This window comes from Cervus canadensis, chromosome 4 (genome assembly GCF_019320065.1).
Source record: "Cervus canadensis isolate Bull #8, Minnesota chromosome 4, ASM1932006v1, whole genome shotgun sequence".
Classification (NCBI taxonomy): Eukaryota; Metazoa; Chordata; class Mammalia; order Artiodactyla; family Cervidae; genus Cervus; species Cervus canadensis.
The window spans coordinates 70,183,764-70,472,121 of NC_057389.1; the positions used below are offsets into that span (position 1 = coordinate 70,183,764).

Sequence of the window (288,358 nt, forward strand, 5' to 3'; positions counted from 1 at the left end):
CCAGAAAAACATCTGCTTCTGCTTTATTGACTATGCCAAAGCCTTTGACTGTGTGGATCACAACAAACTATGGAAAATTCTTAAAGAGATGGGAATACCAGAACACCTGATTTGTCTCCTGAGAAATCTATGTGCAGGTCAGGAAGCAACAGTTAGAACTGGACATGGAACAACAGACTGGTTCCAAATTGGGAAAGGAGTATGTCAAGACTGCATATTGTCACCCTGGTTATTTAACTTATATGCAGAGTACATCATGCAAAATGCCAGGCTGGAAGAAGCACAAACTGGAATCAAGATTGCTGGGAGAAATGTCAATAACCTCAGATATGCAGATGACACCACTCTTACAGCAGAAAGTGAAGAAGAACTCAACAGTCTCTGATGAAAGTGAAAGAAGAGAGTGAAAAAGTTGGCTTAAAACTCAACATTTAGAAAACTAAGATCATGGCATCCAGTCCCATCACTTCATGACAAATAGATGGGGAAATAATGGAAACAGTGAGACACCTTATTTTTTTGGGCTCCAAAATCACTGCAGATGGTGACTGGAGCCATGAAATTAGAAGACGCTTGTTTCTTGGAAGAAAAGCTATGACCAACCTAGACAGCATATTCGAAAGCAGAGACATCACTTTGTCATCAAAGGTCCGTCTAGTTAAAGCTATGGTTTTTCCAGTAGTCATGTATGGATGTGAGAGTTGGACTACAAAGAAAGCTGAGTGCCAAAGAATTGATGCCTTTGAACTTTGATGTTGGAAAAGGCTCTTGAGAGTCTCTTGGACTGCAAGAAGATCAACTAGTCCATCCTAAAGAAAATCAGTCCTGAATATTCATTGGAAGAACTGATGCTGAAGCTGAAACTCCAGTACTTTGGCCACCTGATGCAAAGAACTGACTCTTTGGAAAAGACCCTGATGCTGGGAAAGATTGTAGGTGGGAGGAGAAGTGAACCACAGAGGATGAGATGGTTGGATGGCATCACCGACTCGGTGGACATGAGTTTGAGTAAGCTCCGGGAGTTGGCGATGGACAGGGAGGCCTGGTGTGCTGCAGTCCATGAGGTCACAAAGAGTCGGACAGGACTGAGTGACTGAACTGAACTGAGCTGTGTACCCAGGCCAGGAGGGCGGGAAGGGCAGCCTTCCCCGTGAGGCACCCAGGGAGAGCTCTTGTAATTAATTACCCATGGTCAGGCCTGAAAAGTCACATGTAGGTTTTTTTGTTTTTGTGTTTTTCAACCAGGAGCTGGACTCCTCATCATTGTGCGGGTGAATCAACTCTAAGCACTGATGTCAGTCAGATCCCGGGGTCAGAACCCACCCAGTATAGCAGTCCCATCAAACAGCATAGAGTGGGAGAAGAGGGTTAGCTCAGATAAAATCAGGGACTGTTGCAAAAAAAGGTGAAAGAGAAGCGAGGCAGGTTAACTCAGAGTCATCACACTACCCATGTTCAAGTCTCTCCCTTCTTAGAAAAAGCAAAGCAAAACCTGTTATAGAAAAGTCTCTCTTTGATCCTGTCTATTGACCCCTCCCCTTTTCCCCAGAACTGAGCTTCTAGAAATAATATTCAACATTCACGGAGTCCATTTCCCAGTCACTTATTTACTCATTTCTCAACTCACTGCTGTCTGAAATCAGCTCTGCCTTCCCCCTACTCAACCAAAATCCCCAAGGATGGCACTGTGGTTACAGTCCATGGACCTTTAAATCTTTTATTTCGGTATTTGACCCTATTGGCTCTGTTCTGCTTTTTGAACCACCTCTACTCTTGTTTCTTTCCTCTCCTTTCTCTCAACTGTTATTTCCCAGTCTCTCTTGTGGTCTTCTTATTATTCTTTCATCACAGAGTTTCTGTCTTCAGCCCACTTGTACACTGCTTGTTATATTCAGTCATTCTCCATCTCTCAGCAGGACCAAGGTTAGGAGTCCTAGGTCCTGAATTAGCACGTGGGATCCAAATCCTGGCTCGACCCACAGCTTGCTGTATCACTGTGGGAAAACCACTCAGACTCTCATTGTGAGTTTCCTTATCTGAGAGTGGACCTGCCAACAGGGTTGTCGTCGGATTTAATGAAACAATGCTCACAAAGCATTCAAAACAATGCTGGGCACACAGTAAGTGTAGCTTGATAAATGGTGGCTATCATTGTGTACTCAGAACATCTACCCTGCCCCATGCTCACATCAATCATGGTACTTCTTCCTTTGTAGTGTCTTTTTTTAGACCTCACATTCATTACATCAGTCTGTAACTTCCTTATCAGGGGGACTGTGTTTTTTTGTTATTTATTTATTTTATTTTTGGTATGTGGGACTTCATTTCCCCAGCCAGGGATCATACCTGTGCCCCCTGCATTGGAAACAAAGAGTCTCAACCACTGGACCACTAGGGAAGTCAGTTCAGTTCAATTTAGTCGCTCAGTTGTGTCCAAGTCTTTGTGACCCTATGGACTGCAGCACAGTCTTCCCTGTCCATCACTAACTCCCGGAATTTGCTCAAACTCTTGTCCATTGAGTCGGTGATGCCATCCAACAATCTCATCCTCTGTCATCCCCTTGTCCTGCCTTCAATCTTTTCCAGCATCAGGGTCTTTTCCAGTGAGTCGTTCTTTGCATCAGGTGGCCAAAATGTTGGAGTTTCAGCTTCGGCACCTGTTCTTCTAATGAATATTCAGGACTGATTTTCTTTAGGATTGACTTTTAGGTTTGATCTCCTTGCAGTCCAAGGGACTCTCAAGAGTCTTCTCCAACACCCAGTTCAAAAGCATCAATTCTTCGGTGCTCAACTTTCTTTATAGTCCAACTCTCATATCCATACATGACTACTGGAAAAGCCATAGCTTTGACTAGACAGACCTTTATTGGCAAAGTAATGTCTCTGCTTTTGAATATGCTGTCTAGGTTGGTCATAACTTTTCTTCCAAGAAACAAACGTCTTTTAATTTCATGGCTGCAGTCACCATCTGCAGTGATTTTGGAGCCCCCCAAAATAAAGTGTCTCACTGTTTCTATTATTTCCCCATCTATTTGCCATGAAGTGATGGGACAAGATGCCATGATCTTCGCTTTTTGAACACTGAGCTTTAAGTCAGCTTTTTCAGTCTCCTCTTTCACTTTCATCAAGAACCTCTTTAGTTCTTCTTTGCTTTCTGCCATGAGGGTGGTATCATCTGCATATCTGAGGTTATTGATATTTCTCCCAACAATCTTGATTCCAGCTTGTGCTTCATCCAGCCCATCATTTCACATGATGTAATCTGCATAGGGAAGGCGGGACTGTACTTTTTGGACACCAGAGCCTTAGCATAGAGCTTAGCACAAAGAAGATGCTGCATAAGTGCACATTGGATGAAGGTGATAGACATCATGGATTATGTATTAAGGGGAATATGAAAGTAAATTTGGCATGGTTAGGAAAGGTCTTCCAGATTTCCTAGATAGTAACATAAATTCTTTTCATTAAAATGCTTGGCTATCATTTTAATTTTTTCAGTCCCACCTGACAAATATCCCAAACCCTTGTTCAAATAAAATTCAAGAATCTATCAGACAAAAACTTTTCCTTTCCTTTGTCTTCCCATCATCATAATCACCACTACCATCATCATCACCATCAGTATTGTCTTCAAGTGCCTGATGCAACCACTGAGTAATAATCTTGAAAATTTGTCCAATAAGAATCTGTGCTGCAACTTAGGTTCCCTGGGAAGTAGAATCTGAGCTTCAGTTGGCATGCAGAAAGTGAAAGTTAGTTAAGTTGCTCAGTTGTGTCCAACTCCTTGCAACCCTGTGGACTGTAGCCCACCAGGCTCCTCCGTCCATGGGATTCTCCAGGCAAGAATACTGAGTGGGTTGCCATTTCCTTCTCCAGGGGATTTTCCCAACCCAGGGATCGAAGCCAGGCCTCCCACATTGCAGGCAGATGCTTTAACCTCTGAGCCACCAGGGAAGCCCCAATTGGCATGTGGGAAGTTGGTTAAGAAAGGCTCTTGAGTTCAGCACCTGGAAAGGGGTGGGAAGAAAGCAAGACTAGCTGGAGGGAGAGGAAGGACCGTGATACAGACAGATGAAGCTCTCAGCGGGCCCCAGGGAGCTCTGGAGCGGAAATGGTGCTCTGACCTTGTCCCCGTTTGACCTCAGGGAGACACAGAGGTGTCCCGGAGCTGGCTCCTGCCGGGGTCCAGCCTCGGCAAGATCCAGGGGGCACCCTCAGGATGAAGGGCATCGTCGAGAGAGAGAGAGAAGACACGTGAGACCAGCCTTGATAGGGCCAAGTCTGAGAGGGGGAGAGAGAGAGAAAGAGAGAGAGAGAGAGAGAGAGAGTGACCAGACGGGGGGTGCAGAGTCTGGCAGAGTCTGGCAATGCTTTATTTTTTACCATAGCTTTTATACCCTAAGTTAGTACATTTCTAAGGGGAAGATAGTTTAACATTACATCAGCTTGTTCTTCACGAAACCAGGGTGTTTTCTGCATACTTCTTTGTTTATGAGGGTCTGGTACATTATCTTCTGGCCTTGGGGCCTATTGACATTTTATGACCTAGGTGAATGCAAAGCTGTTTTCCGTAATCTATTCTTAAATGAACACAAAGGTCAGTCCTTTTGCAGAAGTTATCAGTTAAATTTATCTAAAAGGTTTACCACACAAAGACTCTGCAGCTCCGGTGAGGCAGCCCCTGTTTAGCATTCCTGGTTAAAATGAACAATTCTGAGCTCTTATTTTTCTAAATCTTTAAATATAACCACTTTTAGAATAATATTTTTATGTTCTCTAATAGGGCTTCCTCACCTCCCGAAGGGCTCTGTGCCTATTAGGGCCTTTTGTGTGATCAGGTTCTTTATGCTGTTTATGATTAAGGTGTTGTGAGCAGTCATGTGCATTAGTATGCTGCCAAGCAGGCTAGAATGCCGGCAAAGGGGTCTAAATTGAAACACTCCTTTCATCCTGGATAATCTTATAGGATACCACCGTCCAGGGGACATATTGATTAAAGTTCTAGGTTGATTCTGTTTGGAGAGAGATCAGGGAAGGCCTTCTACCTGTGTCACAGAAATTAGGGAGTAGTCTAATATAGCAAGCATCAGAAAGACCGAGATCATCTTTAAGGTGAGCGCCGGGGCAGCTTTTCGAAATCCCTGAAGTCCTGACCTGCCTTGCTTGTCAGGTCTCCTCCTCATGACCTTGTCATGGGTGGGATCTCATGTGCTGGCTCCCGGCAGGCTCCTACTAGCTCCAGAGAGGAGACATTGCAGGTGTGCATTCATTGACAAGCCTTTGGTTTGAAATGGGCCGTGGTAGGAGCATTTACTTTATGGAAATTGGAGACGGGCTGCCCTGAGAAGTGGATGTGACCTTGAGCTGGGTGGGGCTCTTTAGGAGAGGAGATCTCCAGAGAAGGCTGACAGCTTAGAGCGATAGCAACCTTCCCAGCAGCTGAGGGGATACAGCCCACCTTCCTGGGGAAGGAAATGGGCTCCACAGCACACCACCCCTAACAATCCCCGTGCTCTAGTGATGCAGCTCTGAGAAAGCACAAGGAGATGATGTGTTTCTAAGTTTTATATGTGTCCTTTTGACAGCAGTGTTTCCTTTATAGTTCAAAAAGTTGCAAATAGATAATAGGTTTTTTAAAAATAAATTTCTTCTAAAAGAGTTTTAGAAAACAGAAAAATTGCAAGGACATTACAAAGAGTTCCCATGTACCCCACACCCAATTTCCCTGGTTATTAACATCTTAGGTTAATATAGCATATTTATTACAGTTAATGAAGCAATACTGATACATTAATATCAACTAAAATCCACACTTTATCCAGATTGCTAAGGAGAAACTACTTAATTCTAGATATAGAACTGAGAATGGACAGGTGTGTGGTTGGAACAATGAGGAAACTGGGTAAAGAGTCAGAAAAACTGCTTGTTGTTACATGTGACCCTAACCAGGCAGGTTGGGTCCTCTCTGGCTATTTGGCTTGTTAGAAGCTTTGCTTTGTCTTAATAATACTATGCTGACTGTTCTGGGCGATGGTAACTATGCTGTCTGGTCAATTTACTAATCTAAGCAAACAGTACAGAGAAAGCTTTTAAAATCTTCTGTAAATAGTAGGTAGTTACACTGGAGATATGTACAATTGCATTCTTTTCAATTCAAGTAGTAGTCATCATTTATTTTGGACCTTTCCTTGAGTACAAAAAAACTTAAGTAAATTTTGATAGTAATTAATAAATTAATACTACTTACAAATTACCATGAGAATGGTGTTAATACTTGGGTCACTCAAAGAACTTTTATTTATATGTGACCTCTTTTAGTAATATATTAAAAAATAATCTGAATGCATAGCAAATTCACTTTGTTTTCATTATATTTTGAATAATGACTTTCTTGTTTTTATATTAATTAGAAATTCACGCAGTACAAAGTAGAAGGTAAAAAATTATAGAAAATCTTACCAACCAGAAATAAAACTGTAAACATTAGCCAAACCAAATTCCAGTAACCTCTAGATGGATATTTTTCTAGATCTCAGTCTATATGCAGTCTTTGAAAGTTAAATATGGCTATATAGAAATAGCTTTATCAAAGTGGATAAGGAAGGAAAAGAAATGGAAGAAATTGCTCTTTTAAAAAAGTTGTTTCTTTAACAAAGCTATGTGTATTCCTAAAATAGTCCTCTCAGGCAGAGGTCACAAACTCAAGTGGCTTTAGAAGCAGTGGCAATATGATTTGTGAAGCAAGCAATGGATATTAAATTGCTAGTATTGTTTTCAACATAAAAATCTCTCTGATTATATTGCCTGTGTCATCACTGAGTAGGTCAAAGAAAATGAAGGAGCAAAATATTTTCATAGTCAATTAACCATATTCAGATGACAGTTCTCTAGGTTGTTACCCTTTCAAAGATTAAAAAAAGATTAAGAAGTTATAGTTAATTTATTTTTTAAGTGATATATTTCACTTAAGATAGAATTGATTGATACCATGCCATGAAAATTAAGAAATCTATACTCCTAAAATTTTATTTCACTTATCATGTGCATTATATAAATTAGTTCTCTTAGCTATATATTAATTTTACATTTTCAAACATTAAAATATTTAGATTTAATTTTGTAAACATAATTCCCATTTTAACTCTTACTTCTAAATGGATTTAATGTTCACTACATGTTGTCGCATACTCATTCCTGTGTTCTTTATTTTGTTAATCTTTAGATTGGCTTGTTTTTTAACTATCTGTTTTCCCAAAAGAACTCTGAGAATCACAAATACAATCATATTTGAGAATATCTGACTTTTGCTTTAACAATTGAATAGCATCATGGCTGAACATAATACGCCCTTCTCAAAACTTCATAGATGTTGCTGTGGAGCAGTCTGAGACTTGTTGATTTCTTTTCTCTTGTGATTTACTTTTTTCACCTAGATTACTGAAGAACGTCTCCTTTATACTTGGAGTGTGATTATTTCACCAGAATTCCGCCCCCCTCCCAGTATTATCATTCTATAGCAGGTTCTTCCTGATAACAATTTTACTCTTTCATCAAAGTGAAGAGTCAGTTTCCCCCACATGATAGGGAAATTGTCTTCTAGTGTATATCTGTTGTGACTGTTTCACACAAGAAAGACTCCCCAACCCAGTTCTCATTTGCTGTTGAGATGGATGGTATCATACACACACTCTAAGAAGATATGAAAAGGTTTATTACTCACATCATGTGGCTTTCTGGGGTGAGCAGGACAGGCTCCCAACAGGTCCAGCAATGTCTGGAGGGAGCAGGGAAAGTGGCTGGCTTGGAGTTTTATTGTGTTTGGGATGGGGACGCAGGAGGACAGTTCTCCCACACAGCTGGGGTCTTGCATGGTTTGAATGTCCTGCCAGAGCCAAAGGAGGGAGCGATGGGCCATCTTCATCAGTTTGCCCAGATGTGGGTCAGAAGGGAAGAGGGCTTGAAAGCTGTCAGTGGTCACATAAAAAATGGAGGCAGACTTGTCAGACTCTTGTTACAGTGATGGGATGTGTCTTTGTGTCTGTTTTTATTTGTTGTTTTTCAGTTGCTAAGTCGTGTCCAACTCTTTGCAACCCCATGAACCGAAACACAGGGGGCTTTCCTGTCCCCCATTATCTCCCAGAGCTTGCTCAACCTCATGTCCATTGAGTGGGTGATGCCATCCTACCGTCTTCTCCTTTGTCGCCGCTTCTCCTATTGTCCTCAGTCTTGCTTTAGGGACACAGTTATTCTCAGGCTGACTTTTCTTTGCTCTCAGCATCGACTTTGTGTTTCTCCTTTGCATTTGCTATGAACAGCCCTTCCTTTCTGTCAATAATTCAATTTGCAATTGTGCCTACTCTGTGAAGGTTTCTTATTTACATATTAGGAAATGATGCACTTTTAGTCCTCAATTTCTTTCTTTGCTTTTGCAATGCATTTTACATCTAATTGTGTTGTTTCATCAAGTTTGTCTTTTAGCTCTTGTTCCACTGAATTTATTTTCGTATTAAATTCTATCTTGAGCAATCACATGGCAGATGGCATTTTCTTCTATTTGATTATATCTTATTCTAGACTGAACTTTTCATCTGTTTCTTGTATGCTATATATTTCTGTTTCTTTCTGCCTTATTTTTGTACTTTCCCCTCCCCCAGGGGCACCAGAAGACTAGTTCCTGGATGTTCCTCCATCCCTCATAGCACCCTGCATCTGCCTTCACGGGTGTTCCATGAGTCCCCTTGGCTGACAATTTACACAGCCCCCCAACCTTCCCCTCCTCCCCAAGTTGGAGGTTATTAGGAGAGTTCTCCTGGCTTGTAAATGTCTTCTTTCCCTAGCACTGTTCCAGCAGTTTGGGGATCACCTCTAGGATGCAAGTTAGGCAATACAGACACTCTTTCTTGTCTTGGCAGACCTTTCTTTCATGTCTGTTATTAAATTCTGCCTGGTGTTTCCCTGTTTGCTTGCTGTTGCTGGGTGGATTTTTTCCCCCTGCTGCCTATTTGTGGGTTTACTGTTTTTACTTCCTTTACTAGTCACTGAATAAAGGGGAGTCTGCAGTTGTCCCTTGTGGACGTGTCTATATGGGAAGCACCATCTAATTCTTTTCAAACTGTGCTCACTGGTGAAAATTACTGAAGAAACCACTCAATGGTTCACACATCCTATGTGTAAATATCAATCCTGTGAATGGCACAGGTCTCTGAGAGGTTGAGAAGAGGAAACTAGGTGCAAATGAAAATGGAGGGGTGATAATTTCAGATGATTTTCAACTTTAAGCTTGAGAATAGATTAGAAAGGGGAACTGTTCGTATATCACAATATATTTTTGTTACTTTTTAAAAAAAGTTTTCCTCCGATTCCCTTCCCTAGTCTCCAGTTAAGGGTGGGTGAATATAAATACTGTTTGTGTGAACAAATGTGGCCTGCACCCTTGATGCTATTCCTTATTTTTTAACAAATTTAATTAAATTAGTTAATTTATTTATGGCTGCAGTAGGTCCTTGTTGCTGTGTGTGGGCTTTCTCTAGTTGCAATGAGCGGGGGCTACGCTTCACTGCAGTGCACAGCCTTCTCATTGTGGTGATTTCTCTTGTTGCAGAGCGTGGGCTGTAGGTGCGCTAACTCAGTATTTGTGGCATGTGGCCTCAGTACTTGTGGTATACGGGCTTAGTTGCTCTGCAGCAAGTGAAATCTTCCCAGACCAGGAATCAAACCCCGTCCCCTGCATTGGTTGGTGGAGTGCTACCTACTCTACCACCAGCGAAGTCTGATACTATTCCTTCTTTTCTTTTTTGCTTTCCCCTAAGCTTCTTGCTTCCTTCCACACCACAGCCTGGTATGCAAATACTCAGGGAATAGTTTACATTTATGCTTTCTTGATTCCTGACATATCTTACATTAAACAGGAACAGTCACATAACCAACTCATAAATTAGAATATGTGACTTTAAAACTTCATTCCCCTGAGAATCTGGGGAGAAAATGTGGAAACATTACATGTTTACCATCTAGAAGGCTGTTTGTCCCTTATACCCCAACTGATTCACTTACACTTATGAGGCAAGTGCTGAAAACAGAGCTAAAAATAGGGCTAGAAAGTGTGATTGAGGCTGGTGTGGAAATGGGGAGGTGACAGGAAGGAGGAAAACTGGGCCAATGGCTGCTGCAAGTGACTGTTCCAAGAGCTGAATGTGGCTTTTGTGTTTGCTCATCATCTGGGGATGGCGCATGGGTGGCAGGCAGTTCTTGTCCCCTGCCCCGATGTGACTCTAAACAACCTTTGATAGTTACCTGAGAAACTCAAGGTGAGTTGTAGGATTACAGGCTTTCACACTGTTAAGGACCCGGGTCAGATCCTTAGCTAACCCATTGCCAGAAAAATCTGAGGTTGTAACAAAATGCCTGTACCCCTCAATTTGATAATATATATCAAGAGCTTGGTTAAACGGTCATCTCAGCTAGTCTGGACTCCTTGGGCTCAGGTGCTGTTCTAACACTTGAGTAGGTGTTACCCTTCCTCCAAAGATAATTGTTCACCTTTCTGGCTGGAATGGTTTTGGGGTGGATTCCTTGATGTACTCAGGGTTTACCTAAGTGTTGGAGAAGACTTCTGGGGAAAAAAGGCCCATATTTTGGCTCTACTTCATTGAATGACGAAGATATAGGTCATGCCTAGTGGGCAGACTGCCCACTCCAGTATTCTTGCCTGGAGAATCCCAGGGACGGGGGAGCCTGGTGGGCTGCGTCTATGGGGTCGCACAGAGTCGGACACGACTGAAGTGACTTGGCAGCAGCCGCAGTGGGCAGACTGAGATTACATTGCAAGACACTGCCATGGGGCCGTTGAGAAGGAAATCATCAAAAAGGAGGGGCTCCAGGGTCTTCCCTGGCTGTCCAGTGGTTAAGACTTTGCACTTCCAGTGCGGGGGTGAGGGTTTGATCCCTGGTTATGGAAGTAAGATCCCACATGCTCTGCAGCACGGCCAGAAAAAGTGGGGGGCTCCAAATGGGACAAAGGTCACACCTAGTTCTCAGAACACAGGGCAGTGGTGTAACCAACCTCACTCCAACCTGTGTTCTGATATTTTGGTAAAACAGCTAGGCATATGTGAATTGAAAAAGCTGCATCAATTAAGAGCTGAAGCACTCAGGGCCCAAGCCAATTCTTGTGTTGAGAGTCCACTCGGGAGTAAAACTGTCTTCTAGCTATATACCTCCATGGATACACTCAGCCCTCTGTGTCCCAGGCTTCAGGCTGTTGCTGACTTTCTCAATAATGTGACCCATGGGAGTGCTGAATTACTCCTGTGATCTTAAAGCCCCTGCCACTTGCTTCCAGCCGTGTAGGGCAGGGACTGGGGAGACCTCCAAGGTGGGTGTGGGCAGGGATTGGGCTGTGGGCTCTAGGACAGTTCCTACCCAACTTGTCAAAGCTCTGGATTTTCCAGTGACTGACTAGAGGCTCCAGGTGACCTACCTCAGGAGTTCAAGGGTGGCGTGAGCCATTGGACAAATTTGGACCAAAATAAGATGGCAGATTGTAAAGAGTTTGCAGACAAAAATCTCCTCTCCACTGTTATCTCTTGGCTGTTGCAAGATACAGTACCTTGAAATAGTTTCTCTCAGAAATAAACTAGGTTTTGAAGCTGTAATAAGCTGGATAACATGCCACCTTGTATTTGCTTCCCTCCTTCCTTCCTCTACCCTTGTTCCTGAAAGTGGAAGTGGCTCAGTTGTGTCTGACTCTTTGCAACTCGATGGACTCTACAGTCCATGGAACTCTCCAGGCCAGAGTGCTAGAGTGGGTACCTGTTCCCTTCTCCAGGGGATCTTCCTAACCCAGGGATCAAACCCAGGTCTCCTGCAATGCAGGCAGATTCTTTACCATCTGAGCCACAAGGGAAGCCCAAGAATACTGAAGTGGGTAGCCTATCTCTTTTCCAGCGGATCTTCCCAACCCAGGAATCAAACCGGGGTCTCCTGCATTGCAGGTGGATTCTTTGCCAATTGAGCTATGAGGGAAGCCCCTATGATGGAAAGGACACTTGTTCCTACTTCCCTACAATTACAGCCCCCAAGGAAACGCTAGCATGTAACTCAGGCTGTTACATGCTGAGTTATAATACAAAATATAGTTTTATACTTTATAAAACAATATATAGAATATAAAACAAAATATACTTTGTTCTATAAATATATTTTACTTATATTAGAATAATATAAAAACAAAGGTGAATTTGGCAGGAGATTGCAATAGAGTCAAGAGTATGGAAGAAGCTTTGGGGCTCTGGGCAGGTTTAGTAGACATAATAGATCAGGGGCAGCAGATCTAGGCTCTGGATCCATTCTAAAGGTGGGTTGACAAGTTTGGGGGTTAGGAGTAAAGTGTGATTTATGGTATGCCTTTGCTACCTTACAAGTACAGGGGGCCATATGTAAAGAAAGGGGGGCTATTAACTACAACTGGCAAAGAAATAAGAAAAATAAAGAGGAACTTCTGTTGCTGTTGGAAGCAGTATGGGAACCTGCTGCAGTGGCAGTAATGTAGCCTCTGGTGAGACCACCAGAGGGTGAACGCGCCTTAGGCGAAAGGGAACCATTTGGCTGACCGACTGGCACAGCAAGCAGCCGCCCGAGACAATATAACAACCAAACTTACGGTAACACCTGTGGTGTCCAGCCTACTAACTGCCCAAGCAGTCCCAGTCTATGACAAGGAGGAAACCACTTGGGCACAAACTGAGCAAGGAGCACTGTGGGAGGACAGATGGTGGGAATTCTCAGATGGGAGACTCTTCGTCCCCTCTAGGTTGGCATTTCAACTGGTTGCAGATTCCCATCAATCCACCCATTTAGGAAAAACAAAGACTTGTGAGATTTTTAGCGCTCTATTTTGTCATACCACGTCTAACAGCCTTGTGTATAGATGCAAGCCACCGATGCATAACCTGGGCCAAGAATAACCCAGCCCCAAAGGAGAGAGCACCAACTGGAATACAATTAAAGGGCACCACTCCATTTGAACATCTAGAAGTGGACTTCACTGAGGTAAAGCCATGCTGAGGATACAAATATTTGCTGGTGATGATATGTACTTTTACGGGATGGGTAGAAGCTTACCCTACCAAGACTGAAAAAGCAAAGGAAGTGGCCCGATTCTTGCTGAGAGACATTATTCCTAGGTTTGGGTTCCCTCTGAGTATAGGATCAGATAATGGGCCCGCATTTGTGGCTGAATTACTCCAACTGGTCTGCAAAGCAGTAAATATTAAATGGAAACTACATATAGCTTATAGGCCACAGAGCTTAGGAATGGTTGAGAGAATGAACTGGACCATCAAGGTGACTTTGGCAAAATAGGTGCAAGAAACTGGCGCCCCCTGGATGGACGTGCTGCCATTGTGTTAATGAGGATCAGAATGACCCTCCCCCGTCACACAGGTATTCTCCCTATGAGATAATGTCTGGGAGGCCTCCCCCACTTATTGGGGAACTAAAGGGAAATTTGTTACAAAAAGGAGGGGTGGAGGTGTGGTGGCAACTGTAACAGTTGGGGAAGGTAATCTATGATATCACCCCTTATGTTCAAGAAAGAATTCCCTTTTCTTTAGGTACTACTATACACCCATACTCACCAGGAGATTTAGTATGGGTAAAGGATTGGAAATGGCAGACGTTATCTCCCACCTGGAAAGGGCCATACACTATTGTACTAACCACTCCCACTGCAGTTAAAGTTGCAGGTGTCACTCCCTGGATTTACCACACTCAGCTCAAGACAGCAGCGGAGGAAAAAGGACACTGGACCACCCATACTAACCCAGAGGAACCACTGAAGACCCGACTCATCTTCTGTTGACGACTACAGATCCAGGATGGAACCACTACAAATGATTCTGCTGTTCCTGATTGGCATGACGACCCTACCTGGACTGCAAACTCAGGATAATGTGTTCCTGTCCTGGGCCCACTCATATGCGAACTTCCATAACACTTCTAACTGTTGGGTTTGTGGGGCCATGCCTTTGTCAGTGATGGATGGACTTCCTTGGTGGGTTTCTCCCCTCTGTTCCTTTTTGAGACAACAACAAGAAACGTTTCTTTCTTCGGTAACTCACAACCTGTCACTTCTTTCTTGGTGTAAACTGGACTCTAATCTGATTGATCAAGGTCATGGGGCGACATCTGAAGTAAATGCAAGCTTAACAGAAGTAACAAAAGCCTACACTTAAAAAATAAAAAAGATAAGAAATCTATGGCCAGTAAAAAGGGCCAATTCACCAGGTACTTTGAACAATTTTACCAGATATGAAATGAATATTTTTGGATGACTTCAGAAAAAGGCCAGACTATTGTCCCTGCCCCATCTGTTGGGAGCAAAGTGAACAGAATATTGGATTTGGTGACCATCCCATAGATCCAAAATAATTAAAGTATGTGGGATACTTGTCCCCAGAGCAATGTGAACAAATATTAGAGGTCACCTATCACCCAGATTTACCAGCTCGCTGGCCTGGCTCAGACTGGAGGAACAACCCTGGGATCTGATGGGTGGCCCCTAAAGGTACCCAATGGCTGTGTGGATCGAATTTATGGCCTTGGCTTCCAGTTGGTTGGGTCGGCCACTGCACTTTAGGATTTGCCTTTGCTCATGGACGTATTAAGCCATGCTTACAACAGGCCCCAGTAAATTTGCCTTATTTACCTGTGCGGTGGGCAAGGTCTGTGTTTCAATGGTATGATTACATAGCTGCCTTGTTTGTACCATCTATAGGAACAACAGATATTAAGATTAAAGTAGAAGCTCTAACTTCATGAAACACACAAAGGCAATCCAAGGCAAAGGCAATCACGCAAAGGCAATCCAAGCTTTAAATGAAGAACAAATATGAATGAGAAAGGCAGTGATTCAAAATCGGATGGCTTTAGACATGCTTAAAGCTGCCCAAGGAGGGACTTGTGCTATAATTAAAGTTGAATGTTGTGTATATATTCCTGATTTATCTGGCAAAGTATCAGCCACTGTAGATGACATGTAAAACCAGGTAAAAGCTATGTCTAATGATAATCCTTCTTTTTGGACATTGGTATTTTCTTGGATCAAAGGTGATTGGTGGAAAAATCTTTTTGTAATTATTTTGTTAATCATTATATTAATTTTTGGGCCTTGTATTCTCCAGTGTATAACTCAATGCGTAACCTCCAGACTGATAGCTCTGCTGCAGTTACACAGTCCCCGTGTACCATACACACCCATGACTGATGCCCATCATTAAAGATAAGAGAAGCATCAGGAGGGGGGAATGTTGGGGCCAGTGTGGGAGAAGCAAGAGAGACTCCATCATGAAGCCTGTCATCCATCTTAAAGACAAGATGTGAAATGGGCATGAACTTTGCCCCAAGAGTGAGAAACAGTTGCTAATGAAAAGGCCTCCTGGAGACATCCCTCCCTACAGATGACAAATAGATTGTAACTGAGCTCAGGCTGCCCCTGTTAGATTAACCAAGGAGACATCCCACCCTTGATGTATAATCATTGTTTCCCCCCTTTAACCTTAATTGTTTGTTCTCCTAGCACCTATTTGTTGTAAAACTCAGTCATATACAACAGAGGTTGCTAACATGTAACCTGTCACAAAGCAGGGGGTATAAAACTAGGCCTCTCAGAAACATCAGGGTCCTTGTTGGGAACTGATTCCCCTTGGACCCTCTGGCATAATAAACTGTACTCTACTGCCTTGAGTGTCCTCTGAGGTGAATCCACAACAGTCTAGGCTCTGGATCCATTCTAAAGATGGGTTGACAACTTTGGGAGTTAGGAATGAAGTGTGGTTATGGAATTACGCTTCAAGAGGTACATATCCTGTTCTCTAGCATTTGGCAACAGGAAGACAACTAAAAGGACTTGTCCATGTAGTTTCGGATGTGTATGCCTATACTCCAGAGATTGGGCTTCTCTGGTGGCGCAGACGGTGAAGAATCTGTCTGCAATGTGGGAGACCTGGATTCAATCCCTGGGTCGGGAAGATCCCCTGGAGAAGGGAATGGCAATCCACTCCAGTATTCTTGCCTGGAGAATTCCATGGACAGAGGAGCCTGGTGGGTTATAGCCCATGGGGTCACAAAGAGTCAGACATGACTAAGCGACTAACACACACGCACTCCAGAGATTACAGAAATATTTTGGCTGAGAGTCTCATTTAGGGGGTGGAATTATTCACCGCATTAAGACTATATAGGAAAAAGTAGTGATAAGAAGTGATCACTCCTATCAGTGAATATGAAGAAAAATAATGAGAGACCTTTCTGTATCCACTGGACACTATTTTGCTAAACCTTGGAAGTCTGTGCTTTGTTTTATGAGGGAAAGTAGAGTGATTCTTGTTTAGAAGGAATTCATAGGGCCTGGACTCCATCTCAGGCCTGTCCGTGCTGATCGTGCTAGGCCGCCTCTCCAATGGACTCTGAACTCTGTGCTTAGCGCCTGTGGGAATGACAATGGAAGGATAAGACCCCCTCTGGGCAGGGGAATCTTGAAGATCACATCCAGGTTAAGAGAAAGCAGACACTAATCACCCCTGCCTCCGGACAGTATCTATCAGAATGTAACCATAGGCTTATCGGTTATTAACTGGTTGGAATATAACCTCGGGTTTATTGATTATTAACTGTTTGAACACATAACACGTGAATGATGGGGTTGTTGTGATTGTATTTACCCTTCCTTTGTAAGCCTCAAGGGATTTGGGCTGGTGGGTTTGGACATGTACACATGGGGTATAAAAGATTTTCACAAATGCTGGTGGGGGTCCTTGGCTAAGAGGAGACTCTGCCTTGGGCCTGCTTGTGTAATAAACTGCACTCCACTATCTGCATTGTCCTTCTGAGTGAGTTTGTTTCCCGGAAAGCATGGCTATAACACTTGCACATACAAATCAGGCTGTTTAATTCTCACCACAGCCCAGGGGGGCAAACGTTATTCTCACCTCTATTTTGCAGATCAAGAAGAGGAAACTTGGTGCAGTAAACCTTTGTTCCAGGTTACATGAATTCAGGGCTCAGATGAGGTTGGACTTGTGATCTCCAAAGAAGAATTAGCTTCAGGACCAGGGGCCAGGCTTGATCACTCAAGAGCTTTTGTGTAGCAGAGTTTTATTAAAGTATGAAAGGGAGAAAGCTTCTGACATAGACCTCAGAAGGGGGATGGAAAGTGCCCCCCTCCCTAGTTATATATACTTTTTAAATTGGTTATTACAATAAATCCAAAGAATGTCTCAAGGTTGTAAAGATCTTACTAGACCAACTCCCATAAATTACATGTTAAGATTACAGGATTAGCCAGAAGGTTTTTAGGAAACATGCCCTCAAGCAGGATACATTGTTGTTATATAATCCTTAGTGCAGAGTTTAAACTGAGTTGTTTGTTATGTAAGCATCAGCCCTGGGCTTAAAGAAAAAAAACGTTTTATGTGGCTAAGAGTAAGGAATGTAGAGGAAAAAAAAGATGTTTGTCTTTTCCTCCTCCTTGAGTATTCCAGACCCCTATCTCCCCCTCGGAAACCCCGGACTTATCAGCCTGCCCAAGAATTGACTCTCAAAACCACCCTGATGCTCCTTGGCTGAAAATCCCAGCTATAGTTTTGATGGGAACTGAGGAGGAGATAAACTTCACCTCTTCCTCCTAGAGATTCAAAATAGTTTTAGTTGTTAGCAGCTCTATTTCAGGCAATGAATCGAACGGATCATTCAAGGGAATGAGGGAAATGATTCAAAAGTTGCGGGAACTGGAACTTTATTAAAATGGTGTCGGGTAAGGTAATCTATGTTTGTATCACAGACCTATAATTTATGTAGATTCACATGCACTTTTTTTTTTTCCAGATACTGCATGAATTGGGAAGTGTGTGGAGTGTTGTGGAACCAAATGTATTTGTATGTGTTCAACACGCTGTATAATTGACTCAATTATCCATGTGGGGATTATTCACTTTTAATTTGCAATCTGGCTTCTCCTTTCAGTTAGGATGTTTCAGGGCTGCTCTAGGAATGCCAACTAATTTAAATAATTTAAGTAAAACATAATTAGGTACGAAAATTAAATTCAATCTTTTCTAAGCTCCTGAAGATTCTGCAGCTGAAATGTAACTCTAATTCATTCACTGTCTTTTCATTCTCCAATGCCATTTTACTACAGTGAATTTTACTGCTTTCCATAGGTTATTGCAATAGTTCCCTATCTGGCTTTCTTGCTTACCACTTCCCTGTCCAACAACCATTCTGTTGACAGTAATTTTCAACAAACAAACAAACGCAGCTCTCATCACAAAACTTTCTTTGCTTGAAAACACTTAATGGCTCCCCATTTCTCATCAAATTGAATGTACATGCCACAACCTAACATTTAAGGCTTCTTCACGCCACCTGCCCCAGGAAGCTTTCCTGATCATACCTCGGGGATGTCTGATCATTCTTCCCACCTCTGAATCCTCATAATGCACTCGGTATTTTCCTGTAAGGGAGACTAAGGTATTCCTGAAGTCATGCTGTCTTTCTACTCTCCTGTGAGTTCTTTTTACCTTATTAAAAAATTATTTTTACTGCAGTTCAGTTGCTTTACGATGTTACTTTCTGCTGTAGAGCAAAGTGAACCAGCTATGTGTAGACATGGGTCACCTATTCGCCACGGCAGAGCGTTGAGTAGTGTTCCCTGTGCTCTGCAGCAGGTTCTCGCTTGTTCTCTCCTTTTTTACATAGTGGTGTATATATGTCTATCTCAGTCCTCTAATTCGTCCCAACCCCCACCCCCTTTCCTCTCTTGGTGTCCATACATTTGTTCTCTACAGCTGTGTCTCCATATCTGCTTTGCAGATAGGTTCATCTATACCATTTTTCTAGATTCCACATATATGCCTTAATATTACTCAAAGTCTTGATAGCTTATGGTGAACAGTGTCAGATTCATGATCTCCAAAGAAGATTTAGCTTCGGGACCAGGGACCAGGCTTGATCACTCAAGAGCTTTTGTGTAGCAGAGTTTTATTAAAGTATGAAAGGGACAGAGAAAGCTCTTGAGTGACTGAATGCAGTCCCCAAAAGGGGAGCCTTGTCAGGGGTTTATGCCGACCTGCCAATGCCAAAAGACACCCAACCTCCCTGCGAGGGGAGCGGCCAGAAATGGAAGAAGTGGGTGGACCGAAATTTCCTTTTTTGGTCACCTTTTCCTGGTCTCTTTGGCCATTTCGTAATTTCGTGGGGAAATAGAACTACTAACCTCATCTGTCAGATCATAGACTTTCAAGGGACTTGTGATCCATGCTGTTACTATGCACTTTTACTTAGACTCCATGTATGGAAGCGCCTAGCCTTGCTAGGAGCCAAAAGTTACAAGAGCACTTCTGGGAGCGAGGCGGAGCTCTAGCTCCAGGAACATCTCTCAGGCTAGAGGTCACTCTCTTGGCTGCCTGCCTCAAGGGCCAGCGACCTGAAAGTGAGACTTTGTCATGGCTGTGCCTCCGATCTTTGTGGACAAAAGCCCTGCTGGTGACCATGAGGTTTTTGAGGACACAGATTGGGAATTGCAGAGTCTGGTCAGATTGGAAGTGCAATGGGTTTCTTCCTTTGGTAGCATTAGCTCTTAGTGGGCCAGAGGAGGCTCTCTGGTGGCTTCTGTCTCAACTCCTTAGATATTCTTTCTGTGGAATCTGTGGAAATGAACTGGAAGGATTGGCCCTAATAGCTTGAGGACAAAAATCACTTTTTCCTTGCTGGCTGACCCTTTTGGTAGCACAGGTACTGGTGTGGCGACACTCAGAGGAGACATCGTGGTTGTTGTTCATTCCTTTATGACTCACTGCTTCTACTGCGGTCAGGACTGTGCACAGGCACATGTAAGACGGAAGCTTCCCCTAGGAGTCCCTTGGAGAGTATTCTGGGAAAGCTACTCTGCTCTACTGGGTCACATCAGAAGAATGCACATCAAACAAAATTTTTGGTGGTAAGGAACTAAATCAGTTTGGGATTCCATCAGGTCTACCCTTGGTGCATCTCCACCCCACCTCAGTGGTAGAACCGGGAGGGATGAATCCGGCACCTGCGTTGGTAAGCGGCACACTAAGCCCGACAAGGGAAGGAAATCTTCGGTGGAAAGTCTGTCTACACCGCCATCTAGACCAGGGAGGAATGCCTCTGGTGGAAAGAAGCCACGGCTGTGGATGCCGCTTTTTTTCTCTCTTACAGATTGGAGCCAGCAGTTCCAGAACCACTCTTTTAAAATTTATTTTTAAAAACTGGGACAAGTTTGATCCCCAGAGTTTAAAAACACACGTCTGATCTTCTTCTGTGATAATGAATGGCCACAATATCCTTTGGAAGATGGGGATCGTTGACCTGTTAAAGGGTTTCAATTAAAATGCTGTTTTACAATTAGATTGGTTCTGTAGAAAACAAGAGAAATGGGTAGAAGTGACATATATGTTTCTCTTTCTCTCTCTGTCAGACATGCCAAGCTTATGTCCTAAGAGTACAGATTTGGGTGTGAAACCTTCAGCTCCCTCCTCTTCTCTTACTTTGACCCTGGATCTGGGGCTCCCAGCTGAACAGGCTGAGAATCAGGACACCCTTCTAGGATGGGTTGCCTCAGTCTTGGTAGAAATTCAAACAGTACCAATTGTGGTCAAAACTATCTAGAAGATCCAACAAGTACATAGAAGCCTTTACAGGACTAACTTTATGGGCTTACTTGGTGATACATGTCTTGGGACAGATGCTGACTCCTGAGCAAGAGCTTGAGTTTTGGGGGAGGCTACTGCTTTTGGAAGTAAATGGCTTGCATGTGAGACAAGGGGAAAGAGGGAACATGAAATAGCCCTCCTTCTGCAGTTCATTTCAGTCACTTAGTCATGTCCAACTCTTTGTGACCCCATGGACTGCAGCATGCCAGGCTTCCCTGTCCATCATCAACTCCAGCAGTTTACTCAAACTCCTGTCCATTAAGTCAGTGATGCCATCCAACCATCTCATCCTCTGTCATCCCCTTGTCCTCCCACCTTCAATCTTGCCCAGCATCAGGGTCTTTTCCAGTGAGTCAGCTCTTCAGATCAGGGGGCCAAGGTATTGGAGTTTCAGCTTCAGCATCAGTCCTTCCAACGAATATTCAGGACTGATTTCCTTTAGGATTGACTGGTTTGATCTCCTTGCAGTCCAAAGGACTCTCAAGAGTCTTCTCCAGCACCACAGTTCAAAAGCATCAATTCTTCGGTGCTCAGTTTTCTTTATAGTTTGGCTCTCACATCCATGCATGACTACTGGAAAAACCATAACTTTGACTAGATGGACAAAGTAATATCTCTGCTTTTGAATATGCTGTTTAGGTTGGTCATAGCTTTTCTTCCAAGGAGCAAGCGTCTTTTACTTTCATGGCTGCAGTCACCATCTGCAGTGATTTTGGAGCCCAAGAAAATAAAGTCTGTCACTGTTTCCATTGTTTCACCAACTATTTGCCATGAAGTGATGGGATCCAATGCTATGATCTTAGTTTTCTGAATGTTGAATTTTAAGCCAACTTTCCCCCTCTCCTCTTTCATTTTCATCAAGAGGCTCTTTAGTTCTTCTTCACTTTCTGTCATAAGTATATCATCTGCATATCTGAGGTTGTTGATATTTCTCCCAGCAATCTTGATTCCAGCTTGTGCTTCATCCAGCCCTGCATTTCACATGATGTACTCTGCATATAAGTTAAATAAAAAGGGTGACAATATGCAGCCTTGACGTACTCCTTTTCTTATTTGGAACCATTCTGTTTTTCCATGTCCAGTTCTAACTGTTGCTTCCTGACCTGCATACAGGTTTCTCAAGAGGCAGGTCAGGTGGTCTGGTATTCCCATCTCTTTCAGAATTCCCCACAGTTAATTGTATCCACACAGTTGAAGGCTTTGGTGTCGTCAATAAAGCAGAAATAGATGTTTTTCTGGAACTCTCTTGCTTTTTCCATGATCCAGCAGATGTTGGCAATTTGATCTCTGGTTCCTCTGCCTTTTCTTTTCTTTTTTTTTTAAATATATATTTATTTGACTGCATGAAGTCTTAGTTACAGCACATGGGATCTTGTTCCCTGACCCGGGTTTGAACCTGGGCCCCCTGCATTGGGAGCACAGAGTCTTAGCCACTGAACCATCAGGGAAGTCCCCCCTCTGCCTTTTCTAAAACCAGCTTGGACATCTGGAAGTTCACAGTTCATGTATTGCTGATGCCTGGCTTGGAGAATTTTGAGCATTACTTTACTAGCGTGTGAGATGAGTGCAATTGTGCGGTAGTTTGAGCATTCTTTGGGATTGCCTTTCTTACGGATTGGAACGAAAACTGACCTTTTCCGGTCCTTTGGCCACTGCTGAGTTTTCCAAATTTGCTGGTGTATTAAGCGCAGCACTTTCACAGCATCATCTTTCAGGATTTGAAATAGCTGAATGAATAAAGGTACTAAGAGCACAGGTTCCCCTAGGGCACTGCAGAGCGCCAGGGGACAGGAAGAGCTGGTGGCACTGGTCACACGCTGGAGCTGCCCTGGGCTCCTTCGGAGAGCATTCCACCACTTGCCCAGCTGTGGCGCAGGCCAGACACTGCAGGGGTGCTTAAACTTTTCCTCCTCACCCCTCAAAAATTATTTGTGTATGTACGCACTGCTAAATATATGTTCACACACACACACACACACATTACCTATATTAATACCTAAAAATATTCACACTCCATATCCAGGTATGTGTATATATAAAATAGGTAAATATAAACCTGCTGGTGCTGCTGCTAAGTTGCTTCAGTTGTGTCGGACTCTCTGCGACCCCATAGATGGCAGACCACCAGGCTCCCCAGTCCCTGGGATTCTCCAGGCAAGAACACTGAGTGGGTTGCCATTTCCTTCTCCAATGCATGAAAGTGAAAAGTGAAAGTGAAGTCGCTCAGTCGTGTCCGACTCTTAGCGACCCCATGGACTGCACCCTACCAGGCTCCTCCGTCCATGGGATTTTCCAGGCAAGATTACTGGAGTGGGGTGCCATTGCCTTCTCCGAAATATATACCTATAAGTAAATTAAAATGTGTACAGCCTTAACTCGGAACTGCGGGAGTGGCGCGGAGTATGACGGCTGGGAACGCCCCTTCGCCGCTCCAGGACTGCAGGAGCGGAGCGGCGCGGCCCTGGCGAGGCTTGGCCCTTCCGGGTTGCCGTCCGCCGCCGCCTCCGCCATTGGTTGGGCTCCAGGCATCTGACTCGGGCGGCGGGGCTAGTAGGGAGCTTCAAGGATGGCGGCGTCCGCGGCGCTGATCCTGCGGGAGAGCCCCAGGTAGCCCCGGCTGGGCGCGGGGGGACAGCGGTCACCGGGGTGGCGCGGGCAGGGCCGGCCCGAGGATGCTGCTGCTGTCTGTCGCGGGGGCGCCGGGCGGGCGGAGTCGCTGCGCGGGCCCGCGGGAATGCGGGACCGCGGGCCCCTGGGCGCCTCCGCCTGCACCGTGGTTCACTTGCGTGGGCTTTCTATGAGTCCGACAGCTGAAGTCAGTGCGTCGGTGTCTGGTCACTGTCACTGTTCCCTGAGCCTGGTATCGCTGGTACCCAAGCCGTCCTGGGGTAGTTCTGAAATCACGTGAAGAGGTGTTCCCTTTCCTTTTTCAATACTTTTCATACTTTCTGATTATGAGAGAGACTCCCATTTGTCCTGAGTGGTCATTAGTACTTAACACGTGTCATTACAGCTTTTCAGTCAAGATCGAATAGGCCCCAGGCCAGGAGTTTTTTGGCTGGTAACAGCATCTGACCAGAATTTGGTAACATTGCTTTTGTTTTCACTTTATTTACCTTTTGTCCATTTATATATTTAGTTCATATCTATTCATGGTAGGTAAGGTTGGCGGTCTATAGTGGTGATATAAAGTTCTGTTTTAAAATAAAATTTGGCAAAAATGATTCCATTTAATGAAAGATAAATAATAGTGCACGTAGTGTGTGGATGCAGAAAAGTGCAGAAGTATCACTGAGTCTGGAGAATAACTTCTTTGTGCATAGTGTTAGTTGCTCAGTCGTGTCCGACTCTTTGCACCCCATGGACTGTAGCCCGCCAGCCTCCTCTGTCCATGGAATTCTCCAGGCAAGAATACTGGAGTGGGTTGCCATTCCCTTCTCTTGGGATCTTCCCAACCGATGGATCGAACCTGAGTCTCCTGCATTGCGGGCAGATTCTTTACGGTCTGAGCCACCAGGGAAGCCCATCTCGGGCCTAGAAGGGACAAGAATCTTTTTGAAGAGAGTTGTCATTTTGAAGTTTTTCCTTCTTTGATTGCTTTCTGACAGCCAATTTCTTTTCTAACACCAGTGTCCTGGGTAACACACCACATCAGTAAACCATATCCAGCGCGGTGCAGTAGAATTGTTCTTATCACATAATTTAAAGTTGGTTAGTTTAAACAGGGTTTTAAAACAAGTGTGCACTTCAGTATCAGTATCGGTTTAATGGCTCAGTCGTGTCCGACTCTGCGACCCCATGAGCCGCAGCACGCCAGGGCTCCCTGTCCATCACCAACTCCTGGAGTCCACCCAAACCCACGTCCATTGAGTCGGTGATGCCTTCCAACCATATTATCCTTTGGCGTCCCCTTCTCCTCCTGCCCTCAATCTTTCCCAGCTTCAGGGTCTTTTCCAATCAGTCAGCTCTTTGCATCAGGTGGCCAAAGTATTGGAGCTTCAGCTTCAGCATCAGTCCTTCCAGTGAACACCCAGGACTGATCTCCTTTAGGATGGACTGGTTGGATCTCCTTGCAGTCCAAGGGACTCTCAAGAGTCTTCTCCAACACCATTGTATGTTCATGTTTTTTAAAATTCCATTATCTGCAATGCATCAGTCTTTTTATATGTTTTTGGTGTAGCTGCCACTTCCCTCCCCGGACTCTTTTCAGAGTTCTGTTTTGAGTTACATGGATACATAAACTCCCACTCCTAAGTTGATACTGTTCCCCACAGAGTGCAAACTTTCCCAAGTAGTTTGCCAGGCCCAGAAGAAAGAGAAAATTTGCCAAATAGAGCTTTTCAACAGAGGTACTTTTGGGGTATCTTTTGGAAATGTCCTGTCTTCTTTGCTGGCCATCATGTGTTTTTCTTTATTTCACTCAGACTTACCTTTATAGCAATCAGTTGTTGAAATGAAAATTTACAATCAACCATACTTAGAGCAATGACAGTACCACTTGGGGAAAACACATTTTAAAACTTTGTTTTATGAATTTCTTTAGCATGAAAAAAGCAGTGTCCCTGATAAATGAAATAGATATAGGAAGATTTCCACGACTGCTCACCCGAATTCTTCAAAAACTTCACCTGAAGGTTTGTATGTTTGTAATTCTATCGCTTATAATTTGTTCTTATGATTCTACTGCAAATCCAGGTTTCCACTTGAATAACTTTTTGCAAGGTATTGTTCTCCAGCAATACTGGGGAACACTGAGTCTCCAGAAAATTTGATGAATATCCTATGGTCAAAAGTTTGGGAAGTTCTGTTTTCATTCAAAATAATGTGTGGTGTTTTTTTTTTTTTATATTATGGAACTTATCAGAGTATATTTTATGGTAGCGTTAATAGTAAATGTTTAAGGGTGACTATTGTCTGCAGAATTTTCCATGTGTATTTTTTTTCCATATGTATTTGACCATGGAATTGTTTTATCATGGTATTTATTTTGGGATTAAGATTCTGTGGAACATGCTTTGGGAAAATTCTGATATTATGATTTCATTCTTCCTCTTAAAAATATTTCTGTAGTCTTGCTGTCAACCGGTATATAATCTTTCTCTTCCACTTTTATTTCAAGGGTGTGGTTATCTTGAAAGTATTGATAATTAGTAATTCACTATTTGGTCACCAGTATTAGTTAATTTCTTTATCAGGTTCTGGAAGAATTATGAAAATCAGACATAAGAAATACTTGATTCAAAAAAAAAAAAAAGAAATACTTGATTCATTACAAGAAACTAGTGTAATCCAAATAAATCTTTGAAATATAACTATTCACTCAGAGAAATAAAACCTGTAGCCTCTGGAGTTTGGTGTATTTGGAACATCACAATGAAACTTATACCTACATATACCTAAGTTTATTGGCAATGGAGAAGAAAAAAGTTAAAGACTATTGATGTGTCCTTTTTTTTAATTAAAATATAGTTAATCTACAATGTTATATTTCAAGTGTAAGGCAAAGTTGTTGATGTATACATGTATTCTTTTTCAGATTATTTTTCATTATAGGTTATTATAAGATGTTGAATATAGTTCTTTGTGCTATGCAGTAGGTCCTTGTTGTTTATCTGTTTTATATGTAGTAGTATGTGTATGTTAATCCCCAAATCTTAATTTATCTCCCTCCACATCCCCATTTGATAACTGTAAATTTTTTTTCTATGTTTTGGTATATTTTTCTTTTTTTTTTTTTTTGGGCAGAAAATAGTAGTTTTATGTTATTTAGCATTTATAGAATACTTACAGGTGTCTCCTTACCTAAGCTCTACAGCACTATAAGGGAGTCTGTTTGGTACAATATTCTCTATTCATACATTATACCCAGATGTAAAAGCAGAGCAGAAAGAAAACAGGTTTAACCTTAGTCAGACCTGATTTCCATGGAGGATGATCCACTTCTACGATCAGTGTGAGTTTAGAGTGAGGGGCACCAGACGACAACCAATGCCCCTTCTTACTCTGAGGACTCCCCATGGCCTGAACAGCAAAGTAAGACCCGGCTTCTTCCTACCTATTCTCAGTTCTTCTACTCAGAGGGATTCAAGTGAGCAGACAAAAATACTGAGGTCTTTATTTTCAACTCCTAATACAGCAAACACTTTACATAATAAAAGTTCACTACATCTGAACTCAGAACCCCTCCATGTAACCCCTAACTTCAGTGGCTAATTCTCTGCGTCACTCACTGTGACTTCAAGAATTTCCTGCACAGTGTTTCTGATGCAGTCTCCAAGGTGTTGAAAAACCATGTACATTTTAATCAAGATCTTTCCTCTTGAAAGGCTGAGGATACACATCCCCATTTGATAACTGTAAATTTTTTTTCTATGTTTTGGTATATTTTTCCTTAAAACTGTTTCAGAAACATAGGACTTCCTTATAGCTCAAATAGTAAAGAATCTGCCTGCAATGCAGGAGACCAGGGTTCGATCCCTGCGTTGGGAAGATCCTCTGGAGAGGGTTATGGCAATCTACTCCAGTATTCTTGCCTGGAGAATCCCATGGATAGAGGAGCCTGGCGGGCCACAGTCTGTGGGGTCGCAAAGAGTTGGACATGATTGAGCAACCAACACACAGTGTAATCCGATATCCTTTGTTTACAAAAGTCTAGAATGGGTGCCATACATTTCAGAAAGATTGCTTTTAAAACTTTAAAAGTTATTTGATAGATTGACTTGTGGGTGCTACCATATTTCCCCATTATGATAGAGAGGTCTTGTTATATTAACATAAAGGACAATCACAGGTGTAAACCCCAGCACATAGAAATGTGTGAGGATTTTGTTGTTGTTATTGTGTTTAGGGTGCTGCTGCTGTTTAATGCCCTGGGAAGTTAAATGTATTAATAATGTGCAGCACAGTCCTGTACAAAGGATTGACCCCATCTCTGAACAAAAAAAAGAAAAAGCATAGCTTATCTCTGAAAAAGCATTTATTTTGTACTTAATATAAGCTGGAGGACTTCTTACAACTTAAGTTTATCAGGTTAAAATTATATATGTACACTAAATTATGACGTATGCAGACTACTAGTATCATATGTTTTTCCTCGGTGATGGTGTGTGTGTATGCCTGTGTTTGAAAATCAGAGCTTGAATTTTGGACCAAAGGCCTCTCTTCTCTCTAAAGCCATGCTGAGTTGAAAATGAAAGTGAAAGTCACTCAGTCATGTCTGACTCTTTGAGACTTCATGGAATTCTCCAGGTCAGAATACTGGAGTGGGTAGCCGTCCCTTCTCCAGGAGATCTTCGCAACCCAGGGATCGAACCCGGGTTTCCTGCATTGCAGGCAGATTCTTTACCAGCTGAACCACCAGGGAAGCAATTGCCTTTATAATTAGTTCAATAATATTCTGCCTTCATAGAGTAGAAATTCTCTGTAACTTTCTGAGGAATGTGACCTGATTTTAACTATATGTGGAACTGAGATTAGTTCACTCATTATGCATGTTAAGAAAATGAATTCTTCAAAAAAAAAAGAAAAAGAAATGTTGAAAGAATGTATTGTTTGATTTGCTCTTTTTGTGCCTTTGAAGTTCAAAATAGAGTGCTTAAGTTGTTTTAATAACATAAACTATTTCACAAATAGTTTATGAGTGTTTGTTTTAAGACATCTAAACAGTGTGAATGAACTGAAATGCCCCCTTGATTAACTGTTGCTTCTTTCTCCACCTTGGTTCTTTGCTGTGTTAGTTATCTATTGCTGAATTGCAAATTTCCCCCAAATTTAGCAGCTTAAAACAACAATAATCATTTATTGTCTCTCACACCTCCTCTAAGTAAAGAATTTAGCAGTGGCTTGGCCGGGTGGCTCTGACTTGGGGTTCTCATGACATTGCTACCAGCTTCTGGTGGAGGCAGTTGTGACCTGAAGTGCTGACTGGGCTTGGAGGATTTCCTTCTAACATGGCTAGCTGGTGGCAGCTGTGGCTCCTTGTCACGTGGGCCTGTGCTCCTGACACGGGTGGAGGTTGGCTTCTTCTGGAATGAGTGGTCCAGGAGAGGACGGTGCTGTCCTTTTTATGCCCTAACCTTGAATATCACATAACTTCATTTTCACTATATTCTTCTTCTTAAAAGTAAGTCGGTCTGACTCATATTCAAGGAAGAGGAACTTAGGCTCCCATCTTTTGAATGGAGGCGTGTTAAAGAATCTGCAGACGTGAGAAAACCATCACACCTCCCTCGAAGCTATCTTTGTTGTCGATTTGATTTTTATCTTTCCATGCCTTTTTTCAAGTATTAATAAATACAGATGTGCCCACGTATGTGCATGCATATACACATAGAACTGTTTGGTTTGTAAATAAATGTTTTCATAAGTGGCATTGTACTGTGTGTATTGACCTACTGTTTACCTTTTCCTCTTATCACTTTTACCAGAAATCTTTCCTTGTCAGTGCATATAGTGCTTATTCTTTTAAAGTATTGGTTTTCCTTTTTACCTGTATATGTCTATATATGTTTATGTGTGCTGTGCTTAGTCGCTCAGTTGTGTCCAAGTCTTTGCAACCCCACCAACTGTAGCCCACCAGGCTCCTCTGTTCATGGGATTCTCCAAACAAGAATACTTGAGTGGGTTGCCATTCCCTTCTCCAGAGAATCTTCCCAACCCAGGGATCAAACCCAATTCTCTTGCATTGCAAGCAGATTCTTTACCGTGTAAACTACAGGGAAGTTCTATGTTCTGTGTTTATGGGGTATGCTTTTTAAATATATAGAAAAATTAACATCCACTTTCCATTAAAAATTTAAGTTTCTTAGACCCTTGATCTCTGATTTTATAAACCTGGGCCTTAAATTTTTCTCCCATTGAAAGGATAAAAATGAATATATCTCTTTAACTTTTTCAGTGCCCAGATATGTGTGGGTTACTTTTGGTATAGAGGAAGAAGTTAACCGGCTGCTGTTTGGAAGCAAATGCCATGACTTACATTTAATATTTATCTGCCCAGGGTTGTTGTCAGATCAAGATATTGAATATGTGTTTGGAACTTTGTTTTGTAGCTGTATTCTGCATTTGTTGTTCTGTTCACATATTGATGCTGGGAGGGATTGGGGGCGGGAGGAGAAGGGGACGACAGAGGATGAGATGGCTGGATGGCATTGCCGACTCGATGGATATGAGTTTGGGTGAACTCCGGGAGTTGGTGATGGACAGGGAGGCCTAGCGTGCTGTGATTCATGGAGTCGCAAAGAGTTGGACATGACTGAGCAACTGAACTGAACTGAACTGAACCTTATTTTAAGGGTGCATGTCTCATGTACTAGTGGTTGGGGGGAGATAAATGTTCCCTTGCTCCCCTTCACTCCAAACCACTTTATTAATATAATGCTCCTGAAGATCTTGAGAATGTCCCTTTTTTGCCCTCTTTTTAAAAAATCTCCCTTTCTTGTACATCTGAGGACACTGAAGTTTATTTTTCCGTGTGCCCAGTCACTATCTTTATTTTGTCAAAAACAACTCATTTGGTGTATGTTAAAAGGAATCAGTTCGACACACTTGGAAGTTAGATTGTACATATCCATTGAATTTAATGCAACATGTGGTTCAGTGATTATATGTGAGTAATACTATTATTCTGTTCCTTATATTGATAAAACTCTGGTACTGTAGGTCATTATTTTAAGAAGGTATGTGGTAGTCACAGAAACTCTGGAACTTTAAAATCAAAACATTGGTCTTGAGGTAAGTGACTGACATTTTAGCCAAATTGGGTTCATGCTTTTCTTAATCAGAAAATAGGTAGTAGAGACTGGAGTTCCCCTGACTGACCTCCCCAAACCGAAAATGTGGCAGTTCTGAGCTGCACTTCTAAACTTAGACTTCTAAGCATCACCTCATTGCTGCTTCACTACAAGAATGCGGTTGTAAAATTGTATCTCATCCTAAGCCATCAAGGCTGGGACTCATGATACTTCTGAAACTTCTCCTTGTAGCTACTGGGGAGAGGCAGCAACTGGGAAAGTTGTTTGGTATGTGGGGATAGAGTATTTTTATTTGAAAGCAGTTCTAATAGTGTACATTTTTCATGTGTGAAAAACCGATCTTTGGATCAAGGAGGTTGTACTCCTTGTACATGTTGTACAAGGAGTTGTACGGGTGCAACCATGAGGTTGTACTCAGATGACTCACTTCTATTTTTCACATATTGCTTATGAAAGTAATGCGTGTAATGTGTAAGTTTTGGAAAATGTTAAAATTATCAAAAAGATTTCTTGATTTATGTGTACTCTTATAGTAACCCATACTTTTGCAGAACTTATTAAAATGGAAATTATTGGAATAGTTGTTTGTAAGGTCTTTCTAACTAGAGCATAGTATACCTGAGGGCACGAGCCATCTGTGTAGCACATAGAAAATACTCAGTAAATGTGTTTTGTTGTTCAGTTGCTAAGGCATATCCAGCTCTGCGACCCCATGGACTGCAGCATGCCAGGCTTCCCTGTCCTATTTGTTTGTTTTACTTGCTTGTATTTCTGTGGTAACAGTTGTGATTTCTCTCTTTGATTTCTTATGTTGTTTATTTGGGTCTTCTCTCTGTTCTTCTTGGTGAGCCTGGCCAGAGGTTTGTAAATCTTGTTTACCCTTTCAAAGAACCAACTCTTGGTTTTATTGATTTTTTTTTTTTCTATTTAAAAAAAAATTTCTTATTTATTTTCTCTCTGATCTTTATTAGGTCCTTCCTTCTGCTGACTTTACATTTTGTTCTTCTTTTTCTAATACTTTTAGGTGGTGGTTTAGGTTGTTTATTTGAAAGTTTTCTTGTTTCTTAAAGGCCTGTATCACTGTGAACTTCTATCTAAGAACTGCTTTTGCTGCATCCCGTAATCCATTGACTTTTAACAAAATAATACTAAGGCTCAAACTAGTTGCCACCTCTCTATCTGATGGGAATCTTGGTGCTAGGTAATGGAGGTTGTAGATAAAGGTTCTTAAGGTTAACGGATTTTATCTCTTTAATCCTACCTCTTATAAATGCTGACAGGGGCTTAATGCTGGGTCAGGTCATATATTGGGAGAGGTTTTGGGGTGAGTTCAGGGGAGGAAAGAAAGAGCTAACAGTGGAAAGGAACTCCCAGGTATTTTCTATCTTAAAATGCTATTCTCTTAAGAAGATTTTGCTTGGGCTCTTAGAAAAGTTGCTGGGACCCATTATAATTGGTTAGTATTATTACAGAGAAGGTGCTCTCCCCCACAATGTTTTATTTATTTTTTAAAAGATTTTACTTTATACTGGAGTATAGTTGATTTACAGTGTTACAAGTGAGTGATGAAGGTGAAAGAGGAGAGTGAAAAAGCTGGCTTAAAGCTCAGCATTCAAAAAACTGAGATCATGGCATCCAGCCCCATTACTCCACAGCAAATAGATGGGGAAAAAATGAGAATAGTGACAGACTTTATTTTCGTGGGCTCCAAAATCACTGCAAATGGTGACTGCAGCCATGAAATTAAAAGACTTGCTCCTTGGAAGAAAAGCTATGACCAACCTAGATAGCATATTAAAAAGCAGAGACATCACTTTGCTGACTAAAGTCCATCTGGTCAAAGCTATAGTTATTTCCAGTAGTCCAGTAGTCATGTACGGATGTGAGAGTTGGACCATAAAGAAGGCTGAGCACCAAAGAATTGATGCTTTTAAAGTGTGGTGCTGGAGAAGACTCTTGAGAGTCCTTTGGATAACAAGGAGATCGAAGCAGTCAATCCTAAAGGAAATCAGTCCTGAATATTCCTTGGAAGGGCTGATGCTGAAGCTGAAACTCCAGTACTTTGGCCACCTGATGTGAAGAGCTGACTCATTGGGGAAAACCCTGATGCTGGGAAAGATTGAAGGCAGGAGGAGAATGGGGTGACAGAGGATGAGATGGTTGGATGGCATCATTGATGCAATAGACGTGAGTTTGGGCAAACTCCGGGAGATGGTGAAGGACAGAGAAGCCTGGCATGCTGCAGTCCATGTGGTGGCAGAGTTGACATGACTTAGCCACTGAACAACAGTAAATTCTTAACATTTTAGGGCTTTACTTTGTAGTATTGTGTTTTCTAAATGTCCATTTTTTGTTATTATTTTCCACCTCCTATAAATCATAGAACTTAAGATTTTTTTAAAAAATGAAATTTGTTTGGCAAGATCCAAATAATGAACTGTTATGTGATTTTAAGATATTGAAATTTACAGACACATCAGTTTGTGTTAATGATGGATTTACTTTTTTCTTTCAAGTTCTCATTTTCATATGAATAAATGAATCCTCTGTTGAGTATCTGAATTTTGAATACCTGAATGTATGTTAATAGGTTGCTTTTTGTGTTGTAGGCTGAAAGTAGTTTCAGTGAAGAAGAGGAAGAAAAACTTCAAGTTGCATTTTCTCTAGAGAAACAAGATCTTCACCTAGTTCTTGAAACAATATCATTCATTTTAGAACAGGTATTTTTATTGCCGCAAAACAGCCTAACCATGATTTTTATTTACTACATGTTTGCATTGCTGTGACATCTATGGCATTTTAGCTTATTTTTCTAAAGTGTACAGGTAAAAGCTGTGAATATGTTTTATCAAAAATTTTGATGTGGTAAAAAAGTATTTGAATGTGTGGTTTTTTCTCATGGTATTGCATTCTACAACACAGTCTTAGTGTTGAAGAGCATGAGTAAAGTATTAATATTTGACATTATGAATCAAGACTTCACTGACTTGAGACAGTTGAAAAAGATTTAAATTTATTGTTACTTGGTATAGTAATTTGGAAAAATGCACACATTTTATTTAAGAAATTTAATAATTGATTTTGAGAATTTATTTGACTAGGATGATAAATAAAACATTTAGAAAAGAAATAGTTGTCAAAGGACATTTTGTTATAGTCTTTCTTCCTACTGAGCTGCCCTTCTGCATCCCTTGTTTACATCTAAGTTCAGTTCATTGTTTAAGTTCCCTTCAGATCACGTCTCCTCCCACTGCAGCCTGGACCCGTTATACTCGCAGTCCTCCCCTTATTTGGATTCCTTTTATGCCTGGCTCATCATGGTTGAGCCCATTGTTAAGTCTTTTCATTATTTCATGTATATCAGTTACATCTCCTTCACTAGGTTTTGAATTTGTAGGGGGCTAGGATCACATTTTTGGTGCATTGTAGCACATTGCTAGGCTAAATCTATTAAGAATCTAGAAGTAGATTCTTAATAAATTCCTGTTGTTTGATTAAGTAGAAGAATACTTGTGAAATAAAAATTTAAACAGTACTGCAGCTTTTGGGCATTCTAGTGAACAGATACGGTTGAGGACAAAATGCTAGGCTTTACTACATGCAGACTTACACAGTTTACAGATCATAAAGAAGACTATGTTCTTGTCCTTGGTGAACCTTCCGTAGAAGAAAAGGACAACCAGACAGGACAGAACAGCATGGGGTTTGTGAGAAAATTGTTTCATCAAAATGTAAAAAATAGAACAGGTATCACTGTAAAGAAAGTTTTCAATTTTTTTTAATGTATTTACCTAGGAAGTTGGTAGATGAAGATGGTTTTGAGAAAGTGTTTCTTGGAAAAATTGTGTTAGTTGGGAAACAAAACCACTGTGTACTTATTTGAAATAATTAAGTGAAATAAGGAAATTAAATTTTAATTAGGATACTATTTACATAACTGGAGCAAAGAAGTTGATAAGTAGATTTAATATTACTTAAACCACAGACAAAAATGAAGTTTAGCATGAAAAATTTGGGCCCTTTAATTCTGAATTTTCCACCCTTGGTTGTGTATATTGTTATTTGTAAAATAACAAAAAATTTATGCAGTAGAAATATAAGATTTTTAAAAATTTAAATCATTTGAAGTAATGTATTTAATTATAGCTCAAGGTCTCTGTGTGAACATTAGGGATATATGTGGCTTTTTTGCTCTTTACTAGGCAGTGTATCACAACGTGAAGCCGGCTGCTTTGCAGCAGCAGTTGGAGAACATTCATCTTAGACAAGACAAAGCAGAAGCTTTTGCCAGTGCTTGGTCTTCTATGGGTCAAGAAACAATTGAAAAATTCAGGCAGAGGATTCTTGCTCCCCACAAGGTACAGGCTATATTGCTCAAAGGATATTTTTCAGTAATGTATGGCATAAATTATTATACCTAAAAGTTTTTAAAGTGATAATTTTTGTAAAGAGGTAAATCAGGCAATAGAAAGCATGTATATGATATTCCTATAAAAGTATTTCCATGCATATTTGCTTGCTTTCCATGCATAATTTTAATTGCCAATTTCAAATATGCTTCTGTAACTTTTGAGACCTTTTTTCCTTCCGAGTCCTTGGTCAGAGTTGGTTATTCTGTTAACTGTGTATCTTATGTATAAGACTTACTATAATTTTTAAAGTATTTATTTATTTATTTGACTGTGCCAGGTCTTAGTTGCAGCATGCAAACTGTTAGTTGCAGCATGTGGGATCTAGTTCCCAGACCAGGGATCATACCGGGGCCCCCTTATTTGAGGGCTTAGAGTCTTAGCCTCTGGACCACCAGAGAAGTCCCAGACTTACTATAATTTTTTACTGAATCACATGCTTATTTGTTTTTGTGTGCTGGTATTAGGGCCTAGCAGAATGCCTTGTATGCAGAAAGTGCTCAGCATTTGTTGAATAGCAAATAGTAAGCAAAACGAACTCTTAGGGAAAAATGTAAAATAATAGCAGTATCACAAAGCTCCTTAATAACCTCTGTGTGTGTGTGCGCTAAGCCTCTTCAGTTGTGTCTGACTTTTGTGACCCTATGGACCATAGCCTACCAGCCTCCTCTGTCCATGGGATTCTTCAGGCAAGAATACTGCTGTGCGTTCGTATTCCTCCTCTGGGGATCTTCCTGACCCTGGAATCAAACCAGCATCTCTTAAGTCTCCTGCATTGGCAGGCAGGCTCTTTACCACTAGCACCACCTGGGAAACTCTAAGTTACTCTTAATGGAGATTAAGATGATCATACAGATTTTGCCCCTTTTTCTATTAATACGTTGTTTTACATAATTGATTTTCAGATTTTCAGCCATCTTTGTATTTTGGGGATAAATTTAACTTGGTTTTGGTATATAATCCTGGTTGTGTATTGCTGTATTTGCTTTACTAATATTTTGGTAAAGATCTATCTTCATGCGGGATATTGGTCTGTAGTTTCCCTGTGATGTCTTTTTTGGCATCTGGTTAATACTGACCTCACAAAGTGAGTTCCCCTCTCCTCTTTTGTTTTCTGAAATTATGTGTGAAGGTTTGGTATTAGTTTGCATTTTCACCAACATTATATGAGAGTCCCAGTAGTTCCAAATTCTTGTCGGCATTTGATATCATCAGTTTGTATTAAAGCTATTCAATTAGGTTTGTAATGGTATCTTGTGTTTTTATTTATTTATTTATTTTTTCTTTTTATTTTATTTTCTTTTTTTAATTTTTTTATTAGTTGGAGGCTAATTACTTCACAGGTATCTTGTGTTTTTAATTTATATATCCCTAGTAACAAATTATGACGATGATCTTTTCATGTACTTAACTTGTCATCCGTAGAGCTTCTTTGGTAAAGTGTCTGTTCAGATCTTTTATGTAACTGTATTTCCAGATTATGACAGATAAAGAATCATAGTAATATAAATATAAAGGACAATTATAAGTGTAAATCCCAGCATATCAAAATGCATGGGTTTTGGTTTTGTTCTTGGTTTTTTGGGTGTTACAATTTGTAGAGGGTGTTTGGTTTCTTTCTGTTGAGTTTTGTGAATTTTTAAGTCCTCTGTCAGATATGTAATTTGCAGTTATTTTCTCCTAGTCTATAGCTTTCCTTTTCAGTTTCTAATAGTATCTTTTGCAAAGTAAAAGCTTTAAAGTCTGATGAGGTTTGATTTGTCGCTTTTTTCTTTTATTAACACTGCTTCTGGGTTTGGGTCTGAGTTTGTAGCATGATGCAGTGTCACAAAAATGTTCTCTTTTTTCTTCTAAGTGTTTTGTGTTTTACATTCAAGTCTAATATCCATTTTGAGTTAATTTTTTGTAGGATATGAGGTATAGGTCTAAGTTCTTACATTTTTTCTGATATGAATGTTTCATTTGTTTCAGTGCAATTATTGATAACATTCTTTTGTTGTTGAATTGCCTTAACTCCTTTGTCAAAAATCATTTGACATATTTGTGTGTCTCTTTCTGGACTCTCTTTTTGGTTTCACTGATCTATTTATGTCTGTCATTATGCTGGTATCATGCTGCCATAATTACTATAGCTTTGTTGTAAGTCTTAAAATCAAGTATTGTTAATCTGCTAACTTTATTCCTTTTAATAATTGTTTCAGGTATTCTAGTTTCTTTACCTTTTAGTGAAAACCTTTAAAAAAAATCTGCAAAAAACCCTTTGGAATTTTGATTGAGATTATGTTTAATTTATAGATCACTTTGTAGAGAAATGACTTCTTAACAGTATTGAGTATATCTCCATTGTTGTTAGAGTTGAACACTCTTGACCTTTTTTTTTTCCCCTTTGGAGTTGTTGTAAATGGTACTGATTTAAAAATTCAGGTTTCCATTGTTTATTGCTAGTATATGGAAACACAGTTAATTTTTGTATATTGTTATTGTATTCAAGACCTTGGTAAACTTATTATTTAGTTACAGCAGTTTTTTTGGTTGTTTTCCTTGTGATTTTGTCTACAGTCAGATTGTCCATGAAGAGAGAGTTTTATTTCTTCCTTTCCTGTTTGTCCAGCTTTTGTTTTTCTTCCCTTACTGCCCTGACTAGGACTTCTGGCATGGTGTTGAATAGGATTGGTAACTTTGTACTTTGTTGTGCTCTGTTTGTGGTTTTAGAGAGAAGGCATTCCTCACCATAAGTAAGGCACTAACTGTGGGTTTTTACAAAATGCCCCTGTGTTATTTTCATTCCTTTCCTTTAATTTTTTTGACTTACACATTCAAGAGCTCTCAAGAAGGATGTGAAGCTCCATATCACTGCTTCATTTTTCATCATTTAAATTTCTGCTTTCTCCTATCCTATTTTAAAGGTTTATCCAGATTTTGTTTTCCATTCTTTGTTCCTGAAATTATTTTTAAACATCTTCATTAAAAAAAAAAAAAATCTCCACTTGCCTTTGAATATTTTCCTGTTTTATATTTATTTAATTTTCTTCTGTTTTTCTTTCTTGTATTATATAAGTACAGTATACTTGTATAGTTAAAAGTGTTTTTTTTTTTTCACTTCTTTTTTGTTTATTTTTTGTTTTTATTTTTTACAAAACCTTGTGTCAAGGGCTGACTTTAAATAGATCACAGTGAGGGAGCTGCTGTCCTAGGCATGAAACCCTGACCTAGAAGCAGGTCAGCTACAGATGGTTTAGCACTAAGTTGCCCATGAATGCGTGGTGTGTGATGGGCCAGGGGGTGGCCACCTTTCTGGCCATGCCGTGTGTCCCACGGCAAACGGCCGTCCACACCAGACCCCAGTCCCAACGTGTGGTGTGGCACGGTGTGCCCCGAGGGATGCTGGGTGTGGAGACCGGCTTGCTTAGGGTGACTGAGGCTCCCAGGGTGCAGCCATATCAATTGACGTGGGGTCAGATTCTGACCTAGAAGTGATCAGAATCCTACAGATGGTGGCTTCCCCCTATTGGCTCTTCAGCCAAGCGCATAGGCCAAATGTCCGAACCTGTGGCTCCTCTCCTACAGAGCAGGGTTACCATGGCAACAGCACATCATTAGTAGAGTAAAATTTACCTATCTCATAGCAGTCTAAGCCCAACTCACGTTCCATATTAGTGAGTGAACAATCCAACACTTGGTGAATCCTGCCTCTCAGTGATAGGAAGAGCAGACAAAGAAGGATCAGAAAGTGACGTTGCTGTGAATGCTTAGCCACCACAAGCCAGTTATCCCTGTGTTAGCTTTTCTGACACTTCCTGCTTAAAACCCCAAAGGTCAGAAGGATGTGAAGCTCTGCTTTCAGGGTCTTTATTCATACTGAAAATCAAGATCAAGTGAGCTTTTGCCCCTCTTCACGGGAGGTTTCTGTCCTCCATGAGCTCATCCTAGGACTCTTTTTGACACTTCCAATAGTAAGTCATTGTCTAATACCTTCTGGATGATAGTTGGTTACTCTTTTAAAGAATAATATTTCTTCCCCATGTTATGTTGCATTGCATTAACTTCTGTCTTAAGAAGTGGTTTGATCAGTTGTCATACAAAATATGCAAAAAAAAATAGTTGGAAGAGTGTGATTAATTGTACATTGGTCCCCGAGAATGTAGAAAATTACCTTTTGCCAATACAGAGTATATGAGAGGATAGCTAATATCAATGCATTATTTTAATGCCTTCAGTGCTTAATTAAGATTGTATAATAATAGCAAACATCTCTTGTGTTTATTGTGGGCCAAATATTCTACTCAGCGCTTTGTAGTAATAGCTTGTAAAACTCATTAATAGTTTTAGTTCATATTTAAAATTAAACTGGAACTTAGATTAAATAACTGATCCATGGTCATGCTGCTAAATAAGTGGTAGAGTTGGGATTTGACAAAGTAGTTAACATTTCTAAACCACCGTGCTAGTCTCCCACCTAGATGTTAGCAGCAGAATTTTTCTGTCAGGCATTATGCACAGTGGTTTACATAGTAGGTGTGTGTTTTGTATTTTTGAAAAAGAAATAAAACTTGAAAGTGTGCCTTAACTGTGTTAACCCAAGTGGTCCATGGCGAAGCTGAGATGGTAATCAGATTGGTCCCTCTCTTAATTAAGCCTTGTTCTTCTTATGTCACGGCATCTCTTGCAGCTATAATGTTATCTTTTTTTTTTTTGCCCTGATGGCTATTTAGGGTATGGTGACTAAAATAGCCATGGGTGAAAATAAATCATGTCATTTAAGTTATAACAAAAATATATGGCAGTAGTTACTAGTGGGCAAATGTATTTACAGAGACTGACTGTTGTTTTACAGTGATTTAGAGGTTCTCATGAACTGTCTGTGCCGTGTGTGCCGTGGAACATCTGTGTAAGTAATTATCAATGCAGAGAGAGTCAGAGTCAATTAAATAACAAGCTAAAAAATCAAAAAGAGCTTATTTTTAATTCAATTTTTAAAAATACCTCCTTTCATCTTCTGTTACTTAGATCTAATAAGTGAGAAGCAGATTGAAAATTAATCTGGTAGCTTTTTGTAGGATACGACTGAAAGGATTTTTAAATTTTATCCCATCTCTTTTTTTTTTTTAGTACACTTTATCTTAACCTCTTCAGAGACTGAGATGTTAACACAGCTTATTGGAATTTGTATTCTTCCCTCTTTCACCAGTGTTGATTATGTTAGCAGTGTCCTTCTAACAGGGTTTTCTGTTTGATTTTTGTTACAATGCCTGTGTGGTAACAAATTTATTAGTTATGAATACTCTTTCAGACAGAACTTGAATACTGTGTTTACTTTTAGTCCTAAAATTCTGGTGAGAGTTCATGTATATTCTTAGTATACAAACTGTAACCTATATATCAAATATTTTTAGCACACATCTCTTTTTTTTCTGAGACCTTAAGGAAAATAATTGTGTTGTTTTATGATTTTTAAAAAAATATTTTTGTATTAGAGTTCACCCTGTTCCTCAGTAATAGATTTGATAATGAGAAATATATATAAGGCATATTTTTAGGGAGTTTTTAAAGATATATTTGACAGTTGTATTTGTTTTGAATATTCAAAATGTGTGTAATGTGATTTTCTCCTCCTGTTAATAGTGTTCTTAACTTTACCAATTATATGACAAATTTATTTATAATATTTACTCATCTCATTATATAGTGAAAATTCATCATGTCTTCTCTCATGTTCTTGAGAAACCTGCATTTAAAAATGGATGGATAATGTTCTTAAGATAATAATGTTCCTAAATAGTGTTTAAAAAAATTCTCTTTAAGCCATTGTAGTAAGATTTACTTCACTGTTAAGTATAGCAGCTAATTGTTTGCTTTATTAACTGTTAAATATCTGTTTTTTAAATGTAATATAAGAAATCAGAAATTTCAATTTGACATTTTAAAAATTTGATGCATTCTTTTAGTTTTATTATTTTCTTTAGTATTCTTGTTTCATTTCTTTTTGGAATTATAAGAATGGATAAAGTGTTTTACTATAAAGAGAACAGAAAAAGCATACTTCATAGAGCTAAATCTAAATATATAACTATGAGTGCATATCTGAGTGCTTTTTTCAAGCTCTATGTATTTATTGGCTGCATTGGATCTTAGTTGCAGCACACGGGCTCCGCAGCTGTGGTGCACTGGCTTAGTTCTCTGTGGCATGTGTTATCTTAATTCCCAGACCAGGAATTGAACCTGCATCCAGAATCCACCTGCCACTGCAGGAGATGCAGGAGATGTGGTTCGATCCCTGGGTCAGGAAGATCCCCTGGAGTAGGAAATGGCAACCCACTCCAGTATTCTTGCCTGAAAAAATCCCATGGACAGAGGAGCCTGGTGGGCTGCAGTCATGGGGTCACAAAGAGTCAGACACAGGTGAGTGACTAACACTTAACGTTCGTGTACAAGTCTTTTTGTGGACATATGTTTTCATTTCCCTTGAGTAAATGTCTAGGAATGGGGTGATTGACTCTTTAGCCAAATTTAAGGCTTTCTATTTGAGTTTCAGCCACCCCATGCTGCATGGATTGGGAAAAGTCATAAAAATACAAAAAGGCAAAGAAATGTGAATCTGTCATGTGTGGATCCCTTCCCTTTAACTTCTGCTTACTTTTTAGTCATTCTCTAGTGCCTTCAAGTCTGTTTTTAAACTAGCTTGTTTAGAGGTTGTACTTTTTATTTGCAAGGGAAGTTTATGTCATATAAACTATTTCCTGCCATTATCAGATCAGGAACTCCAGAAGTGCTTCTTTTAAATTGTAAGTCTTATTCTGTCCCTTCTCTGTTCCACATCCACCAGTCTTTCCATGTTGCTTATGATAGAAGTCAAAGTTCTTACAGTTGCTTTTAAGACCCTATGTGATCAGTAAACCCCTCTTCGTCTGCTCTCTTGTTGACCTCCACCTGGCTCACTTTGTATAATTTTATTCTTTTTACCTCAGAAGCTCTTGGGTGTTCATGAGGTAGGCTTCCTTATTTTTTTTCAGCCCTGTGCTCAAGTGTCACATTTATCAGTGAGCCTCCTAGTAATCATCATAGTGAAAAGTGCTTCTATCTTTATGGTAATTTCTTACTTCATTTTTTTTCTATCATACTTATTATTCTTATCTGACCCACTGTGTATTGTACTTACTTATTATTTTTTTTTATTGTCAGTCTCTACTACTAAACTATAAACTCCAGAAGGACAGGAATTTTTGTTTGTTTTGTTCACTACTGTATTTTCACTACTTTAAGTGACCCTTGGGACTTGGTTCTCAAAAATTGGTTGTTGACTGAATAAATGGACAGTATCCCTGCTTTTAAAAATTGTGCTATTTTGAAGTTCTGTGTATAAGGTTTTCTTTTAAAGAGGGATATCAGTGTTTATAGGTGGAGGAAAGAACAGTGAAGAGAGAAGGGTATGGATTATGTTTTGTATTTCCTAGTGCTCTTTTGTGTTTTCATTTTGGTTGTACTTGAAACTTTTTGTGGTTCATTTATTTCATGATTCTTGAGTTTCACTGGAAACTATATTCAGTCATTTACATTTTTTCTCTTTAAAAGTGGGAATGTATATATAATAAGAATTGCTTTAGCTTGGAATGAAAATTCTCCAGGGGAAAAAAAGTGATGTCATTAGCTGTTGCTGCAGCAATCAGTTTAAAGAACTTTAGATCTAAGAGGCCCTTAATCAGTCTAATTTGAAACAGAAATGTGTTCTATGCTTTATAAATAATTGACTAAAACCAGAGCCATTAACAAATTAAATAAAGATTTTACTAATGCCAAAGAACTGGGCTATTAGCAAAATTACTCTTATGTCATAGTATTCAAAGATGTGCACTTGCTAAATAGAATTGATGTACTTTTTCAGAGTGTGCCAATAGTGAGAGCATTAGTTGAATGACATTTCAGTGTCCTCAATCTTGTACTGTTGTGTTCATATATTCATGGTATGCAGAGGTGGAAAACAGGCTGAACGATGATTCATTGATGTTTTCCCTCATCACGTTATAACTTGGATATGATGACCAATTAGGTATTTTGGCCAAGTTTGTGAGTCAAGGAATATAGTTTTAAGTTTCATACCACCCTAGCAGTGATGCTATGTTGACTTCAGTAACTTGGATATGATGACCAGTTAGGTATTTTGGCCAAGTCTGTGAGTCAAGGAATATAGTTTGAAGTTTCATACCACCCTGGCAGTGATGCTATGTTGACTTCGGTAGCATCTAAACTTGAGGATGTAGGTTAGAGAGTATCCCTACGTTGTGATATTTGTAATGAAGCATTTACACCTCTTATGATGTCAATGCTGAACTGCACAGTAGTCATCTCTGAGATCCTGACCTTGTCTTTGTATGCTTACAGATGTTACAGTGTAGAATTCTTTCTCTGGGAGGCAAGGAGTAGTGTGGATTTTTTGAAGCTTATTGCCTCCCCTTCTTGCCAATGACTAAAGGATGGCAAGGAGGTTGAAGATGTTCTCTGAATGCACCTATATAGTCCTCTGTTACAGCTTTTCATATATTTTATCTGTCTATTAAGAAATAATGTTGCATGTCATTGTTCAGTTGTTCAGTCGTGTCTGACTTTTTGTGACCCCATGGACGCCAGGCTTCCCTGTCCTTCTCTATCTCCTGGAGTTTGCTCAGACTCATGTCCATTGAGTCAGTGATGCCATCCAGCCATCTTGTCTTCTGTCGTCCCCTTCTCCCACCTTCAATCTTTCCCGGCATCAGGGTCTTTTCCAGTGAGTCATTTCTTCCCATCAGGTAGCCCAAGTATTGGAGCTTCAGCTTCAGCGTCAGTCCTTCCAGTGAATATTCAGGACTGATTTCCTTTAGGATTGACTGGTTTGATCTCCTTGCAGTAATGAATTATAATTTAAATAGTATAATCTATATCCTTTTAATTGTACTGTTCAGTGAATCTTGATAGAGGTATATCTATGATATCATTGTCATAATCAAAAGGCAGAGCTTTTTCATCATTCTCAAAAGTTACTTCGTGCTCCTTGACAGTTCTTTCTTCCTCTAACCCTGGCCCCAGGAAACCACTGATTTGCTTGATGATGTTTTGTTGGATTTTTAATCCATGGAATCATATACATGTACTTCTCTCTGGCTTTTTCCACTGAGTATGATTTTGAGGTTCATTCTTGTTGTTGAATGTGTTAATAGTTTGTTCTTTTTTTTTTTAAAATTGTGGGTTGGTATTTTTTATTGCAGTGTGGTATTCTATCATATGAATATATCACAATTTGTTATCCATTCACCTGTTGATGGTATTTGTACTGTTTTCAGTTTGGGGTTATTGTGAATAAATCTGTTAATATTCTCAATACATATCTTTTTATGGGCATATATTTTCACTTTGCCTGAGTAATTTCTTAGGGATGGATTGACTGAGTTGTAGGGTCAGTGTGTATTTAGCTGTGAGGAAACTGCTAATGAGTTTTCCAAAGAGGTTATGCTATTTTACATTCCAGCCAGCAATTTTTTCACATCCTGGCCAACACTTGGTATTGCCGTTCTTTAAAATTTTAGCATTTTAATGGGATAAGGAGATTGAATATCTTATAATGTGTTTATTGTGTTTATTGGTTTGTTTTCTTTTGTGAATTATGTATTCCAATCTTTTCCTGTTTTTGTAGAGTTTTTTTGTCTTATTGTGGTAAGGATTCTTTTTATAGTTTGAATACAAGTTCTGTGTCAGGTATATGTATTGTGAATATTTTATTAGTCTGTGGCTTGGCTTTTTCTTAATGGTAACTTTTGAAGAACAGGATTTTTAGTTTTGATGAAGTCCAGTTTATAGTTTTTTTCTCTTATGGTTCATCCTTCTATGGCTCTCTCTGAAATCTTTGCCCGTCCTAAGATCACAAAAGTTTTCTTTTCGTGTTTTCCTCTAGAAGTTTGATGGTTTTAGCACTTGCATTTGGGTCTGTGATCCATTCTGAGTTCATTTTTGTGTGTGGTGCTTGTTAGGTGTTAGTTGCTCAGTCATGTCCGACTTTTGCGACCCCGTGGACTATAGCCCACCAGGCTCCTTTGTCCATGGAATTCTCTAGGCAAGAATACTGGATTGGGTTGCCATTCCCTTCTCCAGGAGATCTTCCCAACCCAGGGATCGAGCCTGGGTCTCCCACATTGCAGGCAGATTATTTTCCATCTGAGCCACCAGGAAGCCCATCTGTTAGGTAGAGGTTGTTTTTTGCTTTGTTTCCTTGCCGATATCTAGTTGTTCCAGCATCATTTACCTTGGTGCTTTCATTATAAGCCATTTTGTGAGTCTTTAAGTCTGTCCTTGGCCTTTGTCTTTATTGCTGTAGCTTTATATTCTTCAAGTTAGGTAATATGATTCCTCCAACTCTTTGAAAAAAATTGGTTTGACTCTTTTAGGTCATTTACATTTCCATTTAAAATTTAGAATCAACTTGTCAGTTTCTATTAAAAAAAAAAAAATTCCTGCTGGAATTTAATTGGATTGCCCTAAATCTGTAGATCACATTTGAAAGAACTGACATCTTAGCAATATTGAATCATTAATTCATGAACATGGTATATCTGTCCATTTATTGATATCTTCTTTAATTTATTCAAGCAATGTTTGTAGTCTTCCAATGACCAGAATTTTCACAAAATTTTTTAAAGTTATGCTATAGACTGAATGTGTCTCTTCAAATTTCATATATTGAAACCTCACCCCCAAAATGATAGTATTAGGAGGTGGGGCTTTTGGGAATTAATTAGTTAATACGGAAGGGACCTAATCAGTGAGATTAGTGCCCTTATAAAGAGAGAACTCCCTTGCCTCCTTCTGTCTCGTGAGGATACAAGAAGTCTGCAGTCTGGAAGAGGGGCCCTCACCCATCCTTGCTGGCACCCTTATTTTAGACTTCCAGTCTCCACAACTGTGGGAAATAAATGTTTGTTATTATTAAGCCATACTGTCTGTGGTATTTTGTTTTAGTGGCCTGAACAGACTAAGGCACTGTGTATTTCCCTGATTTTGGTTGCTACTATAGATAGAATTGCATTTTTGATAATTTCTAGTTGTTTGTTTCTAGTATGTTGAAAACTACTGATGTTTTATATTAGTCATTTGTCATAACTTTCTTAAAATCAGTCATTAGTTTTAGTAGCTTTCTTTGCAGATTACCTAAGATTTCTTATGTATATGTTATGGCAAAGTTGTTTTTGCATATGTTTGTCTTCATCATGTGGCTTGGAACAGAGATTTCAGTTTGATGACTTTTATGTCCCCAGCATCTATGATGGTATAAAGGTCAGGTTCACGCTCTTCTGATTTTTCTCCTTTCTGGCTGCATCTTTTGGCCAGTCATACTCATTACTGTCTTCTCATTTCCACAACCTGTAAATCTTTTGCTGTGCCAGGACTCAGCCGCCGGTCCTCTTCTGTTATTCTTTTGTTCTTGCCTGGCAATCACATTCAGGCTTCTGAGTTTAAAAACTATTTTCTAATAAAACATTTTTTTCTCTAGCCTATTTGATAATTTCATTGGATGTAGAATAGGCATCTCAAACTTAACATTTAAAAAATAAATGTTTTTTATTTACTGGATCGCTCTTTGGATCGTTCCTCTTGAAACTGTTCCTGTAGTTTTCCTGTCTTAGGTAATGGTTAAGGTTTCTTTTTTAATTTGCACAGATCAAAATGATATAATTTTGCCATTATTATTTAAAAATAGATAGAAAACCAGGATAAAAGTATGATTCTACTGAAAAGAAACATAGGTTTCATCAACTTACAACTTAAAGAATTCACATAAAGATGGGAATCTTCTGAAAGTGACAGGCTTTTTGTCAAACTATATGCTTGTTGAGTTAAGGCTGATATCCGATGTAAATAATAGTTAAGAAAACCACATATATAAAATGCTGGAAATTGATTTTTCTTAATGCCAAGGTATTATTTATTTTTAACCATTAGGGGTTAGAATTTTCTTCATTATTTTTTGAATTTTAGATATTCCTTTGGTTAGGACAAAAGGAGGGAAGCACTTCTATTCCTTCTGTTAAATTACTTGGTAATTTAATCCCCACTTAACAATTTCATTGTATTTGCAAATTTGTTCCAAGTTCCAAACAAATAGATTTTTTTTTTTTTTTAATCTGACTTTGTAAATTGGGCATTGTCAGCTTAAAGATGAGGAGTAAAACTTGGCATCTCTTGGAGGGCTTCCTAATGACAGGTTGTTTAAAAATTTCCTGATTTGATTAATGGACTTATTTGAGTGGATTATAAATACCCTTCGGGTTTCTTCTACAACATTTTCTTTTGAAGGAAAAAGGTAAAATTTGAGGTATAAACATCAGTGCCCCTATTGTTCACTGGTTTATATTAATAGAATGTTTCCAATAAAATGTACTTCTAAATTGATCCTGTCATCTTCTGTCCTTTGGCAGACTCTGTAGGTACATATATTGCTGAAGAAAATAAATCTCTTATTGATTGTAATGGAAATACTAGAAACTTCTCTATTTTAGACAAATGTAAAATTAATCTATTATTTTAAAGATTTAATTATATACACATTCATATACACATGCCATTATTGAGGAATCATAAGTATGACCTCTTATACATTCATAAATTGATTTTCCCAGCAGGTATTGCTTTCTTGGTGATACAGGTTTATAATGAGAAATGTGTCTAAAAGCTAACCTTATTAAGCAGATTACATTGAACTGAAAAATGGCCTTCTCCCCTGTATGAAAGATTTAGAAAAAGTTCTTATTTCATGCTTCATTCTATGTGTATAATTTTAGAAAACACAGAATAAACCAACTAGAATTTTTTTTAAGTGGGGAATTTCCTGTAACTAGTCAGTAGATTGTATAGGAAGAAATCACTGAGGTTAAGAGAAGTGGTCAGGAAATTGGGGAATAAGTATTTAGCTAAGCTTTAAAAATAAGTTCATGTTCTTCTTGTATTAAATGTTTAGTCAACTTCCAGGTTTTACATTTCATAAGAGTAAATAATAATGTATAGTTTCTGTAATAAGCCGTATATATATTATATATGGAATTTCTGCTTGTAGTCTTTGCCAGTTATAAAATAAATGGTGGATTATAGCAACAGAATATAGATAGTGCTTTCTCTTTTAGCAGTTAGAGTTCTGTTTTTATGTGTTTTCATGATTGATTATAGTAAACAGTAATTGTTTCATGAGTACACACACACACATAATTCCTAAAACTCATTCAGTATTTCTGAGCAGTATTTTTCCTACTGTAGATAGCCTGAGCTGTTAGAGGTTTAGTGGGTAATGAAATCAATTTGGAGGGTTTTTGAATTAGTATTTTAAGAGTGAAACTTAACAGAATTTATGTATCATTGCTCTGGGTGAAAAATTGTCTGGTGACACTTTTGTATATTTATATCAATTTGCAACATAAAGAAGTATTTCTTACTATGTGATATGATCCAAGCAGAAGCTACTGTTATAGGGAGCCAGGAGTTAAAGTGTGGTGATTAACATTACGTTTTCATTTTCATTTTAAGAGAGTTAATATTATTGTAATTTTGACCGATTTTGCATGTGCTTGGAATTGTGATTTACAAAGCAATTACGAGAAGTTAAGCTTGGAGTTGTTACCTGGATGTTAGAGGGAGAATGAAGTCTTTGTATCTGTTTTGAACTGACATCTTAGTGACATTGTCAGATAATAAGTAATGTAAGTGAGATGCCTAAGAACTATCATTTAAACAGTTTTGGCATGGGTTAGAAAACATTAAAAATATTAGTGGCTCATTCTCCTTGTGTTTTATGTTATGTTGGTGACATTTAAATGTAGAATGTTGATTAAGGTATAAAGACCCTCAGATTTAAATTTGGATGTGAGATATCTAATTATATTTAAATGATTCCTGCTATTTTAATGTACAAATGTTTGATATACACAATACAGAATTTTATTTTAAATAGAAGCAATGTAGTTTAGCTAACTTAAGTAAAAATTCAATCTAGATTTTGTTTCCTATGTAATGAAAATGTTGATGACTTTCATATTTGTTTCTTAGGAGTCTCAGAGGAATAATTAGAGTATATTATAACATCTTCACCTTGGTAAAAGGCTTTTGTTTTATTCATATTTATATCACCAGTGTCTATTACAGACTCAGAAAATAATATATGTTCTAACCAGTTTAAGGAATTCCATCTTTCTTCAACTTGCCTTTGTCTTTTAGGACATTGATGTTTTTCAAGTGTACATTCCTATTATGTCTATTTTTATATTTTCTGTTAGTTTCTTCAGGATCAAATTTAGTTATAATTTCGCTAAAAATTTTTGTGAACGGTACTTGCAGGATATCGTACCTGGAGGCACATCTTGTCTGTTTGCCACTGCTTGGTGATGTTAATTTTGATCTCTTGGTTAAGGTGTTTTGCTTTTTTTTCTACTGCATAATTATTTTTCTTTTGTACCTAAAAAGCAATTGTGGGCAAGAAGCTTTGTGACTATTCATTTCATATCAGACCTTCTCCACTTAAATTTAGTATCCATTGATGATTTTTACTACAGTTTATTTTTGTAACTTTTGATTTTGATATAATTTCCGATTTAGAGAAAAGTGGCAATAGTAACAAGCATAAGGAGCCTCCGTATACTCTTCTCTTCACCAGTTGTTTACTTTTACATATTTTATCTGTAAAATGGGGATAATAAGAGTAGTGCTGGTATTGTTTCCTAGTTTCACTCGGAAGATTTTCTTAGATTTGTTTTTCTTATTGCTCTGTGTAACTGTAAAATATTAAAAAAAATATAATTGTGGCTCTCCTTTATTCCCTCTTCATTTGAGGTTTCTGGATACTGCTCTTTTAATATGAAATTTTATGTATGGGTGTGTGTATGTGCATATGCCTACATATGAGAGGCTTAGCAGCTGAACAACAACTACATTTTTTTTTTTTAAACTTTTTAAGTTACTGTTTCTTGTGGGCATGGGATGAATGTTTTTAAATCACAAAACAGTAGAAAAGGCTCTAAAATATAAGAAAGTCAGTCAACAATGTTTTCAGTTATGATGTTTTTAAAATTACCTTTGCTAGTATTTTTTATTTGCTTCAATTCAATTCAGCATATAGAGTGCCTACTCTGTTTAAAAGATACTATTAAAAATAGGATAGGAAAAATTAGGTAATCAAAATGCCTTATGTTTATAATGCTTTGGAGTTTCCAAAACAGTTTGAATATGCATTTTCTTATTTAATATTGCCAATAACTCAGGAAAAAAGCAGATAATTCAGATAGATTTATTTCCACTTCCTATGAGGAAACTGAGATCTTGAAAGATTGTGACTTAATTATTAGGGCCACCTAGGTAGTGAGTAGTGGCTTAAGTATGAACTAAAGCATAAGCTTTAAGTTCAGTGATCTTAATTGCCCCATTCCACCTCTATGCAGTGACTAAGTATACATTCATTTGTGCAAAGGCCTGACCGTAGTGGGACCATATTTTAATTTATTCACTTAATATTTATCTTTGTCATTTATCTTAAGTGCTTAAAGGATAAGTATAGGATTAGTTAGATCAAAACAGTGTCTTGTAGGTTTATATGAATACCTAGAGGGTGTTTTTCAATTAAGACTGTGTATCAAAATGCTTGGATATATGAGAGTAGTTGTGACATGTGTTTTCCTGTTATGTTGGAGGATCTATTGCTGTAACTGTTGAAAATAATTGTTGTTCAGTCTGCTAGGTTGTATCTGAGTCTTTGTGGACTCCGTGGACTGTTGAAAATAGTAGTGAGCTGGTGTTAGAGACTGTTTTACTATAATTAGTATTAAAAATCAGTACATTACGGATCCTTGCTTCATGTGTACCATTAAATTGATTTTTTTATTTGTGGTATTATGGATTATGTCTCTGCAACATCTTCGCTCTTTTTAGCCATAACCTCTTAAAGGTTCAGTGCCAGGAAGAACAGAACTGTATCTTTATTTTCTCATCACATCCTCTCTCGAATAGATAATACTTTCATTGCTCTCTTTCCAATTTGGCTTTGAGTCATTGCTGTGATTCTAGCTGTTGAACAGTCTTTCAAGTTAGCAGTTAGTATTCCAGTTAAGTAAAAATTGTTTTGAGTCTGCCATTCTTACCAGTGTAGCTGAGGTAGTTTCAGTAAATCAGTTACTAGAGTCGAGTTGTCAGAGGTATATGACAATTGCATGTCACAAAACTTCCCTAAATATTGATAACTTTGGATTTACTGGAAATTAGATTTACAACTTCATACATATAGTTTTGAGGTTGGAAAAATCAGTAATCTGTCATGTTCAGTAAAGCTGCCTTCATGTTGCTTAATATTTTGAAACTTGAACTGCTTTAGCGTCTGCTGTCTTTGCCTTCCTGATTAAATCTTGCTGTTGTGTTAATTAATAAATTCAAAGGAAGTATTCTAATTAGTTTCTGTCATAACTGGGAACCATAGTAGGTTAGAATACTTTGGAAAGCATGATAACACCTGCTCACTAGTAAGTAGATATCAATTCTTTGTCTGGCGCTCTTCCAGTCTCACTAACTGTGTCTAAATGTGTGAACCTCTTACCATCTGGGCACTTCAGTTTTCCACTAAATTAAAAAAAAAAAGTTTTACCTTGTTCTACTTATTGCAAAGAGTTTTGAAAGATAGTGGGAGGTCATTTAGAGTAGTTATCACATATATATGCTATTTACTAGTTACAATTTATAACTATTTAAAAACCATTGGCTTTAAAATACACTGTTTTAAAATAGTAATTTACTGTTTAAAAACCATTGACTCCTTTAGTGTAGTTCATTGCCTCCTCTCAGAACTTTTATTTTTAGAACAGAGTGTATTTAAAGGCCAGTTTTACGCTTGAATTCGACAGGCATGGCATGAGGCCAGTCTAATGAGCCCAAAGGGAGAATGTTCAGAGTGTGCAGGTTGAAGGAGCCCAGGAACGGACTTTCCACAAAGTCCAGGCTACCCATGTTCATTCCTGCTGACTGGAGATTTGCTTAAAGTTGAGTGTTTTCTTCCTTCTGTACCATCTGATTCCAATCTACACTTGTCTTTTGTAGCTCGAGACGGTTGGATGGCAGCTTAACCTTCAGATGGCTCACTCTGCCGAAGCAAAACTAAAATCTCCTCAAGCTGTGCTACAGCTCGGAGTGAGCAATGAAGATTCGAAGGTGAGAAAGAGTATCCCATTGAAATGATGTATTTTGTTTCCTCCGACTTGTACTTTATTGTCGGCAGGGTCTTTGCTCTCTGGATTGAAAATTTAAAAATAATTTAATTAAAATTAGACAAGGATTAACAACATGACAGATCTTTATTTGTACAAGTTTTGATGTCAGATTTACACTTCACTTTTTTTATTTGAGAAACCAGATTCTCTTACAAGGTGGCGTTCTTGCAAGAACATGTTATAACATATTCTTTTGAATTCTGCAATGGGAAAAAATTGGTGGTAGTCATAATAAAATTACAATTTTAATGTTTTAGGTATTTGTGAACATTTCTGGGTGTTTTGTGTTTTAACCTGCATACATATGGCAGAGGGAATATTGTTGTCCAGCCAATGCCTGGAATATGAAGGTGACCTGAGTTGTGTTTGTGTATGTATAGTTTGTTTGTAGGTATGTTTAAATCTCAGCTCTTACGAAATAGAATTTTGGTGATACTGCATGGTGATTTCTTCCTTAGTATTAATTTCAGAAAACTTGAACATGTTATCAGAGGCTAAAGAGTTGCTATGGAATAGTTTTTATTATTATAACATTTAAAGAAATGTATATTTCACATGTCAACCAGAGCTATTTTTTACATATTTTTTTACTATAATTGAGTATCCTTAATAGCGAGAAAAGGGAGTGATCTCTTCCTCAAATAAATGAAAATGTTCATTATAAGACAAGTGAAATAGAGGTGAGAATGAGTGAGGAAGATCTGAAGAAGAAGAGATTATCATGACTGTATGTAATTGGAGAATAATGAAAGAAATATTATTTATTGAAATAATGGTCATTGAAAGGTGTGTATATTATTACTTATTTGTTAGCACTTTCACTGTTTATTGGGTTGCCCAGAACTTTGTATGGATTTTCCCAAATGAACTTTTTGGCCAACCCACTATTATGGATTGTATGTTTCAGTCTTTCATAAGAACTGGCATAAGTGCCTATCTCTAGTACATGTCTACAGAATTTTGAGGCATTTGAGTTGGATTTTAACACACAACACACGCACATACATACATAAAATCTGTTAATTTATTACATTGTTTCCAAAGAGTCATTTCATTTCACACATTTTCACCAGAAAATAACATAAACGTAACAATTAAGTGTTGAATTGACTGGTATATTAAATATGCTCTGCAATTTAGTAGCTGTTTAACCTCGGGCAAGTTACTTAATCCTTATGAATTTCAGTTTCTTCATCTGTAAAATAGGAATAGTATTATCTGCCTCACAGGGCTCTAAGGAAGATCAAATACTCATTGTTTGTGAAGTACATCATGCTCTATAAATGCTGTCCGCTGCCATCTTCATCATCATCACTAAAAATTTTTTGGGGCTAATGAATAAATAAAGCTCTTTGTTTTAAACCAAAACTGTTACCAACTTTATTTCTTAAGGAAATTAACCTTTCCTCTTTTCTTTCAATCTTTCTCCCTCTTATTTCTTGATCGTGTTTTTCATATGTATGCTTAGTGGGCATAGGGAGGTAAAGGATAGCCTGGAAAGTCTTTTATTTTTTTTCCCCCCTGTGAACTAAGGAAAACATTCCTTTAGGTTTAGGGTAATAATCTGGAGCTCACTGGTATGGACTGGACTGCTCCATAAGGGAAAACACACCTATACATTCTCACACACAAGTATATGTTCTCCAGTGTACCTTCACTTTATTTCTCATGACTCTTGTGTGTGAAATCTGAGTAGCTATGTGAAATTTACAGGTTGGAAGGGTACTGTTTTTGACCCCTCTACTGGATATCCTTTAAGCATCATCACGTTGGCAGTGATGAACTTTGGGATGCTTGACTTTGGGTTGCTTGAGTCTTCCCGGCTTCTTTGTTATGTCTTCAAAATGTGTCTGTGTCCGTTATATTTTTAGGCAGTAGGCATGAATGAGTAATGCTTCAAGTAAAAGAGTCATGTTTTTAATTCATATTATTGAGGAAATCCATACCTATGTGAGAGCCAGCTCATTTGAGACAGAGGCTTGATTGAGCACATTTGTATTTTTCTGTTTGCTGCTGTTTTGAAATTTTGAATGGACATTTGATTACCCTTAGGCTAGGTTGTAAAGAAGCCTCCTGCCAATGCAGGAGACCTAAGAGATGCTGGTTTGATCCCTGGGTCAGGAAGATCCCCTGGAGGAGGGCATGGCAACCCACTCCAGTATTCCTGCCTGGAGAATCCCATGGATCCTGGTGGGCTACAGTCCGTAGGTTACAGAGTCGAACACGACTGAAGTGACTTAGCACTCACACGTGCATGACTTGTACGGCTAGAGAACCATTTTCATTAACAGGGACTTGGGAAGAGAACTGCAGCACGCAGGTATACAAGATATTTTCTTTTTGTTTGCAGATTTAAGTGAACCTCTTTGTCTGTATTGCCTGTCTCTCCTGTGGCAGTTTTATGGGTTTGGCCCCTATTCCTTATACTTTGTAAACAGTAGACACGTAATGGGATGTACAGTTATGATCAACCTGGATGGAAACACGCCCTCTCCACGGGATGTGTGCCCCATCCCTGAAGGGCCAGAGAACCACCACACCGCTGTGCCCTTCATGAACTGATGCTGGGAGGCTTTACTTTTTCTCCGTGTTTCTATGATCTGTCATTCTGTTCTTTGTACTCTTGTTATATCTGATTCCTTGATGTTAATTTTTATATAACTCTGGTTATTAAGGACACACACTCCTCTTCCCCCAAACATTTGGTCTCTTCTGAAACGAGAATTTGGAAATTCTAGACAGGTTAGAATATTAGGTTAAAGGAACACGAGTATGGAATGTGTTTTAAAAACCAGATTGGTTAAAGGAAGGGAGAACTTTTATTAAAAGGAAGATTGAAAGTTATCACTGGTTAGTGTATGATGCAGAGTATCGTGAAGGACAAAGTTGTTGTGCTTAAGAAATTGTCATTTTTTTTAAAAACAGGAAACAGGTAAAATTCTTTCATATGTATGCTTTATAGTGTAGTTATTTTGAAAGTACACATTATTAAAATAATTCTGAGAGGATTAGAGTCAGTGCAAATTGTAAGAGAATATTTTGATAGTATTTACTTTTAAGCTGCTAAACTGAAAACTTACTGTAATGTAATTCAGTGTAAAGTGTGGTTTCTAAGAATCTCTCTCTTCTCCTTCCCTCCCAACATACACATGAAAAGGGTAGCCTGCAGTGAAGTTTTAATTGCTATCACTTTAGATAACATTGTTGTACTGACCTCCTTTCTCTTAGAACATTTCTGTCTCAAGGCTTTCCTGTTTTGCTACTAATTTTATCATGGAAACTGGATGATGTTAGCTTTTCTTATAGTACGTTGATATATATTCTAGTCGTTTTCAGTTAATTTTCATAGTGTTTGTCTACTGATTTAGCAAAGTAAGATTATTTTCCTATTCCACACATAGCTCAAAACAAGTTTTCTGAGTTTTTTGGCTTTTCTTTTTTTTTGGTTTATTTCATTAGGGGGCAGTAGAGCTCTTTGCTTACCTAATCTCTGGCACTCAAAATGTTATTTGAAATAACATTCAAAGTAATTTGTGAAGTCAGTAGTTGTGGGAAATGCTAAGTGTTTACATTTCTAATCTGTATATAACAATAGAGTTCTCTTGTTTCCATCAACAAAATTAGTGCCTGTTAATCAGATATGTACAGAACAAATAAATGAAATCATTATGATTTCAATGTTTGCTAATTTATTTGTGATCATTTGCCAAAATGAAATTTATTAAAACGCCTTCCACACTGTTGATTTTTTGGTTACCTTCTGTCACTTGTATTAATTTCTTTATGAGAGAAGAGAATACAATATTCCCAAAGATAGTTGAATGGCTGTGTTAGATTAGAGAATAACTAATTCCAGACTAGTCATAGACAGTTGAAATTTCTTTGTTTATAGAGAATAGCAATTTATACGTAACAGATCTGGTAATTTTGAATGGCATCAACACTTTAACTTTGAATATCCTAAAAACACTAAAATATTTGAATTTTACTGTTAATCTTTCATTTTCCTCATTAAATTTGCTGTTGAGAACAATCATATTTTGTTAATACAGCAATTCTAAATTCTTTTTGTACATCTCTTAAGAAAGAATCCTTGTGTTTCATTCTTTTTTTCTTCTTTATTTTGAAACAGCTGAGATAAAATCTTGACAAGAAAGCTTTCTAGACTTTATCTAACTGTTCAGTTGGTTTGTGCTCACGTTGTAGAAGGTTAATTATGATCTCCAGTGAACTTAGGACTTTTAATACTAATTTTAAAAATTAGAGGTCTTCATTCTTATTTGCAAAATGTATGACAAATTCTATTTAGATTGAGAAAAGGGGGAAAAGCCTTTTTTTAGTGCTTACTCTATGCAGAGATGGGCTTACCTCTTTTAATATTTAAAACATGTCTTCCAGGTATAAATTCTTATTATTATCTGTATTTTATAGATAGATGGAGAAATGGAAACATGTATAATTAATTTATTTTCCTAGATTATTCCTAACTAATAAACAAGGCTTCCCTACTTAGTAACTCAGTCAGTAAAGTATCCGCCTGCAATGCAGGAGACCTGGGTTCAATCCCTGGGTTGGGAAGATCCCCTGGAGAAGGAAATGGCAACCTACTTCAGTATCCTTGCCTGGAAAATTTCTCGGACAGAGGAGCCTGGCGGGCTCTAGTCCATGGGGTCACAAAGAGTTGGACATGACGGAGTGACTAACACACAATAAACAAAGTTGGGATTTGAAGTCAGGCAGTTTTATTTCTGAGTCTTATGCTATACTTATTGCTAGGATACTGTATCATTTTGCTTATTTAATAATTTAACACTTATCCTGTAATATGTGTATATGTTTCAGGGTATTGAGAGCTTTTCTAAAGTGCAATGATTGTTTTATTATTGTTGTTCTTCATAAAAGTATAGTTATGTGGATTCTAAATTTCCTTTGCATTTTCTTATTTGATTAAGTTGGAACAATCATATACTTAAGTCAAAGGAAGACACTAATATATTCCTTTATATAGTAAGTAAGGTTGTATGTTTTGATGTTATCCCAGTCAGTAGAGGCTGTAGTTATTGACAGACCTTATTGTAAGGGCTGTATGACATCATTGATGTTGATGTGTTATGAACAAAGAAATAGGGTATGTCATTAAAAACACATCCTTAGCTCTATATATGACACATTTTTCAGTAAGAGAAAAGCATATGTGGTTCAAATCGTGAGCTCTTTGTATTAGAACTTTAAAGTATTTTGCTTTCCTTAAGGACAGTGTTCATAGTGACTGATTCTGGAGGACCTTCAGATTTTTCTGAGCTGCTTTGATGAGCAGGTCTAAATTTTACAAATGCTGTATTTTTATTAATCTAATATCTGTATAGTGAATATGTTTCAACATATTCTCTTGATAATTTAAGTTCATTTTTCTCTGTTACAGTAGCTATACATATATTTATAATGGATATTTTGGAAAATATAGGAAAAAAGCCAGTTAAAATCATGTATAATTCTAGAACCCACTTCACTTTTCACCCATAGGCTTGTTATGTTTTGCTGTATGACCTTCCAGCTGCTCTTTCTTGTACCTTTGTTATGAGTGATTTTTTTAAAAATAGTGATGTTTGCTTTTGGTTTGGGAGAAAGAATTGAAGTTTTGTTATTACTCCTCAATACTAGATGTGGTATGAGAAGATAATCTCTTTCATCAGTCAGAATTTTTTTCCCTTTTATACAGTATACTATCTTATGATCTGAAAAGTTACTCTGTAAAGTCTTGGGTTTTTTACTCACTGATTCTGATCAGAAATTTATAAAATGAGCTTTGTCTAATGAGCAGGTCTGTGTCAAGATACTAACTTTTATTTGTGTCATTTGGGATGGTTTTATTCAGGGTTCAGAAAAATTTTGAGATTGGTCAGTGGTTTTACTTTTGAAATGAAATGATTGATGAATATTGCTTATCTCTTTAAAAGATTTTTTGGGTCTTTTTTAATTACCTAAGTTATAAATGTTTATTGTGAAAATTTTAGAGATATCGAAAGAAAAACTCAGATTTACCCTGACTATGCAGACATCTTTTATTTCAGTGTTTGTTCAGTAGAACTTTCTTTTGAAAGTCTTCTTTTATTTTATTTTTTGTCTTCTTTGATTTTATATTCTGCTTTTTTCCGCTTAACTCTGTAACAGATCTTTTCCATATTCAAATGAATGAATGAATGAATAAAGCATCTTTGGAATTTACGGTTATTCTTCAGGAGTATAATTACTGGGTGAAGGGTGTAAACAAAAAAAAAGATCTGACTATAGTTAGATAATAGGCTTTTCATAATCATTCTAGGAACATTTTAGTTTGCCTTTGAGGGATTTAAAATCTTCTAGAGAAAGGTATAACATTACTATCTCAAAAATAAGTTCTTTGATAACTAGTTAATAATTATACTTTGGGTAATTTTAGGAGAACAGTGAAAACCCAGGTATTTTTATAATATTATAGAGCCCTCTCATTTATAATTTCTTTATTCTAATAGTGTACACATTAAACAAGCTTTTGTTATATGTGTTCTACATTATTAAAGAACATGTGGAAGCAATCTTATAAAATATTCTAGCAGCTAGCTTAGAGAAAATAAAACAGCCCCTATTTGGTAGACAATTGCACATATACTTTGGAAAAAAAAAGCCTAGTTCTTTGGAATCATATTTACTTATTTAAATATTTCTAAGACTTTGTGGCTGTGGTTTTCTGATTCTTAATTTTGTTTTCTATCCTTTTTCATTATGATGAATTTCTCAATGATAGTATCCTTTAAGTTGTCATGTTTTCTAAATGAGAGCAATACAAAAGTGTCTTTCCTCAATTTAGTGGGTTTTTATTTTTTTATTTTTTGGTTTATTTTTAAGTTTCCTGATTAATATGACTTTCTGAAAGATCATTAGTATTCAAGTATATTGAAGTGTTCACATCATATGTGTATAAAGTCCTTGATATCACAAAATGAACCCCTTTGATGTAGGTGAAGAGTGTGTATGTGTAGGCCTTTATCTGTATTTTAGGCTGCCTCATGGAAAGTGCATATTTATCCATAATAAGACTTTCTAAGCTAGCAAAAATATTGTTTTAGACACTATATATCTTTGAGTGAAAACAAAGTATTAATACAAAGAGTATGATGGTAGTTAGATTAAAAATGTCTTGTAGGAGTAAATCCTTTTTTTAAAAAATACCCCATTCATGCATTTCATAATTTTAAAAAATCTTTTTACTGAAATTCTTTTCAAAAATTTTGTGAAATTCCAAAGTAGGGAGACAAATAGTATCACCCTCACTTGCCTTTCTTAGCTTCTGAACTTCTTTATTTTTTGAAATCCAGTGGCAATTGATAATTGTAGAATTCCTCAAATATAGTATATTTGAGTACCTTTAAATTTTCTTTAAAATATTTTTATGGATTAGAAATAATACTAATGTAAATGAGTGGCTTAAGTATTTTGAAATAAAAGTGTTAACAATGAATTAGACATCTAAACAAATAAAATGCTGGTAAGTTCAGTAAGTTAAATAAGCACACGTCTAAAATATCTCAAATTCAATTCAAGAAACACTTATTAAACACATTTATTATGCATGGGATAGGCCTAGTGGTAAAGAATCTGCCTGCCAATTCAGGAGAAAGCAGGAGACATCGGTTCGATTCCTGGGTTGGAAAGATCCCTGGAGGAGGAAATGGCAACCCGCTCCAGTATTCTTGCCTGGGAAATCCCATGGACACAGGAGCCTGGTGTCTTAGAGTCCATGGTGTCACAAAGAGTTGGACACGACTGAGCGCCAGAACGCATACACACACATGCATGGGATACTTGGCAAGGTATTTTTGATATAGACAGGTTTTACTTTCCATCGTGGGGCTTATGGTCTAAAAGGGAATACATGTTCTAAGCCTGTAAATGTAAGTTTAGTGATTGTTACAAAGAGGAAATACTGAAACTGTGGAAACTGACAGCAAGGAGTTGGAGACTGCACCAGAAAGGGGAGTTTGAGGGGGAGGAAGAGCAGCTGAAAAAGGAGAGAGCCTTAGCTTTTGAGCTTGCTGAGTGTGAGATAGCTGAGAGATTCAGCTAGAGATTTTTGGATGGCAGTTGGTGAGGTAGGGGGCGGGTTATACACCAGAAATTGAGCCTTGGAAATCATTGAGGTTTTGATTATAATTTCAGTTAAGAGATGGAAGAGCTTAGTCGCCTCGGGAAGGAGTATAGAACCTTATGAATTCCCAAGTTTAAAAGGCAAATAGAGCTGGAGGAGCTTTTCACAGTGATTGGGAAAGGAGCAGCCAGCAACTGAAGGGAGAGAGCATTTCCTGGAGGGCGAATTACTTTACATGGTGTAATAGGTAAAAGAGAGAATTAAAGTTACTAATTTAACCCTCACAGCTGGGAATTAGGCACTAATATTTTTCCTAGTTTGTAGATTGAGAACCTAGTCTCAGTGGTTAAATATCTTTCCCTAGATTGGAGACCAGGTTCGATCCCTGAGTTGGGAAGATCGCCTGGTGAAGGGAATGGCTACCCACTCCAGTATCCTTCCCTGAAGAATTCCATGGACAGGGGAGCATGGCAGGCTACAGGCCACAGGGTCACAAAGAGTCGGACACGACTGAACCACTGACTCTTTCAGATTGGATTTTAAAAAGTGATGTAGGCAAGATTTGAACTTAGGTTCTCCTGCCACAATAGCCTGAACTTAAAGTCACCACATGGTAGTTAAAAAAAAAAAATGAATTTAGCGTCATGGGGGTCACTGGTGATCACTGTGTGGGGCAGGAGAAGGAGGTGTTTCAAGATGGAAGGCGGTATTGAATACTATTCAGAGGTCGGGAAAGAGAAGAGCAGACATCTGTGTGACTGTTGGATTTGATTAGATGGACTTCGCTGATAACCTGGACAATTGTAATCTCAGTAACAATTGAGAGGGAAAAGAATCCTGACTGGAATAAATTGAGGAAAGAAAATGAGGTAAGAAAGTGAAAGCAAAATAGAATAGTCAGTCAATGTAGAGGAATGTGGATTCAGTGGCTGAAGATACTAGAGAAGGTTTGTATGCCAGTGCCACATCCATTGGGGAAAAAATTGATGCTGCTGGACAGAGAAAGGTATGAGTTTCTTAAGAAAGGGAGAAGATAAGAGGGCCAGAGCACAAATGAAACCGTTGGACTGTGATGAGAGTAGGAACATACTATTTGTTGTAACAGCAAAAAACACAGAATGGACCAGGTAGGTCGTTTTGGTGGTAGAAGAGAAAGCTGTAACTGACTGCTTCTGTTTTCTGAATGTAGTTATTTGTTCGGGGAGCAGATAGGTCTTCGAGTTTTGAGAACAGAGGAAAAAGTATGAAGTAGTTATTTTGGATATTGGGAAAATGAACACCCTAGTTATTTTAGACTATTTCACTGTTACTGACCAGTGCTCATTGCCCATTTGAGCTTTGTGACCACGAATTTGAAACGAGAACTGTTGAAAGGGTATATATTTTCTTTCATCCATTTTTCGTTGCTCTAGTGCAGATGTGAAGTAGGTAGACATTTAGGTTTAATCAGGGTTTCATCTTTGCCAAGTATATCAGATGAAGAGAGAAAGGGACAAAGGATTGACTTTGCATACAAGGGAGTGATTTTGGTGATGGACCACAGATTCTAAATCAGGTCAGTTGGAAAGTGAGGATATAGTGTCTGTTGGGAGTGGCATGGTGGTGAGTGAGAAACTGACCGATGATAGAACTGGAACCCGTGCCGCACCCTCGTTAGAGTCATTTGTGGTTCAGAGGACCCTCAGACGCCTTAGTTCCAGGATCACTCAGGAGTTTTGTGTTTGAATCTTCAGACCTCTTGACTTGGTCAGGTGTATAGCTTATTCTTTAAAATGGAGAACATAAATGTGAAGGCTGCCGTCTGGTCTCTGAACTTTGTCCCCTGCATCAACTTGGAAACTGAAGTGGTCTAAATACAAGATTTATTCCATATCATAGGAGTTCTTAATGTGTGACTAGTGGCTACTACTTGATCTGTTACTTCTTTGGTTGATGATATACCCAGTCTGGTGGAAAATACTGGAGTAGTTCATAGTGAACCCTCTCTTCCATGATACTATACCTGGAAATCAGTTAAAATGTAAACTTTTTTTTTTTTTACTCTTAGGTAAATATTAACTACATCTTTGATGGCTTTCTGAATTGCTCTTTGAAAGCTAATATTCTGATTTTGGCATGGTATGTAAATTTTAGATTCAAGAAGACAAAGTAAAGATGACTAGATTATTTTCTTATGAGTAATTTGCATTTTTGAATGTTGAATTCAGGCCTAATAATTTTGACAGAAGAGGAACTGGCAAACACTTTCCTGGCCTAGTTTAAATGAGATTTTAAGCATGTTTGGTGTTAGGTATCATATAAAAGCTGAAGTTTATATATCTTGAATATGTTATGCAAATTGTATTTCTTTCAGATTTCTTTCTTTGTATGAGAATTATTTAGGGGAAATTAAACTTTTTTTTTTCCAGTTTTCCATGATTTCTTTTTTTAAAAAATTAATTAATTAATTAATTATTATTATTTTTTATTTATTTATTTTTATTAGTTGGAGGGAAGTTAAACTTTTATGAAGAGGAAGAATCAATTTTCCTGTATAATACATTTCTCAGAACAAATTATTGGGCACTATTGGCTGTTTTTATGGTATTTGGAAAAGTGAAGATTTTTCTAATAAGTTCACATATAAAATTCTTTATATGTTATTACTTTCTGAACTTTTCAACTGTCTTTAATATTTATCTAAAATTACTAATCTTTTGAATAAATCTCATATTTGTATATGAAGTACTTTAAGGATTTAATTAAATCCCCAAATTTTGTATCACCTGACTACTTACTTGGAAATGTTGCCATTTCAAAATGCCTAATGATTGTGAATCTGATTTGGCTATTTTCTTGTTAGTTTTTAACATTAACTCAGCATCATGAGTTCTCTGTTTTAATTCTAGAGCTGGATGGTGTTTTTGAGGATCTGAAGGTAGTTGTTCAGTTAGTGCACGGAAAATAGCCAGTTTCATTCACCACATCATTTAATCGAGAATGGTGTCCATAGGCAGTGGGAACATATAACAACTAGGGCCACAGATGGAATAGGGTTGGTAGAGCACTTATTGTGTCACTTATCTCACCTCCTGCTACTAGCAAAAACAAAGAGAATTAATATAATCTACTTTTTACAAACCTTGATAATTTGCTTGTTTCAGGAAGGTTTTGATCCCCATGTCTAATTAATGAAGTAACATATACACCATTTTTAAAACATCATATTAAGCTTTAAAAAATTTTTTTGTTGATGTTAATCTGGAGTTTATGTAAAATTTACTTATACTCTATAACTGTGCTATTAAAACATCAGTGAAACTCTGTATATTTTTTGTTGTTATTGTTGTCATTAGTTAACCAAAACATATAGCTGACAAATTATACATAATGGGTGAAGATGAAATGTAATAACAAGTAAATGTATAGAAAGAAATTCTTACTTATTAATTTCATCTTTAAAGGGCAATTTTATCCAAACTCATTTTAGGGAATTTTAGTTTTATCTCTTTTTTATTCCTTTGTATTTTGCTAGATTTACATGAGTAATTTATATTGTAGAAAAATCAGAAAATGTAAGAAAATAAAATTCATCTATAATTCTATCTAAAGATAATAATTTTGAATGACATACTTAATTGGCATATAGCTTTCTAAATCTATCAATTATAAATTAGTTTCCCCCCGCCATGAAATATTACATTATAAATATCTTTGTCAATAGATGAATTTTTAAATGGCTGTGGAATATTCTATTTTTTGGTAAATATGGTTTATTTTTTCTAGTAATTATTTAGCAATATATTTGCTTTAAAGCCATGTCTAAGCCAGTTGACAGATACTAATATATTGACTGAAGTGAGGGAAGTAGATCATAGAAATGCTATCCATGTATTAGAGAAGATTTTAGTAGCTGCTGGAGTATTTATATTGCAGGATAAACTGTTTTTTCTAATAATCATGTTTCAACATATAGTTTAAACATATAGTGCCTTTTAAAATTGTCTATGTGTGATTACTAACTGATGATGTTCTCAAATGAAGAGAATTTGCTCCCTCCTTTCCTTTCTTTCAGTCTGAATTTGGCAATAAGGAGTTCATGATCCGAGCCACAGTCAGCTCCCGGTCTTGTTTTTGCTGACTGTATAGAGCTTCTCCATCTTTGGCTGCAAAGAATATAATCAGTCTGATTTTGGTGCCGACCATCTGGTGATGTCCATGTGTAGAGTCTTCTCTTGTGTTGTTGGAAGAGGGTGTTTGCTATGACCAGTGCGTTCTCTTGGCAAAACTCTATTAGCCTTTGCCCTGCTTCATTCTGTACTCCAAGGCCAAATTTGCCTGTTACTCCAGGTGTTTCTTGACTTCCTACTTTTGCATTCTAGTCCCCTATAATGAAAAGGACATCTTTTTTGGGTGTTAGTTCTAGAAGGTCTTATAGGTCTTCATAAAACCATTCAACTTCAGCTTCTTCAGCGTTACTGATCAGGGCATAGATTTGGATTACCATGATATTGAATGATTTGCCTTGGAAATGAACAGGGATCATTCTGTCATTTTTGAGATTGCATCCAAGTACTGCATTTCGGACTCTTGTTGACTGTGATGGCTACTCCATTTCTTCTAAGGGATTCCTGCCCACAGTAGTAGATATAATGGTCATCTGAGTTAAATTCACCCATTCCAGTCCATCTTAGTTTACTGATTCCTAGAATGTTGATGTTCACTCTTGCCATCTCCTGTTTGACCACTTCCAATTTGCCTTGATTCATGGACCTAACATTCCAGGTTCCTATGCAATATTGCTCTTTACAGCATCGAACCCTGCTTCCATCACCAGTCACATCCACAACTGGGTATTGTTTTTGCTTTGGCTCCATCCATTCTTTCTGGAGTTATTTCTCCACTGATCTCCAGTAGCATATTGGGCACCTGCCGACCTGGGGAGTTCATCTTTCAGTGTCCTATTTTTTGCCTTTTCATACTGTTCATGGGGTCCTCAAGGCAAGAATACTGAAGTGGTTTGCCATTCCCTCCTCCAGTGGACCACATTCTGTCAGACCTCTCCACCACGACCCGGCAGTCTTGGGTGGCCCCACACAGCATGGCTTAGTTTCATTGAGTTAGGCAAGACTGTGGTCCGCGTGATCAGATTGGCTAGTTGTCTGTGATTGTAGTTTCAGTCTGTCTGCCCTCTGATCCCTTCTCTCAGGGCCTACCGTCTTACTTGGGTTTCTCTTACTTTGGACTTGGGGGTCTCTTTTCATGGCTGCTCCAGCAAAGCACAGCCGCTGCTCCTTACCTCTGATGCGGGGTAGCTCCTCTCGGCCTCACTTCTGTGCAGTCGCATGAAATTAAAAAGATTCTTACTCCTTGGAAGGAAAGTTATGACCAACCTAGATAGCATATTAAAAAGCAGAGACATTACTTTGCCAACAAAGGTCCGTCTAGTCAAGGCTATGGTTTTTCCAGTGGTCATGTATGGATGTGAGAGTTGGACTATAAAGAAAGCTGAGCACCAAAGAATTGATGCTTTTGAACTGTGGTGTTGGAGAAGACTCATGAGAGTCCCTTGGACTGACAGGAGATCTAACCAGTCCATCCTAAAGGAGATCAGTCCTGGGTGTTCATTAGAAGGACTGATGTTGAAGCTGGAACTCCAATACTTTGACCACCAGATGGGAAGAGCTGACTCATTGGAAAAGACCCTGATGCTGGGAGGGATTGGGGGCAGGAGGAGAAGGGGACAACAGAGGAAGGGATGGTTGGACGGCATCACCGACTCGATGGACATGGGTTTGGGTAGACTCTGGGAGTTTGTGATGGACAGGGAGGCCTGGCGTGTTGTGGTTCATGGGGTCACAAGAGTCAGACATGACTGGGTGACTGAACTGAACTGAACCTCCTTTCTTTCCCCATTCCCCTTTTTTCTTTCTTTCTTTTTTTTTTTTTTATAAACAAGCAAAAGTGCAGTTTCTTTCAGAGTTACTCCATTTTATCTCAAGGAGTTCCAACCTATCCATCTTTAAAGGGCAATTTTATCCAAACTTAAAATACTGCCACTTCTTTGGTAAAGGCAATATAATAAAAGCTCCCAAAATAACCCTTTAATAACTTTCAGCAATAAAACAAATAGAATTATTCATATGCAACTTTATTTATAGAATGAGCAAAGGCTGATGGAATTTTCCAGCAAAAAGAGATCTTAGGTGGATTTGGCAATGGATTCTTAGATATAATACCAAAAGCGCAAATGACAAAATAGGTAAATTGGACTTCATCAGAATTAAAAACTTGTGTGTCAAAGGACATTATGAAGAAAAAGGAAAGGTAACCTAAAGAATGAGATAAAATATTTGCAAATTATATATCTGATAAGGAATTTCTATTTAGAATATGTGAAGAACTCCTAAAACTTACCAACAAAAAGATAAACAACTCAAAGAATGGGTAAAGGACTTGCATAGACATTTCTCCAAAATAGGTATACTGATTGCCAATATGCACATGAAAAGATACTCAACATCATTAGTCACTAGGGATACACAAAACAATGAGATATCACTTGACACCCATTAGGATGGCTTTAACTAAAACAATAAAATAAGTGTTGGTGAGGATATGGAGAAATTAGGACCCTCATATATCACTGGTGGAAATGTAAAGTGGTGCAGCCACTATGGCAAATAGTTTGTTACTTCCTCAGAAATTTAAACATAGAATTATCAAATGACTCAGCAATTTCACTCCTAGATATATACCCAGAAGAAGTGAAAACAAAGACTCAAATAAGTACATCTATATACATGTTTATAGTAGTACATAATAGCAGCCCAAAAGGTGGAAACAACTTAAATATGCCCATCAATGGATGAATGGATAAACAGGTAGTATATACATAAATGGAGTATTATTAGCCATAAAAAGAAATGAAGTTTTGATTCATGCTACAATATATATGTACCTTAAAAATCTTTTTCTTAGGGGAAGAAAAGCCACTGACTTGTATACTTTAAATGGATTAAAATAGTACATTTTAGAGAGAGAAAGGCTGACTAGGAATATTTTAACCCTCCCAGTTTACTGATCAGAAGACTCAGGCCCAGTGAGGTTAAATGATTTATCACTTGATTATTGGCATAGCCAGATAAGACCCTAGTCTGACAGAATGGGGGGAACAGAAGATTTAAAGTGAGATGATTGAGTTTAAATTCTTAGACTGTGGGCAAAAATCAGAGTTCTTCTGCAGTAAATTGCTCAATTTGAACATGTGGTTGGTAATACCTGCCTCTTAAGATTATTGATAGGATTACATGAGGTATCTGTGAAATGCCTATTAGAATGACTGTCACATAGTAGGAACTTAGTGTAATTGAATTTGAATTTGAAGTGCTATAGTTTAATATTGTATAAAGAACATAAGTTATTCTGGAAAATATTTTTAGGAAAAGATTACTTTAGAAGACAGTTGACACTGGCTTGATGGCTTATATAGTATTTTGCTCTTACTTAAAAAATTGTTCAGTGTTACAATATTCTCCTTTGTGACCAGGCTGTTGGAATTGAGATTGAATTATCTGTAGCCATCATTTTTTAACAAATTACTGTTTCTTTTCTTTTAATTAGTAGAAAAGATTCCCAAATGAATAAAGAGGAAGAATGCCACTTCCTTAATTACTAATATTACATTATAGGCTACTTGAACTCCCTGTGGGATTTTTTTTTTTTTTTCACCCACAGTGACCTTTTATAGAGTATGTGCTCTGAAGGAACAAGTCCACAGGGGTAGTATGGCATTGTGCCAATTACAAATGTAATTTTCTATTATATTAAACCATCTTTGCTTTTATATCACTATTCTGAATTATAATACTTTGTATTTACTTTGTAGCTTTTAGCTACAAGGCTCAAAGCTCTACAGAGTCTCAAAGCACTCCAGTGAGGTAGGCATACTATAATCATCCTTTTTAGTTAAGAAAAGGGGAGGATGATATTATTTGTTACTGCTATAATAACAGAAGAAATAGTCTGCTAAAAATGTGTCACTGGTTATAGGATTTGTTGTTCAGTCACTAAGTCGTATCCGGCTCTTTTGCAACCCCATAGAGTGTAGCCTGCCAGGCTCCTCTGTCCGTGAAATTTCCCAGTCAGTACTGGAGTGGGTTGCCATTTCCTTCTCCAGGAGATCTTCCCAACCCAGGGATCTAACCCACTTCTGCATTTTCAGGTGGATTCTTTATCACTGAGCCACCAGGGAAGCAGTTATAGGATAGTCTTACTTTTAAGAAATGAAAAGTTCTTCTGCCTCATGTAAATAATGTTTAGATTTTTATCCACATTTTACTTGTTTGGGTATTTTTTCTACTTTTCAACTGATTGTACTGTATGTTAACCTTCTTTGACTCTAAAGTATAAGAAAATATGAACACTGTAAGCATGTACCTAAAGTAGTTTGATTGAATGATTTACATTTATCAAATATTTTGTTGTAGACAGGGAAGTAATTTATAGATTTATTGACAAATTTATATTTAGATATAGCTTGTAGATTTCTTAGCTTTGAGATGGGTATTGTGTATTCACTTATAAGTTAATTATAGTCACCTCCTTAGATATTTTAGGTTGGCATGCTAATGACTAATACTAATAATAAGACTGCTGCCATTAAGTGTATTTACACTTCTCTTTTATGGTACACATGTCCTTTATGAATTAAGTTCTACCTATAGGACTATTACATAGAATAAGAACAAGTTTAAAAATATGTTTTAAAATGGGATCTAATTAATGGTAATTCCTAAAAAAAAATAAAGATTCCTCATAAGGAAATTTTATTTATTTAAGAAGTACACTCATAAGTTGCTTTGGGTCAGTTCTTATGGATTAGGACCTTTTTGGAGGTTGAGAGGACAACTAATTTCTTCATGATATTATATGAAATTTGCAGGTGGCCAAGATATCTCATTGTCTCTTTTGTAAGTGCTGCCACTTTATATTTTTCTGAATTCTAGATGTTCTAGGTAGATGGAGCTCATCAAAGCTGAGTGTCTTGATGGCTGCAGTGCATAGAGAGTAAGTGCTATGTCTGGTAGTACCACATTTAAACAATTAAGAAGATAATGATAATAGATAACCTTTATTGACTGTTTAATATATGCCAGGTATCCTATGTGCTTTTATACTTTGTCTCATTGGACCCTTGAAATTAATAAACAATAAGTCACGTTTTTTAATTTGCTCAGAAGGACTGAAAATAATGTACAATTTAATAAAGTAGCCACTATGCTTCCACAGTGATTACTTTGCCATCTGTCTTTAGTGAGGTCCATGACTAGTGCCTATTCTCATAGTCATTATGGTTTTATCTTTTTCTTAAACATTTTGTTTTGATAGTCATGAAGCTCTCCTGAGGGTAGGTGATTTACCTCTGTTTGCCAAGTGTGAGGGGTGAGAGAATGACCTTGATACAGGATTGCATTGAGAGTTGTTCCTGTTCTTTTCTGGCAGGGCTGTCTGGGTGAAGTACTCACAGTACTCGGAAATCAGGGCATTGCTGGTAGGAAAATAGAGTCTGTACTGGATTTTTCTAGACTATAACTGCTCAGTTGAAGTCCGAGTAGGTAACAGGTTAGCTAATATATTGATTGACTGCTTCTGCTCTTGGGGCAGTCAAGCAGTGTGTGGGGGACCTGGAGGCCTTAGCCTGTCACCTAACCTCAAGCTGCCTTGTTGGTTAACCATATTGTAGAGTACAGTGAGAAACCTGTATGTGGGTCAAGAAGCAGCCATTAGAACTGGACATGGACCAACTGACTGGTTCAAAATTGGAAGAGGAGTACGATAAGGCTGTATATCATCACCTTGTTTATTTAACATATGTGCAGAGTACATCATGTGAAATGCCGGGCTGGGTGACTAACAACCTGGAATCAAGATTGCTGGGAGAAATAACAGCAATCTCAGATGTTTAGATAATACCACTGTAATGGCAGAAAGTGAAGAGGAACAAAGAAACTCTTGATGAGGATAAAAGAGGAGAGTGAAAAAGCTGGTTTGAAACTCAGCCTTCAAAAAACTAAGATCATGGCATCTGGTCCTGTCACTTCATGGCAAACAGAAGGGGAAAAAGTGGAAGCAGTGACAGTTTATTTTCTTGGGCTCCAAAATCACTTCAGATGGTGACTGCAGCCATGAAATTAAAAGATGCATACTCCTTGGTAGGAAAGCTATGACAAACCTAGACAGTGTATAAAAAACAGAGACATCACTTTGCTGGCAAAGGTCCATATAGTCAAAGCTGTGTTTTTTCCAGTAGTCATTCATGGATGTGAGAGTTGGACCATAAAGAAGGCTGATTGCTGAAGATTTGATGTTTTTGAATTGTGGTGGTAGAGAAGACTCTTGAGAGTCCCTTGGACTGCAAGGAGATCAAACCAGTCAATCCTAAAGGAAATTAACCTTGAATATTCATTGGAAGGACTGTGCTGAAGCTCCAATACTTTGGCCACCTGATGTAAAGGGCCAACTCATTGGAAAAGACCCTGATGCCTAGAAAGATTGAAGGCAAAAAGAGAAGGGGACGACAGGATGAGATGGTTAGTAAGTCTCACTGACTCAATGGACAGGAATTTGAGCCAACTCTGGGAGATAATGGAGGCCAGAGGAGCCTGGGATCACAAGGACTTGGACATGACCTAGCGACTGAACAATAACAACAAGTATAAACAGCATCATTTTTTGTCAGTGCCAGAATGTGAGTTAGGCCTTAGGGAACTATTTCAGAAATGTGAAGCAGTAGAAATTATATAATATTTTATCTTTTTAAAATATCTAATTCTCTCCTATTTAATTGCTGATGAGATGTTGAATTTAGAGCTTGAACCTTATAGTTAGCAGCTTAACGGCAGCCACTTGCACAAAAGTATAAACATTTCCTAACCAGATTGTGTTTACCAATCTGTAGTGTCAGTTGATGGAGGACAAACTTGACCTGTTTACTTGAGAATGCTTTTCACCTCCAATTTTCTTTTTGGGGAAGTTTGGCTTACAAGTAGTTTTAGCTAATTATTGAAACTCTGTGACATAAAATTTCTTTCAGAGAGTTTATAATTAATTTAAGTTACATTAAGCAATTCGTAATTCACGTTGGCCCAAGTCTTTACATTCAAAGAGTGCCTTTATTAACCCACATAGTTTCCCCTAATCCTCATTTCTACAGGTTCTCCTATAAAACTTATTTTTATTTTTTGCATATTAATGTTAAAAAGAGTGATGGATGGTTTCCTCTGTTGTTTTTTTTTCCTTTTACATATGCAGAGTCTTACGGAGAGATGGGTTTTACAGTCTCTAAGGTCAGTGTAGAAGGTGATGATCTCATAGAGATAAGACTCTAATTTGAGGAGGGAGAGGAAATTCCTTAGGAAAGTACCACATAGACTCTCAACATAACATTTCTTAGTAAGTCAGTTCCAGTCATATTATTTTTCTTCAGAGGTTTGTTGGAACTGTTGGCTGTTTCTTTAGTTGGTCATTTAGATTTGGAGTGCATGTTTGTCTTTTAGCCCTAAAATCACCTTAGCACTTATGAGACGTCAGCATCCATTGACTGAGGAAACAGAAGATTCACATTTTCCATCTCACACTCACACTAACTCCAGGACTTACCCTTATTCAAGGAATAGTGGACCTAATTGCTTGCATTTTTAAATTGGTATTCTGTCTCTGTTTGCCAAGTGTATAGTTGAAGTTATATAAGTGAATTGTGGTTAAATTCACATAAATATGTCACTGTGTTGTATTAACTGATAACTTGTGTCTGCTTTGTCCATTTTCTATTTTACTAACTTGTGCATTCAGATTCTTCAGGTTCTCTTGTCCTAGAATTTAAAAGTACTACTGTGTACATTAAAGAAGGCCACCTACCTGTTACCAATCTCTTACTGATTTATAGGCTTAAAGCCTGTTAGAAGAGATAAAAGTTTCTTAAACATAAATTCACTGATATTCTATATTTGTCAAATAAGTTTAGTCTTATAAAAATCTTGTAGGTGAACAAATATTCAGTGTGTCCAAATGAAAAATGGAAGGGATAAGATAGTATAGATGATAGGTACTAACTTTAAAATTGACTAGGAGGCATGTGCTGTATTGACCTGCTACTGCTACTGCTAAGTCACTTCAGTCGTGTCCGACTCTGTGCGACCCCATCCCTGGGATTCTCCAGGCAAGAACACTGGAGTGGGTTGCCATTTCCTTCTCCAATGCATGAAAGTGAAAAGTAAAAGTGAAGTCGCTCAGTCATGTCCGACTCTTCGTGACCCCATGGACTGCAGCCTACCAGGCTCCTCCATCCGTGGGATTTTCCAGGCAAGAGTACTGGAGTGGGGTGCCGTAGCCTTCTCTGCTATATTGACCTAGTTGGTGCCAATTTGAAGAATTCTAGTGTGATTCCCTGTTTTCCTTCAAATTGTATTGAGTTGGGTTCTGTTGCTGCAAGCCAAGTTATTTTAATTGAATTTAGATTCAGGCATGACTGTCTCCCATGGCTTCTGTTCTTGTAGGCTCTACTTATGCTGCTTTGTACAGTAGGGGTTTGCCTTTATTTATATTCATAGTATTAATTTTTCATTTTAGGTCATTAAAACATGTCACATTCATTAGTATCATAATTAGAAAATCAATTATCCTCCTAACTTAAGGACCAAAAGATTTGAGAACAACTGTGGTATTTAATTTCTTATATTTTAAAAGGTCTGACTGAAGATTTTAATTTTAATTTTGTCCCCTTGTTAATATTGTTGTAGGGAGGTTTAGTCTTTGTTACTAAATACACACCTTATTAAATCAGTGTGTGTCCTGGGACAAGACATTTTTCTGGATCCTGGTGATTTCTACCATCCAGCTAAAAACCAACTGTTACATTTGATAGATAATAGAGAATAAGGTGGAGGACTTTGGAGTTGGCATTGACATGTAGTAAAAAGATCACAGACTTTGGGATCACACTGTTTACGTTTTGGGGACTAGTTGAAGAATGTTGGGCAGGATACTCACTTGATTGAAACTTAAGTTCTGGTCTGAAAGTTTGGACAGTAATAGCCACCTCCCAAGGTTTTTCTGGAATTGAATACTGTGTGTGTGTTCAGTCGTGCGCTCCTTTGCGACCCCTGGGACTGTGGCCCGCCAGGCTCCTCTGTCCTTGGGATTTCCCAGGCAAGCATACTGGAGTGGGTAGCCGTTTTCTCCTCTAAGAGATCTTCCCAACCCAGGGATCGAATCTGCCTGTTCTTCGTCTCCGGCTTTGGCAGGTGGATTCTTTACCACTGCACCACCTGGGAACCCCTTAAATATGGTAGGAAGTGTAAAAGCATCTATTACAGTACAGCACATTGATATCTTCATTTCTTAAAGAGATCTTTCCAGTTTAGGGCCGGAGAATCAAAATGCCTAGCTCTTTATAAGGCCTTTATCAGCTGTTTATAAGGCCTTTTTATTGTTGAGTTTTGCCCAAAGTGGAACTAGTTGTGAAAGTAGAAAGCATAAAGAAGATAATTCCTTCTTATCCTTTTTTTTTTTTTTTAGGTACTAAATGTTGGCCTTTTTATTAAACACAGTGTCTTCAAGGAGTTATAGCTAAAAACAATTATGTAAAAAAGTAAAAATGTTAAATATAATTGAGGCAACTAGGCTACGTTCTCTTCTAGATACAGAATGCATTATAAATTATAAGCATACTTCATTTTATTGCATTTCAACTTACTGTACTTTGCAGATACTGTGTTTTTTACAAACTTAGCTTAAGACCAAGGAAAATACTGAAATGTAGCAGTTAAAAGCAGTTATCGGGCTTTGCTGGGGGGTGTAGAGCAACTCTCCCTGTCCTGTCACCCTTGGACACAGATCCTCATCACCAGCCAAGGGAAGGTAGCTTTTCCCAGATCTTTATCCTTCTAAGTCCATAACAAGGGCATACCACATGAAATGCTTAAAGAGGTACTCTACAGAAACTATCAGTGCAATATCCTTCTATTCAATACAATTAAAATATTAAGTACCTCCTGAAATAAGATTGTACTTTAAGTTGTATTTTACCCGTGAAATAAAAAGAATCACACATATATATGAGTCAGCTCCCAGAAGACAGGGACCAGAGCTACCTTGTTCACTACTGTATTCCCCTCACTAATAGGCACCTCTATGTAATGGATACCCAATAAATACGTGTACAATGAATGAGTCAATCTACTCAGTTCCTCTTCAGAGCCTTTACTATTGCTCATCCTAGACAGGCCAACTCTCCCTTCACAACGCCTCTCTAGCACTGTAACAGTGTGGGAGGAGATCACCTACAGGCCAGTACCTATGTTCAGATGCACAAGAACGTGTCTGGCAAAAGTCTGAAGTAGAAGGAGAAGCAGGAAGAGACTTAGTCAGTTTAGACGTGCAAACTGGAGACCCGCTAGGCACACCGTGAGGCTTCTTTTGCCGTGACCTCGAGTGTAATATAGGGGTGTCCCGATCAGAACTTCCTGAGAAGGCACTGAAAAGTTTCACATTTTCTGAGTTCTGGTGGTCAAAGGTAGTCATATTTAAAAACTGTTGCTTTAACCAACTGGCTCTTTCTTCTTCAAATGCCTTTCTCTCCAATCCTAGGCGAATAGCTGCTTCTGTAAAGCTTCGTCTTTCCTTCTCGAAATTCTTTTTCTGCTCTTTAAATAGGGACCATTCTTCTTTGAGGCGTTCCTTTTCTTCCAACAAGTAACAGTCTCGTAGCAGTGAAGTGGTGTCATCATCACATGCAGTAGCGAGCTGCTGCAAAAGTTGCTGCTGAGTTTTAATCATCTCTTTACACTGCTGAATTTCTAACTCGAGTTTTTCAGTTTCTTGTTCATGGTCTTGTCGTGAGATTACATCTTCATCGTTAAAACCTTCTAAGAGTACCTTTGAAACTTGGTTATCAAGTTTTTCTACGTGACTTTTCAAAATTCTCCACTGTTTCCTGATGCTGTTGGTAAGTTGCTCTCTCACAGTCTCACAGGAAAGGTCCCATATACTCTCTCTACTCAGTTCCCCAGCATCCTCTTCAACATCAGAGATAACAGTTCCTGTACTATCATCTGCTCTTTCTCTAGGTTTCTGCTTTTGGGGAGAAAGAAGAGAAATCATTTCCTTTTTCATTTGCTGAAGAACCTTCTTAAGTTCAGCATTTTCCATTAGGATTTGTTTCTGACGATATTCATAATCATTCAAGAGAATTTTATACATTTCATCTTCGTTCCTGGCTTCAGTTTTACCCGTCCTCCAGGAGCCTCTTTTCCCATCAGCTCTCCCCACGTAATTTAAAACTTCCATAGCAATTTTTTTATCCTTCTTGTTCATAACAAGTTGATGTAAACGTTCCTTTAGTTTGTTATATTCACGCTCTTTTCTCTTCATATCATGATTATATTGAGTAGCTCGACTTGCAATGATATTTTGTAATTTCTGCACCTCATCTTTCTCATTTTTCAGTAGCTGATGCAAATTCCTATTCTTGCATTGTAATTGTCTGTCTCTTTCCTGAAGACCAATCATTTCTCTCCTGGAGGTTTCCAGTTGTTCCTTAAGTTTTGCATAGCAGTTCTGTAGATGGTCCATATCGCTTCCCAGTTTCAGATTCTGTGTTTCCACATTTTCCTGAGCTAGAAGGTTCTTCCGCTGAAGTACAAGTAGCTCATTCATGCAATTTAAAACAGCAACTATATTTAATTCTCTCTTTGTCTCTTTACCTTTGGAGTCTTCATATAATGAAGGAAAACCGAAAGTAGTCAATTCCTGATCAAGATATGAGATACTTTGCTCAATATTCTCTTCTGTGCAAAAGGCACTAAAATAACTGTGCACATTTTTTGATAAAGGTATTGAAGAACATAGCACTTGCTGTGAGTATAAACTTGATGGAGACATCTTTGTTTCTGAGGTATATTGAGAGATAGTTTTGCTTTCTGAAGACAGACCTGGATCTGTAACAGTCATCCAATCTCCCATAGCAATCACCAGAGCCAGGATACCTGAGGAACCAATTCAGCAGTGACACATTCACCCCAACTGCTGTCAGTCTTCTATGTAGGCATTTCCTTCACGACCCCCGGCTGTGGCGGGGAAGCACCGCTCGGAGTACTAAACCTGCTCGCGCAGCCCGGAGGCTATCCTTTTTTTTTAAAAAAAAATATTCTTTTTATCTTTGGGGTAAATTTAGGGAGAAAATGTTTAAGGGAAGATTAGGTATATTAGAAGACCTTGCTGAATTTTGTTCTTTGGTGCTGGTGACCTTTTGCTAGCAGTTTGAAAGTGAAAAAGGTTAATAAAGCTGTACAGTAAAACAATCTGACTAAAAATAAAGCTGCATACTTAATAGAAAGCCTGCCCCTCTGCTTAAAACTGGGAGAATATAAGTTTGCATGTTTGATGAATGTAGAACTTTCATAAGAGTTGTGACTTTACCTGTTCAATTTTAAAATAAAAAAGTTCAAAGTGTACAGATTTCCAGGTAAGGGTATAAATTATTATGGGAAAGTGTGTATAAAATAGAAATTAGAAGGTTATGGGCAGCCTAATGTTACATCTATAATGAAGATATAAAAAATTAAGTGAAAATATCTTCCAGTTTTGTATTTTTAACCAGAGAAAAGTTATTTTCTGTGACTACTTTTATTTACAAAAAACAGCCACTGACTTGCTTCTAAAAAAATTTAGATTATTTAAGTCCTGTAAGAATTTCATCTGAAATAGTTTTAGCAGCATGCAGTATCAGTAATCATCGTGTGAAGTCAGCATGTTTGGCTCTTCTAAAACTGGTTTGAAATTTGCTTGTGCAGTTTTACCCAGTTACATTGGTGACCTTGACAGACTACCAGTCACAGCAGTGTTCTGTGAAAGAAGTTTCAGTAAACTGTAGTTAATTTAAAATTACTTATGATTGTCACTTAGTCAAGAGAAATTGTTTAACATGGCATTTCCCTCAATTGAAAATACCATAAGCAAAGAAGTAGATTTTAAAAATATTACTGGTGAATTTGCTTCCATAAAACCAGGAGAGTAGAATTGTAATGTTCTGTGGTTGATATAAATAAAATATTTAAACTTAAAATGTTGTAAATTTCAATTTCTCAATAATGTTCTGCAGAAATACTAACCCTTAAAATATACACTAAAACGTACGACTAGGGAACACATTTTTCTTCTAGCCTCAAGTTCTGGGCACTGATAAGAACTTCACAATACACCCATTTCCCTCAACCCCTGGCCTTCTGCTTTTATTATCATACGTTTTTTAAAATATGTTATAGGCCTTTCACTATACTAATATGTTTGTTAAAACAAATAATTATCTTTTACAGAAATTTAAAGTCCCAAATCGGCTTAAGCTATGGAGATTTTTTCTGGGTGGGCCTGGCCCAATCAGCTGTTCACTTTAAAAGCAGAAAAATTCCTCTGGCTGGTAGCTGAAGAGAAATCAGAAAGATCTGAGGTGTATGAAGTACTCTGTGTGTTGTGGATTTGAGGATGGAGACACTGGTGAGAAAGAATGAAGGCAGCCCCTAGGAGAAGAGAGTGTTTTCTGGTTGATAGCAAGGAAACAGGGAACACAGACCATTAGCTACAAGAGCTAGATTCCACCACCAGCCTGAATGAGTGTGGAAGCTCCTTTCCTGGAGCCTCCAGGTAAAAACCCTACCTGCCTGACACCTGATTATACCCAGTGAGAGGCCAACCAAACCTGTCTCAACTACTGACCTGTGGAACTATGAACTAGTTATTGCATCTTGTTTTAAGCCGCTCAGTTTGTGGTAATTAGTTATACTGCAAAAAAGAAAAACAAATATACTTTATAAGGTCTTTTGTCAGTCTGAACATTTCTATGAGGCTCTGTCTTCGCTGTTTCAGACGTCTTAACATGGCATACAGCCCTACTCTGGATTGGATCTTTACCTGAAAGCCATTTCATTATTTGAGAATGGTTTTGTCACCTGGAGGCGCTTGTAGCTTGGCATAGCTTTACTGTTTAACCCAACAAGTCCTCACTCTTTTGGAGATAATAGTTCATTTTTTTTTCAAAAGATTTATTTTATTGATTTTTGGCTGTGCTGGGTCTTCATTGCTGCACAAGGGCTTGCTCTAGTTGTGGCGAGCTGGGGCTACTCTCTAGTTGTGGTGTGTGGGCTTCTCATTGCGGTGGCTTCTCTTGTTGTGGAGCACAGGTTCTAGGCACATGGGCTTACAGCAGTTGCAGCATGCAGGCTTATTTGCTCCTAAGCATATGCGATCTTCCCGGACCAGGGATCGAACCCATGTCCCCTGCATTGGTAGGCAGAGTCTTAACCACTAGACCACCAGGGAAGCCCTGAAAGTTCATTCTTTAGTTCATCTCTTTCCTCTCATGTGTTATGTGCAACGAGAAGCCCAGTGGCACTTTTAGTCATTGAGTTAATTAGGAACATTTCCCATTTTCGAACAACAGTATTTCTAAACTTCTCTCCAAAACAAAACAAGGAACCTCTTTCTTGCAGCTTCCAATCACATTTTAGTACTTTTAAACCCTCACCAACAACCCCCTCTGGGCCTTTGTTGTTATTGTTGTTGTTTAGCCACTCAATTGTGTCTGACTCTCTTGCAACCCCAGGGACTGTATGTAGCCCACCAGGCTCCTGTGTCCATGGGATTCTCCAGGCAAGAATACTGGAGTGGGTTGCCATTTTCTTCTCCAGGGAATCTTCCTGACCCAGGCATTGAACCTGGGTCTCCTGTGTTGGCAGGTGGATCTTTTACACCTAAGCCATGAAGGAAGTCTTCTTGGCCTTTGAGGTTTCCACTAACGCTGTACTCAGTGCCCTGAAGGCTTTAACTCAATCTCCACCTCAATTCAAGAGCAAACATCTGAAGGCAGAAGTGCGTGACATTTTTATGACCTTGACGCAGAAGTCACATAATCATAATTTCTGTTGTTCTCTATTGGTTGAAGCAGTCACAATGTCTGCCAGGTTCAGCAGGGAGGGGCACTGACCACACTTCTGTACGGGTGAAGTGTTGAGGTCATATTGAAAAAGGCCCTTGTTGGGTGAAAGATACTGTGTTTATATTTGGAGAATTAAATCTACCACAGAGCTCAGTATTTTAGCTTGCATTTTAAAATTGCATTTTATTTGATTTGTAATGGTCTTTCAAAATATAATGCTACCAACCCTGTAGCCCATTTCACAATTAAAGATTTATAGGAAAATCTAAAGTTTTATTTATAATAGTCTTATAGTATATCCAATACTGACATCAGCTAATTGGTACATTCTTTAATTAAAAAATTAAAAATTAAATTTAATTAAAGTTATTTTCTGGAATTCAAGCTGAAATTAGTCAAAGCTATGGTTTTTCCAGTAATCATGTATGGATGTGAGAGTTGAACCATAAAGAAAGCTGAGCTCTGAAGAATTGATACTTTTGAACTGTGGTGTTGGATAAGATTCTTGAGAGCCCCTTGGACTGCAGGGAGATCAAACCAGTCAATCTTAAAGGAAATCAGTCCTGAATATTCATTGGAAGGACTAAGGCTGAAGCTCCAATACTTTGGCCACCTGATGCGAAGAACTGGCTCATTGGAAAAGACCCTGATGCTGGGAAAGACTGAAGGCAGGAGGAGAAGGGGACGACAGAGGATGAGATGGTTGGATGGCATCACTAACTCAATGGACTTGAGTTTGAGCAAGCTCTGGGAGTTGGTGATGGACAGGGAGGCCTGGCGTGCTGCAATCCATGGGGTGACAAAGAGTAGGACAGGACTGAGTGACTGAACTGAACTGAGCTCAAGCTGACTTTTTTCTTGTTTAATGAGTTTAGATTTTTAAAGAAAAGTATTCTCTTAACTGAGTCAATCTGTAACTCTCTTTTATACTTCGTGTTACAGATTTCAAAAACTGTAGCATATGAACTGAACAGATACAAGTTCTGATGTATGATTTTTCAGCTTTTTTTTTTACAGTGGTGCCTATTTCTTTAAGAGAAGGTTCTACGTGTAGCTTATTATTGTTTTGTATTACACATATCTCTTCTCACCAGAGTCCGGCTGGTCGTCAGCTGTGGTACCTACTGAAACCTTGAGGGAAGGTTCTCTCGATCTTTTGCGGCTTCTCTCATCTCTGGGCTTTCCCTGGCCGAAAAAGTCTAGGACTTTGGCTTTCAGCTCTAGTGGGCCTAGGAGGCAATTCTACTCAAACGTTTCTCATCACGGTAAGATTTCACAAGGAACTTCTGAGGAAGAAGTAGATAAATGATGGAGGAATAATATTTAGCAGGAGTTTTTGAATCACTGTTGAACACACATCTTAAAAAAAACTATTACGGAAAGTGAATGGTGCTCCTGATGAGAGACAGTGACAGTTCATCTCATATTAGAGTGCCTGCCAGATTTTACTGATCGTGAAGCAAACACAGGGAATCCGCTTTGCACCTTCAGTCTTAAACAGGCTGACAGAATGAATCAGTGTTGCTTTGATTACATGAATTAAATAAAATCTCTGCAGAGCATGTCACTTAAACAGAATAGTTCTGTCTAACGGGCTTTCGAACCTGGACGTGTTCCTAGTTCTTTGGGTGTCGCAGTCTGTCCTGTGGCCTCGCTGACGCACGTCTTTTATGCATGCTGAATTATGTATGTACAGAAAAGCGCATAAAACACAAATTTACAGTTAATCACAAAGCTGACATCTGTGTAACTACCATCCAGCTCCATTCCAGATATAACTTATTGCCAGCTTTCCAGCAGTTTTCTTGGCCTCTCCTATATAGTTTCCTCTTCTTTCTCCCTCTTTTACGTGGTGTACCTTCTATAATATTGTTTGTTTTTATTGACTGTTTTATTTTGGACATTATTTAAAAGGCGTTACGTTATTTTCTTGTGTTGCTTGCTTCTAAATTATGTTTTTGATATTTATTCTTATTGGTATGTATACAGTTTCATTTTCATTGCTGTATAGCATATTATGATATGAATAGATCACATTTATTCATTACAATTAAAACATTTTAATATTCATTACATTGTTGATAGGCATTTGGGTTGTTGCCAGTTTTTAACTATTATGAGTACTGCTGCTATGAACATTCTGATACATACCTTTTGTTGCATAGGAGCATCTGTTTCTGTTGGTATCTGCCTGGGAGTGGAATTGCTGGGTGTTATATATGCCAAAGTCACACTTAAAATTGGTGTGAGACAACACTTCTTTCTCTAGACATAGTTTGGGTGTGTCAGACTGTGAGACAACTCCTTTAAGACTATAGAAGCCTTTTTATTTAGCTGAGAGGGTCTTGTAGGCCCCTTCATTATTCTCTTAGAGACACTTACAAGGGGTTTTTACATTTTGATTTGACCTGCGGTCCCAGACTATACATTTGAAGAATGTTTTGCCAGCTGAGAGACTGGAGGTGAGAAGCAGTTATTTTTCAACCCAACAAGTCTTGGCCCCACTTTATTCCTTCTAAATTTTGCTTGTAAATTGATCACATTTTTCTTCAGCTCATCTCTTTTTTGCCCTGTTACCTTATCACACACAGCTGGGAACAACCTGCTGACTTTTAACATTTGCCTGGAGATCTGAGACAAATCTAAATGTTTATTAAGTAACTTTTTCATCTTCAGAGTACCATAGGCAACACAATTTTGCCATTTATTTTGTTACTACATAGCATAAGTTTCCATTTTTTCAGCCTCCAGTGAAAATTTTCTTAACCTTTTTCGGCTTTTGCTAAGAGTTTGCTCACCATTTTTTAAGCCTTAGGCCACTGTTTGATTTCAAAAGCAATATTATATACTTTATGTTTAAAATTATGGCTGTACCTCTTTCTGGTACCATCAGTTAGCTATTGCTGCCGAAGGAACCACTCCAAAATAGTGGTTTAAAACTGTACCCACTTATTACTGTTCATGGGTCTGTGTGTCGGCAAGGTAGTTTGAAGCTGGGCTTGCTCGTGTGTCAGCAGTTTGCCGGGGGCAGGCTAGTTTACGACGGCTTTAGTCACTGTGCTGACTCAGGTGACCATGCTTCATGTCTTCCACCACGTGGCAGGTTAGCCTGGGCTTGTTCGCTTGATTCACAGGGAGCATGAAACGGCACAAGCCTTCTTGAAACCCTGGGGCTGAACCAGCACACTGTTATTCTCAACATACTCTATTGGCCAAAGTAAGTCACACGAACAGGCCAAATCTAAGGAGTAGGGAAATAGATTCTAATTATTGATGAGAGATGCTGTAGAGTCACGTCTTAGCAATAATGTCTATAGTAAAGGGTGGAGAATTGGAGTCATTTTTGCAATCTTCCAAAGCATATACCTGTTTAATTTTAAAGTAGTTGTACAGTTTGTACTCACACCAACAATGTGTAAAAGTTGTGTTCTACATGGTCATCAGAACTTAGTAATGCATCTTTGTTACTTGTAGCTATTTTGGTGAGTGCCCAGTGGTATTTTATTGTGGTGTTAATATTTCTTTGCTTGAATTTCTTTTATGGTTTTCTTTTTTTCCCCTTTTATTGGCCATTTGAGTATCTACTTATGTTAAAGGCAAGGGGAGAAGCGCCTCCAAAGGCTGAGTTTATTTCTAGGCTGCTCCTGGATCCTCGACTGTAAATCATTACTTCGTTGTTAGCCCTCCAGTGCCTTCAAGCAAACGTTTGTAAATTTTTGCTTTTAATTACTTTTTTGTAAATTTTCTTAGTGAATCCTCAGTGGGAGGGTTAGTCTGAGTCTCCCATTCCCGGAAGTAGAATGTTTGTATTCCTATGTCTTTGGAGTTTTGACTTTTATGAATCTGGGAGAATTGGGGGTGCAATCTAAAGTTTTAAGGGTTAATGTACATTATGGAAAGGCCTTTTGTAAGTGAAGTATCATTTGCCTTGCAAACAGTGATTTTTTTTTTTTTTCCTGAGGCCTGTCTGATTTGTTGGCAAACAGTTTTGTTGTATTTGACATGTAACAGGTGCTAACGTCTTTTGCAATCTTGTCTCTGGGAATTAGAGGGTCTAGGTCACTATGTTCATTAATTAAGTCCAGGAAATTTTGTTTCTCTTGTGGCTAATCATTTACGTTTGACATGAGTCTGTCTTTTGTGCCTTTAGCTTCCTTGCTTCTACCTTTGTTCTATGTAGCTTATTTTTCATGTGGCAGTCAGAATTTTTAAACGTAATTCAAATTATATTATACCTCTGCTTAGTATAATCTTAAGGGCTTCCCCTATAACTCAAAGACCCAAAGGCCTTAGCATAGTCTGTGAGATCCTATCAGATATAACCCCCTGCATGCTAACTCGCTTCCGTTGTGTCCAACTCTTGGCAACGCTATGGACTGTAGCCCACAGAGAACAGGCTCTTCTGTCCATGGGATTCTCCAGGCAAGAGTACTGGAGTGGGTTGCCATGCCTTCCTCCAGGGGATCTTTCCGACCCGGGGATTGAACCCAGGTCTCCCGCATCGCAGGCGGATTCTTTACTGCTGAGCCACAGGCATAGCCCTCATAACCCCATGCTGCCTGTTTAATTAACTTCATCTGATACCTTTCCTGTCTGTTCCCTCTGCTCTATCCACAGAAGTTGCCTTGTTTTTCCTGGTACACTTCATGGCCTTTGCACTTTCTATTTCCTCTTCTAGAATGCTTCATCCTTTGTTAGCTACATGGATTGCTATTTCCCCTCTGTTTGGTCTCTGCTCAGATATCTTTCTAGAGAGAAGCATTCCCCAAACACTTTACAAATAATGGCAGCATCTCTCCTATCACTCTTTATCCCCCTAACTCACTCTATTTTTCTTTATATAACTGTCATCTCCTAACATAACTATTTATTACTATGTTTATTTTCTGTTTCCCTGTCCTAGAAAGTAAACTCCATGAGAGCAGGGACATGCCTAAAACAATGTCAGCCAGACAGTAAACTTTCAGTTAATCTTACGTATGGATTTAAAAGCAATACAGTTATTTTAAGTAAGCAGTTACTACTAAGAGAGCTTGTTGTATAAACAGCTATTTTGTTGAACAAAATATATCTAATGGTAAATAGAAAATTCAAATTTTATGTTAACAAATCCAACATTTTGACTATTAATAAATGGACTTACAATAGACTCATATGAAAGGTTTAATAAATTTAATACTTAAAATAGTGTTTTCAAAGTCATTGGAGGGTCATTTTCTAACTCTGTGTGCCTATACCTTCCTTCCTCTCTCCTACAAATAACAAATCTCAGAATGAGGTATGGGATATAGGTTATATTTTTATAAGTTGTACAAGTATTTTTTGTGTTCTTTGTTAGACACATCTGTTTGAGTACCACTGGTTTAAAGTCAGACTGTAATCATTGCTGAGTTAGGGACAAATCTATATCATAGGAACAGCAGCTGCCTATTTCCTGAATGTTTAGTGTGTGCCCTTGCTTAAAATGTTTCATCTGATTTACTCTTCCCAGTAACTCTGTGAAATAGATAACGCTTGTTATCTGCATGCTATAAATGAAGAAACTGAGCAGGATCATGTGGCTGCTGAGTCAGCTGAGCTGAGATTTGAACACAGGTCTGACTCCAGTTTAACAAAGTGTTTAATATGTATAACCCTCTCTGATTTAGAGACAAAATTATTTCAGCAATCGATTTTCTATATAAAATGGGAAAAGGTCAGAAATGAGGATATGACATGTAGAAAACATGTTGAAGCTAAGTAAATATTTATATAAATTTCAATTTTCGAAGAAAATCAAGGACCAAATTTTGCATTAGAATAATAAAACTTGAAGATTCTGATCAAATTATAGTCCTTATATTTTGGATGAATACAATTGTATATTTCTGTTAACAAAATGTGTAGTCTTTTTTTTTTTATTGAAGTATAGTTGATTTACAGTATTAGTTTCAGGTGTATAACATAGTCATTCAATATTTTTGCAGACTGTACTCCATTTTAGGTTATTGCAAGATAATGGGTATAATTCCCTGTGTATACAGTATATCCTGGTTGCTTATCTGTTTTACATAAAGTAGTTTGTATCAGTTAATCCCAAACCCCTCATTTGTCCTCCTCACTTTTCCCTCCCCTTTGGTAACCACAGGTTTGTTTTCTGTATCTGTGAGTCAGTTTCCGTTTTGCATATACATTCATTTGTATTATTTTTTTAGGTTCCTTGTATAAGTGATATCATACAGTATTGGTTTTCTCTGTCTGACTCTGTCTGTTTTGTTGTTCAGCCGCCTCGTCATGTATGACTCTTTGCAACTTCTTTTACTGAGCATAATATTCTCTAGGTCTATCCAAATTGCTGCAAATGGTAGTATTTCATTCTTTTTTTATGGCTGAGTAATATTCATAAGATGTATATTCTTAATAAAGTATGAATGTTTGTTCAAAAAGCATTCTGTACCAAGCTTTGTGATAGGTGCTGGGTGGATAGAAATGTACATTCAAGTTTTTTTTCTTTTGGATAGACTCAGGTTTTTCTTTTGGATATAATAGATAAGGCTTGAAAACAATACACTTAATTGGAAGATATGTTAAACACCTAAAATGGTGCCTGACATACTAGAAAGTTACAAATAAGTGATGAATTAGGGAGGTTTATTCATAGTGCTGTCTGACATACCATGTGTGATATGATTTTATATAGATTCATAGGGATGTGTCTGCTGTGGCGTATGTGTTTGAATTAGGCCTTAAAATGTGAGTGAAAAAAGAAATGGATAGTCTGAGTCAGGGGAAGACTATATACAGTGACTAAATTTAGTAAGATGAAAACCTGTGTCTGTTGCCCACAAAGATACTTCATTTACTTCCCTTGTAGCTTAAACAAAAAACCCAACCAGTTAGAAGCCATTTCATTTTCTGTATGAGTAGATTATTTCAATAACATTGTATTATGGCCTTAAAGGGAATCACTGACAAAATCAGGATTTTATATATATATATAAAATTTGAGAAATGTAGATGCCTATTGTAGGTAGAAATGTAGATTGCTTTGAGAAATGTAGATGCCTAACCCAATTGTACCTTATAAAATGTAGTAAAGCAATCAGGATGCTCTTTAATCCTTAAAAGAGAGGATTTGCCTAATATTATTGGTCTAAAAGAATTATTTCATAAAACTTTGAACTTTATTGCCAAGTGATCATTTAGAATTTTCAGGGGTCTAGTGAGTATGCTCCTTTCTTAAGACTTTTAGGATAATTCAGGATGGAATAATGATGGAGCAGGGATTGGAGGCTGTAAAGTACCTAATGTGAATGTATGGCAAAAACCACCACAATATTGTAAAGTAATTAGCCTCCAATTTAAAAAAAAAAAGAGCTAAAATAAAAAGAAATAGAGTATGGAAGAGATTATAGTACTTAGGTTATATGTGTCTCAGATTTATTTTGATTTTTCCTGTTGGTCACTGTTGAAGGACAAACTATGAATTTTTTTAAAATGTAAATTTATTAATAAAATTTAGTTCAAATTCACTTATTTATATTTCACACTTTTCCTAGCATTGAGCTAATCAATTCATTGTATACTGACCCTGAAATGGTAACTTAACATCCTAATATCAGATCCTGCCTCAAAACATGAGAAAGACAAGGTCCTTGCACTCTTTAATTAAGTGTGATAGATAAGGCTGTAAAGACAGGAAAGCTCCTGAAGATGGATGAGTCTCTTAGTAAGTGTGAGGTAATAGATATGTATTCTTTAACCACTCTTTCAATTGCTTCAGATATAAAGATTTTGTTTGAAGGAAAAAACCTAAAGAAGGACCGCTGTCTGTGAAAATACATAATAATACTGCAGATGTTGATCTCTTGACATCAGAAGCTGCTTTAACTTACTTTTAAGCCTCTGAAATTGTCTTTGTCGTCAGAGTCTTGGAACATAAGAACCTTTGAGAAAGCCCATGGCTTTAGTCAAGGAAACATGCATTCTTTTCACTTTGTGCTGAAGTTCGGAAGAGTAAGGAGGGCACTGTTTTAGGTTCTGCTTCACTCCTATGGGAAACAGCTTGCTTTAGTGCATTTGTTCTCACTTGCCAGTTGGAGGACCTGTTCTGTGGTGAAAATATCTGTAAGATTGTCAGCTGTTCTTTTTCAGAAGGCTTGCTTCTTATTTTGAGATTGTCTTTCTTTTCCTTTTTGTTAAATGTTAATATCCTTCTCTTTTATACAGTAATGCTGATGGTAGATAGTAGGACTTAAAATACATATAAATTCTTAGAAAGTAAAATGTTGCTAGCCACATGAGGACCACCAGTGGTGTGTGTGTATGTGTGTGTGTGTATGTTGTTCTGGTTTATGAAATCTGAAAGTCTGGAAAGTGCTAACTTAGTAGAAAGATTGTAGGGTTTGCATTCAGCAAACCTGGTTTAAATTTTTTCTCTGCTATGGTTGTTATCTTTTTTTTTTTATTTCTAAAATGGGATGTGAATACCTATCTCCTATGGTTGTTGTGAGGATTGTCTGAGATAATATAAATGTAAATGTAGTGCCAAGTGTATAATAGGAGCTGAATAAATTTGGTTTCTTCTTTCTTAAGTGGTTGAGGGTAGAGGGAATCTCAGGTAAAGTTACCACTTAAATTGAATGTAAATCCAAGAGGAAAAAATGAAGAAAGGAAAAAGCTTTGGCATTCCACAGTTTGATGAGCCTTTTAGTAAATGGGTATGACGTGGTACCTTGTACATATTTGAAATTTAATAAATATGTATTGATTTTAAATTATTTTAAAATGTTGAATAGGGAAGTTAATAAATGTTTGAGTCATAAAATAAAGGAAAAGAAATCCAATTTTGAGAAAAGTTGAAAGATTTAAAATTTTATTGTTGTAGTAAAGTGAATCAGGCAATGGTCAAAATACTGTGGTGAAGAATCCATCGTTCATATTACTGTACTCAGCCTCTGAATCGTGTCCAACTCTTTGTGACTGTAGCCTGCCAGGCTCCTCTGCCCAGGGAGGCAAGAATACTGAATTCTTTCCAGACAAGAATACTGAAGTGGGGTGGCATTTCCTACTCCAGGGGATCTGCCTGATGCAGGGATCAAACCCACCTCTCTTACGTCTCCTGAAGGAGATGTAATACACCTGGCATGTGTATTGTTTACCACTAGTGCCACCTGGGAAACCCCATTTATATTACACATTTTAGTAAAGTATTAAAAAAATTTCCAATCTCATTATTATACTTATAACAATAACTTATAGTAATTCACATGTGTTCTTTTTTGTTTTACAGTGTTTTCACACATTATACCATTGATGTTTCTAACTATGTATGTACTATGCATGTTAATACTTTATTAAGATTAATAGATGAGAGAAAGCTGAAAGATGATTAAGTGACTAGCATAGTTAGTCATGGTTATAAAGTGATAATCAGAACCAAATCTTAAGATAGCTGATATCATTGTCTTTCATTTTTGTTGCTATTATGACAAAGACAACTTTATGAGGACCCAGTATATTTTAACTATTTTATTTTCTCTTTGCCTTCTATGAAACATTTTAATCCTTATTTTATAAGTTCAGAGTCTGATAAAAAAAAGAATGATTTCCCCAGGGTCACATTAATGACCTTATAACTCTGAAGCAGAGTACATCTAACCACTGAAGTCCCTTTTTGCACTGAATTACAGTGGCATCGGTTGATGTCATGGCAGTTGGATAAAATCAGCCAAAGTAAAATGTTTCTTGGTGTCGACAGTTGAAATAGATGACCTAGATACCCTTTTTCAGGTTTATGAGCAATTGTGTTTTTTGATTGATATATTTTAGAGAACCTTTTCAAATTGCTTTAAACACCTGGAAATTTCTGTGTAAAATAATTTACCTGGACGAAAACATATGCAAAGCAGCTCTCATTTAGTGACCACATATAGATATAAATATGTATATACAGTGTCAACTGTATCTTGTATGTAAGATATATATGTATCTTATGTATATATAGGGTGTATGTTTACAATTTTAATTGAGTGTGAACTGTAAGCTTTGGTAGCTGTTGTCTCTATAATCAGATATCCATATAGGCTGTGATCTAACCTAGTAGGTTTTTGGTAAATCTCTTTGCTCTAAGAAAGAATGTATTTGTTGAAGGTGGAGAGTAACCATGCCCAAGCCCAGCTGGATGGATTATGTATATTCATCATTCTCCATAATTGAACTTGGCTAATTTAGAACTAATTTTGGTTAAAGACTTTAAAGTATGGATATCACAGCAGTATAATGAGCAGCAAAAATGTGCACCTTGATATCTGAAAGGACAGTTTGTATGCTCTCATCAAATCTGTCTGAGATTTAAGAAGCATGCGTCTTTTGGAAGAGATACTAGTACGTGTCCTAATCAGTGTTTAATTATCACATGGAGGACACCTTGTAGGATCTAATTTGGAGCATCTGTTTTAGATGCAGCACCTTGTCTCCAATAGTCATTCATCTCCCCCGGCCCCATACCATGTGTGTGTGTGTGTGATTCATCTCCCCCGGCCCCATACCCCGTACCGTGTGTGTGTGTGTGTGTGTGTGTGTGATTCATCTCCCCCGGCCCCGTACCGTGTGTTTGTGTGTGTGTGTGTGTGTGTGTGTGTGTGATTCATCTCTCCCGGCCCCGTACCGTGTGTGTGTGTGTGTGTGTGTGTGTGTGATTCATCTCCCCCGGCCCCGTACCGTGTGTGTGTGTGTGTGTGTGTGTGTGTGTGTGGTGGTGTGTGTGATCATCTCCCCGGCCTCACGTACGTGTGTGTGTGTGTGTGTGTGTGTGTGATCATCTCCCCCAGCCCGTTTACGGTGTGTGTTGTGTGTGTGTGTGTTGTGTGTGTGTTGTGGATCTCTTCCCCGGCCCGTACCGTGTGTGTGTGTGTGTGATTATCTTCTTCCCGGGCCCCGTACCTGTGGTGTGTGTGTGTGTGTCGCTTGTTGTGTGTGTGTGATTCATCTCCCCCGGCCCGTACCGTGTGTGTGTGTGTGTGTGTGTTGTTGTGATTTATCTTCCCCCGGCCCCGTAACCGTGTGTTTGTGTGGTGTTTGTGTGTGTGTGTGTGTGTGATTCATCTCTCCCGGCCCCGTACCGTGTGTGTGTGTGTGTGTGTGTGTGATTCATCTCCCCCGGCCCCGTACCGTGTGTGTGTGTGTGTGTGATTCATCTCCCCCGGCCCCGTACCCTTTCTGTGTGTGTGTGTGTGTGTGTGTGTGTGTGTGTGTTTGACAAAAATTGAGCAAATCTTGTTGGAGTGAGGGGGCCAGGCATTGATAGTAATTTGGCCTGCTCATGCTGCTGAATTGCTAAATTGTATCCAACTCTTTAAGACCCCATGGACTGTAGCCTGCCAGGCTCCTCTGTCTCTGGGATTTTCCAGGCAGGAATACTGGAGTGGGTTGCCAGTTCCTCCTCCAGGGGCTCTTCCCTACACAGAGATCAATCCTGTGTTTCCTGCTTAGTCACAGTCATGTTCTACTCTGGCCAATTTATACGCCTCCCTTAATTCCTAGAAATCTCTGCCACCATTGGGACTCCTTACCACTTCTTCAGAGGTTCAGATAAGAAAAGAGGAATCTTTTTACTTAAAGAATAAGTTAAAGGGAAATAATTACTTACTTTAGTGAGAAATTTTGAAATGATACAGCAATGAAGATATACACAAATGCTTTTAATGTCAACAGATAGAACATATCTGTTAGAATATCTTATCTATAGAGGTCTGCTTAGATCTTTTTAAAGTATCTTCCTAAGTTTTATTTTTTAAATGTTGTTTTTTCCTTCTTGAAAGCATCTTATAATAAATAAACACACACACTAAACAAAAAACCCTTGAACCAATGTGAGGAGAAGGTCTTAATTATTTTGTGAATAATTTGTAGTTTATGGTTGGGTTTATTTTGTGACATTACATTCTTGAACTAGAGATTACTTTCACCAAATAGTGCTATTTTACTTTTAAAACCTTTTTTTTTTTTTTTTGAGTATAGAATACTTTCTGTGTTTTTTAAGATAGATTAAATGATGTATTTATTTTTATTCAGAAAGTAAATGATGTGCAAAGGAAAAAACCCACCCAGTTTCCATTTGAATGAAATTTACGTATAAGTTTTTGGTTATGTCTTATAGGTGAGTAAATGACTCCTCCCACTGAAGTTACGGGTTTATAGCTACACAAGGGCTGATTGAGATTACTCTATTTTCCCTCACTAATATAAACAAACTGTGGGTTAGTCTGTATTTTAAATTACTGATTAAGTTTTCCTGTACCTCCAAGTAAGTGTGGGTAATAGATAATGGTTTGTACAAAGCTTTGGGTAGATTTGTGATGAAATTTCATTAATTTAGAAAAAGCCCTAATGAGCATACCCATGTTATAAAATCTTCATGTCATGACTACTAATGAAATGAAAACAGTAAGTTAACTAGTACCTGTCTAGCTTTTTAAACTTTGATTATAAAAGCTAACTGTCATTGTTTACAAATGACCACAGATATCTTTATTTCAAGGAAATTTTAGGATGCTTCATTTATTAACTCATAATATATGAAGTAGTTAAAAAAAAAAGGAAAAAAGAACGTTTTTCTGGGCTTTACTGCTTACTAAGAAACTCAGTTTTATAATTTTGTGGGGGGAAAATATATACATTCTTAGAAGGGGTTATGTTGTACAGATCAAATACAACATTTTACATATTCTACAACCACTTAATAAGCTATAACATGCTCTTGGTAAACTAGAATGAACAGGAGTTGCAGTCTGAACGCTGGAATCTATTTATAAAGTTCTTGGAGGCTAGACTGAAGCACTGCCTACAAACTTGGAAATGAAGAAAATACTTTACCCTCTGATAGTTATCTTCTGTGTACACAAAATGAATCATGGCTAAAATATGGAAAGTCACTGATAAAGTCAATATTTATCTTAGTCTGTAGCTTCTAACTTTTTCAGTTTATCAACATATTTAAAGAAGTCTGTGCTCCTTTGAAGCTGATGAAGTGGCCTTGTACTGCTGAAGCTCAGAGAGATTTCTGAGACAAGAACTATAATTGTCAGTGCATGAGGACAGGAAATTTAACTCAGAAAAGTCTGAATAATCTACTTCCATTGTTGAGGGAGTTGCCTGTGGTGAGAAGGATATTTCAGGCCATTAAAGTACCCTGTTCATCAAGCTCCCCAGGTTTTGTTTCTTGGCTCTAAGCACAGTTTTCACTAGGAATACAGTTGACCATGTTATAGTTTTGGTAAATGTTCAGTTCAGTTCAGTTCAGTCTCTCAGACGTGTCCGACTCTTTGCAACCCCATGGACTGCAGCACGCCAGGCCTCCCTGTCCATCACCAACTCCCAGAGTTTACTCAAACTCATGTCCATCAAGTTGGTGATGCCATCCAACCATCTCATCCTCTGTCATCCCCTTCTCCTCCCACCTTGAATCTTTCCCAGCATCAGGATCTTTTCAAATGAGTCAGTTCTTTGCATCATGTGGCCAAAGTATTGGAGCTTCAGCTTCACCATCAGTCCTTCCAGTGAATATTCAGGACTGATTTCCTTTAGGATGGACTGGTTGGATCTCCTTGCAGTCCAAGAAACTCTCAAGAGTCTTCTCCAACACCACAGTTCAAAAGCATCAATTTTTCAGCATTCAGCTTTCTTTATAGTCTAACTGTCACATCTGTACATGACTACTGGAAAAACCATAGCTTTGACTAGACGGACCTTTGTTGGCAAAATAATGTCTTTGCTTTTTAATATGCTGTATAGGTTGGTCATAGCTTTTCTTCCAAGTAGTAAGTGCCTTTTAATTTCATGACTGCAGTCACCATCTGCAGTGATTTTTGGAGCCCAAGAAAATAAAGTCTGTCACTGTTTCCCCATCTATTTGCCATGAAATGCCTCTTATTACTAATTAACTATTCTCATAGGTCCTATGCTTCCCTGGTGGCTCAGAGGTTAAAGCGTCTGCCCTCTATGCGGGAGACCAGGGTTTGATCCCTGGGTTGGGAAGATCCCCTGGAGAAAGAAATGGCAACCCACTCCAGTATTCTTGCCTGGAGACTCCCATGGACGGAGGAGCCTGGTAGGCTACAGTCCACGGGGTTGCAAAGAGTTGGACATGACTGAGCGACTTCACTTTCACTTTCTGTAGGTCTTGCGTACATATATATTAGTTTGCTAAGGCTGCCATTACAAATAGCCCAGACTGGGTGGCTGAAGCCACAGATATTTATTTCTAGTAGTTCTGGAGACTGGGAAGTTCGAGATGAAGGTGCCAGTAAATTTAGTTTCTGGTAAGAATTGGCAAGGAGATCAAACCAGTCAATCCTAAAGGAAATCAATCCTAAATATTCACTGGAAGGACTGATGCTGAAGCTGAAGCTCCAGTACTTTGGCCACTTGATGGGAAGAACTGACTCGTTGGAAAAGTCCCTGATGCTGGAAAAGATTAAAGGCAGGAAGAGAAAGTGGCAATAGAGGATGAGATGGTTGGGTGGCATCATCGACTCGATGGACATGAGTTTGAGCAAGCTCCGGGAGGTGGGGAAGAACAGGGAAGCCTGGTGTACTGAGTTTGTGGGGTCGCAAAGAGTCAAACACGACTTAGTGACTGAACAGCATAACAGAGGGCTCTCCCTGGCTTGTAAACATCTGCTTTCTCACTAGGTCCTTGCATGGACATTTCTCAGTGTGTGTGCTCAGAGAGAGCAAGGTAGCTCTCTGGTGTCTCTTCTTATAAGGACGCTCATTCTTTCAGATTGCTGCCTCACCTTTATGGCCCCATTTAACTTTAATTACTTCTGTAGGGATCCCATCCAACTACAGCCACACTGGGGTAGGGCTTCAGTATGTGAATTCGGGGGGCATAAACATTTAGTCTGTAATGCTTGGTTACCATGTATCCGTCCCAGAGAGATGACCTGCCCTTATGCCTTTTTTTGTTGTTTTGTTTTTAATTAAATTAGGTTTGGGGACTTCCACTGCTAAGAGTGGCATACTTTGGTGGCAAACTTGCTATGCATATCACTTTTTTGCTTTTTGGAAGCTATTCTGCATCACCTGTGTCATACTCACACACTGTATGGCTGGAAAAGCCAGCACATTAAAATATTTCTGCTTCAGGTTTGACTGTAGAATGTGTAGCTCTGTGAACTTGAGTCTGTTTCTCTGTAAAATGGCAGTCATGATTGCTGCACAGAATTGTTATTGGTCATGATTCTTTAAGAGGAAAAATATGTTAAAAACTGTAAAGTAAGATGCAGTGATGAGGTTTTTTGTAAAGACGGGCAGTGTTATTTTATTATTATTTGTAGATGTAAGGACTTGAACCCAGACCTACTAATTCTAAGAGTAGGACTCCATAAGTGGTCAAACATGCCCATTTTCCCAGAAATAATTGTAATTCTCTATGGCCAGTTCTTCTGGGGAAAGTCCCCTTTAATTTTGTTTATACCATCTCATGCAAATAAACCAAAATGCTGTGCTTTGTTTTGTGAATTTTATCTAAATTCAGCTGCTGGTGATTAGTGCTCAAAATAGTAATGATATGTCTAGAGCTTATAGAAGAATAATCCAAGACTGGGAAAAAGCATCTCTTAGCCCAGCCACTTTATATATTGCATTGAGAAGTCTGTAAAATGTTAAGGAAATATCCCATATTGGCTTACTAACTGGCACTTTTACAGAGAGAAATCTGATTTAACTTAATATCTCAGGCTGGATAGAAGTGGGGAGAAAAGTAGAGAAAAGCTTTTGATTATTACAGGAGTAGGAAGCCTATTACTTACACTACCTCAGTGATAGCAAGAGCGAGAGAGGTAGGGAGAGGGAGAGATATTACATGAAGAAAATTTCTATTTCGATGCTAGTTATATTTTGCAGGAATGTTGATGCTGCCTTTTTTTCCTTTCTCTAAACTTGCTACCTTGAATTATAAGGCCTTTTTAGCTTTGGGGTTCTACAGAAGCATAGACTTCCCTCAAATTTGACACATTAGCTCAGACTGACTAATTACCTCATGGTCTGTCCTAGGTAGAAAACATTTAAGTGCTTTTTCTTCAGTCCTGCAGTTTTAGGGTGATGCCTTAGAAAACAGAGCTGAGTTCTCATTTGGAGAAAAGCTTTACTTTGTTGGATGAATAAATAAACTGTATCTCTGCATACTTAGCTTTAAATACTCACTTGCCATAACTTAAAATTAAAATGGGCTTTCCTGGTGGCTCAGCTGGTAAAGAATCCACCTGCAATGTGGGAGACCTGGGTTCGATCCCTGGCTTCAGAAGATCCCTTGGAGAAGGGAGCGGCTATCCACTCCAGTATTCTGGCCTGGAGAATTCCATGGACTGTATGGTCCATGAGGTTGTAAAGAGTTGGGTACAACTGAGCAAACTTCACTTTCATTTTCATAACTTAAAATTCAGAAGAATACACAGTATAATTGAGAAGTATTTGAGTTCCATTTGTTTATACCTGTAAAAAAAAATAGTACCTTAATTTGTGTGAAAGTGACAGTCTCTCAGTCGTGTCTGACTCTTTGCGACGCCATGGACTATGCAGTCCATTCTCGAGGCCAAAATACTGGAGTGGGTAGCCTTTCCCTTCTCCAGGGGATCTTCCCAGCCCAGGGATTGAACCCAGGTCTCCCGCATTGCAGGCAGATTCTTTATCAGCTGAGCCACAAGGGAAACCCAAGAATAATGGAGTGGGTAGCCTATCCCTTCTCCAGGGGATCTTCCCAACCCAGGAATCGAACTGGGGTCTCCTGCATGGCAGGCGGATTCTTTACCTACTGAGCTGTGAGGGAGGCCCGCTTAATTTCTCTGGTTCTTCCATTTCCCTAATATTTAAATGTGATATTTCCCTAATATTTACTATGTGACATGGAGAGCAAGTTAGAAATGAGGAAAATGAGGTGAGAAGCAGACAGCTGCTTAAGTGAAATGGTGGAGTTAAAATTAGAAACCACTTCTTCTTGGATTATCTTCCTTTACTCTTTCCAGTATTGAAAATCAAGTAGGTAAATATTTATTTATTGAGCTCTTATTATGTGATGCTTTCTTAGATCTGTGATTCTAGGTTCTCTTCCACATCCAAGATTCTGTCATTACTTAGTAATACTGAAAATAAAGAAAACGTATTTAAATATTTTTCTAAAGTAGGTGGTTATATCAAATGTTTGAATTACTTATACAATTATTATGAGTATCACATAAAATAAAATAAAATAAAATAAAATGCAGTAAAGTTATATAACATAGTTATATATATGAAGCTATATAAATACAGTAAAATAAAATACAGTGAAGTTTTATAATATACAGTGAACCTGTGTTGTACTACCTGAAGATTTCCCAAAATGTTTATATGTTTGCATATGCACATTTTTTGACTTATGAGTGCATATTTATGATTTCTTAGTTCAGTCGCTCAGTCATGTCTGACTCTTTGTGGCCTAAATGATTTCCTAAATTGGCATGTAAATTTATGATTTTTGAAATTAGCATGTAAAGTTTGCTCCTTGGAAGTAAAGCTATGACAAACCTAGACAGCATATAAAAAAGCAGAGACATCACTTTACTGACAAAGTCCATGTAGTCAAAGCTGTGGTTTTTCCAGTATATGTACGGTTATGAGAGTTGGAAGGCTGAGTGCCGAAGAATTGATGCTTTCAAATTGTGGTGCTGGAGAAGACACTTGAGAATCCCTTGGACAGCACGGAGATAAAACCAGTCAATTCTAAAGGAAATCAACCCTGGGTGTTCACTGGAAGGACTGATGCTGAAGCTGAAGCTGCACTACTCTGGCCACCTGATGGGCAGAACTGACTCATTGGAAAAGACCCTGATGCTGGGAAAGATTAAGGGCAGGAGGAGAAGGGGACGACAGAGGATGAGATAGTTGGATGGCGTCACTGACTCGATGGACATGGGTTTGAGCAAGCTCCGGGAGATGGGGAAGGACAGGGAAGCCTGGCATGCTGCAGTCCATGCGGTTGCAAACAGTCAGATATGACTGAATGACTGAACAACATAATATGGATAGTGGTGCCTTTTTTTGAGTTCCTGTCTCTGAAAATATTGTACCATTCTATTTGCTAAGAAGCACTTGAAATTATGGTACCAGGAAATACAGCCTCTATGGCAGTTTGTTTTCTAGCCTGCTGAAAGTGCTGGGAAGTGTCTCAGTAGTGTCTGACTCCTAGGGACTGTGGCATGCCAGTCTGTGGAATTCTCTAGGCAGAAATACTGGAGCGGATGGCCATTCCCTTCTCCAGGGGATTTCCACAACCCAAGGATCAAACCTGGATCTCCAGCACTGCAGGCAGATCCTTCACCACCTGAGCCACTAGTGTGCTTTCTAGCCTAGATAAGGCTTTTTGTAGTTGGTTCTGCTTTTTCTAGTAACCTTAAGGAGAACTGGTTTGATAATAGGATTTTTAACACAAAGTTTGATGCCCTTTTTCTTAGGAGGGGTCAGTTACAGTTAATTGATGAAAACAGTCACCAGAATGTATTCAGAGAAATATCTCCCATTCCTCAGAGTTCAAAAACTGTAATATTGTATGTCTTAATCCTTCAGTTGCATGGTATTCTATAATGCACCTAGACCAGAGACATAGGGATTTCAGATACTCTATGTTAAAGGGATACAAAGTAACCAAGTTTTAAAATGTAATCTTGTCTCCATGTTTATATGTATAATTTTATAATCCCAGAAACAAAATAACTGAAAGGAACCAATATATAATGAGCAGTATTTTGCTATAGAAGTTCCTAAAAAAGCTGAGCTGCAGTTTGCCTCTCTTTCCACAGAGTTATTTTCTGAAATACTGGTTATAATTAAGCATTAGCAAATACATTATTATGTGCTTCATAAAAAAGAAATTCTCAGATCCTGTTTTATCTTTTGCTTCTTAAATTAATTGAAGAAAACAGAAGAAAAGGAAAGGAAAAATACAAACTTCTTCTCATACCCTGATTTCATGATTTTGAAAATTATGAAATTATTTTAAGGTTTTATTACTTAAAAGGGTATTGCTGTATTTATCTTGCTTGATATAGGAAGAGTCAGAATTAATTAGTCACAGGTATTTATTAAGGATCTACTTATCAAACACAATGCTATGTCTTGTTGAGTTTGCAAAAACATAGGATATATAATTTTTATCCCTGGGAAGTCCATAATCTAGTAAGGAAGATTAAATATAAATAACACCTTTAATATATGATTAAGCATTAAGATAGTAAGACAGGGAATAAAAATATTTTATAATTTAATTCAGCTTCTCATTTTACTGATGAAGAAACAGCAGTCTGGACTAGTTACCTCAAAAATTTGCCCAGAGTCACACTCGAGGGTCCTGTCAGAACCAGGGTTGGAACGCATATTTCCTGACTGTAGCTGAGTGTTTTCTGTTTGGAAACACCTGTGAGCCTATGTGGAGTGGGCTACATTCAAGACATGTGGAAAAAAGTGGGATGCTGAAGGTAATGGATAGGTGGTGGGGTGTTCCCTAAGGCAGAGAACTTAGAAGATTTGGGAAGAATAAAGAGAGCAGCCTAATGAGAGTGGAAGGCACATAGTAACTGTTAGTAACCTGGGGTTGGATTAAGAAGATCCTTGAAAGCCATGTTGTTTTTATGCTGCAGACACTGGAGTCCCTATATAGATTTCTCAAACAGAATGACTTGATAAAAATTGTATTTGGGGAAGATCCTTCTGTGATGGTGAGCATGAAGCGGGCAGAAAGGCAGGGTAGGTTGAGTCATGAGGTTGTGATAGTAGGAATGAAATAGAAAATTCAAGGTCACAAGGCATACCTGGGGGAAAAGCAGTAGATTTTAGTTTAATACAGAGAATGAAGGGAAGAACATAGAAGAATAGTATTTCCATGGACAGAAACAATCACTTGGATGAGGACTAAGATGAATTGGGTTTTTTTTGTGTGTGTGTGTGAAATTAAGTTGTAAAGGACTTTGGAAATCATCTGTGCTGAATTTGAAGATAATATTAGGTTATATAGGTGAATATATTCCTTTGGGAATTAGAAATATAGCAGTAAATTGAAAGGACCAAAGTATAGATTTTTAGAATCTTGTCTGTATGATCATGTTGAAATTGTTAAGATACATGAGCTTACTAAAGAAATAGGAATAGAAATAAACAGTAGAAGATATTTGAAGGGGTGAGGGAGAAGTAAAGTAACTAAAAAGGAGACAGAAAATGTGGAGGGAAAATAGTTAAGAGCACCATAGACTTTGGTCCCACATAGACCTAGGTTGAAGTTCATCCTTTACCATCCTTTATATTGAGTAAGGAATGTTTTTTTATAGACTCAATTTTTTTCTTATGTAAAATGGAATAGTAATAGTACCTACATTTTAAGGTAAGAATTACTATGATCATTAAATAAAGTCAATATTAAGAGCTTAGTTCAGTGCTTGCACTCAGGTATAGTCAGTAAACCTTATAAGGTATAAGGTTTATACCTTATAAAGAATCTTCAAAGAATAAAAGAATGCCACTGGGTCTGAAAAATAAAAAAGAGACTAACAAATAATTCAGCTAAAAGGTGAATTTTGGATAAAGCAGTATAATAGAGTCACAGTACAGTTAAATCTGACTAACATTTCTTTGTAGGTTGTATAGTGGTGAGTCAGCTTCGAAGTATAATTAAGTATATTTTGAGTCAAAGAATAAGGACCATGGAAGCTTTTCTTATTTGTTTGTTTTCTTGATATTAAAAGGATTAATGCTGTGTGCTAATGAAGGCTTACCATAAATGTATTAACCTTTAATCTAAAATATGATTTTAGGTTTTCGTTTGAGTTTTCTATAATTTTTGGACAGTCAGTAATGAAGTTTTTTTTTGTTCTAATTCAGGGTTAATAATCATTTGTACCAATTGGGTACACTTAGAAACTGACAGGTTATCTGTGTACATTTTTCAGTTATATGAATAAATGTTTTTGAGTGGAAGGCTACTTATACTGAGGTTTATAAAAAGTGGTATGGAATATGATTTAAATTTAATAGCAGTGGTGGTGGTTTTGTTGCTAAGTTGTGTCCGAGTGTTGTGACCCCATGGGCTGTAGCCTGCCAGGCTTCTCTGTCCACAGGATTTTCCAGGCAAGAATACTGGAGTGGGTTGCCATTTCCTTCTCCAGGGAATCTTCTTGACCCAGGAATTGAACCCTGGTCTCCACCATTGCAGGTAGATTGTGTACTGACTGAGCTAAGAGAGACGCCCTTAATAGCCATAATATAGCTGAATTTCTAATTGTCAGGGCTCTATTGCTTAGAATGAATTTTTAGCACCAAATTCCACATAGAAGTGAGTGAAATAGGAGAAATGGACCTTTTTTTCCAGTTCCATTTTTATCCTATATTTTCTGGAATATATGGATTTACTTTTTCACAGTAGACTCTAGTGGTTCCTCACATTGTTAATAATATTACCTAAATGAGATTACAACTTGTGACATTTTCTATTAGTAATTCATTCGTAAATGTTTCAGAAATCATGAGCTTTTTATCTTTTTGTGGCATGTAACCATACAGTTTGTTTGAAAAATAAACATAGTAAAAATAAAATAAAAAAGAAATTTTCCTGACTAAAAAACAGTGAGTTTTTAAAAACTATTTTCATAAAGTCAGTCCTTTTGATTTGGGACATTTAGGGGGATTATGTATATTGTAGTATCCTCTTGGCTGACTGCGTTTTTATTCTTGTCATATAAAAGGGAATTCTTTGTTGTTATTTTGAGAAGAAAATGGAGAAATGTTTGTTTAAACATTCTTATTATTCTTGCCATTCATCTATTTTAATCAAAAATTAATTTTATTTCTCAATTTTACTTCTTTGTTACATAAATTGAGATCTTTAGAAATATGGCCTTTTTACAGACCAAGATTGCGTTTTGTATCTTTCATCTTTTGAGATTGTATGAAACAGCAAAATAAAGGGAATTAGAACTAAGCTAGTAATTTGTTACTAATGTGAAAGAAATTAGTAGAAGTCAGAATAGTGTAAACCTATGTAGAGCAACTAACACATACATATGTACAGTGTGTATTACTTCTGAGTCATGAATTTAAAAGGCATAGAGCATTGTTAATCATGAAAATCCACATAAAGAAAGAAGGAAATAATAATAGGAAGTCTGTTCAGTTGAATTCAACAAACATTTTTAGAGAAGTATCATTCTGAAAAAGCACTGTGATCCTGATGCTGCTGACCCAGGAACATACTTTGAGGACCACTGTTACAGATCTTGACAGACCCATTTGAAATTATCCAGATGAGAATGGGAAGGAAGGCTTTTTAACTTAAGAAAGTGATCTTTGACTTCTGGGCATCGGTGGTCTTGTTTACCACAATGGTATTGTGTTATGAACCTGGCCACCATCTCAGTATCTTTTCATCTAAACTTTCTATTCTTTGTTCATTTATTCAGTAAATGTTTACTAAATATCTAATAAGGGCTAGGCATATTTAGAACTGGAGATAAAGAGTGAGACAGACATAGCTCACATACTCTTGCTGTCATGGAGCTTACATTCTCCGGGGGGCCATATATAGATAAATAGGGAGTCAGGCAAATGATTTAGTTGCCAGTTGAAGTATGTCTGTGAAGGGCAGAAACAAGGGGAAGAATTGAGAGTATCAGAGACCAGACTCTGTTAGGTGTGGTGGTCTCTGAAGAGACGACATTGAAGTTGAAACCTCAAAAAAGAGAAGGAACTAGGTTTGCTGATAGGAGTGGGGTATTATTTTAGTAGACACAGTTAAATATTTATAGACCCTAAGGCAAGATGAAAATCTTTATTCTAGGAACTGAAAGTAGACTTAGCCTGCTTGTAAATTTGGGGAAGAGGTAAGGCAGAGAGAGGAGAGAAATTAAGGGCAATCCCTGGCTTTCTGGTTTGTGTAAATGGATGAATGGTGGTCTTGTTTATGGAAATGAGAAGTGTGTGTGTGTGTGTGTGTGTGTGTGTGTAGGGTCAGGGAGAGCTCAGCTGTGTTTTGAAACTTTGGTCAAAGAAGCAGTCAGTTAAGGTAATTAAAATCATTGCTACATTAAAGTCAGATTATGCAGTAAGATTACACAGAAAGGGCTTTCATTATTGCTAGGAAGATTAAGAAATTCCCTAATTTTGGGGGTGTTTAAAGCAATATTGGTACCCACAAAGATTAAAAAGTTTAAAAGTCAAGTGAAAGATTAAAATTCTTAATCAAATGGAGAAAAGGCAGATTGTCCAGAAGGTAAGTGAAAATAATAAAATAATATGTAATCATATAGATTGTTGGTAAGAGAGGCCATTGGCTCTTCAGAGAGTATAGAAAAATAATTACCGTAGATACAGAATATTTAACATGATAGTTGAAATATGAAATGTTAGTATTCATAGAGGATACTAAAGGGACAGTGTCAGAATTGAAAGGAAAAAGCAGTTTCTATGACCTAAAAATCTTAGCAGACTCCTTGATAATAAAATGTAAATGCCTAAAATAGTTTTTAAAATCTGGGTTTAGCTAGCTCAATGCTCTAGAATTTCAGTGACTACTCATTAAAATGAAAGTCAGTCTTGTTTTTATTTTTCATGTGATATTTCCCAGATCTCCAAGGGACCATCGAAGGATTTAAATAATCCATATCCTTATGAAAGTGAATTATAGGCGTCCTTGAATTTAATAAGGGTAAAGACTTTCCAAGTAGTCTTTAAACTCACAAGTTCAGTTTAAACTTGTGCTTTCTTGCAGAAGAAAGCTCTGTTCTGAGAGAACACTGTTTACATTTAAAAGAAATAGACATTGGTGTTTTGTTCACCAGAGTATGTATTCATCATACCTAACCACAATGCCAGAACACATAGTAGACATTTAATCTGTAGTTGAATGAATAAGTGAATGAATGAATATAAATTTTAATTCATTCAGTTTTGGACTTTCTGGAAAGCTGATAATCTACAAAGCAGATCATTTGGTATGTGAGGCGATCTCTCTCCCTTTAGTGTGGTCAAGTATTGTGCAGTAGCAGGGCTATACCTAGGCTTCCCTGGTGGCTCAGATGGTAAAGAATCCTCCTGTAATCCAGGAGACCTGGGTTTGATTCCTGGGCTGGGAAGATCCTCTGGAGGAGAGCATGGCAACTCACCCTAGTAATTCTTGTGTGGAGAATTTCATAGACAGAGGAGCCTGTTGGGTTACAGTCCATAGGGTCGTAAAGTCAGGCAAAACCTAGCGACTAACACTTTCACTTTTGGTGCTGTACCTAAATAGTATTAGTGTTGATCAGAAATGTTGATCAGAAACATCTTTGAGATTGTATTTCCATGCATTACAGAGGAGACTGGTCTTATTTCAAGCCAAATATAAATTCCTTTTAGAATTTGTATAAATTTTAATTATTTTGATCAGTCTCCTATTTACAGCTAATAATCTATAGTTGACTGTGTTGCTCCTACATTCCAAATATGAAAAGATTAAATTCATGATGCTTTTGAGAAGAAATACTATTGGAAATAGTTATATGGATAATGAGATATCCCGAGACCTCATTTTACTTGAATTATTTTTGAAAGTTCAGTAGATGTACCCCTCTAGTCACGTGTAAAAAAATGACAGCTATTCCTACCTGGTCCATAGTTCTACATTAAAAAAAAACCTAGCATGTTAGTTCTTTTGTGTTTACTTCCTAGTTATGTATCCATACTTCCTTTCTTTTGCTTAGTTATATATCTGACTTTTTTTCCCCTGAAGCTCTTGATTAAAATCAACTTTCCTCTGGAATAATTAAAATTAACTTGGGCTCCTTTTTCTCATGATCTTGTTTTTTAGTGATTATTTCTCAAAATTTGTTTCCATGAATTTTGTTAGTTTTATGTAGCCATATTTTCATGGTTGTCATTTCACCTGCAGCCAACCTTTCTGGATTAAATTTTGCTGGTTTACCCTAACCTCTGGGATAGAACCTCATAATCATGTAGATATAGCACAGTACATAAAGAACACTGAAGAAGCAGCATCAACTTTTATTCTAGCGACACTGAAGAGAATCATTATTTACCAAAAGAAAATAGATTGAGCAGAGATCTGTTAGAATGACTATGTTATGTACTATTATTAGTGTTTAAAAGTTAAATGATAGTTCTCAAGGATTGAGCTGCTTTTAATGTTTTTTAATGAGAAAACATTTTATGGGCTTTTAGCCAGGGAAGTTATGTATAAATGGTAATTGAGGAACAGTGTAACATTTATGAACTTGGAGGCAGTGTGAGGTAATGGACTCTGGGGCTTTGGGATCAGGTGCTTTGAGTCCTGACCCTTTCACTTAATAGCTTTGTAACTGTTGGCCAGTTATTTGACCTCTTTGGACCTCAACTTCTTGTTTTGAAAAATGGAAATAATATGATTTGTTTACCAGAATCTTGAGAGAATTAAATGCAAGTATATACATAAAATGCCTAATGAAACTTTTGGCACATACAGATTATTTTGCAAAGACAAATAGATCCTATTGGTAAGTATAGAAAGGGAGATGTGAAAATATTTCTTCATTATTTACTAGAGGTTTATGCTCGTAGATCTCTATACTATCTTAACCTAGTGATCCATAATGACTCCAACAAGTAAGTGTGTTTTAAGAAGTTGTGGAATTTTTACTCTTTTGTTCACTTTGAACAGAAAGTCAATTTGTGCTCTAAGGTCCCTGGCAAAGATGGAGGATGGGCAAGGGGAGTTTAATGGGCCCCTGGTTCCACTTCCACCTGTATTTTTCTGTTTTAACTTTTGTATTTCTGTAGAAGATATTGTTTGAACAAAAGAATCAGTGTTTTTCAAAAAAGTTTGGAAAAACAAGAGCAGACTCAAGCACACCCTTCTTTGACTTCCCTTTCTCTCAGGTGCTACTCTGTTTTCTCCTTCGCCTTGGTAGGGCAAGGAGGGAGGAGGAGTTTCCTAGGCTGTCTTCTTGGTTTAGTTCTCAGCCAACAAACCACCATAGAAGAAGGTTCCTATGCAAAGAGGGCACTTCTGGTGGAAAAGTTCCTAGACCTGCTTAGCTCTGGGACTGGTCTCCACCCATGCAGAGGCACGTGGTGGGCCATCATAAGAAGTTTTCCAACTTTGAAATAACTAAAACAGACATCTTGCCTCTGATTACCTTTCCTAATTGTCCTTATTGAGAACTCTGTTGATGTTTAGTTGCTTAGTCATATCCAACTCTTTGCGACCCCATGGACTGCAGCACACCAGGCTTCCCAGTCGTTCACTGTCTCCCAGAGTTTGCTCAAACTCATGCTCATTGAATTGGTGAAACCCTCCAGCTATCTCATCCTCTGTCGTTCCCTTCCCTTCCTGCCCTCAGTCTTTCTCAGCATCAGGGTCTTTTCCAATGAGTCACTTCCTTGCATCAGGTGGCCAAAATATTGGAGCTTCGGCTTCAACATCAGTCCTTCCAATGAATACTCGGGGTTGATTTCCTTTAGGATTCACTGGTTTGATCTCCTTGCTGTCCAAGAGACTCTCAAGAGTCTTCTCCAGCACCACAGTTCAAAAACCTCAGTTCTTTGGGACTCAGCCTTCTTTATGGTCCAACTCTCACATCCATACATGACTACTGGAAAAACCATAGCTTTGACTATATGGATCTTTGTAGGCAAAGTGATGTCTCTGCTTTTTAATATGATGTCTAGGTTTGTCATAGCTTTTCTTCCAAGGAGGAGGTGTCTTTTAATTTCATGGCTGCAGTCACCATCTGCAGTGATTTTGGAGCCCAAGAAAATGAAGCCTGTCACTGTTTCCATTGTTTCCCCATCTATTTGCCATGAAGTCATGGGACTGGATGCCATGATCTTAGTTTTTTGAATGTTGAGTTTCAAGTCAGTTTTTTCACTCTACTCTTTCATCTTCATCAAGAGGCTCTTTTTTGTTCCTCTTCGCTTTCTGCCATTAGGGTGGTGTCATCTGCATATCTGAGGATACTGATATTTCTCCCTACAATCTTGATTCCAGCTTTTGCTTCATCCAGCCCGGCATTTCACATGATGTACTCTGCATGTAAGTTAAATAAGCAGGGTGACACTACAGAGCCTTGACATACTCCTTTCCCAATTTGAAACTGGTCCATTATCCATGTCTGGTTCTAATTGTTGCTTCTTGTCCTGCATACAGGTTTCTCAGGAGGCAGGTAAGGTGGTCTGGTATTTCCATCTCTTTAAGAATTTTCCATAGTTTGTTGTGATCCTCAGAATAAACGGCTTTAGCATAGTCAAGCCTGCCAGGCTCCTCTTGTCCTTGGGGATTCTCCAGTTAAGGATACTGGAGTAGGTTGCCATGCCCTCCTCCAGGGGCTTTTCCCAACTCGGGGATCAAATCCAGGTCTCCCACATTGCAGGTGGATTCTTTCCCATCTGAGGTACCAGGGAAGAAGCCCCATGAAGCAGAAGTGAATGCTTGAATTGACCTTTACTGTTTTCATTTTCTTCTTTATCTAAGACTCAAATCTATCACTTACTCTCTTTTCAGTGTCCTAGTCTTCCCTGAACCCACCAGCAAGAACTCTGCTTCTGTATAAATCTATCTGACTTTACTCTGCCATCAGGCATTAAGTGTTGTTGGAGAAAATAACACACTGACTAATGATGATGAGTTGCCTAATAATTTCTTGAGCTCTGAGTTCCTTCTCTACCAGTTACTTCCCTCTCCTCCATGTTCTCTCTGTTGGCATCATACCATTAACATTTAAGCGTGTTCAAATGAATCCAGGCATCAAATGGAAGTAATGAATCCATCTGCTATTTGAGATACCACCCTCTTTCTCATATTCTCACAAACTTTTTCAACAAGATGTTTATTTTCGTGGTCTTTAGACCATTCCAATGCTGTTTCTGCTTTGTAAATTTATTTTATCTTCCTGCTTAATAGTGTTTAACAACTTTACTTTATGAGAGTCTCGTATCCCCAGCGTTATATTCATATCATTCTGTTTCCTCTTTTCTTGTTGTATGTGCTTCCTTCACTTCATCAGACACACCTAAATTTTTTCTTGCCTCTCTGGGCTTTTACAGGTTCGTTTCTTCTACCTCCTCCACTTCCCCAAGTCCTTGAGCATACTGTTCAGTTATCAAATGTCATTTCTTAAGAGATTTTCCGTGATCAGACCTGACCTGACGTAGTCCTCCTACTTTATACATTTTCCTTTATAGCCCTTGTCACAACTGTAGTAATTTATTTAATGTCTTTCTTCCTATATCTCTTAATCTTAGCTTCTAGAGAGTAGGTATTTCCTTGGTCATAGAGCCTGATATTTGTAAGGAGCTCTAGAAATATTTGTTGAAGAAATGACTGAATAAGTGAACAACTTTATTTCTCCATAGCTCTGTAGATCAGTATGTCTCTGACCTTATGAAACTTCTTTTTATTGACAGCATAAGTTTTAAGTGGAAGTTCAAAAACTAGTCCCTCTACTAGAGTTATTAAGCAGTGTACTCAGTAGTGCATAATGGCTGCATGGCATATACACTTTTTCTTTATCATCCTCTGCTGCTTTTTGCTTTTTAACAAACTAGAAATATGTAATAATTTCAAACTTCTATATTAGGAAGCTGAGTATTTTGTTACTTATGGCATTTTAAATTAAATCACGTGTTTATTGACTGCAATTTAAGTGTATGCCCATAAATGAAAAGCTAACATATAGATAGAAGGTTTTTATCTATTTAAAAAAATTTTTTTTTCCTAAAAATAAAATATACTTTAAAAGCAGTTAAGAAATGCATATATCCAAAAGAGACGACAGTAATTCTGTTTTCTTCCTGTATTTTAGACTTTTATTAGACTTTTTCAGCCGCTAATACTCTAGTAAATAAAATGTTACAGAACTTTAGTAGTGAAGAACTATTTGACAGGTGAAGGTATAGCTAAAAGTATATAAGATAAATTAATGAATATATAAAGGAATGGATAGCAGTGACGTTGTACTCATTTTGTAAATTTCTCATTTCTACCCTAAATGATAATAGTATGTGCAGTTAAGTACAATTGAATATTGCACATATGTGCAGAGATTGCTTCCATGTATTATGAATTAGTAAATAGTGTCAAGTGAAATTCTGAAGATATTTAGTGTTTAAAAGTAACCATTATATTATTTCCACAGCTACTTTATTGCTGTAAAAAAAAATCGCTATCAACCTGTGTACATATGACTATGACAAAGAAGAGTGACAGAATTTGAACTATCACTGCAAAGTAGATTAAATGACCTCTTAATTATCTCATGTAATGACATTTACGTGTAACTATATTCCTAGCATATTCTAATTCAAACTCAAAATAGAAATGTAGAAATGAATGTAGTTTATTTAACTGAGTTGAGAAAACAAATTGTAGTAATTAAATTCTGTCTTTTTTTTTTTTTTTTTTTTAAACATAGCTTTTCTGTAAGTTAAATTGCTGGCTTCCAAGTACTTTAAAACGACTGTATGTTGTAAGCCAAATTTTCCTCTTAAATATTTCCTTTGTATCTTATACTTTATTTTCTTTAAATTATAGCTCCATGTCTTGGGTAAAATTCTAAGAAGATAATAATGGACTCTTATCCTGTAATGATAAAAAAAAGTAGTGTGGTAATACAGGAGCAAGTGACAGCTTTTCCCTCTTAAGTATATAGATCCATATTCTGGATGGGTTTCTTTATGAGTGAGATACATCTTTCTGTTAGATTACAACAGAATGTTGATTCAGTCAGTTTCCAAGAGCTGTAATGGAAACTAACCTAGATGCACATTGGTACTTAATTTGCAGGAAGTGACTGACTATTTGACCCCCCATTATCCTCATGGTGGAGAAACAAATATTAATAACTTGTCCACGACCTGCCATAATCTACCCCAGAAAGTCAAGTTTTGATTGTCTCTTGCAATAAGTTTGCCCAATGCAGAGATTGAACCGGGTCTCCTACATTGCAAGTGAACTCTTTACCATCTTAGCCAGCAGGGAAGCCCCTTATTAAGCCTATTTGACTTAATTATGTTGTAGAGGCACAATATGTTTGGAGGGGGAGGAGATTGAATTTATTTTCCAGGAATTCTTTCTACTGGCATTGGAGCCAAGAGTTGATTCAGAATAATCAATTTTTGCCTATTTTTTCTTGGCCATGCCATGTGGCATGTGGGATCTTCCCCAACCAGGGATTGAACCCAGGCCCCCTGCATTGGGCCTGTGAAGTCTTAGCCACTGGACTATCATGGAAGTCCAGTTTTTACCCGTTTTCTACCAATAATTATGTGATTGGTGAAATACCTTTGTTGTTGTTTTTAGTGAAGATGATCTACCAATCATATAGCATCATGTTAAAAACATTATTTGCCACATAGTGATTTAAGCCATGCTTTTATGAGAATAATAAATCACATTTATCAAGGGCTTTTTATATGTTAGGGTTTATTCTAAGTGCCTAAAGTCTTAACTTCTACTGTGGAAGCCAAAATGCTACAGATTATCCCTCTCATAGCTCATGATACGGCTAGAGTTATGGCACATGATTTATGCTCAGCTGGTTAGAAAACTCTGCATGAAACTTCACATCTGAAAAAAGCAAAACAAAGAAACGGGACAGTTACAAATGAAGTGCTGGTACCAGCAGTGGGCGTGGTGCCAACGTTGTCGGCAGAGGCTTCCTAAGCCAACTCTTCTTTCCTTCAGCGTGGATTTTGGTGGCAGTTCTAGCCTCCTAATGCTCTTTAGTTTCAGCTTGTTTCCCAAGTTTATTTCTTCAGCTTGTTTACGTGTCCTTTTCTGCTTACTTAATAGAAATTGCACTGTTCTTGCAGCCAAGAACTCTGGTACAATTATTAGCGGCAATAATTGGGCTTAATCGTTAACTATTTGGAAATACATCCCTTTTGTTTTGGTAACCTCAGCTGTCAAAACCCTGAGTTTCAGTTAACACAATAAAAGGGAATTTGAAAGGGGGAAAATATAAGTTTTAATTATTTCAGTAGTGGTATCAGAAGGAAACAATAAGCATCTAATTAAGAACACTTCTCAAGAAATTGTGCATGTATTTCAGCACTCTAAAAACCTTCAAGCATTGTTTTTGTAGTTGTTATTTTTGTTCGCATCATTTTTATTTTGCAAAGAGGTAATTTGTATTGGGCATGTATTCCTGGTATTCTGAAAAACATCCCTTTGATTTTCCTTTGAAGAATCCACCCCTTCCTTGCTCTTAGGGTAAGGCCACACCCACCAGCTGACTCAGAGATGGTGTGTGACCTACACCTAAGCAGTCTGCACACTGTGTCTCCTTACACGCGCGGAGGGCTGACTGGATGAGTATGTATCAGTGTGCATTGAAAGACGGCTGTGGCAGCTTCAAGTACTACAGCCTCACACATCACGTACAACTTGAGAAGGAGGCCAGCGTATCGGAAAGTAGAACTGAGAGGACGGGGGGAGACGTTTGGGACGTATGTAGCCTATAGGGAGTGCTTGCTGGAGAATAAAGTCATCACGAAGGAAAGCAAAATCTAACATCGTGGAGTCCTCATGATATATCTTGAAGCCTAAATCCAGCTATGCCTGAAGCTGTTCCTGCTTCTACACTTTTAATCCTTTGAGTCAGTACATTACCTTTTTGCTTATGCTAGTTTAGGGGGTAGGTGTCTGTCCTTGGCAACCAAGAGTCCTTGTTTCTTTGGAATGTAAATGCTAAACCATCTTGAATTGGCATCATGGATTTTTGTCACCATATTTTTAAGGTTAACTTTTTATTTATAAGTTGCATATACCTTTTGTACATGAAATATTAATAAGGAAAAGCAACTAATACTTGAAGGTGAAGAACTACTCCAGAAAGAAATGAGCATGAAAATTCAAACCTTAAATTCTAGAAAACTTCGAGATAGCTGCATTTTTACTTTCTGTGTGACTTCCTTGTAAAATACAAGTTGAGAAACAAAATCTTAAAAAGAATATTTAAGTCCTGTAAAATGTATATTTTAAAATGTTAAACACATTTCAGACATTTGCTGAATTTGATTTGTAATAAGCACTTTGCTACATTTTATGCTTTGTTATTGCCTTTTATATAGCTTTCTAAAGTTTTGACATTATAATATTGTGGTTTTCTGTCAAACATCGTGACTGAAAATATGAGCTTGTGGATGACAGTCATGGCTGTTTCCCAGATTACTGTACATAAATATTTTAAATGGGAAAATGTGTTTATTAATATTGCCTTTAACAGTCCCAACTTCATTCAGTATCCTTATATTTTCCCTTTGCTAATCATCCTTGATCTGAAATTGAAGGTGATTTTCTTCATTTCCTTCTTGCTTGGATGGATAAAGAAAAGAACTAATGAAAGCATTCCAGGAGGAAGATGACCTCAGGAGCAAACTCTCAGACATTCTCAGGGTTTGCATGTCAGAGATCTGACACAAATTAACTTAATCAAAATATACTGGCTCAAATAGCTACCAGGAAATGAGAGGTGAATCTCTAACCTCAATCATGGCAGAATGCAGGGGTTCAAGCGATATCACCAGGGCTTCGTCTCCATATTGTTCAATTTGCTTTCCTCTGTGATGACTTTATTTCCCGGCAAGTGCTCCCTATGGACTGTGTATATCCAAATGTCTGTCATTCTTATAGTTCCAGGCTTCAGATAAATGTGAATGACTATCATTTTCCCCCATGACAATTAAATATGTGGAGGTGGGGACCCAAATAACTGTTGACCTTGTTTAGTTCTCATGGCCACCAGGCTTGGGGAATGGAAGGCGCCATGATGGATGGCTTTGTCAGTATTGCACTGAATGGAATTGTAATATTTCCCCAAAAGAAAAGATGCTAGTGAGACAGGTATAGATGTCCTCTTCCAGAAGGGTTCATCTACCTCCCATTGCAAGCTATTCTGCTTACTCTTGTTTCACTATCTAATATACCATTTTTAAGTTCAGTTGAATTAAATTGCCTCCTTTTGATAAGATGAAAATGCTACTTCTGGTAGGATTTGGTTGTTTATATCCAGTGCAAATTAGATCAGAAAGGTTTCTTCTGGTGTGTAGCTGGTATCACCTGTTCTGAAGGACTGGAAATTTTGACTCTGAAAAAGAAAGTAAGCATTTTTGCTAGGTACGACACCTAGCAGTGTCGCAAAGTGGTAGATGGCGTGGAAGCCACGTGGCCCTGGGTATGACTTTGCAACTTCCTAACTATGTGCCCTTAGGCAAGTCCCTTAATTTTTCAAATCCTCATTTTTTTAAAACTATGGGATGAAAATAATACATATAGAGTAGCTATGAAAGTTAAATGAGGCAAGTAAGCATTTAATACAATACCTAGCACAAAGTGGATACTTGGTAAGTGATAGCTTCCTGGATATTATGAGTCCCACTAGTAGTAGCAATAGTAATAAATACTGTCCTTTGCCACCCTTGTTCCCAGATGGTTCCCAACTACCTAGGATTAAGAGGTTGAAAAGGTTCTGTAGTTCAGTTACATTAAGGTTCACATCAAACTTTACAAATGAGTCTGGAAGTCTAACTGCTGTTCATAATATTGGTTCTATGGGGAAAATTTTCTTGAACTTGAAGAAAATATATTTTTGTTACATAAGTCATTCTTCAGAGGAATTTTCTTCTCTTTGCTATGTTGTTGTTGTTTATATTTAGTTTTTCCCTTTATGAGGGCCAGACAAATAAGTAAGGATCAGAATCTATTTAATAAAATACTAGAATTAAAGTGTACCTAGCAAAATGAAATATATTTGCAGAGATGGCGATAAGAAGTTGTGTCATAGCCATGTGACTTGTTTGGGGAGGTGTTGCTTAATCTGGAGCCTAATAGTCACAGATGAAATTTCAAGGCTTTTCGTTTTTTTTTTTTTGTAGTCAGGTGTTTAACATTTGACTTTAAAAGTCCTGTCATAACTTGTGGCCCTTTACAGTGATGGAGTGATTGACTCATTATGAGGAAAAGTGGTTATGGTAAGCAGGCAGAGAATTCAACTGCTTTGTTATTAATGAGAATAACTTCATAGATGAATAAATCTAAGACACACATAGCTAAAGTGATGATTTTATAGTATAAAAAACTTAATAGCCAACTCTCAATAGCCAACTTAATAGCCAACTCTATCTTAATAGCCAACATTCCCATCTCTGCTTTGGTTAATGTACGTGATTATCACATGATATTAAGAAGTCAGAGTTATGGAGTTGATATTGTACTGGCTTACTTGTAAGAAAGATATTTTGTTTATGGCTATAGACAGTACATGGCATACTTCTATTCAAGGATCCTTCCTGCTATTATGAATCACAGAAATACTATATCTCTGTGTGTAGATGGCTTCTCATGACCTAATATAATGATCAGAAAAATAGTAATATACTCTAAATGGTGATTAATTTTTATCTTTATATATAAAGGATACCTTTTCTATATATGTAAAAGGATAGGTTTTCAAATTTACCAGGGAAAAGGAGACCCTAAGGAAAACCTAAGAAATAATGGATACTGTTTGTGTGACATATGATTTTCTAAATAAAGCTTAGAAACACTGCTATACCTGTTCTTTCAGTATGTGCAAAAATAACATCTTGATAATGAAAGCTTTCTTTTTATAGATTGTCAGTAATTTATACCAGAAGTTGATAATCAAGGAAGGATAATTGTTTCTGCCAAATAAATATCTATCCTTTTTTAATCTTTCTTGCAGTAAACACTTGTGAAAGTGTTAGTCATTCAGTCATGTCTGATTCTTTGCGACCCCATGGAGTGTAGCCTGACAAGCTCCTCTGTCCATGGAATTCTCCAGGCCAGAATACTGGAGTGGGTTGCCATTTCATTCTCCAGGGGATCTTCCTGACCCACAGATTGAACCCAGATCTCCCGCATTGCAGGCAGATTCTTTACCGTCTGGGCTACCAGGGAGGTCCAAACACTTATGGTATTTTTAATATGTGGGGTTGTTTGCCACATTTTGCAGAGTCTAGTTCACAGTCATAGTCTTCAGTTTTAGAAGAGAACATAAAAGGTCATTCCATTCATCCCCTTCCAGTTGATGGTAATGTACTTTGCAGTTTAATATGAAATTAACACCTTAGGCGACATTTTTTTTACTTTCTTAAGTGTCATTTTATTTCATGTAAACAGTTTTTTTTTGGTCTTTCTTGCCAGTAAGAATTCTAAATTTTATTTTTAAAGAAATAGAAAATCTGTGAAAGAACTCTGCTACTTTTCCTATCTTTCTAAAAGTGCATTCAAATGTAAATTGCCATAGGCACCTATGGAAAGAGCCAGTTAGCCTTTGAATAGAATCCAGTTCAGATACTGAAGCACAGAGAGATTACATGATTTGCCTGTGTCATATATTGAACTAGGAGTAGAGTAGAATTGAAATAGTAATGTACTGGAACCAACCTTGGGTCTGCTCGCACTAAGGCCAATCTGTGGACCCTGGGTTGTGGCGAAGTGTAGCCTTTATTGCAGGGCTCCAGGCAAGGAGTTCAGGACAGCTAGGCTAAAGACACCCAAACTCCCCAGGAGTTTCAGCAAAGCATTGTTAAAGGGGAAGTGAAGGAGGGGCATCCCAGGGTCTGTGGTCTTCTCGTGCACAATTCTCTGATTGGACAATTGTGAGGTAAAAGGGGTGCTATCACAGGGGTTAGCATTATTAGCCCTTAGGCACTGATAGATCTGAGAGGGGATGGCGCAGGAGGAGCTTTGTGGTCATGATCATCAAGTAGTTATTTCCTTTTGTGGTGGTTTTAGCATTTGTCAGACAACTCAGAAAATGTGCATCAGATACTGTTATCTAGGTACTTCAGAGAGTAACTAGAGCAGAGGATAAGGGGGAGGTTCTGTCCTAGGAAAGCCCCATAAGGTCCTGCTCCATTATCTTAGGCTCCAATTCCCAAGTTAGTTCAGCCCAGAGCCAGAGCCATGGATGCTTTCCTTGTGGTTATTGTGTGAAAAGCTTGATTACCAGAGATGTAAAGAGAGTTGTTTCAGATGCGTCTCTTTGCTTCTCTTCTCTAACCTTCTCTTCTCTCTCACACGCGTAGTCTTAGCTTGAGACATACATACGTATATATGTATATATCTGGAACCACATATATGCACTACCTTTTACAGTTTTGATGAGTTTTTTTTAAAACTTTGTTTCACAGCCTTAAGTCAAGTTATCCTCAGAAATGTCCATTGCTTGTCTTAAAGAGAAAGACATTGATACTAGTCATAGCTGGAGAGATAAGAGGAACATAGAAGGAGCAGGGTAGTTTTCAAGTACATTTTGGTATTTTCCTTGCTGTATATTAGAGGTGTATGCTTTTAGTAGATGTTTACCTTTGGAAGTCAGTCTCTTGCCTTTGACTGAATATAAAAAATTGTAAATACACTGTACTGACACTGATTGGCTGCTGTGGAAGTCATTTTAATGTCATGAACTGACACTTTGACTACACTGCAAAATTAAATGAAAAGAATGACAGCTTGCTGTTTGGTTTTAAGTCTTTAAAGCAATTGCCAGGAATGTTTTTGCTTTACTCAGAGTTACACATTCAGTGTGACAGTAATTTAAGTCTGTGCCCCAACCACTAATGCTGAAGAAGCTGAAGTTGAACGGTTCTGTGAAGACCTACAAGACCTTCTAGAAGTAACACCAAAAAAAGATATCCTTCTCATCATAGGGGGCTGGAATGCAAAAGTAGAAAGTCAAGAGATACCTGGAGTAACAGGCAAATTTGGCCTCGGAGTACAAAATGAAGCAAGGCAAAGGCTAACAGAGACCAAGAGAACGCACTGGTTGTAGTAAATACCCTCTTCCAACAACACAAGAAATGACTCTACACGTGGGCATCACCAGATGGTCAATACCGAAATCAGATTGATTATATTCTTTGCAGCCAAAGATGGGGAAGCTCTATACAGTCTGCAAAAACAAGACCGGGAGCTGACTGTGACTCAATTCATGAACTCCTTGTTGCAAGATTCTGACTTAAATTGAAGAAAGTAGAGAAAACCACTAGGCCATTCAGCTATGACCTAAGTCAAATCCCTTATTATTACACAGTGGAAGTGACAAATAAATTCAAGAGATTAGATCTGATATACAGAGTGCCAGAAGAACTATCTGGAGAAGGGAATGGCAACCCACTCCAGTTTTCTTGCCTGGAGAATTCCAAGGACAGAGTAGCCTGGCGGGCTACAGTCCATGGGGTCGCAAAGAGTCGGACACGACTGAGCGACTAATACTAATACTAGAAGAACTATGGATGGACATTTGTAACATTGTACAGGAGGTGATGATCAAAAGCATCCCTAGGAAAAAGAAATGCAAAAAGGCAAAATGGTTGTCTTACAGATAGCTTTAGGAGGAGGCCTTACAAATAGCTGAGAAAAGAAGAGAAGTGAAAGGCAAAGAAGAAAAGGAAAGATATACCTAATTGAATGCAAAGTTCCAGAGAATAGCAGGGAGAGATAAGAAGCCTTCTTAAGTGAACAATGCAAAGAAATAGAGGGAAACAATAGAATGGGAAAGACTAGAGATCTCTTCAAGAAAATTAGAGATAACAAGGGAACATTTCATGCAAAGATGGGCACAATAAAGGACAGAAATGGTATGGACCTAACAGAACCAGAAGATATTAAGAAGAGGTGGCAAGAATACACAGCACTTTACAAAGAAAGGTCTTAATGACCTGGATAACCATGATGGTGTGATCACTCACCTAGAGCCAGATATCCTGGAGTGCAAAGTCAAATGGGCCTTAGAAAGTATCACTATGAACAAAGCAAGTGGAGGTGGTGGAATTTCAGCTGAACTATTTCAAATCCTAAAAGATGCTGCTGCTGAAGTGCTGCAGTCAATATGCCAGCAAATTTGGAAAGCTCAGCAGTGGCCACAGGAGTGTAGAAGTTCAGTTTTCATTCCAGTTCCAAAGAAGGGCAGCGCCAAAGAATGTTCAAACTACCACACAGTTGCATGCACTTCACGTGCTAGCAAGGTAATGCTCAAAATCCTTCAAGCTAGGCTTCAATAGTATGTGAACCAAGACTTCAAGATGTACAACCTGGACTTAGAAAAGGCGAGGAATCAGAGATCAAATTGCCAACATCCACTGGATCATAGAAAAAGCAAGGGAATTCCAGAAAAAACATCTATTTCTGCTTCATTGACTATGCTAAAGCCTTTGTATGGATCACAACAAACTAGAAAATTCTTAAAGTGATGGAAATCCCAGACCTCCTTACCTGCCTCCTGAGAAATCTGTATGCCGGTCAAGAAGTAACAGAATCAGACATGAAACAACAGACTGGTTCCAAATTGGGAAAGGAGTAAGTCAAGGCTGTATATTGTCACCCTGCTTATTTAACTTATATGCAGAGTACATCATGCGAAATGCCAGACTGGATGAAGCACAAGCTGGAATCAGGATTGCCGGGAGAAATATCAATAACCTCAGATATGCAGATAACAACACCTTTATGGCAAAAGCAAAGAGGAACAAAAAAGAGCCTCTTGGTGAAGATGAAAGAGTAGAGTGAAAAAACTGGCTTGAAACTCAACATTCAAAAAACTAAGATCATGGCATCTGATCCTATCACTTCATGGCAGATAGATGGCGGAAACAATGGAAACGGTGACAGATTGTATTTTCTTGGGCTCCAAATTCACTACAGATGGTGACTGCAGCCATGAAATTAAAAGACACTTGCTCCTTGGAAGAAAAGCTGTAACAGACCTAGAGAGTGTATTAAAAAGTAGATACATCACTTTGCCAACAGAGGTCCATATAGTCAGAGCTATGATTTTTCCAGTAGTCATGTGTGGATGTGAGAGTTGGACCATAAAGAAGGTAGAGCACCGAAGAATTGATGCTTTTGAATTGTGGTACTAGAGAAGACTCTTGAGAGTCTCTTGGACAGCATGGGGGTCAAACCAGTGACTCCTAAAGGAAGTCAGCCCTGAATATTCATTGGAAGGACTGATGATGAAGCTGAAGCTCCAATACTTTGGCCACCTGACGGGAAGAGCTGATCAGGCAGTGACCCTGATGCTGGGAAAGATTGAAGGCAGGAGGAGAAGGGGATGACAGAGGATGAGACGGTTGGATGACATCACTGACTCAATGCACATGAAGTAGAGCAAACTCCTGTTTTCACAAGCAGGGAGATTGTGAAGGACAGGGAAGCCTGGTATGCTGCCGTCAGTGGAGTCCCAAAGCAGTGCTGGACACTACTGACCAACTGAACAACAGCAACCAACAGTTACCCTGCCTGTAAGTACAGAGACGGGACTAGAACTTAAATGTTTGCCTTCTCAATCAAATTCTCTTTTTACTGCACTAGATTACATTTTCTTGAAAAGTTATATGAATCGTTCATATTAGGTAAATTTACAATGAGTCTTAAGTTATTGTTTCTTATCTCATATTCACTTAGATGTTTTCTCATTCCTTCTTTTCTGTACCTTCTGCTTTAAGTTTTCTTTTGGATCTTATTCCTGATTATGTTGACTGTTTAGAGAAATACCTGCCATCATTCTCTATATTATAATCAGAAGGAGAGTTGGAGCATAAATGTTTTCCTTCTTAAATTCATTTGAATAACAGAATGTGTTAAAAGTCAATTGTAACATGCAAACAGAACCCTCATGCGGTGAAACTGCTTACATGCTTAATAAGGGTTAACACCATAATTGCAAAATTGAACATCATTGTACTCCATCTTAATGTTAATATTTGATCTTACTCATAATGGATGTCTGTATGTAAACTTTTCATTTACTGTAGAGGTCGTAGTATAGGATATTAAAGAAGATATTTGACTAGAACTTCATTTTTCTTATAAGCTCCCATGTTCCCATAGCAATTTTAGACAACACATGCTATTTTACTGGAAGAGTAACTAGAGGATATAGTCTGATCATTCGGTACCTCCCATGGTAAACCTTCTGTTTGTTTTGTGAATTTAGTGGTTAAAGATGCATGATAAAACTTGTCATCTCTGTTAGATGCTGCTAAATCAGATGTTCATAAAATGGTTGCCTCGCTTCTGCGATTCTTCTTTTTATTCCATTAAATATCAGTTTCCTAGATAGTCATACATCTGGTGTGTCCAGAGTCTTCTTGCTCTGAAAACACTCAAATCTACAACATAAATTTTAAATTCCAAATTAAAGGGAGGAGGAGGATTCTTTATAAGTGAAAATGTTCCTCAAACTTATGAAAGAAAACAATTTTTCATTGAAATTTATTTTCACATTTCTGACCATTGTATGGTTTTCCTAGCAGTACGAAACAATTCCCTGCAGTTCCTCTCATTTAATTGTTGAAGCAGAAAATCTTAATTAGCCGTACTACTGTTGGGGAAAAAATTATGTATTCAGTTAACATGATTTGTTGAGAAAATACACATATTTTTACATACACATTTGGATATGTGTGTATTTGTATATGCACATATATGTATATACACACACATGCATATGTGTGTATTTTGTTTGTATGTATATACTTAATGTTCCTTTCTAAATACTAAATAGTATTCTAAATACTATTCATACTTTGGAAAATATAAATAACAAAAAATATAAGATGAAGATAAATTGTTAAACCAGTGTTGTTGTTTTTTTTTTTTTTTGCCTTAACATCACAGATATTAAGAAAACTTGAGGACTTTTAATTTGGTTTAAACATTTTTTAGCATCTATTTGTTTTTTGGTTTGTTTTCTTGACCTGTTCAATTACATATTTGCTTCCTGTTATTCTCAGGGTTTTTTATTTCTCTAAAATGCTTTGATTTCCCCCTCCACTGATTCTTTTCCCTCCGTTGTTTATGTACATCGCTTACATGGTAGTATCTAAAAGGAAAAAAGCAATTTAGAAGTAAAGTTGAATAAGATTTTATTGTTCTTAATTCTGGAGAGTGTTTACTGAGGTTATTATCTTGTTGTCCAATTATCTGCCTGTCAAGTATCCAGGATATCAGTCACCAGACACTTCACATTGAGTTCTGGTGGGCTTATGGTTGTGCATTTTACAGAATTCGTGAAGGCATTTTCTACAGATTTATCATGAATTTATGGTCAGTGGAACTGCTTAAACTTCCTAATCCATTTGTTCCACAGAACAGTCTTAGAGTTAAACAGCAGTTTCCATTTCCCATATGGGTAAATGAACCCATGCATACATTTATCATTGATCTCTAGCACTGGAAAAATGTAGAAAGTGGATGTTTGCTCTGTATTTGAAGGAGGGAGAATATTTGGGAGGAGTTTTCCTGAAAATAGAATTGGTGAAATAAAAGTTTATATTCACCCTAAGGGAGATAGACTGTCAAAAGCAAACTAACCTTTTTGGTGGATGTTTGAATCGGGTATATTCCAACCACAGTAGAGTATTTAGTTTGACTTTTCTTTGAGAAGCAGGGACAACCTGTGATGTTGGGCTGGCAGGCATGAGGAAGCAATCACCCTTCTCCTCTTCCATCCTTTCCCCCAAATTATAAATAGAAATGTGTCCAAATAACTGCAGAGATACAATCTAGCTTCTGCCTTTTCCTATTTTAATATGCTTTTTTATTTTTTAAGAATTAAAGTTAGCAAACTTGAGAATCTAAAAGTACTTTTTCATTTTTTTTTGACTTTCAGGTGAGTTACTCAGATTCAGTTCAGTTCAGTTCACGCTCAGTCATGTCCGACTCTTTGCGACCCCATGAATCGAAGCACGCCAGGCCTCCCTGTCCATCACCAACTCCCGGAGTTTACTAAAACACATGTCCATCGAGTTGGTGATGCCATCCAGCCATCTCATCCTCTGTCATCCCCTTCTCCTCCTGCCCCCAATCCCTCCCAGCATCAAGGTCTTTTCCAATGAGTCAGCTCTTCGCATGAGGTGGCCAAAGTATTGGAGTTTGAGCTTCAGCATCAGTCCTTCCAGTGAACACTCAGGACTGATCTCCTTTAGGGTGGACTGGTTGGATCTCCTTGCAGTCAAGGGACTCTCAAGAGTCTTCTCCAACACCACAGTTCAAAAGCATCAATTCTTTGGCACTCAGCTTTCTTCACAGTCCAACTCTCACATCCATACATGACCACTGGAAAAACCATAGCCTTGACTAGGTGGACCTTTGTTGGCAAAGTAATGTCTCTGTTTTCTAATATGCTATCTAGGTTGGTCATAACTTTCCTTCCAAGGAGTAAGCGTCTTTTAATTTCATGGCTGCAATCACCATCTGCAGTGATTTTGGAGCCCCAAAAAATAAAGTCTGACACTATTTCCACTGTTTCCCCATCTATTTCCCATGAAGTGATGGGACCAGGTGCCATGATTTTAGTTTTCTGAATGTTGAACTTTAAGCCAATTTTTTCACTCTCCTCTTTTACTTTCATCAGGGGGCTTTTTAGTTCCTCTCCACTTTCTGCCATAAGGGTGGTGTCATCTGCATATCTGAGATTATTGATATTTCTCCCGGCATCTTGATTCCAGCTTGTGCTTCATCCAGCCCAGCGTTTCTCATGATGTACTCTGCACGTAAGTTAAATAAGCAGGGTGACGATATATAGCCTTGACGTACTCCTTTTCCTATTTGGAACCAGACTAGAGAGATGCAGTTACTGCATTGCCATGTCTATTGTGTTATATGCAGTCTAGAATACTTGGTCTTTTTACTCCTGTAATCTTGAAATAAACATTTCATTTTTAGCCATTAAAAATACCAATAGCTGTATTTTTAATTAATGTGAATAGTATTTTATTCTTACTAATAGTTTAGATGTATCTGTATATCCAAGTCAACCCACTGAAATGAATAATCCTCTATATTAGGAAAGGACGTTAGTAAGATTAGAGACTTCTTGACTTCCTTGCTCCTCCTTATTAGTCTTTCAAGAGATTTCATAGAGATAATACAGGTGTTCTATTCATCAGGTTTTATTCATTGATTTCGGAACATTGCCTCATCAGAGAGAGAGGGGAATTAGTAGTTTTTCTGTATCACATTGCCCACCTTTATCATTCCCATTCTTTCTTTTGGCCATCATTTACCAGGGACCTACTGTGGCCCAGACATTATACAAAACTCTGACAATAAGTGACCTTAGTTATTTCAGCCATTATGGACCATTAGTAGAGAGGGCAGGTAAATCAGGATTCCTAAGTCCCACCGCCTGGGTTTTACTCTTGGTTGAACCACTTCCTGGTGATGTTGAACAAGTCTCTTCATCGTTTGTTTCAATTTCCTTCTTGCTAAAACGAATATAACAGCTCTAAATGAGAAAAATGCGTGGATTAAATGAGGTAATGCATGTAAAACATTTAGCACAGATGTTAGGAGAGGAAGCTTATAGTTTACTAACTCTGCTGCTGCTGCTAAGTCATTTCAGTCGTGTCCGACTCTGTGCGACCTCATAGATGGCAGCCCATCAGGCTCCCCCATCCCTGGGATTCTCCAGGCAAGAACACTGGAGTGGGTTGCCATTTCCTTCTCCAATGCATGAAAGTGAAAAGTGAAAGTGAAGTTGCTCAGTCGTGTCGACCCAATGACTCTTAGCGACCCAATGGACTGCAGCCTACCAGACTCCTCCATCCATGGGATTTTCCAGGCAAGAGTACTGGAGTCGGGTGCCATTGCCTTAGGATCTCTAACCCTTTTTAGAAAAGGCTGATTTGACTAGCTTTATTTATTTAGTTATAATGTTTCTATTTTACTTTTAGAGCCTTTTCCCAGTTGTAGTGTCCTCTGGAATGTACTCTGGTCAACTTTTCTGTTTCAAAAAGCTCCTGAAAGTCTATCATGTCTTGGAAGCTTCGTCATTTAGCATCTCTTGGTCAGACATTTCTGTCCATGTAATACTCATGACCCTTATCACATGCTGTGCAGTGATGTACAGTTACTTCTTCCATGACATGTTGCTTCCTTGGATTGTTTATTTGCTTATTTGAGGTGTGACTCTTGGGTATCTTTTCAGTTATTTATTATCGGTTTCTTGTTGTAAATACCTTGAAGGGAGGAAACCATAGCAGTCTGCATAGTAGGTATTTAATAACTGAAATAAGTGAAAACAATTTCCATTCTCAGTAGAGGAGAATAGAGCTTTCTCTCACCAGGCTGTGTGGTTGAGAATAGGACTGTAAGAACTGTTCTACTGTCTTAGCCTTTAGATGCAGGGGTGTACCAAGTTCAATTGAACCCTTTATAAAATGAATTACGTCTTTCATTCTTAAGCATCTGCAGTTTCAACTGTGTACTGTTTCTCCAGTGTAGCTCATTGGTTGGATTAAGCTTTGGGACTTTCTTTTATTGTGAATAATAATTTTCTAAATTCTTTACTTTTGTTTTGCTTTTCGATTCTGTTTTCTGTGATGTTAGCATGCTCAGTTTTGGCTTGTTCCCCATAGCCCCTTGCTTTCTTCCAAGTCTTACTCTGAAGCCTGTTAAAGCTCTACAGTTAGATTCTATTTATTGACCCTCCTGTAAGTAAGCCATATCTTCTATTTCCTTTTTATTTGTAATTTATATATTATATGTTTATTTTGACTCACTTAATAAACGATTAGTTTCCTGCTTATAACTCTGTGTGGAAATCTTCGTTTTCATTTATTTTTCTTTCTTCCTGTACAAAAGCTGGAGATCCAGTGTGAAACTTTGCGGATAAGTACATCCTGAGGTTTTGTGCGTATGTCCATGTATCCTCAGTCGCTTCAGTCATGCCCGACTCTTTGCAGCCCTGTGGACTGTAGCCCACCAGGCTTCTCTGTCCATGGGGATTCTCCAGGCAAGAATACTCGAGTGGGTTGCCATGTCCTCCTCCAGGGGATCTTCACGACCCAGGGATCAAACCTGCATCTCCTGCATTGCAGGCAGATTCTTTACTGCTGAGCCACTGGGGACGCCCACAAGACTTTGTATACTTGGCCCTTAATATTTTCATTGTTTTTTTTAAAGAGAAAAAGATTGTCAACTGATTACCAATCATATAAGATGCCAGTTTGATGTGACAAATCTGTTAAGACTGATTTTCCTCTTAGTATTTCCTGGTAACACAAAACCAAGTATAGAGCACTCTGTGTGATTTTTAGTTCTTAGGATGTAGAATGCGAGTATTACAATTCTCATTTTTAAGAGCAAAAAATAGACTAGGAGAATTAAAAAGACCTAATATGTTATTTCTGCATTCGTATGGTTAATATAGGCTACTATGTGTTGGTATTATTGAATCTCAACCCAAATTTCTTGTCTCCTGTTGAATTGTTATAAATTCAAATAAAAACACTAAGAAAAAAAGTTGACATTAAAAATACAGAGGCAATTAGTAATTAGCACCGGGAGTGAAATTTTACCTTCAGTCATAGTATGCTCTTTAAAACATTTAACATTTTAACTTCCTCAAGGTGCCTCTTGTAGGACTTATTTTTTTGTACTTAAAAAAAATTTTTTTTTATTGATCAATCTATTTGTCAGTCTTCTTTAAGCTATTGTTAGCTACTCATTCATTGAAATAGTGACATATTAATTAAAAAAATAACTTCTCAGGGACTTCCCTTGTAGTCCAGTGGTTAAGAATCCACACTACCAGTATATTGTTCTTGATATTCATTCAAGATATTACATGCATCAGTAGTTTGTTGCTTTTTTGTTGCTGAAAGTATTCCATTTTATAAATGTACCAGTTTGTTTATTCAGCTGTTGAAGGATGCTTGTTTTCCTTTTTGTTGTTGTTCAGTTGCTCAGTCGTGTCCAACTCTTTGCAGCTCCATGAATTGTAGCATGCCAAGCTTCCCTGTCCTTCACCATCTCCTGGAGCTTGCTCAAACTTATGTCCATTGAGTTGGTGATGCCATCCAACCATGTCATCCTCTATCATCCCCTTCTCCTCTCGCCTTCAGTCCTTTCCAGGATCTTTTCCAGTGAGTTGGCTTTTGGCGTCAGGGGGCCAGACTCTTGGAGCTTCAGCTTCAGCATTAGTCCTTCCGATGAATATTCAGAGTTGATTTCTCTTAGGATTGATTGATTTCATCTCCTTGCAGTCCAGAGGATTCTCAAGAATCTTCTCCAGCACCACAGTTCAAAAGCATTATTAGTTCTTTGGCACTCAGCCTTCTTTATGGTCCAACTCTCACATCCGTACATGACCACTGGAAAAACCATAGCTTTGACTAGATGGACTTTTGTTGGCAAAGTGATGTCTTTGCTTTTTAATATGCTCTCTAGGTTTGTCATGGCTTTTCTTCCAAGGAACAAGCATATTTTAATTTCATGACTGCAGTCACCATCTGCAGTGATTTTGGGGTCCAAGAAAATAAAGTCTGTCACTGTTTCCATTGTCTCCCCATCTGTTTACCATGAAGTGATAGGACTGGATGCCATGATCTTAGTTTTTTGAATGTTGAGTTTGAAGCTAGCCTTTTCACTCTCCTCTTTCACCTTCATCAAGAGGCTCTTTACTTCCTCTTCACTTTCTGCCGTAAGGGTAGTGTCATCTGCACTAGCTGAGATTATTGATATTTCTCCCTGAAATCTTGATTCCAACTTGTGCTTCATCCAGCCTGGCATTTCACATGATGTACTTTGCATATGATTTAAATAAGTAGGGTGACAATATGCAGCCTTGACACACTCCTTGCCCAATTTGGAACCAGTCCGTTGTTCCATATCCGGTACTAACTATTGCTTTTTGACCTGCATGCGGGTTTCTCAGGAGGCAGGTAACGTGGTCTGATATTCCCATCTCTTGAAAAATTTTCAATTGAAAATTTCAATTTTCAAATCACAATTTCAAATCACACAGTCAACAGATTTAGTGTAGTCAATGAAGGAGAGGTAGATGTTTTTCTTGATTTTTCTATGATCCAGTGGATGTTGGATCTCTGGTTCCTCTGCCTTTTCTAATTACAGCTTGTAGATCTGAAAGTTCTTGGTTCACGTATTTTTGAAGCCTAGCCTAGATTTTGGCAATTGTAAATAAAATGGCTATCAACATTAAAAAAAGAGAGAGAGAATCTGCACTTTCACTGCAGGGAGCATGGGTTTGATCCCTGGTCAGGGAACTAAGATCCTGCATGCCATGCAGCACTGCCAAAAAAACAAAACAAAGAAACCTTCTAAGCATTTGATGTTATTAAGATTATAGATATATAATCTTTATAATATATATATACATACACACATATATATACACACACATATATATGTATATAAATACACACACATTCAGACATGCTGCTGCTGCTGAGTCGCTTCAGTCGTGTCCGACTCTGTGTGACCCCATAGCTGGCAGCCCACCAGGCTCCCCCATCCCTGGGATTCTCCAGGCAGGAACACTGGAGTGGGTTGCCATTTCCTTCTCCAGTGGATGAAAGTGAAAAGTGAAAGTGAAGTCGCTCAGTCATGTCCAACTCTTAGCGACCCCATGGACTGCAGCCTACCAGGCTCCTCTGTCCATGGATTTTCCAGGCAAGAGTATTGGATTGGGGTCTATCTTTATTTGTGTTATTTGTAGATCTTTTCCTCTAAAAAGAAGAATATGTATTTACAGAGTTATTGTTGACTGATTGTTGGAATGACAACAGAGGAAGATTTGAAATACATTCTAAGTATTACTATAGAGGATATACTCAGTACTTTAACAGCTGTCTAAAAACCACCTAATAAATGAGTTTGTATCTGATGGCAGATATTCATATTACAGACTTATTATTAGATAGAGTTATTCATCCAAACATATATGAATAACTATCATAATTATTGTATTCACACCCCATATCAAATCTGTCAACAAATCCTTTTATCTTACTTTCAGAATATGTGCTAAATGTAATTATTCTGACTACCACCTACTTCAAATCAGATTTCACTTTTTTTAGAGATACCTGACACATTTTATCAAAATTGGGACCCTGTTTACCATCTCCATATTATTTCCCCTTATTCCATTTTATTATTTTTTTAGTAGAACCTTCCACTTTTGATATTATATCTTTTTAAAAAAGCTTATTTATCACCTGTGATTTATTGTTTGTTCCCCATTAGAATGTAAGTACCATGAGGGTGAGGAATCTGTCTTATTAATCCACTGGTCACTAAATGTAGAACAGTGCTTGGCACACCTTAGGTATTTAAGAAAATACAGGAAGGAGCAAGTGCTGTGAAGATACAGAAACTTGGTGTGAGCCATCTAACAATTTTCTGCTTAACATATTTTTTTTTTTAATTAGGGAGTGAGTGAATGAATGAATTCAAAAATTAGGCTTTTGGTAGTCCACTTCGGAAAAATTGTTTGTTGTTATCTACTAAAATTGAACATACTTATACCATGTAACTCAGAAATTCTACTTCTAGGTATATACCCAACTGAAATGCAGATATATGTTCACCAAAAGCCATGAATGACAGTGTCCATAGCAATGCTATTCATGACAGCCCAAGTGTAGAAACTGCCCATGTAAACAGTAGAATGGATAAATAAATTGTAGTATGGTCGTACAACAAAATACTATACATCATTGAGAATATATGAACTATAGTATTGTTAGACTGTGAATGAATTGTATAATGTTGACTGAAAGAAGCCAGAGGCAAAATAACACATATTATATAATATTACTTATATAAAGTTCAAATTTGTTTTTAGATGTCAGGATAGTGTTTATCCTTGAAAGGATGGCCCTGGAAGGGGAATGAGGAGGGACTTTTAGGGTGCTGTGGTGTTTTATATCTTAAAGATAGTACAACATGACATTAGTGCAACATGACAGTCCTAGCCTTAAAAGAATTAACTTAACGAAGGAGCAGCTAACATTAGGCTAAGTAACATAACTGATGTATAAAGTGCTTTGAATGAGCAGAGGATGAAATAATTTCTTTTTATTTAATAGTTTCCTCAAAAACCAGATAACTTTTTTTTTTTTAAACCAGATAACTTAATGATGAAGAGGTTTAACTCTTTTTAACAGATATTGTCATAACTTATGGCAAACCAGAACATTCCTTAAGAGAGAGAAATTTTATTTCCAGAGTTACAAACTGAGTTTTTAAATGTTTTAAATCACAGCAAGTTGGAAGTGATCAATAAAATATGTAAACACTATTACAATACAGTGTCAGCACTAAGAAAAATAAAATTTTATATCAATAATAAATATCATTGATGAATCAATGGCATGTCAGGTGACAAACATGGATGAGATAGTATTGGCACAACCGTCATATTGACAAAGATGTGAAGGTCTGCTAAGTCGCTTCAGTCATGTCCGACTCTGTGCGACCCCATAGATGGCAGCCCACCAGGCTCCGCTGTCCATGGGATTCTCCAGGCAAGAGTACTGGAGTGGGTTGCCATTTCCTTCTCTGATGTGAAGTTCTGATATTTGCCAAATACTTTTGCAGGGATATTAGGACTTGTATACATTGCTGGTGTCAATGTAAATTGGTACAGCCCTCTTTGAAAAGCAGCTGTATGATGCCTAGTAAGTTTGAAGATGCACAAACGATATGGCCCTGCAGTTTATCCCTCCAGATGTCAACCTGAGCAAATATTGTGCATGTATGGTGGAACTGAGCAGAACCCTGCAAGACTCCCCGAAGTACAAAGGCTTCCCTTTGTCCCTAGCCTCTTGTTTGTAGAGAAACAGAAATCTCTCAGTCATCCCTGAGTCACAAAAGAGTGGGTTTGAGCAGTTAATGGTTAGGACAGTAGAGTCACAGACTCAGTGTCTGATGCACATTCCTTAGTTGTTTTACGGATGCTATAACCACCATCAGAGGAAAAAAGCTAACTGCACGATGACCAAACTGTAACCATAACATAAGCTGCTCCATCATGAGCAGTACTGAATCTATAGCTAGCACTATTTGAAGAACTGATCTTCAGAGGATGGAATTAACACTATTGCTCTTAATAATCTATATTTTTGTGGGCATCAAAATAATTATACCTTGTTTTGCCTGTATTTATAAGAAAGCAACTAAAATTGTGAGCAAAGAGGCCCCACAGACCTGTCTTCTACTTTAGTTATATGACATCATATGTCAGTGTGAAGAAATTATGAAAGATGGACTTTTGGCCCTAATCCCATAGAAATGAAATGATGTCTGACAAGTAGGGATTTGTAAGTAGCTCTTTGCCACTTTCCTGTTTGTCTGATTTTGTTCCTGTTAAGCCTTCAGTATAAAAATGAGATCACTAGGTAACATTTAACCTAACTCCTGATTTACATTCTACGAAATGCACACAATACCTTGCCTAACCTGTTGATTTTTTCCCTCGACTAAAAGAAGTAGGAGTGAAGAATTAAGTAGTTAAAGAATGACTTGCTAATTCCAGTGGCCCCCTTAGCAATCCTGCAGGCAGACCACATGGGCATGATGACATCTAAAGAAAGATCATTAGGAGTCAGCCATCCTGCACGCAATGAAAAATGATGCAGAACCTAACCATCTGCTTCAGTGATTAACTGAGATCACTTCCCCCTTTTCCCTTCAAAAATCACATAGCTGAGCAGAATCTTTAGAGTTGGTTTTGGGGACATGAGTCCACCTTCTCCTTAGTAGGGAGACTTTCTGATTAAAGTAACTTTCCTTTCTGCCAACATTTGCCTCTCCACTGTTGGCTTTTGAGCGGTGAGCAGCTGAACCTGAGTTCAGTAACAATATTTGCAATAGTGACAAAGTGAAACTGTATTATGGCGTATTCTAGCTGGTTAAGTAGGTTTCTCTGTCTATCAGATCTAGTCCCTTAAATCTATTTCTCACTTCCACTGTATAGTCATAAGGGATTTGATTTAGATCATACCTGAATGGTCTAGTGGTTTTCCCTACTTTCTTCAATTTAAGTCTGAATTTGGCAATAAGGAGTTCATGATCTGAGCCACAGTCAGTTCCATCTTTGGCTGCAAAGAATATAATCAGTCTGATTTTGGTGTTGACCATCTGGTGATGTCCACGTGTAGAGTCTTCTCTTGTGTTGTTGGAAGAGGGTGTTTGCTATGACCAGTGCGTTCTCTTGGCAAAAGTCTATTAGCCTTTGCCCTGCTTCATTCCATACTCCAAGGCCAAATTTGCCTGTTACTCCAGGTGTTTCTTGACTTCCTACTTTTGCATTCCAGTCCCCTATAATGAAAAGGACATCTTTTTGGGGTGTTAGTTCTAAAACGTCTTGTAGGTCTTCATAAAACCATTCAACTTCAGCTTCTTCAGCGTTACTGGTTGGGGCATAGGCTTGGATTACCATGATATTGAATGGTTTGCCTTGAAAACGAACAGAGATCATTCTGTCATTTTTGAGATTGCATCCAAGTACTGCATTTCGGACTCTTTTGTTGACCATGATGGCTACTCCATTTCTTCTAAGGGATTCCTGCCCACAGTAGTAGATATAATGGTCATCTGAGTTAAATTCACCCATTCCAGGCCATTTTAGTTCGCTGATTCCTAGAATGTTGATGTTCACTCTTGCCGTCTCCTGTTTGACCACTTCCAATTTGCCTTGATTCATGGACCTAACATTCCAGGTTCCTATGCAATATTGCTCTTTACAGCATCGAACCCTGCTTCCATCACCAGTCACATCCACAACTGGGTATTGTTTTTGCGTTGGCTCCATCCTTTCATTCTTTCTGGAGTTATTTCTCCACTGATCTCCAGTAGCATATTGGGCACCTACCGACCTGGGGAGTTCCTCTTTCAGTATCCTATCATTTTGCCTTTTCATACTGTTCATGGGGTTCTCAAGGCAAAAATACTGAAGTGGTTTGCCATTCCCTCCTCCAGTGGACCACATTCTGTCAGACCTCTCCACCATGACCCGTCCGTCTTAGGTGGCCCCACACGGCATGGCTTAGTTTCATTGAGTTAGACGAGACTGTGGTCCTGTGATCAGATTGGCTAGTTTTCTGTGATTATGGTTTCAGTGTGTCTGCCCTCTGATGCCCTCTCACAACACCTACCATCTTACTTGGGTTTCTCTTACCTTGAACGTGGGGTATCTCTTTATGGAGGTTTGTGACATTGTACAGGAGACAGGGATCAAGACCATGCCCGTGGAAAAGAAAGGCAAAATGGTTGTCTGAGGAGGCCTTACAAATAGCTGTGAAAAGAAAAGGGAAAAGCAAAGGAGAAAAGGAAAGATATTCCCATTTGAATGCAGAGTTCCAAAGAATAGTAAGGAGAGAAAAGAAAGCCTTCCTCAGTGATCAATGCAAAGAAATAGAGGAAAACAACAGAATGGGAAAGACTAGAGATCTCTTCAAGAAAATTAGAGATACCAAGGGAACATTTCAGGCAAAGATGGGTTCGATAAAGGACAGAAATGGTATGGACCTAACAGAAGCAGAAGATATTAAGAAGAGGTGGCAAGAATACACAGAAGAACTGTACAAAAAAGATCTTCACAACCCAAATAATCACGATGGTGTGATCACTCACCTAGAGCCAGACATCCTGGTATGTGAAGTAAAGTGGGCCTTAGAAAGGATCATTACGAACAAAGCTAGTGGAGGTGATGGAATTCCAGTTGAGCTGTTCCAAATCCTAAAAGATGATGCTGTGAAAGTGCTGCACTCAATAAACCAGCAAATTTGGAAACCCCAGTAGTGGCCACAGGACTGGAAACGGTCAGTTTTCATTCCAATCCCAAAGAAAGGCAAGGCCAAAGAATGCTCAAACTACTGCACAGTTGCACTCATCTCACACGCTAGTAAAGTAATGCTCAAAATTCTCCAAGCCAGGCTTCAGCAATACGTGAACCGTGAACTTCCAGATGTTCAAGCTGGATTTAGAAAAGGCAGAGGACCCAGAGATCAAATTGTCAACATCCGCTGGATCATCAAAAAAGCAAGAGAGTTCCAGAAAAACATCTATTTCTGCTTTATTGACTATGTCAAATCTTTCGACTGTGTGGATCACAATAAACTGTGGAAAATTCTTCAAGAGATGGGAATACCAGACTACCTGATCTGCCTCTTGAGAAACCTGTATGCAGGTCAGGAAGCAACAGTTAAAACTGGACATGGACCAACAGATTGGTCCAAATAGGAAAAGGAGTATGTCAAGGCTGTATATTGTCACCCTGCTTATTTAACTTACATGCAGAGTACATCATGAGAAACGCTGGGCTGGATGAAGCACAAGCTGGAATCAAGATTGCCGGGAGAAATATCAATAACCTCAGATATGCAGATGACACCACCCTTATGGTAGAAAGTGAAGAAGAACTAAAGAGCCTCTTGATGAAGGTGAGAGAGGAGAGTGAAAAAGTTGGCTTAAAGCTCAGCATTCAGAAGACTAAGATCATGGCATCCGGTCCCATCACTTCCTGGCAAATGGATGGGGGAACAGTGGCTGACTTTATTTTTTTGGGCTCCAAAATCACTGCACATGGTGACTGCAGCCATGAAATTAAAAGATGCTTGCTCCTTGAAAGGAAAGTTATGACCAACCTAGATAGCATATTAAAAAGCAGAGACATTACTTTGTCAACAAAGGTCCGTCTAGTCAAGGCTATGGTTTTTCCAGTGGTCATGTATGGATGTGAGAGTTGGATTATAAAGAAAGCTGAGCACCAAAGAATTGATGCTTTTGAACTGTGGTGTTGGAGAAGACTCTTGAGAGTCCCTTGGACTACAAGGAGATCCAACCAGTCCATCCTAAAGGAGATCAGTCCTGGGTGTTCATTGGAAGGACTGATGCTGAAGCTGAAACTCCAATACTTTGGCCACCTGATGCGAAGAGCTGACTCATTGGAAAAGACCCTGATGCTGGGAAAGATTGAGGGCAGGAGGAGAAGGGGATGACAGAGGATGAGATGGTTGGATGGCATCAGTGACTCAATGGACGTGGGTTTGGGTGGACTCTGGGAGTTTGTGATGGACGGTGAGGCCTGGCATGCTGCAGTTCATGGCTTCACAAAGAGTCGGACACAGCTGAGTGAACTGAACTGAACTGAACATTACCAGGAAATCATGTTATGTGAAAGAGCTTGGTAATGTTTAGTTAGCCTGCTATTTTTATTCATTTGTGTATTAATATAAATTTGTGTAAAGGAATTTCTAGTGAGGCTCATATCACATAGGTAGATGAAATTTTTCAGTTGCTTTTCAAGTATGTGGAAATTTTAAAATACATTGATTTTGAAGGTCAGAAAAGTTTAATGCATATCTGTTTGTAACTGCATTTTATATGCACACATGCATGGAACAATTCATGATATAAGATTATATTATACAGTGATATTTGAAACTTAAAATATATATATAAGATAATGAGGTGTAGTGGCTAAGAGCACAGACTTGAATCAGATTGAACTGCATTTGAATTCTAGCCCTGGCAAGTTATTATAACTTATCCGTTTAAGCCTTGGTTTTCTTGGGTCTTGTTGAATAGAGATAATTTCCACTTCATTTTGTTGATTAAATGAGAATTTGTGTAAACTACTTAGTACAGTTACACAGCATACTCAGAAAGCCATTGATATTTTAATTCTAAGTTCTTTCTCTTGAAAAACAATTTGATAAATATGATTTGCGTTTCTGATTTAGCTCTCAAAGTTGAAGAGATTCCTAATGTAACCAGAGTAATATAAATAGTACCTGGAGTGAAATAACCATCTGTAGCAGTGGTTTGATGGAAAAATATAGCTAGAATTTCAATTTGAAAAGCCTGAAACTATACAGTTGTCCTTTGGTTACCAGACTTACTGTGAATTCCAAAATCTGCGGATGCTGAAGTCCATTTTATAAAAAGGTGTGGTATTTCATGTAGCATACACTCTTCCTCCCATACACTTTAAATTATCTCTAGATTACTTTTAATACCTAATACAATGCAAATGCCATGTAAATGGTTATGAATACAATGTAAATGCTATGTGAATAGTTGCTGGTGCATGACAAATTCAAGTGTTTTTTTTTTTGGAACTCTGTATTTTTTTTTCAAATGATTTTGATCTGGAGTTGATTGAACCCACAGATGCAGATCCTGCTGATATGGAGGGTCAACTGTACTTTACCCTCTTAAAGTTCTAGGAGTAAAAGTGATAATCCTCTCCCCGGGCACCCTTCTATCTTGTGAGAAGTAAGAATGAATATACCCACATATCGAAGCCTGTGGCAGTGGTTCGTTTTGCTTGGGCCTGGGGCTTTTTGCAGTATGGGGCTTATAAGAGGAATGAAGATTAAAAAAGGGGTTCCAATGACAGGAGGCACTGAAGTGCCATGTTGTCCTGGCAGAAAGGATCTTGGGGTGGGGAGGTAAATAATGGAAGATATAAAATGGTAGGCCAGGGTTATAGGTGTAATAGAAGTTCTGATTTTTAAAAAATAATCATGCCAACTGTGCACTATTTCAAGAAACACTCTTGGCATTTTGTTGAAATTATGATAGATAATGAATATATTACATTTTGGACTTACCTGGTGACTCAGACGGTAAAGAATCCGCCTGCAGTGCGGGTGACCTGGATTTGATCCCTGGGTCGGGAAGATCCCCTGGAGGAGGGCATGGCAACCCACTCCAGTATTCTTGCCTGGAGAATCCCATGGGCAGAGGAGCCTGGTGGGCTACAGTCCGTGGTGTTGCAAAGAGGTTGGACATGACTGAGTGACTAAGCACAGTACAACATATCACATTTTCTCATCCCAATCTTCTTTAAGAAAATTAAATGGATTTCTAATCATTTGTTTTAATGTGAAATTGTTGTGTAGGTTAGTACAGACATTGAAGGCTATCAGTAAACCCATGTTAGAACTTTATAAGAAGTAAAGAATTTTGTAAATATATCTGACATTTAAATTGTTTTAGGGTGTCTATAATAAAATATCCATCACACAGTTCTTTGTGGTCAGTGTTTTCAGGAATAAACTTGGTGTATCATATTGATTTCTCTTAGAAGATTGGGTTTGTATCTTTTATCTCTATAAACTACACTATGACTAAAGCTCCTTCTAGAAGATGTGAATTTAATAAATATGTTAACAAATAGCTATCTGTGGAGATCATATACTTTATTTCTTGTTATCTTTTAGAGACTCATCATGCTATTACTTGCCAAGGAGACTTAGGACATGAAAGCACAGTGTACTCTTTTTATTGTGAGAAGTTCAAAGACCTTCTGAATATATTAATGATCAGTACCAAAGCACTCCTTGATATTTATTCTACTAATAATGAGTTGTAAAGATGCCAGAGTCAAACTGAGAGGTGAATGCCCGGTTCCTTCACTAGCTGGGTGATTTGCTATTTCATATCCGTTTCCAGCTTTATTTTAGTTTGATTCAAATGTAGGCCTCTACAAAATGGCCAATTACCACAGGCATTGACTCTTTGGGTCACTATGAAAATACTCACTGAATATCAAAGGTCTGTGTAAGGATATTTAATCTGTATAGGTTCTTTCTCCAGAAGGTCTGTGAAAGTCCTGAAATTGCTACATTTTGTGTATATGCACATATACATTTTTTTTCTGAGAAGATGTCTGTATCATTTATGAGTACTATCAAGTCTGTAACCCAAGATGGGTTAAGTACCAGTGGGTTCATTTTGAAACCTCTTCAAAGTTTCTTACATAGAGTAAACGTTTGCCATCTCATTTCCTTGATATACAGCATATACCTCTGGAGAAATGAGGATACCACGTGTGTTTATTTATCAATCTTATTTTAATTTTACAGTCCAGAAAATTTGTGGCTTTTTCATACTATAGTGGTATTTCTTTTTATGTGAATTCATATTTTAATGCAAATGCAGTGTCACTGAGTGAATGTGATTGATAAAATGTGAATGATGCTTTGCATAGTTTTATTATTTATGTACCTGAGTTCATTATTAAAGGGGGAAAGAAGGAATTTATCATATTTTTACATGCAGTTTTTTTCATGGAGTAGAACAATTTAAAAAAAGTTTTGGACTGTATAAAATTTTCATATTCAGAAAATACCTATCTTTTTTTCTTTAATAAGGAAAATACTGGCTTTTATGGAAGTGCTAAACCCTAACACATCCTGTAGAAATAGGATCTTATCATACAGAAAATGGTCGTATTGTATATAGACTAAACCATGGTTGATTATTATCAGGGTTTGTGAATATTTTGTTCTATTTGAACTGGACTTGGTGATAGAATCAGAATTCTTTAAAACTTAGCTGTTGCTCCTTTGACCTTTGTGTTGCCTAAAGGGAAACAAACTTCCTAGAAAGTGGAACTCTAGAGTTGAAAATGAACAAGAGGATTAGAAGATGTAATTATGATCTAACGTTAATTAATATTTTTAATTAGACAGTGAGTAATTTATTTCAAAATTCCAACACCCAAGGTCATAAAATTTATCACTACATTAATGAGCAAATGTGGAGTTATTTTGCTGACTTAGGGATTAAAATTTTAAAGACAAGAAATTTTTATTCTGTCACCAAAGAGAGCACAATGGCTATGTTAATTAGTGAAAATACTAGAATTAATAGCCATTTTGGAGTGTTGGCTTGTTACTTACCTATCACTCATTTGAGATAAATAATACTGCCATTTTGATGAGGAAACTGAAGCAGAGTAGGTTGTTCAAGGTGTTCTTTGAGACCTTCAAAATCAGGCAGTAATAGGTGGTCAGTATTTGTTAAGTTGAATTGCATTGATATCTGTGAATCTCCGATCCCTTCCCTTTTCAGTGTTTCCATTTCCCCATTTATCTGTGGTTAAATCAAGGTCTAAGACCCCAGGCCTTGATATATATAACATGCAAATGTTCCCAGTGAAATATGTGCTACCCTGTCAGCAAGCTTTTCTATCATTCGCGAGAAATGTGACCTATATTACATAACCCTGTGTAAAAGGTGAGTGCAATAGATTCTTTTTTTTTTTTTTTGCAATAGATTTCTTATACCTCTATTCCTTCTTATTCATCACCAATTACTAGACTGGAAATTGGTTGAAATGGTGAATGTCTTTTCTATATAGCTTTTTTTGTCACTAGAGATAGTTCCTTGTTTTTCTTAATAATTTGGGTAGTTAAGCCATCTGTAATATAGTTTTTACTTTGATTTGGTTTCTTTGGAGAGAGTATATTTTGTAGATATACCATAATTCTACTTTTGCACTCTCTCATTTTGCTGTAACCTCTTTTTAAAGTAGTGGTTAGTTAATTCTGTGAATGATATCAAATTTGTGTGTTGTGGAATATGAGAAAAAGAAATGAAAATGTTGTATAATGAGCATTTTATAAAGATCTAAGCCTATGAAGAAAGTTTATATAATAGATAATACCTCAGCATATTTTAAATGTTATAGCTAGTATTAGTGCCTTATAGTCAAGTTCATTTAGTTGAAGGGAATGTGATAGAAAATACTATTAAGTGATACCCTACTCCATCTAACTTTTATAGAAGGGAGCAGTTTTTAAAAGTTTGTGAAGATGTTGTATTTTGTTTATGCATGTGTGTGCTTAGTCACTCAGTTGTGTCTGACTCTTTGTGACCCCAGGGACTGTAGCCTTCCAGGCTCCTCTGTCCATGGGGATTCTCCAGGCAAGAACACTGGAGTGGGTTGCATGCCCTCCTCCAGGGGATCTTCCCGACCCAGGGATTGAACCCAGGTCTCCTGCAATGCAGATGTATTCTTTACCGTCTGAGCACCAGGGAAGCCTATGCAGATGTAGTGCTGGTGCTATATTTAAAAATAAATGGATTTTTCCCTTTTTCTCATTTCCTTATATCACTATTTTAGTATTGCCTAATTGTTTAGGTCAATCTAGAATATGTTTTTTATTTCAAACAAAGATTTCCTTTGTGAAGGAAATTTTGGTTGGGTAGAAGATAGACTGAGTATATAGAAGAAAAACAGTCTTTTCCCTGTTTAATATAGAGGTCAGACTGGAAAAGTCACTCCTGAAGTTGCCCCTGGGGGAAAGGAGAAGCCTTATCATTTACAGAATTGATGCCACAGGGGCAGTTGTTTTGAAGTAAGACAACCCAGACCATTACAGCATTAATAACTTTTCCCAGTTAGATTAGAGGTTTAATCATAAAAGAACACAGTGTCCAGTATTTTTGATACAATGTTTTTGCATATAGAAGAAGCATTTTGAAGGCAATTCTTTTTCCTTAGATTTATATTTTTAGCCATTATGTAAAAGTTTTTATTGTTGGAAAAGGAATAGATAGCAAACTGATCAGATGATTTTACATTGAGAGGAAAATTTGAATTTTTACTGTAAATTTTGTTAGTATTTGTTAGTAAGATTTTCTGTTGATTCAGGAGATTTTTTACTTCTCAATGATGTACTTTACAAGAGTGAGGGAAGTCTGATCGCATAAAATACACGTCGCATGTATATAATATTTTTATGAACCAGAAAGTTTTGTTCTTGTGCTTTCAGTAGAAACATAAGACAAATCTCATGTTCTCATTGAAACAGTTTCCAAAATATTAGGTTGTGTTTTTATTTTAGACCTGTATTTTCACCAAAATTATTACAAACTTCATAGTTCATCACCAGCAAATTTTACACATGTCCAGCTAGAACTTTCTAAAGTGGATATAAATTAAATATAGCAGTTCTAAATTATAATTTTATTCACGTTTTTATTATAGCTTATACTTTCTGTGCTGTATCTTTAGTACAAAAAAGATGAACACTTAAATTAGGACTGTAAGATTCAGAAAGATGCAAAGGGGGTGCAGACAAAAAATTTTAATAGATCCTTTTGAAGGTCCTTTTGAGTAAACATAGTCATTAAATAGCCATGTAAAAAGCCCAAAGATGTGTATATTTTTATGAAAGAGTTTTAAAATTCTGAAATATAAAAGAAAAAAAACATCCACCCTGTTTCTACCACCTAAAATCAACTGCTTAACAGTGAACTCCTTACAGATTTTGATTCCTATGTAGATTTGGGTTGTTTATAGCTTTTCACAAAAATAGTTTGCCTTGCACAGTTTCTGAAGATACTTGTTAATGACAGCACAACACAGTTTTCTAAATAAATTGATCCAACTTGGTAGACAAAACCTACAGTTTTTATTTGAAAGTTCACGAATAGTATATGGGCTAGCTTTAGGAAGGAGTTTTTCTGTTTGAGGTTTGGGAAACATTTTAAGAAAACAGGAAAAGTGGAACCATATTTTATCCTAGCTGTATCTTGCTGAGGCAAGGATAGAAGAAGGAATAGATACCATAAGAACCTGTTTGGCCCAATCTTGTGTAGTAAAGTAATAAAGACTCAAATAGAACTTCCATTCAGTCTTCTGTGGTTAGAAAATTTCAGCTAGCTTTGAACAGGGCCTTGACTCCTCCCTGATGTGAACCTACTTAGAGAGCATTGTGGACTGAATTCTGTTGCCCCCAAATTTATATGCTGAAGCCATAGCCTCTAGTATGATTGTATTTGGAGATAGGGAGGGGCTTTATTTAAAGGGTTAAATGAGGTTGTAAGGGTGAGTCCCTAAACCAATATAAGGGGTGTCCTCAGAAGAGGAAGAGACACCAGGATTGCATGCACACAGAGAAAAGATCATGCATGTGACAGAGAAAAGACAAAGCGAGAAGACAGCTGTCTGCAAGGCAAGGAGAGAGGCCTCAATAGAAACCACCCATGCTAGCACCTGCATCTTGAGCTTCTTCTAGCACTGTGAGAAAGTATATGTCTGTTGTTCAAGCCACCCAATCTGCAGTAGCTTATTATGATAGCCCTAACCAACTAATAGAGAGTAAAACTGCTTTTTCTTTTCTTTTTTTTTTTAAAGAATAATGGGTCCCCAAAGAGATCAGTTGCTAATCTGTGGACCCTGTAATGTTATAAGGAAAAAAGATCTTTGTAGTTTTAAGTTAAACGTCTGGCGATAGATCATTCTGGATCGTCTGGATAGGCCCTAAACACAGTAAAAAAAATGTCCTTGTAAGAGAGGCTGAGGGAGATTTGACACAGGCGGAGAAGCTGATGGTGTCCCTAAGGTAGAGACCAGAGTGATAATGGCCACAAGTCAGGGAATACTGTCAGTAGAAGCTGAAAGAGACAAGAAATAGATTCCTGGAGGGAGCATAGCCCCCCAATACCTTGATGTTGGCCCCATGTCACTGTTTTCAGGTTTTGTGAGTGAATAAATTCCTGTTGTTTTTAGCCATCAAGTTTGTGGTAATATTTTATAGCAGCCATAGGAAACTAAAACAAATAGCTAGTAAAAATACCAAATAATTCTTAGCATCTGTTGAAGCAGTCTTAGGATTTTGTGCCCTGTGATACTTGCTTCTTATTTTATGAAGTGGTGAATTTTGTTGGTTATTTTTCTGTTGTTGCACCATCATCTTATTCTTGGGTAAACTCATTTATATTTCTGATTTTTAAAATATACTAGTGAATTTGATAATATTTTGAGAATAGTTTACTTAGAATTTTTTTTTAAATTAAGGAATGGAATTAGTCTCTATTTTTCCTTTTTTATACTGTTTTTGTCAAGTTTTGGTCTTAAGGTTATCTCAAATTTGTTGAATGTGAGGCTAGAATCCAGATTATACTAACTTTAAAAGCCAGACATCAAAGCTGAATCTTCTGATATAGGCAGTTGTGAGAGCTGTTGTTGGTTCTTAATCAGTGGAAGCCTCATGAAAGGGGTGGTTTAGAAAATAAGACAGAACAGTGCATTTAATAGTCGTCTATAGTTATCTATGAAACAAGAGTCAAGTATTACAGTCCCATATAAGAAATTCAGGAACGGAGTTCCCTTGAACATATTCCACTGTGTTCATGTTCTTTAGGAGACTTATGTGGGTTTTGAAACATTCAATTGGGAAACCAAGGAATTCTAAGCCACTCAAGAGTGAATGACTGTAAGGTGACCATACTTACCTTTGCCTTTTGATTCTTTTTTTCCATTTTGTTCTTGGAGAGAATCATAGGAATTATAGGCATCATAGAGTTACAAACTTTGGGAATATTAGGGAACGATACGAAAATGTCTGTGTAGATCAGAGTTTCTGAACTGTGGCCTTGGATTCTGTGAGAAAAGCAAGAGTAGAGATCTTACTGAGGATCTATGGATCCATATGTAACCCAAGCCTTCAGTTCAGTTCAGTTGCTCAGTCGTGTCCAACTCTTTACAACCCCATGGACAGCAGCACGCCGGGCTTCCCTGTCCATCACCAACTCCTGGAGCTTACTCAAACTCATGTCGATCTAGTTGGTGATGCCATCCAATTGTCACATCCTCTGTCATCCCGTTCTCCCAAGCATTTATCTCAACACTAAAAAAATAATATTAACATTCACCTGTTAGTCCAGATTTTCAAATATGCACAATTATTTCATTAAAAAATCTGTATCATCAAATGAACAGTTATGTATTTTTTTAATTTTTATTTATTTTTTAAAAAATATTCATTTAATTGGCTGCATCGGGTCTTTGTTGTGGCAGGCAGGATCTTTCATTGTGGCATGCAGGCTCTAGAAGGCACTGGCTTAGTTCCCCTGTGCCATGTGGGATCTTAGTTCCCTGATCGGGGGTCAAACCCATATCCCTTGCATTAGGAAGCAGATTCTTAACCACTTGACCACCAGGGAAGTCCCAGCAATTACATTTTTAAATTTATGGTATGTTTGGTTGTTAATGTTTTGAAGCACCATTAACCTGCCTACTATCCCATGATAGTTTGTAAATTTTTGGTTTGTTTTAAAGGGACTGTCTTCTAATTAAACACCAGTTGCTTTATCTTACTGTTGAGGATGTTCATGGTTATGCTGTCACTGTTGCTTACACTGCTGGTCAGTCAAACTCCTGGTCAGAGCCTCTGTGTTCAAGATTCCTTAAAAGTTTTATGAAGAAGCGTTCCTAGATTTGTAGCACTAATTATTAGTTTTTAACGGAAAAAGTAAGGATATCTGCATCTTCTGACCTTGGGCTGTGCATAGTGAATCTTACATTGCTGCATTTTGAAAGTTAACGAGGTATCTCTGCTTTTATAAAATTATTCTTAATTTTTTTTTCATACTTTCAGTTTAGTAAACTCTTTGAGATGGTCCAGTTGATTCTTTTGGCTGTTATGTTTTAGTTCTAGGCACCATTCTTTGTTTAAATGGATAGCAAGTCAAGAAGCAAATAAGGGTGAATTTTTGGAGTCCTTTGTTTATTTTTCAGAGTTTTTCTTACCAGAGGGAAAATAACTAGACAGGAAGACAGTTCAGTCCCCCTCCAAAAAAAAAAACTGTGTAGCAGGTTTGTGAGAAGATGTACTGAGTCCATTGATCTGTGCATGCCCTTTAGCAAGAAGGTGGATGTGGGCAAGCGTCAGCATCAGCCAGCACTGATTAAGTGTGTGATAATTCCAAAGAGAGATATGGTGAAAGGGAGAAAGAAAATGTTAATGTTCCCTGGGGTATTAAGGAGGGCCCAGAGCACAATTAAGAAGAAATGATGACTTACTGTCTATTGACAGTTAAGTCCAGCTGAAACCTCTTTGTTCTCATGAAAATATTCCCAAAGTTGTAAAGAATAAATAGTAAGACAGCTTATGTGGATCTTTAAAAAGTTAGTTTTGAGTATTGGAATTAAAATTTTCTTGTACTGTGTTATTAATGAATTATTACAGTTCTTTACATATTCTGGATACAAGTACTTTATCAGATTTGCAAGTATTTTCTCCCATCAGTGGTATGTCTTTTCACGTTCTTTGTGATGTCTTTTCAAAAGCAGAAGTTTTTAACTTTGGTGGTCCAGTTTATCAAGTTTTTCTTTCATATGATTGTTTTTAGTGTCATATCTAGAAAACTTTTGCCTAGCTCAAGATCAAAAAGATTTTCTTGTATGTATATTTTCTTCTAGATGTTTTATAGAGGAAAAGGTAGTCTTTTTTTTTTTTTTCATTTATTTTTATTAGTTGGAGGCTAATTACTTTACAATATTGTAGTGGTTTTTGTCATACATTGACATGAATCAGCCATGGATTTACATGTATTCCCCATCGTGATACCCCCTCCTACCTCCCTCTCTACCCGATCCCTCTAAGTCTTCCCGTTGCACCAGGCCCAAGCACTTGTCTCATGCATCCAACCTGGGCTGGTGATATGTCTCACCCTAGATGATATACATGTTTCAGTGCTGTTCTCTCGAAACATCCCACCCTTGCCTTCTCCCACAGAGTCCAAAAGTCTGTTCTGTACATCTGTGTCTCTTTTTCTGTTTTGCATGTAGGGTTATCATTACCATCTTTCTAAATTCCATATATATGTGTTAGTATGCTGTAATGTTCTTTATCTTTCTGGCTTACTTCACTCTGTATAATGGGCTCCAGTTTCATCCATCTCATTAGCACTGATTCAAATGAATTCTTTTTAATGGCTGAGTAATATTCCATGGTGTATATGTACCACAGCTTCCTTATCCATTCGTCTGCTGATGGGCATCTAGGTTGCTTCCATGTCCTGGCTATTATAAACAGTGCTGCGATGAACATTGGGGTGCACGTGTCTCTTTCAGATCTGGTTTCCTCAGTGTGTATGCCCAGGAGTGGGACTGTTGGGTCATATGGCAGTTCTATTTCCAGTTTTTTAAGAGATCTCCACACTGTTTTCCATAGCGGCTGTACTAGTTTGCATTCCCACCAACAGTGTAAGAGGGTTCCCTTTTCTCCACACCCTCTCCAGCATTTATTGCTTGTAGACTTTTGGATAGCAGCCATCCTGACTGGCGTGTAATGGTACCTCATTGTGGTTTTGATTTGCACTTCTCTGATAATGAGTGATGTTGAGCATCTTTTCATGTGTTTGTTAGTCATCTGTATGTCTTCTTTGGAGAAATGTCTGTTTAGTTCTTTGGCCCATTTTTTGATTGGGTCATTTATTTTTCTGGAATTGAGCTTCAGGAGTTGCTTGTATATTTTTGAGATTAATCCTTTGTTGCGTCGTTTGCTATTATTTTCTCCCAATCTGAGGGCTGCCTTTTCACCTTGCTTATAGTTTCCTTAGTTGTGCAAAAGCTTTTAAGTTTCATTAGGTCCCATTTGTTTCTTTTGCTTTTATTTCCAATATTCTGGGGGGTGGGTCATAGAGGATCCTGCTGTGATTTATGTCAGAGAGTGTTTTGCCTATGTTCTCCTCTAGGAGTTTTGTAGTTTCTGGTCTTACATTTAGATCTTTAATCCAGGAAAGGGTAGTCTTTCAACAAGGAGTGTTGGGACAGTTAGACGTTTACATGAATTAGCCTTTTCTCCAGATGATTTCGGGGTTTCACCTTTGTCTAAAATCAATTTGTCATAAATGAAAGACTTTGTTTCTGGACTTTCTCTTCTGCTGCATTGATGTATATGTTCATCTTTAGACCAGTTCCACACTATTCTGATTATTGTAACTTTATAGCAAGTTTCTTCAGTTGGGTTGTGTAATTCCTTTGGCCTTGTTCTTCTTTTTCAGAATTATTTTGCCCGCTTTACATTTTTAGCATTTCCATATATAAATTAGGACCAGCTTGTCAATTTCTACAAAAAATACTTATTGTGACTTTGTTAGAGATTGCATTTTATCAGATGAAGTGGGGACATTTTCCACTTTAACAATATTGAGTCTTTCAGTGTATAAATATGGAATGTAGCCATGTATTTTCATTTTCTTTAAATTCTCTTAATCATGTTTGGTAGTTCCTAGTGCATAGATCTTGTGCTTTTGTGGCTAAATTTATAGCTAAGGAATTTTTTAAAGCTCCTGTGAGTGGAATTATTTTCTTAATATCACTTCTGAATTGTTGGTAGTATATAGAGCTATAATTTACTTTTTAAATTAATTTTTATTGGAGTATAGTTGATTTACAATGTTGTGTTAGTTTCCGCCATACAGCCAAGTGAATCAGTTATACATACACATATATCTACTCTTTTTAATTCTATTTCCAAAGAGATTATTACAAAGTATTGAGCAGGGTTCCCTGTGCTGTACAGTAGTTTCTTCTTAGTCATTTATTATCACTATAGTAGTGTGTATATGTCAACCCCATTCTCCCAGTTTATACTTGAATATTGACCCTGTAACCTGTGACTTTGCTAAATGCATTTACTGGTTCTACTGTTTCGTTTTGAAAATTTCTTAGGAGTTTTTACATATGTCTTAGAATACAAACATTTTATTATTGTTATTTTAAAGATGATTTTGCTTAATGTTAGGATTGCTGTTACCCCAAACAGTTTTTAAAAATTGGAGTTGTGATGTAATCACTATTATATTACCGTATGTCAGTAATTAAATTTTTATAGACTTTATTTTTAGAGCAATGTTAGGTTTACAAAAAAACTGAACAGAAAGTAGAGTTTCCATCTATTCCATCTCTCCCTGCATAGTTTCTCCTATTTTAATATCTTGCTTTAGTGAGTACATTTGATTCAACTGATGAACCAATATTAATACTTTATTATTAACATAAAATCCATACAGTGATGTAACTTTTGCTTTAAATAATCATATATTTTCTTTAAATTAAGAGAAGAAAGGAACATTTTTGCATACTTTTATTTTTACCCATTTATTTATTCATATCCATCTTTTCTGTAGACCTGAGTTGAGTTCAGTCATTCAGACTGAAGAGTTTCTTTCAGTGTTTCATGTTATTCAGGCCTGCTGACAACATATTCTCTGTTTTTATCTGAACGTGTACTTATTTTTATTATTGAAGGATTGGACTTCCTGGAAATAGAGTTCTTGGTTTCTGTACTTTGTTGTTGCAGTTATCTCTGGCTCCATAGTTTCTGAAGAGAATTCAGCTGTCAGCCTTATCATTTTCCCCTTTATGGAATTTCTCTGGCCCCTTTCAAGATTTGTTTTTTATCTTTGACTTTCAGCAGTTTGTGTTATTTTTAGTATAAATTTTCCTTGTGTTTACCTTAGCCTATTATATTTTCCGTCAAATTTGGGAATTTTTCAGCCATTATATCTCTGGATTTTTTTTTTTTTTTCTCTTTTATCACCTGCCCTGCTGAGATTCCAGTTACATGTATTGGATCATTTCGTACTGTCTCATAGGTCTCTGATATTCTGATCATTTTACTTCAGTCTTTCTTCTCTTTTGCCTTTGATTTGGGTAATTTCTATCACTCCAACTTCACTTTTACTGACTCTTCCCCTACCATCTCCACTTTGTTGTGGACTCATTTGGGGATGTTTTATTTTAGTTACTATACTTTTCAGGTCTGGAGTCTCTCTTTTTTTTTGGTTTCCCTTTTTCCCTTGAGATTTCCTCTGTATTCACTCACTAATAGCATGTTTTCCTTAAATTTTTTGATTATAGCTTCTTTGAATTACTTTATCTGCTAAATTCACCATCTGAGACCAGGGTATACATTTTTGCTGAGTATTAATTAGCATGTCTGGAAATTCTTGCTCGTAAACTTGATATTGTAGATTCTATGTTGAAGTAACTCTGCCTTCTGTCATATTCTTTAGAGGACTTTGGTGTTTTGAACCAGTGGGCTTGCTAGATGGAGTAGGAAATGGCATCCCACTCTAGTATTCTTGCCAGAGAATCCCATGGACAGAGGAGCCTGGGCTCACAAAGAGCTGGACACGACTGAGCAACTAAGCATGCAGGCTGGCTTGAGCTGAAATTGCAGATACTGTCTTCTGTGCATTATACAGCTTCCTGTCAGTGGTGGTGGTGGTGCTGTGTTTTTTTAAATAGCCCAAAGCCTTGTAGGTCTCTCCTGTGACTACGAAATTTGGCCATTAGCCCAAAGATTTAGGCTAAAATGGTGTTCATCCTTTGTATTGTTGCTTTGCTTCTACGGATTCCCTCCTAAATGATAGTAGCTCTGATGACTTTGGGCCCTCTCCTCTGAGAGTTAAGTCTGTCCAGAGCCATCTTTCTCACACTCAGACTACAATTGATTGATGAGTTAACTCAGTTAATAGTACCATTACAAATAAAAATCCTGACTTTTTTCTCTTCCTTCTTTTTTATCAGGCTTCACGGGCCTCCTATGTTCATGTGTAATTTTGATACCAGCCATGAATTTGTGTAGCTTATGTTCTGAATTTGGGTCTGAGGTTGACTTTCTGTCAGGATTTCCTCTTTAAATTTTCAGTTGCTTTTCCAGCCCTAAACTCTTAATTTCTAACATGTTTAGCCAGAGTGGCTGCCTTTTCCCCCGCTCCATTTTCTGCAACTATAGTTGTAGCTGTGAAGCTTGATCAGTGCCTGGGAATCAGCAAGCCATGAACTCTTACCCATTCTACTTTCATTTTTCAAAATTAAAATGAACTCTCTTCAGTCTTATGTATGCTTTTGAATACTTTCCATCGTCTTAATGTAGTTTGTTTGTATTAATCTTATATTTTATCAGTGTTATCTCTGACACTTAGTGTGACCAGAAGTTGAACATATTCATCTCTATTGATTTTAATGATACTTTTTTTTTAAAGCTGCTAAACATTCAGTGAAATTTGAGTGAAGTTTTTAAATCTTCATTTACACCTCAGTTCTCCCAGGTTCATGTTGACAGTTTATATAATTTTAAGGGACAGCAAATTCATATTTTAGCTGATAGACTCTTAAGTTTCTGTAAGGTGTGTCTGTGTGTGTGTGTTTGCGTGCATGTTCAGGTGTGTGCTTGTGTGTTTAATAGTCTAATTAATTAAGGTCATTGTTCATTCTTCACCTCTGTCATTTGAAAGGCATTTGATTGGAAAGTTGCTTGGCATTGGTCTTGGTGATATTAATTGGAGAAGTTAAAAATCAGTGCAAATATTCTTATTCCTAAAGGAACAGTTTGTGTCACACTGTGTTGTTGGACACTTTCTTCTATTATAAACTAAACCATTTTTATATTTTCTTTAAGGGTTAGCCTTGTACCTACTAATACGCAATCAATTTATTGAATTACTCCCAGTTTAAATCAGTAAACAGTGTGTTACTATCCTTAGTATTTGATGTAGATTAATACCCCCATTCACATGTGGGAATGTGCTTTTCTGATGAAAGTAGGCCTTTTGTCTCTCAAGCTTGTCTAACGTGTTACCTCTATTAATGTAGTTTCATAAAAGCGTTGGATTTAGTTCTGGAAGAGAAACAAATAATTACTACTACAGCCGCCTTACTTTATTGGTGAAAAAGTAAGTACAAGCAAGTTAAATAATACTTCGTTTGGTTAAATATTAATACACAGTATTAGAACTAATTCTTGAGCCCAAGTCTCCTAAACCTTGCTTCATTAGCTATTCTACTACATCTAATTCTACTCCCTCCTCAAGAAACTTATAACACTGTCACTTTTAAGAAACTTTCATGTCCATTTCAAGAAACCATCTCACCCACAATTTAAAAATTTTCTTACTTAGATTTGAGTAGCACATATAGCTCCTTTTTTTTTTTTCTCTCTCAGGTTTCAGAGTATTTATAAGCTGGAAATTCATATTGTTTTAAATTTATTCATTTTACTTATTTGTTTTTGGCTTTGCTGAGTCTCTTGCTGCATACTGGCTTTCTTTAGTTGGGGCAAGCAGGAGCTGCTTTCCAGTTGTGGTGCATGGGCTTCTTATTGCAGTGGCTTCTCTTGTTGTGAAGCATGGGCTCTAGATGCGTGGGCTCAGTCGTTGTGGCAGGCGGGCACAAGCTTAGTTTACCCCTTCTCCCCCCAGTCTGTGAAATCTTTCCAGTCCAGGGATCGAATTCCTATCCCCTGCATTGACAGGTGGATTCTTAACCACTGTACCACCAGGGAAATCCTGCAAGTTCATATTTAAAATTTTTACTTAGAATGAAACATCAGTAAGTTTGTGGTTCTTCTAACAACTGTAGAAGACATTAATTCCAACATTAATTTTCATTTTAGAGTATGCTTACTTTATGCAAATTATCTGTAAATGGAAAATAAATATGGAGATGAGCAAGTAAGTAACAGGAATCAGCTTAGATGTGATTGTGAGGTACAGTGGGGACATTGAAATGCCCCAAATGATGGAGGGATTCCACTCTCTCTCCCTCCTTCTTTCTTTCCCTTCCTCCCTCCTTTCCTTCCTCTTTTTGTCCCCTTCCTTTCCTCCTCCTTCCTCCTTTTCATCCTTCTTTATTTAGTTAGTGGGTTATTTAAAATACTTGTTCTAAATCTTATTTCCTTTCCTAAATGACCTTTTGAGTGTGTAGGACTTGGATATTTGTCTTGAAGAACTTTTGGTATAATATTACCTTAAAATTACTCAAGGCAAAAACCTAGGACTTATTCCTTAAGTTCTTTTTTCTGTATCTCCATTCATTTCTTAGCTTTATTGCTTCTTTCTTCAAATTTTGTCTTGAATCTACTCTCATCTTTTTGTATCTCCTGACACCTATTTCAAAGTATCATCATTGTTTAACTTTCCTGATTCCTACTGGAGCCCCTCTAATCTATTTATACACAGTTTATGCACAGTTTAAAGTTGACTTTCTTAAAATGTTATTTGAATCACATTACTCCCTGCATAAAACACTTTTCAGTAACTCTGTATTGTCCTTAGTATAAGAACCGGATTCTTTTCTGTGGCTTATGATTGAGCCCAATTCTCTAGCTCCCTAGCCTGATCTTGTTCATTGACCACAATCACATTGATATCCTTGTAGTTCCTCAAATGCTAGTATTTTTCTTCTGTAGTTTATTTCACATCCTTTTTCATCTGCCTGTAACTCTTTTTCTGGCTTTGCACATAGTTTATTTCTCTCACTTTCTCAACTCAGATGTTACATTCTTAGGGAGGCATACCCTGAGCACCATGCTTGTCCCAGTTCATTGTTAGTTTCCTTCTTTTTTTTTTTTTTTACCAGGTTGCACGCACTTTGCCTATTTTCTTGTATTTTTATCTCTCTAAAATTTAAGGTTCATGAGAGTAAAATACCCTAAACACACTGTCACGTTCATGATAAGCGTTTGGCTTTTACCAACTGTTTGAGTAAAAGGTAAAGTTTTTGGACAAGTAGTTCAGCTTAAGCTAGAGTCTGTGTGTGTGTGGGGGCGGGGGGGAGGGAATTTGTAAAATATGATTAATTAATTAAAAGAATCTATAAAAGGTAATCATATAGTCTTACATTTTGAATGTGGCCATAAATAAATTTTACCACTATTAAATATGGCATTCAGAATGTCACATTAGACTATAAATGTGTCTTCAGACTTTAAGTTCTAGTGTTCCAGACTGCTTATCAACTGAAAAATTTTTGTGTTGTTTAAAGGTGAAAGAATTATCATTTTTAAATGATGATGCATAAATTAGCTTGACCACTTTGTATTTGGTCTTCTCATTTGTAGCTTTTCGTGTCACGTATGTTTATCATTTATTACTTATCTTGAGGCTGTCATGTAGTCTTTCCTATGGGCTACTAAGAGAGTTTTTATAATTCAAATGATAAATAATTTTCTAACTTTCACTTTTTAGAAGCTGAGGAGTGTTTGGGTTTGAAGTGGATACAGACAGTTGGGTATATTAGTGTGATTTGGTTGTGGGAAGAATCTTGAAGTTGTGGGATCCACCCTCTCATGCATTCATTCAATATGTGGAATGTTGAGTTCCTAAGGTTTGAGGAGAAGCATGAGGTAAGCCCCATAAGATGTAAGTGATCTTCCTTTCTTACCCTCACTCTGAGTCACTTGAATTTGAGCAAATTCATCTTCTGCCCTTTTTCTGAAAAGTAGTAACTCTTCTTGGTATGGGTAGAAAAGTTGGAAATTTGCAGCATATAGCAGAAACACTTTAAGTACTACACAGCTCTGTGCAGGGTACTTGCAGTTCATGGTTTAATTTCATAGCCCGGTTCCTGCTTCTAGCTTTGGCTGATGCTCAGGTTTCCCCTCTGTGCACTCCCCGAGAAGATGCTGAACAGAAAGCTTCGGGGGCTGCTGCTGTTGTTCAGTCACGGTCATGTCCAACTCCTTGCGACCTCATGAACGGTAGCCCGCCATGCCCCTCTGTCCATGGGGCTCTTCAGACAAGAATACTGGACTGGGTTGCCAGAGGTCCTACCAGAATGCCCCTAAACGGCTGCCACCACTACTTACCTTTTATGTAAGGTAAATTCTAAGCTCAGCTCCATTATTAATTCAGTCAATTCGGTTCAGTCGCTCAGTCGTGTCCAACTCTTTGAGACCCCATGAATTGCAGCCCGCCAGGCCTCCCTGTCCATCACCAACTCCCAGAGTTTACTCAAACTCATGTCCATCGAGTCGGTGATGCCACCCAGCCATCTCATCCTCTGTCATCCCCTTCTCCTCCTGCCCCCAATCCCTCCCAGTATCAGGGTCTTTTCCAATGAGTCAACTCTTTGCATGAGGTGGCCAAAGTATTGGAGTTTCACCATCAGCATCAGTCCTTCCAATGAACACCCAGGACTGATTTCCTTTAGGATGGACTGGTTGGATCTCCTTGCAGTCCAAGGGACTCTCAAGAGTCTTCTCCAACACCACAGTTCAAAAGCATCGATTCTTTGGTGCTCAACTTTCTTTATAGTCCAACTCTTACATCCATACATAACTACTGGAAAAACCATAGTTTTGACTAAATGGACCTTTGTCGGCAAAGTAATATCTCTGCTTTTTAATATGCTGTCTAGGTTGGTCGTAGCTTTTCTTCCAGGGAGCAAGCGTCTTTTAATTTCATGACTGCAGTCACCATCTGCAGTGATTTTGGAGCCCAAGAAAATAGTCTTGTCACTGTTTCCATTTTTTCCCCTTCTATTTGCCATGAAGTGATGGGACTAGATGCCATGATCTTAGTTTTTTGAATGTTGAATTTTAAGCCTGCTTTTTCACTGTTCTCTTTCACTTTCACTAAGAAGCTCTTCAGTTTTTCTTCGCTTTCTGCCTAAGTATGGTGTCATGTGCATAGTTGAGGTTATTGATTTCTCCTGGCAACCTTGATTCCAGCTTGTGCTTCATCCAGCCCTGCATTTCACATGGTGTACTCTGCACATGAGTTAAATAAGCAGGCTAACAACATACAGCCTTGACGTACTGGTTTCCCAATCTGGATCCAGTCTGTTGTTCCATATACAGTTCTAACTGTTGCTTCTTGACCTGCATACAAATTTCTCAGGAAGCAGGTCAGGTAGTCTAGTATTCTCATCTCTTGAAGAATTTTCCACAGTTTGTTGTGATCCACAAAGTCAAAGGCTTTAACGTAGTCAATAAAACAGAAGTAGATGTTTTTCTGGAACTTTCTTGCTTTTTCAGTGATCCAGCACATGTTAGCAATTTGATCTCTGGTTCCTCTGCCTTTTCTAAATCCAGCCTGGACATCTGGAAGTTTTGGGTTCACGTATTGCTGAAGCCTGGCTTGGAGAATTTTGAGCATTACTTTGCTAGCACGTGAGATGAGTGCAATTGTGTGGTAGTTTGAACATTCTTTGGCACTTTCTTTGGGATTGGAATGAAAAGAAATTCCATATTTATGTTTTGTGTCATATGCCTCCCAGCTACAGGTCCACTATTACTTGCAGGGAGTAGGGAATGTGACCTGCAATACTAAGGCCACCCACTTATGTGATTTCATTTCTTTTATCTTCATTTCCCAAGGTATTGGCTTCAGGATTTTTTTTTTTTTTAATCTTGTAATATTGCAGGGCTTAGCTTTCTGATTTGATTGGTGATGCTGAACATTCATGGCTTTTCAGTTAGTAAGCAAGAAACTTTAAAAGTCATTATCAGTGCCTTTTGTCATGAAAAAGATAAGTAGAAGGAATTAGTCTTTCTCACCCAGGGATGTCAGTGTGTGTATACCAGTGGGAACCAGACAGCATGTCTAGGTAAAATCACTTATCACAATGCAGCTACTTTTTTACTATGGCAATTTTAGCTCAACTAGGTCATGTTATAAATGTCAGCCAGCGAGAGAGGGAATAAAATGTCATCGGAATAATACACATGTGCTTACATTTCAATGGAACTTTAAATCTTTTATGGGAATCAAGATTAGAAGGGTGTTTTTTTCATTGTAGCGATAAATATGAATATAGTTACTGTTACTGTGACTCTTTTCCTAACTGTTCAATTTGGCCTCATCCCTGGTTTCCTTAAATTAGAAAGAAAATCTCAATTTTTGCCATGGGAGGTTAGTATAGATAAGAGTTTTTCAGCCAAATCATTGTAGTTGCTTGATAGAAAAATATATTTCCAATTCACCTTTAAAAACTGTGTTAAGAGGATGAGATATAATGTAAGCCACAGAACCACCACTTGATAGTACATTAACATTATTCATATTCTAGGCCAGAGTTTTAAAAAAAATTTTATTCATTGTTGTTGATTTTGTACAACACTAACTAGATTGGAAGGACTGATGTTGAAGCTGAAACTGCAGTACTTTGGCCACTTAATGTGAAGAGCTGACTCATTTGAAAAGACCCTGATGCTGGGAAAGATTAAGGGCAGGAGAAGGGGACGACAGAGGATGAGATGGTTGGATGGCATCACCGACTCAATGGACATAGGTTTGGGTGGACTCCGGGAGTTGGTGATGGACAGGGAGGCCTGGCGTGCTGCGGTTCATGGGGTCGCAAAGAGTCGGACACGACTGAGAGACTGAACTGAACTGAACTGAACTAGATGTTAATTTTAAATTATTTAGGAAAAGTAATTGAAGAGAGGAAATATCTCATTTTTCATGTTCATATATAGTAATTTTTTCCATTATTTCAAGAGAATTATAGATATAAAAGGTGCAGTAAAATAGATTTGTCAAAGAACCTTTAATTGGCCGATACTTCTTTTTTCCTTCAAAGTTTCAATTAAACCTGAGGAAATAATATAGTTGCACTATGATTTTAAATGAATCTTTTCACGGTTGCATAAATCGTGACTTGTCATAAATTGTAGGATTGTGAATGACGGTTATATCTGGATTCTGATCTTTTTGCTTTTCTGATTCATGCTTATTAAAATAGGACCTTTTAGGATCACTGTGATTATCTCTTTGTTAGTTACATGTTATATATTATAACTTACCCTTGATTATAAGCAAGCTTTGAACTACTTAATTCAGTTTAATCTTTTTGCATTTGTAAAGAAAAAATTCTTCACTGCAGTAAATAAGCATTAAGACATAGCTTATATTTTGAAGATTAACTTAACTTGAGAATCATACTTTTGATTTTGACCTCAACTTCTGATAGGGTTAAGGTTGATTGTTTTATCTTTCTGTAAAATAGTATAAAATAAATGTGTACTTGTAGATGTTACAGTTTAGAGTAGAAGAATTTCACTTTATAAGAAACTAATTTGTCTTCACATTTAGGCATAAAAATGCCAGTATGTAGAAGACATTTATAGTTTATTAACTTTAAAAATATTTTTATTATTTCCCTTTTTACTATTTTTTTTTATTCCCACTTAACAGAATGAGATACAGGTAGTGAACTTGTATTTAAGATTGATCATTTGTTTTGAATCAGGTACAGACTAATAATGACTCTATCTAACGTAGGTATTTTGGGTTCAGTCTCTAGGTGACAGATACTTGTGTGTCATAAAACTCACCACTTGATTTAGCGTTGATTGTCATTATTGTTGATAATCCTGGCAGGAGTAGCATTGATTGAACAAATGTGAGGATTGAATTTGCCTTTTCCTAGCAAGCAAGGTAGTCACAGAAGCAGGATGAAGTATAAAGGCTGACAGCACCACGGCATTAAATCTATTCAACTGTACTTCAGAGAAAAGAAATGGCAGTGATTAAGGGTACCATTCAATTCAGCAAACATTTATTGAGCAGTTCTGTAGCCCAGCACAGTGTTAGCTACTAATAGATACAAAAGGAGAAGACAGTATAATTTGCCCTAAAGAAGTTTGTCATGTAATTTGGGAGACAAGTCATTCATATATGAAACAGCTGGAGAACACAATATGACAATATATAATCACATGTGGGTTTGTTTATGCAACAAAAATACAAGCACAGTTATTTGTCCAACAAGTGAAAAGAAATACCTATATGATGTGAAATTCTGTTAGGTGACATAAAAGTAAAATAGCCTTCTTTCTTTGCTACTAATATCCTAAAAATTCATTCACTCTATTTTTGCAGTAAGTCTTCTTTATATTCTAAATACAGTTCATTTTTCCAATATCTAGGTATTCTGGATCATATTTTTTAGAAAGTAGGCCTTAAAGAGCACAATCATCTGCTTTACTTTGCGTTATGAGACCATGTAGCAAAGCAGCCTCATTACATTCTGTTTATGTTATTTTTTTATTGCTTTCTCAGTGGTAATGGTCTAGAAGATTTTTGTTGTTGTTGATCATCATGGTAAGAACAGTTAACATGAGATCTACTCTCTTAACAAATTTTAAGTGTGTAATACAGTATTGTTAACTGTCTCATTATGGTTTTGATTTGCATTTCCTTGATGACTAGTGAGGTTTAACATCTTTTTATATACCTATTGGCCATTTGTAGTATTCTTTTTAAAATTTTTTATTGGAATATAATTGATTTACAAGGTAGTATTAGTTTTCTGCACTACAGCAAAGTAAATCAGTTATACATATAAATAGACTTACTGTTTTTTAGATTCTGTTCCCACATAGGTTACTACAGAGTGTTGAGTTCAGTCCCTTGTGTGATTACATAGTAGGTTCTTATTCGTTATCTATTTTATATATAGTAGTGTGCATATATCAAGCTCAGTCTCCCAATTTATCCCCCCCACAGATACTTTCCACATCTTTGACTCTATTTCTGTTTTGTAAATAGGTTCATTTGTACCTTTTTTTTTTTTTTTTTAAGATTCCACATGTAAGTAATATGTGATACTTGTCTACCTGACTTAGTTCACTCAGTATGGCCATCTCTAGGTCCATCCATGTCGTTTGTAAGTATTCCTTAGAAAAATGTCTATTCAGATCCTTTGCCTTTTTCTCAATTAGTTATTTATGGTTTTGGGGTCTTGTTTTCTGTTTGATTGTTTTTGCTAGTAAGTTAGAAGAGTTCCTTTTATATTTGGAATATTAGCTCCTCAATCAGATATATGGTCTGCAAATATTTTTTCCTATTCTGTAAGTTACTGTTTTCACTTTTTAATTCCTCCCTTCACTGTACAAAAGCTTTTTAGCGTGATGTAGCCCCACTTGTCCGTTTTTACTTTTGTTACCAGTCTTTTGGGTGTCCTGTCAAGAAATTATTGCCAAGAAGTGTTTTTTCCTGAATTTTCTTTTAGTAGTTTTAAATTTTTGGGTCTCATAATTGAAGCATTACTTCTTTTCAGGTTGATTTTTGTGTACAGTGTAAGATAAGGATTCAGTCTTATTCTTTTACATTTGGATATCCAATTTTCCTAACACGGTTTACTGAAGAGACTCTCCTTTTCTCCTTAGTACACTTGTTGAAGATCGGTTGACCATATATACATGGGTTTATTTCTGGGCTCACTGTTCTCTTCCATCAGTCTGTATATGTGTCTTTATGTTAGTACCTTGCTGTTTCAATTACTGTAACTTTGTCATATGTTTTGAAATCAGGAAATGTGATGCCTTCAGCCATATTCTTCTTTCTCAAGATTGTTTTGGGCATCCAGGGTTTTTTTGTGTTTCCATACAAATTAGAGGGTTGTTTGTTCTATTTCTATAAAGACTGCCATTGGTATTTTGAAATGCCACTGAATCTGTGACTCGCCTTGGGTAGCACAGACACTTTAACAATATTAAATGTTCCAAGTCTTTCCATTTATTCATACCTTCTTTAATTTGTTTCATCATGCTTTGTGCTTCTCAGTATACAAATCTTTTACCTCCTTGGTTAAATTTATTCCTAACTATCTTATTCTTTTTAATGGTATTATAAATGTTTTGTTATGTTGTTGTTAGTTTCTTTTTTGGATAGTTCCTTTTTGGTGTATGGAGATGTGACTGACTTTTGCATGTTGATTTTTTTTTTAATCTTGCAGTTTTATTGAATTTCTTTATTCTCTTCAGTTTTTTTTGCAGTCTCTAGAGTTTAGTCATTTGGAAACAGATAATTTTACTTTTTCTTTTAGTATGCTCTTAAGATACTTTTAAGATTCAACTTTGACTGGGAAGCTTTCTCTCTTCTGTGCCTCTCCTTAGGTATTTCTCCATTGTCCCTCCTGACCTGTTGCACATCTATCATATGTCATTGTATTTTAATATATTTTAATAAATTCATTTGTCTGATTCATTAGATTGACATTGTTTTTTTTTACCAGATCACTAGAACTTCACATATTTCTCAGTATATTGTAGACCCTTAAACATTTATAGGATGAATAAAATATATGACTTTGTTATTTATTAGACTACTAGTGAAAAATCTGTTATTACATTTAGTTCTTACAGTAAACATGGGGTACATCCTATCATTAAATGTCCAGTGGATATGGATCTTTAAGATCCAGTGATATATACAAGTTAAAAATAAAAAGTCTCCCTCTTTTACAGCCCCATCTCTACCATATAATTTTCTCCAAGAAAGCTAATATGAAAAATTGTGTTGTTCATTTCTCCACACCATCAACAGTTCTTGAAGTTACTTGAATCAGTTCAAATATCAATGTGATATGTAGGTATAATGTGTGTGTGGTATATCATCCTCATTAGAAACAGCTTTTTAAATGTTAACTGACATTGCCTTCCTCCCAGTTTACCACTTAATGATTTCAGATACAGTTGTAAATTGCATTAAAAAAATTTTTTTTTGTCCTTAATTCCTCTTTTTTAAGGCTATTTCTGAGGCTGACTTGGAGTACTCCCCATCACTCCATACTATTAAAAATGGTTTTGCTAGCTTTTCAGTTCAGTTTAGTTGCTCAATTGTGTTCAACTCTTTGCGACCCCATGGACTGCAGCACGCCAGGCCTCCCTGTCCATCACCAACTCCTGGAGCTTGCTCAAACTCATGTCCATTGAGCTGGTGATGCCATCCAACCGTCTCACCCTCTGTCATCCCCTTCTCCTGCCGTCAGTCTTTCCAGCAGCAGGGTCTTTTCCAAGCCAGCTCTTAGAGCCTCGTAAAATAAGATCAAACTGATTCCACAGCCTATTCGTGTTAGATATAGTGCTATAATTTTGGCTAAATATAATTGACATGAAATAACTATAATTGAAATAGTTAATTGCTAGTTCATCTGGAATTTTTCTGTTGCAGTTTTTATAATAAGAGTTTTTTAGTGTCAGCTACTTTATTTTTGGCCCAACTGTATTTCTTAAGTTCTTAAACATCAGAGTATTTGGAGAATCATACCCTCTCTGGCAAATGGGAATTCTTCTATTTTATTGTTTTGAACTGTATTTTCTTCAAAGTCAGTATTTCAGCAATGAAGGTATCTAAGTTTTCACTTCTTAGGTGTTTTTTCTTGGCAGTGAATATAAGAAATTCTCCAGTTCAATTCAAAAGAGTGAAATTTTAAATTTGTGTTTTTGTTAACTATGCTTTCCCTGATCACATGGTTTTTGGCTTTCTTCTAACTGTATGTAGTATGGTGGTTTAGTCACTAAGTTGTGTCCGACTCTTTTGACCTCATGGACTGTAGCCTGCCAGGTTCCTCTGTGCATGGGATTTCCCAGGCAAGAATATTGGAGTGGATTGCTATTCCATTCTCCAGGGGATCTTCTTGACCCATGAATAGAACCTGGGTCTCCTGCATTGCGGGTGGATTCCTTATCAACTGAGCCACCAGAGAAGCCTTAGCGTAGTAGTCTTAAAAGCTCTGAAATCATATCTAGGATATTGTGTGTTGCAGTATATAGTAGCTACAACTTCACTTTTCTCAGTTCATACATAGTATGGTTAGTATTTATCATAATTTTAAAATATGACAAATTTTTTTCTCTTTTTTCCCCAAAAGTTCTTGGATATCATAGTCACTTCCGGCTGTATCTTAATTTCTGTCTATAGCATTATTTTATAAACATAAATGAGAGGATTAAAGGAAACATTTTAAAAACAAACATTTTAATTAGTATTTGAAAATTCAAGCAGTTTCATCAAATGTGGCTCCCAGTAAGTTCCTTCAACTTAATCAGAATTTTATCAGCTTATTAAGGTCCACCTCAAATGAACCTTCAAATATTTTTTGAAGGCTTTCCATTCTTTTCTCTTTTTCATTTTGTTTTCTTTTTGCCCTCCTAACCTCTCCTTTCTCTTCCTGTGTTTTTTTTCCCACTTAGCTATCTTTCTTTCTCCATTTTACCTCTTCCATCTCCTCCCCTATTTTTCTGCATTCACCTCTGTTCAGTTCCTTTCTCACATTGATGTACTTCATTCATTTGCCATTCTGTCCTCCCTTTGTACAGTGTAAGAAGGTACATGCCCTGTCTCATATAGTGACCTTTTGTTTGTCTGCCCTTCCTTGTGCTCATTTTTATGAAACAGAGTTGAAGGGAAATAAGTTTGGATGGGAGAAATAGAGGCTTGTTTTACAAAAATATGTTATTAATTCCAACAAATCTTGTGAGAATTGTTAACTACAAGTATATAAAATCTACCGTGATCCTTGCTGAAGAGTTATGTTAGTATTGCATTTTTGGTTAAAAGCCATGATTCATGCAGACTGAGTATATGTTTGTTTGTGGTTGACATTTAAAGACACACTTTACTGTTCCCTTCTCTTGAAGAGACAACAGTTAAAAACAGTGATCTCTATATAGAAGACATTGTTAAAAATCAACTTGTTGTTGCAGTGTGTTGCTATAGGATGCTAGAATTACTTTAAGCTTGAAGCAAAACCAGAACCAAATACTTGGAAAGCTAAGTGCAAAGGCTTCAAGGAAATTTAGGATCATCCAAATGGTTAGCCTACAGAACTGAAGATGTTAAACAGATCTGTATTTGTAAATGACAGAAATAATTTCTGGTTTAAGTATTATTCAGTGGTATTTTATCAAAGCTGAGTCTCCTCACAATCCTGGTTCTGTGCTTTGCTGGGCTTATTCCCTGGGAGTTTGCCCCATGTAATACGTTTTGGTTTTCATATTGTTGCCAGTGGAAATGGGTCTTTATGGCTTAAGTGGGTTGATATTGTTTGGTTGAAAATGAACTCCTAGGGAGCCTACATTAAAAAAATTTTTCCAAACCAACATAATGTGGAAATGCACTGCTAATCCTGTTATAGAATAGTGGGTACTTATGAGGTTCTCAGAACAGAATCTTGAGATTTGTTGAATAAAACTTAATGGGAATTTAAGCTGGTTTGTAACTATTAACAGATGTAACTTTTAGAGAAACATTTTCAAATTACTTTAATCTAGTTAAAACTGGTCAGGGCAATCATCAAAGAATTGAAAGTTGCTCCAGTTAGTTCATTGAAAACTCCTGCCTTTTAACCTATTAATCATAAAAATGCTCTGTTCTTAATTGTCATGTGGTCCAGTAAATATGAGCAGTTTTTCTGTGTCACTGGTGCTGTTAACAATCAGACTGACGACTTAATGCTTCATTATGGTGGTTGCAAGTAATTCTGGAAATAGTATTTTAAGAAATGTCTTGCTCAGAAGCATCATTTCTTCCAGGAAATAGCCTTTCATTTTGATCTAAAAAGTTCAAGGCTATGGCATCCTGTTGGAGCTCTGGGGTGTTACTATTTTCAGACCTTGTTTGTGTGCAACATGAGCCATATTGATTTCCAGATAATATGAATTTATTCAAAACAGGAGATTGTAACATTCTAGGGGCAGATTGTTTTTAGTTTTATTACATTTACTTTGATTACAACCAAGAAAATTGCCTTGAAACAACTAAGATATTATATTCTGACCCCTTAGCTCTGCTGTCATTTAATCTTTCCCAAGGTTTCTCCTGTTACTCTCTCTTTTCAGCAGGAGATGATGGTGTTGGTACAAATCGAGAGATGTAGAATTTAGCATCACTGCTGATTTACAAGAAATGCAGTGTCCTTTTTTCTTAAATAAATATAACCAAGTGAACTTTACTAAGTAATAATTTGACCAGGTAATAAAAAGCAGGGGTAGTTAAGTTTCAAATATTGCATACATTTTTTTTTCTTATAGCATCTATAGTTTAGAATAAAAGCATGATGGGGTATTGTTTTTTGCCAAAATTTCTGAAGTTACAGTGGAAATAAAGTCAAAATAAATAATAGTTTTCATAACTGGAACATTAAATCTGTTTTTAATAATACTACCAATCAAAGGGGAATTGCTCAAATTTAACCATCACTGTTCTACCATGCAGTGAAAGTGAGAGTTGCTCAGCCGTGTCAGACTCTTTGCAACCCCAGGGACTACACAGGCGATGGAATTCCCCAGGCCCCTTCTCCCGGGGATCTTCCCAACCCAGGGATCGAACCCAGGTCTCTCACATTGCAGGCAGATTCTTTATGAGCTGAGCCACAAGGGAAACCCCTTTTACACATACTGGGAGGTCTCTGCAGTAGTCTACAAAATCCTAAATGACACGGTCGCCTCGAGGTTTTCTCTCTGATCTTGTTTTCTACCACCCTGTCTCCCTCACTCGGTTTACTTCAGTTGCACTGGTCATCTTACCGCTCCTCCAACATTCCAGGAACTTTCTGCTTTAGAGTCTCAGTACTAGTTGTATCTCTCCCTAGAATGTTCTTCCGTCAGACAGCCATGTAGCCTTTTCTCAGTGCTTGCATGTCAGCTGCTTAGGCAGGCCTGCCTTGATCATCCTGTTCAAAAATCACCACCTTTACTCTCCCACTGCCTCCAGCACCTGAACTTACTTACTCTGCTCCACTTTTTCATTTCATTTCATTTCAGTAGCATCTCTCACTTTCTAACAAACTGTAACATGTTCTTATTTTTAAAGAACATAATGTGTGAAACAGAACAAAACACAGAAGCATGTTCAAAGATAATGAATGGGCACAAATAATGTATGTCAAATCCAGAGAGGAAGTTAAGGAAATAATAATTACAAAATCATAAAACCTAAAGAAGGGTATTAATCTTTAGATAGAAGGGCTGAGCAAGTATCAAACAGAATGAATGAATATAAAATACTCCCTTGTAAATACATATTTTTGGCATTTTAGTCTACTGACTAAAGAAGAAAGTCCTGAGATCCTGAAGAGAAAAATAAGTTACCAACAAAAAAACCTGAATTAGACAGTTATTACACTTCACAGTGGCAACCCTGAATACTAGATCATAGTGGAGAAAATGTTGTTAGGGTTCTGTAGGAGAATTATTTTGAAACTAGAAGTTATATACTGAGCTAAACTGTCCATGAAATGTGAATGCAAACATGTATGAGGCAGACTTGCAGGAACTCTAAAAGTGCATCTCCAAAGAAACATAATAGATGATAAGAGGAGAGTAAAGAAGCAGTGACTCTAACCCCAGAGTATACGATGAAATACCCCCAAAATATAAGTGACAGGTAAGCAGTTATCCAGAAAGGCAACTGATTCAAATTGAAACTCAAAATCTAACAAGCAAGCAGCAATCCTATGATTAGCAGTCAAAGGGAATTACAGCTTTTATAATGCTGAATCCTGAAGAACCGAAAAGATTCCACAAAGGAATTAAAAGTATTCATTATCAGCCTGTTCTCCATTTAATGTCTTTAACTGATGAGCTTCTTCTTATTAGCTCATACTCTCTTCTTCATTGTACCTGTGTTTGTTTGTTTTTTTTTTTTAAGTCAGTGAGTAGATTTTGGCACATTTCACAAATGGAGAAAACTGCAAAATATGTATAAAAAGCACAGATCTGAAATATAGAAACCATCGACCTCTATGTCATCTTACAAAAATAGTACCTTCAAGGTGGAAGTTCACGGTTGGGATGTAGACAGTTGGTTAGACCAGGGGAGGGTTTTCCAGCAAAATGAAAAGTCTCAGACCTGTTGAGATGGCCGAGATCCACACTCTGCTGAGTGACTGAGTTAGTAGAGATGTGGGCCCTCTTCCCCAGCACTCCCGAGGCTCCACGTCAGCTTCTGCCTGTGCCCTACCAGCCATTTATACTTCAAAGAATCTCTTCTTGAAGGAACTCTAAGACCCTTTTAAAATCTGCACTCTTTATCCTTAGAGACGAAATTATCCTTTTGGGTATGCTTTCAGAACTCATACTTTTTTTTTTTTAAGCTAGTTAATAACTCGATCTGTGTGTAAATTATTTACAGATGAATGCACTTCCAGCCAAATTGCTTTATTTAAATGTATCATTACTGGACACTTCAATAGCTTCTCCATTTGAACACCGAATTTTACTTCATTTCAAATATATTTGCATAAGCAGCTTATATCATTCCTTACTCATCCGTTTTATGGTATTAAAGTAATAATTTTACCCATCTTCAAAACAATATGCTTTAGATTATTACTCCCATGAGAATTTATATGCAAACTGGGGGTATTTTTTTTCTCTTTATGTGACCTTCTTTTAATGATTATTACAAAATTGAAATCGTATTCTTTTCCGTGCTATCTAGGACTTTTTGCCTATTTTTAAAGCAGGCAAGTCTTTTAAATGCCTGGCTTGCAAGTGTTAGCTAGCAAAGCTGCCTTGTTGATTGGCATTGCTGTTCAGTGACACTCACTGTCTTTCCCTGTGAGTATTTCCATGAGGAACCCATTACATTACTCTCATGCTGCTGGGAATTTCCCTATCTTCCTTTGTCATGTCTGCCTCCACTGTCTCTTTGGCTTCCATAACAGATGTTATTCTCAAATGGTAAAGAATCCACCTGCAATGCAAGAGACCTGGGTTTGATCCCTTGGGTAGTTCCCCTGGAGAAGGGAACAGCTACCCACTGCAGTATTCTGGCTTGAAGAATTCCATGGACAGAGGAGCCTGGCAGGCTACAGTCCATGGGGTCTCAAAGAATCAGACACGACTGAGTGACTTTCACTTTTCCTCTGTCGTGTCTGCCTCTACTGTCTCTTTGGCTTCCATAACAGGTGTCATTCAGATTGGATTCTTCCCAACCACAGTGCAGGTGGAAATTTTAGCCTCTTCTCTCTTTATCTCTGCCAGTAAAGACCCTGACCCTTTAGAAATGTTAACCTCACTGACTATGACCCTTCTCTTTTTGTTCATTGCTTTTTACCTCATAAGTGAAGTGAAGTGAAGTCGCTCAGTCGTGTCCGACTCTTTGTGACCCCATGGACTGTAGCCTACCAGGCTCCTCCCTCCATAGGATTCTCCAGGCAAGAGTACTGGAGTGGGTTGCCATTTCCTTCTCCAGGGGATAGTCCCAACTCAGGGATCGAACCCGGGTCTCCCGCATTCCAGGCAGACGCTTTAACCTCTGAGACTATTTTCCCCGGTACCACAGAGTCTTCTAGAACCCTTAAAACCCAAAGTTCAGTCTTGGTTGTCTGTGCAAATCCCTTAAATGGCTCCCTATCTGGAAACTGTAGCCTTTATGTAAAATCTAACGGTGCCTTTATGTAAACAAAGCCTCTCCCTCTCCTCCTCTCACCTCATCGTCTCCCTCTTACTTGACTGTATTCCAGACATACTGTCTCCTTGTTGTTTCTTTACGATACCATGCACACATTCTCCTCAGGAATATTGTACTTGTTGATACTTCTGTCTGGAACGTTCCACTCCCAGATATTCTCATGATTTATCCTTTCACTTCTTGCAGATCTTTACTCAGATGTCACCTCATCAGTGAAACCTTCTCTTTATACCCTAAGAATAACAGTGCAGCGTATTTCCAGTATATCTCATGCCCTGTAGCTTCAGACAAGCCATTTGTTTTATTAGACAGATGTATTTTACTTATTTATTGTCAGCTTCCACCAAATGAAAACTTCCACAGCAGCAGGGAACTTTAGTTTTATAAACTGTTGAATTTGAAACACCTAGAGTAATTCCTGGCCTGTCTTAAGCACTCAGTTAAGTATTTGTTGAATCAATGAATATTATAAATGCTCCTGTGTTCAGTATTTTATATGGATATAAATTTTAGCTAGAGTTGACCAGTCTCTTCTGTTATGAGCAGAAATTACAATCAGATTGCCTGGGTTCAAATGTCATTTTTGTTACCTTGCACAAGTACTTAATTTCTCTGTCTCATTCTGTATCTCATAGGTTGCTTGAGGATGAAATGAATTAATGTATGTAAAGAAATTTTAACAGTATACGGCAGACACAGTACTCTGTAGTTTGATATCTAAGGAAATGTTCAACAACGTCAAAGTTGGTTTTGTCTTTTCTTTCAGCTTACTGAGCATTGTTATTTCTGAATATTTATGCTAAGGTTGTTTTAAGGGAGAAGTCTCAACACCAGGGATTGAATTTTTTTCTAACTAGAAGGAGAAAGACAAATATCATTTTTAAATCATGATTTTGATACTTTAATATAAAAAAACATTTTTAGGACAGAGATATTCAACTTGTATGTGTTCAGTATATATCCACTTCTGGGCCGCCACTTGTGACACCCCGGAGCTCTTTATTTCTGATCGCGATTGCTTTGGTTTGACTCAGTTTGGTTCAAACCAGTATGACAACAGATAAATCACAGAGGGCAGGTTAAACTTACTTGCTGCTGGTAGCAAAACAAATATGCAAACATAACCTGGACTTCTGAAATATAATGTACAGTCCTGACAGGCTGTGTCATGTCAGAAATAGGGTTGCTGCCTTTTGCAATGTGGCAGTGAAATCTGTGGTTCTCTAGCTCCCATATGCAATTCAGTTCAGTGTGAAGCGGCTTTTTAGCTTGACACAGTTGTATACCACTGATTAAGATAACCTCTCTGCCTTGGAGGGAGTGTCCTTCAGTTCAGAAGAAATTATTTTTCTATATATCTCAAACAGTTCTACATATCTCCAACTGAACTTTTCTGTTAAAAACATTTCATTTTTATCTTCTTTATTTTTTAGTTTCTGGATTATATTCAAGTAATTACTCCAGTATTCATGTTCAACTGTTATTTCCCAATTGAATTCTTTGGAAACTTTTAAAGTTATATAGACTATAAAGTAAATACTATACTTGCTAATGATTTTTAAAGCCTGAGGACATTGTAGCTATTATACTAAAATAATTCTTGCCTTTCCTCTTAGTAGGATTCTGTGAAAAGTTAGAAGAAAAACTTGCCCATGTTTAAGAAAATATTAATTTCATCTTCAGAGTAAAGCTGCTAAAGTTAGCTTTTGGTCTCCATATGTTTTAAAGAAGTATAACAGTATAGCTCAGTGAGTTATCACAAAATGAACACTCCTGTGTAACCACCAACCACTGACGAAGGATAGTGTTATCTGCATCCCTGGAAGCCCTCTTACTGATTCCTAACCACTGCCCTTTTCCTGTTTCCCAAAGTTAATCACTCTCCCATCTAGATATCATGGATTAGTTTTGTATAAATTGAGTCAGTCAGAATTTACTGTTTTGTCTCTGGGTGTTTTTTCCCCACAGCATTGCTTGTGTGTAATTCCTCCATGTTTTGCATAGCACCACTTGTGTTCCTGGCTGCATAGTATGGCACTGTGTGACCATACCGTGGTGTGTGTAACCATTTTTCATATTCATGGAAATTTGAATTTGTGCTATGATTGATGCACATACACATGCATTTCTGTTGAACATATACTTAGATGTGAATTGTTAGATCATGGGTTCAATTTTAGTAGGTAATCAAGTTTCCCAAAGTTGCTATACCAATTTGCTTATTACCAGATGTGTATGAGAGCTGTGGTTGATAACATGTCTTCTCCAAAACTTGATATTATCACTGTGTTTAATTTCAGCCATGCTGGTGAGTTTGTAGAGAGACATTGCAATGAGCTTTCAATTTGTTTTTCCTGATTATTAGTGAGTTAAGCACTTTTTGATATGTATATTGACTGTTTAGAAACCCACTTATGTAGAGTGCTTTTTCAAGTCTGTTATCTGTCAAGTTGTCTGTTTTTCATATTTATTTGTAGATATACTAGACACTAACCCACTGTTGATGATAGATTATTGTTTCATGCTTTGTGGCTTGCTTTCTGTCTTAAGGCATTGTTTGAGGAAAAGAAATTTTTAATTTTAATATGATCTTATTTCTCTGATGTATTTCTCAATCTTTTCCTTCATGGCTCCTACTTTCTGTGCCCTACTTAAGAAATAATTACAATCTTCTGTCATGAATATTTCCCAGTGTTATAGTTGGAAAATTTCATTGTATTACTCAGTCTTCCTTGATTATATACTCTATCAATAAAAATTTAGGTGTATGCCCCCTTCTATATACATGTAATTTATTTATATGGATCATATATGTACGATATACTCACTTTTACATAAAACAGGAACGAAAAAAAGAAAATAGAAAATAATTAGGTAAGTACGAAAGGAGTTGTGTCCTTTTTTCCACATTCTAGTATTATGATACAGCCAGTATTATGCATTTTCTGATTTATACACACTACATTTTATGTCAGCCTTTTTAGAACCAAATAGTATTATCAAGTAAATTATTTAAACTGTTGAATAGGAAACTTAACCTGTTGATAGTCCAATCAGAAAACTTTATTTGGGAATTTTTAATTGGTATAAATTTGAGAAAATGTTTTCTATAAGGCTATGTGCCTTATAGAGAAAATTTATTTCCTCAATTTTCACACACTGTAATTTAGGAAATACCACAGTCTCAAATTAGTTAGGCATGTGACAGACTCAGCAAATACTTGATTTTTTTTCCAAAATGTAGATTTAATCATTTTATTTCCCTGCTTTGAGTTCTCAAATTTAACAGACATCTCCTTACATTAAATATTTGTCTAAAGGTTTTCTTATTTTTATAAGATTTGCTCAGATAGAAACTAATCACAAAAAGTTAAAGGATACAACTTGCACAGATTTCCTTCTTTTCTATTTAATAACTTAAAAAATTTTTAAAAATTGTTCTATTTTTCAGTATGTAAGTTTGTGGTTTAAGATGGCTTTAGTCACTAAGCCAAATAAATATCCTCCAACTCTCTCTGTCTCAGAAAGTTTCTTACATGTGGCATTGGCAGTCCCCATATTAGACTGTTTAAATGGTGTTTTAGAATTAGATCACATATTTTTTTCTGCAAGAATTGACATATTTTAAAAGAAAAGAAACGCAGCTCTAAACACTCAGATTTGCCTGTTTATTCAACCTTCTAATCTATACATATCTTGACAAGTTAATTTGAAATCTTTACCTCCCTCCCTGCCCCCAGCAAAAAATAGAAAATAAGGGGCTATTTCTGGCTCTTAAATTATTATCCTTTTAGTGTTAGAATATTCCTCTGTATCAAAAATAAAGTCTTATGAACTTTTTCTTTAACCTGTATGTGAAAGTAAGGTCTCAAGAAAAACAATTTGAAGAACACCTTACTATTAATTAGGTTTCAAAACAATCAAGAATGAGATAGGTTTCCTGGAATTATTTAAGCATCTGGTTTCCTAATAACCTCTACTAGGTAGCCATTAGTTTTTTTTTTGTTTGTTTGTTTTAATTGGAGAATAATTGCTTTACATCATTGTGATGGTTTTTTGCCATATTAGCCATTAGTTTTTAAAGGTGGTTACACAGTTATCAGAAAAATTGAATTCTGAGGAGGTGCAATTTTAATGCATTTGAGCCGGAGTAAAAAGTTTGGATGTAAAAAGTGAAAAACAAAGGCAAAAGTTTGATATGGTTAAAATTTATTGTACTAAAGGCAACTTCTAGAGTATAATACATTTTGTTAATATGCATGCATAATCTGAAAGTTGGTAAATTGTGTATGTTAGTGTCATAATATCAGTAGTAGCTATTATGATAGTGAGCTTACTAATTGCAAAATAGGTAAGAAATTAGGAATTACTGAAGTAAAATGAAATCTGTTGGAAAAGCATTGTAAGTATCTCAAAAATGTAAAAGACAGATTGGAAACATGAATTTCAAATTGTACTGCAATGCATCTAACCATTTCTAGATCATGTAATCTTTTTAACTCCAAAGAGGGGTGCTCATGAAAGGCCACTGTAAGAGATCCCCTGTAATAACTGATGAAGACTTTCCTATCACTGAGAGATTGCTTTTGATAAAAAAGATTGTTTTTTTTCCCTTCAGATTGTTCCAAACCAATATGTTTTGGGGTACTGAAATCTGCCAGGTATGAACTGTTCTGTCTTTGAATTCACCTGCACTACTTTTCACCAGAATTTCATGCTTTTTGTATTGCTTTTCTTCAATGAATAAAGGATCAAAACCTGAGTATTTACCCCTATGCTCTGTGCTCACATCAGAATATTCATTAAACAGTTATACCTCTGTGACCTTGAATTCTCCATAAATAAAAATTTAGAGTGCATAAATTGACTTCCGTGTAGCTTTGGGGCAACACTGAAAGTTTCAGTTCTGATATAGATGAACTGCAAGGCAACCCTGTGAGGAATAGTTAGAAAAAATGTAACACAAAAGTTAGGAAGGGAAACTGGATGACAAAGAATGGAGATTTTTACAACAAAGACTTGGGAAAGGTTAAGAGAAAATACGTCAGACCAGGTATGCCTGATCCTAGATAGGCATCAGGATAGCCTTCTGCAGCTTTCTTTTTGTTGATGTTAATTTTGTTTAGACTTAATACATCTGCCCTGGCCTCAAGATTCACAGCATCTTTGGGAGTGGCTCTGAGGACAGAAAAATTGTATTCCTGTTTTTGGTTCTGTTAGAGCCAAAGTTGAGAACTGTTGTAGCATGGCTATGCAAGTCATCTTATCTTTTTCACTTTGCCACCAATCTTTTAAAACAACACTAAAACAAAATCTAAAAAATAATACAATATCCGTTATTACAATTTTATGTTGTGGTAAATTTCAGTAATACTATCTTTACCAGTTTTTATTGTTTGTAGTGAAGGAATATTAGACTAGTTAGTTCATTATCTTCTTCCTTTAAAGTCAAAATTCTTACCATGTTATTCTGTTTATCTTAGTATATTCAGGACTCGTGTGGTTGGGGCTGTGTCAAATATATGAGTGATTACAGGTCCTTACTTTTTATTGAAAAATTCTTTACTTTTTGTTTTATGACAACAAGTAGGTTCCCAAACATTATTCCAGAGATTACTATGCCCTAGCATTCGTCTGTCAGACATCTGGGTAGATCAGATGACCTGGCCATGGTAAACTGCTGAGTCTCATATTCTAGTGTTCATTTGTCTTAACGTCGGGTTTTAAATCTAAACATATTTGTCTGATGTAGGATTTTGAAGTTACCATGATATAGATAAAACGTAACTTTTATTTGTAATGGTAATAAACTGTTAAAGTATTAGTAAATAAATAATTGAGAATGTGAAGTTGACTAGAGAATTTTGAAGTGAGGAAAGATAGTTGAGGTCAGTTTATGCCCTCTCCCCAACCCCACCATGGCTCTCCTTCTCCACTGCATAAAATTTGAATTCTAAAAGATTAAAAGATATTCCAGTGTGGCTGAGATGGTCTGTGGATTTACATCAAGTAAACTATATTATTTTGTGATTTTTAAAAAACAGTTTTTCTCTTTCTATACTTAATTAAAATCTTAAAGTGTTTAATACAGTGCAGATTTTAAGCTGCCTTTAGATGACTTGTACTTCCTATTATATTTTTGTTTCTTTGCAGTTTCTGGGCTTGAGACCAGTTCCACATCTGATTTTATGAACCAGCAATGAGACAATGGCAGTAAAGTTTAAATCAACATATTGATTCAATTAATTGTGCTTCACATAAGTCACTTAACAGTCATATTTGTTATTCAGTGGTATGTTTGTCATAAAGTTAATATGTTTCAACAGTTTCTAAGGATTGTATTATTGCTATTTTTTCAAATTTGATTTTATGAATAGTGATACTATATATTACCCCAAACTTCCCTAAGCAATTGTAGTTGATCCTTTTTACTCATGCCTTCTTTTGGTGGGGGGAGCATAATTTTTACTTTCAGACATCTAGTTTTCATTATCTTGCAGCTTATTGATAATTATTCAGTTGTTGAGATAATTGAAAAAAATGCATTTTATCTTTTATTTTGTAAGGAATCCTTTGAACTTGAAGCAGAAACTGTCTTTTTGAAATTCACTACATGGATTAGGTTTTCTTAATTAAGCACTGAGTGTCATAATAGTAAATTTTTACCCTTCAGATATAAAAATGACTGATTTCCCATTTGTAGACAATTTATATTGAATTGAAATGCTGTGAAGTTTTAAATTTTGTGTGAATCTCAGAAAAGTTAGCTCTTCTATTATACAAGTGAGCAGGTAAGGTTTTTGTGTATAAGTTTATTCACCAGATGGAAGTAGTCTCGTTGAAAAGTTTAAAAAGTAGTCCTGCGTAGGGTAAGACGGAGGCCTGAGCACACCTGTTGATTTTCCGGTCCCTCCTGAGATGTCACTGAAATAGATGCGTAGAAGCACAGAAAGAATAGATTGATGAAGCAAAGAAAATCAGAGACTCGCTAGTACTTGTTAAGTTTTCAACAAATGACTGGGAGAAGGAAAGATGGGAGTGAGATGACTGATGAAACAAGCTGTGAGGAGGCTACAGAGGAGGTGAGAGGAAACTGACCAGCCTGTCTGAGCCTGAAAGAGCCCCTGAACTGAGAATCTGCCAGGTATGAAGTAGGGCAGGAAGAAGATATAGAGCTGAAACAGGAGGATTAATCAAAGGTCTGTCCATGAAACCAGAACAGTTGGCTCCCCTGCTGCACTTCTCATCCCCAGGCCAGAAACCAGAGCCTCATCTCAGAAGGAAGGCAATGAACCATATGGGAAGGAGTAAGGTTTCTGTTGTGCATCTTGGCACTCTACAAGTAAGTCTGCATTATTCTGGCCTTTGAGGGACTGCAGCCTCACAGCTGGCTTCCTGCACGCTCACTGTAGCTCTAGAGTGAAGCTTGCCTGTGTCCAAACACGCTGATGTGTCCAGAGCTCGAGTTAATGGTGCCAAGGAGGCAAGAAGACAGATGAAATCTGTTTTCATTATTATGTTTGTCTATTGTCTCTGAAGCCCTCATATTATTACAAGTGCTTAAATTTCTATGTTCTTATCATCATTTTGATTGTTCATTGAATATTTTTCCACAGTGTGACAGATTTTTCACAAATGGAAGCAGATTTTATTTTCAAGAGTATCTCACTTTTGGTAACTCAGAAAGCTACCAAAAACTGCTTTTTCCTCCCAAGATGTTTTAAGTTTGCTAATATATTAGTAGGGTATGATTTAGGAACAATTAGTCTTTATATTTAATAATCTTAGCTTAAATTTAATGATAGCATAGGCTAATATTGATATTTAATAATGTGCACATATTATTCAGATTTATTTGGCCTCTTGGGTTATATCATTTTTTTGCCTATAAGAGATATAGAATGCTTTATTAAAGCAATGAGAAATGTTGATCTCCTTAAGAGGAAGAGAAGAATATATTTCTTGTCTTTAAAACATTTAGTAATGTGAATTGGGTTGTAGTGTTCAGACAACTGCAGTTAAACTCAATCTTAATTTTTCTCATTTCCTTAAATTTTCATGGATATGCATATGGACTTATTTTTGTATTCATTTTCAGCTAAATAAATTAGTCTAACTATGCATGACTGAAATTACCTTCCATAAAAATTTCCAAAAGCATTTGAGAAATAGCCCAAGGGTGGTTAAGTCTATCATATTTTACTTGATTTAAATGTTGTGCCTAGCTTCTGTATGGATATATGATCAGAAGAAAGAATCTCAGACTTAATGAAAGTTAATTATACTGTTGTAAAAGTCCAAAATGAGCTTGTATCACTGAATGAGACTGACCTTGGAGACTAGTGGAAACTTCAAATGGTAGTTTCCAACTTCCATTCATTTTGGAGTTATTAAGTGTATGAAAAATATATTATAGCTGTTCCTGAAGGTCAGTAAACATGGACATGGTCATGCTGAAGTATATTTTGGATATTGATTTTAATCTGTAATAGACTTTTGTATTCTGTACTTTGGGTGCTAGAGAAATTACCATCCTCATGCATTCTCACGACAGTTGAGATCTGAAAAGTCTTAATTAACGGTCCTTAGTTTTATGTTTCAAGAAGTTGGAGGATAGGCATTTCCCCCCCTATCTTATTTTGACTTTAGAAACAAGATACAAACAAGTTCTTTAGATCTTGTAAAGACCCTTAATAGGTACTTGAAAATATGGCTTGTTACTGTCTACTGAGTAGAAAGATCTTTTTTCTCCTATTTAATATTTTAATTCCTGTATTAACCCATTCCCAGATGCCTTGTGCTGTAGAAACATTTATTTATTTTCATCTGAAATTTACAAAAGGAAAATGCACAAGAAGGCATATTTTAACAAAACAAGGAAGACAAAACAGCTTTTGACACTTGGCCTGCCCTTAATGAGTACATTGCAAGTTGAAGGCTTGTTTAGATCTTTAAAATTACCTTTTATGAGCATTCTTAGCAGTGGGCCCTCAGCCTGAAATCATGGTGTCAGTTTAGGTCTTCAGGTTCTTTTTTGTAAATACCAGTTCTTTTCAATATTAGGTAAATTTCTTAGGAAGAAAAATAAGACATCAAATTTATTTACTGAACAAAATGAAAACTATTGTTGTAGATTCAGGTCAATTCTAATTGGAACATTTTAAGAGATAATTTGAATATTCTCATATATGGACTGTTTTAACATAATGTAACTCAAGCTTCTGTGGTCATATGAAGTTTGGGGGAAGTAATTTTCCAAGAATTAGTACTGAAACTTTCTGAGTTAGAAATTCATAAATCTGATTTCATTATATGGTTCCATTCCATATAGGACATTCAAAGCCATATATAACTATTTTTGTCTAATTAGTTTTAAAGAGGGTTTAGAACCTTTTGGAACAGTACAGTGGTGACGTTTACTCACCAGTAAGGACTTATTGATGTACAAGTGTGGGTATATGTGAAGAAAAGCAAATTCATATTAAATCTAAAGGCATAGAAATTAGATCCTTTTTTCTATTGTCAGGCATCTCTTTGTGTAAATGAATAAAAGGAATATTTTGAGAACATCCAAAAGCTTTTCTCTTACTCTGTGTTCTTATTCTTTTCTAAAAATGTCTGGAGTCTTAATATATATGCTTATATTCCTCCCTGACAGTCATTCTAAAATACTTTTGTACTTTAATTTCAGATTGTTATTTCTTTTTAACATTATGTATCAATAATGATTTAAATTTAGTTTTACAAAATTTAATTTAGTAAATTGAGTTTTACAGCTTTTGGACATTACAGTTTCTTGTATTTTTACATGTTCCTCATTTTTGTTTGGTTTTCTAGAATTGATAATTTAATAATTCTTTTTTTAAATTAAAAAATATTTATTTGTGGCTGTGCTGAGTGAATAAATATTTGCAGTGCTCTGGCTTTCTCTAATTGTAGACAGTGGGGGCTCCTCTTCATTGTGGTATGTGGATTTCTCATTGTGGTGACTTCTCTTGTGGAGCGCCGGCTCTCGGGTGCGTGGGCTTCAGCAGCTGCAGCTCATAGGCTCTAGAGCATGGGCTCAGCAGTTGTGGTGCATAGCTTAGTTGCCCCACAGCATGTGGAATCTTCTCAGAGCAGGGATCGAGTCCGCACTGGCAGGTGGACTCTCAACCACTGGCCCACCCAGGGATGCCAATAATTCATTTAGATTGTACCTGAAGGTTTTGAGCTAGTCTGAGTCTTAGAAAGAAAGAAAGTGAAGTCGCTCAATCATGTCCAACTCTTTGCAACTCTATGAACTCTGTCACAGGAGAGTTCCTATGAGGACAGGCTCCTCTGTCCATGGGATTTTTCCAGGCCAGAATACTGGAGTTGGTTGCCATTTCCTTTTCCAGGGGATCTTCCCAACCCAGGGATCGAACCCAGATCTCCTGGATTGCAGGCAGACTCTTCATTGGCTGAGTCACCAGGGACGTCTGAGTCTTTGCATGACTGAAAATGTGTATTTAATCTCTCGCTTGATTTCTAATAGGGCTTGACCGAATTCTACATATAAATAATCTCACCTGAGAATTGAGGGCTCCTTTATTGACTTCTGGCTTCTCTGGTGGCTCAGATGGTAAAACGTCTGCCTACAATGTGTGACCCAGGTTCAATCCCCGGGTCAGGAAGATCCTCTGGAAAAGGAAATGGCAACCCACTCCAGTACTCTTGCCTGGAAAATCCCATGGACGGAGGAGCGTGGTAGGCTACAGTCCACGGGGTTGCAAAGAGTTGGACACGACTGAGCGACTTCACTTTTCACTTTCACTTTTTATTGACTTCTGTTACCTGATTTTGTTAGAAATAATTCTGATAGCAATATGATTTTTATACTTTTGTAAATAGCCATTTTCTCCTTCCTTCTGCCTATTCCCCCCACTGAAGATTTTGAAATTTATATCCATAGCATCCTGATAGTACACTTAGGATGTGATTCCTTTATTTCTCTTGAATACTTTTTCATCTAGTTCTTTCTGTTTTGTCATTCTGGTAGGTAATTTTACTGGAGTTTCTAAACCTACTGGAGCGTCTAACTCTACCTTCCATTTCTCTTTCTTTATATGTTTTCTTCATTTTACATTGGTTATGGAGGCTCTCTTGTCCTTCTTGTCTAATGCAGTATTTTTTCCTTTAGCTGAACCCTTTAAACTATCAGTCTGTTTTTTTTAGGCTTTGTTTTATCATTACTTTATCAGGCACATTTTAAATTATGTATAACTCTTTTTCAAAATAGCCTGTTATTTTGTTGTTGTTGATGTACTGTCTTTTCATTTCACTGAGAATGCCAACTATATTTAAAGTTTTCTTCTGTTTCTTCTACTCCGCCTGAATGATATTTTCTCATTTTAAATTCAATGGCTTTGTTGCTAATTTTTCTTCAAATGGCTAGTGATTCTTGGTTATTAGTATGTATGGTTGAAAGCATAGATGGAGTTGTTTTCATGCCTGGAGAGTATTTATACTCTTCAGCCAGATGAGACTCCATCCCTCTGGGGGATAATAAGATTCTTATTACAGAAGCCTTCATCCAGTGACTGCAGGGCGAAAGGAGGAAGCACTGCTGAGCAGGGTGTTCCTGTTGCAGGATTTTGACCTCTGGGTTTGGGAGTGTTTTCCCATACATTGCTTGCCTTTATTTGCTTTGTTTCTCTCATCCCACCATCTACTCTGGGACTCTGCATAGGTAGAAATCACATTTGAGAAAAGACACACACGCTTTTGTTTGGCCACAAGCTTTATGTTTCTCTGGGCCTCTACAATCTTTTTTGCTTATTTTAGATTTAGTTTTGCTGATTTGATTTTTTTTTCTTTTAATTAAATCTCTGATTTTTAGTTTATAGAATTTCCTCATTTTCTGGCTTACAGTAAGTGGTATTCTTTCTTATTTTACTGCACTATCAATGTTTCTTCCTTTAAAAAATATTTTTTGTATGTGTGCAATTTGAAGGAAAGGGGAAGAGGTGAATGTGTCCTTATTTTTTGTTAAGAGTACAGATTTCAAAATGACAGACTGAAAAAATAAAACTATTTAATGGAGACTAATCAACATTTTAAAAGAAGGAAAATGTACTGAATGTTTATAGTACTTAATGAGTTTATAAAAGCCATTTATTTATCATTAACCTTCTTCATGAGTTCATTTTTTACCCCCAGAAAACAAATCAAAGCTTACTGACTTTGGAGTAATTTCTTGGGCAATGTTTATTGTTAATCATCCTATTTAAGAGGAACTTGCATTAAGTGGTATTTTTATTATGGTAACAAATGGATCATTTTGATATATTCAGTACTGACCCATTTTATTAAGTAGGCATGTTATTTTCAAAAGTCGTGTGGCTTGTCAGCATTTTTATTGATAAATTTTAACTTAGCAATATTAAGAGAAGTAACCCTTAGGAACTTTAATGGGGATTATAAAAGAACTTTACTGTTTTGTCCTAGAAAAGATTCAGTAAAAAACAAAAATCAGGTATTATATTAATAGTCATACAAAGTAGTAACCATCTGTACAAGTAAATTAACTACCTGTTAAAATGGAAAGATTGATTTTTATAACCTCATTTTAACTAATTACATTTTTAGAAAATGAATGTAATTTTAAATTAGGGCTTGAATGTCATATTTTTCATAATTGTTTTTGAAACAAAGTTTGCTAATAAGTGTTTAGAAGAGAATAATTTATTTATGTAGTTGTGTTTTATTTATTGTATATGTACTAAATGTTTTTTCATTAAATTCTTCAAAAATAGGAAGGCGTGGAGTAGCGTTCTCTTTTAAAAGTTAGAAATTATTAACACATCATTAAGATTGCTTTTGTATATGAATTTCATGATTTCATTTTTGTCTTTTACATTTTTTTTTAGCAAAACCAGTTCCTACTTTAGAGACCTCAGTAACTTGTAGAAATTTGTTGCTTTTCTTTTAAAAGTGCACCTGCATCCAAAACGGATTAAAAGCATACTTAAAAAGAAAACTGCCATAATGAGTAACATTTCTCAGTACTGCCTAATTTGTCAATATGGCTGGTTTTGATTAAAAAGAAGTTGATTACAATGTTCAAAACTGTTTATTGAACAGAAAAGCTGGATACAATCAGAAATAAGAGGTTTGCCTGTGGAGATACTGAATCTGAAACTCTTGATGTGACAATTGGTATTTTCTTTTAAGGTTTTTACTAATCTTTCTAGGGTAATACCAAGTATCAATGGTTCTACAAGTTTTGGGAGGATATTCTTTTTGGGGTAGGGGAATGGTGATGCTTTTATTTAACATTTGTCATTTTAGTAAGATTAGAGTGATGTTCAGTGTACTCTTATCATATCTTAGTAAAACTCTTTTATCAAATTGATCAGTATAGCCTATAGCTGAGTATTTCCAAGAATACATTATCATGACTAGAAGTTTTTTCATTTAGTTGCATTTATTTGTCATCTTTCTGATTATTGACCAAAATACTTGACTCTGGCCTCTTCTTTTCTTTGTTTGTATCCTTTTCTCATTTTATTTTATTTTCTCATTTTTATTTTGATTTTTAACTTTCACAAATATGGACATATTTTATATATATCCATATCTCTGGCTTCTTCATTCCTATCAACCAGCATGGATTTTTTAGTGCCTGACTTTTATCTTCACTTATTAACTTAAATTGTTCCTATTTATAGTTTACAGCAAACTCAGTGCTCCTATTCTGCATCTTCTTGATGTCTCGTCAACCTCTGGTATTTCTGGCCAGTCATTCTTAGTGTTTTGACTTCAGAAATATTATTTTTTCCTTAGTTTTATAATAACTTTAGGTAATATTTGTTGAGCACTTAGTTTGTGTCATTTGCTATGCCAAGCATTTTTCATGACGTATAATCATTGCTACAATCCTGAGATTAGTTACTCTTGTTAATCCCAGCCACAGAAAAGGAAAGTGAGGAACTGAGAGATTAATTACTTTGGGTGAAGCCATTCAACTGACAAGTGATGGAGCCAGGGCTGGAACACAGGCAGTCTGACTCAAGAGCTGGTGCTTTCAGCTTCTAGATGTTGCTTTCATCATCAGCATTTCCTCTCATCTTTTTCTGTTTGAGTCCAGGTGTTGATGATTTCATTTCTCCCACTCTTACCTATCATGTTAAGTATTTCTGTATTCCTCAAAACTGTTGAAATATCAGTTAATGAAGTTTTCAACCCACTTGGAGTTATGGAAAAATTTCTTTTTGTTGTCCTTTGAAATGAAATTTTAAGAGAGCAATCATTAAAGGGTGCAAAGTTAGACCTAAAAGGATGCAGAAGTGACCTGTATAGGTTTTTTTTTTAAAAATCATATCCATAATTCTTCAGTTTCCTATTTGCCAGTACTATAACAAGACATTTTTATGCTTAGATTTCATCATTAGCGGTTAAGATTTGATCTTCTTAGAGTTGTGGAGACTGAATTTAGGGCCAGATTTCTCAGTGTTACACTCAGATTTGAGAGTGTATAACTCAACTCATTATAAAATGGATGATTGTCTAAATGTTGGTTATCAAATTCTTGGCTTTGCATTCCCATGTCTTTTACTGAGCTGAAGATAAAATGCCTATGAATTCTGTTCTTTACATTTTGCACCATCTGAATGAAATTAATTTTTTATGACTTCAGTGCTTATTTCCAAAATAATTTGAGGTACAAGTTAGGCCCATTTGTACTTTATTTGGCAATATTTCTATATTAAAAATGTACCATGTATTATCAGGAACCGTTGTTTCCTTTTTAAAAAATGAGTATAAAATTAATAAACAGTGCTTTGAAAGTTATTTCTTTAATCACTGTAATAGGAACAGTTAATGTAGCAAGGAAAAAAACTTGAAATAAGGTTTCATAGTTGGCTGTCATGACTAAAAATTTCTGTGTTTTTATAGAAGTTGAGTAATATATAGGCAGGCTTTTATTTATATACACACACATTTTAGAAAGTGAGTAGTTCTTATTTTGCTCTTTGAGGACTATTAAACGCATGTTTTAAGCAGCGGGTATATTTGACTTACTTTAAAACAGTCCTTGAGACGATTAAGAGTAGAGAGAGCTGGACTTTGTCCAGAGTGTGAGCCTATACCCTGGTGTTTAAAATACCACCTTCAGAGCCTTTAACTAATAATATCGTGGTCCCTAAATCTAATTAACGGTTTCAGGTCCCAACCACTTGCTGCCATTTAGGATCCTTCTGGCTCTGCTTTCTCAGGTATACATTTTCCTTGGATGAATCCTGGTGATTAAAATGCAGGGCGTGGTGCTGGGGGAGAAGAAGGGTTTTATTTTGCAGATTTATTCAACAGTAATTGAGGTCAAATTTTGAATGTATGTTTGAAGCCATAAAATTGTTTAATATTCTAGTTCATTCCCTTTAGTAGTTTAAAAAATTATTGCTTAGTGAGAGTTCACTAGTCAGAATATTCCTTCATTAAAATCTAGCTTTGTCATGTTGCTATTCATTCCGCAGCACCACACATCACTGTTACCCCCACCATAGCACTTAGCATGCAAAGATTTGATTTTCTACTCTTCTCAGTCTCCTGTCTTATCAGGAGAGAAGAGGGCATTAGCTGCAGTGCCAGGTAAAAGGCAAATCAAAGTTTAATTTGAAAATAGCAGCCTGCAATCTTGAGACCCACCTGTTGGCAAACAGGAGACAGCATTATGATCTCCTTTATGACTTCTGGATCTGGGCCTTGCACCATATTGCTAATTTCTCACTTGCTCTTCTTAGCATGTTTTTTTGCCTAGTTAGCTTGGTGGAGAGAGAACATTTCTGTTAGATTTTGCAAAATGTCTTCAGCAACTTGAAAGATGTGTCATCTAAATGCAAAACATGGTCAGTCCTGTTACTCTAAGGCTTGGTTGAATGATTTGTTTGCCATCGTAAAGAATATTTACTTCTTTAAAGCAGGTCTGTGCTATGTAAGTGACAGATAGTGCTTACCATACATGAGTTCATGTCTTGAAAACCTAAGATACTATATTCAGAGTATTTGGCATTTCATTTTGTTTTTGTATATTCATGAAAACACATAGTGAAAATATTTCTGATACTAACATTATGTTTTAATCTCTGGATTAGGTCACCAGTGAAAATAGATCTAAATAGACTCATTCTATTCAAGACATTTTATCTACTTCACAAAACAGTAACACAGTTTTGCATTATTTGGTAGTCTTTATACAGAAGACATTACATCTAAGAATAACTGGAAGATGCGGTTTTAGTGTGAAGCAGTGTCATGTGTAGCTCAGCTGGTAAAGAATCTGCCTGCAATGCAGGAGACCCCAGTTCGATTCCTGGGTCAGGAAGATTCCCTGGAGAAGGGATAGGTCTTGGGCTTCCCTGGTGGCTTAGATGGTAAAGAATCTGCCTGCAATGTGGAAAACCTGGGTTTGATCCCTGGGTTGGGAAGATCCCCTGGAGAAGGGAATGGCTACTCACTCCAGTATTCTTGCTGGAAAACTCCATGGACAGAGGAGCCTGGCAGGCTGCAGCCCACGGAGTCTCAGAGAGTTGGGCACTACTGAATGACTTTCACTTTCAGTGTTATGTGGGAAAGGAGACCTATCCTCCACATACTCCTGCCTAAAACGTGATTCTTTACCTACTGGCTTTTTATCATTCTTGGAAAGTCAGGATTTTTCATGCAGTTCTAATAGTACTGTTGAAATCGACCTTCATTATAGTACAGTTGTCTCTTAGTGTCAGTGGGGGATTGATCGCAGGATTCCCTGCGGCTCCCAAATCTGAGGATGCTCCGGTCTCACAGTGTGCCCTCAGTACCTGCTGACTCCACATCTGCAGCTTGCTGAACCCTCGGGTGCAGAACCTGTGGATCGAAACCTTCCAATGGAGAGGCTGACTATATACTGATTGAAAAAACTCCATGTCTAAGTGAATCCGCTTAGTTCACATCCTAGTCCTTGAAGGATCAACTAATGTATATGTAAATGTATCTGGAAAGGGCCTCTCTCTGACAGCCCACAGGTATGAAAATAGCTGTCAGAATTGTAACCCGCATTTAGGTGAGATCTAAAGGTTGTTACATCCTTACTGGAAATGCAATTTATTTTGGCAATGTTTACATAACTCTGAGTATTTAATTATTAATCTACTATTAATACTTGCTCATTTAAAATGTTACATTTAAGAGAGATTTTGGTTTTCCCTGATCAGTATATTCCACATGGCTTTATTTCCCACTTGACTTGAAAAGACAAAAAAGATTCCATTCAATTTAATAAGCATTTTATTAAACATTTGTTATATTCAAGGTCCTGGGCTAGGTCCGTGTAGAGCATAAAAAATGATGGGGTGATGGTGATGACAAGGATGATTGATTCCTTACTGAATACCAGGCCAGGCATCTGACTAAGTCCTTCTATACAGAATACGTATTTCATCTTCATATCCCTGTCCAGCACAATCTGGAATCAAGATTGCCGGGAGAAATATCAATAACCTCAGATTTCCAGATGACACCACCCTTATGGAAGTGAAAGAGGAGAGTGAAAAAGTTGGCTTAAAGCTCAACATTCAGAAAACTAAGATCGTGGCATCTGGTCCCATCACTTCATGGCAAACAGATGGGGAAACAATGGAAACAGTGACAGAGTTTATTTTTTGGGGGGCTCCAAAATCACTGCAGATGGTGACTGCGGCCGTGAAATTAAAAGATGCTTGCTCCTTGGAAGAAAAGTTATGACCAACCTTTACAGCATGTTAAAAAGCAGAGGCATTACTTTGCCAACAAAGGTCCATCTAGTCAAAGCTATGATTTTTCCCGTAGTCATGTATGGATGTGAGAGTTGGACCATAAAGAAAACTGAGAGCCAAAGAATTGATGCTTTTGAACTGTGGTGTTAGAGAAGACTCTTGAGAGTCCCTTGGGCTGCAAGGAGATCCAACCAGTCCATCCTAAAGGAGATCAGTCCTGAATATTCATTGGAAGGACTGATGCTGAAGCTGAAACTCTAATACTTTGGTCACCTGATACGAAGAGCTGACTCATTTGAAAAGACCCTGATGCTGGGAAAGATTGAAGGTGGGAGGAGAAGGGGATGACAGAGGATGAGATGGTTGGATGGCATCACCGACCCAATGGACATGAGATTGAGTAAACTCCGGGAGTTGGTGATGGACAGGGAGGCCTGGCGTGCTGCAGTTCATGGGGTCACAAAGAGTCGGACATGACTGAATTGAACTGAACTGAATCCCTGTCAAGTAGGTGCTATTATTACCCCCGTGTTACAAATGAGGAAACTGAGGCAGAGAGCATTTCATAATTTGTTCAAGATAGTGACTTCTGAAGATGGCTTTGAAACACAAGCAGTTTGATACCAGTGGTCACACCCTTAAGATCCTATCCTAGAGCAACTTTCACCCTGCTAGAAAATGATGGTACATTCACAGGGAAAATACAGTACACAGTAGAATGTGTTAGGTGCCGCACTACTAGCTGAAGTGTGGGAAGAACTCAGAAGGAGACTTGTTTGGGAGATTGGGGAAGGCCTCATGTGAGAGGTGCTTCAGCTGAGCCTTGAAGAATGGCAGGATTTTGCCATGTTTAAGTTAGAGAAGTACATTCTTATTGAAGGGGGAAGTGGGGATAAAGGCATTGGTTTGAGAAAATACACAGGTGTTCAAAGGTAGTAACTGGCACGTTTGTATGGCATCCTTGCAGAGAGAGCAGGAAAAAGATAATTCAACTTGCTTTATACAAAAATTAAAGTGGCAACCTGGGAAATTTGAACTTTTGCAAATAGTGAAGAATCTTTGGAGGGTCTGAAGTCTAGAAAAAGAAGTTCATGATCAGAATTGGATGGATTGAAGGAGGAAGAGAAGAATGGCCGTGAGACACTGAAACATGGGCAGAGAGCATATTTAGTGATTGCATCAAATATTTCAAATAAATTTTTACTCTGTAACTAAATGAAAACTTAAGATGGCCAACATTAATTTGAATATATGGGAAAGAAAAAATCTTTGTGCTTACACAGACCCTTAAATAAAATGTGTAGATTTTCATTTAAACTTGAAAACTCAATTTTCTGGTATTAAATTATAGATTCAAAATATCAGTCAGAAGTCAAAGTGTTTGTTCAGTTGTGTCCTACTTTTGCAACCCCATGAACTATAGCCCATCAGGCTCCTCTGTCCATTGGGATTATCCAGGCAAGAATACTGGGGTGGTAGCTCTTTCCTTCTCCAGGGGATCCTCCTAAGCCAGGGATCAAACCCAGGATCTCCCGCATTGCAGGCGGATTCTTTACCGCCTGAACCACCTTCAAATTATAGATTATTTAAAAATGGAATTGTTACATTTTCTTTTTTAACTGTAGGATACTATTTGAATGGAAAGGGATTATCCAAAATGGAATCTCGACAAGGTTTGACATCTCTTTTTTTATAATGATGTACAAAATATTTTATAGATTTTAGTGTTTTACATCTATCTTAGAAGATACTCTCTTAAGCTGAAGAAATAGGTCTGAGTTGATGCGACAGAAATAAATCTACTTTCTAAAGAACTCCTCCTATTATGCTCTTTAAATCTCTTTCTATAAACTGACAGTATTTAAAGTACATCATTAAAGTGAGTTTTACTCACAACAAAATTTCATTTTTAGTCATGTGAATGGTCACATGTGAATATCCTGTACTTCAAAGCAGTGTAATAGTGTTCTCTGAACATAGTATTTCTGGAAGAAAGATTTCCTACATGCTTGCCAGTTGGAAGGCTGATAGAGTTGGAGAAATTTGGGCCACTCACTAAACTTGTGATTTCCTAACCCATTTTGTGAACCAAGTTATACTGAGGTCATTATGCAGACTGTGATTTCTCCTTAATGATTTTCACATTTTACTTCATAGGTTATGTTGACCTTTGGATTTCAGGCAGTAAATCAAATAAAACATCTTACTTAGATTAAGTTAGGAAAAAATTAAATATTCTGAACCATAATTTTGTCCAGTATCTTTTTTCAGACATTTTCATGATACTTTTTATGATTTCTATGTAATAAAATGATGTCTTTTTAATTTTAGATTTGTCCCTTATCTTTTTATAAAATCACCTCTAAATACAGTATGTTGATTCTTTTCAGCTATTTTAGCCTCTTCCTAATAAGCACCTCCCTCTCAACTTTCCATGAATGTGCTATGTACTGAGAAGTGCTTTTTAACAATTATTTTGGTTCCTTAGATTGTAAGCCATCTTCGCTTGTATACATATAGGTTATTAAAGAAGATAATGATCTTCCACCCCTAATGATCTATGTCTTGCCAGTCTTAGTTCTTTACCTAGAGAAATAAGGAACAGGAATGGGAGAAATAGTGAATACTCTTCTTTATTCCATTTCTGTATATTCAAGTCCCATCTCCAAATACTAGGTCTAATTTTACCTCTATTACAAATTTGAAGTGAAGGTAAAAGATATTAATTTCCATTTTCCCCCTTTATTTTCAACTTTCTAATCTAAGGTTAATAACTAGAGGGCATTTAAAAAATCATTCTTCTAATCTTGATGTAGTTAAGAATTATATTTTTACATTTTTAAGTCTTTTGCTTGTTTCTCATTTCCTTCTTTGTATTTTTGTTTCTGCCCGTTTTTATCCTTCTTCTAAAGGTAAAGAGATGAAAAAAAAAAAGAGAGATGAGATGCTTGATGGCAGACTTAATTGTGTTCTTTATTTACTCTTTTTATGGGCAAAGTGGGAACCTAAATTATATCTGGGTGTTGGGTTACTTGAATATCAGCTCTGTTAGTCCCTGCAGATTTTTAATATTTTAAATATTTCATAGTTAGAAAGGAAAAGGTATACTGGGAGAAGTTTATGGAGAGCTTTGACTTCTAGTCAAAGAAGGTAGAACTTTAAGTGTTGGTAATGAGGGAGATGCTGACCATTTTTATTAGAAGAGCAACTTGATAAAAGTGGCACTTTAAAAAACTGAATATGGCATCTGTATTTAGCATGATCTAGAGAATGATGAGATTGAAGAAAAAATTTATGCAAATTCAACATTCTACACTTGATCTTAAGCAAAAGGCCAAGAAGCAATGCAAATACAGCATTCTAATTTTTGAGAAATTGGTGCTTAGACCAAGTAGTGGCTTGTGGAATGGGAAAGAAAGGGGAAGGGCTGCTGCTTTCTTTAATATAATAATTTTGGTAAGCATTCCCAAATGCAAGTATAGGTGTATTACTAATCCTGCCTAATGTACTTCATATACTTCAGAACCTATCTCAAATCTAGTTCCTGCTGCATAAATGTAAGTGCTCTCCATTTCAAGCCAAGACCAAACTGAGAGCATGATCAGTAATGTGGTTCTTAATCCTAAGCCACCCACATGGAAGATAATCTTTTATGAAGGACATCAGTTAGCTCTGTTACCATTAATATGTTTTCCAGTTAGTCAGCTATCTTGAAAGAGCCTTTGTCTGTTTGGAAGAGTTCTGATTTACAGCATTGTCCTTGGCTACTTCTACAAGTTTCTGCACACTTTTATTTAAGCCAGTGTCTTCATAAATGTCTAAAAGAGAAACTCTTAAACCATTGTTTCAACCCACTTTAAATAACATTGCTCCACACAAATGATCTGTATTTTTACAAAATCATTAACTTCCAACTACATGGCACAACTCGGTCTTTGTTCACAGCTCTTGGGTAAATCCCACCAGCCTTATTGATTTTATATTTGTTAGAGCTGACTTGAAAGTGAAAATCACTTGTATTCACTTTCAGTTTAGTTCAGTTTAGTTGCTCAGTCATGTTCGACCCTTTGCGACCCTATGAACTGCAGCACGCCAGGCCTCCCTGTCCATCACCAGCTCCCAGAGCTTGCTCAGACTCGCATCCATTGAGTCGGTGATGCCATACAGCCATCTCATCCTCTGTCATCCTCTTCTCCTCCTGCCCTCAATCTTTCCCAGCATCAGGGTCTTTTCAAATAAGTCAGTTCTTCACATCAGGTGGCCAAAGTATTGGAGCTTCAGCTTCATCATCAGTCCTTCCAATGAATATTCAGGACTGATTTCCTTTAGGATGGACTGGTTGGATCTCCTTGCAGTCTAAGGGACTCTCAAGAGTCTTCTTAACACCACAGTTCAAAAGCATCAATTCTTCGGCTCTCAGTTTTCTTTATAGTCCAACTCTCACATCCATACGTGACTACTGGAAAAACCATAGCTTTGACTAGAGGGACCTTTGTTGGCAAAGTGATGTCTCTACTTTTTATTATGCTGTCTAGGTTGGTCATAGCTTTTCTTCCAAGGAGCAAGTGTTTTTTAATTTCATGGCTGCAGTCACCATTTGCAGCCCCCCAAAATAAAGTCTTTCTTTGTTTTCATTGTTTCCCCATCTATTTGCCATGAAGTGATGGGACTGGATTCCATGATCTTAGTTTTCTGAATGTTGAGTTTTAAGCCAACTTTTTCACTCTCCTCTTTCACTTTCATCAAGAGGCTCTCTATTTCTTCTTCGCTTTCTGCCATAAGGGTGGTGTTATCTGCGTATCTGAGGTTATTGATATTTCTCCCTGCAGTCTTGATTCCAGCTTGTGCTTCATCCAGCCTGGCATTTCGCATGATGTACTCTGCATATAAGTTAAATAAGCAGGCTGACGATATACAGCCTTGATGTTCTCCTTTCCTAATTTGGAACCAGTTTGTTGTTTCATGTCTGGTTCTAACTGTTGCTTCTTGACTGGCATACAGATTTCTCAGGAGGCACATAAGGTTGCCTGGTATTCCCATCTCTTGAAGAATTTTCCACAGTTTGTTGTGATCCACACAGTCAAAGGCTTTTGTGTGGTCAATAAAGCAGATGTTTTCCTGGAACTCTCTTGCTTTTTTGATGATCTAACCAGATGTTAGCAATTTGATCTCTGGTTCCTCTACCTTTTCTAACTCCACCTTGAACACCTGTAAGTACACGGTTCATGTACTGTTGAAGCCTGGCTTGGAGAATTTTGAGCATTACTTTGGTAGTGTGTAAGATGAGTGCAATTGTGCAGTAGTTTGGACATTCTTTGGCATTGCCTTTCTTTGAGATTGGAATGGAAACTGACCTTTTCCAGTCCTGTGGCCACTGCTGTGTTTTCCAAATTTGCTGGCATATTGAATGCAGCACTTTGACAGCATCATCTTTCAGGATTTGCAATAGCTCAAGTGGGATTTTATCACCTCCACTAGCTTTGTTCGTAGTGATGCTTCTTAAGCCCCAGTATCTTAAGGCCCTTATCACTTTGGAGCTACACAGAATTTAACCTGTTCTTAAATTAAGTTGTATTCCAGTCACCTATGGAATAATCTATGTCTTAATTCCCGTTCCATTAATCTGTGATTTTTGAAGCGGCTCTATGTGACCTGTCATTAAAAAAAAGTGATATTTGATGGATACTCTTAGCATTCTGTCATTTTTTTCTCATTCAGGTTAGGAAATGTCTTTGAAACCCTATTTATTTTCTAGAACTGTAAAATGCTAGAAATTATATAAAGTGGTTTTAGGTTCACAGTTATTATTGAGAACTTTTTAATAGGTTATTTAAAGGTTTGTTTTATTGACTTGGCCTAGGTCACAAAGCTCATTAACATTAATGACTAGGCTTCAGAGGCATATAGCTTCTCTAATCATCAACAGATACAAAATGTTAAACCAGACTGTATAGCTTTATTATGCTATGAGTCATTTCAGGCAAACATCACATGTAACAGGCAAGAGCTGAACAGTCCAGTTTTAATGTTTGAGTCAAACCTTTGGCTTTTTATTTCTCTTTGTAGATTAACTATAGAGTTTTAAAATTGACATGCAAGGACATTTTTATAGACTTTATATGAATATATAATTCATTAAAATGCTTGGAAATAATCATTCAAAACATTTTTTATTAATCAAATTTAGAAAAAGGATAAACCTGGAGGCACAATTTACTATTTTAAAACTACCAACTTTAAAATCACATTTTTCTTCTCTTAAAGAAGTTTGCATTATATGAGATCTTACTGTTGTTTGAAAATTTATATAAATAGGAGATGCTAAGTGATATATTCTGTTTGTTCCAAAGAGATGATCTAACAGCCTCTGTAGCTGTTTCTAGCTTTTCGTATAAAACAGCAGTGCATCAAAAGGTAGTGAAGAGGGCCTGAAATTTCATCCTTGAAATGAATAATTATGCTTTATTCAAAACAGCTGATTTTACTTTCTTCTACTAACATATAAACAACAGGTCCTTTTAAACTAGTAGTAGTGGACATAATTTGGAATATGCATGCTTATTAGGTCACTTTTGTTAAGTAGAGCTAATAATTTGAGGCATTTGTGTACAGTAGGGGTTGGCAAACATCTTTTCTGCAAAGGGCCAAATAGTAAATATTTTTTAAACACAAAAGCAACCACAGACCATACATAGACCATATATAAACAAATGAGTGTGGCTGTGTTCCAATAAATCTTTATTTATAAACACTGTCAGCAAGCCACATTTAGCCTGTGGACTCCAGTTTACCAACCCCTGGCTTACGTTCATTTGAATTCTTCATTTTCTATCCACCTCTTTAATCCGCTGGTGTTGGCTTCTTCTTACCAAAACACCAAAAATACTTTGGCCAATGTCAGTAGCATCTTCCTTATCACTGAGTCTAAAATAAAAACTTCCTAGTCCTTTTCTCAGTTGGGTTTGGGGAGTCTTTGACACTTGAATTGCACCTTCTTAAAACTCTTTTATCTTTCTTTAGGGTCCATGATAGCACTTTTTGAGTTTTTATCCTACCTCTCAAGACATTTGTCAGGTTTTGTTTTTGCAAAGCTCTACTCTTTTTTTTTTTAATAGCCAGTTCCTTAAATATTAGCGTGCATTAGGGATCTGTTTATATTTTATATCGTTTCCAGAATAAGCAATTTATAGGCACAGAGAGTAGATTGCTGTTGGGACAAGGGGTTAGGAGGGAGGGTTGGTAGATGATAGCTAAAGGGCCCATGGCTTCCTTTTGGGGTGATGAAAAGGCTCTAAAATTAATTGTGGTGATAATTGCATAGTTCTATGAATATACTAAAAACCAATGAATTATACACTTTAAATGGGTGCATTCAATGGTGTATGAGAGCCTCTTGGACGGCAGGGAGGTCAAGCCAGTCAATCTTAAAGGAAATCAACCATGAATACTCATTGAAAGGACTGATGCTGAAGCTGAAGCTTCAGTATTTTGGTCACCTGAAGCAAACAGCCAACTTATTGGAAAAGTCCCTGATGCTGGGAAAGATTGAGGGTAGAAGGAAAAGAGGGCGTCAGAGGATGAGATGGCTGGATGGCATCACTGATGCAATGGATATGAACTTGGGCAAACTCCAGGAGATGGTGAGGGACAGGGAGGCCTGGAGTGCTGCAGTCCATGGGGTCGCAAAGAATTGGACCTGACTGGGTGACTGAACACAAACAAAATGATGTATGGTCATCTCCATAAGGCTGTTAAAAGACTCTAAGTTAAATTCTCCAATGTTGTTATTTTTCCTAAGTTAAAAATTAGGCTCACATTCCACCCTTTACTCAAGTACCATAGTACAGACTGAACAATCTCCCAGTGCTATCTATTTTGAATTCATAATAATAATCCTCAGATACTACATTTTAAATGTAAAATGAAAATCTTATTTATGAACTCCAGATAGACTCAGGATTATAGAAAAATACCAGCCTGTTAGAACCATTTCTTTTTTAGAATATGCATTATTAGTTCATTTGATGATTCCAAGAGGAATTTGCAAATTATAATCAGGTAATTAGGTTAGCAGGGAACTAATGTGGATGGGAAAAAATCAGCTCAGTCTTCATCTGTCAGCATTACAAGTTAAAAACTTGTAGTGGATCAACATGATTACAAATTAACAATTTCTTCTAGATGGTTATTACCTTAAATTAACCTCGTAATCAAATTAGTTACTGTGCCTGCCTGTCTTTAGGGTTTTGGGCCCACATGTGTTGAGGGTGAAATAGGGGGTTTCCTACTATTATGCTGCAGGTTAACAATAGGTTTTCAGATGCCTCTTACTTGATGAATCCAATGCCCTTCATAACATGAAACAATTGTTGAACTTACACTTTTTATTATGTAGACACAGAGCTTCCAATTAGCTGATAAGAACTGTAAATGTAACCAAATTGTGAAATTAATGCTCATGTAGGTACATTTAAAACCTTGACAACTGACCTGACAGTATGAGATGGAAAAAAAATTAAACCAACATTTGTTTTTAATTGCTTTTTTTTTTTAGCACTGTGAATTACATTGTTGCTTAATTTAGGATGCAGTGTGCAGTAGCTGCTGAAAGTACACACACCATCCAGATTTCTGTGAGTTTACTCTCGGTATGGTAAAGTGACTTTATGAACAAAAGAGAAACCCAGACTTGGATACTGAGCTCATAGTCTTTAAAACTACACATTGAAAACATAATATGATTTCCACTTGGTATCTGTAGTTTACCCGGAATCCTTCAGCTAGGATGCTAACATATGTTTTAAGAAATTAAGTAATGTAGCTACTCCTGAATCTGTAGTGATAATGCTTTTAGTAATCAGATAAGTACTTATAATGAGAATAAAGTATAATTTTCAGAAAAAGATAACATCACCTATAATATTTATTACAGGAAGAAAGCTCCATTTTTTGTTATCAGTGCTCTTCTTAACATAATTTCTTACTATATTTAAGAAGCTTCATGTAATCATTCAAAACCTCTTATCTTGCCGATTATATTCAGCAACCACAGCTAAATATTTCAATACCAAAGCTGAAAATCATAGTGACATATCATCATACACATAATAAATTATATTTAATGAATACTATAGGAGCCACATTTTGATTGGTTCCAAGTTTGTGATTTGCTCAGGCATAGCACATTGTTAATTTTTAAGAGGAGAGAAAATATGGTGATGATATGATTGCCAAGCGTATTGTTTTGTCTACACAAGAATAAAGTAATATTTTAGCCAGAATGAAGAGAGCATATACAGATAACAGTAAATGTTCTAAAAGCTGCAGTATATATCCCTGATTAAACATTTAGTGACAATATTTCATATGTATTTTACATGATTTTTATATTGAATAAAAGTTTCTGGCCAAAAATAGTTTATTTTTATGTTGAGAGCCACAACTACTGTGTTTTTAGCTCTGTGTGTATTTACAAAGCCTCATATCTTCAGCTTTCACTTGTTTGAGGAAGAGGCCTTCTAGTATGAGAGGTTATTTTTCAAGCTAACTAGAGAATCAGTACATAGAATTTAATTATTGTAGTACTTGGTCCACATATTTACTGAGCATGGGAGAGTTATAAGACCTGTAAAATTACTGTCAGCATAGGGGGCAAACACTGTAGAATACTTTGAAAATACTTTCGTCAGTTAGACAAAATCCATGTATTCTGATACTCTCCATTTATATTGTTTCCCACTCCCAGTGGGTGAAAGGGAACATATTTAAATTTAGCAACCTCCCCTTCTTAAAATTAAGCTTAATAAACATCTATTAAGTTATTAAGTACTGTGATCAAGTACTGTATTAAGCTGTTAGATGGAAATAAAGGCAAGCCCCTCTCTTGAACAGCCTACCATCAATGGTATTTGATTGGCCAAAAATTTCTTAAAAGTTTTCCTGTAAGATAACAGAAAAATCTGAGCAAACTTTTTGGCCAACCCAATATAAATGTAAGTAATTCCATACAATGGGAGGGGAGTTTGTGGGAGAATAGATACATGTGTGGGCTTCCCAGGTAGCTCAGTGGTAAAGAATATGCCTGCCAAGCACAAGACATGAGTTCAATCCCTGGGTTGGTCAGATCCCCTGGAGGAGGAAATGGCAACCCACTCTAATTTTCTCACCTAGGATATCCCATGGACAGAGGAGCCTGGTGTGCTACACCCCATGGAGTCGCAAAAGAGTTGGACATGACTTAGCGACTAAACAGCAATAACAGATACATATATATGTAGGGCTGAGTCCCTTTGCTGTCCACCGGAAACTGTCACAACATTGTTAATTGACTGTACTTCAAAACAAAGTAAAAGAGTTAAAAAAAAATTGTTTTAGTTGCTAAGTTGTATCCAACTCTTTTGCGACCCCTCTCCTCAGGCTCCTCTGTCCATGGGATTTCCCAGGCAAGATTGCTGGAGTGGGTTGCCATTCCCTTCTCCAGGGGATCTTCACAACCTAGAGATCAAACCCACATCTCCTGCCTTGGCAGGTAGGTTCTTTACTACTGAGCCACCTGGGATTTCCTTTAAAATAAAATAGGGAAAGGGAAAGATAGAAATATGCATAGGGTGCTGCAATGTCAACTGAGCTGAGTATTAGAATCTAGCCAAATGAAATAGCTGGTATCTGTCCATGTATGTGTGTCCACGCACACCCAAGAGTAATTGGGAGCATTACTGGGAGAAGACAGGGAACAACATGGTCAAAGACCTGAAGCATGCAGAATGCTACAGCTGCTGCTGGTGCATGCAGCGCATGAGGAGGAGGTTAGGAGATGAGGCCTGAGGTGGGGTCATGGGTCAGGTCGTGGAAGTCTTGAATGCCATGCTCACGATCTTGAAATTTGCTTTCACTGTTTATGTACTGCCATTATTCCTAAACAGATAAGCATTTTGCCAAACTTCACGTTGCAAAGATTGGAAGAAGACAAGTTATAATTTAGTTGGTTTGACCCTAGGGAAATGCTGTTCGTGGCTTGGATTCCATGTGTTTGATGCAGTTGTCCTTTTATAACTTCCATCAAACTTTGATACAAGCTCAGGGGTTTCAGTTTGCCCACTGCCCTCCTCAAACAGCGGGGCCAATGCCTGTGAGATTTTGAATCCTGCTAGGCTGGGCAGTATTTTAATGAAGAGACTTTGGAATCACAGGCCTTGAGGGAACAATAGAAATCAGCTCCATATGCAGGTGAAAGTAGTAATTTTTCTTGCTGTGTTTCTCTGTATGATGTATTCTATTTGTTGGGCTAACATTGTTTGTATGTTTTGGGCTAATGTTGTTTGTATGTTTGGAATTAGAATTTTAAACATGGCAATTATGTTAACTTTGTGAAATTTTCACAATAGATTTTTTTTTTAAAAAAAACCAATGTAACAAAGTTGCTTTTTTTTTTTCTGGAAATTTTTGAGAAATTTAAGATCTTAACCTCACATTTTACATCTCTTACTTGGCATCTTGTCAGCCATGTTTATTGAACTATTTATTTACCCTCAGTAGAGCATTTCTGTATTTCTGTATATAATGAATTAGAGAAGGGAAATAATTGTGCAAATTCATGGGGAGAAATCTTTTTCTGTAAGTTAGCTTGATATGCAGGTAAAAGTGCTATTTTATCTTGTTACCATAATAATGTAGTGGAAAGAACAATGACTAGTTCCAGTGCTGTATACTTTATATGAGTTACCTCAACTTTGTGAGACTAGTTCTCTCATCTGTTAAGTAAGATGGTTGAGTTAGGTTACTGTTAAAGCTTTTTATTACTGACATTTTGTTGTCCTCTACCTCAGTTCCCCAGTTTACTTTGTTTATAGAGGTTGCCTGTCAGCATCCTTAAGTCATAGAATTGATAAGAACCTTGGGCAATTGTGTAGTTCAGCCACCTTACAGAAAAATGGAAATTTGCTCTTCCCCTCTACCTAGAATGTTTTAGTTGCACCTTTTCAAGCTGGCATCCTCTGAATCAAGCTAATTGTAACATCTATTACCCCTTTTGTTGCCAGCATTAATTCCATTGATCTGATAATGGATAGAGAATCCCTTCTTTCTCACCATTCTACGCACATTCTTATAGTTGGAAGCTTGGCTGTAAACGACAACCTGCCTACCTAGAAAAGGATCTTTCTTTGGTCAAGAGTGTACTCCTTTCCTATGGCTTATCCATTTCTGCATCAGTACTGTTTAAATATTTATTGAATTACTGAATATTATGGGTGGTAGAAATGGTTAATGCTCATATATATGAGTAGAATGCACTGACTATTCAGTAATAGTGTAGATAGTCAGCAAATAATAAGAGACACTGGAATATTTTTACAGTGATCTGTAACTGTATATAGTTATAGAGAATATAATTTATAGATATATTTATTTAAAAAGTGGTGTCTAATGATTTTTGCTTTATAAACCACTCAGTGGAACTTGAAATATTATTTAAATTTTATATCTGTCCATTTCTGTAACTGAAAAGGAGAAAATTTCTTTTAAGTACCTAGCAAATTATTTTTAGATTTAACTAAGACAAGAGATTAGTAGTATTTCTTTTACCGGAATCCTCTACTCCTGATTTTCTAGGTATAAATATAATTGTATGGTTTCTAATTCTGATGTCCTACTTAATTTTAAAAGCTAAGCAATGTAAATTTGGTTTAATTCTTATCTAGTTTATGTCTATATTATTTACAGGCTATTCTGTTAGATAATTTGTGATGAGACCAATTTCTGTCTTGAAAAATATGTGTATGTTCCTAATTTCTAACTAATGGGAAAGCAAATGATATTTTTACTGTCAGCTTCCATCAAGTTAGACCTCTCTGAAGACCTTAATAAATTTTATTTTCATGGGAATTTTGCTAATGGGTATATGCAACATTATCTAGATACTCACAGACAGGAGTACAAGTCAAAAATAAAGGAAATAGGTGAACAAATACATTTTCCTTCTCTTTTCAGAAATGGGCAGAATGTCAGTCTTTGCACCTTCATTTTCACTTTGCAGTATTTTCAGATAGGGTGCGGAAAGTCTGTTTGGTGTTAATGCATGAGACCAGCTTAGACATCATAAGTCATGCATTTCCTAAATGGGCTTTTGGTTACATTCTTATATATATAAAGCAGAAGAAAGAGAGTTATTCTTCTAGTCTGTATATATTTAGTTAACAATATTAGTGACTTTAATGAGTCTTACTGGAACATTGAAGGCAGGCCACCCAGTTTTATTGCCTGTGTGCCAACTTACTAAATTATTTGGATTCATGTAATAAATACTTCCAGTTTCACGTGCCATGCAAAAAACATCTATGAACCTGAACATTTATGGAACACCTACCTACCCTAAATATCGGTGTTCCGAAGGGGTCAGTCCCAGGCTGCCCTCCCTGTTCATACTGCTTTCTTCTCCTGGGCAGTCTTATTCAGTTTTAAATAGCAATATATCAGTAACTCCCAAGTGTATATCTTTTAGCTAATTTCTTTTTCTGGCTTCCCAGGCTTATTTCACATATTTTTGGGGAAATATCACAGACATATCAAACTAACTGTGTCTGAAACTGCACTTTTGAGTCTCGCTTCCTTCAAATCTTCTCCTCTATAGAGTTTCTGATCTCAGTTGCATCCATCAGTTTCTCTTGCTGGAAACTTGAGAGTCGTTCTGACTCCCCTATTCCTTCACCTCCTTCCCCAACCCAGATCTGTTACTGAACGCTATCTCTTCTACCTCCAAACCGTTTTTTTTTTTTTTCCCACTTTTCTCTATCACTGCTGCTGTCACTATCTTTGCCTGCTGTTGCTGCTGCTGCTAAGTCGCTTCAGTCGTGTCCAACTCTGTGCGACCCCATAGACGGCAGCCCACTAGGCTCCTCTGTCCCTGGGATTCTCCAGGCAAGCATACTGGAGTGGGTTGCCATTGACTTCCCTGGCGGTTCAGATGGTAAAGCGTCTGCCTACAGTGCAGGAGACCTGGGTTCGATCCCTGGGTCAGGAAGATCTCCTGGAGAAGGGAATGGCAACCCACTCCAGTATTCTTGCCCACCCCCCCCAAAAAAGGGGGCTCCAAGAAATATCTTTGCCTAGAAGAATGCAACGTACCCTCCTAACTGATTCTCCACATCTAGCTTGTCCAGCTCTAATCCATTTACAAATAAAAGCTGAAGTGAGTTGCTAATATGTAAATACAGTTACATCATTCTTAAAATTCTCCAATGACTTTCCATTGCTCTTAGACTAAAGATCTTCTCTTCTTTCCCTTCCAGAAGAGATGATGGGGCCTGTATTAGTTTGCTAGGGCTGCCATAACAGCACCATAGACTGGGTGGCTTATAATAACAGAAGTTTATTTCCCTACAGGTCTGGAGGCTAGAATTTTGAGATCGAAGTGTCCTCAAGATTAATTTCTTCTAAGGCCTCACTCTTTGGCTTATGGACGGCCAGCTTCCTGCATCGTCTTCATAGAGTCATTCCTTTCTGTGTCTGTATCCTCATCTCTTCTTATAAGGACAGGAGTCATGTTGGATTAGGACCCACCCACAGGGGTTTATCTTTTTATTGTTGACTTATAGGATTTCTTTATATATTCTGGGTATCATATTCATATTAGATAATGATTCATGAATATTTTCTCCTATTCCATGGGATAGAATCTTCTCTTAAATCTTCAATGTTATCATCCCTCTGAGATCCTTTTTGACCACCTAACCTTGAATCTCCACCTGCCTACCCCCAAACACACATTACTTCTTGCTTTTTCTTCCTAGCACTTACCATCAACAAACATTTCTTTATGTATGTTGTAAATTATGGTGATAGTTTTATTATTGTTATTGTTATTGTTTTTATTACATTTCTTGTTTATTGTCTGCTTTCTTTAACTAGAATGTGAGGGATTTTGATTTCTATTGCTCCTTGCTATTTATGTAGTACCTAGAACAGGCTTTTTATGCCTTTAATAAAATCTTATTAAATAAAAATGCATGAATTTAACACATAACAGTGCCGTCTTTTTTTAAATTGGTAAAATATAGCACACATGCAGAAAAATAGCACAGTAATTTGTCAAAAAAAGGAGACACCCTTATATCCAACACCAAGATCAAGAAATAAATTCAATAATTTATAATAATAATAATCAGAAGAAATGAGAAGCCTCTCCTATGCTTTCTCCCAGTTACTGCCTCCTCTTTCGAGTTACCCAGAGGTGATCAATGTTGTGATACTTCAATAATATTTTTGTTGCTTCATTACAGTTTACCACCGAAGTGTCTCTAAAACCTTTTCTGTTGTTTTTTTAGAATCTTCTTATGCATGAAATTAGTCACACATGTTCTTCTGTGCCCACTCCTAATGTTCAACATTGTTTTGACAGAGTCATGCATGATACTGTACTTGGCTGTAGTTTGTTGTCCTGTCCAAATAACATTCCATTATATTCCTCTGCTACAATTTACTTATATATTCTTCTGTTGAAACAGATTTTTACTACTTCCAGTTTTGGTTCTTTTGAATCATAATGCTATCACTATTCTTGCATCTATCTCATGGTGCCCAAATGTATATATTTCTATTGAGCTTAATATTAATATTTAGGACTGAATTTCTGGGTCATAGGACGTATATAAATATTCAGCTTTAGTAAATAATTCCAGACAAATTTGCAAGATAGTTATACATAATTTTATCCCTTTCAATATATATTTTCATGTTTTTCTCTGTTTGGATATCCTCTTCTGGCAAGTGCCTATTCAAGACTTCTTGTCGCTCTTTTTTTTTTTCTTAAATCAGATCAAGCCTGTCAGTCCAGACTGCCCATGAGTAGCCTTTCAGCTAGGGGAACTGCCAGGAAACCTCCCAAGAAAAAGGCTGTTCCTAATTATCTGCCCCTCACCCCCAGTCCTTGCATTCCATCACTGGCCAGGCTTTCAGATCATTCACACTGGCTAAATCAAATTTGGTCTCTAAGGGTCTCTTGATGATTTGCTTCTTCTCTCCAGCCAAATGCTATCACCCATGTGACTTTTAAAAAAAAATTGAGATGTAATTTCATAACATAGTATCAGTTTTGGGTGTACAACATAATGATTTGAATGTTCTGTACATTTTCTGAAGAGTAAACAATGAAATTTAAGAGTTGATTCTCATTTGATAAGCAAATTTGTGACTTTCTGGTTATATTCTCAAGGAAAGCTCAAGTGTGTGTTTTCTTCTTAAAAATGATATAATCCCAGGAAAGATTTTGATCAGGTGTACTCATAATATTTGTGGGACCTGAAGGAAGAGTAAAAAGGGAGGCCATCGTTCATTATAAACTTTAAGTCATAGATAAAGCTACCAAGCTGTTAAATGAAACAGTTTGATCTATACTTTTTTTCTCAGTGAAGTACTTCTATAATGTCCTGAAAGGTCAGATTTGCATTTAATATTCTTGGACTCTGTGGGGTTCCATGTTAGATAGAACATGACATAGTGGGAAATTGGACCCTGGCCAGCCCCACCCACCTTTCCTTTTTACCCTACACACCTCATCTCCATCCTTATTTCTCTAAAACTTGTAACCAGTGCCCCTGGCTACCCCTTTGGTAAACACAGATTCTCAAAATCTAGGCTAATGCTCCCTACACATAGACATGAAACAAAATCATTCCCTCACTTTTTCATATTCTCATGGTCTTCTCTAAGTCATTATGTGTCAAATGGGAAATGATCATGGTAATAGCTACCAGTAATTATGCCAAACACAGGGAGTTTTATATCAAGGTATCAGTTCTTTTCCTTCTTGGGGCTATTTCAGTAAGGCAAGACGCTCAATTTAGTTGACCTTTGAACAATACAGGTTTGAACTGTGCAGATGAAAAAAATCCACATGTAATCCACTTACATGTGGATTTTTTTCAATAATTACTATGGCACTACATCATCTGCAGTTGTTTGAACCTAAGATTGGGAGCCACAGATCTGGAGGGGCAGTCGTGGGACTTCAACCACAAAGTTTGGTATACACAGCAAGTCCTGGATCCAGTCTCCCAAGGGTACCTAGAGTCTACTGTTATGGATGGATGGATGTGTATAAAAATAAACATCTCTCTCTATGTACAGACACTCATGTGCACACACACACATTGTTTTAGCTATTGTTGTTTTAAGAAGTATTTTTTTTTAAGTTACCTTCCTTTCCTAAGCGTAACATAACTAGAAAATACTACCTTGAAAGATGGCAAAGCAAAATAGAGGAAACAAGAGCATAGCTTGGCTGCTACCTCTAAGTTACAGCAAATCAGTTGTTGACACGCTGATTCAGTCTTCATTCTCTCCTAACTTTTGGCTGTGGGGGTAAAGAAATGAACTCGCGTCGCTTTCCCCTAGGGTAAACCTTGGCTTATCATCTCTCTTTAACTGCCGGAGGAAATATGGCATCACTGGATAATGCTGATTCAGCCTTTGGAGGTTTCATGTTATGTGCCAATTAATCAACTGATTTTTTCTAATGTGATTGAAAAATTCATAGTTTTTAAAAAATCATTTGTAAAGGATACAGCTTTAAAGCCAGTATGCGTCTTCATTCATTTTAAAACTTAAGTACTTATGTGAGTGTGTAAGAGAAACCAAAGAAAGGAATTTGAGCCTGTGTGCTTGGGCTACATCTAAAGGGAAGTGCCGTTTCTGAGCAGAGCCCCACTGACTCTCCTGAAGTTAGCTAGGGAAGACCTGGTTTGAAAAATGTTGGTTTTCTAAATAGAAATGGAAATCATTAAAACAAGTAAAACCAAAAAGCAGTGAACCTAGGAACTTGGAATTAATATAATGTTGGCCATGACTGTAGGCAGTTAAGCACATGAATCAATGTTTGTTGGCAAGTTTTCCACTTCTTCAGTTCATGGTGCCTGTTCCATCACATGAGCATGACAGTGTGGTCGGAGCAGGTAACACATTCCTGATGTTCTCTCCTTGTTAATTTTCACTTCCCAAAGGTACCCTGAGTAAAATAAACATGTTGGAATACTTTTCAGAAACTAGTTTGTTTCCTCAGTTTACAAAATCAACCCCAGGCAGATTGAGGTGGGTTGGGTTAAATGTTGCACTCTACTCCACCATCCTGTGTACATACATAATATCACTCAGTATCTGTAGCATCCTTAAAGAGTTCTCTATTGCATGTGAGGGGAAAGGAACGAGCATGTTTAAGTCCCAGCTTTGAAGCTGTTATGTTAATTGTTAACTTTTGCTGAGTCTGTGCATTTAAGAAGGTAACCATCTCAGCAGGTTAAGATCATAACAGTTAGTTAATGCTTGGAGGCAGCAGCTGTGCTGGTGTGCAGCATTAATGGCTGGATGAGTTCAATCAGATATGCTGCCGCCAGTGTCTTTGTGTAATGGTATTTACCAGATTTGAAATGGACTGCTGAGAAAGATGAAATACAATCTCATGTATTATCTCTGTCTTGAAAAAAATAGATAATGAAAGTGTTCCCTTGTTGGCCTGTATTTTGTTAACCTTTGTGGAATCAACTTAAAGAACAGATACCCCTGTAGAGTTGAAACCTTTTGTTGCAGTGGAGTGTTATTAAATGTATTTTTTGAGTCCTTGGAACAGTGGGGTTGAGTAGACCAGGTAAGTTTTTTTTTTTTTTTCCTTTTTTAAACCACTCAGAGAATAATATGGCATATTCTGAGGCTAGCTGGAGAGAACAGAAATGCAGTGTAAACTGTACAAAACTAATTTTTTTTCTTTCTTTCTCCCTTCCTTTCTTTTCTTTACAGAGCCTGCAGAAAGTTCTTGTGGAATTCAGTCACAAGGAATTGTTTGATTTCTATAACAAGGTATGTATTTTTTTCAATAATTTCCTATATGGGGGTTTTTCACAATGTTTCCTCCATTTCATGAATTCTTATTTTTAAGTGCCCTATTATGGAGCTGAGTTCCTTAAACTTCCCTTGAATACCTTATGTTTCACAGTAGGAAGCATTGCTGAGATGAAGAGGATCTGACAGACTAAATCAGGAAGAAAATGGATATGGTTTTAATTAAAGCAATAGGATTGTTGTTTTAATGTAAAGCATCAAGTAATAAACTGTGTATTATCTAGCCACACTGGCCCTTAGATAATGTTAAATATTTTAATTTCTTGGCCCAAGGGAAAAGGAACATACCAAGCCTGTGAAGATTTATCTTTGAGGATATTTCGTGTTTCTTTTTAAATGCTGATTTTTGTAACCCAGGAATATGCACTGTTCCCTCTACCACCCTCCCCCCACCCCTTACAAATCTTATGTAGTGATCATTTAAAATAAAACAGCTAGGTACGTTTTAAACAATAGTATTTAGAAATCCTTCTTTACAGGTTTGAAAATAGCAAGCTGGAATTCTAATAGCTTCACATAAAAAGAAAAATTTTCTAAGTGGTATATTTATTGCTCTGTGAGTGGATTTAAAATGCAAAGCTACCAGTTGCATTCTTTTTCTTCGTTTGTGTGTTTCTAAACACTTCATATGAATTTCTCTCCCTTCACCAACTCTCTCTCTCTCTTTTTTGTCTCTGTAAACAGCTAGAGACCATACAAGCGCAGCTGGACTCCCTTACATGATGTTCCTGAAGACTGGTTTCTCTATCACGCTTCTGCCACCTCCTTATTTTGCTTTGAAGATTAACTGCCAGGTTGTGTTTTCTGAAAGATTCAGTCGCTTTCTCCTTGTAAATTATATGGCTTATTGCTTCTTAGACAAATAACAGCTGAGGAAGATCATTGTTCTGAGTACCGATGTTCTAATATACATTCTCTAGTTCTGTGTGCCAAAAGCAAGCAGTTGTTTAAGAACGTTGTTTTAAAGGAAACAAAAGTGGCTGTCATGTGGTTTTTACTGCTTATTTTTGCTTTATTGCCTGACCTGTTTATTTTTTACATACTTGATGATACTGGTGTATTAAGGAGGATCTGTGGATACAATATAATGTGTACCTGAGAACACAGAATGTCATTAATTACATTAATAAACATAAGACAGTAGCCACGTTCAATTAAATACATTATGGCCTTTTTTTCCTTTAATATAATGAGTATATTTTGAAATTTTAAAGAAAGCTAGTACTAGTTTATGAGTCAACTCTAATGAGCATCTCTGCATGCTTTAATTTTTTTCTCTGAGTTTAATAATTTAATAACAGTTTACATTTTTGTGTGCTTTTCTTTGTACTGCAAATTAATAGTAATTCATTTCATAGCATGGGAGATAGATTCAGATCATGAATAAAAATAATTGTAATAAGTGCTAAATGAATATCCTTAAATTTTTAAAACATTTTTATATTCTCTTTCTGTAAATATGTTAATTAATTTCAATCAATGAGATTTTAATGTCTTAGAATTAGTTGAACTAAAGTGCACAGTATTTTATGCTATGGCTATATATACTTATGAGTATAGTTGCCTGCAGAAAATAATCACTTGAAGTTTTTATGAATGAAAAGTCTGTACTGTATTTTTTTTCTAGGGAGACAGACAGACAGCAAGGGAGGGAGGAAAGAAGGAAAACAGGAGAGGAGGAGAAAATGAGAGAAAGTGAGGACAACAGAGAGATTCAAATAAGACTTCACATGAAAGAATTTGATTCCAGAAATATCCTGTGGTTAAACAGAACCATTGGATTTAAATCACAGTCCTTATATGAGGTATCTGAGTAATACAAATGTTAAATGTCTCCCAAATAAATGTTCAGTATATGGAATTTATGCCCTTATTTATTTACATGTGTGTTTGTATGTTGTTGCTTAGAAGGATTAGGTGTTTGGATTATTTCAGAATGTAAATATTATAGTGGCTATCCATAGTTGATTGATTTGAAAAGTTGTTAAACTCAAACTTCCACTGATAGCATATCTAGAAGACACTTTTATAATGTAATAGGGTTTGTTTATATATATAGCTTGCAGGACCTATCTTATATTTTTATGCACTGTTCTGCTGGTCCCCAGAGGAGCATACCTGACTGCTGTAAACATTTTGGTAAATATTCTTTCAGACTTCTTCTTATGTACAAATAGACATCCATCATTTCAAGCTGAATTTGTTAGGCCTTCCTGACAGTGACCATATGAATAGGTAGACGTTTTCACTGGTATGATGCCGACTTAATTCCCAGTGTAGGTATCTAAGTGAAATGTGACACTTCATAATGAAATTTCCTATTGTAGCTTAAAATAGTGGTAAATAGTTTTCTCTCCATTAGTTTAGTTCAGGAAAGTGTGACCAAAGGCATTGAAGGAAGGATGGGTAATTGGAGGTCTAATTCTAGCTGCTGCTGCTGCTGCTAAGTCACTTCAGTCGTGTCCGACTCTGTGCGACCCCATAGACGGCAGTCCACCAGGCTCCCCCATCCCTGGGATTCTGCAGGCAAGAACACTGGAGTGGGGTTGCCATTTCCTCCTCCAATGCATGAAAGTGAAAAGTGAAAGTGAAGTCTGTCAGTCGTGTCTGACTCTTAGCAACCCCATGGACTGCAGCCTACCAGGCTCCTCCGTCTATGAGATTTTCCAGGCAAGAGTACTGGAGTGGGGTGCCATTGCCTTCGGCTAATTCCAGCTAAGAGCATAATTATTCTTGAAGCATATTTAATTGCAGATAATTTTACTTCTTAAGCCACTACCATTGTTATGATACACAAGTAAAAAAGAAGGTATCATTCCCAAAGATTATTGTGTGTTATTTTTTCACAGAAATAAGGTGGGTGGAGTGATAAATGGAAACTGAAACCTTCTTTTTTAGCAGATAAACATGTTTTATGTGAATGCTTGTCATGAGGATTGAATAAAAATATAATTACTTGTTAGAAAGAAGTATTGCAAATAATATTTGCAATTCTTTGATTAGAAAATCTGGTTTTTTAAATTGGGAAACACCAAAAAAATCATAAAGGAGTAACCTAAAGTTATATACTCTCATTTTTCAGAAAGGGCCATTAATGACATTTTAGTAGATTTTATTGAAGGTTATTTTTTTTTTTTCCTATTCACATATCTTTCTCTACTATCATTAAGTAGTCCTTCATTTGAATGGAAAATTATTATTTAATTATCCAATCTACCAGAGTTGGTCATTTAGATGATTTTCAATTTAAAAAAATACTAAAGAACTCACTGGTGAAGATCATTATAAATAAACTGTAGACCACATTTTTTCATTATTTTATTATTAATACAGATTCCTAGAAATGGGATTATTATGCCAAAAGTATGAAGATTTACTTTTTATTTTTACTTTTAATGGAATTTTATTGTAAATATAAAATTGCCTATTTTTTTTAAATGTGTAAAAAAAGGTCTCTCCCCAGGAGTACCCACCTAACTCATTGAAAACATTTGGTTTTTATCATTTCAGATGTCTCATGTAAATGTAAGCACACACATCCCTCTTTGTGTTTGTTTTTTTAATTTATATTTATTTTAAGGCCATTTTTGCATACTGATAAATTACTTCCCCAAAGGTTCATATTGTACACATACGCTGCGTATTGTGCAGTATATATGTCAGTGCAATTCTGTCAGTTCAGTTCACTCTCCCCTTCCCCCTTGTGTCCACATGTCTGTTCTCTATGTCTGTGTCTCTAGTCCTGCTCTGCAAATAGGTTCATCTGTGCCATTTTTCTAGATTCCATATACATGCATTAATATATGGCATATATATTTCTCTTTCTGACTCATTTCACTTTGTATGACTCTCTGGCTCCATCTATATCACTACAAACATTAACCATGTTAACTTACACTACCTCCCTGCATTAAACCTTCAAAGACTTCACATTAAACTTCAAGTAACATTTAAGTGTTTAGAACCTCAGGACAGACTAAGACTCATATACTAGTTTTATTGCCTTTTATGTTACTTAATTTGCTCAAGCTCAGTTTCCTAATCTTTGTGATGGGAATAATAATAATCTAAATTACATGGAATTATTATGATGATTAAATGAGATATTTCAAATTAAACATTTAGCATAATTCCTGATTTACAATAATCACATAAGTGTTAGCTGTCACTTTCATAATCACTAAGAAAATGACTAGGCTTTCTGTTGAAATTATTCCATGTAAAGTGTGAATTAAAGTAAACCTGGAGAAAGCTTGCTATGAAACCCCTTCTGAATTTAATTAGTGTTCTAATAACAACTCTATCTTATGATAACTAGATTCAAGCATAATGCCCATCTGTCCCATTCTTAATTTTTTTTTATTAACAAGGTGATAGGTGTGTTATGGGATAGTGCCATCTTTCTACATAGCTCTCCTAGCTCTGAGGATTCTTCCTCTCTAACTCTGTTCAATGAATTCTTACCTCTTCTTACCTTAAACAATGACTTCTACACCTTATTTATTATACCAGGTGTCTGTAAACTATGCCTTGTGGGCCTAATCCAGCCCACCACTTGTTTTTATAAAGTTTTATTGGAACACAGCTTTGGTGGACAAACTCTGAGTCATCCCTGTCTTTTGATATTTATACCTAGGTCTGATCCTGTCCCCTTGAGTGTGGGCAGCACCTATTAACCTGCTTCTAGCCAATAAAATATGACAAAGGTAATGGGATGTCACTCCTGTGACTGTTATGTTACATAAAATTCTTTCATGATACCAAACTCATTTAGAGACTTTCTCCCTTCCTGACTTTGAAGAAACCGGCTTCCATATTGTAAGAGGGGCTCTGGACAGAACCGCACGGCAAGGAACTACAGGTGACCTCTAGGTGCTGAGGGCAGCCAGCAGCCACCAGGAAGCTGAGGCCCTAAGCCCTCAGTCTTGCAGCCACAAGGAAATAAATCCTCCAACAACCAGAATGGGTTGGAAGTAGATTCTTTCCCAGTCAAGCCTCCAGATGAGAGGATACTCCAGTTGACTGTGATTGCAGCCTTGTGAGAGCCCAGATGAAGGACCCTGACTCTGATCCTGATCCATGGTAATTGTGAGATAATAAATGCATGTAGATTTAAACTTGTAATGTTATAGTAATTTGTTATGTTGTAACAGATGACTAAAACTAGTCATGTTCTTTCACTTACATATAGTCATACAGTCCATGGCCATTTTTGCAATACAACAGTAGAGTTAAGTAGTTGTAGCAGAGAGCATGTACCCAGGAAGCCTATAATATTTACTTGTTGTTTAGCTGCTAAGTTGTGTCTGACTCTTTTTGCGACCCCATAAACTACAGCCTACCAGCCTCCTCTGCCCATGGAGTTTCCCAGGCAAGAATACTGGAGTCAGTTGCCATTTCCTTGTCCAAAGGATCTTCCCGACCCAGGGATCGAACCCATGTCTCCTGCTTGGCAGGTGGATTCTTTACGACTGAACCACCTGGGAAGCCCATAATATTTATTACCTGGCTCTTTACATGAAACAGCTACAGACTGATTTCTTATATACCACACATCTTTAAGGCATCCCTAGAGGAATATTGCAGTTGGTAGGTACATACATTTGTAAGACAGATATAGTATGTATTTCTGTAGCATCACTTTTGATTTTTGCCAGCCACTTGGCCATCCAGTTAGACTCTGTGTTTTTTCATGCTCTGTATCTCCTGCAGCCATATGACTAGGTCACACCAATGAAAAGTGAGTGGAAATTGTATTCATCTTCACTTCTCTTTGCCCTTTCTAAAACATAGATTTGATGGGAGAAGGGAGTGGCAACACACTCCAGTATTCTTGCCTGGAGAATTCCATGGACCAAAAAGCCTGACAGGCTACAGTCCATAGGGTCACAAAGAGTTGGACATGACTGAGTGACTGTCACACACACGGTTTTAACTGAGAAGATAAGGATGATGAGCAACAAGATGGAAGGAGGCTGGTCCCCAAATGTGCTTATGGGGCAGTACTGCTGATATGCCCTTGACAAGCTTTTGCCTCCAGACCCTTACATGAGAGATAAGTATTTTGTTTAACAACTCTGTTTGGTGTCTTTTTAGTACAGCATCTTAGCTGGTAGCTTAAATGGGGGTGCCATGATTTTAATTAGCCAGTAATTTAGAGCATGTATATTTTTAAAGAGAGATGAATATTTTACAGCATATAATTGGAAATGCTCTTCCCAGGTGGCATAGTGGTAAAGAATCTGCCTGCCAATGCAGGAAACACAGGAGACAGTGGGTCCAGTCCCTGGGTCGGGAAGATCCCCTGGAGAAGGAAATGGCAACCCACTCCAGTACTCTTGCCTGGGAATACTGGCAAGGGAAATCCCATGGACAGAGAAGCCTGGTGGACTATAGTCCATGGGGTCACAAAAGAGTCAGACACAGCTTAGCAACTAAACAACAACAATCTAGTAGGAAGTACATATAAAAGTTAAAGAGAAAATGGGAAATTTCCAAAAAACTTTGTGCTCGCAGCCTGCAACTTCAGACTAAGCTCTTAGGACTACTGGAGGATATATGAACCCCTCCCTTGGAAAGTTTAAGAAACCATAGGTATATGTTATAAATTTCCCCCGACATTTTACATAATCCGTTTTCCACTGTTGAAGAAGAGGGCCAGGACAGTTCTGACTTGTTTAGGTTCATTAGTCAGAAACTGCTCAGGAATTAAAGTTTCAAATGAGTCAATTTTGCTTCCCTAAAACTTTGATTTTTGTCATCATTATGCAAATAGTTCTACTCAATACACCAGCCTCATTTAATGCTAATATTAGGAGCACATTAATTTGAGGGACTTTATAGTAAAGCTTAATGGCATTTATAATTTTAGAGAATTTCAAGGATTTTATCATTGCTTCCTTCCCTCTCCCTCCCAGCTACCCCTGTCAAACATACTCTAGAATCTTATCAAAGGTCTTTTGCTTTTGTCTGAAGTATAATAAGGTTGTACTAGCTGACTCAAGACCTGTGATCCAAATCCGAGTGCTGAGAGTTCTCATTGCTTGCTTTCTTTGTTTTATTTGAAATAGAAAGTTATTAGTTTTCATTTCAAAAGAAGTGTCTGCAAAGACAAGAAAGTTGAAGCAGGTCCAGGCTGTGTATCTGTAAGGAAGAGGATGTTACAGGATTAGAGAAACGGTTTTAATCTCCAAAGCTGGAAAAATAATGAATAGATAATAATGTTCCCTTAGTAAAACTAGAGTTCAGTCATTTTTAGCGTCTTTTAATGAGTATGAGAATCTCATTCTATAAATGACTTGGGTTTTAATAAATTTTTCTTCAAAGGAATCTGGGTAAAGGAAAGAAGGGGAAAGCATTTAACAGTAAATTTAATAGTTGAATTTATTTCTGAAGTTTTGAAGAATACAACACATCCTTCCTGAATTGTTTAAGGAAAAGTCAATAATAAGGTTTTTCTCATCTTTAATTAATATAGATTTGCTGGGAAGTGTGGAGCTCAGTGATATCTCAAGGTTGTTTCCCCTGTCTCTCTGCTTCTAGAATAACCAGATTTTCTTTGTGCTGTTTCTAGTCCACGGTTCAGATTCTTCCTACAGGTCCAACCAGGCAACCTACAAACAAAGCCAGAAGCTGTCCCCAGAAGCAGGCTGCTGTAGCACTTCAACTTTGGAAGGTTCAGCGTTTCTCCTCGTTCAGGAATGCTGTTATATGCTCTGGCAGCAGAGCGCAGTAATTTTCCAAATGATCAGACAGAGTAGTGACTCATGCATCCCAGACCATGTGCTCTGCTTTGTACTCCAGCCTCTATTATGTGCTGGTGTAAGTAGCCCTGTGAACACCAGGGTATTGAAGACATATTGGCTGAACGAACCAGTGGGGCGCACTAATAGTTTTTCTCCCTCTGCCTCTCTTGTTTGCACTGCGCTATCTGAATTCTTAAAAACAAACAAAACCATCATAAACCTCAGATTTACGCAACTAGGTTTCAAATGGCCTTAGCCAAATATATTGATAATCTGCTTGGGGAGTAACCACTTCTCTTCTGGGGAGGGTTACCTAAAGTCACTGATCCTTTCCTTCACCACACAGGAAATATACATGAAGAGAATAAAAGCCTGATAACCTGCTAGAGACCCAGATTTCTCCTGTCCAGAATGCTGGAGCAAGTTTTCCCGCTGCTGGGAGGAGGTTTGTGGTGGTCATGAGGTTGACTTAGACGTGCTTCTGCTACTGTTGCTACAGAGTCTGAAAAACAGTTATGTTCCTATGAAATTCAGAGGTGATTTATGCGACAGGGTCAAATGGTGCACTCCAGAGAGACATCAGCAACATTCTGACATTGAGATGTTTGTTAAGTATGTATAGATTTTGTGAGCTTATTACCCAGATTTCAGTTTCCTATTGAAAAAGTTGTCTTGATTAAAGATAGATATGAACACCCTGTTTACAAAGAAGCTTTCCCCACTAATGTGGGCAGTTCAGTGACAAAGTTTTAGAAAGACATCTCCCCTTTTACAACACAGATTGTCCAGCTTGTATATTTGTGATCACTTAGAACAGAAGTCTGAAAAAGTTCACATAGATAATGCAGAAGGCAAGCAAGTTGCAGAGAACCATGTAGAAAGCTGTTTAGTAACACTTCCGTTAAAATTTTCCCTTTGTTTCCAAGACTGTGTGTTTAGATGTAGAATCCCAGTGTGAGGGGGATCAGTTTCTTCTTGAAAGAGTCATGATTTATAACATCTGATTTTTCTACCTCATGGCAGAAAGGACTCTCTGTGTCAGAGTGTCGGCGTTCCTTACTGCAGAGTATGTCCCGTACTTGTGTGACCTGAAAGAACTAGAATAGTGATAAATCATCAGCCGGTTGGGTGCACCCACTTTCTGGACTTGAAAATTACCCAACACAGGCAGGCCCTACTCAGCAGGCTTGAGGGCCTCTGGGACTGGCCCCCTCTGTCAGATGTGCTGTTAACTTCCCTTGTATGTTTGCAATGCAGGAGGCTCAGGAGATGTAGGTCCAGTCCCTGGGTCGGGAAGATCCCCTGGAGGAGGGCATGGCAACCCACTGCAGTATTCTTGCCTGGAGAATCCCATGGACAGAAGAGCCTGGCAGGCTAAAGTCCATGGGGGTCACAAAAGAGTTGGACACGACTGAATGACTGAGCGCATGTTTGGGTCAGCGGTCTTATAAAGTTCTGGACTGACTCAGATGTATTATTGGTAGGTGCCCTGAGCTGGTGGGTCTGCAGGGTGTGACCACCGTCCGTAGGGTTATTCCTCCAGGCGCTCAGTGAGAAATTGCTCACATGTTCTGATTTTATAGTGCTATGGTTCTTCTCTACTGGCTTCTGGGAACCTCTCCTCCTGTCTCAGTTTCCTGGATTATTTTCCTTGAGGTAATGCCATTTCCATAAATGCATTTTACTTTTGGATCCCTTTTCTTTGGGCTTTACATTCAGTTAAATTTGTAATCATTGTAGTCTCAAAAACATTTTTATTATTTCTTATATTTAGCTTTGTAGTCTATGCTGGGGGATCTAGGGTTACAAAAGTATCTACTTGAAAAGGTGGGACCTCAAAAAGTCAAGTTTTCTTTCCATAGAATCATATTTTTGAGAAGTAAAAAATCCTCCTATAATTAAATGATTATTCCTTATTTCATCACCTTTCTAAGACTGAATTACATGTATTTTAGGCTTTCCTAAAGAAGCCACCTCTATTTCATAAGCTTCTCTGTATAGGTTTTCAAACAGAACATGTTTGTGGGTAGAGGGTGAATGTTTTATAGGGAAAGGAATGTTTCTCTACCTACTTTGCTATTGTCTCCTTTTCTAGCTTCCGCACAGCTTTTAAGAGTGAAGGATTTGCCATTCTGTTTGGTCAACTGTAAAATCCTGGGTGATGTTTACGGAGCCCATGTTTGTGCAGTGGTAGTCCTCTCTTGCACTTCCTGCTTTCACTCTGGGTTGGACTTGCCGGCAGCACCTGGAGAAAGAAGGCCTAGCCTTTCCTTCTCTGCCACAACAAAGCATCATTGCTGTAGTTTTGTGCTGTATGGTGGCAGGGACTAGTGATCGTCCAGAATTTGAGCTGAACCTGAGGTGCTGGTGGGAGGTGGGGAGGGTTCTTAAGAGTGAACCATGTACTCTAACCCAGTCTGAACAAGCTCTGAAAGGTAATACTAAAGTGTCTGTCTGTTTCTCATTTGCTATCAGTCTTTCTGTGTGTGTGTGTGTGCCGTTAAATGCAATCACAATTTCTCCTCTGTCTCTTATAACTCTTCTTTGCAAATGTCTTATTTTTCAGCGGTAAACATGTAGAGAGCTATGGACCAAAATATGAAAGGCATCGTCCATACCTTAACTCTCAGGTAGGCGTTGAGTGAGAGAAGTCTTTAAAGTCAATAGCTGACTCCCTCTGAAGAAGACCAGCTTGACGTTCCTAATAAAATATCCATGTCTCTGAAAACAGGGGAGACATTGCTAAGTCAGTTTCAAAGGCCACAATAGAACAGTGAAACCAGTTCACTAGAGGATGGAAAGTGACCTCAACACTCACGACTTCCTCTGTGTTTCTAAAGACTTGAACCTCAGCCTCTCTCTGCAACTCCCTAGGAAGCTAAAGAGGTATGGAATGTACCTTTGATAGCCTGACGTGATTTTGTCTTTTGACCATTTGCTGAATTCGTGGAGGGAAGAAGAACAATCGAAAACTGGGTTCCTCTCTTTCCAGACTAAGCGATGACAAAGCAACACAGCTAAGTAGGAAACTGAGGAGAGGATACGATGAGATATTAATTGACTGATCAGGTTACCCTATGTGCTCCAGTAACAGATGTCCAAGCCACTTCAGAGCTACCTTTTCTTAATGTGTTTAGTTATCTCTGAGTGGGGTTGAGTCACATCATATGAAACCCACGGGATTTGCTTCAGGTGGGGGAATGACTGAATTAAAGACTTATTCCGTGTGTTAGTTTCACCCTGAAGTATTTAACCCATACCAGTGTGTGTCAAAAGCAGAGCAAACTGATTTTGCAACACCAAGTTGTTTCTGCCTCAGACAATTAACCGTTGATGTGCCCACATCTATGAAAGTGCTGACTGGGCTGAACATCATCCACAAAATGTCTTACAGGCAGAACAACAACAACAACAATTTCTAATTAGTGATGTTTAGTGTTAAAGAGCATGCAACATTTCAGTTCCTTTGTAGGGGACTCTGAAATGTCCCAGGATATGTCTCAGAATAATTTAACTTGCTTGCTTTTTCTGCCTCTTCAGGACTGCCATTGTGGGGGAGGAGAGGCAGATGGCAGGAAGTTGTCTCCCAGACCAGTCAGCAGGTCCTCCTCAGTTTTTGTCCCTTCCAGCTGTTCCCAGCTTGTTCCCAGCTTCCTCCCCACGTGAATCCGCAGCAGTCTTAGGATCGGGGGTGGGGGCCACAGACCACCAGGAGTGAACCCTTTATGCGGAGAGAGACTCTCCAGACCTCAGACAGCAGTGCCCATGGTGTCCAGACGGAGCTCTGGTCTGTGCTGTGAGGTTTCTGCTGCAAAAATGCAATAAATAAATGAGTAAATTAGCAGTTGCTATGCATATATGCCTAATTTCTTCATTTACTTATGTTTTTAAGGAAGTAATGGAGAAAGGAATGTGCAATGGCTTGGGTGCATGTGTGCATATGTGCTTTTAAAGATCTTATATTTAATGAAAAATGGCTTTTGGTGGCCCTATGATTATCATATTCAAATTGGATTCCGACAAGACCTTAGCTGGGCAACTCTGCCTATTTATTCATTCATTTATGTATTTAGTTATCTACCATCTGTTTAATAGGCCAGTAAGTGAGGTCTTTCTAGAAGCTCCTTGAGCTGATACTACCATAAAGGCATTGCCCCAGGACCTCACGAAGAGGCTGATCAGGGAGGGGGCAAAGAGGCTCTCCCTACTAACTGCTCTAGCAGCTTTCTGACAATAGGAAGAAAGATGGGGAAATATCAGTGGGGGCCACTCTGAGGAGCTGAGGTTGTTCCTTGCTTGGTCAGACACAGCTTTATCTTCAGCTTCGGCTCCTCACTTCATGTGATTGTCAGTCAGTAAGAAAAACGGTATAGTTCTGGTAGCTCCTTACTTTGTGCCAGTTCAAAGGAAACAAGACAGGGTCTCATCTCTTTGGCCTTGATACCAGGGGAATATCGCCCCTTGGTGGAACAACACATGAAATACTGAATACAGTTAACAGCCATGCCCAGTGGAAATGTGCAGCGCCTTACAGTTGACAAAGTCCTTCATACCCCTCATCTTATTTGATCCTCACAGTATTCTTATTTAGTCAGTTGGACGAGTAGTATTTCCATTTTATAGATGAATAAACTGAAGCTGAGACACCTAAGTCACTAGTCCAAGATTACACAAGTTGTGCTCAGAATTCTGACACCTGGTTTGGGGTTCTTTGGATACCGCTGTTTGCCTCTCACCACAAAATGTCCCCTTTAGTACCTGCTCTGCAATAATGGTTGGAATCCCTCTAAGTTCTTCTTTCCTGTGAGCACTGTGTTCAGCTTTCTCAATGAAGGGCACTAGAGGGACTGGCTGGGAAGAAAAGGCTTCTGCAGGTTCCACCAGTTGACCCGCTGCTCACCAGTATGGGTGTGAGGCGCTTTGGAGGTCTGTGCTCTGCCCCAGTCAGGGCTGCAGATCACACAATCCTTCAGCCACCTGCAGCCCTGGCCTCGCCTGGTGAACGCTGTCCTGTGGCTCTCCCAACAAAATGCTGCATCGCTAAGCTTCTGGCCCACAGCCTCACCTCTAGCGCCTCTGCACCTCACCTGTCTGCTGGCGATGACTCACCCAAGGCCCCCTGCCCCTTAAGTTTGCCCTCCCGACATTGCGTGTCCCAAGCCTCCTACAAACAATGGTGTTCATTCTCCAGCTGTACACATATGGTCACTGGCTGTAGCTTACTTCCCAGAGGGCAGCTTCCTGCTGTCCCAGTGGCTGTAGACAAGCTCTGGCCTACAACAAATTTCTCTTCCATCCAATGGACATCAGCCGCCTTCTCCAACCAGGTATGAACCCTAGCCTTGAGGTGGATGGGGGCCTCCCCTTCCAAGTTCATCCTTCCTTGAACTCTCCCTCCAGCCTGTTAGTTCAACTCAGTTCAGTCGCTCAGTCATGTGTCCAGCTCTTTGTGACCCTTTGGACTGCAGCACGCCAGGCTTCCCTGTCCATCACCGACCCCCAGAGTTTACTCAAACTCGTGTCCATTGAGTCGGTGATGCCATCCAACCATCTCATCCTCTGTTGTCCCCTTTTCCTCCTGCCTTCAATCTTTCCCAGAGTCAGGGTCTTTTCCAGTGAGTCAGTTCTTCTCATCAGGTGGCCAAAGTATTGGGGCTTCAGTTTCAACATCGGTCCTTTCAATGAATGTTCAGGACTGATTTCCTTTAGGATGGACTGGTTTGGTCTCCTTGCAGTCCCAGGGACTCTTAAGAGTCTTTTCCAACACCACAGTTCAAAAGCATCAATTCTTTGGTGTTCAGCTTTCTTTATGGTTCAACTTTCATATCCATACATGACTACTGGAAAAAACATAGCTTTGACTAGACAGACCTTTGTCGGTAAAGTAATGTCTCTGCTTTTTAATATGCTGTCTAGGTTGGTCATAGCTTTTCTTCCAAAGAGCAAGCATCTTTTAATTTCATGGCTGCAGTCACTACCTGCAGTGATTTTGGAGTCCAAGAAAATGAAGTCTGTCAGTGTTTCCATTTTTTCCCCATCTATTTGCCATGAAGTGATGGGACCGAATGCCATGATCTTCATTTTTTGAATGCTGAGTTTTGAGCCAGCTTTTTCACTTTCCTGTTTCACTTTCCTGTTTCACTTTCATCAAGAGGCTCTTTCATTCCTCTTTACTTTCACCATACGGGTGGTATCATCTGCATATCTGAGGTTATTGATATTTCTCCCTGCAGTCTTGATCCCAGCTTGTGCTTCATCCAGCCTGGCATTTCGCATGATGTACTCTGCATATAAGTTAAATAAACAAGGTGACAATATACAGTCTTAATATACTCCTTTCCCAACTTGGAAGCAGTCTGTTGTTCCATATCCAGTTCTAACTGTTGTTTGTTGACCTGAATACAGATTTCTCAAGAGGCAGGTCAGGTGGTCTAGTATTCCCATCTCTTGAAGAATTTTCCAGTTTGTTGTGATCCACACAATCAAAGACTTTAGTGTAGTCAATGAAGCAGAAGTAGATATTTTTTCTGGAATTCTCTTGCTTTTTCTATGATCCAGCAGATGCTGGCAATTTGATCTCTGGTTCCCCTGCCTTTTCTAAATCCTCAAACCTATGGTACCCTATAAAGTTCTCCGATGTCTTGGTGTTGGTTTAGTCATGAAGTCGTGTCTGACTTTTGGCGACACCATGGACTGTAGCCTGCCAGGCTCCTCTGTCTATGGGATTTCCCAGGCCAAAATACTGGAGTGGGTTGCCATTTCCTTCTCCATGGGATCTTCCCTACCCAGGGATCAAACCCTGGTCTCCTGCATTGGCAGGTGGGTTCTTTACTGACTGGGTCACCAGGGAAGCCCTCTCTTATATCTTAGAGTTACTGTTTTATTATAACTCGATAATTCTTTATGTTAAACTTTCCCGATTTAAATCATTATGTGGTTTCTCTCTGCTGATTGATATACTCACCAACTGTTGTTGTGGAGTCACAGACAAGGTCCAAGAAATAGTTTAAGTTTCTTTTGGGCCAGATCTTGTCATCTGTCTTCGATCACTATAAGCATGTACCTATTTTGATGCCTGACACATAGAAGATCCTGCATAAGGACCGATTAAGTAGCACATTTTAAGTTAATTTTAACATCCCTTTTTGATGGAAGTAATAGCAGTCCACTGAGAGAGCTAATTATATGCAGGAAGGAGTCAGGAATTTGTTTATGCATGTGATTATTCACTCGTTTGTTCAATAAACTTGATCAAATGTCATTTGGGAACAGCAGCATTCACTCCAAGGGCAGGTCAAAAAGCAGCATTGACCTTCAACTGGGAGGCCAAGTAAATGGCTGCTACTAGAGGGCAAGCTAAAGAACATTCTGGAAGATGAACAAAAGCAACATGGAAAGACCCAATACCAAGTGGTCTAACTACTTGTGAGGCTCTGTGAAGGCAAGTGAAATACCTAAGGTTATGGGGCCCCTGCTCAGTAGAGTCCAGAGCAGAAAGCAGGTCTCATGGTCCTTTGCCATTCCATCACATTGCTTCTTCAAGTCAGATGAGAAGGAGTGGTGATATACACCGCCATCTCAGGAAATGCGGGGAAATACCCCCTAAATGATTGTCCCTTACCTGGTTAGTTCAAGAGTCTAACTAACTTCCAACTAACTTCTTGGATTTGGAGGATCCAAGAAGTTGCCCTGCTAATGCTTTTACCTCTTGGAACGCAACTAGCAGACTATCAAATACATTCAATTTAGAGTTTGATACCTTTCCAGGTAATTGTCCACCAGTTAACTCACTGCCTCCTGAGCATTTGGGGGAAACCCAAATGTTCCGTGTCCTACCCTCCTCAAAACATCACTGACTTCTCTGAGGTGGTCTTACACCCCCACAGAAAGCCTCTCCATCACTCCTTTCCAGCATCTGCTGCCTAGTCCTAACAATTTTCCTTTGACATGTTGGTTTACTTAGCAGGACATTTAGCTATTTCTAATCACATGTTCATCCAGGGAGCCAAGGTATTTACTAAGTGGGGGTGGGGGGGCGGGGCGGGGTGGAGCGCCATCAGATCTTATTTAACATACTTTCCCCCAAGCATGACTTCTAGCTTGAATCCTATTAATACAATGAGTGCATGGGCATATGTGATACAGTGTGTGTCATTAATATTTCATCAGCACATGGGTCACATATGAACCAAGGGGGAATGTGGACATAACAAGAGCTGTGTGAGTTAAGCCATGTATAGGCTGTGTTTGTTGGCTGTCATTGAAAAGAAGCCCATGCTCGTTAGTTGATTTCAGATGTGCATACACCTCTGTGGTGGGAAGCAAGAAACAACACGGGTCCAGAGAAAACAGTCCCACCTGTGAGTGTCCTGAGAGAGGCCAGATTTTTTGCAAGGAGTAACAGTGAAATGCAAGTTGTACTTTGTAGGTTGTCTCTGGCTGGAGCTGCATTTTGTTGGGAGTTACAGGTACCCAGGAAATAAAATTTCCCTCACTAGGGAATCGGCTATGCTCCAGTATTCTTGCCTGGAAAATTCCACGGACAGAGGAACCTGGAATGCTACAGTCCATGGAGTCACAAAGAGTTAGACATGACTTTGCGTGAGTGCGTGCACGCACGCACACACACAGACACGCAATCTGCTAGAGTGAGGATGGCTCTTTTGACCTGGCCCAGTGAGATCAGTGAGGAAGGATACTGCCCAGATTTGCTAATGCTTGTATTTTGCACTTCATAACCTGTGCTTGCTCTAAGAGCCAGTATGAGGCACTTGCTGGCCTGGTGATCTGTCTTCAGGGTCACTGTTTTTCTTCCCTCTCTGCACCCCTGACTCTCTCAGTCCTTGCATATGTACTGCCCTAGAAATCTGAGGGGTCTCTGGGAATACAAGCATCCCTCAGAGAAACTGCAGGTTAACTTGAAGATCAACGCAAAAAAGTGAATATCACAATAAAGCAAAGCACACACATTATTTGGTTTCCCAATGCATATAATAGTTATGTTCACACTGTTCTTATTATATTGTGTGCAATTGCATTATGTTTTTAAAAACTGTAAGTAACTTAATTTTAAAATAATGCTGTTGGAAAAATGGTGCCAACAGACTTGCTCAATGCAGAGTTCCACAAACCTTCAATTTGTAAAAAAAAAAAAAGCAGTTTCTGTGAAGCGCAGTAAAGCAAAGCACAATAAAATGAGGTATGCCTTTATTCTTTTACTTTTGTCTTATTTATTCAATCAAGAGACACTGTGCTAAGCTCTAGGAATACAATAGCTTTTCATGGGACTTCTTTGTTAGCCAAGTCCTCATCACCCTCTCCTAACAGTTAGGATAGGATTCTGTAAACAGAGACATTCCAAATAGTTGACTTCTAGACCCGGGGTGTTAACGTTTTTGAAAGAAAGGCTATGATCCAGCAGTTGGCTAGAGCTTAGGCTTTAGGATGGCCTAGCTTGTTTCATGCAACACATCATCTTGGATGTTAAGATCCCGCTGTCTGAAAACTAAATATAAAAGTAACTAGGATTTATTTTTTATTTTTAGTCAAATTTTTTGAAATTTGACTTAAGTTCAGTTCAGTTGCTCAGTCATGTCCGACTCTTTTTGACCCTAGGCACCACAGCAGGCCAACAGGCTTCCCTGTCCATCACCAACTCCCGGAGCTTGCTCAAACTCATGTCCATCAAGTTGGTGATGCAATCCAACCATCTCATCCTCTTTATCCCCTTCTCCTCCTACCTTCAAATGATTTACATACAATAAAATCCACTCATTTTAATTGTACAGTTCAAGAGATTTTGACTAATGAGTACACAATGTAACCACTATTCCAGTCAAGAGACAGATAGATACAGATATATCTATCATCCCCAAAAGACCCCTTTGCAGTTAATCTCTGCAGTCCCAGACAACCACTGATTTCTTTTCTGTCATTGTAGGTTAGTTTTGCCTGTCCTAGTATTTCATGTAAATGGAAAGCATACAGTATGTGTTCTTTTGTGTCAGGCTTCTTTTATTCAGCATATTTTTTACTTTTAAATTTTATTTTATTGATTTTATTTAGCATTTTTTTTAAGATTTATCTATGTATGTATCCAAAGTTTGTTCCTTCTTATTGCTGAAGAGTATTCCATTGTATGGATATGCCATAAAATGTTTATCTTATGATGGGATTTGGATTAATTCCAGTTTGGGGTTATTATGAGTAACGCTGCTGTGAATATTTATGCCCGTCTTTGGGAGCACACGTTTTCATTTTTCTCGTGGAAATGCCTACGAACTAACAAACAGTATGGAAAGTATGTGTTTATAAGAAATTGCCAAGCTGTTTTCCAAAATAGTTGTACCATGTTACGTTCCCACCATCCATCCGTGAGGACTGTTAATAAGTCACATCCTCACCAACACTTGGTGTTGTCTTTCTAATTTTAGCTTTCCTAGGTATGTAGTGGTTTTAATTTGCCATAATGACCAAAGATACTCAGCAATTTTTCATATGCTTGTTGGTCATTCATGTATCTTCTTTTAAGAATTGTCCTTTCAAATATTTTGCTCATTTTTCTTTTTTCATTAGGTTGTCTTCTGAATAAGAGCTCTTTGTATTTTCTGGAAACAATTCTTTTGTCAGATATATTTATTGCAGAGATTTTCTCCCTGTCCATGGCTTGCCTTCAAAAGCAGAGAGCTTAATTTTGAAAAAGTCTACCCTTACCAATGTTTTTCTATTATGGTATGTGCTTTCTGTGTCCTAAGAAATCTTTGCCTTCTTCAGATTCACAAACATTTTCTCCTATATTTTCTTTTAAAAGTTTCATAGTTTTAGTGTTTATGTTTAAATCTATAATTCATCTTCAATAATATTGATAAATGATGTAAGGGCCAAAGTTCATTTCTTCTATAAATAGATATCCAGTTTTGCCAGCATCATTTGTTTAAAAGAATATCTTTTCCACATTGACCATTGATTATGATGATCTATTCTAGACTCTCAGTTTGGTCCCATGTACATGTTTATCCTCACTCCAAATCCACACTGCTTGATAACTGTAGCTATAGAATAAATCATGAAATAAACTTCATTATAATTTTTCAAGATTGCTTAGAGTATTCTAGGTTCCCTATATTTATCTCTAAATTTTGGAATGCATTTGTTAATTGCTCAAAGGAAAACAAAAAGCAGTGGATTTTGAGGTTGCATTTAATCTATAGATCAATTTGCAAGAAAGTTACATTTTAACAATAGTGAATTCAGTTCTTAAATTTCAACAACGTTTTGTCATTTTCAAGGTATACACTTTATAGTTGTTTTATTAAAATTATCCCTTTGGATTTTGTTTTTTTTCCCTATATTAAATGGTGTTTTTGTATTTCAGTTTCTAATAGTTCATTGCTAATATGTAAGAATACAACTGATATTTTTATTTCAATCTCACATTCTATAACCTTGATAAACTCACTTATTAGTTCTAGTAGCTTTTTGAGAATTCACTTGTATTTTCTGTACATGTGATCATGTACTCTGGGGAAAATGACAGTTTTACTTCTTCCTTTCTGATCTCTACATTTGTTTTTTTTTTTTTTCTTATTGTATTAGCTGTGAGCTCCAGGATAATATTAACTAGAAATGATGAGAACAAACAACATTGCCTTGTTTCTTATCTTTCAACCATTAGCTATGATGTTAGCTTTAAGTTTTGGGCATATGCCATTCATGAGACTGAGAAAGTGCTTTGTTGAGAATTTTTATCATGAATGAATGTTCAATTTTGACATATACTTTTTCTGCATTTATTAAGAGGAAAGTATGTTTTCTTTCTTATTCTACTGATATTATGGATTACATTGATTTACATTGGTTGATTTTTGAATGTTTAGCTAAATGTACATTTCTGGGACAAACCCAGGTTTGTCACTATGTACTGTGTAGGATTAGTATATGGTGCTTAATTCACAGTCTACTGTGAGTTGACCGCGTTCTCGGTGAGTCCGTTTAAGATCTTACTCCGTTGTCTTCTTGCTTGCCTGTTACTCACAAAGCGTTGACTCTCACTCTTATCTTTGTTCCCTTATTGGCAGTGTGTCTTTTTTCCTCTGGCTGCTTTTAAGATTTTCTCTTTGGTCTTTGGTTTTCAGAAGTTTGACTGATATGCCTAGGTTTTGGGGTTTCTGTTTTTATTTTAATCCTGCTTGAAGTTCTCTGAGTTGCTTGGATCTGGGTGTGATGTCTGTCATTAATTTTGAAAAGTCCTGACATTTCTTCAAGTACTTTGACCTGTTCTCTTCTTGAGGAATTCTAATTTTGCACCATTTAGGAGCGTCTTGCAGCTCTTTGATGTCTAGTTTTGTTTTTATTTTCTTTCCCATTGTCTTGTTTCTTTGTGTTTCAGTTTGGATAAATCCTGTTGACTTACCTTCAAATTCACTAATTTTTTTAGATCTACTGATGGGTTTATTGGAGGCATTCTGCATCTCTGTTACTCTGTTTTTTATTCTTCTATTGCCATGTATTTTTTCTTATAGTTTCCATTTCTCTGTTGACATTATCTATCTGATCTTGTATAATATCTACCTTTTTTTATTATGGCATCTAACAGCATTAATCATGTGTGTGTGTTCAGTTGTGTCTGACTCAGCTACCTCATTGACTGTAGCCCACCAGGCTCCTCTGTCCATGGGATTTTCAGGTAACAATGCTGGAGTTTGTTGCCATTTCCTACTCCAGGGATCTTCCCAACCCAGGGATTGAATCTGCATCTCTAGCATAAATGCTTTAAACTTCCTGTCTTATAGTTACAACATCTGTGTCATACTTGAGTCTGGTTTCAGTCATTTCTTTATGTCTTTGTGCATTGTGAAGAGACCTCACATGTTCATGATGAACAAAATATGCTGAGTTTTTCATTTGCTTCAGGTTTCAGTATAGCTCAGAATGGCACTATTACTGATCTTATCTTTATTTAAATTTTGATATTTTATCATAAAATTTTTGCATTAATTAAAAAAAATAATGCACTGTAATATTATGTATCTTGATTGCAGAATCCCCTTAATAAAACTTGTGCCTGAAGAGGGTGCTTCACTAGGCTATCCAGTTCAAGGACTTTTGCTCTCTATATCCTGAAGCTGAAAATACTGAAATTTTAATAATTTACATTGAAATAAGTAAGCCTAATATCAATGCAGAGGGATTTTAGAATGAAAAACATTCTGAAAATTTCTGTTTTAGACAAAAAACAGTAAAGTACACAATCCACCCGAGCTCTTAGTTCAGGAAATGTGTGCCTCACTGACTTCTCACAGAGGGGCCTCATAAAGGTTTATTTCACTGCCTCCGAGAATCTGTCAGTGAAGGCTGAGTTAGGTACAGAGTAATGTTTTTAAAGATTATCTATTAGCTCTCATTTGAATACAGCCAGAAGGACTCTGAGGCCTGTTCTCCATAGAAAAGGTACACAGGGCCAGCCAGTTCCTACAGTTGAGAATGTTTGCTCACTCACTTCAGTTGTGTCTGACTCTTTGTGACCCATGGCCTGTAGCCTGTGAGGCTCCTCTGTCCATGTGATCTCCAGGCAAGAATACTGGAGTGGGTTGCCATTTCCTCCTCCAGGGGAATCTTCCCGACCCAGGGATGGAACCCAGGTCTTCAGTGTCTCCTACGTTTCAGGTAGATTCTTTACTGTTTGCGCCATCAGGGGAGAACAGGCATAGAAAGAAAGCAATGCTCTGTGACCGCTTCTGAGTATATGAAGCTTGGAAAGGCACCATTGTGGAAGAAAGTGCTCCGGATAATATCTTCACAGCTCCTAACAGTGAGGGGAACGAGGAGGAGAAATGAGACTGAAGGTAGCACATTGTGTCTCCTTTCTCGGACCTCCATGAGGTCTCCAGGCTCCCCCTGCATTGTGGAAATCACAGGGTGGGATGGGAAGGGCCTGTGTGACTCTCCTCCCCCCAAAGCCCAGGAGGTCATGTTTTGAACAGGAATATGTGCAATTGCTTGTTATTTGGTTGTTGTGCTTTAGCACTGTAAATCTCACTATGATTTTTCCCCCTGTTAACTCTTTACATTAGTAAAGAGTCAAAGAGGGGAAAAAAAAAAAGCAAACACCTTTTCTGTGTCAGTGCTGGTGAGATAACTGAAAATATGAAACTGGAAACAGCCACCTCCTTAACGATCCAGGAAGTGAGTCCCAGGACAAAAAAAGCCAAACAGCTGTTTATGATTTGATAAAGGATTCTGCAAACATCATGGTTCTAGACACTGTTCTGGGGCTTCAGAGATAAAAGGACTCTCCCCACCTTCTGGCCTTTTAGTCAAATGTCAGGACACTTTGGGTCCAAAACACAAGGCTGTGTGACTAGAGGATTTAAGAAGTACAGTTAAGATTTCCTTTCTCCTTAAGTGACATTCTTCATCATTAAAAGCTTTCTCAGTTATAGGGATGAACATTCTAGAACCTGTTAACAGTTCCTGTGCTTTAGGGTTAGTGACTGTCCCACTGAATCTTTATGGCTATGATGGCTGAATAGGCACAGGATAGACTCACCTTAGGAATTAGATTAGCTATTATTGAAGTATTTTCTACATAATTGTAATTGTTTAATTAGAAAGTGTTTTTTCATTGTTCAGTTGATCAGTCATGTCCGACTCTTTGTGATCCCATTGACTGCAGCACTCCAGACTTCCCTGTCCTTCACCATCTCCTGGAGTTTTCTCAAACTCATGTCCACTGAGTCGGTGATGCCATCCAACCATCTTGTTCTCTGTTGTCCTCTTGTCCTCCTACCTTCAGTTTTTCCCAGCATCAGGTTTTTGGTTTTGTTTTTTTTTTTAAGAAATATAGAATTTCCCCTGATCAGAGCATGCTAGACCAAAATTCAGTATAGCCTCTAAGGAAATGTTAACTTTTTACCAAGTGTTACTACTGTCACACATTATTTACCTCAGTGCCTCCCAAACTTTTTTTCACATCATGCTGTGCATAGAAAATACTCGTCCACTGGAGTAAATTGTAGAGAAGGTATGAACCCTCAACTAGGCTGCTTACAGCTTGAAAAATTGAAAAGATGCGCCTGCCAGTGGGAAAGAGCTACATCCATGAAAATACAGGGAGTTTCTACCTCACTTGAATGCATGGGAATCTGCTTAGTGGTCAGGTACCTGCCAGATAAGTTGCTGAATCTTATATCCTGGTCCATCAATGAGGGGGCATAATGCTTGACGGGCTTGTTATTTTTGTTTGTTTCTTTTCAAATTGAAGTATAGTTGATTTACAATGTTGTGTTAATTTCTGCTGCACAACAGTGATTCATATATATATATATTCTTTTTTAATATTCTTTTCCATTATGGTTTATTACGGAATATTGAATATGGTTCTTTATGCTATACAATAGAACCTTGTTTATCCATTCTATATACAAAAGCTTCATCTGCTAATCCCAGCCTCCCATTCCAACACTCCCCCACCACCTGTTGCTCCCTTGGCAACCACCAATCTGTTCTCTATGTCCGTGATTTTGTTTCTGTTTCATAGATGGATTTATTTGTGCCATGTTTTGATTCTACGTATAAGTGATGGACAGGAAAGCCTGGCATGTCGCAAAGAATTGGACATGACTGAACGACTGAACTGAACTGAACTGACAAGTGATATCATATAGTATTTGTCTTTCTCTTTCTGACTTCACTCAGTATGACAGTCTCTAGTTGCAGTCATGTTGCTGCAGATGGCATTATTTTGTTCTTTTAACAGCTGAGTAGTATTCTATTGTATTTATATATACGGACCATATCTTCTTTATCCATTCATCTGTCGAATCATGCTTCTGGGCTCTGTTCTTTTTTCTTCATCACTGTGAGACCACCCTAAAGCCCTGCTTAGCCGTTTTGGTTCACAGTCAGTCTAACTTCAGAATTTGGCAAATGTCTTTGGAAAAAACTGGAGGTGTGTTGAGGCCACTCAGATTCTTAGCCCTGTGAGACTGCCAAAAAATTCTTCTCCTTTCTCTCATTCTGCTCATGTAAAGCCTGAATCAGGTGCTTGATCTTTGGCCAAAATCAGCAAATTCCTCCAGAGAAAAATAAGCTATAGAAGGTCAGTTCATTTCTCTTCCTTATTTCTCTAGAATCTTAGCCCCTATAATCCTCTCAGATGTCTTTATACAAGTGATTTTCTTAAAAAAAAAAAAAAAATTATGTGACCTTTTGTGACAGGGGTTATCTGTTACAGTAGGCGCCTTAGTATGTCACAAACTAAAAGCAAGTCTATGGGAATAAGTAATAAATGTGTAAATGAAACCAGAGAGAAACCTGAACAGACCAGTTACAATAATGTGCCACGAACAGAGGACTATGATTCACTTTAACCTCTGCACTCACTCTTGACAGGCGAAACAGGAAAGAAAAGAGAAAGAGACACAATAGTTTCACAAACATTCTACAGAATCTCATGTCTCCTTACCTCATCATAGGCTGTTCCCTCTTCTGGAGATATCCCACAAGACATGAGGATAGGTAAAAACCAGTTAGACTTCACATTTTGACCATGAAGGTAAAGGGCAAGTATATGAGGGAAAACATGTCTTTGAGAAGAGGAAGTGTGAGCCCCATCTGGGTCCATTTTCTTGCCCACCACTTCAGCAAGGAAAGAAGGAGGGCACATGTCTTCTCAGAGAGAGGGCCCCTGGTGTTCTGCCATTGATCAAGCATCACATGTGTTGAGCTTCTGCTCTGCCCAGCAGAATACTAGGCGCCGAGGATACAGGAGTAAAAATGAAACCCAAGTCTCCACCCTTGAAAGAGCTCCCAGCTCCTCATCACAGCTTGTTCTGCATTTTTGAGGACCTTGCTAGCCGTTGCTAAGGGAAGAGTTTTAGTAATATGCTTAGTGAGATAGCCTTTGTTTCTCTTCCTGCCGGTGTTGTCTGCCAACTTTCTTTCTAGCCAACCAGGCAAAAAGCTGTAAGCAAGAGAAATGAGAAAGTTTTGTGCTTCTCATAGCTTGAAACTGACCCCACAGGCCACTAGCCACTGCTAAACATCAGTATCATTCTCAGAGTTTTGCCCTGTGTTGAAAATGGGAAAGGAAATCTTTTATGGCAATCATTATATCAACTAGATACAATCATGCCTGGGTCCTTCTTTGCTAAGGTAAATGGGAGATTACTATCTAATGATTTCTGGGTAGTAATAGTTAAATTATGAATTTGTCTCTGAATAAAACGTTAATACAGCTGGCATGAAGAGATTTTAGAGATGTAAATTGTATCAAAGACAGTCCCAATTGTGCAGCTTAAAAAATACCAAATTCTACTTGCATTCATTGCCAGAAACTTAAAAATTAAGTTTCTTTCCCTGGAGTAGTTTAACTATAAAAATGGATACTTCCAGTATCTGCCTATCCAAAATTATTCAGTTGATTTAATCCCTTCAAAATTAGGAGATTTGCACCATGGGATTTAGCCAGGAGATTTTTCCGGCTCTGCTGATACCAACATTTAAAGTGATTATGTGTAATCTATTTCCTTTCCACTATCTCATTTCATAAAATACTATTTTCTCGGTTTCTCTATCTTCAGCAGGAAGGAGATCGGGATTTGGCTCTGTGCCATTTACTAGACAAAATAGCTCTAAGAATTGTTGCTAAGGTCTCTCTGGCCATGGATTCTCTTTCCAAAATCCTGATATACCCTGACCAGAGCTGTTCAGAGATCAGAGGAGAGTAGCTGTTGGTCTTGACCTAAGAAGGTCTGGATAACCCAAGACATTTGGAGATATAGTCAAAGGTCTTTCTAATAATATATTTCTTGTGAATATTTCTGTTCTGAGTGATAGGAGGCAAGGAGAGGAGATGGACACTGTTATTTCCCATCTTGCAGTGATGAGAATTGAGCCAGCTAAGCCCTCTTCACAAAGGCATAGAGTCCACAATAGGTTTTATATAACTTTAAAAAGCTGGGCCACTTGTTGTGCTCAAGTCCTACCCCCTTCACCATGTAATCCTTGCTTTATATAGAGTAAGGGCCAGAGAACTGACGTTGCATATAAAGCAACTTTGATATGGCCTTGAATGGTGTGTTTTTAGGAATATGGTCTAAATCTTCAAGACATAAATATTATTAAAAATAGCCTTTGGTTCCTTGTATCTTAGAGAAATGTGAAGTTGAGGGCAAGAACATGGTACATTTCTGTATCTCTTTCTATCCCCATTAAACATAGATAGAGCTGCTTCTGTTTCTGTCCCTGAAGGATTAACTGCTATAGAAGCGCACATAGGGGTTTCTTGGGTCTTCAGTTGATTAGCAGTCTGTGCATGTTCAGTTCAAAGAATTAAAAGGAAGCATGAATGTAAGAGGAGAGAAATGGAAAACATCCCACAGAGTTAGACAAGAACAACCTCTAAGGTAAAATAATTACAAGGAAACTGTAGAGTAAGCAGTTCCCAGAGCTCACACAGGACTGAAGAGTGTTGACTAATGTCCAGCAAGAGTAAAGAGACCTTGTTGAATTGACATTTAGCAGAGACCTCAAAAGGGCCAAGTCTTAGAAGGGGGTTAAAAGAGCTCTAAACAAGGGCTCTTCTAAGTCCGCTTTAAAAGAACTTTCAAAAAGTACTTCAAAAGGGTCAAATCAATGTGAGAGTAACTTAATTACCTGCCAGGAAAAAAAAAAAAAATTTGAAGAAATGGCCAGATTCTTTTCAAATTTGACAAAAATGTTGAACCCACAGATCCAAGAAGCTCAATGAACCTCAAGCAGAAGAAACAGACACTAGTTGAGTTTTACCTCCAGGAGCCCTGCCAGGTTCTCATGGTGAATATTGGAGAAAGATCCCTCGTGCTTCTGGAAAGGGAAGTAGAAAAGTAACCATTTTGAGATATGCCGGAACATACTCTTCTTAATGAAGTCCGCCCTTAAGATAAAATATTTCACCAGAGACTAACTTTGCTGCTGTCGTTCAGCTGCTCAGTAATAATGTCCGACTCTTTGCTACCCCGTGGACTGCAGCACGCCAGGCCTCCCTGTCCTCCACCATCTGCTGGAGCCTGCTCAAACTCATGTCCATTGAGTCAGTGATGTCATCCAACCATCTCGTCCTCTGTCATCCCCTTCACCTTCTGCCTTCAATCTTTCCCAGCATCAGGGTCTTTTCTGATAAGAGTCAGGTCTTTGTATCAGGAGGCCAACGGATTGGAGCTTCAGCTTCAGCGTCAGTCCTTGCAATGACTATTCAGGACTGGTCTCCTTCAGGATGGACTGGTTGGATCTCCTTGCCGTCCAAGGGACTCTCAAGAGTCTTCTCCAACACCAGAGCCTAACTCGTTGGGACTTTATAACCAACCTCTAAACCAACCTAGGGCTAAGACAATTCCCAACTCCAGGCCTCTCTTAGCCATCCTGTTCCACCTAGGAGGGGAAAACAGTTGACAAGCCCTTGTGAAGTCCACAGTCACAGGCTCACTAGAAGACTGAGTCCTACTCACAGAACTAGAGAATGCTTCCTCTTTCGTCATATTTTACCACGTCATAATTAAAGGCCTATTTACCAGAAGTCTTTTTTGCCTAGTACAGCAGGTCTGGCTTTCAACAAAACATTGCAAGGCATGTGAAAGGCAAAAAACACAGTTTGAAGAGACAAAGCAACATTAGAACCAGATTCAGACATGGAAGGGATGTTGGAATTAGTGGACTGGAAATGTAACATAACTTATGATTAATATCCTAAGGACTCTCTTGGAAAAAGGAGACCACATGTAAGAACAGGTGGATAATGTAAGCAGAGATCTAGAAATTCTCAGTAAGAGTAAAAAATAAGTGATCGAATTAAAAAACATGTAATGGAATGAATGAACAGTGTTTTTCGTGGGCTCATTAATATACTGTCATGGCTAAATAAAAAATCTCTGAACTTAAGGATGTATGAATAGAAAATTGTGAAACCATAAGGCAAAGATAAAAATGACCGAAAAAGTAGAACAATATCCAGAGACTGTGGGATGGCTACAAAAGAAAAAAGAAAGGAGCAGAAGCAATATTTGAAGTAATAATGATTGAGAATTTCTCCCGAATTAATGTCAGACACCAAGTCTCAGAACCATAGTTCACAGGGCACCAAGCAGGATAAATGCAAAACAAAACAAACCTCCCCCTAAATCCACACATTCAAAAAAATAAATGAAAAGACTATACCTAGGCAAATCATTTTCAAACTGCAGAATTTAAAAGATAAACAAAAAATCTTGAAGCAGAGTGGGGGAAAAAACACATCTTACTTATAAAGGTGCAAAGATAAGAATTGTAGCCAACTTTTCCTCAGAAACCATGTGAGCAAGAAGAAAATGGAGTGAAATATTTAAAGTATAGAGAGAAATAAAACACCAACCCAAAATTCTGTGTCCTGTGAAAATATCTTCAAAAAGAAGAAAGAAAGCGTTTGTCAGACAAACAAAAATTGACAGAGTTTGCTGCCAGTGGAAGAAATGTTAAAATAAGTTCTTCGAAGAGAAGGAGCAGAAGCTTGAATAGGTCAGAAGCTTGAATTTAACATAAAGAAAAGAAGGACATTAGAGATAAATTAAGGAATTATAGAAGGAATAAATAATTAGAGAAGGAATTCCATTAGAGAAGAAATGAAAGAAGGTAAAAAGCATCCGGAGTAAAAATACACATTCAGTTCAGTTCAGTCGCTACCCCATGAATCGCAGCATGCTGGGCCTCCCTGTCCATCACCAACTCCCGGAGTTTACTCAAACTCATTACACACAGAGAAATAAAATATGACAGCAGACTTCTCAAAAACACATTCAAATGATACCTTTAAAGTGAGGGAGAGAGCTGTCAACCTAGAATTCTAAACCTAATGAAAACATCATTAAAAGATGAAAGTAAAGTACAGAATTTCAGACAAACAAAAACTAAGAAAATTCATTGCTACCAGATCTGCTCTGGTAGAAGCACTGTTAAAGGAAGCTTTTCAGACTGAAGTGAAATGGTTTCTGATTCAAATTTGAAAGCACACACACAGACTCATGAAGAACACTGGAAATGGTAAATAATGTGAGTAGATATAAAAGAAATACATTTTCTAATTTTTCCTGTCTTGTAAATATAATTATGTAAAACAAAAATAACAACAGTAGGCTTTGAGACTTATATGTAATAGTGAAATGTATGAGAACAAAGGATAGGAAGAGGGAGATGGAAGGACTATGTTCTAAGAGTCTTTCACCATATACAGATTTGTACAATATTATGTGAAGGTAGACTAGTAAGTTGGAGATATATATGGTAAACCTTAGAGCAAATACTAAAATTATTCAATTAATCCAAAAGAAGGCAGGGGAAAAAAAAACACAAAAGAACGAAAGTGACAAATAGAAATCAAACAGGTATATTGTATATATAAAGCCAGTTATATTGATAATTGCATTAAATGTAAGTGGTCTAAGCACTGAAATGAAATAAAACAGATTATAAAATAAATAAGAACTAACTTGGTAACAGTTTAGAAGAAACAGACTTTCAATATAAAGCCAGAGATAGGTTAAAAGTAAAAAGAGAAAAGATATCCCATATAAACATGAATGACAAGAAAGTTACAGTGGCTATATTAACATAAGACAAAGTGGACTTCAGGACAAGTACCATTCCAGGAATGAAGAAGGCTATTACATTAAGATCAAGGAATCAATACAAGAAATAACAGTCTTATATGTATATGTACCTAATCACCTTAAAAAAAAATGAAACAAAAATTGATAGAACCAAAAAGAAAAAAACACAGATATAGTTGAAGATTTCAGTTAATAAAACTAGTAGACAAATGAAATTCAGTAAATATATAGGAGATCTGAACAGTACTATCAGCCAACTTGACCAAATGGATATGTAGATGATGTGCCATCCAAAATGAAACAGAGGAAAGAAAAGGTTTCAATGATTTTATGTGTAAAAAATAAAATTATAAAATTATGAGAAGAAATCATATGAGTTTTATTATATTTTTAATCTTAGGATAGAGAAAACTTAAGTATGTTGATGCAACTCATGGAGTTTAAAGAAAAGAGTGGTAAATATAATAACTATAGGAAAGTAAAAATTTCTTCATGGCAGAAACATCGTAAGTAAATTCAACTGTACATAGACCAAGGAAAATATTTGCTACTCCTACCATACAAGAAACTGATAGCCATTATATATAAAGTGCTTCTACAAATAAGAAAAGGACCCTAACCCAATAGAAAAATAAAAGACAAATAGCTCCTAGAAAAAGAAATGTTCTTAAATACATAAAAGTATACTCAGTATTAAGCACAATATTAATTTTCACCATCAGATGATGATGAAGATTGAAATGTTTGCTAACACGCTGTGTGGGTGAGGACAATGTAAGAGCTTATAATGGATGTCTCTTCCCAACTCCTCCTATAGTGAACTCATGTTGACAGCTTAAAATCAGCCATGACCCTTTATAACATGGAAATTGGCATATGCTACAAATTGAGTTTTTTCCTTCCATGAAAGTCGGTTGTTAATCATTTACTAACACACTACCAGGTAAGAGTAGTGGCAAACAGGCTCTCTCATACTCATGTTTTTTTTTCTTTTAATTTGGCTGTGCTGTGTCTTAGTTGTGGCATGCGAACTCTTAGTTGCCCTATATGGGATCTAGTTCCCTGGCCAGGGATCAAACCTGGGCCTCCTGCATTGGGGGAGAGGAGTCTTAGCCACTGGACCCCCAGGGAAGCCCCTACTACTGTTGTTTTAAATATAAATAGCACAGTCTCCAGAAAGCATTTTATTTAAATGCAGCAAAGTTATTAACTGCATAGTTTTTAAAGCAAGAATGCTACTTCTAGGTGCCTGGCCTAGTTTTTAAAAATTATTTATTTAATTTACTTTTTGGTCGCACCGGGTCTTCACTGCTGTGTGCAGGCTCTCTGGTTGTGGTGAGTGGGGACTTCGCTTCTTTGTGGTGCAGGGGCTTCTTATTGCGGTAGCTTCCTTTGATGCCCAGCACGAGCTCTGGGCACAAAGTCTTCAGTAGTTTTGGTGTGAGGCTCTTGGGTGTGTGCGTTTCAGTCTTTGTGGCTCTCGGGCTCTAGAATGCAGACTTATTCCTTGTGGTGCATGGGCTTAGGTGCTCTGAGGCATGTGGACTCTTTCTGGACTGGGTATTGAAGATGTGTTCCTTCCACTTCACCACTAGGGAAGTCCTGGCCTGGTTATTTTTGAACACATGTGAAATCATACACTTTTTTTTTGTATTAGTACATACGTCTGTCAATAGAGAATTGGTTTTTTTTTAAAATGTAGTACATTTTATACAATGAAAAGTAAAGCAACTGTTAAAATAGATGAGAGCATCCTTTATGTCCTAACATGAAGTGAGATCCCTGCAAGATTGTTAACTGAAATAAGCAAGATGTTGAGAGAGAAGTGAATGTATTTACATATATTTGCTTCCGAATTCCTGTTCACAGCAAGTATCAATTGCCTCTGGGGAGGAGGATGGCTTGGAGGATAAGGGTGGGAGGGAAATTTCACTGTGTTTAAAAAAATTTTAAACTTTGTAAAATTTTAAATTTTGTAATATTCACAGTATTTCTTATTAAATAAATAACTAAAATTTAGATTTCAGTGCTATAAAAATGCTTACTGATATCCTGTGAGACAGACTATTTTATATACTGTTGATGATACTGAGTTGGAATAGTCCCTATCAAAAGCAACTTGGTAATATTAATCAAAATCATTAAGTAGTTCTTCCTCTATAATAGAGCAGTTACACTTTTTGGTATCTATCTTGAGAAAATAAGCAGAAATGAAAACAAAGATTTATATATATGCTGCTCATCATGGTGTTATTTATAATAGTGAAAAATTAGAAATAACCTAGATGTTCAGTGATATGGAAATAGTTAAATAAATTTGGTCTAGTGATACAACTGAAAGAATATCCATTTAAAATAAAGTTTTGAAAAATTTTAATAGCATAGTCAAAACATTATAAATAGAAAAGCAGTTTCACACAAGGTGACCCTAATTTTTCTGAAAAGCTATGTGTATACTTTCACATGCTTATATACATATACACATACTCATACACATACACATACAGGGAAAAGATCGGCAGTATGTTAAGAGAATTATCTCTGGATGATAGCAATACTATGGAATTTTAGTCTCACCTTGATATGACTTTCAGTATCTTCTTGGTAATTACCTGTGCTCTAAAAATCTTCTGTGATAAGTATGTATTATTTTTCCATCAACTTAAAGGGGTATTTAGAAAAGTTTGATTTTTCTAAGTTTAAACATTAAATTCAAATTTAAACATATTTAATGTTTTACAGTATCTTAAATGTAAAGAAATACTTTGTGTCCTATTGTACACTCTATATATTGTTACTAAATAAAATGTGTGGCACTACAAAACATCTATAAAAATGAAAACAAAAATACAAATATATCCCCTCTTCCCAAATTATGTTGTAAAAAGTAGGGGTTCTAGAAAGAGAAGAGTTCTGTGATCAAATAAAGAAACATTAAGCTGTATTTCATGATCTCTTCCTCCTAGAGACATGTAATTAATATTCAAGTTTCTGAGTGATCCTGCAAATCAGGAAATAAGGAAAATTATTTAACTGTTTATGGTTTCTTTCTCTTCCTCCTCCCTCCCCCTCTCTAAATATCTAAATATGATCTAGTGTTCCGGAGAGCATGGTTGAGAGCACCATGAGCTCAGGAATTTGGGAGACCCCTTTCCTGGATCGCTAATGTTGTTGTCTGTTTCCTCAGTATCGGTTCCCTATAACAGCGGCCACTAGAGTGAGAGCTCTTCTCCAAGGCAGGAAATCTCACCTGATCTCTTCATTGTTCTGAGAACGCACCCCTGTAGCTGTCATTCCTGCCTATCAGCATATCAGAAAGCAAGGACTAGAAAGTGCTTGGATACACATTTCAACACTGCACTTGTGTTTCCGGAAGGACAAAAATTATTTGCATATAATTTTTTCCCTATTTCCCAGCATTTCCATTTCCTCTAAAAGAGGAATCTGCTCTATTCTTTCCTTTTCCTTGTTCTTCAATGCAGTCTCTGTCATTTTTAGAGGTATTCTTTAGGCTTTAGAGATGCAGATTTGGGGGAAAGAAGAGGCAAGATGTTGGGAGGAATTTTGGAAGAGAAATACAAGGTAGGGGGCATATGAAATATATAAGAGAGGTAAAAGAGAGAAAATGGAATTTTAAGAATTTATGTTTTGAAATGTATATTGTCTTTGTAGTGCTCAAGAAATGATAAATGTGTGAGGAGGGAAGGATGGAAGTCGAGTGGGCTACCTTGAAAATTCTGTCTTGGTTGCTAAGCTGAAGTTCTTTGATTGTAACATATCCCTTAGATGGTGTGTGATCAGGTCACCCAAGATGGCTCTTCTCTTGCTCTCTGTACATCCCCTGCTGACCAGTCCCTGCTTCACCTACACCTACTCACATGGCTGACCTTCCCTCTAAATCATTGAGCCTAATCGGGAAATGTCTACACGCTTGCCCTAGCTAGTGACTGTTCTAATCTTTGATCACAACCATCTCCACTCTATCTGATAGTTTGTTAAAGGGGTGATAAAGTGTATACTCCTCTGCTGGTTTCCCTGGTAACAGATGAGCCAACCTGACATCCCCCTATAGTTGGTAACTTCTCTCTGCCCCTGGTAGCAAGACCACTGCCATATCCTGCCTACTATTTGCTGCACATGGTGGGGTGTGGGGTGTTGTTCCAGGACGTTGTTTCAGACATGTAAGCTCCCCTCATCCGTTAAAGCATTGATGTCTCTGTTGCTGACTCCAGGCTCTTTCTTGGGTCTTGAGGCTTGGCAGGCACAGGGCTTGCAGGCTAGCAGGGTGCAACCCAACAGATGGACTGCACTAGTCACCTTTAATAGTGTAACAGCTTTAAATCTGCAGTCTCTAAAGCCTTGCACACTGTAAATAGAAGAGTGGATGGGCTTGGGAAAAAGCTGCTGAGATACTGCCAATCACTCAGGCTCTTTGACCAGAAAGAAGAGAAAGGAAGTGAAGTGAGCAGATTCCACAGCATAAAGAGCTCTGAAATTAGCATTTTAGTCACTCAGGTAGCAGCATCCTAATCAGAAAATGCAGTATAGGAGAGACTCTGAATAACCCTGCCTCCTGAAATATTGCTTTCCATTCTGAAAGGAAACTAACCAAAAAGCTGAATTTTCCATGGGACAAACTGATGAAGAGAAAAAGCAGGACAAAGCCAAGGCTGAATAGAAGAAATCAGCAAAAGGAAATCCAGATAGCTCACTAGCCGGTAAGAGTTCAATAGCGCCGTTTGAAAAGAAATGCAAATAATAATGCTCTGAGCATCAAAGAAGGAAAATATTGACAACACTCAGTGCTAAAAAGGATGCCAATGCATAAGGCCATTTTATAAACTGGTGGAGGGACTGTGAATTGGTAAACCTTTATGGAACGCAGTTTGGCAGTATGTACCAAAATTTAAAATTTTAAACGTATACATCCTTGAAATGGTAATTCTGTTTGTAGGAATTTTCTCTGAGGACATAAACAAATAAGTACATAAAGATGTATGGCAAGGAATGCATTTGACTCAGTTCTGATGAGGCGGATGAACCTAGAGCCTATTATACAGAAAGAAGTAAGTCAGAAAAAAATATTGTATATTAATATGTATATATGGAATCTAGAAAGATGGTCCTGATGAACCTATCTACAGGGCAGCAGTGGAGACGCTGACTTAGAGAACAGACTTGTGGACACAGTGGGGGAAGAAGAGGGTGGGACAAATTGAGAGAGTACATTGAAACATACACATTGCCACATGTAAAATAGATACCATTGGGGATTTGCTGTATCACACAGGGAGCTCAACCCAGTGCTCTGTGATGACCTAGAGGTGTGGGATGGAGTGAGAGGTGGGAGGGAGGTTTAAAGAAGAAGGGAACATATATACCTATGGCTGATTGATGTTGATATATGACAGAAACCAACACAATATTGTGAAGCAACTCTTCTCCAACTAAAAATAAATAAATTTAAATTTAAAAAAGATGTATGGCAAGGATTTTTTAAAAGCTATTTTTATCTAATAGTAAAAAAAAACAACACCCTGTGAATATTTAATTATCCATTGGTAGGAGCTTGGTTTAATAAATTAAATGCATTCATACAGTGGAAGTTATGGATGTTAGAATTGGACCGTAAAGAAAGCTAAGCACTGAAGAATTGATGCTTGTGAACTGTGGTGTTGGAGAAGACTTGTGAGAGTCCCTTGGACTGCAAGGAGATCTAACCAGTCAGCCCTAAAGGAAGTCAGTCCTGAATATTCATTGGAAGGACTGATGCTGAAGCTGAAGCTCTAATACTTTGGCCACGTGATACAAAGAACTGACTCATTGGAAAAGACCCTGATGCTGAGAAAGATTGAAGACAGGAGGAGAAGGGGATGACAGAGGATGAGATGGTTGGATGACATCACTGACTCGATGGACATGAGTTTGAGCAAACTCCAGGAGTTGGTGATGGACAGGGAGGCCTGTCATGCTGAAGTCCATGGGGTCACAAAGAGTCAGACACAACTGAGCGACTGGACTGAACTGAACTGATACAGTGGAATACTATGTATGCACCATGTAGCTCTTATAAGCAAGCATAGGCTCTGGAATCAGGCTGTCTGCGTTTAAATCTGCTCTGCTACTTGAGCTTCCCTGGTAACTCAGACAGTAAAGAATCTGTCTGCAATACAGGACACCCAGTTTCGATCCCTGGGTCAGGAAGATCCCCTGGAGAAGGGAATGATTTCCCACTCAGTATTCTTGCCTAGAGAATTCCATGAACAGAGGAGTCTGGCAGGCTATAGTCCACGCGGTCGTAAAGAGTCGGACACAACTGAGCAACTACCACTTTCACTACTAGTATGATTTTGATTACATCATTTAATATCTCTGTGCCTGAGTTTCCTAGTATATAAAAAGTTTAAAAAATCTCCAAAACAAGCTTCATAATCTGTAAAAGCTATTTAGAAAGTATGACAGAGATTGAATAAATGAATATATTGAAAGTCCATGTACATACTAAGTACACAATAAATGTTAGATATTATTATGCAAACATTATAGATAATATATGTCTATATTAACATAGAAAATTATTATATTGAGCAAAAGTTACAGACTAGTTAGTAATACAGGATTTATATTTATGTAGAATGTTTGTTTATCTTTATGTAGAATATGTTTGTATGCATAGAATTCTGAAAAGATGTTTACTATAATTTTAGTGCTGTATATCTCTGATGGTGGTATTTCAGATTATTTTCTTTTCCTTATTTTCTGATCTGGTATTTTTTATTAACAGATAAGATAAAACTCCTGAAATGGCAAGCTAGGAAATTTAATCAGCTTTTCTGCTGGGAAAACAAAAACTCTAGATAAAATATGAAAATCACAATTTTTAAAGCCCTAAGGAGCTAGCTAGATAGGGAGGAATTACCAAGCCAAAATCTTGGAAGAAGTGAAGTGATTCACTCAAAGCAACTTTGATTCAGAGAACATTTGCTGATATGTTAGGAAACAACTGCTAACTGAGCTGTACTTTTGATGACTGCACATGACAAGGGGAAGGGAGGTGAGAACCAAGGTTTTGCAGCTCAAGATAGGGGGTCTAACTCTCATTCTTATTATTGTTGTTCTGTCACCCAGTCATATTTGACTCTGTGACCTCACAGACTGCAGCATGCCAGGCCTCCCTGTCCCCACCATCTCCTGGAGTTTGTCCAAGTTCATGTCCATTGCATTGGTGATGCTCATTCTTATGTAGACCTATCAGGCTGGTGTCTTGATTGGCTTTATCCTCAGAGTAAGGGTGCACTAAAAGTAATTCTCTCTTTATTCAGTTTCTTTCTTTGTTTCCTTCCTTCTCTTCTTTTGATTTTTCTTTTCTTCCTTCCTCCCTCCCTCCACCTCTCTCTCCCTTTCTTCCTCCCTTCCTTACCCTGCCTCCACCTCCCTTCTCTTTCTGTTTCTTTTCTTCTAAGGTTTGCAGCCTGATTTAACATCATCTGGATAATCCAAAAAAACCATAAAGCCCTGAACTTGGATCCAGGTGGTTCCAGACTGGTGATGAGCAAGAGCAAACAAAAATCCTCTCTTGAAGAAGATTTGTAGCTTATTTTACACAGAATAGCTTGTATCTCCTAATCCTCTATCCCTTTGTTACCCCTCAGCCCTTTCCCTTTTACCACTGGTGCCCACTAATTTGTTCTATCTGTGAGTCTGCTCCTTTTTTGTTATATTCACTAGTTTGTTGTATTTTAAGACTTCACATAATGAGTGATATCATACAGTATTTGTCTTTTTGTCTGATTCATTTCACTTAGCCTAATGCCCTCCAAGTCCATCCATGTTGTTGGAAGTGGCAAAATTTAATTCCTTTCCATGGTTGATTAGTGTTCCATTGTGTATACATATCTTCTTTATACATTCAGCTCTCTTAAAAAATGTTTTACTTTAAAATTTTTCATTTTACTTTGGAGTATATTTGATTCACAATGTTTTGTTAGTTTCAGGTGTATGGCAAAATGATTCAGTTATACATATACATGTCTCTGTTCTTTCTCAAATTATTTTCCCAATAGGTTATTACAGAATATTGAGCAGAGTTCCCTGTGCTATACAATAGGTTCTTGTTGGGACCATTCATCTCTTGATAGACGTTTAGGTTGCTTCCATATCTTGGCTGTTGTAAATAATGCTGCAGTGAACATTGGGATGCATGTATTTTTTTAAATTAATGGTTTTGTTCCATAATGGGTGCACCAATCTACATTCCCACCAACAGTTTACAAAGTGAAAGTGAAAAGTGAAAGTCACTCAGTCGTGTCCAACTCTTTGCATCCCCATGGACTATACAGTCCATGGAATTCTCTAGGCCAGAATACTGGAGTGGATATCCTTTCCTTTCTCCAGGGGATCTTCCCAACCTAGGGATCGAACCCAGGTCTCCCGCATTGCAAGCAGATTCTTTACCAGCTGAGCCACACAGGTTCTCTTTACTCCACATCCTCATACTTGTTTGTGTCCTTTTTGATGATATACCATTCTGACAGGTGTGAGATGATATCTCATTGTGGTTTTGACTTACATTTCCCTGATGATTATTGATGTTGACCATCTTTCATGTGCTTGTTGACCATCTACATTTCTTTTTTGGAGAAAAGACTGTTTGGGTCTTCTGCCCATTTTTAAATCAGGCTGTTTTGTTTTGTTGCTGTTGAATTGTATGAGGTGTTTGTATAGTTTGGATATTAACCCCTTATTGGTCATCTCATTTGCAAATATTTTCTCTCGCTTAGTAGGTTGTCTCTTCATTTTGTTGATGGTTTCCTTTCCTATGCAAAAGCTTTTACATTTAATTAGGTCTCATTTGTTTATTTTTGCTTTTATTTTCTTTGCTTTAGGAGACAGATCAAAAAAACAAAAAACAAACAAAACAAAACCTATTGCCACAACTTACGTCAAAGAATGTTCTGCTTATGTAAGATATCCTTCTTATGAGTTGAGACAGTATGGTGAGAATGTCATCTGTCAGCGTGGGAAGGGTGGGTGCATGAAAATTGTCTGAGGTACACTTGGAGCCACAACAGCCTTGGGAAGTATATTTAGAGAGAGATACCAGATTGTCATCAAGGAAGGTATAGTGGACATCACTTTTTTTTTTTTTTTTTTGGACTGTAATCACCCTTCCTTTCATTTTGGAATAACACTTCCCTTTGGGTATCTTATCGTACGCTCCATCTATATTACTCTCAATCATAATACCCAGCAGTCATGGAGATGGGCACATAATTTTGAATGTTTTAGTCTGTTTGGGCAGGTGTAAGAAAACACCACAGATGGGTAGCTTATAAACAGTAGGAATGTATTTCTCCCAGTTCTGTAGGGTAGCAGATTGGAGTGCCAGTGTAATTGAATGAGCGGCTTCTTCCAAGCTGTGGACTTCTTGTTGTATCCTCACACCAAGAGGGTAGGGGCTAGGGATCTCTCTGGAGCCTCTTGTATAAAGTATAATGCCATTCCTGAGGGTTCCCACCTCAGGACTTAAGCACCTCCCAACCATCCCACCTAGGAATACCATCCCCTTTGCAGGTTCAGATTTCAACATATGAATTTGAGGGTGGAGACATAAATATTCAGACTATAGCACTAAACCAAGTCATTCAGAAGTCTTCCCCAGGGTTTTCTTTTCTTTTAATTGGTGCTATAGAATGAGCTTAATCCCTCTTGGATAAAAAGATGTGAACTATGGGAGTGGCTGATGGCCTATTTTCAACCATGTGAAGGAAGCTGATCTTAGAACATGAGCTGGACGCCAGAGGGGATCAGAGAGGGAATTGGAGAAGGAAACACTTGGAAGCATTCAAGTCCTTTGTTCCATTAGCCCTGAGGGTCAGCTTCATCCCTCTCTTTCCCTTCTGTTCCAAAGATTTACCTTTTTTGCCACAGCCAGTTGAAGTCCTAATTGTTCTGCCAAATCAGAGGGAAGCAGCAGGGCAAGCAAGAGAGCTGTGTCTAAGGGTGAGGTTAGGCTATTACAGCTGAGCTGGATAAACAGATCAGAAGCCAGGGAGTGGAGGCAGGTGACACTCACTGATCCGGAGGGGATCAAAGCAACTGAATAGCAACTGACTGGCGTTGCTTCAAGGCCCATTTTTTGGGTTGCTGGTGGTGGTGGGTTTTTTCTTTTTTCATTTTGTTTTGTTTTGCCACCTACATTTCATATGGGCTTCCCGGGTGACACAGTGGTAAAGAATTCACCTGCTGATGCAGGAGCTGCAAGAGACTCAGGTTCAATCCCTGGGTTGGGAAGATCCCTTAGAGAAGAAAATGGCAACCCACACCAGTATTCTTGCTGGAAAATTCCATGGACAGAGGAGACTGGTGGGCTATAGTCCATGGGGTCACAAAGAGTTTGATATGACTAAGCACACATCACTGATCAGGAGGGGATCAAAGCAATTGAACTACTGACTGGAGTTGCTTCAAAACTCATTTTTATGGGTTTTGTTGGTGGTTTTTTTTTTTTCATTTTCTTTTTTTTTTTTTTTTGTTTGCCACCTACATTTCGTGGTGTAAAGCCTAAAGAAGCCTTTGAATGTTGCACAGAACTCTCAGTACCAAGGCCACAAGTTATCTGTGGGTAGTTATGGAGAAATGAGAGAACTGGATTTTAAAATAAAGGGTTTTCTGAGATGATACATAGAAAAACATAAGAGGAACCGTTGATGTTAGAAAGCATTAATTTATGCCTATGAATTTTTAGTTACTAAAATCTTGCTGGATATCTATGTTGACTCTTAGGGGCTAAAATTAGCACTAATTTATGCTGTGGTTGTTAGAGTCAGGTATGTTTAGAAAATGTTGCCCTAGATGGGAATCAGTGTAACATCAGTCTCAGTTTGGCCCCAGGCTCCCTTAACGGCAGCCACTCACTCTGCAGGCGTGTTTCCCACTGGGGATTTGATGGAGACTTTTCTTGTAGAGTTTATTGCTGAGACATGGTATTCATGCCTTGGCTTTGTAGCTTGTGTTTCTCCCCTCATCACATGCTGCCTCCCCCTGCCAAGTTAGGGTGGCATTACTTCATAGCTTTTAAAAACAGGCATTTCACCTTCCACGTGGTTTGAACTGGGGAGAATCTCCTTGTAACACCCACTCCTCACAAATATTGATATTTGACAACAATACACGTTGTCAAGCACATGTCCTAGTACAAGAAACTCTTAGTAAGAGGTAGGAACCCCAGCTAGCTAACTTGGGATCAGCAAAGAATTAAAGTCCTGATCAGCAACCAGAATGGGGGGCCAGGTGGGAAACTGGCTGCATGCCTGGCATTAGGAAGGGAGACTGCCCTTACGCCTCTGGGCTTGGCTTTTCCAAGAGTAGGAACTGGCTTCCCTCACCAGTGGGATTGGCAGGTCCCAATATGCTGCCATGCTGGATGGTGGCGGGCAACATCCTGGCTGCATGGGAGGGACAGGCCGCTAGTCTTTGTTCTTAGCAGCTGGATTAGAGGGGCTGGGATAGACTAGGTTGATAAGTAATTCACCTGGAAATTCTAAAATTTGAGATCATCCTTTCTTTTTGTGTGTGTGTGCATGGAAAGACTCTAAAATCCATTGTGGAAAGCATGATTATTTGTTTTTACAAAGCTATGACAGCAAGGAGATCAAACTAGTCAATCCTAAAGAAAATCAACCCTGAAGATTCATTGGAAGGACTGGTACTGAAGCTGAAGTTCCAATACTTTGGCCACTTGATGTGAAAACCCAACTCACTGGAAAAAACTGTGATGCTGGGAAAGATTGAAGGCAGGAGGAGGAGGGGGTGACAGAGGATGGGATGGTTGGATGGCATCACTGACTCAATGGACAAGAGTTTGAGCAAATTCTGGGTGGTAGTGAAGGACAGGGAAGCCTGGTGTGCTGCTCTTCATGGGGTCTCAAAGAATTGGACACAACTGAGCAACTGAACAAAATGAAGTGTTTCTCCTTTCATGTAGTGCTTTCAAGCACTTCTCCTTGTTCTAAACAAGTAAACACTCTGGTAGTTGAGATCTCTTCTCTTCCGCTGGCACTTTTTTCAGTTCCCTACCTCTATATCCCTTCTGGACGTCATTCTGGATTTGAAGCCCCATGGAGCAGAACTGAAAATGTCTACCTGTGATATTTCTTCTCAGAACTGTCTGTGTCACAACTGAATCCACAGCCGCCCAGAGGAGTTCGGTCTCGCGGGGATTCATTGAGCATCCCTGAGGTCCCAGGCACCGGGGCAGATACTGGACACATGATCCTGGACAGGACAGGATTGTTCCCTGCTGTCGCTTATCTTCATCAGCTGTTTTTATGAAACAGGTGGCAGGCTTTACAAGAGGTCTGGTAAAATTCTGCCTCGGGCACTGGAGTACCCTAAGGATTTAGAAGGATGTGTCAGTCTCAAATACAATTGTGATTGTGCTTCACCCAGTCAGTTTAGGGTGAGTGATGTAGGTGTTAGAGGCCAAAGTGGTTTAGGACCTGGGAGTCCTTCTCAACGTCTGCCCCATGCAGGACTCTTTTCTACATGGTAGGATGTGACTTCCCCTTTGGCCTCAGGGATGAGCATGCAAAAAGAGAAAACAAGGAAGACAGAGCTTCTGGGCTATTGTTCATCAGAAAAGTCAACTTTATATTTCCCAGCAGATTCATCCTGACAGTTTTTCTTTCCCACTGAACTGAAGCCCCTGTCTGAGAGATAGGAAGTCCAGATTGGGTCTCAGAGCAGTTTGATCTCTAACAGATGGACTGCTATTCCTTTATACTATCCTGTTCAGTTTCTTGCAGAAAAAGATTCTTGCTCTGACCATTTTGCTGCTGGCCAGAGATGACATTTTGTTCCTAATTTCTGAGTAGCTGCCTTTGGGTGATTCAGCATGGATGAAGAGGAGAAACGCTGTCAGGCTGGAGCGTGGTTTGGACAGCCCATTGCTGTGGAGACTGAGGAGCAGGCTGAGGCAATTGTGGGCAGAAGCAGGGGCTGCATATGTTGGGTGGGAGGGTAAAGGAGTGATCAGGGACAGTGCTTGAGCTCAGGGGTCTTGAGGAATGAAAGGACAGCACAGTAAGTCTGGCCAGATCCTATCTGTGAACTCAAACCAAAGGGAAGGGAATTCACTCTTCCTGAGCAGGCTCTGTATACATGTCATGCTACTTAACTCCTTGCAGAAAGTTGAGCACCATGAGGACCTGAAGCCAAAGAGACTAAGTCCTATTCCTTAGGCCACACAGAAGATGTTGGCCTCAAGTTCAAACTTGGGCCTGCTGATTCCAAAACTGGTACCCTGTCTGCCCCGCTAAGCCCTCTGGATGTAGAAGAGCCCCTGATCACCTGCCGTTCAGAGCAGTACCAGTGATGTTGTCCTAGGGCACAGAAGATGAAGACTCAACTCTCTGCTGCCTTTCTGTTATTCAGGGGCTAGTCTCTGGCTGTCAGTTTCTGTTGATTCATCTCCTGGTACGGAGAAAGCAATCGCACCCCACTCTAGTACTCTTGCCTGGAAAATCCCATGGATAGAGGAGCCTGGTAGGCTGCAGTCCATGGGGTCGCTAAGAGTTGGACACAACTGAAGTGACTTAGCAGCAGCAGCAGCATCTCCTGGTATTTTTTTGGCAAGCAGCCAACCCATTCATTCCCTATAGTGGGACCACCATAGGGCCATGTAGGAGCCTAGAAAAAGCCAAATTTTCCAGATCAAGGTTCATTGTCAGACTGTTAAATTAAATCCTCCAATACAAGTGATAGCACTTGGCCTGGTTCACCTCGATTTCAGCAATGTGGCCCCCTCTATCTCTCACTTTGAGTGCTTGAGTTCTGTAGCTCCGGTCCACGCAGAGGAATGGTTCACAGATGATGCTGGCCACACTCGAGGGGTGTGGGGGGTGTCAGGCATGGACAGGGGTTGTGACCTCCCTCAGCCCCAGCATGGATGTCAACCAGATTTTTGGGGTGTCACGACCAGCTCCTGAGACTGAGCCTCCTGTGGGACCCTTCCTTTCCAGGTGGGATCCACCACTTCCATGGGGCATCATCTCTGTGACGAAGAGAGTGAATAGGAAGGAGGAAAGACAGTCCTTGTGAATCAGAGGCTTGAGAAGCGGTGGGGAGCCAGCTCGGGGATTGGGCAAGGCTTTGGAGATGGGAAGAACCACAGCTGGGTGATCCTGGCCGCTGTGTGGATGCGACACAGTTGATTCTCCTGTGGGCTGATTTTTTTTTTTTTAATAGAACACTTCTCCTGCTAATAAGCTAGCAGAGCTCTGTTCCTCTCTTTATAAGAGGGTGTGGATGACGTAGTTCTATCAACACTTCCCTGTGTTTTTTCAACTGTAGCTTTTTCATCTCACACCTTGCAGTTACAGATTTATTCTTCATATTCACTCCTCTCATGCCTCCTTGTTTAAATAGGTGTTTAGGTCCTTCTAAAAAGCTCAGCGCAAACCTGCTGCCATTGATGGAACCCTAGCTATGTGCCAGGGGTCTGTTTAGCATCATATATGCACTTACCTCATTTAATCTTCGCAGCAACTTTAGGTGTACATCTCCAGTTCACAAATGAGAAAATAAGCCCAGAGAGGTTCAGCAACTTGCTCAAGGTTGCATAGCTGCTTATAAGTGGCAGAACTGGAATTTGAGCTTAGATCTGTCTAGTCCCAAGGACTGTGCTCCAGGCACCCTCTTCTGGCAGTGTCCTGCTCTGTGAGGTTAAGAGGTGGCTCTTCAGGTCTCACTCTAGTATCTGTGATGTTGGTGGAGGGAAAAGGAACCCTACCTGCAGCGGGGGCTCCCCAAGGAGTGGCAGGGCCATGTAACTGGGGCCTCCGGGTCTCGGCTTTTGGCAGAAGCTCCTCCAAATCTGCATGATGCTCCAAGCAGGCAGTCAGGGAGCCTCCTGCCTCCTTCAGGGAGGCAGCTGCTATTTCCAGCTCTGTGATGTGAGCAGGCCCCCCAGAGAAAGAATTATTGCAAACCTGGCCTTTTCCCCTCTCTGTTCCAGTGACTGCAACTCCTGGCTGTAGCTGGAGGTCTAGATTGCAAGATACGGAAAGAGCTGGGCCCACTTTCTGGTCGCTTCTTGGCAGCGAGCGCTCATGTTTTTACAGCCGCCACAGGCTGCTTCCTGGAGTCTCCTTCCTGGAGACTCTAAGGTGGAAATAAGTAAACTCACCTCTTCCCACTTTCCCTGCCCCCGTCAGGCAGCTGTCTGGATTTGCTGTGGTCACAGCCTCCCCTCACTGGGCAGTGGCCCTCATTGGAAGAGGTTGATTTCAAGGCACTCCTGGAAATGTGTTGCAGGTGGGCTCTAGGGCACTTGGCTTGTCGGCCGCCTCTTCAGTTCTGTTTGTTTTGTCTAATTGTGTTTTCTCTGCCGATTTGTCTGAGTAAAGTTTCTCTTCCCCACTTTGTCTGAGGTGCATCTGGTACCCATTTGGCTGGGGAGGGAGCAGAAGCAGGGTTGTTAATTGACTGCTTGGCACAGGGCTGCAAAAAGTAAACTCAGGAGAAAGACAAGGTCTGAGAGCGTGGAGGATGTGGTTGGTTGAAGCCCTTGCACATAGCAGAAATCCCACAACCTCCATCCTTCTATCTAGGCTCTGTCCAGAAGGCCAAGTGAAGGACTTTGATGTGATCCTGAAACTGAGTGGCAACTCCGACTTCAGCAGAGGCCCCAAAGGCGGCCCATCGTTTCTTGCTCAGGGCTTCGGGCTTCTGGGCAGGCAGCCAGGGTTCCACGAGGCTTTGCTTGCTGGGAGGGGAGAAGGAAAGGGCTAGAGAAGATCACCTGTGTCTCTGTTTCTGCTTTCATCTGGTTTGCAGTTGGGCATCTGGTTCTGCAGCAGGAATTTTGGCCCCCGACCCAGGTCTTGTTACAGGACGCCTGACAGGAGTAAAAGTGAAGCAGAAGCACCTGGAATCCCCATTCCTGGCAGGGACCCAGCGCCAGCCCAGCCACAGCGGGGGCCGCTCTCGGCCTGTCCACCTGCCTGCTCCTCTGTATCTCTGACTTTGAGAGGCCCAAAAGAGCAAGGGCCTTAGAGTCACACAGTTTGGGTTTCAAATTGTGTTCCTACTTTGTGTGTGTCATCTGGTAAGTGCCTGTTCATTTTGGAACCTCAGTTCCCTCTGTAAAATGTGACAAATCACACTTTTCTGAAGAGTAAATGAAATGCTTGAAAACATACCTCTCTAAAGACCACACATATCACTTCATTCATTCCATACAAACCTAGGAGGAAGTAGTATCATCATCATCATGACCATCCTGTTTTATGGAGGAGGAAACTGAGGCAGAGACAGGCTGGAACCTGGGACCCACCACCGAATTGCTTGCACCTGGACAAAGTCTTCTCCAGCAGCAGCATACAAGGAAACGAGTTGTTTATTAACTAAGTGGTGTCCAACTCTTTGCAACCCCATGCACTGCAGCACACCAGGCTTCCCTGTCCTTCACTATCTCCCGGAGTTTGCTCAAACTCATGTCCATTGAGTCAGTGATGCCATCCAATCATCTCGTCCTCTGCCATCTGTTTCTCCTCTTGCCTTCAATCTTTCCTAGGATCAGGGTCTTTTCCAGAGAGTTGGCTCTTTGCATCAAGTGGCCAAAGTATTGGAGATTCAGTTTCAGCATTAGTCCTTCCAATGAATCTTCAGGGTTGATATCCTTTAGGATCGACTGGGTTGATCTCCTTGCAGTCCAAGGGACTCTATGAGGGACTAAAGAAACTATAAGGAACTCATGTGCAGTTGGGGCAGTTATGAGCAATAGGATACAAAGAGGCCACAAACCAATTGCTGTTTCTTAGGTGCCTGAAGCAAAAGCAGGGTACTGCGCATGATCCCAGCACATGGCACCACGATGGGGGTGGGCAGATCATCCAAGCTAGCCGCCTCCTGCCCCACCCAGGGACCTGGCCCGTGTTACTGTATCTAAGGACCTAAGCAGCTCCTCTCCAGGAGCGAGCAAGAACACCTGTTCCTTGTTGTCGCTTCCTCGTGCTGCTGCATGGACCCCAGTAGAGGTGTGCCTGCCTGTTACCAATTTCTATTGATTGAAGAGTCCAAGGGCCCAGGTCGGTAACAGAGAAGCTAGTATCTTGTCCGTGGTCTCACGGCTAGGTAGTGGCAGAGCCCAGACCCCAGGCAGCAGTCACGCCCCGAGCCTACACCCCCGAGGCTATGCTCTCCTGCCTCTGGGAAAGCGGGGAAGCCCCTGGGGCCTGGGCAGGGAAGGCTCACGCTGAACACTGGCCCTTCCTCTGACTGCCTAGGGGCTGCTGGAGCTGCTTGGGGGGTCATCCTGGCCGCTCTCTGCAAGGGCAATGATGTGGGGCCAGCAAACAGTCCAAGAAAGAGCGTGAGGAGCCTAGGCTGCTGGCTCGGGAAGGACTCGCGAGGCGCCAATACAAGTAAGGTCAGTGGGAGCCCGAGGGGCAAAAGAGAGGACTGGGGAACTGGGACTGCCCCAGCCTGTCCCCTTGTGGATGCTTTTGAAATCCACACCGTCTGCTTCTGACGGGCTCTGAGGAGTCGGGAGGTCAGACCTGATCACTTGCCTTGGTGGTGACGGCTGTGTTCTCCAGGCATCTCCAGATTCGGGGTCCCTCCAGCTGGCTGCTCCTGCCCCAGCCACCTTCATGAGAGTCACCTCCTCCCCTCTTAGCTTTTACCCCAGGTTGATGCTCTCACATTTCTTGTGCCACTCTAGGGCCCCGTTGCCATGAGGCTTGACTGCAGCTCACAGGCCAGGGAGGGCAGGAGGTCTGTGTCTGAAGCCAGGGCATCTGTGGAAGTGACTTCCAATGCTTTCTTACCCAACAACTGTGGTGAACAGGCAACTCAGCAGTCATGACCTGATAAGAGCATAACATTGAGGATCAGACCTCACGGGGGATAAAGGTGTTAGTCATGGCCTAGAGCCATCAACTTACAACAGCTAAGTGTGGCCAGAGCATGAAGAAAATGGAAAATGGGTGGGAGAAACAGATGATGAGTATCAGTCATGGACTTGAGATCAGCTGGGGCAGGGGACCAGCACTTGTTTCACTTACCCACTTGCATTAAAGGTCTGTCAAAGGTCACAGACTCGAATAAAGACTCAGTTGGACTTAGAGGGTCTCTAATAGATACGAGAGGTGCAGGGGACATTCCTGTGCCTTCGTTCAAATCCCCTCAGCCTCACTCGCTACCTGGCTGTTTCAGGGACCAGGTCTGTTCAGGCTTCAACCCAGCTCAGCTCCATGGTAGGGTGACTGTGTCCTGCCCCAGGGCTTCCTGGAGTGGGAATGTCAAGTTCATTGGGTGCTCACCCAGGGATAACCAGAGATGCAGGGCAGTTAGTGCAGGGGGCCACCCGTGGCCAATGGAAAAGGAGCCTGTGGGTAAATGCTTACTCCTTTCATCCCCTGAGCAGAGAAGTCTGAGCTGCTTCCCATCAGGCTCTATGGAAAGTCCCACGGGATGAATCTTCTGTTGTCCATGGTGGGGCGGTCAACTTGGTCATGGGTCTTTGCCTTTCCTACTCTTCTGTGTCACTTCTCAGGACCAGTGTCTGGAACCCTGAGGTCACTTCCCATATAAACTACCTCTGTCTCAGGCACCACTTTTAGGGGAACTGGAGCTAAGACAGCTATGTGTAAAGTTGCAAGAGGGAGGGAAATGTGTGGAACAGTCCTTTCACAAAGTAGAAACATGGGCACACTGGGGAAGTAGCACAAAACTGCCAGATGTGCTGGGGCCTATTTGAGTGTGTGTGTTCAAGGTGAACCCCCAGCTCCTCTGAATTTTCTACCACAGCTTTGAGAATCTCAATCTTATCACAAAATACATGGATGTGGATTTAATCTGGAATAGGCTCTTGCCAGATGAATTTGATAAAAAGAGAAAGGCAGGAAAAATAAGAGAATTCCCAAAGCAGTAATTATAATGGTGACTCTTGGAATTAAGTAGAATAAGGAGGAAAGTGAGAATATAAGGGGAATATATATATATAGATATACATATATCTATATATATATATAAAGGGAGGTGGTAGGGTGAGTGGATTGATATCAGAGAGTGGTGATGATAGAGTTAGGGACACAAGCATGGATCAGATGTGGGTCAGATGGCATGGGGATCAAAGATTGTTAGAGGTGAGGGGTCATGGGTCTCAGAAGGCAAAGTATTGGATGGGTCACTGTTCTCCAAGGTTGTTACGTCACCAAGAATGGTGCCAGGAATGGGGAGAGGGGTATGAATTGGAAAGTGGGATTGACATGTACACTGCCACGTGTGAAATAGATAGCTCAGGGAAACCTGCTCTAAAGCACAGGGCGCCGAGCTCGGTGCTCGGTGCTGACCTATAGGAGTGGGGTGGTGGAGGGGTGGAGGGGGCCTAAGAAGGAGGGGGTACATGTGTACCTTTAGCTAATTCGCTTCGTTGTACAGCAGAAAACAAATGCAACATTGTATAGCAATCATACTTCCAAAAAAATTGTTGCTGGAAAAAAAAGGACAGTAGGTTGGGAGATAACAGTAGCAAGTCCAGATGGCCGGTCATAAAGTCTGGTGTGAATTTCAAAGGATCTGGGGGTTTTGAAGGAGGAAGGACGATAATTGCAAGTACAACAGGACACTTCCCCTACCCTTGAGCCCTCTGGGATATAGTCTCCCCTCCATCCCCACACTTTGAAGTGAGAATGGGGGTGGGGCCGGAATGACCTCCACTTAAGAGGCTGTGGATGAGGTGGTATTTGCAGGGGACAGCCAAATTTCCATTAGGGCAAGATATGAAGGGACCTTACAAAAAAACAATGAAAGATACAGGGTACTTGTTGATGACAGATCCCGAGTGTCAGGGTACATAGTATGTAAAGGCTGGAAACATGGACAGGGAGTGAGAAACAGATAATACTCACCTTGTATTGTAGGAGTAGGATTATTGCAACTTTGAGACATAGTTTAATGTAAAGGGGCCAGGAGAATGTTTGGGGAAGATGCTGCTGCTGCTGGTGATGATGGTGACTGTCAAAAGTGTTAAAGTTGAATTATAGGGAATGTGAGAAGAAGCACTGGTCTGGGAGACTGTCTTGCATCTCATTCTGGCTCCTCTGTGAGTTAACTGTGTGACCTTAGACAATCAATCACATTTTCTCTCTGGGTCGGGATTCCTCCATCTATAAAACAACACAGTTAGACAACATCACTGGTTGTCAACTCTGAGGTGGCAGAGTGGTCATACATACAAAATAGATGATAAGTTTTCTGAAACAACTTTTTAAAAACATGTGTATTTGTTCCTCCTCAGCCCCCATCCCCAAGAGGTTGCATTTCATTCTCTGGGGGCAAAGACCCAGATGTGTATTTTGGAAAAAGCCACCCCTCCTCCAACTCCCAGCCGCACTGAGTGATTTAATAAGTGCCCGTCTCCCCAGCCCTGTTTTCTTTCTTCAGGGAATTGCTTTGCTGAGAAGCTAGTCTTTTCTCTCCCAAATGTCATCGCTCAGAAAGTGATAGTGAGAAAGATGTGGTTAGTCAGAGCTGGGTCAGGGCGTTTATCAGAGGCACCAGATGCCCTGAGCTCTGCCCTTGGTGGGCAGATGGCCAAAGAGCCAGCAGCTTTATTTTTACAGCTTCATTCTTTGGGCCTGTCCCCATTCAAATGCATAAGGATGAGAACCGAATCTCAGCTCACTTTTGTTGCTATTTTTTGGGGTTTGGGGTTTAATATCAGGCCACACCATGCTGTTGACCAACCTAAGCATTGGCTCTGCTTGAGAAGGGTGCCCCCTTGGCTGGTAATTGGGGGAAGCACAGGACATATAGGTCCAAAGGGGGGGAGTGAACTCAATACGCTGACTCCCCTATACCCACAGCACCTAGAGATGTACTCAGCACACAGTAGGGACTCAACAAATACTTGTTAAACTGAAATCTAAGCGGGGAAACAAAGTCAGATATGACTGAGCAACTAACATTACTACTACTACTAAGAAAAAGCAGTAAGAGATCAGAGAATAGCCATTTAGGAGAATTCATTGGTTTTCAACCACAGGAAAGAGAATGGCTTCAGAGAAGTACAATTTTATGCTGAGTCCAGCTAGCATTAGAGTTGAAGGGCAGAATAAAATTAAAATCACTGACTTGCAACTTGAGAGTTGACCACCTACAGACCTTCTCTGAGCAGATGTTTCTAGTAAGAAAAATGATTAAGAAAGTGATCAACAAATAACAAAGAAACCATAGACCTGTAAGATTAATAGTTAAATCTGAAAAAGTTTTAGATTCAAGGTAAAAATCTTCCCAACCAAGGGACTGAATCCACATCTCCTGTGTTGCGGGCAGAAATTCTACTGCTGAGCCATCAGGGAAGCCCTACTATAACTAAACTAAAATTAAAATCCCAAATGATTTCAAGATGGTGAGGTTTGGATGGAGAAGACAGAGCTGACTAATACTGGAATTGTATCAAATCACTAGATAACTTTCAGGAACATTATAGAGGTATTAACAAATACCATAAGGTCATAGAAAACATATTTAAATATGTGTTAAAACATAAGAATGATCAACAGAAACATGGAAATAGGTTATATAATGTCCAAAGTATTGGAGGAAAAAAATTCAAAGTATTTAAAATCAATTTAAACATATAGTTTAAAAAAAGGGAAATGAAGATTTTTTTAAGGTAGGATACATGGAAAAGATAAGATTGTAGAAATCCATTCAGTCATATTAGTAATCATGATCCTTGTACATGGATTAAATTTCCCCTATTGAAAAAGATTCACAGATTGGGTAAAACAAAATTCAGTGTGGGTCATGATATGAAAAGATTGGAAAGCACTACTCCTAGGTGGTGCTAGTCGTAAAGAACCTGCCTGCCAATGCAGGAGATGTGAGATGTAGGTTGGATCCCTGGGTGGGGAAGATCCCCTGGAAGAGGGCATGGCAACCCATTCCAGTATTCTTGCCTGGAGAATCCCATGAACAGTGGAGACTGGTTGGTTACAATCCATGGGGTTGCAAAGAGTTGGACACGACTGAAGTGACTTAGCATGCATGCAGAGCACATGTAGTTTCAGAATATATACCCAGGAGTGAACTTTCTGAGTCAGAGAGTATGTGCCTATTTGGTTTTACTAGATGCTGCCTCATTGCTCTCCAAGTTAACTGCATTAATTACCTTTAGAGTCATGTTAGAGTTCCCATTGCCAAATCTCAATATTGTTAGGCTTCAAAATTTTTGCCAGTACATTGGGTATAGATTTTATCTCATTATTGTATTTCATGTTACTTTGCTTACTAATGAGGTTGAGCATCTTTGTATTTTTTTTTTTTTTGCTCTTCCAGTTTATTATGTGAATAGCTTGTTCCTATCATGTGTATACATTTTGGCTTGTTCTTACTGGTTTTTTTTTTTTATTAGTTGGAGGCTAATTACTTCACAACATTTCAGTGGGTTTTGTCATACATTGATATGAATCAGCCATAGATTTACACGTATTCCCCATCCCGATCCCCCCTGCCACCTCCCTCTCCACCCGATTCCTCTGGGTCTTCCCAGTGCACCAGGCCCGAGCACTTGTCTCATGCATCCCACCTGGGCTGGTGATCTGTTTCACCATAGATAAGTATACATGCTGTTTTGAAACATCCCACCCTCACTTCTCCCACAGAGTTCAAAAGTCTGTTCTGTACATCTGTGTCTCTTTTTCTGTTTTGCATATAGGGTTATCGTTACCATCTTTCTAAATTCCATATATATGTGTTAGTATACTGTATTGGTCTTTATCTTTCTGGCTTACTTCACTCTGTATAATGGGCTCCAGTTTCATCCATCTCATTAGAACTGATTCAAATGAATTCTTTTTAATGGCTGAGTAATATTCCATGGTGTATATGTACCACAGCTTCCTTATCCATTCATCTGCTGATGGGCATCTAGGTTGCTTCCATGTCCTGGCTATTATAAACAGTGCTGCGATGAACATTGGGGTGCACGTGTCTCTTTCAGATCTGGTTTCCTCAGTGTGTATGCCCAGAAGTGGGATTGCTGGGTCATATGGCAGTTCTATTTCCAGTTTTTTAAGAAATCTCCACACTGTTTTCCATAGTGGCTGTACTAGTTTGCATTCCCACCAACAGTGTAAGAGGGTTCCCTTTTCTCACACCCTCTCCAGCATTTATTGCTTGTAGACTTTTGGATAGCAGCCATCCTGACTGGCGTGTAATGGTACCTCATTGTGGTTTTGATTTGCATTTCTCTAATAATGAGTGATGTTGAGCATCTTTTCATGTGTTTGTTAGCCATCTGTATGTCTTCTTTGGAGAAATGTCTGTTTAGTTCTTTGGCCCATTTTTTGATTGGGTCATTTATTTTTCTGGAATTGAGCTGCAGGGGTTGCTTGTATATTTTTGAGATTAATCCTTTGTCTGTTTCTTCGTTTGCTATTATTTTCTCCCAATCTGAGGGCTGTCTTTTCACCTTACTTATAGTTTCCTTTGTAGTGCAAAAGCTTTTAAGTTTCATTAGGTCCCATTTGTTTAGTTTTGCTTTTATTTCCAATATTCTGGGAGGTGGGTCATAGAGGATCTTGCTGTGATTTATGTCGGAGAGTGTTTTGCCTATGTTCTCCTCTAGGAGTTTTATAGTTTCTGGTCTTACATTTAGATCTTTAATCCATTTTGAGTTTATTTTTGTGTATGGTGTTAGAAAGTGTTCTAGTTTCATTCTTTTACAAGTGGTTGACCAGTTTTCCCAGCACCACTTGTTAAAGAGGTTGTCTTTTTTCCATTGTATATCCTTGCCTCCTTTGTCAAAGATAAGGTGTCCATAGGTTCGTGGATTTATCTCTGGGCTTTCTATTCTGTTCCATTGATCTATATTTCTGTCTTTGTGCCAGTACCATACTGTCTTGATGACTGTGGCTTTGTAGTAGAGCCTGAAGTCAGGCAGGTTGATTCCTCCAGTTCCATTCTTCTTTTTCAAGATTACTTTGGCTATTCGAGGTTTTTTTGTATTTCCATACAAATTGTGAAATTCTTTGGTCTAGTTCTGTGAAAAATACCGTTGGTAGCTTGATAGGGATTGCATTGAATCTATAGATTGCTTTGGGTAGAATAGCCATTTTGACAATATTGATTCTTCCAATCCATGAACACGGTATGTTTCTCCATCTGTTTGTGTCCTCTTTGATTTCTTTCATCAGTGTTTTATAGTTTTCTATGTATAGGTCTTTTGTTTCTTTAGGTAGATATACTCCTAAGTATTTTATTCTTTTTGTTGCAATGGTGAATGGTATTGTTTCCTTAATTTCTCTTTCTGTTTTTTCATTGTTAGTATATAGGAATGCAAGGGATTTCTGTGTGTTAATTTTATATCCTGCAACTTTACTATATTCATTGATTAGCTCTAGTAATTTTCTGGTAGAGTCTTTAGGGTTTTCTATGTAGAGGATCATGTCATCTGCAAACAGTGAGAGTTTCACTTCTTCTTTTCCTATCTGGATTCCTTTTACTTCTTTTTCTGCTCTGATTGCTGTGGCCAAAACTTCCAACACTATGTTGAATAGTAGTGGTGAGAGTGGGCACCCTTGTCTTGTTCCTGATTTCAGGGGAAATGCTTTCAATTTTTCACCATTGAGGGTGATGCTTGCTGTGGGTTTGTCATATATAGCTTTTATTATGTTGAGGTATGTTCCTTCTATTCCTGCTTTTTGGAGAGTTTTAATCATAAATGAGTGTTGAATTTTGTCAAAGGCTTTCTCTGCATCTATTGAGATAATCATATGGTTTTTATCTTTCAATTTGTTAATGTGGTGTATTACATTGATTGATTTGCGGATATTAAAGAATCCTTGCATTCCTGGGATAAAGCCCACTTGGTCATGGTGTATGATTTTTTAATATGTTGTTGGATTCTGTTTGCTAGAATTTTGTTAAGGATTTTTGCATCTATGTTCATCAGTGATATTGGCCTGTAGTTTTCTTTTTTTGTGGCATCTTTGTCTGGTTTTGGAATTAGGGTGATGGTGGCCTCATAGAATGAGTTTGGAAGCTTACCTTCATCTGCAATTTTCTGGAAGAGTTTGAGTAAGATAGGTGTTAGCTCTTCTCTAAATTTTTGGTAGAATTCAGCTGTGAAGCCATCTGGTCCTGGGCTTTTGTTTGCTGGAAGATTTTTGATTACAGTTTCGATTTCCTTGCTTGTGATGGGTCTGTTAAGATCTTCTATTTCTTCCTGGTTCAGTTTTGGAAAGTTATACTTTTCTAAGAATTTGTCCATTTCATCCAAGTTGTCCATTTTATTGGCATAGAGCTGCTGGTAGTAGTCTCTGATGATCCTTTGTATTTCAGTGTTGTCTGTTGTGATCTCTCCATTTTCATTTCTAATTTTGTTAATTTGGTTCTTCTCTCTTTGTTTCTTAATGAGTCTTGCTAATGGTTTGTCAATTTTGTTTATTTTTTCAAAAAACCAGCTTTTAGCTTTGTTGATTTTTGCTATGGTCTCTTTAGTTTCTTTTGCATTTATTTCTGCCCTGATTTTTTTTTTTTTTTTTAAGACACATTCCACATTTTATTTACAATTTAAGACTAATTTTAATCTCCAAATCACATATCCATACACCTAATTCCTTTTTGATTTCATTTAAACGTAAATGCATGGTCTGTCCAACAAAGACTGTAAACAAATATTTACCACATCTGTTACATGGAACACACAGGAACAGCTTGTAACAGAAATTCATCCACCTCCCCCACAACATTTTTTATTATAAATACAGGTATCAAAACAATCCTGAACATATTTTTGATACTACTAGTAGTCAGCACCCATACCGCTTCAAAAATGAACACACTTTGTGACAATATTCATTGTACCTGCTACTTTAGACAATTTCAACTGAAGCTCTTTCTCTAAGCAAGATGATGGAGCACGCCACTCGAGTTTCCTTCTTGGCTTTCTCGTCAGAAACACACCTGCCTGCACAGCCAGCCGACACTTCTTGCCGTGCTCTCACCTGCAAACCTGAGTTCCAGTGAGGACTCCAGGTGCGTGCTTAAGTGGTGGTGCCTTAACAAGAAAAGACTGCTGAATTTTCCTCCTGTTACCTGAAAACATAATGGGTGTACATATATTAAATATATTCTTACAAATGTCCAGGTCATGTTTACCAGCTGGAATTATCTTACTTTAATGTGTGGGTATTTTGCATTGTGATATTTAATCAAGACATTAACATGAGTAGAAGGTTGCTGATTTAAGACAAGTTTGAGATCCACTAAAATTAATTGTTGTATGTTTGTCCTTCTGGTGGCTGTGGAAGCTTCATATTTTCTTTGGACATCATTAGACGTCTTAGCTCTTGAAGTACAACTTTAATGCTATATGAATTTTGCCATTTTGCTAACACTGGTATGCTTCGTGCATCCACCATTCCACTGTTATTATTTATTCCATTCATATTAATTTTGGTTACAAATCTAACTGATGGAGGAGCTTCTGGGTATTTAGGTCCACATTCTACTTTCAGGCTATATATTCTGTTTTCATAATTTGTCCGTGGTGGCCCAATGATCATGCCTGTCCACCTTGTGAGTGTCATGTCTTCGTCATCTTCCAGGCCCCAGCTGACCGTACCATCGCCCACTCCTTTCTGTCCTTCTTCAAGTTCTTCCAACAAACGAAAATTACGAGGAACTTTAACACCTTGCTCGTTGCTTTTACTTAGTCTGCACCGCAGTTTTCCACTCACAGGAAAGACAGACAACACGCATTCAGTCAGGTAAGAATGGGCCCTCCGCCCACGTCAGGACGAGCCGTAGGATCCGACTGGCTCCATCCACGACCCCCACACAAGCCATCGCGCGCGGAGGTGGACAGCGGGCCGACCCAGACTCCTCTTCTCGCTCCCGCATCACCAGCGGAACCCCGCCAGCCGGACCCTGCACCGCCTGCCGGACCCCCGGCGAGCCCGGCCCAGCCCAGCCCCCCGGCGCGCAGCCAACGCGGGGCACGACCGCCGCCCCGACGGTCGCCAGGACCCTCCCTGCTCCGCCTGCGCTCCGCAGGAAGTCTGGCGTTCGAGGGGCCGTACTGTGGCTTCCCTCACACCGCCAGGCCGGCCGCCAGCTGCAAGATGAGGCGCCGCGCGGGTCGGGGTGGAAAAGCAAGTAGCCCGGCAAGGACTGCCCTGATTTTTAAGATTTCTTTCCTTCTGCTAACCTTGGGGTTCTTCATTTCTTCCTTCTCTAATTGCTTTAGGTGTAGAGTTAGGTTATTTATTTGGTTTTTTTCTTGTTTCTTGATGTAAGCCTGTAATGCTATGAACCTTCCCCTTAGCACTGCTTTTACAGTGTCCCATAGGTTTTGGGTTGTTGTGTTTTCATTTTCATTCATTTCTATACATATTTTGATTTCTTTTTTGATTTCTTCTATGATTTGTTGGTTATTCAGAAGCGTGTTATTTAGCCTCCATATGTTTGAAGTTTTAACAATTTTTTTCCTGTAATTGAGATCTAATCTTACTGCACTGTGGTCAGAAAAGATGACTGGAATGATTTCAATTTTTTTGAATTTTCCAAGACCAGATTTATGGCCCAGGATGTGATCTATTCTGGAGAAGGTTCCGTGTGCACTTGAGAAAAAGGTGAAGTTGATTGTTTTGGGGTGAAATGTCCTATAGATATCAATTAGGTCTAGCTGGTCCATTGTGTCATTTAAGGTTTGTGTTTCCTTGTTAATTTTCTGTTTGGTTGATCTATCCATAGTTGTGAGTGGGGTATTAAAGTCTCCCACTATTATTGTGTTACTATTAATTTCCTCTTTCATACTCGTTAGTGTTTGCCGCACATATTGCGGTGCTCCTATGTTGGGTGCATATATATTTATAATTGTTATATCTTCTTCTTTGATTGATCCTTTGATCATTATGTAGTGTCCTTCTTTGTCTCTTTTCACATCCTTTATTTGAAAGTCTATTTTATCTGATATGAGTATTGCGACTCCTGCTTTCTTTTGGTCTCCATTTGCATGAAATATTTTTTTCCAGCCCTTCACTTTTAGTCTGTACGTGTCTCTTGTTTTGAGGTGGGTCTCTTGTAGACAGCATATATAGGGGTCTTGTTTTTGTATCCATTCAGCCGATCTTTGTCTTTTGGTTGGGGCATTCAACCCATTTACATTTAAGGTAATTATTCATAGGTGTGGTCCCGTTGCCATTTACTTTGTTGTTTTGGGTTCACGTTTATACAACCTTTCTGCATTTCCTGTCTAGAGAAGATCCTTTAGCATTTGTTGAAGAGCTGGTTTGGTGGTGCTGAATTCTCTCAGCTTTTGCTTATCTGTAAAGCTTTTGAGTTCTCCTTCATATCTGAATGAGATCCTTGCTGGATACAGTAATCTAGGTTGTAGGTTATTCTCTTTCATTACTTTCAGTACGTCCTGCCATTCCCTTCTGGCCTGGAGGGTTTCTATTGATAGATCAGCTGTTATCCTTATGGGAATCCCTTTGTGTGTTATTTGTTGTTTCTCCCTTGCTGCTTTTAATATTTGTTCTTTGTGTTTGATCTTTGTTAATTTGATTAATATGTGTCTTGGGGTGTTTCGCCTTGGGTTTATCCTGTTTGGGACTCTCTGGGTTTCTTGGACTTGGGTGGCTATTTCCTTTCCCATTTTAGGGAAGTTTTCAGCTATTATCTCCTCAAGTATTTTCTCATGGCCTTTCTTTTGTCTTCTTCTTCTGGGACTCCTATGATTCGAATGTGGGGCGTTTCACATTGTCCAGAGGTCCCTGAGGTTGTCCTCATTTCTTTTGATCCTTTTTTCTTTTTTCCTCTCTGCTTCATTTATTTCCACCATTTTATCTTCTACCTCACTTATCCTATCTTCTGCCTCCGTTATTCTACTCTTGGTTCCCTCCAAAGTGTTTTTGATCTCATTCATTGCATTATTCATTTTTAATTGACTCTTTTTTATTTCTTCTAGGTCTTTATTAAACATTTCTTGCATCTTTTCAATCTTTGTCTCCAGGCTATTTATCTGTAACTCCATTTTGTTTTCAAGATTTTGGATCATTTTTTATTATCATTATTCTAAATTCTTTTTCAGGTAGATTCCCTATCTTCTCCTCTTTTGTTTGACTTGGTGGGCATTTTTCATGTTCCTTTACCTGTTGGGTATTTCTTTGCCTTTTCATCTTGTTTAGATTGCTGTGTCTGGACTGGGCTTTCTGTATTCTGGAGGTCTGTGGTTCCTTTTTATTGTGGAGGATTTACCCAGTGGGTGGGGTTAGACGATTGGCTTGTCAAGGTTTCCTGGTTAGGGGAGCTTGTGTCAGTGTTCTGGTGCGTGGAACTTGATTTCTTCTCTTTGGAGAGCAATGGAGTGCCCAGTAATGAGTTTTGAGATGGGTCTATGTGTTAGGTGTGACCTTGGGCAGCCTGTATGTTGACGTTCAGGGCTATGTTCCTGCGTTGCTGGAGAATTTGCGTGGTATGTCTTGCTCTAAAACTTATTGGCTCTTGGGTGGTGGTTGGTTTCAGTGTAGGTATGGAGGCTTTTGGACGGTCACTTATTACTTAAAGTTCCATGTAGTCAGGAGTTTTCTGGTGTTCTCAGGTTTTGGGCTTAAGTCTCGTGCCTCTGGATTTCAGTTTTATTCTTCCTGTAGTCTCAGGACTTCTCCAACTATACAGCACTGATAAGAAAACTTCTAGGTTAATGGCTAAAAGATTCTCCCCTGTTAGGGACACCCAGAGAGGTTCACAGAGTTACATGAAGAAGAGGAGAGGGAGGAGGGAGATAGAGATGAGCAGGAGGAGAAAAAGGGGGACTCAAGAGGAGAGAGACAGATCTACGCAGCTGTCTGTTCCCAGAGTGTTCTCCGTAGCCCAGTCACCTACAAAGATTCACAGAATTGGATTGGGAAGAGAAGGGGAAAGGAGGAAATAGAGGTGTTCTGAGGTAGAAAACAGAGAGTCAAGATTGGGAGAGAGTAATCAACACACTCCTGAATAAAAATGGGAACTGAATATTGGATTCTTAAATGTTCACAATTTATATCATATACTGAAAAACAAAAATTAAAAATCTAGAGTAGAGGTTAGACTCTTAAAAATACTATATTAAAAACAAAAACCAAAACACACACACAAAAAAATTTTAAAAATATGAAGTTCAGTTTAAAAATAGGGCTTCTTTTCTTTTTCTTTTTTTTTGGTAAGGTTATAGTGTATTGAAAATGAAAATTAAGGAGTAGTAGAGGAGTACTAGAGGACTTTAAAAAGAAATAAGAGAAAAAGAAAAATAGAAAATAGAAGAGAAAAAGGAAAGAAAAGAAGAAAAAAGAAAAAAGAAAAAGAAAAAAAAAAAAGAAAGAAAAAACATTTTTTTTTCCCCTAATTAAAAAAATCGTAAAAATCTATGGAAATGAAAGTTAAGGAGTAATGGGGGAGTAATAGGGAATTTTAAAGGAAAATAAAAGAGAAAAAAGAAAAAAGAAAAAAAAGTAAAAATATATCTAGGAGTTTCTCTGGAGCTGTTGCGGTCAGTGTGGGTTCCGCTCAGTTTCAGATAGCTACTCCTTCCAGCTTACACTTCTCGATATCTACAGGCCCCTTCCGGTGTAGTCGGTGTTTTCTACAGGGATTTTAATCTGTTGCACCAGTCCCTTCTGAAGCGGTTCCCTTTGTTTATTTGGCTTCTGTTTGCCGGTCTCTTCAGAGCCTCATTTCCGCCCTGACACAGGCGAGAGGAGGTGGCCTCTTATTCAGGTAGCTAGTTCTGTCGCTCTGCGGGGAGGGGCTGGCGCTGCGGGGCGGGGCTGACGCTGCGGGGACGGACTTGCACCGCGGGGTCGGGCTGGCGCTGCCGGGAGGGGCTGACGCCGCTTTCTCCGTCTGCGCTGCTCAGGCTCCCGGCTGTTCTATATGGAGCGCGCCCTGCGCTGCGTGAGGTTCCAGCCCTCGGGTGTTCCACAAAAGCGCGGAAGGAAAAGCTGCGCCTGCTCTCTGTGCCTTCCCCGTCAGAGCGGTCCAGGCAGCCAGGGGCTCGGTGGGCGCACTCTCCCCAGGTGTGGCGCGCCCACTCCCTTCCGCGGACCCAGTCTCAGTTTCCGCCGGCGCCAATCGGGCGCTCGCGCCTTCCGCCCTCCGCGTCCCCAGCCCCAGTCCCCGCCCGCGCCGGGTTGGCTGCCTGCGCCCTGTGTCTCGCCGCGACCTTCCCCTCCCCCCTGCCCCCTGCCTCCTGCGGGGCTGGGCCGGTCCGCAGCCTGCGAGCTCTTCTCTGGACTTTCTCGGTCTCTTTGTTCTGCGAACTGCCAGCAGTGTGTTCGGGCGGTTAATTTTCTCTCTTTTGGTCTCCCACAGTTCAAGTTGGCAACTCACAGAAGCTCCCTCCGATTGTCCTCAGGGCACTCAGGCCCGGACCCTACCCCAAGCAATGCCGCCTAAGACTCCCTTCCCAGGTCGGATCTCCGTCCTTAGCTCTTTTGTCTCACTTTTTATCTTTTATATTTTGTCCTACCTGCTTTCGAAGACAATGGGCTGCTTTTCTGGGCGCCTGATGACCTCAGCTAGCGATCAGAAGTTGTTTTGCGAAGTTTGCTCTGCGTTCAGTTATTCTTTTGATGAATTTGTAGGAGAGAAAGTGGTCTCCCCGTCCTACTCCTCCGCCATCTTGGCTCCTCCCCCCTGTTCTTACTGATTTGTAGGATTTCTTTATAAATTTGGATAGTAGCCTTTATTAGTCACATGCATTATAGTATCTTCTCTTTGATTTGTCTTTTCATTTTGTTTATGGTATTTTGGAACTCTACAAGTTTTAAATTTTAATGAAATCAAATTCTATAGATTAGCCTTATTGTGATTTGTTAAAAAGTCCTTTTGTTTCCTAAAGTCATAACCAGATTCCAATAAGCCCAAATTTTACTTCGTTAGGAAAGTCTTCTTCAATCCTTCAAAACAGATCATGTTCCATTGTTATGTGCTGTTTGGATTTTTTTTTTTTTTGGTCATACTACATGGCATGTGGGAATTTAATTCCCTATTCTGGGATCAAACCCATGCTCCCCACAGTGGAAGTGCAGAGTCTTACCCACTGACAGTCAGAGAAGTCCCTGTTACATGCTTTTTTTTTTTTTACATGCTTTTATGATACTGTTTTCTCTCTTTTATTACACTCTCTCAGCTATAATTATACATTTATTTGCATGATTAAACAAAAGTCTGAAACCTCCACAAGGTAAACTCCATGAGGTCTCAGATCATGCCTTATATTCTCACTTTCATTACAGTGTCACCAGGATTTAACATAGTTCCTGTCATGTAATAGCTGATATTTATTGAGTATATTTATTTGCTACAGGCAAGTTATTTCTAACAGAATAACACATATTCTTTCAAATATTCATGGAGCAATAACAAAAATAAATATTAAGAAACTGATTGTATTTAAATAAGTTTCCTGGCTAAATGCAATAATAGTATGAACTAATAACAGAAGGAGGGAAAAAATACACATCTTTATTATTGTACTTGTTTTTCTGAGTATAATTTCCACAGTTAAATGCATGAGTATTCTGTGTACAGCTCAAACAGTTTTGACATGTACACCTAAGTACTAGGTGTGTGCTCAGTCATGTCGAGCTCTTTGTGACCCCATGGACTGTAGTCTGCCAGGTTCCTCTGTCCCTGGAATTTTCTAGGCAAGATACTGGAGCAGGTTCCCATTTCCTACTCCAGGGGATCTTCCTGATCCAGGGATTGAACATGCGTCTCTTGTGGCTCCTGCATTGACAGGTGAATTCTTTACCACTGCACCACTTAAGAAGCCCATAAGTTCAGTTCAGTCGCTCAGTCGTGTCCGACTCTTTGCAACCCCATGGACTGCAATATGCCAGGCCTCCCTGTCCATCACCAACTCCCGGAGCTTGCTCAAACTCATGTCCATTGAGTTGGTGATGCCATCCAACCATCTCATCCTCTGTCATCCCCTTCTCCTCTTCCCTTCAATCTTTCCCAGGATCAGGGTCTTTCCCAATGAGTGAATTCTTTGCGTCAGGTAGCCAAAGTATTAGAGTTTCAGCTTCAGCATCAGTCCTTCCAATGAATATTCAGGACTGATTTCCTTTAGGATTGACTGGTTAGATCTCCTTGCAGTCCAAGGGACTCTCAAGAGTCTTCTCCAACACCACAGTTCAAAAGCATCAATTCTTTGGTGCTCAGCTTTTTTATAGTACAACTCTCACATCTGTACATGACTACTAAAAAAACCATAGCTTTGACTAGATGGACCTTTGTCGACAAAGTAATGTCTCTGCTTTTTAATATGCTGTCTAGGTTGATCATAGCTTTTCTTCCAAGGAGCAAGTGTCTTTTAATTTCATGGCTGCACACCCCATCTGCAGTGATTTTGGAGCCCAAGAAAATAAAGTATGTCACTGTTTCCATTGTTTCTCCATCTATTTGCCATGAAGTGATGTGACCGGATACCATGATCTTCATCTTTTGAATGTTGAATTTTAAGCCAGCTTTTTCAGTCTCCTCTTTCACTTTTACCAAGAGGCTGTTTAGTTCCTCTTCACTTTCTGCCATAAGGGTGGTATTATCTGCATATCTGAGGTTATTGATATTTCTCCCTGCAGTCTTGATCCTAGCTTGTGCTTCATCCAGCCTGGCATTTCATATGATGTACTCTGCATATAAGTTAAATAAGCAGGGTGACAATATATAGCCTTGTCGTACCCCTTTCCCAATTTGGAACCATTCCATTGTTCCATGTCCAGTTCTAACTGTTGCTTCTTGACCTGTATACAGATGTCTCAGGAGGCAGGTAGGGTGTTCTGGTATTCCCATCTCTTGAAGAATTTTCCACAGTTTGTTGTGATCTACACAGTCAAAGGCTTTGGTGTAATCAATAAAGCAGAATAGATATATAAAGTTTATATATAAATATATATTATATATATAAATATATAAAATATTAAAAAATATATAAAGATGGATGCCCATAAGTACCCATTATTCAAATGAATATCTAGAACATTCCTACCACTCCAAAAGGACTTCTCACACCCCTTTTCAGCCATTCCTCAACCCAGAGACAATCACTGTCTGTTCTTCTTTTTTAAAAAAACTTGTTATTTATTACGTATTTCTGACTGTGCTAGGTCTTCATTGCTGTGCTTGGGCTTTGTCTAGTTGTGGCAAGAGGGAGCTACTCTCTAGCTGTGGTGCAGGGGCTTCTCACTGCAGCGGCTTTTCTTGTTTTGGCGCATGGGCTCTGGAGTGTTCAGGTTTCAGTAGTTGTGGTGCATGGGCTTGGTGCTCTGCAGCATGTGGGATCTTCCCCGACCAGGAATTGAACCCACGTCCCCTGCATTGGCAGGCAGATTCTCAACCACTGGACCACCAGGGAAGTCCCACCATCTGTTCCTGAACCTAACATAAATGGCATCTTGCTGCATGTACTCTTTTGTGTCTGGCTCTTTTCATTCAACTTAATGTTTTTGAGATGCATCCATGTTGTTTATTGTGTGTAGCAGCAGTTCATTCCTTATTTATTTATTTTCTGTGTAGTGTCTGTTTGTGTGGATATATGACTGTTTGGTAACCTGATTTTCAGCTTGGGGTGATTGTAAATAAAGCTAATATAAACATTTGTGTACAGGATTTTTCTGAACATATGCATTCATTTCTCTTAGTTATGTATCTAGTAATAAAATCTCTGGTTTGTAGGGTAGGGGTATGTTTAATTTTATTAGAAACTGCCAGAAATTGTCACTGTTTTCCAAAGTGGTTGTGCCATTTTATATCAATACTTCCATCAGCAATACACAAGAGTTTTTGTTCCACTTTCTTACCAACATTTGATATTTTACATCATTTAAGTGACAGCCATTGGGTAGATGTCAAGTGGTATTTCATTGTAGTTTTAATTTGCATTTCCTTGATGACTGCTAACGTTGAATACCTTTAACATGTTTATTGGCCATTCAAATATCTCCTTCTGTGAGTTGCCTGTTCAAATTTTGCCCATTTAATAATAGGTTGTCTCTTTTATTAATTTATCTTTGCTATGCTGGGGCTCTATTGTTGCACAAGGGCTTTCTCTAGTTGTGGTGCGCATACGGGCTTTTCATTGCAGTGGCTTCTCATTGTGGAGCATGGGCTCGAGGGTGCGAAGTCTTCGGCAGTTGTGGTGCACAGAGTCAGTTGCTCCACAGCATGTGGGATCTTCCCCGACCAGAGATCAATGGTGTCCCTTGCACTGCAAGGCAGATTCTTAACTTAACCTTGGCAGAGTTAGTGCAGAGTTACGACCACTGGACAGCCAGAAAATTCCCAAGATTTTTTTAATGAACTTATGAATCAAGAAGCTAGCTTTAAAAAAAATGATAAGGTGACACTCCAAAAGAGCAGAAGGAAAGAATTAATAAACATGTAAAAATGTGAAAGTAAAGTAAATGCAAAAGTGAAGTCAAATTCAGTCATGTCTGACTCTTTGCAACCCCATGGACTATAGCCTACCAGGCTCCTCTGTCCATGGGATTTTCCAGGCAAGAACACTGGAGTGGGTTGCCATTTTCTTCTCCAGGAGATCTTCCCAACCCAGGGATTGAACCCAGGTTTCCCGCAGTGTAGGCAGACACTTTGCCATCTGAGACACCAGGGAAGTAAATGCAAAAAAGAATAACTAATCAAGATTTTGCAATTCCAATCATGAAAAAAGGAAGAAATTAATGAAACATTAGAAATAAGAAAGCACATATATTTGGTTAGCAGATTTAAAACATAAAAGCATACAATGCTCAACCTCATTAAATAAATTTGAAAAACTGAATTAAAAAATGGGTGGTTTCCTGGTAAACATAAATTCTAAAATTAAAGAGAGATAAATAATTACAGAAACATTTAGCAGTTAGTCAAAGTTAGTCATAAAGCTCAGATCATGACGGAACAGATAATTTGAGGGTTATATCACTTCTTTCCAAACACATAATAAACTTGGAAGCTTGTCAACTCATCTATGAGGCTTGCATAATGATATACCAAGACTAAACAAAGCTATCATGGGAAAAGAAAACTATAGATCAATCACTGTTATGAACAAAGATATAAAAATCCTAAATAAAACATTACTAAATTAAATCCATTAATATACTAAGTGAATAATACATCTAAACTAAGTGCGGTTTATCTTTGGAATGCCAAGACATTTCAACATGAGGAAATCTATTAACGTTAATTCATTTGATCAAGAATTAAGAGAGAAAAATCATAACATCATCTTGATAGATTAACAAAATTTAATTCAACAAAGACCCATTTACAATTTAAAAAGCCACTTAACAAAATAAAAATTAAAACAACCCCATTTTAATAAAGGAAAGAAACCCCTCTACAAACATCATATTCAGTGGTGAATCACTAGTTTGAAATCAGAAACAAAGACGTGCCACCAACACTAGCCTAGCAAATGGAATAAAAGAGTAAAAAGAAAATATAAATATTGTAAAAGAAGAGACAGTTATTTTTACTTGCAGATAATATAAATATTTAGAATATCCATGCAAATCAACTGAAAAATGAATTGAACTAATAAGAGAATTCAGCAAATTGTTCAGATACTATACCCCATTAGTAAGCAACTATGAAAATGTCATGAGAAACAAAGATGACATTTATAAAACTCTAAGCCACCCAGGAATGACTAAATAAAAAATGTTTAAGATGTACCTGGGGGAAACAGAGCTGAAACAATTTCCTTAAGATTTAAGAAAGCTTTTCTGAAGAACTGCTCAAACGTCTGTGTAGAGGGAAGTGTGATAGGGCCATCTGGGTGAGATGAGTCCACATTATCATATTTGACCAACAAATTCCTATCAAGATTGTGGGTTTACTTTTTTATCTTGGATAGATTTTCCAAAATTGAAAGTAACAATTCCCTCTACCTGTCAAAATTAGATGTTATTTTAACCCCTTACCCTGACGAATCCAAGCTGTTGTATTTTCTATAATTTGATTTATAGGTTTTGCAGAACTGAAAGCTAACCCTCAAAATGACCTCAAGCCATTTATTCACTGGACAGTTGAAGTATGTCATACAATAGTTGTTATCTTTTGGAAGGGGACTGCAGGGGTGAAGACAGCTCTTGGCTGATCTTTAGGCAGCAAGGAAAGACTGGTATTGGCTGCAACATGATTTGGAAAGACCAGTGATCATAGAGCTGTGGAGTTAACTGCATCCAAGAATGCAGCTGGTTTAGAGGAACATCCATCCTGTGGTCACACGGAGATATTTTTTCAACATGCCTTGAGCACTGAGATCATGTGCTGCTTTGCTCCTTATAGAGGCAGGCTGGCATCAGGAACTGTGCCTGTCAAGCTCTCGTGGGTTTATATGTGTGTGTGACACATTTGAAAGTGGCCTTGCAGACTAATCAAGACCTAACTTTCATGTCCCAGCTGGGAACTCCAAGAAATCTGGGCACACCTTGGGGGTCAGTTGAAGTGTTGGGGCAGAAACAGTGAAAGAGACTTTGATGTTTAAGATTCTGAAACACTGAAAATCAAGCAGCCTGGGTAAAGAGGAGATGCACGATAACCCCTAGACAGCATAGTAAAAAGCAGAGATATCATAGATGTATACCTGTGGCCAATTCATGTTGATGTATGGCAAAAACCATCACAATGTTGTAGGGTAATTCTCATCCAATTAAAATAAATAAATTAATGAAAGCAGAGATATCACTTTGACAACAAAGGTCTGTAGAGTCAAGCTATGGTTTTTCCAGTAGTCATGTATGGATGTGAGAGTTGGACCATATAGAAGGCCGAGTGCCGAAGAACTGATGCTTTCAAACTGTGGTGCTGGAGAAGACTTTTGAGAGTCCCTTGGGCTGCAAGGAGATCAAACAGTCAATCCTAAAGGAAATCAACCCTGAAGATTCATTGGAAGGACTGATGCTGAAGCTGAAACTCCAATACTTTGGCTACCTGATGCAAAGAGTTGACTCACTGGAAAAGACCCTGATCCTGGGAAAGACTGAAGGCAAGAGGAGAAACAGATGGCAGAGGATGAGATGATTGGATGGCATCACTGACTCAATGGACATGAGTTTGAGCAAACTCCGGGAGATAGTGAAGGACAGGGAAACCTGGTGTGCTGCAGTTCATGGGGTCGCAAAGAGTTGGACACAACGACTAAACAACAAAAACAAAATGTCAGGTTAGAAACATTTTCCAAGAAGCTGGTAGCTTGTCTTGAGCTGATGAGAAGTTATAAAAATATGTGCCGTTCTAGGGCTGGTATGAGGGCTTCCCTAATGGTCTAGCAGTAAAGAATCCACCTGCAGTACAGCAGACACAGGTTCTATCTCTGGGTCGGGAAGATCCCCTGAAGGAGGAAATGGCAACCCACTCCAGTATTCTTGCCTGGAAAATCCCATGGGCAGAGGAGCCTGGCGGGCTACAGTCCATGGGGTCACAAAGAGTCAGACACGACTGAGCACATGATGGATGGAGGGCTGGTATGACCTGAAAAAAAAATTAAAACATCCTACATGTGAATTAAAATATTCTAACAACTCCTGATTCCAGGGGGGACCATGGTGGCAGGATGGCTCCCATAAGCTTGTTCCTTCGGGTGTCAGTTCATCCAGTGAATGTCCATGGCCTGCCTCCCATGTTCCAGTCCCCAGTGCACAGTCCAGGTTGATGAGTGTAGAAACCAGGTCCCAGCAGGAACAATTAAAACGGCTTTGGGCATTTGCCCATTTTTGCAGCCACCTTGCTCTCCATGGTTTTGCAGCTCTCCTTGCTTTCCAGTCTCTACTGAGTGTGGAGTAAGTGACTTCCCGCTGGTGGCAGGAGTCCAGAGGCCACAGCTGATCGCTGCCCTGCTCTCTACTCCAGTCCTGCCCGAGAGCGAAGCAGGAAATCACCTGCCTGCCTCAGGCCACATGGGTATCTGGCAGAGGACACGGGCAGCAGCAGCTGTCAGAGCAGTAGGTTGTTTTCTGGTTTCGGAGCAAAGAACAACAAAATATCCTGTTTGGCTAAATTGAGGGCAGCTGGCCAGTTCTGAAACAGGTGGGCTGTTGATTTTGCTTCTTGACAACAATTAACTGAGGTTTTGTGTCCTGTTCTGAAAACCCCACATCTCCTGCCTGGGTCTGGTGTAGCCAACAGCCTTGCCTGACAAAGTTCCTTTGGGGACACCAGCAAGCCCTGCATGAACCCCGCTCCACTTCGGGTTTTGCGTCTGATCTCGAGTTCATTCCTCAGTCAACTTAGGATAATGGCATGTATTGTCTGGGCTAGAAGGTACCTCGCATCCTGTGGGGAAGGAGGCTGAATAACTTAGTTTCAAAATAATGATGATGAGGGACACGCAACAGAAGGATGAGCCCGTTCTTTGGCTGTTCAGGTTCCTTTTTAGGTGAAAGGAAAACCACAGCAACAACCTCCCAAGTGGGGACTTAAACACAGTAACATCCCAGGTGCTCAGATATTTGAAAGCCACAATTTAAAAATCATATGTATAAACCAACAGGTTTTTTTTTTTGAATTCTTGTTTTGCATCTGACCTAAAATGCCTGCTTCACTGCTCCTCGGAATATACATTGTCAGGCTGTTTATCGGGTTTGACATCATGTTTATCTGGCTCCAGTCACTCTGGAGAAGGGAGTGGGTTTTGTTTGTTTGGTGTTGGTTTTTAAGTTCTACATTTCTCTCTGGAGCATTTGGAAAGGGTACTTGAGTGGAATTCAGTACACATATAAGACTTTTAAAAGTCAGATATCATAGGATGAAAAGGAAGGCTGAAAAAAAGGAAATGCTGTTTGCATAAAACTGACATTCCCTGACTTTGCCAAATTTTGTTCCAGAGGTTAGTAACCTTCTGTTTCAAAACAGGAAAGAAGCTGAATCACAGGGAGTCACCTACACACAGACTTTGCTAGATAATTATCCAGCTGACAGTTCAGAGAGCTTAATAAACCCTACTCTGTGGCCTCTGAAGACTGAATTCATTATGCCTTAAATAAGAGAAAAAAGTTCCCATTGGGATTTTCAGATCTTAGTGCTTTCTTTAAATATGTGGTTTACCTGTTTAAGGACTTGGCAAACAGGATAAAAATGTCTTTCTTGACAGTTACATCTCAGGCTTTAATTATTCCTATTTTTGATCTTCTAGCTGTGGATCTCAAATTAAACAGTCTTCCTTTAATGTGGGTAGTTGCTTTTTAAAAAAGCCGTTTTCAACTTGGAGACTTTTTTTTTTTTTTTTTTCCTGCATGAACGGCTGGTGGAGAGAGAAAAGAAAGTGCCAACTACGACCTTTTTTGTTTTCCTGGGAAGCTGATGGGCAATTATCTGGAAATGTCTGGTGTCTCTGTGCCACACAGATTGGGAAAAAGTGTGAGGAGTGCTCAGAGGTGCCCCGGGGGAGACAGACACAGAGGCACAGCCAAAGTAGCTTCCTCCACCCAAGTCCTTCAGCAGCAGTGATGATGGTCTTTGTTCCCACCTGCTTGGTGGGATGTGAAGTCAGGAGTTGCAGGTGGGGAGAGCCATAATGTGGGGCTTGGGAATTTTATTTCCATAACTTCTATCCAAGTGGCCAGAAAGGACAGGTTGACCTAAGAGGATTCTCTTTTAATTCTACTCCTCTGTTGTTGTAGCTTAAAAAAAGATAGCTATTAAGAGGGGATATATTAAGAAAAATCAAAACAGTCTCCTGTGTGCCTCCCACATTTTGGGAGAGTTAGGAACATAGCAAAACTGCCTTTTGTTCTCCCATCTTGGGTTCTGGGGTGGGGCTGTGCATGGTGGTGGTGAGGTTGACATATGTGGGTCTTTTTAAAAAATTATGCATGATCTGTTTGCAAAATGTGGATATATATTTCTCTCTGTGGAAGCGAGGCAGAGTGGGTATACGGAAATGTTAGTAAACAAGATAGTTCCGGAGAAAGAGGAACCGTCCCAAGAACAGGAAGGACTGAGCTCTCTGGGATCACAATAAACAGGCGGGGAGAGTGCGCACGGTGATGGATTAGCTCTGAGTGGAGAGCTGACTGGGCAGTCTCTATTCCGTCTCTTCTGAGACACGAAACCTCTGAAGAATCCTGCTAATGACGAGAGGTTACTGAGGCATAAGAAAGTGATAACAAAGCAGTCAACAGCAGTGTGGCTGTGCTTACTATGTTCCAGACACTGTTCTCAGTGCTTTCCACACCTGAACACTGAATGCAGTGTTTCATCCTCACAACAACCCTGGAGAGGAGGAGCTATTATTACCCCCATTTTATGGTTGCAGAAACCGAGGCACAGACAGATTAAGAAACTTGGCTAAAGTCACATACACAGTAAGTGGGAAAGCAGCATTTAAACTTAGGTAGTCTGAGACTAGAGTCCATGCTTGTTATTATTGTTTAGTCGCTAAGTCGTGTGCAACCCTTTGCGACCCTACGGACTGCAGCCCATCAGGTTCTTCTGTCCATGGGATTTTCCAGGCAAGAACCCTGGAGTGGGTTGTCATTTTCTTCTCCAGGGGATCTTCCCAACCCAGGGACGGAACCTGGTCTCCTGCTTTGGCAGGCGGATTCTTTACCCCTGAGCCACCTGGGAAACCCAGATTCATGCTGTTAATGATTAAAAGTTTACTAGTAAGAAAAAAAGTAAAACAATAAGTCTAGGTAGGAAATGCTGTGACCAGGACTTGAAGGACATCACAGTGGGGATGGGAAGTTCCACTAGAGGAACTGGAGTAGTCGAGGGAGGGAGAGAGGGAGGAACATTTTCTGTATCACTTATCGGAGCCACCACCTCCCTGAGTCATCAGATTCCCACCACATTCCAAGCTGGATGTGGACTGTCTTGGGGGGCACGTGATCTCTAGTGGAATCAAGAGCAAGTGGCCCCTGCTCTCCTGGCCCCAGCTTGTTCCCAGGCTGACATGTGAGGATGAAAGTGTGTAGGATTTAGAATCTCTAGGGGCTGGACTGCCTGTGCCTGTCAGGCAAGTTGAGGACCCGTCCAAGGGGAGGATGCTCTGCCTGCTCATGCTTGCTGTTGGTGAGGAGACACCAGAGGATTAACAGGGTTGCCTGCCAGCCACCAGTGGGTCTTCGAGAGAAGCTCGGAGGATTCAACAGCAACCAATACTGAACTCCAGAACAGGGTCTCCAGCATGACTGAGCAAGGAGTTATTAGCAGGCTTTTACCTTCTCGTCTTTATAAAGGAGGATACATGGGCTTGGAGAGGTTCAATGACTTGCCCGCAGCTCTGCAGCTGGCAAACAGCAGAGCCAGGATGAGTGAAGCTATGGCCGTGCCCTCTACCCCATGTGTTCAGCCACAGGTATCACACCAAGGCCCTGGCTATGCCTCTGTGTGTGGAATTATACAACCTCCTCTTTTCTGATTCAGCTGGGGTTCATGTGAATGCCCAACCCCCAGCTAAAAGTTTATTTAATGTTTCCCATGGGACACTAATGAACATAGGTGTGACCGAAATTATCAGGGCTTTGAGGAGGTTGGCAAAAATGACTCATTTCTCACCTCTGTCTATAATGGCAGAGGCGCTGCTTTGCGACCAAGTGCTGTGAAATCACAGGTGCAAAAACCAGAGCTGTTGGCTTAGAGCCAGTGAACTGCTCCATGCACTTCCTAAACCAGAAGGTTCTGCAGCCCCCAGTCCTTCTTCTAGAGGAGGCATGTAGGTCATATCAAATTTAGCTCCCATGATACCCTGTCCTCAGGGGAGTTTTGAGGCGGGGACAAAGAAGGGGTTTTGAGTGACACCAAACTCAAGAGCTGTATATTACTAAACACTTCCTACACATCAACGTCCTTGGCGTGAATTATCTCATTGGATTAACATACCAACCTGATGAAGTGGGGACTGTTTCTAAAACCCATTTTATGGATGAGGAGACTAAAGCTTAAGTAGATGAAGTCAGTTGTTCAAGTTATGCGACCTGAAAGAGCCTAAGAGAATAACCATCAGGAACACTGTCCCTCTCGTTTTGATTGTGTGAGATGACACATCTGTTGCAGTAGGTTGAGTCTGGAATCAAACCTGCTGTCTGTGGTCTAAAGGGAAACCTGATGCTGCCCTATTTCTCTGGCCCCTGACCTTGGCCTCTGAGGCCGTGGGAGTCCTGAAGAGGGAGTTCACTCAGCTCCAGCAGGAAGGAAGCCCCTCGTCATTTCCCCACATGAAGCCTCCTACTTCCTCTCTTTCAAACGGACTTGGAAGAACTCCTGAGTCTGGTCTGGGATTAAGGGTCATAGGGAGAGAAAGAAGTCTTCAGAGCTATATAATTTCACGTCTGGTCAGGAGGTCTCTGGGAGGAAGATATCCTTAAGCATCAAATCTGAGTTGACAGGTTGAAAACTTCAAGGTCTTTCTGTATCAAAGAAAGAAGTTTGTTAACTAGAACTAGAATCGGATGTGCAAGATGGTCGTCTCAGGTGGATTTTCCCTCGGGGCAGGGGGCAAAATTATAGTGCTAAGCATGGGATTCAGCCCATTGTATCTCCCTGTATAACTTGCTTTGGGGTTAGAGCTAAAAGGAAGACAAGCAGCCTCTGAGTTCTTTCTCCAACTGTAGTATAGATTTGGGTTTTGTTTTGAGAGGAGTTTGTGTGTGTATGTATGTGTGTGTGTGTGTTTTCAGTAGAAAGATCATCTTTGTTTTGAGAGGAGTTTGTGTGTGTATGTATGTGTGTGTGTGTGATTTCAGTAGAAAGATCATCTTTGGAGATAGATCATTTCGTACGTTAATAGAGTCTCTCCATTTTATAGCCGAGAAAAGTGAGATGAGGGGTTCCCAAGGTCATTCCTTGACTGATAAAGCTAAGGCTTGAACCCGTGTCTCTTGACCCCTTGTCCAGATCCCAAGACTTGCTTATGTCCAATGGCTCACCCATGCCTTTGGGTGCTAGAGGCTCTTGTCTACCTCAGGGGCATTTGGACAAATTCCTCACGATTCCTCTTCTCTAAGGACGTAATGTTTAAGCTGTTATAATACAGTCTGAAAAATAATGTTTGGTGTCACAAAGATGGTCATTTAAACATCCACTGCAGGAGCTTCCCTGGTGGCTCAGTGGTGGGGAGTCTGCCTGCCAGCGCAGGAGATGCTGGTTTGATCCCTAGTCTGGGAAAATCCCACATGCTGCAGAGCACCTAAGCCTGTGTGTCACAAAGAATGAGCCTGTGCTCTAGAACTTAGGAGGCGCAACTACTAAAACCCATGCGCCCTAAAGCCCATGCTCTGAAACAAGAGAAGCCACCACAATGAGAAGCCCGAGCACTGCAACTAGAGAGTAGCCCCCACTCCCCACGACTAGAGAAAAGCCTGAACAGCAACAAAGGCCCAGCACAGCCAAAATAAATAAATAAATAAATACAAATTAAACATTTCATGTCCTGCTTCACTGAGAATAAAATAGAAACTTTTTTTGTTGCAAATCTTCCCCAAATACTTGTGGCCACATTTATGCCTTAGTAATTAGAGTTTGATGAACATAACACATTTTCACATGATTCAAGATGCCACAGTACCTCAGGGTCACCATTTTAGAGCTCTCCAAGCAGAGACATTACTTTGCCAACAAAGGTCTGTCTAGTCAAGGCTATGGTTTTTCCAATGCTCATGTATGGATGTGAGAGTTGGACTGTGAAGAAAGCTGAGTGCTGAAGAATTGATGCTTTTGAACTGTGGTGTTGGAGAAGACTCTTGAGAGTCCCTTGGACTGCAAGGAGATCCAACCAGCCCGTCCTAAAGGAGATCAGTCCTGGGTGTTCATTGGAAGGACTGATGCTGAAGCTGAAACATACTTTGGCCACCTCATGCGAACAGCTGACTCATTGGAAAAGACCCTGATGCTGGGAGGGGTTGGAGGCAGGAGGAGAAGGGGACGACAGAGGATGAGATGGCTGGATGGCATCACCGACTCGATGGACACGAGTTTGAGTAAACTCCTGGAGTTTGTGATGGACAGGGAGGCCTGGCGTGCTGCGATTCACGGGGTCACAAAGAGTCAGACACGACTAAGCGACTGAACTGAACTGAAGTGAAGCACAGCTTGTAAGACACCACCTAGTTTAACACTTTTAAAGTGTTAAAAGTGACATTTTTTAAAGTGACATTTTTGGTCATATGACCTTTTATGTTTATAAAAGTAGAGAGTAAAATGTTTGATTAATTGAGACGTTTGGGTTAGTTGAATTCTGGTCAGTGGAGGTCTTTTTACACTATATGGTCTGCACCACCCTTGCCCTACCTGCCTCCTCAGACAAGTTGTGAAGAATATTTCATGGCCTAGAAACTTCTTGAAGTTTATAAAAATACTGTGCATTCTTCCTAGCCTAGAGCATGCTCACTGTAAATCAAACAGAAAAGAAGATAAAACGCCGAAGTAACTGACACCCAGCCTGGAGTAGGAATCCACCTAAACTTCCTGTGGCTTCTCATTTGTTGTCAGTCTAAAGGAATCAGGGCTCTGACCCTTCTCAGGCCACATCTGCTGTGGTGCCTGTGCTACTGGCCCTGCCCAGAGAGAGACACGAGAGCTGCCTGGCATGACTGGTGTGTTTTCAATCACCAAATGGACAGCCGTTCAGGCAGGAGAGATCAGATGCCATCTTTCTCCCTCTGAGGCAATAGGGTTATTCAGTCTGTATAAATGGCACTGCCTCTGCCTGCCTGGATCATCCTTAGAGGGTCTGGTGGTTGCCTCATAAATCAGGGCTTTTGTTTGCCTTCCTTTAATCAAACAGAGCAGGAATGATTAAATGTGTTCTTAATGTAATTGCCCTTTTCTTTTTGGGCCTGGGGAAACAAGTCTCCCCAAGATATCTGTTGTGTTTTTCCAGGGGAGTTTTCAGGGAAGGAACAGCGCCTCTGGAAGGGGGAACTGATGATTAACTGTGTGGGGAGCAATGAAGAAGGCCAGAAACCAAGATCAGAAAATAAGGCATAGCAGGGTTGCCTGGAAATGGTACAGAGGATTCAAAGGGGCTCCAGCAGGGTCCTCACTCAGGTACTCCTCCTGTAGGATGAAATATAATACAATCCACCCTCCATCTCTGCAGATGTGGAACTGGCAGATGCTGAGGGCTGACTATGGGTGGTGGCCAGAATCAATGCCCGTGATACTAAGGAACAATTGTGTCTATATTCAGTGTGATGGCCTCTTTCTCTCTCACTCTCAACCATTAGTGACTCCTGGTGCTCACAGCCCTAGCTCATCCTTAATTTTGATTTCTTTAGCTCTACATTTACTTCATGACTCTTCAGAAGTAATTTCTTCTGCCAATAGGGAAGTCTTGTCTGATTCATGGTTCATATTAGTGAGAAAGGGAAATTTAATTATTACTTTCCTTCTTTTTGTTTTTTGAAACATGGGTCATAGGTCATTGGAAAGGTAATTGGTTCTTTTTTGTGTCAGGTCTCTAAGCCCTGGTCCAATAAGTTGTGCAGGAGGAGTATGGAAGGAACGAGATGGTTCAAAAGTACACACCTAAGCAGCAAAGGTTTTACATGGACTGCTTTCTCTTTGAACAGAGCATGGTCCATGCGGGTATCACCTACCCACCAGTATAGCCGGCACTTATGGACTTTTGCGAGTCTTTAGAGCAGCCATAAGCTATTCCTAAACTACCACTTCCACGGGAGACCTGGTTCTGTAGGAGGCTGGAAAAAGCTAGGAGAAGGTGAGAAATGTGTCCTTGGCTCTAACAGTTAAATACACATTTTAAATTCAAGGGCAAAGCCATGGCCAATCTGGCTCTTCCAGAGTGGAAGGGAAAGAGCCACACTCACAACCGCTAGGCCTGCCCTGTGATCCTGGCTCTAAACCTGGTCTGGAATCAGAGCAAGTCTTTATCACCAGCATGTGCGCGTCCGGGCGCTCGGGCATGCGCACACCGGGAGGCCGGGGCAGGTGTGGTGGAAGACGTGAGACTCGCCTGCGGTCTTGATGGGAAGTGTCCCGGTGCCCCTCTCTTGTCGGCCTGAACCGAGAAGACGGCAGCAGCTCCTGCCCTTTCGGCCAGACGTGCCTACAGAGCTGCTATTGTTTCCCTCAGGTAACAAATGCCACGGGCCTGGGCCAGCCCAGCTGCTTCCGCGCCCATCAAATGAGAAGGGTGCTTTGTTTTAATTGTCACATTTGTTGTTTGGAGGGAGGCTCCGACCGCCGACTTTTCTGGGTGACCTTTCCGTTAGAATTGCATGCAAATGGCCCAGCGAAAGGTTGTGATTGGTCTGGAAAGGTTATCTCCGTTTGTCTAGATGGCTGTCTTCACAAAGGAGGAAAGTTCAGGCGGGGAGCCCAGGGCTGGGGTACAGTGGAGGAGAAAGGTCATCTGGTCTACACCCTTCAGTTCACAGGGCCCTGCCTGCAGGCGGCGGCTTCTGTTTGCTTCCGGCCTCCTACTCAGTTTTACCTCAGCCTGGAGTAACCCTGGGGCTGAGGCTCCTTGCTGCTGCTCCCTCAGGTTGCCTTTTTTCCTCAGAACAGGCTCTGTTTGAACTGATAGAGTACATCCTCCAGTCGCCCTGAGCTAGGCCATGTAGAGGAAACACCCCTCTGAATAACCCAGGCTGTTAATAGGTTCTTAAAGGGTTTGTTGAGAGGACAATGTATTAAATCTTCACCGTCCAAACAACTCTATTTAAATAGCTACCCTTTCTGAACCAAAAAAAAAAATTCTCTGGAAACTCAGCTGAGATTAATGTGTTCTTTATTACCACAGAGCCGCCTGATAACCCCTTTCCCCTAACTTCAGACTGGCGTTGGGAGTGAGATCGATTTTAAATGAGACATACTCAGATTTTAAGCTGCTGAAGAGAAAGATGTCTGCTAGGATTTATGTGTGGGGAGTGGGGCAGATTTCTTGCCCCACACTGGCCAGTCCCTCCCAGGGAAATCAGACTGTTGACTTTCCTGCTGGGTGGAGGCCTGGAGGCAGCGCAATTAACCTTAGAGGTCGCTTTGGGCGAGGGTGGGAGAAGGTGAAGCCAGTGACCCGGGCTGTGTGTGAGGGCTAGCAGAGAAGGTTCCAGAGGCATGAGGGGATTGCAGTGCAGGAGTGTGAAGGTCTCATGAATCATGTCAGCTGTTGACCGGGGATTCACAACAAAGCAGCTGCTTATGCAAGCTGTAGCTCAGTCCTTGGGGAAGCAGGTGGTGGGGGCTGTGTAGGGCATGGCCTGCCCCAACCTGTCTCCATTAGCTGTAATTATGCTCGTGACTTGTGCTCGGGGACAGCAAGGAGCCATCAAGGCCTGCTGGGACTACCGGAGACCTGCCTTTCTAGCCGGTGGTCAGTCAGCTGTAAAAATGGGCCAGAGTTGGCAACAACAGAAGGAGTCGAGGCTTGAAGCAATTTTTCTTTGAAATCAACTTCTAAATTGCGGGGAGTCCAAATAAATTGACACATTTACTGGTTTGCCAGGCTTTTTCATTCCTGCTTCATTGCCTCAGCCTGGTCAGTCCTTGCTAGAGCCGTTCTGGGTGGGGGATGGGGGATGTAGGCGATCTCCTCCCTCCAAAACTGGAGGCAGCACTGAACTGTTTGGAAGGCTGTCACAGGCTGGGCACTTAGATGACAATTTCTGTGTGCAAGCCCAATTTCATTACCAACATTACTGAGTGCTTTTCAACTTATAAACTGAAAACATGTTCCACAAAAGAAACCTATAATCTACAGGGGAAAACCCCTGTACATTAAAGAGCAAAGAGGTACCAAGTATTCATTCCAAGATAAATACGTGTTTTATCACAATGTAGGCTCTCTCTTCAGTCCACCCTCCTGGGGAGAGAAAACCACTTTCTTAGCAGACTTTTCTCATTTACCCGGTTAAATTCTGGCCTATTTCCTTCTCTAATCATAACTGAAATTCAGTGACAAAAGAAGGCCCTCATGCGTTTTGCTCAGTCACTTAGTATTTACAGTAGCCTCTTGGTCACTAGGATTTTGAAGTGCTGGCCTGATTGGGCAGCCTAGAAGCACTTAGGGAGGAGTGATCATTGGCGGTGACAGTCTCTGCGTGGGTGGACAGCTTAGGGACAGGGCTGCAAGCACAGGCATGGATTCAGAACCCAGTTCTGCCACTTGATGGTTGGGCAAGGAATGTCATCTAAGACTCAGGTTCCTCATCCATCAGTGGGGAAAATAATAGCTACCTAATGGTTAGTTTAGGATTGAGTGATGTGACAGCCCCAGTACACTGTAGATGCTTAGTGAGTGTTGGCTCGCTTTCATCATCATTGAGGATCAACATGGTCCTACTTTCTCTTCTCAGTGCTGGACAAGCTCAGGCAGTGAGGTAGGGGGGAATCACTTCCTGATATCATCCTTGACGTGAGCCCTGGCTTTTTATCCTGCTGTCCTCTACACTAGGGCTTCCCAGGTGGCACAGAGGTAAAGAATCCATCTGCCAATGCAAGAGATGCAGGCAACACAGGTTCAGTCCCTAGGCTGGGAAAATCCCCTGGAGGAGGAAATGACAACCCACTCTAGTATTCGTGCCTGAAAAATCCCATGGACAGAGAAGCCTGGAGAGCTGCAGTTCCTGGGCTCACAATGAGTCTGACATGACGAGCAACTGAGCACCTCACACAAAGTCGAAGAGCCAGCTGGGTTGGGGCCTTCCCCTGTTCCAGATAGGCCCTTTGAACTCTGACTTCTGCTTTTTCTCCCTTTTCCTCCATCTGTCTTCATGCTCTGACTGAAGTCTCACCTCCTCTAGGAATGCTTCCTGAAGTCACCTGTCATGATTCATAGAGTAATTTGTTAGTACTGTTTGTCTCCTTACCAAATGTAATGCCATGACATTAATTAGCTTTTGATGAATCTGTGTCACCTCTTAAACCACCTGGCTACTATTTTGAGGTCATGGGTGGCTCTTTCTCTTTCCTTGCATTTCCTCCTGTATCCAGGTTAGTGTCTGGCTCAAAATAGGTGCTGAGCAAATGCTTGTTTACTCATAGGTTGATGTAAAAAAAAAAAAAAAAGTGGGCTGAAGACTTGTGCAAAGATTAGAATTTGCTTTGATCATCTCTGGCATTGATTCATTCAGCCAAATTTGACTGAGAACCTACTAGGCTCAGGCATATGGTGGTGAGCAAAACACAAATAGGTGCTGAGAACAAATGTGTTGCCCTGGGATTGGTATTTCTTCTACAGGTGTGGGGAAGGGGTGTGGAGTGGAAGGTCACAGCTCTCTTAGCAAGTATTACAGTTGTTTGTACTGTAGCAACTTAGGAAGCTGGAGCTGCAGCCCCCCTGAATTCCCTAAGCTGCATGGTTCTAGGTGAGCCTTGGCCACAGGAGACGTTTTGATTAAAATTTGGAAGGTGGAGGTTAAGCAGGAGCCACAGCTCTTTTTTTAAAATTTATTTTGTTGAAGTATAGTTTATTTACCATGTGTTAATTTTTACTGTGTATCAAAGTGGTTCAGTTTGATATATATATATACATATTCTTTTTCATATTCTTTTCCATTATGGTTTATCACAGGATATTGAATATAGTTCCCTGTGCTATGTAGTAGGGCCTTGTTGTTTATCCATTCTGTATATAATAGTTTGCATCTGCTAATCCCAGCTCCCAATCCACCCCTGCCCTGCCCCTCTCCCTTGGCAACCACAAGTCTGTTCTCTATGTCTGAGTGTGTTTTTGTTTCATGGATATGTTCATTTGTGTCATATTTTAGATTTTATATATATATGTGATATCGTAATGGTATTTGTCTTTCTCTTTCTGACTTATTTCACTTAGTATGATAATCACTAGGTTCATCTCTATTGCTCCAAATGGCATTATTTCATTCTTTTTTATGGCTGAGGAATATTCCATTGCATATTCGTACCATATCTTCTTTATTCACTCCTCTGTTGATGGACATTTAGGTGGTTTTTGTGTCTTGGCTATTGTGAATAGTGCTGCTATGAAACCTGGGGTACATATGTCTTTATGAATTGTGACTTTGTCCAGATATATGCCCAAGGAGTGGGATTGCTGGATCCTACAGCAGCTCTGTTTTTAGTTTTGTGAGGAACCTCTATTCCATTTTCCACAGTGGTGGCACCAATTTACATTCCTACTGATAGTGTAGGAGGGTTCCCTTTTCCAGGAGCCACAGTTCTTAAGCCCTGAATGTGGCTACAAGGCAAAAGCAAGGTAGCAGCTTGTATACACCCATGCTGATGTCCTGGCTTACCCAGGTGGTTCGGGGCAGCACTCGGCCCTGCAGATCTTCTCGCTCCTACCAGATCTCCTTCAGCCTCTCCAAGGCCTGGGCCAGCTCCGTAGCATAGAACCCCTGCTTCTGCAGGTCACCAACAGCATCCAGGTGTCAGGACACAGAGCAGCATCCCCCCAGGGTTCCAGATGTCATGAGCTATGTATGCTTAGTCGTTCAGTCGTGTCTGACTCTGTGACCCCGTAGACTGTAGCCTGCCAGGCTCCTCTGTCCGTGAAAATTCTCCAGGCAAGAATACTGGAGTGGGTCATATGAGTCTCAGTATATTGTAGGTTCCAGTTTGCCCTTGCTGTCATCTACATTTGCTTCCTTATCCTTTTCTGGGTCTGGCTGATCTAGAGTAACTGCAGATCCAACACTAGACACAGAAGCAGGGGCCACGCAAATGGCGCCACTCCACTGAAGGAGGTCTAACTCCTGCCGACTCTGACATCCAAGTCTAAATCATCTAGATTGGTTCTGCTTCTCCAACCAAACCCTGCCTGATCCAGTGTCTACAGCACGTAACATTTGTGGAGCTTCATCGTGTGCAGGTTGGGTGGTCACACTGTGTCTAAGAGAGACTACATGCAAATGATGTGGTGGGAACCCTTCACACCCCAACCTCAGAGGGAAAAACACCTACCACTCCCCCCCATCTCTTGGACTGTTCAAGCAGGCCTTGGGGTTGATGGAGGGGAGGTAGAATCTGTGCGCATGACCACCACTGGAGGAACAACTGGTTCATCACAACATTGGCATGATGGAGACGCAAAGATGCAAAGCAGCTTCGGGTTGCATGGCTGGAAGTGAGAGAAGCAGCAGCTTGCTTTCAGTTGAGCGGATTGTTGCTTGGCTTCTGCCAGCTGGTGGTAGGAAGAGGTACCAGAGATTCCCATTTCCCAGATTCGGGGGATGTGTGCATTTGCCTTAAGGGACCACAGCCTTACCTGATGTTTGGATGATATGGGCCAGGGCTGGGTGGGGGCTACGCTTGTGTCCCCCTGGTGCAATGCTAGACCTCCGGCTCTGGCATCACACAGGGGCCAGCACAACCATCACCCAGCAGCGCAGCTGTGGGAATCTAGGGCAGGACAAGATGAGCAAAAACACCCAAATTCAAAGTCAAATACGCGATAGTGTACATATCCATGTGCAGAAAACACAGGGCCGTGGAGAAGGGAGTGGAGTGGAAACAGGGAGCCTCCCGAGGGGCACACTTTATTATCGAGTGATGAACCGAAGCCTTGCTGTCTGTCACTGTTCAGAGCACCGTCATTTTTTTTTTTTAATCCCTCCCACGTAGCGCTGTGCTATTTTGGGTTCTGTTATTTTTTTCCCCTCTCTCTCACCTCAGTCTGCTTGAGATGCTTGACAAATGAGCGTGTAAGAAAATGCTTTATTTTCCCCAATTCGGATGAGGGGTTTATTCCAGGGTAGCTGCCTTCTTGTTTGTGTCATCATGCTCTGCCTGGGTGGAAGGTGCCTGCTGATAGCAGAGCCTGCAGTGATCTCCTCCTGTGGTCTCCTGCCCCAGCTCTGAAGCCCTTTGCTAGTGAGAAGCCTTCCTTTAGCCAGGATCCAAGCAGAACAGAAAAGAATGCCCGGTACCCTTTTGCAAAGACCACATACCTCTCCTCTATCTCACACGCAATGTGCCGAAGATTTGTTTAATTTCCCTTTTAAAAAGCAAAACAAGGTTCCATTTGTTTATTTTTGTTTTTTATTTCCATTACTCTGGGAGTTGGGTTCATAGAGGATCTTGCTGTGATTTATGTCAGAGTGTTCTGCCTAGGTTTTCTTCTCAGAGTTTTATAGTTTCTGGTCTTGTATTGAGGTCTTTAATTCATTTTAAGTTTGTTTTAGACATGTGAAATAGGTAGCTAGCGGGAGGTTGTTGTATAACACAGGGAGCTCAACCCGGTGCTCTCTGACAACCTAGAGAAGTGGGATGGGCTGGGGGGTGGGAGGGGATCCTTATGGCTGATTCACGTTGTTGTATGGCAGAAACCAGCACAACATTGTAAAGCAATTAGCCTCCAGTTAAAAAAGAAAAAAAGACAAAACCAGGAAAAAAAAAAAACAAAACCAAAAAACATAAAACTTGGAACTCTTTTGAGGACAGGAAGGAGATGCCAGAGAAAGTGGAAGCATTTGATGTTATCTTCTTACCACCTGTGCACCTAAGTTAGCTATTTAATCAAATGAACAGCTGAGGGCCTGTGTAAACCAGGAGACCAGTGAGCACCTCACTCATCCCACTCTTTCTCTCACTGCCCTTGCTGGCCAGGCCTCCTCAGTGTCAGGACGGTGGAAACCTGAATGCCTTGTGTGCATCCTCTGCTCTGGGTGAGGACCGAGCTGCCGGCTGGCCCTGGTGTGGCTTCACCTCTTGACCTGCGTTGTCCAGGCCAGGGAGGTGCCAGCTCTCCCCGGAGTAAACTGCTGTGCCCATAACCCTGGGTCTGGGGCTGCCCTCGGCAGTGCACCAGAGGCTGCATTCCTTTGAGAAGACTATTTTCAGCAGGGGGACAAACCATTAAACTTAAGAAGCTGCCAGCCGCCTCCAGCAGAGCATGCATCCCTGAGACTGCGGGCACAGGATGTGGCCAGAGACTGGTCCCCAGCCAGCTTGAGCAGCCGTCTGCGGAGATCAAGCCCTTTCTCTTTGGAACTTGATGACACTTCACCTTAAAAAGGGAACAGAGCCAATTTGGGGCATCAGCTCGTGCCTCCTCTAAGTGTACTGATGAAAAGTTATGTTTCTCTAGGAGAGTTTGCAGTGACAGCAGGGAGGTGACTGCCTGGGTTTAATACTCCACTGACAGCCCCCCTCATTTCCCAGCACCCCCAGGCAGATGCTCCTCCATCCTGCCATTATATGCTTCTTTATATGGAAATCCTGAAGCCCTGCAAATGGAAGCTAGAGGATTTGGTGAAAATTTCTGAGAGAGCTTCCCTGGTGGCCCAGTCGGTATAGAGTCTGCCTGACAGTGCAGAAGACCTGGGTTCGATTTCTGGGTCGGGAAGATACCCTGGAGAAGGAAATGGTAACCTACTCCAGTGTTCTTGCCTGGAGAATCCCATGGACAGAAGAGGCTGGTGAGCCCCAGTCCATGGGGTTGCAGAGAGTTGGACATGATTGAGCAACGAACACTTATGTGGGAATCAGACCTAAATGAACCCTATAATGCTTGGAAGATTTGTTTTACAATATACAATACATGATCTTGTCTCTCTAAACTGTTTTCAGTTCTACCTCATGTAACTCACTTAACTCTTTAGCGGGATGTTTGACTGTTCCTGTGTTTCTCTGTCACTTCCAAGGCCACGACAACCACATCATTTCTACCTGAAAAGCTCCCCACCTTGTACCGATTTTTCAAACTCATCCATTCTTAAATTTGGGCACAAATGCCAGATCCTCTGTGAAGCCTTGACTGAGACCCCAGTGCCCCTGTTCCCCACCCACAGGGGATCTCCATCTCTGGATTCCCACAGCTTTATTTTGGCCACACCACATGGCATGTGGGACCTTAGTTCCCTGTCCAAGGATTGAACCTGTGCCCCCAGTGGTGGAAACAGAGTCTCAACCACTGGACCACCAGGGAAGACCCTCCTTAAGTGGTTAAGTATGTAGATTTAAGGGGCTTCCCAGGTGGATCACTGGTGAGGAATCTACCTGCCAATGCAGGAGCTGTAAGAGATTTGGGTTTGATTCCTGGGTTGGGAAGATCCCCTGGACAAGGAAATGGCAACCTGCTCCAGTATTCTTGTCTGGAAAATCCCATGGACAGAGGAGCCTGGAGGGCTACAGTCCATAGGATTGCAAAGAGTCAGACTCGGCTGAGCAGACATGCATGTGGATTCAGGAGGCAGGTTTTCTGGATGCAAACCCTGGCTTGGGTGTTTGTTGTGTGACTTTGGGCAAATTAACTAGACCTTCTGTGCATCAACTTCTTCATCTATGAGATGGGATAATAATTAACTACTGTGTAAGACTGTTGTGCAAATCAGTTGAGCAAATCCATGTTGAATGTGTACAGCAGTGACTGGCAATATTTAGCAATGTTAGCTGTTTATTATTATTAATTGTTACTATTGTTATCATTATGATTATATCTTCTCCTTTAAACTTTCTGGTGGCAGGGTCCCATCTTGTCTATCCTTCTGCTTCACCACATGACTTCGCATATTGATACATGTTGATTTACTTTGTATATTGATAATGTTTATTTATAAATAAGTAGGTGGCCAAAGGGGTTTCCCAGGTGGCTCCATGGTAAAGAATCTGCCTGCCAATGCAGGAGACGTGGGTTTGGTCCCTGGGTTAGGAAGATCCCCTGGAAGAAGAAATGGCAACCCACTCTAGCATTCTTGCCTGGAGAATCCTGTGGACAGAGGAGTCTGATGGGCTGCAGTCCATGGGGTTGCAAAGAGTCAGACACAACTGAGTGAATGGGCACACACACATGGCCAAAGAGTAAATAAGACTGCCATTTCTAGCAAATTGATCCCATTTTCCTTCATTAGTTTTAAGTTACAGGGACTTAATAAAACTCACTTAGGCTTCAGATGACAGTATTGACATACTCTTTTAAACATAATACATCAGATGAGCATCCTTTCCATCTCAGCACGTCAGCCCACACTGTCGTTGCTCAGAGGCAGTATCAAGAGACCATAGCCCAAACCAAGACTTCTAGCAATGGACCATTAAGAAATAACACACTGCTGGGCTGAGGCCTGTCTATAAGTGCCTGGCATCTGGTGGTATTCCCTGGCCACTATGTAGAGATTGACCCCGGAAAGCCAGAGGTGTGACTACAAGTAGACTTTGGAGTTTCAGATACATCTGGCATCAGGGAAGGGTCTTAGAGAAGAGCCATGGAACTTTTCTCATACACATACTGCTCCATTGCTCACTCGTGTCTGACTCTTTGCAGCACCATGGACTATAGCCCACCCGTCTCCTCTGTCTATGGAGTTTTCCACATAGGAATATTGGAGTGGGTTGCCATTTCCTACTCCAGGGGATCTTCCCAACCCAGGGATCAAACCTGTGTCTCTTGCATCTCCTGCATTGGCAGGATTCTTTTCTACTGAGCCACCTAGGAAGGCCATAGATGTAGTGTAACTCCTCAAATTTTGAGAGGTGGCCTCACATAAGTACTACTGTCCATAATCCTCATAATCATTTTGTAAAAGGACCTGGTCATTTTTTGCGAAGTCTAGGCCAGGCTAGTTTCTGTCCTGCCTGTTTCTGAGATTCTTGAGCAAGTGAGAGAAAATGTAGTGATAGAAAAGAGAGGGTAGAGTAATAACCACAGTGGAAATTACCAGGGAGGAGAAGAAGAGATTTTGATTTTGACATCTTTTTCCACTCTTGTGACCACGAATGGAATGACAATGGAAGCTGTCTGAAATATTGATCAACTGAAAGAGAATGAGGAATGTGTGTGCCCACACTGGCCCTGCCAGCGGCACCCCACAAATTGCTCTGCAGGGGGCAGAGGTGGTGGGTACCAGGTGAGTGTGGGCGATGGAAGTGTCAGGGCAGCTGAGCTATACTGACTCACTCAGAGTTCTTCTTTCTTGATGAAAAATTTATAACTTTTACACTGTGGCAAAGCAAATGGGACAGTGACAATTCACAACTGATGCAGTTTGACATGCCTAGCGTACTTCTCACCGACACGAAGCTCTGTTGCTCTCAGCTTTGTGGAGAGAAGTAGCAGACGGGAGGGGTGGCACTGTTCCCACTTCATCCTTGTCATGTTGGTGGCTGATGTTTGTTTATTTGAATTCATTCAACTCAACCAAAAAGTCATCTTGGAAGACCTAGATGGGAGTTCTGAGTTTCTTATAGAACTGTGCAGGAAAGACCAGGCAGATTCGGGAGTCTGACTGGGAAATAAGGAAGAAGAGAAAGTTCTTGAATAAATTAGTCAAAATCCTGCCCAGCAATAGCTTAGACGTGATTGTAATGCCACAGAAAATGTTGGTATTTTGTGATGTATGCGACCTCGGTTAGCAGGCATAGGAGAGCAGGGATGTATGTCCCTCGATGAGATGATGTGTCCAGGAGGGGATTCGGATAGAGCCTCAAGCAGCAGCCAGCCACCCGCCGGGGCCTCATTTAGTCCACTTTCAAACCTGTGAATGCAGTGGGTTTCTGTTGAAAGCAAATATGATTAAGTTGATTTAAATAATTTAAGGACCAAATAAAATCTTCACAGAGTCGATTGAGGTGTGAAGCACAAATGTCTCTTGAGCTGCAGATTAAAGTGGGAGCAGGGCTCGAATCACGGACTCAATGGACACGAGTCTGAGCAAACTCTGGGAGATGGTGAAGGACAGGGAAGCCTGGCGTGCTGCAGTCCATGGGGTCGCCGAATCGGGCGTGACTGAGCGACTGAATCACAGCAACAACAACGCGCCAACGTGTGTGATGGGGGAGGTGTGATCCCCAAAGTGTCTGGGGACAATGAAGCCCTGGAGTGTGACTTCCCTTCCTGC

At 38.8% G+C, this 288,358-nt stretch overlaps 3 protein-coding genes across 7 annotated transcripts; 1 reads left to right on the forward strand and 2 right to left on the reverse strand.

Annotated features, from left to right (window-relative positions):
• Nucleotides 1-23,203: 23,203 nt before the first annotated feature.
• On the forward strand, nucleotides 23,204-203,075 carry COMMD10 (COMM domain containing 10). Of its 4 annotated transcripts, XM_043465846.1 has the most exons (7): nucleotides 23,204-23,339; nucleotides 25,276-25,366; nucleotides 33,094-33,204; nucleotides 34,687-34,842; nucleotides 51,976-52,086; nucleotides 201,113-201,172; nucleotides 201,899-203,075. In XM_043465846.1, exons 1-7 carry the CDS (start codon nucleotides 23,299-23,301, stop codon nucleotides 201,935-201,937), a joined length of 609 nt encoding a protein of 202 aa, XP_043321781.1. In that variant the 5' UTR covers nucleotides 23,204-23,298; the 3' UTR covers nucleotides 201,938-203,075. The 4 variants fall into 4 exon arrangements, with proteins under 4 accessions (XP_043321781.1, XP_043321784.1, XP_043321782.1 ...); XM_043465849.1 differs by lacking the exons at nucleotides 201,113-201,172; nucleotides 201,899-203,075 and adding an exon at nucleotides 196,709-196,744; XM_043465847.1 differs by lacking the exons at nucleotides 201,113-201,172; nucleotides 201,899-203,075 and adding an exon at nucleotides 170,730-170,783.
• On the reverse strand, nucleotides 74,184-76,424 carry LOC122440062 (afadin- and alpha-actinin-binding protein-like). 2 transcript variants are annotated; one of them, XM_043465845.1, is made up of 2 exons: nucleotides 76,060-76,193; nucleotides 74,184-76,022 (listed from the first exon to the last, which is right to left on the reverse strand). In XM_043465845.1, exon 2 carries the CDS (start codon nucleotides 75,964-75,966, stop codon nucleotides 74,548-74,550), a length of 1,419 nt encoding a protein of 472 aa, XP_043321780.1. In that variant the 5' UTR covers nucleotides 75,967-76,022; nucleotides 76,060-76,193; the 3' UTR covers nucleotides 74,184-74,547. The 2 variants fall into 2 exon arrangements, with proteins under 2 accessions (XP_043321780.1, XP_043321779.1); XM_043465844.1 differs by having other exon boundaries at nucleotides 74,184-76,424.
• Nucleotides 203,076-256,386: 53,311 nt separating the features above from the next.
• LOC122440064 (ubiquitin-conjugating enzyme E2 variant 2-like) lies at nucleotides 256,387-257,284 on the reverse strand. The gene has a single exon (XM_043465850.1). It carries the CDS (start codon nucleotides 257,180-257,182, stop codon nucleotides 256,865-256,867), a length of 318 nt encoding a protein of 105 aa, XP_043321785.1. The 5' UTR covers nucleotides 257,183-257,284; the 3' UTR covers nucleotides 256,387-256,864.
• Between the last annotated feature and the right edge of the window lie 31,074 nt (nucleotides 257,285-288,358).

Coding starts and splice junctions, on each gene's coding strand:
- LOC122440064 (XM_043465850.1), bottom strand. CDS start 257,182: ATGACACTCACAAGGTGGACAGGCATGATCATTGGGCCACCACGGACA.
- LOC122440062 (XM_043465844.1), bottom strand. CDS start 76,272: ATGGGAGATTGGATGACTGTTACAGATCCAGGTCTGTCTTCAGAAAGC.
- COMMD10 (XM_043465846.1), top strand. CDS start 23,299: ATGGCGGCGTCCGCGGCGCTGATCCTGCGGGAGAGCCCCAG. Junction 34,843..51,975: donor GGATTCTTGCTCCCCACAAG/GTACAGGCTATA, acceptor TGTCTTTTGTAG/CTCGAGACGGTTGGATGGCA. Junction 201,173..201,898: donor TGTTTGATTTCTATAACAAG/GTATGTATTTTT, acceptor CTCTGTAAACAG/CTAGAGACCATACAAGCGCA.